At 41.6% G+C, this 253,570-nt stretch overlaps 2 protein-coding genes and 1 pseudogene across 3 annotated transcripts; 1 reads left to right on the forward strand and 2 right to left on the reverse strand.

Moving 5' to 3' along the window:
* Window positions 1–80,259: 80,259 nt before the first annotated feature.
* LOC126176700 (FUN14 domain-containing protein 1-like) lies at window positions 80,260–153,009 on the reverse strand. Its single transcript, XM_049923869.1, has 4 exons — window positions 152,858–153,009; window positions 152,491–152,672; window positions 132,949–133,144; window positions 80,260–80,862 (listed from the first exon to the last, which is right to left on the reverse strand). The coding sequence occupies exons 2-4, from the start codon at window positions 152,595–152,597 to the stop codon at window positions 80,677–80,679; spliced, it is 489 nt and encodes a 162-aa protein (XP_049779826.1). The 5' UTR covers window positions 152,598–152,672; window positions 152,858–153,009; the 3' UTR covers window positions 80,260–80,676.
* Window positions 153,010–153,166: 157 nt separating this feature from the next.
* Window positions 153,167–217,953, forward strand: LOC126176710 (histone demethylase UTY-like). Of its 2 annotated transcripts, none has more exons than XM_049923880.1 (5): window positions 153,167–153,458; window positions 154,827–154,893; window positions 154,979–155,144; window positions 155,232–155,340; window positions 216,550–217,953. In XM_049923880.1, exons 1-5 carry the CDS (start codon window positions 153,391–153,393, stop codon window positions 216,626–216,628), a joined length of 489 nt encoding a protein of 162 aa, XP_049779837.1. In that variant the 5' UTR covers window positions 153,167–153,390; the 3' UTR covers window positions 216,629–217,953. The 2 variants fall into 2 exon arrangements, with proteins under 2 accessions (XP_049779837.1, XP_049779845.1); XM_049923888.1 differs by lacking the exon at window positions 216,550–217,953 and adding an exon at window positions 203,251–203,429.
* LOC126102774 (5S ribosomal RNA) lies at window positions 178,401–178,518 on the reverse strand (annotated as a pseudogene).
* Window positions 217,954–253,570: the final 35,617 nt, after the last annotated feature.

Consider the following 253,570-nt stretch of genomic DNA (forward strand, 5'->3'; position numbering starts at 1 on the left):
GCCAAGACCGTAGGATCCTGCGCAGTGCCGTAGGGGACCGCACCGCCACTTCCCAGCAAATTAGGGACACTGTTGCTCCTGGGGTATCGGCGAGGACCATTCGCAACCGTCTCCATGAAGCTGGGCTACGGTCCCGCACACAGTTAGGCCGTCTTCCGCTCACGCCCCAACATCGTGCAGCCCGCCTCCAGTGGTGTCGCGACAGGCGTGAATGGAGGGACGAATGGAGACGTGTCGTCTTCAGCGATGAGAGTCGCTTCTGCCTTGGTGCCAATGATGGTCGTATGCGTGTTTGGCGCCGTGCAGGTGAGCGCCACAATCAGGACTGCATATGACCGAGGCACACAGGGCCAACATCCGGCATCATGGTGTGGGGAGCGATCTCCTACACTGGCTGTACACCACTGGTGATCGTCGAGGGGACACTGAATAGTGCACGGTACATCCAAACCGTCATCGAACCCATCGTTCTACCATTCCTAGACCGGCAAGGGAACTTGCTGTTCCAACAGGACAATGCACGTCCGCATGTATCCCGTGCCACCCAACGTGCTCTAGAAGGTGTAAGTCAACTACCCTGGCCAGCAAGATCTCCGGATCTGTCCCCCATTGAGCATGTTTGGGACTGGATGAAGCGTCGTCTCACACAGTCTGCACGTCCAGCACGAACGCTGGTCCAACTGAGGCGCTGAGGCGCCAGGTGGAAATGGCATGGCAAGCCGTTCCACAGGACTACATCCAGCATCTCTACGATCGTCTCCATGGGAGAATAGCAGCCTGCATTGCTGCGAATGGTGGATATACACTGTACTAGTGCCGACATTGTGCATGCTCTGTTGCCTGTGTCTATGTGCCTGTGGTTCTGTCAGTGTGATCATGTGATGTATCTGACCCCAGGAATGTGCCAATAAAGTTTCCCCTTCCTGGGACAATGAATTCACGGTGTTCTTATTTCAGTTTCCAGGAGTGTATTATGTTCATTGTTCTCCAAGGGTCAATCTTTGAGCAAGTGAACTTCATAGCGTACATTAATGACCTGGACCTACCAACGTCAATAAATAACAAGGAAAATATAGGAACATTCACTGATGATACACGTATTTTGATCAAAGGTGTGAAATTCTCAATGCAGATTACAACTGAAACTATAACACAAGTACACAAACGATTCACAGCAAATAGCCTATCATTAAACCTTTATTCCAAAATAAAATTAATTTAGTTTCAGATAGCAAATAACAAGCTTCAGCATCTTCAATGAGTTCAATGGCCAGAAAATAAATGAAAATTCATGTATAAGATTTCTAGGCATACAAATGGATAATAAATGAAGATGGAATGAATAAATTAGTCACCTGCTCAAGAAACTTAAGTTGGCATGTCTTGTACTACTACCTGTTGCACCCTGTGTTGACAGAGAAATAATAAAGTTGTCATATCTCGTGTATTTCGACTCACTGATCTTGTGTGATTTGAAATTCTGAGGAAATACTGCAAAAGGGGAAAAAATTTTAAATTACTAAAATGAGCTGTTAGGTAGGTCTGTGGCGTTATAAATCAGTCATAATACTCAAGACCCTTTGGACATTAGTACTCACAGGATACTTGTAATCAACAACAGAAAAGCCCTTCTAACCAATGGTGATATTCACAGTCATGACAGAAGGCAGAAGCCAAGTGTCCACAAAGACTCAACAACTCTCAATATTGTACTGAAATGAGGTAACCAATACGAAATAAGAACTTATAATAAGCTCCCACTGACAATAAAAAAGGACATTGACAGCCCTAATGTATTCATGAAAAGAAAAAGTTCCTCCTAAACAATAGTGTATATAATTAAACTGAATATTTAGAACTGTAATTTTTATAAATGATGCATTATTTTATAAATGATGTTGTAATACTGTATGCTAATGTATGTAATATTGTATAGCTTGAATGAATATTATCTACAATATTGTTGTTTTTCAAAAAAAAATGGTTCAAATGGCTCTGAGCACTATGGGACTTAACATCTGAGGTCATCAGTCCCATAGAACTTAGACCTACTTAAACCTAACTAACCTAAGGACATCACACACATCCATGCCCTAGGCAGGATTCGAACCTGCGACCGTAGCGATCGCGCAGTTAAAGACTGAAGCGCCTAGAACCGCTCGGTTACACCGGCCGGCCTGTTGTTTTTCTTGAGACCTCGCATGTAATATTATATATCTTGTATGTGTATTTTTGACAGTGTTGTTTGTTTTTCTCCATGAAATATTGTACCATCTGACTTTTCCCAGATTATAATATAATCTTTGTACAGAATGAAATTTAACAGGACCAAATAAGAATCAATTGATCTTACAGCAGTGTCTTCTGGGACATATGCTTGTGTGCCCATACATTTACTCCACATTGGAATATGTGGTTCATAAAAAGAGCGAATTAAAGGCAAACTGTATAATTCACTATCATGATACTAAAAGTGAAACTTTTCCTGTAGACTGCAAATCCCTGTCTAGAATTCAGAATGAAGTTTTTTTCTGGTGAAAAGTTTCTAACAGGTTCATGCAGGGAATTCAAAATCCCCTTATCCTCAGAAACGAAGTAAAAGATAAATCTTTTATTAGAATCTATGGAGTTAAAAAGTGTCTAAAATGTAAGTATATAATCTGTAATGTGTCCCAATTGATATGCTACATAATTATGATACTTTGTCTTCCTGCAATCATTCTTCACAACAGTGTATGTAGATTGACATGAGTCAAGTATTATTTCGATCAATGCTCATTTGCACACTGTTTTCGAAAATTGGTAACTGCTTCATGTTGCCAGGAATTGCAATGATGCTATCAGCCAATCATGTGGTGAAATTACTCTCCCCATACAAATATTTTACAGTGTCATCTGAGAAGTTAACAGTCTAGTATATGTCTCCATGTTCACTCATAAATAAATAAAGTGCAATATATATATATATATATATATATATATACTAATATATTAAATAAATCCACAAATATTATATTAATGAACAGTTATTAAGTGGTTAGTGGCATAGCAACAAACGTATTTTGTCATTCATATTGAATATACTCAAATAATGCTTGCTGCAGTAACCTTTCTCAGAAAACTACCGCTTCAAAATGTCAATGTAAGGGTATTCAAATTTTGCATAGTGATGTTTCTGTTTCTCAAAACATCCAGCAACATGATTTGGACTATAACTGCCAGAGGAAGCTTTAGAATAGATTAGATTTACTTTCATTCTAATTGATCCGTAGTGAGGAGGTCCTCCAGGATGTGGAACATGTGAGAAAAACAACAATACATGACAAATATTTACAACTAAAACAAATAAGCTAATGTACCATTCCACAGGTCCCAAGTGGAATGATCGTCATTTTTTAATGAACACTAAGAGTCATTTTACAAATACTAATGCACTAAATTTAAAATAAAAAGTTTTTTATTTATTTATAAGGTAATAAACATGTAATACAACTACTGTAATACTTATTTACAATAAACACATTACTGCACTGAAATGGTGCAGAAGTTAGATTGTACTTACACACAACCACACACACACACACACACACACAGACACAGACACACAAATTTTCAGTGAACACATTACTGCACTGAAATTGTGCAGAAGTTATGTTGTACTTATATACAAATCAGTTGGTTTTACTAAGAAATTCATCAATGGAGTAGAAGGAGTTGGCCACCAATAAATCCTTTAGGCTTCTCTTAAACTGAATTTCATTGGTTGTTAAGCTTTTTATGGCTGCTGGCAAGTTATTGAAAATGTGTGCTCCTGAATAATACACACCTTTTTGTACAAGACTAAGTGACTTTAAATCCTTGTGAAGATTATTCTTATTTCTAGTATTGATTCCATGAATTGAGCTGTTGGTTTGAAAAAGTGATATATTTTTAATGACAAATTTCATTAAGGAATAAATATATTGGGAAGCTGTAGTTAGTATCCCTAGTTCCTTAAACAGGCTTCTGCAGGATGTTCTTGAGTTCACACCACATATAATTCTTACTGCACGTTTTTGTGCCCGGAAAACTTTAGCTTGGCTTGATGAATTACCCCAAAAAATAATCCCATATGACATTATGGAATGAAAGTAAGCATAGTATGCCAGCTTTTTCATTTTTATATCCCCTATGTCTGACAAAATTCGCATTGCAAACAGAGATTTGTTAAGACGCTTCAGCAGTTCTGTGGTGTGCTCCTCCCAGTTGAATTTATTATCAAGCTGTAATCCCAAGAATTAAAACACTGTCCACTTCTTCTATCTTCTTGTCATCGTATGTTAGGCATATACTCTTGGGACACCCCTTACAAGTTCTGAACTGCATGTAGTGTGTTTTTTCAAAGTTTAGTGACAAAGAATTGGCTAGGAATCAGTGATTAATGTCCACAAATATTTTATTGGCTGATCTTTCTAAGACTACACTTGATTTGCTATTTATTGCAATGTTTGTATCATCGGCAAACAAAACAAACTTGGCATCTGGTAATGTTACTGATGAAAGGTCATTGATATACGCAAGGAAAAGTAAGGGCCCCAAAATGGAACCTTGTGGGACCCCACATGTAATTAGTTCCCAGTTGGATGATGCCTGATAGCTTGATACATGTCTCTTTCCTAATAACACCCTTTGTTTCCTGCCAGAGATATAAGATTTGAACCATTTTGCAGCATTTCCTGTTACACTATAATATTCTAGTTTACTTAAAAGGATATTGTGATTTACACAGTCAAATGCCTTTGACAGATCACAAAATATACCAGTTGCCTGCAATTGTTTGTCTAATGAATTAAGCACATTTTCACTGTAAGTGAAGATAGCCTTCTCAATATCAGAACCTTTTAGAAATCCAAACTGTGACTTTGACAGTATGTTATTTGAGATAAGATGGTTATAAAGACGACTGTACATTACTTTTTCGAAAATTTTTGAGAATGCTGGCAACAGTGAAATTGGACGGAAATTTGTTGCTATTTCTTTATCTCCCTTCTTAAACACTGGCTTAACTTCAGCATATTTCAGCCATTCAGGAAATATTCCACTGATAAACGACTGGTTACACAGATAGCTTAATATGTTACTTAGCTCAGAATCACATTCTTTAATTAACTTTGTTGATATTTCATCATACCCACTAGATGTTTTTGATTTTAAAGATTTTATGATGGACATTATTTCTGTTGGGGTAGTGAGGGTCAAATTCATATTATGGAAGTTACTTGAAATGTCTGGTCTAAGATAATCCATAGCAGCATCTACCGAACCTGACAACCCCATCTTTTCAGTAACAGTTATAAAATGTTTGTTAAAAAGTTCTGCAACACTATACACATCTGTCACCAATGTATCATTTACTCTTAATGCTATTTGTTCCTCTTCATGTCTGGTTCTACCGGTCTCCTCCTTCACTATATCCCATATTGTCTTTATTTTGTTATCTGATATGACTATCTTTTCCTTGTAATATATTTGCTTTGACATCCGTATTACAGTCTTTAATATTTTGCAGTATTTCTTATAATGCGCTATAGCATCAACATTGGAAATGTTTCGGATTGACAGATACAGTTTTCTTTTTGTTTTACAAGATACCCCTATTCCTCGAGTAATCCATGGCTTCTTTGTAGACTTTGCTCTAACCTTGGTAAGTTTTGGGGGAAAGCAGTGTTCAAATAAGGTAAGCACTTTATTAGCAAAAATGTTATATTTTTCATTCATGCCATGAGCACTGGAAACATCAGTCCAGTGAATGTCTCTGAGGAGTGTCCTAAAATAATCAATTTTTGGCTTACTGATTACCCTCTTGAGCTCAGATTTAACAGATTTTATATCCTGTTCAGTATTAACATTTAACAGAAGGAACTGCATGTCATGGTCTGAGAGGCCATTGACTATTGGTTTTGTAATATAATTTTGTTCATTGGACTTTTCTATAAAGATATTATCAATGGCTGTTTGTGAGCAAGTGGCTATCCTAGTGGGGAACTTTACCGTGGGAATTAAGTTGAATGATAGTGTTACTAACTCAAATAAGTTCTTATTGGGAGAGTCTTTAAGGAAATCTACATTGAAATCACCAGCAACCACTATTTCCTTGTTTTTGGTTGTTAAATGGGCCAGTACAGCTTCAAGGTGGTTTACAAACAGATTAAAGTTACCTGCAGGTGCTCGATATACACTTAATATTATGAAAGATTTTTTGTGAAAATCTAATTCTGTTGCACATGCTTCCATATGCTGTTCTAGGCAAAATTTATGAATGTCTATGTTCTTAAATTTATGACAGTTCCTGATGAATGTGGCAACTCCTCCTTTCTCCATTTCTGATCTACAAAAGTGAGATGCTAACCTAAACCCTGTAACACTTAAAAGTTCTATACCAGTGGTCACATGATGTTCAGAGAGGCAGATTATGTCAGCTGGGTTTGAAGACTCTAATTCATCTATGCAGATAGTTAATTCATTAATTTTATTTCTCAGTCCTCGAATATTTTGATGCAATAAAGATAGCTGACATTTCACATTGACTGAGTTAAAATTGGGTGGAGTTAAAATATCTGATGACAGTTGAAAATTCTTAACCAATGGTTGTTTATATTGATGTAATAAGCTGGAATTATGTTTTTTGATTTCTTTCTCAAACTGAAGGTTTGTCTCAGTTCTAACCTCTCTTAAAATTTGCTCATGATTCTCAGAGATAGTCACAGCCATGAGATCACTTCTCGCATTAATGAAGTGCCAGTAACTGAGGGGCAACAGCTCTCAGCAAGCCTGAGGCATCCTTATCTCCAATAAAAAAAGCATGTTCATTCAGAAGAAATCGGTAAGTTGCTGTTGAAGGATTTCATTTTCCTCATTGGCAGCTCAAACCATGTGTACCAGAATGAAACGTCAGTAGTCTGTCAAGAACTAAAGGAGAGCTTGGGTTACCTGGGACACACAAATGTTTTGTATATACACACACACACACACACACACACACACACACACAGACATACACACACATATGACAAAGAGGTTAGTGCCTGTAAATGAACAGTATTCCAATACACGTAAACAGTTTTCAAATGTGCATGTACTGGATGTCAGTGACGTAGGTTGACAATCTGACACTGCACATGGTATTCATTTGGATGATTTTGGAAAAAAAATCATAACACAAAATGTTGACAAACAATTACATGGAATACTTCTATGTCAATCACAGGAGAAATGATAAAAATGTTGTGTTGTCTACTACAAAATCGTCTGGTGATTTGGATATCAAAATAAATGTAAGAACATTAGAATTTATGATAAGATGATATCTGAGAATACGCTTTCCATTGCGTTATCAGCAAATCTACAAGAACTACATCACAATGTTTAGTCTCTGGAAAAAAAGTTCTGCATTAGATTTAGTGAATCTTGAACTAACTTTTGACATTCTGTATGTAACTGAACATTGGTTGGACAAATATTAGATTGTGTCAACTATGACTTCTCCAGCTCCTATTCTAGAAGCAATGATAGTCGTTTACTACGTTGGAAAGTCAAATGAGAATCACAGGTTAACAGTTCATAGCACAGACTTCATTCTTGATGGGTAGGAAGCCTGGATGCTTCAAGTGAGTAGCAGCCAGAAACCTGCTCGAAATCTTAGAAGTCCAATGAACAACGTAAAACATTTACAATTTATGTGAGAAATCACAAATTCATTGCCAGTCCAGACATCACATCTCATTTTTTTTTTTTTTTTTAGGAAGAATGGTTGGAGCTTAGTGTTATGTCTGCATTGATATTAGATTTCCATCACGCAAATCGGTGTTAATTAAAGAGGTTATATTGCCACCAGCCAAAAGAGTGTGTGGGCTGCTGTGGTATAACTGGCTGAGTATCCTACAGTTAGTTGGAACCCAGTGCAATCTGAATTCGTCATAGCGTCTACTGTTTGAATCTATTGAATCAACTACTACAAAATCTGTATGGTAATATACCAACTGAGCCAAAGCGACCCACATGTCTTTATGAACTGTTACAGCACTTTCCCTGAGCAAACACCCTTAAAATTCATCAGAAATGACAGGTGTGAGTGCAGTTCATGGTGTGTGTTGGGTGTGGTGTTGAAAACTTTGTTGCTGTCTTGCTCCAAGATATTTGATGGGTAGTAAGCCACCATTTAACACATTGTGGATAATATCCTATATCACTTTTAGTTGATCCCTTACTCTGTTCTACTTGCATATGGAGCAATGGTAGAAGGAATACGTGGCTCTGACAGGTAACTTTAAGCATTCAATTTATGTGAATATGAGGGACTTGTACTCTTCTGTATGGATCACAATGGAGAGACTATCTATGGTGGACATACTGTAACAGCTCTTCGATTATGTTGTCATACGAACTATTATAGTACATTTACTTTTACAGTGCCAGTATTTCATAACTTGGATTCTGATGTCATAGAATCTATGTCGGTATCTCAATTTTTGGCCAGTACGCTAGAATTCTTCACTGTTATAAATAGCCTGACAAGTCTGAGCTGGACTGTGACATCATAAGAGTCAGTGGCAGTAACAGTATTCCAAGGCTTGGATTCTCGCCGCGAGTCTACCCCTTCTGCTGTTCCACATGCATATGAAGCAATGGGAGAATGGAAATATGCCTCTGTCAAGTAACTTTAAGCAATCATTTGATGTGAACTTGTGCGACTTGTACTCTGGAATGTGAATTACTATGGTGAGACTCAATCTATGATGGACGTATCTTGAAACTACTCTTGGATTATGTTTGTCAAGTATTTGTTGGAACCAGAATTAGCATTGCTGACTTCTGTTTGTTGTTAAATACATGGCATGCTGTGGTCTAGTGACTGTTTTTCATGTTGAAATACGCTGTGGTCTAGCACTGGTGATTGGTTTCCGTCTTAAAACGTCATGGATAATAAGGAACAGATTATTACTTTTGTAAGATGTAGCTGTCCTGTCATATATGTTTACCATCGCTGACGATCATTTTTTATAGGGGATCATGTCAATATATCACAATTTCTGAACTGTAATATTACATGAATTTCATAAACAGTTGTAGTTATTCAACGTTGGGAACCATAAATGGGTTGTGTCAGACAGAATCAATGTTGTATTTGGTGTCCAATATAGTAATTTCACCTTCTTAAAGTTTCCGGCCGTCGTCTGTGGAACTTTTGAACTGTATGTACGTTTAATGATTGTTGATGTTAAATCACCAACAGAATTTTCACATTGTGTGTTTACTGCACCTGAAACTTGTGTGCATATGTCTGATCATCAAGAAAGACGAAAAAATGGTCTACCAGTTCAAAAACTGCAGTGCTCAGCAGAAATGTTGTAGTGGTTTTGGATCGGTGGTAGAAATGCGAATACTTTAACTTAATAATTCAATGGATAGTACTGCTATAAGTCAAAAGTACACCTGTTCTGCAAGTTTGGAGAGTTATAGCAGAAATGAAAAATGTACTGTGCAAAATATCATCAAATTGCTTTATACAACCAAAGATGTATTATTGACATGTGTTAGTACACCCAAACTAAGTTGACACTCTGCACAGTGGCTGATGGGAACGACTGTAAATGGCAAATGCAATTACAGCCACTCCCCACAGCTGCCGCGTGTCTCAACTTAGTTAGCTGTCTGACAAACTTCCTGAGTGCCGATCATTTGCAGTCTGTGCGCGCGAGAATATACGTGTTTAAAATGGCTGATGTTGAAGATAACAGGGCAGTCACAGGTGTGACGAGGGGTTTTCTGTTTCCTTCATTTCTATTATTTATTACGATTGCTTATGCTACAACATACAACATAACATCTTGGGTTGTTGGGTGTTCTGCCGGATATCAGCATCGTTCTTGCACGATATTTCGGTAACGTAGTTCGGAACGTAGTTCGACCTGAGACTGCTCCTCGAATGGACCTGGTCGAGTATTTATGTCTGTGGCCTTTCCCTTCCACCGGCGGCTGCAGGCGTTCCCTCTGTGGTCCGCGCCCGCTCGCTGCGACTTGCTGGAGCGCTTCCACTCCGTTTTCCGTCTGCTGCAGTTCTGAACGTTCCCTCTGCGGTCCACGCCAACCAGACCCGCTCCTGGGTGTTCCATCTTCAGCCTGGTGCGTTTGGAGTTCTGTATGCGTTGCCAGGCGTTCTCCACGTGGTCCTCTCCCGTTCACTGCGATTTTCTGGAGCGTTGCCGTTCTGTTTCCGATCCGCTGCGGTTCTGGGTGTTCCCTCTGCGGTCCGCGCCCGTCGGACCCAGTCCCTGACGTTCCATCTTCGGTCCAGAGAGCCTGGCACTCTGTCTGGAGATCGTTTTCTATATCCACGCCTTCAGTTCTTCTATTCATGGAGTGCTGCAGCTGACCCCGTTGCTCCTTTAACAATTGCAGAGCAGGATCCCAGGCTCTGCCTGGATATACTACAAAACAAATTGAGATGGCATTCCAACCAGTCACTACACCACAGGTTCCAGAAGCAGAGCAAGATGAAGCAAAGAAGGTGGCGTATCAGCCCTATGCTGGTTCTATTTCTGCCAGAATCAGTAGGATCCTCCGCAAACACAACATCAAGTGTGTTTTCTGTTCATCCAGCAAGATCAGGGGACTGGTGGGAAACGTTAAAGACGACCTGGGGTTACAGAAACCAGGCATTTACAATATACCTTGCCCTGCATTGGCCAGACGACAAGAACAGTGGATACCAGGTGCAAGGAACATCAAAGGCACACCCGATTAAGACAGGTGACGAAATCAGCCATTGCTGAACACTGTCTAGAACTAGATCATGCCATGAATTATGATGGAACCAAGATTCTAGCACAGACACCCAGATTTTGGGACAGTATTATAAGGGAATCGAATAGAAGTAAAAGTAACTGACAATCTCATGAACCGTGACATGGGATACCAGCTAAGCATAGCCTGGGATCCTGATCTGGAATTGTTAAAGGAGCACCGGGGACAGCTGCAGCACTCCATGAATAGAAGAACTGAAGGCATGGATATAGAAAACGATCCTCAGACAGTGCCAGGCTCTCCGGACCAAAGATGGAACGTCCGACGGGCGTGGACCACAGAGGGAAGACCCTGAACCGCAGCGGACCGCAAACGGAACGGCGACGCTCCAGAAGATTGCCGTGAGCTGAAGAGGACCACAGGGAGAATGCCTGGCAACCCAGACGGAACTCCAAACGCACCAGGTCGAAGATGGAACACCCACGAGCGGGTCTGGTGAGCGCAGACCGCAGAGGGAACGCCCAGAACAGCAGCGGACGGAAAACGGAACAGCCCTGTAGCGACTTCTTAAGGTTTCTTGCCTTGTTTCTCCGTAGGTTAAGCAGCCTATACTGCTGTTCGTACAGCTGCCTATTTTTTTTCTTTGTCATTTTTCCTGAATTTTCTTCTCTGTGTCACTAGAGTGGTCTCTTTGTTCTTTTGCTGCTGGTGCATAGTCGCTACTGGCGCAGGAAGTCCGGCCAGCATTTGGTCCGTCACCTGACGAGTTAGTTGTCAGCTTCCCTCGTTGGCGCATAGAGACTTGCGCTAATTGCCGGAAGAGCTGTTTAACCGGCATACCGGCAAGTTCGTGTAATTCCCTCGTGGGAAAATCACGTGGCAGGTGCAGTGCAAGCCTGAGGGCTTTGTTCTGTGCAGTCTGGAGCAGCTTCACTGAAGTGTCGGCAGCGTTTCCCCAGACTACGGTAGCATACTCGAGCACTGGCCTCATGAATGTTAGAAAGAGTGTTCTGCTGCAGTCTGTAGGTAGAGTCGACCCTGGGTTCAGCAGCGGGTACAGAAGGCGTATCCTGGCCAGCGTCACTGCCCCCCCCCCCTCCCCGAATATGCGCGTTCCACGCCAGGCCCCTGTCGAGTGTAATGCCGAGGTACCGCTGGCACCTTCTTCCGCTTGAAAATCACAGCCTGGCTCTTGCCTGCATCGAATTTGAGCCACGATTTGGTGGCCCGAGATCCGAGCTCGTCGAAGCCGAGCTGCCGGCGGCGACGCAGCATTTGCGCGTTCATGCTCCTCGCAAACAGCATGGTGTCGTCTGCGTAGAGTGCCAGGTGAACCCTTGGCGTTTTCGGGTTGTCTGCGGTTTAGAGGCAGTACAGTAGGGGTCTGAGGATGGACCCCTGTGGTTCTCCCGCTCTGATGGAATGTGCTGTTCACGTACCACCGTCGGCTCGCACTTGGAAGGTACGTTCTTGCAGGTACGATCGGAGCAGGTGGACGTGCGACACTGGCACCCCCTGTACAAGCAATTTGTACAGGAGGCCATTGTGCTACATGCAGTGGAAAGCACCAGCGACGTCCAGCAGCATCGCCTCCAGGTACTCACGACGTTCCACTGCGCCCATCGCCTGCTCCATGCGTCGCATCAGCTGTTGTGTCGAGTATCCTCGACGTAATCCGAACTGCTCGTTGGGAAGCAGGCCTTCTTAAAAAAAAAAATGTTCAAAGTTGTGTGAAATCTTATGGAACTTAACTGCTAAGGTTATCAGTCCCTAAGCTTACACACTACTTAACCTAAATTATCCTAAAGACAAACACACACACCCATGCCCGAGGGAGGACTCGAACCTCCGCCGGGACCAGCCGCACAGTCCATGACTGCAGCGCCTTAGACCACTCGCAGGCCTTCTTCCTTGACGTGGCGGCGCAGCCTTCTCACATACAGGCACTCGATGACCTTTGAGGTGGATGGCAGAAGACTGACTGGCCTGTAGTTCTGGGCCAGCCTGTCATCCTTCCCTGCTTTCGGAATGGCCACCACCTCAATATGTTTCCACACCAAGGGGTAGCTGGAGCGCTTCAGGAGAGCATTGAAGATTGCTGTCAGGACACAGACTGTGTCTGGCGGCAGTTGCTTCAGCAGCGCGTTGTTTAGTTCGTCGCAACCACCTGCCTTCCTGGTTGGCAGGAAGGCGAGCTGCTGTTGCACCTCTTCTTCCGTTATTTCGTCAATGTCTTCGTCTTCCGCTCTGATGGCCAGGAAGGCGGGAAGCCTCTCTTCCACCAGGCGGACGTGTTCCTCGTTGACGACGTCTTCCACCGACGTAAATTTTGCTGCAAACGCGTCGGCTAATACGCTGGCTTTGGCGTCGGGTTCTTCGAAGACGTCACGCCCCACCTGCAACGGCGGAATGCGTTGGCGACGTATCAAGAACCTCTTGGTGGTTTTCCACTCGCTGCCATCATCAATCCTGAGCGTCGCAATCAGGCCCGCCCAGTCTCGGTTCCTGTGGTCTGCTACTGCGGCCGCGGATGTGGCGGCGGCGTCAGTTCCGTTTTCTTTTTGCGTATGGGTCTCTCGTGACCTGCCAGTCTCCCTGATGACGTCTATGTTGTCAGGAGGCAGCTGGCGGGAGTAGTCCCGTGGTTTCCTCGGTCCTTGAGGTATGGCTGCGTCTGCTGCATCCAGCGTGTATTGCGTGAATACTGCGATGGCCGCGTCTGCTCCCTTGACGTCCGGATCGGGCATGGCGGCGACTGTCTGTGCCAGGTGCACTCAAAAGTGCTCCCAGTCGATGTTGTGCAGCGTTCTGCTGCTCCCCGGTGGTGCTTCCCCATCTGTGTCCAGATCGAATATCACTGTCAAGTGATCTGACAACAGGGCACGACAGTGCTCCAGCAGGTCGCACCGAAGGGGACACATACCGCAGGGGGAACGCCAGTAATCGTGTAGGGGTAAGGCCACAGACATAGATACTGGACCAGGTCCACTCGAGGAGCGAAACGCACGTTACTAATGCATACAACAGGAAGGTGTCCATGTTGCAGGCATCACCGAAACATGGTTCAGGAATACACACGCTTTTAGCCTCCCCAAATTTAACACATTCCGGAAGGACAGACTGGATGGAAGAGGAGGAGTATCATTACTCGTACAGGGCACAATAGCAGCAAAGGAAATCCCTCTCCCGGCACCACTTAATAATGTAGTAGCAGTTGCAGTACCGATAAGAGACAGGAACAAACACACTCTCACGATAGCCTGTCTGTACAACCCATCCAGAATGCCCTTACCACTGCGCTTCCTACGACATATGATGACGTACAATAAATACATAATACTAGGAGACTTTAATGCAAGGCATCATATGCTAGATGACACAGTCGATAACGGAAACGGTCGAAGTCTATTTGACTTCCTGACAACAGAACCGATGGACCAACTACCAGTCAACCAACTGACATTCATAGGTTACCGAGGCCACTCGACACCAGACCGCGTACACTACTGGCCATTAAAATTGCTACACCACGAAGATGACGTGCTACAGACGCGAAATTTAATCGACAGGAAGAAGATGCTGTGATATGCAAATGATTAGCTTTTCAGACCATACACACAAGACTGTCGCCGGTGACGACACCTACAACGTGCTGACACGAGGAAAGTTTCCAACAGATTTCTCGTAAACAAACAGCAGTTGACCGGCGTTGCCTGGTGAAACGTTGTTGTGACGCCTCGTGTAAGGAGAAGAAATGCGTACCATCACGTTTCCGACTTTGATAAAGATCGGATTGTAGCCTATCGCGATTGCGGTTTATCGTATCGCGACATTGCTGCTCGCGTTGGTCGAGTTCCAATGACTCTTAGCAGAATATGGAATCGGTGGGTTCAGGAGGGTAATACGGAACGCCGTGCTGGATCCCAATGGCCTCGTAACACTAGCAGTCGAGATGACAGGCATCTTATCCACATGGCTGTAACGGATTGTGCAGCCATGTCTCGATCCCTGAGTCAACAGATGGGGACATTTGCAAGACAACAACCATCTGCACGAACAGTTCGACGACGTTTGCAGCAGCGTGGACTATCAGCTCGGAGACCATGGCTGCGGTTACCCTTGGCTCTGGATCACAGACAGGAGCGCCTGCGATGGTGTACTCAACGACGAACCGGGGTCCACGAATGACACAACGTCATTTTTTTCGGATGAATCCAGGTTCTGTTTACAGCATCATGATGGTCGCATCCGTGTTTGGCGACATCGCGGTGAACGCACATTGGATGCGTGTATTCGTCATCGCCATACTGGCGTATCATCCTGCGTGAAGGTATGGGATGCCATTGGTTACACGTCTCGGTCACCTCTTGTTCGCATTGACGGCACTTTGAACAGTGGACCCTACATTTCAGATGTGTCACGACCCATGGCTCTACCATTCGTTCGATCCCTGCGAAACCCTACATTTCAGCAGGATAATGCACGACCACGTGTTGCAGGTCCTGTACTCGCCTTTCTGGATACAGAAAATGTTCAACTGCTTCTCTGGCCAGCACATTCTCCAGATCTCTCACCAATTGAAAACGTCTGGTCAATGGTGGCCGAGCAACTGGCTCGTCACAATACGCCAGTCACAACTCTTGATGAACTGTGGTATCATGTGGAAACTGCATGGGCAGCTGTACCTGTACACGCCATCCAAGCTCTGTTTGACTCAATGCTCAGGCGTATCAAGGCCGCTATTACGGCCAGAGGTGGTTGTTCTGGGTACTGATATCTCAGGATCTATGCATCCAAATTGCGCGAAAATGTAATCACATGTCAGTTCTAGTATATTACATTTGTCCAATGAATACCCGTTTATCATCTTGGTGTAGCAATTTTAATGGCGAGTAGTGTACTATACGGACACAACAATAGCGACACAATGTCAGAGCCTGCCGTAGGCACTTCTATAACGAGCGATCACATACCAATCCGTTTTTCGACCAGCGCCCCCCTGCCCCCAGAACATACCCCCACAAGACGAATGATCCGAAAATATGCAAATGCGGACTGCGACAAATACAAAGACGTGGTCACAGAACACCTATCAATACCACTGACGATAACAGACGACGACGACCTCCAACATGCCACCAACAGAATAGACTGCCATACATCAAGCAATAGATGAAGCCATTCCCACCATAATAGTCGAAAACTGGGAACAAGGCATCTCCCAGGATGCCCTCAACCTAATACAACAGAAGAAACAACTTTGCAGACAAATCAGACGCGACAACAACCCAGACCTGAAAAGACAATGGAACAGACTGAATGCCAGAATTAAAAGAATCATGTCTGAATACCGACAAAGACAATGGGAGGACACATGCAGAAGACTAAATTTCAGGAAAGGAGGAAAATTCTGGCAACGCTTTAAAACACTAACGGGACAACGACAGTCAAGAAACACCACATTGCTAGTTGACAACAAGCCAATAACAGACAAAGCAGAACAAGCCAAGGCATTCAGACAAGTACAACAGCAAGTATATTCTTTCCCACAAGACGCTAAATTCGACAACTTCAGACAACACATAGAGCGACAACTAACCATAACCTTAAATACCCCAACAATAGAGACAAAAGACGAAAACACACTGACTGCAGAAGTCACCAACACAGAAATCATTAACGCAATGACATCAGACGCATACACCTCCAGAAAGACCCAGCCCACCTCCTGGTACCCATCCTCTCCCTCATCTGGAACTACGGTCTCACCAACGAAACGTTACCGACCAGCTGGAAATCTAGCAAAACAGTAATGTTACTAAAACCTGACAAACCAAAGACTGACCCGCAATCCTACAGACCGATATCTCTACTCGTCATCATACGAAAAACATACGAAAGGATGCTAACTGACCGCATAAAAACGTACGTAGAACGCAAAGAAATCCTCCCCTTCACACAATCAGGCTTCCTACAAAATCATTCCACCAACGACCCGTTAATCAATCTGACCAACGGAATAATGCAAGGTTTTAACAGAGGGCACTGCACGCTCACAGTCTTCTTAGACATAGAGAGTGCCTTCGACAAGCTTTGGCACACCGGACTGCTCTACATACTGAACCAATTGGGCCTTCCAACCAAGGTTGTACGATTAATACGGGCATATATCACAAACAGGAAATGCAAGGTACATGTCGGCGGTGCTTCCTCTCAAGAATTTACACACGAAGCAGGAATACCACATGGAGGCATCTTGTTCCCGCTACTGTACACGCTTTACACGGCTGGCATACCAACGACAACAACCCCTACAGAAACGGTAGGACTTTGCGCTGACGACACTGCCTACTGGTGTACAGAATTGAAGGCGACAACCGTACAACGAAAGACACAGACCTACCTACAACGACTAGAAACCTGGATGGCAAAATGGAGAATCCGTCCAAACCCATCCAAACACAAATGGTTTTATTTAGACACAGACACCTGACAAAGAAACGACAACAAAACACAGATGACATACAACTGACGCTCTGGAACACACCACTAAGACTTAATGACACTGCCAGGTACCTAGGTGTGTAACTAGCAAATACTTAAATTGGAAAACACACCTCACATACCTACTAAACAAGACAAGAAAAAGACAAATCCTAATCAGCGAGTATAAGGACGATTCCACGGATGTGACGACCAAACTGCAATCCACACCTACAAGACGTACATCAGACCTGTGGTAGAATATGCTGTAGCCCCCTTAGGGGGCCTGCATAAACTGGTAGCAGAACGACTTTACTCGACCGAGACGATTCTTACGCAGCATCTCAAGACTGCCAAGGCAGGCTCACGCCGAGTGACGACGTGTATGACAACATAGGCGTGGAGCCGCTATAGACCAGACTAATTAAACTCAGAGAAAACTACAGGAGACACACACTAACGAAACGCCCAGACATGGAACACATCCTGACAAGACCTCGAGTGAACAAGCGACAAAAATTCAAATACAGTAGAGCGTCGATTATCCGAATGCAATTGGGGGACATGGGTGTTCGGAAAACTGGTTTGTTCGGATAATCGAACTGTACATGTTTATTTGCCAAAAAGAAGTACTGTACAGTAAATTTATTCATAAAAACAGGCATCTCTTTTAATATTACAAAGTAACATACAAAGGCAACTTCAGTAGGAATATATAGTATGTGGCACGGTTTATTAATCAAAAATATATACATATTACATACGCATTCTGCATGAACAATACACACAGTATACAAAATTAACGTTTAAAAAAATCCTTTATTTTGGTCTGTCTAAACAAGCTTACACCCTTACGAGCAGCTAAGTCACGTACTGTTTTCATTACAGATATCTGAAACTGGTCACTTTCATCTTGGGCTTCAAACCATCGCAAGGTAGTATCTAAACAAGTGAACGCCTCAGAAGCTGTTGGTATACTTTCATCTTCACTTTCTGGAGCACTGATTGATGAGATGCTGGCGGCATCATCTTTATCAGTGACGGCGTTTACAATCTCGCTGTCCTGCATGATTTGGTGTCCTGGTTCTGCATCACCGATATTCATCCAGTCATGAACGTCTTCTTCATCACATTCGTGGCAATCTATTGCTTGGTTTGGGAGTGAGGGGGATGATGGACGGTAGGGTGGGAGAGTAACAGGTACGAGCGAGTACACAGTTCGGTTAAGCGGCCGTTCGGTTGACCGACGTTCGGATAATCGACGCTCTACTGTACATCCAGCCAGCATGTACAGTAGCACACAACACCAGCCAAGAATACCCAGACCTTGCCCCCACCATGGAACCTCTAACCCATCACATCCCACTCCCCCCACACCTGAACCAAAGACAGAGAAACTAACCCCATGAAACACACACACACACACACACACATACACATAAACTATAGAACTAAGTTAGATATAAAATGTAGCATAGACCTAAAATATATGTAACTCTTCACCACTGCCACGAAAGTCATTTCCCTAAGGCGACTGGAGGACCTGATGTAAACAGGAGAGCACCTTAAACACCCAATTGACAACTTCTCTCTAAATTCAGTTGTATAATCAAATCAATTGTATATCTTCAAATTTCAAATTATCCTCCCCTCCCACCTATAGCAGACAATATAAAGAAAAGTGGCACTGTTTATATATAAATCGCATAACAGAAGCACAAAACAACACCACCACCACTCACACACACAAAATGAAGCAACACCACAAAAACATAATAAAAATACACACAACAGTCACCTCAAAGCATAAAACATAAACTGTAAACTATTGTATTGTATTTTATTGTATTGTATTTTTATTATATTCTAATAACATTATTGTATTTTAAATATTCCAATATGATATATGGAATAACCATGATGTAAAATATTCTGTAATCTAGTAATCTATAGCACTTACGTTTTATTTCAATATGACTTTAAATTTTATATTCTATACTATAAATATGATCAAATACCCTTTTGCAAGAAAATTTAACAAATAAATAAACGAAGTGTACTTGTACAACAGAAGGCTGGAAAGGGTAATGGAAGCCCTCAAACAGCCCACCCATCCCCTTCAGGGATTGGAATGAAAAGGGCAAGAAAAAAGAAAAGCACTCGAGGAGCAGTCTCAGGTCACACCTGATGAAGGTTACTAGGTACGTTACCGAAATATCGTGCAAGAACGACGCTGGAATCAAGCAGAACACCCAACAACCCAAGATGTCATTGGATCGCCGGAAAAGCCTGATGAGTTATGATAATACAGTTTACTTGCACATCCTTCGTTTTATTTTATGTTTGTTTTGCATTGCTTTGATCTAATCTATTTCCTGAGGCAACTAAGAACCCTGTTGCAGGTCTCAGGAATCATTTTGGATAATAATTGTGAGGATACTACAGGGCTGAATTTGAGATCTTCGTAACTCATTTATGTGGTTAGAAAGTGTAATGAAACTGACACCCTCTCATCACAGGTTACAGCCCCTCCCACGACAGTATTCCTTTTCCTGAAGAATAGCTTCATGATGTTAGTAGCTGCATAAAGCATGTTATCATTCATTCTTATATAATTACGATAGTCATCGGCTCCCAGCTTCTTAAGTAACAGAGCATGGGTGAATTTCTTTCCTTGCATAAGCCTTTTCTTTACCCACAACTTTATCTCGGATTTTCTAGACCCTGTTATCTTGAAACAAACAAATGCCAATATTTGTTTGTGTGTCAAAAATAGTGACATCTCATTGAACATAACCTCAATGATTTTTTTCTCAATTGACAACCAGCGATATGAAAAGCACAGCACTTCAATCGTTGAGTGCAGTTGATCAGCGTGTGTATAAGCTACCACGAAATTGGTTGGTTCCTTGGTCCGGTGCTGAACTGGGACGTGTGGAGACCCCTAGTTTCCCACAAAAAGTGCGACAGAGTTTTGGATATATATCAGTGAGAGTCATTTCTGGTGGAGAATGACCTTCCTGGAGTTGAAAACTTAAATTTACTACCTCTATTTACCATTATGCGTGAGAATTATTCACACAGTTTCATTGATATTACATGGTAATAAAACTGATAATCTGTTGGAGCAAGTCACGTTTCAAATCATATTAAGGGTTCGGTAACGGACAATGACAGTAAAATGTAAAATACATGCATCATATCGCTTTCAGCTGAGTCACGTTATTCATTTACACTGAAGTGACTGAAGTCATGGGGTAGCGATAAGCACATTTACAGATGGCTGTAGTGTTGTTTCCAGTAGGTATAAAAGAGCGGTACATTGAGGAGCTACCATTTGCACTCAGGTGATTAATACCTTAAGTCTGCTGTGATTTCGGCCACACAATGTGAATTAACATGTAACGCCGGAAATGCATATCCTCCTATTTCCATCTATTGTACTATTATTTTTTTTCCTAGCTTTGTTACCTCAAGATATGACATTACTGTCTCTTTTTATATTGTAATTGTTTTACTGTTTGTATATATAGATTTATACATTTATGTCGATGTATAATTGGTTTGTTTCGTAAATATTATTTGTATTTTTACGCTGGGTCTTGCCTAGGGAAGACTGCTATCGAACGATTACGTCGATAGGTCGTGTGAAGAATCAAAGTGTGTAGGATCTTTGGTAGTGTTAACTCTGCCGCGTGGAGCGCGGGCTGAGCAGGGGGAGTCTGGCTGGAGTAGCGAGTGGAGCAGGTGTGTTGTGTGAAGCTCCCGCGAGTTGCCGCGCTCTCGGGGTTTGGAAGCATGTAATTGCGCTCGACTTGCGATGATAGTTTCTGACATGGTGTCGCGGACGGGAAGCATTAGCTGGCGCACATCAAGAGCCCATTTCGTCTGGTGACCGTGTCGAGAAGAAGGCGCGCCAACATCCAGCTTCTGCAACAGCGACGGCCGACAATGAGTGACTGTCGCCACCTCCTCGATCGACGGCTTCAAACCTTCAATCAACCAACAAGGAAGACTGGACGCACGTAAAGTTCTAGAACTCTATGGCAGACCTCAGCATTTCAAACTGTTCAAATCACAAAATTACAGCAACGTAGCATGAACGTTTGTTGCTCATTGTCCCAATTGCATTACCAAGCAGGGTCCCTTCCTTTTCCGGAATGAACCCGAGTGTCATTGAAATTCAAACGCCAGCATTAAAGTAATATTCTATTTCACTGCTTTAATTTCAAATTTCAATTAAGGTATTCATAGCTGGCTACAATATTTAGATTACACTAGCACAAATTAAGAGTGCGAATTTTGTTACCGTATTTTAGCTTACCTGTGACTGCAGCTCAGCTTGGTACGTACTAAATTTTACTATTGTTAATTGTTCAGAATCATTTAATTCAAGTTCAAAGTTAAATCTCTTATTTCTAAATTGCGTAGATTCAAGTAGCTTTTGAAATGATTGTTGAGGTAGTCCAAGACTAACCGTGTTTTACTGAATTTCGATGTGCTTCAGAAAGAAAGCTCACTATTAACTTCAGTCATTAAATTAACTTTCGATTTTCCTGTTTTATTAATTCTTTTGCTAAATTAAGTCAGAGTGTAGCGAAATTTATTACTTCTGACAAACTTTCAGTTTTCACACTACACGTGTCAACCTTCAGTTGCCACACTTCTAGTGCTAATTATATGTGTAATAACCTTTCTTTTTCAGTTACTATAGTAATTGTCCTTAGGACTGGCGACCGTGGTTTCCCCCAAATCTCAAATACCTAATTACCGCTAGTTAATTGTTAACGTAACGGCTGCACATTTACTTTCTTTATTAACTTTACCCCTTTTCAAAATTAATTTCCACCTGTTTCATTAGCACTTTTCCTTTCATTTAGATGTAACCCTTTCCTCCCTCTTTACCGACAGATTAACTTCGGTGACGATTGCTTTTCCAAAACTCCCATTAGGTACACGCGGTTTCATTTTTCACTGTCATTAAGGTCGGCAAGTGAGGGGGAGGTTACAAACAGATGTAATATATCCATTAGAACAGTGCAGTGAATTTTGGCAATATTGGGCTACAGCAACAGACAACTGTCGCGAGTGCCTTTGCTAACAGCACAACATTGCCTGCAGTACTTCTCCTCGGCTTGTGACCATATTTGTTGGACCCTTGAGGTCTGAAAAAATCGTGGCCTGGCCAGATGAATCCCAATTTCAGTTGTTAAGAGCTGGTGGTGGGGTTCGAGTGTGACATAGATCCCACAAAGCTATGCATCTAGGTTGTCACCAAGTCACTGTGTAAGCTAGCGGTGGCTCCATAATGGTGTGGGCTGTCTTTACATGGAATGGACTGGGTTCTCTGATCCAACTGAACCAATCATTGACTGGTAATATTATGTGCAGCTACTTGGAGTCTGTGTGCAGTCATTCATGGACACCATTTTCCCAAATAACGATATCGTATCACCAGGTCACAACTGTTCACTACTGGTTTGAAGACATCTGGACAATTCTAGTGAACCATTTGACCACCTAGATCGCCCAACATGGATCCCATTGAACATCCATTTGACTTAATTAAGAAGTCAGTTCGTGCATAACATTCTGTACCAGCAGTACTTTCGCAGTTGTGGACAGGTACAGAGGCAGCACGGGTCAATATTTCTGCAGGGAACTTCCAACGAGTTGCTGAGTCCATGCCACATCGAATTGCTGCATTACGTTAAGCAACAGGAGGTCCGACACGTTGTTAGGAGGTAGTCCATCATGAGTTTTGTCACCTCATTGGAGTGTTATTTGCCGCCAAAAGACAGAGAAAAATACTTCTGCCCCTCATTTCAACAAAAGTGTACCACCAAGTAATTTACTTCTGTAATTAAGTTTGTACTATACCTTCTGCTGATAATAATAATAATAATAATAATAAATACAAGTGTATTGAAATCACCATACTCAAGTCAGGCATAGCTGTTTATGGCGTGCCTTCTTTGTAGCAGATTTGTTGATCACATCTTCACAGTCTAGTTGTTGTGTTATATTTGAATTGACAGAGTGGATAACAAGGTGGTTGATTGATCCTGCGTCACAGATGACCACAAATAATTCTATAGAGTTTTGATGATAGAGTAAGAGCGCTTGTCCAATAATTGGATGTAGCGGTTGACAAACAATTCGTTTTGCAACCTCCAAATTAGGAAACAGTTCTCTAAAATGGTTTTCGTGGAGCACTCTATAGAAAGTGCTTAGGGAGGAGGTTTTTATCCCATTGCTCTTCAAGTATGCTTTGAAATGGATAACCTGATGACTCAAAATTCCACCAAGTCGTCTTTGTAGCCTGTTGAAGTTTTCTAGCACCTTTCAGTAGTCCAATTTTGCTTCATCCAGGAAAATTACTTTAAAAAAATCTTAACGCCGAGCGAACAGGCCATGAAGCCAGTTGCCCTGTCATCCTTAGCCCACATGCGTCACTGGATGTGGATATGGAGGGGCAAAACTGCTATAAGACTTCTCTACATATTTTTTTTCTTTTTCCAATTTAGACATATGCCTCTCTCTAATAACCAGGTGTGTATTCATCCTAAACTCATTCTATTCTTCAAATTTTGTATCACGCTTACCTTTTTGTCAGTTTCAGTTTTCTTGACTTGTTCCTTGTTTTGTACACATTTATCTTACTATTTTCAAAGCCAGCATTCTAATACATGTCATACATAGAACTATTTTCTTGAACACATTCAAATAATGAATCTAACAACTTTATTACAGCCCCAAAATCAGTATCAACACTTTACTACAATTTATTTGTAGCGTTAAATCTCTTCTGTAGAACTGACCAAAAAGTTAACCCCATCGCAGTTTCCAGTTGTCTTGATCTTAATGCAGCCGTCTCAGTTTTATCATCCTGAATAACTTCCAAAGCTGATATTATTTCTATACGGTTAACATTAACACTATAATAGACACCCTGACCAGCACGTTTATGAAGGTCATTGTACAGAGACTGATCTATTTAATTTGGATTGCATAATTTTCCAATGGACAATTGAAGAAGAGGAAGTGTGAAGATCTGTTGGAACAAACTGAGAAATGAAGTCTGAAGGATAATATTCCTGCACACGATCCTACTAAGTTGTGGGATGAGCTGCACACAGAATCCCACAAAGTCATGCATCTAGGTTGTCACCAAGGCACTGTGTAAGCTGGTGGTAGCTCCATAATGGTGTGGGCTGTCTTTACATGGAATGGACTGGGTTCTCTGGTCCAACTGAACCGATCATTGACTGGAAATGTTATCTGCAGCTTACATCTAAAGTAATAGAACCCAGTATGTTGTCCTCGATGGTGAGTGTTCATCGGAGGTGAGGGTATCATCTGGAGTGCCCCAGGGAAGTATGGTAGGTCCGCTGTTGTTTTCTATCTACATAAATGATCTTTTGGATAGTGTGGATAGCAATGTGCGGCTGTTTGCTGATGATGCTGTGGTGTACGGGAAGGTGTCGTCGTGGAGTGACTGTAGAAGGACACAAGATGACTTGGACAGGATTTGTGATTGGTGTGAAGAATGGCAGCTAACTCTAAATATAGATAAATTTAAATTAATGTGGGTGAATAGGAAAAAGAATCCTGTAATGTCTGAATACTCCATTAGTAGTGTAGCACTTGACACATTCACGTCGATTAAATATTTGGGCGTAACACTGCAGAGTGATATGAAGTGGGACAAGCATGTAATGGCAGTTGTGGGGGAGGCGGATAGTCGTCTTTGGTTCATTGGTAGAATTTTGGAAAGATGTGGTTCATCTGTAAAGGAGACCGCTTATGAAACACTAATACGACCTATTCTTGAGTACTGCTCGAGCGTTTGGGATCCCTATCAGGTCGGATTGAGGGAGGACATAGAAGCAATTCAGAGGCGGGCTGCTAGATTTGTTACTGGTAGGTTTGATCATCACGCAAGTGCTACGGAAATGCTTCAGGAACTAGGGTGGGAGTCTCTGGAGGAAAGGAGGTGTTCTTTTCGTGAACCGCTACTGAGGAAATTCAGAGAACCAGCATTTGAGGCTGACTGCAGTACAATTTTACTGCCGCCAACTTATATTTCGCGGAAAGACCACAAATATAAGATAAGAGAGATTAGGGCTCGTACAGAGGCATATAGGCAGTCATTTTTCCCTCGTTCTGTTTGGGAGTGGAACAGGGAGAGAAGATGCTAGTTGTGGTACGAGGGGTACCCTCTGACACGCACTGTATGATGGATTGCGGAGTATGTATGTAGATGTAGAATATACAAAGGAAGACATTACATTACATTAATATTTGCTCTGTGGATCATGAAGGTGACGTTTCGTAATCATGTGGAATGTGTCGGTTTAACACGAGTGTTTTATTTACACAATATATATATATATATATATATATATATATATATATATATATATATATATATATATATATTTGCAGTTACTACTTCATACCCAAAAATTCTTCTGCTGAGTGGAAGGAGCTGTCATTCAGAAATCCTTTTAATTTGTTTTTAAATGTTGAGTGGCTATCTGTCACTCATTTAATGCTATTTGACAAGTGACCAAAGATTTTTGTGACAGCGTAATTCACTCCTTTCTGTGCCAAAATCAGATTTAACCCAGAATAGTGAAGATCATCCTTTCTTCTAGTGTTGTAGCTATGCACTTCGCTATCGTTTTTGAACTGGTATGGGTTATTAATGACGAATTTCGTAAGTTAATAAACATGTTGTGAATGTACTGTTAATATCCTGAGTTTCTTAAATAAATGTCTGCAAGGTGATCATGGGTGGGCTCTAGCTATTATTCTCATTACATGCTTTTGCACAATGAATACTTTCTCTCTTAATGATGAATTACACCAAAATATGATGCCATATAAAATTGGTGAATGTAAATAGGCGTAGTAAGCTAATTTACTGATATGTTTATTGCCAAAATTTGCAATAATCCTAATAGCATAAATAGCAGAATCTAACCGTTTCAGCAGATCATCACAGTGTTTCTTCCAATTCAATTTCTCATCACACACAGAAATTTGGAATATTCTGCCCTAGCAACAGACTTATATTCAAAGTCTATACTTATCAGTGGTGTTATACCAGTTACTGTACAGAACTGTATATACAGCGTCTTTTTAAAATTGAGTGAGAGTTCATTTGCAAAGATCCACTTAACAGTTTTCTGAAAGACATTATTTACAATTTCCTTACCTGATTCTTGTTTGTTGGGTGTGATTACTATACCTGAATCATCAGCAAAAAGAACTAGCTTCGCATCTTCATGAATACAGAGTGGCAAGTCATTAATATATATTAAGAACAAGAAGGGCCCCAAGACTGAACCCTTTGGGACACGATTCTTGACACCAGTTAGAGGACTCTGCTGATTTTTGCAGTCATATCTGTACTCCTCATTTGAATTTTCTACATTCTTCCAGCTAAATATGAATTAAAACATATGTGCACTGTCCCACTCATACCACAATAGTTAAGCTTATCTAGAAGGATTTCATGATTCACACAGTCAAAAGCCTTTTAGAAGTCACAAAAAATCCCAGTGGGTGTTGTCGGTTATTCAAAGCATTTATTATTTGAACAGTGACAGCAAATGTAGCATTTTGTGTTGAAAATCCTTTCAAGAAACCAAACTGACATCTTTTTAGTACTTCATTGTTACAAATATGTGATGCCTCTCTTGAACACATTATTTATTCAAGAATTTTTATAAAGCTGTCAGAAGTAAGATTGGGTGATAGTTGTTAGCATCAGACCCACTCCTTTTTTATACAATGGTTCAACAATAGCATATTTCTGTCTGTCTGGAAAAATGCCATGTGGCTGAGAAGCCTAAGTATATGTTGGGAACAAGCTTTTAGTACACTGTTGGAAATGCCATCATTTCTGTGTGAGCTTTTACTTTTGAGTAAGTTTATTATTTTCCTAATTTCAGTAGGAGAGTTAGGTTGAATTTCAGTTTTATCAAATTGCATAGGTATAGCCTCTTCCATATATTGCCTTACAATTTCTAATGAACAGCTGGATCTTATTTTCTCTACAACAATTGAAAATCATTATTAATAATGTTTTCTACCTCTGACTTTTTGTTAACAAATTTTCATTGGGTTTGATAGAAATATACTTTTCCTGTGCTGTTGCCCTGTTTCCCTTTTAACAGTATTCCAAATTGTTTTAATCTCAGAAAGAATACATATACTTCTGGACTTTCTAATAACTATTCTTGATATAGTGCAGTAGTTTTTATAACGTTTCACTGTTTGTGGATCATTATTCCTTCTAGCTGTAAGATACATTTCCCTTTTATTTTAACGAGATATTCTTATCCCTTTAGTAAGCCATGGCTTTTTGGGTGGTTTCTTACAATTATATTTCACTGTTTTCTTAGGTACAGTGTTTTCAAATATATTCACAAAAGGTATCATGAAGTAGGTTAAATTTTAAATTAGCGTCAGATTCTCTGAACACCTCAGGCTTTCCCTAAAATTTTCGATTGTTAAATCGTTAATTGAATGCACTATTTTCGAGGAGTGTTTTGCAGTAGTGTATGGAGCTATGTCATATAATGTAACTAGCTGTGCATCATAATCAGACAGACTGTTCTTAAAAGGAAAAGTTTTTATTTGATTAAATTTATCTTGTTCTATAAAAACATTATTTATCAGTCTGCTGCTTTTCTGTACTACCCTAGTAGGAAAATCAATAACTGATGTCAAATTGAATGAGTAATACTTCAAGGTCAAGCTTTCTATCAGACTCTTTCAGAAAATCGACATTGACATTCCCATAAACAATAATTTGTTTCCGTCTGTGTGACACATAGCACAACAAAGAATTCAAGTTTTTCAAAAATAGCAGAAAATTTCCCAATGGGGACCTATACACATCAACAATTATAAAAATACCGTTATTTAATTTAAGTTCAAATACACTTTCTTCTATAAGTTACCCTAAACAATTTCTTTTGGTTTCTAAATTTTTCACATTATGGCAGATTTTAAGATACAGGGTGTTTCAGAAGTGATGTGATCGGAATGACCATTCGAAACAAAAATGTCAAGTAACATGGGCATACCTTAAGAGCTATGAGTATTTCTTGATCTTCGATACTTTGAAACAAATCTCTTCTACTACAAGTTCATTGCTATCCATATTTTGGGAAGTGGTAGCATGGACCAAAACAAGAAAAATATGTCAAGTAAACATATGCTTTAAAATGCATACCTTCAGAGATACGAGCACTTGTTCATCTTTGCTACTTTGAAATACAGCTCTTCTAATGAACAAGTGCTCATAACTGTTAAGATATGCATTTTACAGCATATCTTTACTGGACAGTTATTTCTTGTTTTGGTCCATACTACCACCTCCCAAAATATGGAAAGCAAAGCGCTTACAGCAGAAGAGATCTGTGTCACAATATCGAAGATCAAGAATTGCTCATAGCTCATAGGAATGAATGAATGAATGAATTTTAGAGCCAATGTTTACCTGACTTTTAGTCTCGAATGATGATTCCTGTCATATCCCTGAATAGTGACCATTACTTTTGAAACACCCTGTATATGGCAACTCCTCCTCTTTCCGTACTGTCTCTACTTACACTTGCTTATATCCACCTGCATTTACCTTCTCCATATCTGTGACTATGTGATGTTCAGACAGGCATTTACATCTATTCCACCCTCAGTTTCTAAATCTTCTAAACAAACAAGTAGCTCATCAACTTAGTTTTTTAATCCTTTGATATTCTGGTGCAATATAATAACTTTATTTTTCGCTGTACTGTTATGTGAATCTTGAGATATTTTAATATCTCTAGTACCTGCCTGTCTGAGCTACTCATTAAGCTTCATTACAATCAATGTTGGATGACTGGACAGTGATCTTAGCTTAAAAAAGAGGTACTCCCATGAGTTTCATTGCTGTCATTCCAGACAGTTTACCTTTCACTTTCCTATTGAGATGCAGACCATATCTTTTGAAGTCCCACCTACCAATACCATCAACAGGAACCAAACCTACGCCTGACAAAGTAGCCACCCAAAGCAGCTGATCTAGCTACATATTGACTCTCCTGACAGAGATGTCCAATTGGAGCCCATCATAGCACATGGCAGCAGGAACCAAGCCAACATTTGTATGGATCGTTGCAGATGCTATTTTCGACAGGTCACACTCAATACTGTAGCCCTGATCTCTGCCAATACTGTTTCCCACTCCACACACTACCACAACATGATCCTGCCTTGCACAATGATACTATATCACTTTGCTAAGACAAGCACTGGGCTTGAAAACACTTGAGACCTGGGTCCTGTCACCTAATTTTTCCTCTTCTATGGCTACTACCTAACAACAGAAGTTTTCTCCTACTTTCTACTTTTTTTGAAACAGTTAGTTTCCTGGTGAAAGTCTGTTGAGTGCTCACTACACTTACATCTACGTGAGCCTCTTCCTGTGGTAGCAAGGCAAATCTGTTGTTTGTGCCAATGATGAAACTGTCAGATGGTGTTCTCTTTCTGTGGTCCCTGTTCCTTGCTACCACATCCCACCCGTCTTCACCCTCCTCCCTCCTTAACCTCATATGTTCCTCCCTAGCACTATCAAGTCCATCCATAAGGGCTCTAATATTTCCTTCCTGTTCAGGTTTTTTCCTGTCCCTTGAACATAATCTGCAATACCATGGAAGAGATCCATTTACTTCCACATTTACTACGCAACTACATTCCCCTTAATGTACCCATCTGTCAAAACAGCTGCATAGAACCCAGAACTGACTTTTTCATGGCAGCTCAAACACTTCTCGCTCATCTTTGTCAAACAAACTATTGCTACTACTACGTTCCTGCCTTCTCTCACCTCAAAGCTAAGTGAAGGTGTACAGACACTACTCACTTCGGATCTATTGCTTTGGTTGGTTAGTTGATTTGGGGGAGGTGACCGAACAGCAAGATCATCGGTCCCAATGCATTAGGGAAGTATAGGAAAGCAAGTCAGGCATGCTCTTTCAAAGGAACTATCCCAGCATTTGCCTGAAGGGATTTAGGAAAATTATAGAAAACCTCTACCGCCTGGTCCTCACTCTATACTACTGTGACTCATAATTGATATTCTGTTCTACATCCTCCTCCCTTCTTTCATTAACATTTTCTACATTTACATCACTCATGTTTTCCCAAATATTTAACTAACCAGAAATATCAATCAAATTAAAATTTAAAAAAATTAAATTGTCATTATAAAGAAAACGTTTTTTGCACAACCAGTACTCGCTATCACTTTGCAGAAAAGAAGAAACAGTTGTTGAAATATCTCATTGCAGGTGATGATAGTGATCCTATCTCAATTGTATGATGTAGTTTGTTGAACTCACATATTTTTGTTCAAACAGATCCTCATCTTTGTTTATTATTTACTTTGTCCAAATTTTGTTTCAGATCTTGACTGTCCAAAATACTTCATCGAAATATACCTGAAACTTCAAAACTGTATAATCACTCCAGTCAGAGATTTACATTAACCCCAACTCTTCCACCAGATGAGAAATAAAAAGAGAGCTGTTCTTTGGCTGGGATAAAATACTTAACCTACATTGTCAGTTACTAAGAGTTGATTTGCTTCAGTTGTTGCAGGTAACAAGAATAAATTGACGTCCTGGAGGTTGTAATGGTCGCCTAGTCGTAGTTATTCCTAATTGCTATAATCGCACTATTTCACTCCCATTTACGGAGCTTGTTAGCACTTGATGTTATGTTGGCACCATTAAAATGCATTGTGGTAATCGCTGCTGCTTGCTAGATCACTGCTGTGTCTTGATGCTGATGCTGGCTCTAAATCTGGTTGTCTAGGGTTAAAAACATGAGGTCCCGTGTTTTTTATGTGCTTTTGATGATAAAGAACGAGCGAAACCAACAAATATGTAAACTTAAAATATTTATTACTTTGGTGGCCATCTTAATTCCACTGTCCACCAAAGACCATGACACAACACAAAGTAGTACTTCCTTTACATGTTCTTTGCATTGTTTATCCACCTCAAACAATAACACACAAACACACTTTACCAAAGTGACATTCGGAATGCGCCCCCGACCCTTCTTGCTGCTGGTATTTGTAACATTGTCAAAGAACTACTAAAAAGAGATATAGTTTATAAGTCACATGTACATCTGTTATCATAATTTGTGCAGAAAAGTTATAAATTTGCATCGAGTGACATAATTTGTTGACAGATGTTGACTTGACAGAATAATTCTTTGTTACAAAAAGGCCGATTTTTTAGAAGTTTGTCAATTGACTTCTCTAATTTGCATAAATAAGTAAATAACATGAATTATTAAGAATTACATTGGTTTTCGTCTAAAATAGGATTGATTACATGAATATTAGTGAAAACGCTCCTAGTGAACAAATAGGTTTCACTGGGTTATTTTTATTTAATGAGATCCAAAATACCTAAGTTGGCCACTATTTTTCGTACTTCATATTAATTATTTAAGATGAACTTAGTGTTTTTACAAGATAACATTTGCTGTATCAGTGATATTAACTTTTGTGTGGGTCAATTATTCAGTATAATTTAATGGGTTGACTGTTTATGGAGACATGTTATGCAATCATTGTTAACATACACAATAACTTTTCTATAATCATAAATACTCATTAAACTGGTTGAATTTGGAGGGTATCGCATACTTCGGTAAAGTAAAGCCTTTAATATGTTCCGTTACAAGCTGCATACACTGACCAAGTGTTTGTAATGTCCACACCATTCGTACCAGAATTTATTGGAGCTTCAGTTTTGTTTGTTGAGTAAAAACGTACAAAGTTGGCACAGTGTGTTGCATTTGCAATCGATTAAATGTTAAATTATCGCCACAGGTGCCATGTCGTTATTTCAAGCAAGACTAGGTGTCCAACAATGCCTCCACATGTCCTTAGATAGGTTTTTCTACAATGATATAATTGTTAAAAACATAAATTTAAAGAATTACAACGAATTTTGACAAATAACAGTACATTGATTAACTCTAAATATTGTATAATAACATTATGTTAAGTAATATATGAAATTCATTATAAAGCAGCGTCATTCAGAATGAAAGTAGTCAGATGTAATTATAACAATACATACTACATTTTATTGAATTATTCGTAAAATACATAATATAAATTCTTCCCAGCATGTTTTCCAAGCTTAAATAAAAATGTACCTCATTTTAGTAACACAGTCTTTTCAAAACTGAGTCTGGTAAGCTAGATATGTTACACTCGTATTTTAATTGTATCCTGTTCTTTGTTTTTCAATTACATTAGTTATAAACCATATACCATCAACGTTGATTATGACCGAATTTTTCTGATTTTAATTATTTTCAAATTACTTCTGTTTAGAATATGTTATTGACAGTGATGGCAGCAGAAATACACAAATTTTAAGGGAATAGAATGATTTTAAACATTCCTATCAATTACAGTATCTAGTTGAGCCATAAGGAAAACCTTGTGTTGGTTTGTTTCATGATAATATTTCCCAAAGTATAGCTTTACTAATATTTCCCTTGTTTGGCTCTGCTTAGGATTATTACTGACATGTTGTTAGCTTTTCAGGTAATTAATGTGAATGTGACATTGCTGGTAACTAACAAAGTTGCCAATTGTTCGGTTTTAGACTAGACAGTCTGGTTTCTAAATAAAAACTGTGGTGTCTGGGCAAATGTCCCGACTGGATGTCAGAAGTTCTGTTTTTGGGGCCCTTTAAATAGGCTAGATTCAAATTTACTAATTACATTTTTAATATTTTGCAAAAGCCAAATAATGAAAATAGAGTCAGTTAAACTTTTCAATTTGATTGTACTTTGGTTTCAATATTTTGTATCAGATTGTGTCACAAGTTGGGAGCATTCTGGATTTGTCCCAGCAAATTCCGATGTATCTTAATATAAGCTGGCACATTCATTTGTTCGAGAAGCTGTGTCATAGAGGTCTAAATGGATCTGTATTTTTACTACACTGTGGTGTCCATTATCATCCATTCTCGTCAAGTCATTTGAAGACTGCTCCAATAAGAACGAACTAGGAAAGACAGGCTAATAGTAGCTTGTATTTTCTTATGACACCTGCATGTCACTTCCATATGGACAATAAAACAGAGTTACGATTTCAGTTTATCTCTATTTGTTCTTCTGCACAGTTATATTACATAGTGACAAAAAACAACAAACAAAACAAATGGAGACAATGTTGCATTTTCATTTTATTATCGGTGCTTGCAGTAAAGAGCTACTAATTTTAAAAGGAATACTGCTGTCAGATGAATGAACATGTCAAGTATACCCTTTGTTGCATGCAGCTGATTGGTATAGTGAAGTATTTTATCGTAGTAACTGTGTGATGTGTGTATGTATATAACAACATCATATTATGGAGAGCTTCTAAAACGAAGCAAGCTAAAAAACAACATTGTGAGTGTCATTTCAGAGACAAATGGCTGCAAGAAGCAGTCTTTCTGGAGTGGCTTTCGAAACATGATGAATATACCACATACTGTAAAACACGTCATGTAAGTTTTACAATGAAATATGAAGTGGTAAACCAAGATTCAAATTGTTAATGTGTGGTATGTGTTAAGAAATTCCACTGTGCCAGCAGGAACTAGTTAGGAAGAGGAAGTCTCAGCAACAAAAGTAATATTAACGTATTATTTAGTGAAACATCAGCACAGTTACCTTCCTCAAGACTGAGGACATGCTCTCGTATCTCACTTTTTGTTTGAAGATTCAAAACTATCATTCAAAATTCACTGTTTATGGACTAAAGCTGAAGTAATAGTGGAGAATGTATTGGCTCCACATTCTATGCAACGAATTTTGCAAAAAGTTGGCACAACTCCCTTCTCGATTGCATGGGATGCTTCAGATAAAGGAAACATGAAATTATTTCCAGTTGCTATCCAGTTCTTTGACCAAGACACTTGAATGACTTCTGCTGTTACATTTTTATGAAAACGCTGACGACATCAACTTCTACAGCCAAGAAGCTTAAAGAGATCATCATTAAGACTGGTCCTTCAGGATCGTAAGTAGTCGATTATGGTACGGACAAGTATTCTGTCAATTATGGGAAAAACTAGTCCGTTTTCATGAAGTTCAAACAAATGTTTGAAGCACCACATCTAATTGTGGGACCTAGTCACATGAAAATACTGCAACATATTGCGAAATATGAACTAAGACTAATGACATACTATGTTGAATCGGTAGTGGTTATGGTATTTAATGAGTTTTCTTTACGCATGAAGAAGGTGAGTGAGGCGATGAAGTTTTTTGAGTTCCTGTAGTCAGAGTACTCCACACTTCTCCGGCATGTTCCTACACGCATTTGACCATTTTTTCTGCTGTAGATAGATTGCTCCAGAACTGACCATTGTTGAAGTCGTGAATACAATGTTGTCAAACTTATTTCGACGTTCATAGAGTAATAGTGCAACAGGGGCACGAGGACAAGTAGTTTGTGCAGGTTCCCTACGTTCAGGGGCAGGCACTTGTGCAGGGACAAACCTATTATTCTCTTTTGATTGACATGTCCTTAACTTATTGTTGTGCTAAGTGGATTGTGGACCCCCCCCCCCCCCCTGGGGTCTCAGTTGAGTATTTAGTTAAAGAATTTGTCGAGAATGTGACTGCAATGTATGGGATACTGCTTATTTAAACAATCTGTGGGTGACAAGGCAGTATGAAATATTTAAACAATTGTGGCGCTTTCTTATTCTGTTTGCACGTGGAAATGCTGAGTGGGCTTAGTTTACATTTGCTGCCACAGTCAGTGATGTTAAGACTGTAATTTTTTTTTTATTTTCCTCACTTTTCGAAGAACACTGGTGTCTAAGCACAGGCGAGAAAATCATAACAATGATATATCTAAAAGTTCACAACATATTTCGAAACCCACTGCCATTTTCTGCAGACAAATTACTCGAATCTCAGTGGCAAACAATTTTGTACAGACTGAGAAAAGTGCAGCAGTCGTATTCCAGTGACAGTTAAACTCTGAAAATGCGGTCTATACAACATCAGTGGAATGAAGTGCAGTATAGTAGTCACCTCTTGGGGTCTCCCGCACGTGTGTCTATCGTCAGGGCGACAATCAAAACCGCTCAAAGTCCTAATTACAGATCACATTACTAAACACCACGAACCACAGACCGCTTATTCGTCTCCTTTGATCTCGTGGCCCCCAAACAAAGCATGAAGCGGCAGCATTTTGTTGACCAGGAAATTCCATACTCGCTTTCAGTTTCTGCCTTTTTCAAGAGGTCAATACCTGTTTGTCTGTGTGAAGCAACTTCTCGACACATTCAGATGGAGTTTTCCATCACTTCTCAGAATACAGTGCTCTATGCTGGAGACAAACGGAGAGCTGGCAGAATTTCGATATCAAAAATAGTGTGAAATAACCCTTTTGCAATACCCTAACAAATTAATTATTTAAAAATTTACAAGACTCAAATAGATCACTTAAAACATTTACCTACACCTTATGATTATCCTTATTCATGATAAAACATATTTTCAGTATTTGAATATCACACACTAACATTATGCAAATCAAGGATTTCCACCACAAATAGATTGCAGCGCTAAATACATCTGAGGGCTTGTATGCACCGATGTTTGAGAGCACAAACACCTTCCTCCACTACAACGTTTCCACTAAACGTATCTGGTGAAAAATAAAATACTACCGGTCACACAAATTAGCAATAGCAAGGTGTGCGCCTTCCACTGACTACAGTGTAACCCCATCTGCACCAGCTTGGAGAGAGACCCACACTCATGCAGGGCATGCCTGCCCGTACAGAACACTGTCCAGAGGTGACTGGATTGGTAGGAATTCGGATGCTATCAGCGCTTACAGCACAAACACCCATCACTTAGAACCTTCTCTCACGCAAACACATACGTCCGCTTCTGTCGTGCTCACCCTGGACACTAGCCACTTCGCCAGCCCTCGCTGCTATGGGCAAGGCCAGACAAGTCAGCTCATTCTTTGTACCCGTCAGCCAGCTAGTGTGGCCGAGCGGTTCAAGGCGCTTCAGTCTGGAACCGCGAGACTACTACGGTCGCAGGTTCGAATCCTGCCTCGGGCATGGATGTGTGTGATGTCCTTAGCTTAGTTAGGTTTAATTAGTTCTAAGTTCTAGGGGACTAATGACGTCAGATGTTAAGTCCCATAGTACTCAGAGGCATTTGAACCATTTTTACTCATCACAGGCTGAGCTAATCCATTACTTCCGGTTGCAAACTCCTCTTGACTACTGCTACAGCCAGCTGTGGGGCGCTGTGAAACAAGCACCTACAGCTTGGGAATATATAGTAGTTCTAAACAATTCCATCGTGACATAGACCACACAGTTTAAGAAATCCACTTTACCCAATACGAGGATACGATCTTGTTGACCATACACCTTGAACTTCTCATGTGGAATGTAGAGTTCCTCCTTTTACACAAGCCATTTATGAAGACAGAAAATATCGAGGCATACAAGCTTTTGCACATCAACGAAGTATCGTTAAGTGTAGATGTGAGACTGAAATATCGTTAAAAGATATTGATGCAATGAGAAAAATGTCCGATTGCTGTTCCATGTCAAGAATCGTTTCTGTGGTGCCCTAGCCAACGCTTCCACCAGCCAGGCGGCAAGCCATTCCATTGATATCAAGTTGGTAGGCTAACTGTTTAAATTGATCATAAGAGTCACTTTGCATGGCCAATAATTTTTCTTTTTCTGTAGTTGGGTTATGCCACTCTCATACCTCGAACGATTCACGTTTTTCGAACCTATCTGCTACAGCAAACACTCCAGCGCAGATTTTTAGACAGCCCCTCTGCATCTTGTAACTGTTCCTCAGTCTCTGCACCGCCCTCACTGCAGCTTTATCCACGCGAGTGTCCCAATTTAAGTCGGAACTGAGCAGAAGTCGGAAAGCACTGCACCTACCACCTTCTGCATCCTGTGGAGAAACGGGGTGAGCTGAGTTAATGCGACAGAACCATGTTTTGACCACTTGGTGGAAATGAGAACATGTTGTAGCCCCACCAACCATGTTCATTGTGTAAGGCCAGCACCAAATGAGGCTTTCTCTCTGCTGCAAAATGAGGTAGTAGAAAAGACAGTACAAGCGTAACGGGAACTGGAAGAAGGACGAGGCTTTTGCTACTGAATTGTGATGCGCCTCCAAATTACATATGAGCAGTGCAGTCTAAAGGACATTCATCTCTCAGGGTGCTGTCATGTCTGTAATCCAAACATTCTGTTCCTCCTGGTTATTTTGTACCATGAAACAGAGAAGAACTGTGAACTATAAAAATATAAAAATTCCACCAACGTCACCTCGTAGAGAACTCTACAAGATATGACCACTCCCCTCTTTTCAGATATATCAGAAACAAATACCATCTTTGTGCCATAATCGAGCATATGTGACGATCCTATTAAACACACAGGTGATGACTCATTGGAGCAGGTGACTCATGATCGAAGACACTTCCACAGACCAGTGTAAAGTTTCGTTATCTGTACTGCAGGAGTCTATATCCTACAGACTATCAAACACAAGAGAAAACTGGACGTCGCACAGTGTAAATTATGCTGCTGCAGCTTCCACAACATGAACAGAATGACTGAAATAAAAGACAGAGGTAGTGTTTCTTACTGACAAAAAAATGCAGAAGACATCACAGGATATGAAAACTTGTAGGAGTTTTAAGGCATTGTGGGGTATTTCAAAACAGTTGTCCGGAAGTGATTGATGATCTCTGCATTTAAAGTCATCTTTCACAGTGATATGGTAGCAGGTGTCTAGGTGTCACGTTTCGATTAATCCCTCATATGGCAGTCATGTACGTGATCACTGTTTCGGTGTAGGCCATCCTCAGAGAGTGTTGCTCCCACTAAGACTCTCTCTCTCCATTACAAACAAATAATGTCAGTCAATCATTATAAGGTAATCAACAGCGTACCAGTGGACCGATGGGATGGAAAAGACACCATCGATGTACAGTAATGAGCACCACATTTGATAAGGCGATTAATTTTAGCAATTTTACCAGTTTTTCCGTAATTTCAACGCTGACCAATGACGTGGCAGCATGCTTCCCCATTTCTGTATCATCACTAAACCACCTCTCCACTACTTTGGAAGTACCATATACTAGATTGTGAATGTAGATAGATGACTATGCAGTACGTCCATTCATTGTTAATTCTCGACCACATATATACCAGACAGTGTTCTATACCAATCTACATGTTTCTAGCACCTCGACCATAGTGCGTAATTTACGATTACGATTGCCCATCTCCCCCTATGCAGATGGGAATTACAGAGCCTTATCGCATTCTTAGGATAAAGTTGGAGATTGAAAGATCTCCCCACATTGTCTTTGACCAGCCCTTCCTGCAACACTATCACCGATTTAACTTGCGGCTGACCGGATATAGAAGTCTACATTCCATGTCTCCTGAAGGAAAAGAGCGAGCTGCGTCCATAACTACTGTTTGGCGAAGACTGTTCTGCACCAATCTTACTCATCGCACCCATCCAACTGCAGTAAGACTGCTACATGTTCTCTGGCTACTGATGGTGGTTTTTATTTCCTCGTAAGATGTCACCTTTTCTTCGTACGTATTTTCGGCTGTCAACGATGATATTATTGGGCTGTTATGAGCATATCATAATTTCCAAACAGTAACTGGGCCTAAACTTCGTAAACAGCAGGTGTGATACACCTCTGGAAACCTATCTAGTGTTAGTGTTACAAAGAATCGATGTTTTCTGTGGTGTATAAGGTAGTAGTTTTATCACTTCACAATTTTTCATCATAGTTTATCATAGAGAAAGTTGCATGGAGAATATATGTGATGTGCTGGGAATATATTTCTTACATTGGAATATTAACAGTGCTGCTTCCCTCACGACTAACACGTTGGAAGCTGCACAGCTCTAGCATTAAGGCATGTTTTTAACACAAAACCGTGTAGCCTTAGGAATATATGTGTCTGTGTTCCACGGTCATTTCTCTCTTACCGATAGGTTCTTGGGCCTGATCCCAGACACTAGAACAATACTTCTGAATTTATGGTGCAATTTATTTACGTAAAATGCTTCAAACTACGTCTGTGTAGAGCTCCATCATACATAAACCACACGTGCCTTCTTCCTAACTGGGTGTTATATCACCACAACACTCTCATATCTACTATACACTGACATGCGGTCCTCGACACTCGTGTATCTGGAGAGATCTTGTGCACTTGGACAGGTGCAATGAGTAAGGCCGGTGCACTGTCTGTTATACTTTGGTACATATATGTTCGAGAATTAACAATGAATGGACGTACTGTATAGTCATCCATCTACATTCGCAACCTAGTATACTGTACTTCCAAAGTAGTGGAGGGATGGTTTAGTGATGATACAGAAATTGGGAAGCATGCTGCCGTGTCACTGGTCAGCGTTGAAATTACGGAAAACTGGTAAAATTGCTAAAATTAATCGCCTTATCAAATGTGGTGCTCATTACAGTATATCAACAGTGTCTTTTCCATCCCATCCGTCCACTGGTAAGCTGTTGATTACCTTATAATGATTAACCGACATCACTTGTTTGTGATGGAGAGAGAGTCTCAGTGGTAGCAACACCGTCTGAGGATGGCCTACAAGCCGGCCGTTGTGGCCGAGCGGTTCTAGGCGCTTCAGTCTGGAACCGCGCGACCGCTACGGTCGCAGGTTCGAATCCTGCCTCGGGTATGGATGTGTGTGATGTCCTTAGGTTAGTTAGGTTTAAGTAGTTCTAAGTTCTAGGGGACTGAAGAGCTCAGATGTTAAGTCCCATAATGCTCAGCGCCATTTGAACCATTTTTGATGGCCTACACAGAAACGGTGATCACATACATGACTGCCATATGAGGGATCAATCGAAATGGGACACCTAGACATCTGCTACCATATCACTGTGAAAGATGACTTTAAATGCAGAGATCATCAATCACTTTCGGACAGCTGTCTTGAAATGCCCCACAATGCCGCAAAACTCCTCCAGTTTCCATATCTCGTGATGACTTCTGCATTTTTTTGTCAGTAAGAAACACCACCTCTGTTTTTTATTACAATCGTCCTGTGCATGTTGTGGAAGCTGCAGCAGCATAATTTACAACATGCCATGTCCAGTTTGATTGAAATGTGTTAATTTCTGTTTAACACCTGACACAGGTCTCGAAGTCATGGTGAAAAAAAAATGATGGCAGTGTATATGGCTGTAGTGATACACTGCTTGGATGTGCTACAACAGAAAAAAAAAACAATGTGTCAAACAACAACACAGGGACGCACTCTTGTGACTGAATGTCTGTGAGATATGGTCCTCCTACAGTACAGGTGACAAAACTTTATTTTGGTCTGTGAATGCGACTTTGACCACTAGCTACCTGCTCCAGCGAACCAGTACCAGTATATTTAATGGGATTTCCACATATTCTCGATGCCAGCACGCAGACGGTGTTTTTTTTCGATACATCTGAAGAGGACGACATCGTCTTCATTTCTCTATTGGATAACATTGACAGAGCTTTTATAGTTCATAGTTTATCTCTGTTGGATGGTACAAAATAACGATGATAGAGAGAATGTTTGGGCAACAGACATGAATGCACCCTGAGAGATGCAGATTTCCTTCAGACTGCTGTACCTGTATGAAGTTTGGAGATGTACTGCAATGTAGTAGCAAATCCAGGTCCTTCTTCCAGTTCCTGTATGATGTGAACTCTTCCTAGTTTTCCCGGTAAGAAAAACGACCCTAGCCATTCATACTGTCTTTTTTACTACCTCATGCTGCAGGAGAAAGCTTCGTTTGGCGCTGGCCTTAAACACTGTACACGGTTGACAGAGCTACAAGACACACTCATTTCCACCAAATGGTTAAACCACGGTCCTGTCGCATTAACTCAGATTACCCTGTTTCTCCACAGGATGCAGAAGATGGTAGGTCTAGCGCTTTCCGACTTCTGCTCAGTTCCGACTTAAATTAGGACAATCACGTAGATAAAGCTGCATGGAGGGTGGGGCAGAGACTGAGGAACAGTTACAAGATGCAGAGCGACTGTCTAAAAATCTGCGCTGTTGTGTTTTTGCTGTAGCACATAGGTTCGAAAAAGGTGTCTCCTTTCGAGATATGAGAGTGGTGCAAATATGATTCACCAGTGGCTGTAATCGTTAAAAGACGTCTCCAAAGGATCCAACGCAGGTATGTTGTTGACTGGACAGACTTGATTCCAAATCGCATACAACATTTCTACCAGAAAGCGTAACGCTATTAGCGACTCTTGTGTGTGTCTGTATAACCAAGGCCGCTTTTTATGCATGGTGACGGTAACATAGTAGATGTGATCAAGTTTTTAACAGCGCGGTCCTTACGCAAAATGTACGTTTCCAGTGGTAGGATCCTTCTGTGCTTAGTTTCAAATGTCAGTCCTCTATAGTGTTCCTCGAAAAGAACATCATCTTCCCTTCAGGGATCCCATTTGAATTACATGAGTGTAATCCGACTACTGAAAAAGAAAAATGAATCGACATTCAAAGAGACTCTTACAAAAATGGTTCAAATGGCTCTGAGCACTATGGGACTTAACATCTATGGTCATCAGTCCCCTAGAACTTAGAACTACTTAAACCTAACTAACCTAAGGACATCACACAACACCCAGTCATCACGAGGCAGAGAAAATCCCTGACCCCGCCGGGAATCGAACCCGGGAACCCGGGCGCGGGAAGCGAGAACGCTACCGCACGACCACGAGCTGCGGACAGACTCTTATAATCAATTTAATTAATTAGCCTATCAACTGGATATCAATGACATGCCACGTGGCGGGTGGAAGCGGTGAGTAGGGTGCAACGGATATGATTCTTAATTTGGAGCTACAGACAGGCGTTTTTCCGTTGCGGCGATATCTTTTAACGATATATCAATCTTTCAGAAGGTTAGATGTATTACCGAATTTATACAGTGATACGTAGTATAAACCTTATATTTTCGACTTCCTCGCTGTTGCCTTAAGAGACTTCGTATGTGGTGGGGCATTTGGCTATTTTAAGCGGGAGTTCGAATGTGAGGAGTATTCTGTGAGAGAGGTGTATCTTAGCACTGCATCATGAGTAAAAAATGAGTTTAATATTCTAGTCCTGTGATGCACAACGTACTAGATAAGAAAAGATTATTCTCCTACCTGCTGCCTGACCAATCCGGCAGCAGCAGCCAGCTGAGACAGAAGCAGCAACAATGAAGTAACAGATTTTGTGACTTTTATGACTTCCTACCCAGGAGCGAATTGTATAATTTCATCTGTGTGCTTTGACAGTTTACTTTCTTGAATTTCTGCATGTTAATTTAGCATCTAACAGACAGTTCTCCCGTTTTCGTTTGCGTCGGGAAGTAAACCGATTTTGTGACATACGAGGGTTTTTTTTAAGTAAGGGCCGTTCGCGCGTATAGTCCCGTAGTTCGCGCGGACGCCGCAACAAGCCACCGCGCCACTTGCCGGCATCCTTCCCGTTCACACTGATGCAAGTTGCAGCTCTGTAGCTGAAGTGTACGCATCGCTGTGCTACTTTATAATGTTTACGATTATTGAATCGCCCGCCGCGTGTGAGATACGGTCAGTGATACGTTTTTTGACCGCGAGAAGCCTATCAGCTGCAGAAATTCATCGTCAGTTAACAGAAGTTTATGGCTTGAATGCAATGAGTGAAGGTAAAGTGCGTCAATGGGTTACAGAGTTTAAAAATGGCCGTCAAAACGTCCATGACGAAGAACGCTCAGGTCGGTCCTCTGTGATCACTGATGATTTGGTGGCTGCAGTCGAAACAAAGATTCGTGAGGACAGAAGATTCTCAATTTCCACTCTTTCTTTGGAATTTCCACAAGTTTCAAGATCGGTTTTGTACAAAATTGTGTCTGAAAGCCTAAACTTTAAGAAACTGTGTTCTCGGTGGCAACCCAGACTCCTTACAGAGGACCACAAAGGGAAGAGATTTGCCACTTCATTGGACTTTTTGATTCGTTACGAGGAAGAAGGGGATGACATGTTGAGTCAAATTGTCACTGGAGATGAAACATGGGTATCCCATATCACTCCCGAAAGCAAGCGACAATTGATGGAATGGCGACACACAACCTCACCCATCAGGGTCAAAGCCAAACAGACGCTGTCAAAGCGCAAGATTAGGGCAACTGTGTTCTGGGACCGGCACAGTGTTTTGCTAGTGGACTTTATGCCACGAGAAACGACAATCAACTCAGATGCCTACTGTGCAACTCGAAAGAAGCTCCACAGAGCAATTCAAAACAAAAGGCGCGGCATGCTGCCAAAAGAAGTTTTGTTCCTGCACGATAACGCTAGGCCTCACACCTCTCAAAAGACTCGGGATTTGATTGATTATCTTGGCTGGGAAGTTTTGGACCATGCACCATACAGCCCTGACCTTGCTCCTAGCGATTTTCACCTTTTCCGGTACCCGAAACACCATCTTGGCGGGCAGCGCTTCAATGACAACGATGAAGTGAAAGCGGCCGTGAACTCTTGGCTGTCGGAGCAGGCGGCCGAATTCTTTGAAGAGGGAATTAAAAACTTAGTTGTACGGTATGACAAGTGCTTAAATGAACAAGGCAACTTGTAGAAAAATAGGCAAAAGTGTGTAGAATCAGAATATAAAACTTTTTTTACAAAAGTATTTGTATCTTTTTTTAAAAATAAAAACGGGCCTTACTTAAAAAACAACCCTCGTATTACAAGTTTCTAATCAGGGGTGAATTATTTAGTCTCACTGAGTGCTTCAGTAATTCGGTTTTTCTAATTTCTGTGCAATAATATAATTTATTAGACACAGCTCTAGCTTTTTGTTAGGGTCTACAGTAGATAGTCCATTTGTCTGGGAAGTGTAGTTTTCCATGGTTTTTAGTATAGAAAGGGACTGTGATTGTTGTGCTCAGATGCAAGCCGAGTTAGTGACACTTTGCTCTCAGCTCCAGCCTGTGATGGCTTCGGTTAAAGACTTTGAAGCTGCAGTGGATGGGCATGACTGTTGTGGGCCGGCTGTGAGCATCCAGCAGACGTCTAACACGTCAGAGTCCTCAGCAGTGACCAGCCCAGTTATTGCTCGCACTGAGGCTGACCCGTCACCCATGATCGAGTGGGAGGTCGACTTCGGGCGTGGCAGGCGGCGAAAGACTTCCCAGGGGGCCATATGTAAGACCTCCCCAATTAGTCTGACAAACAGTTTCCAGGTACTGTCTGAATCAGAGGCTCAGACAGTTCTAAGACCATGTAGGCTACAGATTCATTGACTTGCTTCACAGGGTGGTTTGGTATTGGGTTCAGCTCAATGGAGAAGGCGTCCACTACATGCAGGAGGCGCCTACACAGGTAGCAGGGGCTGCGTGGCGTGGACTGGGTGGTTTTTTTTTAGGTTAGACGGTCTCAGGAAAGCACAAAAAGGGCTTCAGTCACAAAGGGTGCAGGCTGAACACAGGAAGAACGCAGATACATGAACCATCAGCTTCAAGCGCTAATAGAAAGCACTGATGCTCAAATCGTTATATGCACTGAAAGCTGGCTAAAGTCGGACATAAGTTCAGCCGAAATTTTTGGGAAGAACCTACCAGTGTTCCAAAAGAGTGCGATAAACACAGTTGGCAATCGAGTGTTTATTGTTGTTAGAAGCAGTCTAACTTGTCGCAGAATTGAAGTAGATAGTTCCTGTTAGTTAGTGTGGGCAGAGGTCATTCTTGGCAACCGGAATAAAATAATAATTGGAGCCTTTTACCAACCTCCCGATTCATTTGATACAATTACTGAGAAGTTCAAAGAAAATTCGAGTTTTATTTCAAACGCATACCCAACTCATAGAGTTATAGTTGGTGGTGACTTTAATTTACCCTTGGTGTGTTGGCGAAAATACATGTTTAATTCCGAAAGTATGCATAAAACATTATTCGAAATTGCGCTGAACGCATTTTCTGAAAATTATTTCAAGCAGTTAGTTCATGAGCCCACGCAAATAGTAAACGGTTGTGAAAACACACTTGACCTCTAAGCAACAAATAGTCCTAAGCTAATAACGAGCAGCAAAACGGATACAGGGATTAGTGAACATAGGATTGTCGTAGTGAAACTGACGATTGTAACTCCCGAATCCTCCAAACATTAACGAAAAATATGTTGTTGTTGTTGTTGTGGTCTTCAGTCCTGAGACTGGTTTGGTTCAAACGGCTCTGAGCACTATGGGACTCAACTGCTATGGTCATAAGTCCCCTAGAACTTAGAACTACTGAAACCTAACTAACCTAAGGACATCACACACATCCATGCCCGAGTCAGGACTCGAACCTGCGACCGTAGCGGTCGTGCGGTTCCAGACTGTAGCGCCTTTAACCGCTCGGCCACTCCGACCGGCGAGACTGGTTTGATGCAGCTCTCCATGCTACTCTATCCTGTGCAAGCTTCTTCATCTCCCAGTACTTACTGCAACCTACATCCTTCTAAATGTGCTTAGTGTATTCATCTCTTGGTCTCCCACTACGACTTTTACGCACCACGCTGCCCTCCAATACTAAATTTGTGATCCCTTGACGCCTCAGAACATGTCCTACCAACCGGTCCCTTCTTCTAGTCAAGTTGTGCCACAAACTCCTCTTCTCCCGAATTCTATTCAATACCTCCTCACTAGTTATGTGATCTACCCATCTAATCTTCAGCATTCTTCTGTAGCACCACATTTCGAAAGCTTCTATTCTCTTCTTGTCCAAACTATTTATCATCCATGTTTCTCTTCCATACATGGCTACACTCCATACAAATACTTTCAGAAACGACTTCCTAACACTTACATCTATACTCGACGTTAACGTCCGCAGCTCGTGGTCGTGCAGTAGCGTTCTCGCTTCCCGCGCGCGGGTTCCTGGGTTCGATTCCCGGCGGGGACAGGGATTTTCTCTGCCTCGTGATGACTGGGTGTCGTGTGTTGTCCTTAGGTTAGTTAGGTTTAAGTAGTTCTAAGTTCTAGGGGACTAATGACCATAGATGTTAAGTCCCATAGTGTTCAGAGCCACTTGAACCATTTTTATACTCAACGTTAACAGGTTAAAAATTCACTTGACGCCTTTCTGAGAGACAATCTCCACTCCTACCAAATCAACAATGTAAGTGTAGACCAGATGTGGCTCGGATTCAAAGAAATAGTATCGGCAGCAATTGAGAAATTTATACCAAATAAATTAACAAACGATGGAGCTGATCCTCCTTGGTACACAAAACGGGTTATAACACTGTTGCAGAAACAAAGAAAAAAACATGTCAAATTTAAACGGACGTAAATCTTCAGGATTGACGATCTTTTATATACGCTCGAAATTTAGCGCGGACTTCAATGCGAGATGAAACTTCCTGGCAGATTAAAACTGTGTGCCGGACCGAGACTCGAACTCGGAACCTTTGCCTTTGGCGGGCAAGTGCTCTGCCAACTGAGCTACCCAAGCGCGACTCACGGCCTGTCCTCGCAGCTTTACTACTGCCAGTACCTCGTCTTCTACCTTCCAAACTTAACAGAAGCTCTCCTGCGAACCTTGCACTCCTGAAAGAAAGGGACCCGAGTTCAAGTCTCGGTGCAGCACACAGTTTTAATCTGCCATGAAGTTTCATATCAGCGCACACTCCGCTGCAGAGTGAAAATCCCTTTGTGGTTCAATGCGAAACTTTGTCTCGAATCCTGACAGAAAATCCAAAGAGATTCTGCTCGTATGTGAAATACGCGAGCGGCAAGACACAATCGATGCCTTCTCTGCTCGATAACAACGGAAATATCGACGACAGTGCTGCCAAAGCAGAGTTATTAAACACAGCCTTCCGAAATTCCTTCACCAAAGAAGACGAAGTAAATATTCCAAAATTCGAATCAAGAACAGCTGCCGACATGAGTAACTTATAAGTAAATGTCCTCGCAGTAGTGAAGAAACTTAAATCACTTAACAAAAGCAAGTCTTCTGTTCCAGACTATACTAGTTAGGTTCCTTTCAGAGTATGCTGATACAATGGGTCCGTACTTAACAATCATATACAACCGTTCGCTCGAAGAAAGATCTGTACCGAAAGACTGTAAAGTTGCGCAAGTCACACCAATATTCAAGAAAGGTTATGGAACATATATTGTGTTCGAACATTTGTGAATTATCTCGAAGAAAACGATCTATTGACACACAGTCACCACCGATTTAGAGAACATCGTTCTTGTGAAACACAACTAGCTCTTTACTCACACAAAGTGTTGAATGCTATTGACAAGTGATTTCAAAATGATTCCGTATTTCTATATTTCCAGAAGGCTTTTGACACTGTACCACACAGGCGGCTTGTAGTGAAATCCCGTGCTTATGGATTATCGTCTCATTTATGTGACTGGATTCATGATTTCCTGTCAGAGAGGTCACAGTTCGTAGTAATTGACTGCTGCGCGGTGCAAGATCCTTACCAAGTAGGATTGATGGTGTAAATTGAGAAAGTTCAAAGCAGGGCAGCACGTTTTGTATTATCGCGAAATAGGGGAGAGAGCGTCACTGAAATGATACAGGATTTAGGGTGGACGTCATTAAAACAAAGGCGTTATTGGTTGCGGCGGAAACTTCGTAATACAGTTATGTCACCAACTTTCTCCTCCGAATGATAAAATAATTTGTTGACGCCGACCTACATAGGGAGAAACGATCTCCATAGTAAAATAAGGGAAATCAGCGCTTGCACCGAATTATATAGGTGTTCGTTTTTTCCGCGCTCTGTACGAGATTGGAATAATACAGAATTATTGAGAAAGTGGTTCGATGAACCCTCTACCAGGCACTTAAATGTGATTTCGGAGTATCCATGTAGATGTAGAGGTAGATGTACATTTAGAAAATACACTACTGGTCATTAAAATTGCTACACCAAGAAGAAATGCAGATGATAAACGGGTATTCATTGGACAAATGTATTATACTAGAACTGACATGTGATTACATTTTCACGCAATTTGGGTGCATAGATCCTGAGAAATCAGTACCCAGAACAACCACCTTTGGCCGTAATAACGGCCTTGATACGCCTGAGCATTGAGTCAAACAGAGGTTGGATGGCGTGTACAGGTACAGCTCCCAATGCAGCTTAAACACGATACCACAGTTCATCAAGAGTAGTGGCTGGCGTATTGTGGCGAGCCAGTTGCTCGGCCACCATTGACCAGACGTTTTCAGTTGGTGGGAGATCTGGAGAATGTGCTGGCCAGGGCAACATTCGAACATTTTCTGTATCCAGAAAGGCCAGTACAGGACCTGCAACATGCGGTCGTGCATTATCCTGCTGAAATGTAGGATTTCGCACGGATCGAATGAAGAGTAGAGCCATGGGTCGTGACACATCTGAAATGTAAATCCACTGTTGAAAGCGCCGTCAATACGAACAAGAGGTGACCGAGACGTGTAACCAATGGCACCCCATACCATCACGCCGGGTGATACGCCAGTATGGCGATGACGAATACACGCTTCCAATGTGCGTTCACTGCGATGTCGCCAAACACGGATGCGACCATCATGATGCTGTAAACAGAACCTGGATTCATCCGAAAAAATGACGTTTTGCCATTCGTGCACCCAGGTTCGTCGTTGAGTACACCATCGCAGGCTCTCCTGTCTGTGATGCAGCGTCGTAGGTAACCGCAGCCATGGTCTCCGAGCTGATAGTCCATGCTGCTGCAAACGTCGTCGAACTGTTCGTGCAGATGGTGGTTGTCTTGCGAACGTCCCCATCTGCTGACTCAGAGAACGAGACGTGATGCACGATCCGTTACAGCCATGCGGATAAGATACCAGTCATCTCGACTGCTAGTGGTACGAGGCCTTTGGGATCCAGCACGGCGTTCCGTATTACCCTCCTGAACCCACCGACTCCATATTCTCATAACAGTCATTGAATCTGGGCCAACGCGAGCAGCAATGTCGCGATACGATAAACCGCAATCGCGATAGGCTACAATCCGTCCTTTATCAAAGTCGGAAACGTGATGGTACGCATTTCTCCTCCTTACACGAGGCATTACAACAACGTTTCACCAGGCAACGCCGGTCAACTGCTGTTTGTGTATGAGAAATCGGTTGGAAACTTTCCTCGTGTCAGCACGTTGTAGGTGTCGCCACCGGCGCCAACCTTGTGTGAATGCTCTGAAAAGCTAATGATTTGCATATCACAACATCTTCTTCCTGTCGGTTATGTCTCGCGTCTGTAGCACGTCATCTCCATGGTGTAGCAATTTTAATGGCCAGTAGTTTACTTAGAGGAAATGTAGCCTATGTCAAATTGTTCCAGGATTTTCCACAACAAGTAACGATACTTTAGCGATGTGAAAAAGCGTATATGACCCGATTTCTTCTGTCTTCGAAAATGACTTGTATAAAAGAGAAAAATCTACATTCTCGTCGTGGTCGTGCGGTAGCGTTCTCGCTTCCCGCGCCCGGGTTCCCGGATTCGATTCCTGGCGGGGTCAGGGATTTTCTCTGCCTCGTGATGACTGGGTGTTGTGTGATGTCCTTAAGTTAGTTATGTTTAAGTAGTTCTAAGTTCTAGGGGACTGATGACCATAGATGTCAAGTCCCATAGTGCTCAGAGCCATTTGAACCCTTTTTTTCTACATTCCGCGTACAAAATCGAGGCTTGTGGTCAACAACATAGCTGACTTATATTCGGTGAAGTGGATTTTTAAACTGGGTAGTCTATGTTATGGTGGAATTGGTTAGAACTAGTGTATACGTCCAAGTTGCAGCTGCTTGTTTCATAGTGCACCGCAGCTGGCTACAAGGGCGATCACAAGGAGTCAGCAACCAGAAGTAACGGATTAGCTCAGCCTGTGGCGGGCGGTTAGGTACAAGAAATGCGCTAACCTGACTGATCTTGCCCACAGCAGCAAAGGTTGTCGAAGAAACCAGAGTGCATGACAAGCGGAATAGTGTGTTGTGTGAGAGAAGATTCAAAATGACTGGTGTTTGCACTTGACGTATTGATAACATCCGAATTCCTACCACTCCAGTCATCCCTGGAGGCCCTACATGGCCGTGTGTGGTGCACTCTAGGCACATGTGAGCGCCAACGTCTGGGGCTGCGATTGTGGCGGTAGTTTTCACCGACCTCTGAGCGTCGGCGCCAGCGGCGTGTGAGGGGGTCTGTGCACTGCATGTGGACCTCGGGACATGAGTGCACAGAGTGTGCGAGTGTTTCAGTGATCTCCAACATCAAGCCATGACAACTACTGCTACGGCCTGGATCGTGGTTTACGTGTGTCGTGCTTAGTGTTTGTCAATACACCGCAGTGGACTCTGTCTTGTAGAGGTATTTGTTGTTGTTGTCTCTATCCTATCACACAGTAGGCCCTTCCTCCCTCCTTTCAAATGCAGCAGTGAGAACCAGTTTAGGAACTCTATAATGCGTTAAAAACCCAGTCCGACGTCAAATTCCCGACTGATAGCGATCTCTGACATCTAACCATGAAACTTATTACTACCGATTGAACAGGCTATAAGTGTGTCGTGTTAGTGCTTCTCAATACATTGCAGTGGACCCTTGTCTTGCAAAAGTATTTGTTGCTGTTGTTGTTACTATCCCATAAGTGGCAGAACCTTTACTCCCTCCTTCTTCGTACTGGTGTAGTGGAGAGAACTAGTCAAATTAGGAATTCTATAGCGCTTTAAAAAAGAAAATACACTTAGCAGACATGTAGTGGTCTGGACCTCTATAACCGTGACGGTATAGATTCACGTCGAAATTTGAAAATTGAACTATCATTTCATACATCACCGCTTCAAATCATGACATCAAATAATAATAGGTTTGGATTATTTAACGAAATTTCTCACCAAAAACATAACACTGCTAAGTATTAAATTGTGTGAAGCAAATTGTTAAAAACGCTATATTAACGATGTAATTAACATTTCCACAGCACGTCTTCTGACGCAACATTTGTCGCATCAAGATTTGATAACTCCTGAAGCAGTTCGTGAAATGGACGACAAGGAAGTGCGCCAGAAACGCTGGGGCAGTTTAGAGCCCATGGCGGAATCAAATATCCCATGCTAGTTCCTTTGTCATCTGGAAAGCAAACTACAGCTCTCTCTCTCTCTCTGTATGCAACGATCTTTCTTTTAGTATATTTTGAGTCAGCTTTCTACTAGTTTTGTGACATCGTCAGTTTGTGTGTGTGTGTGAAATAGCTACTGCATCCACCTTACATTCCCTACATCACAATCATGTGACCGGAAATTAATTATTTATTAACTTCAGCAAGTATTTGCTTTGCAAATACTGTGCACTGGTATCCGACAGGTAGGTTCACGCATACAAACCACTTAAGAAGGCATCCAACGGTGATGCGGCGAGCCTGATGGCGTTTCCAAAATCCCTCTGGTGCGTCCTAACTGGGCAGCCTGCACGCATAGCGAGATACGGGAAAGTTTTTCAGATATGTTTAAGTAGTCTTCGACAGTGTAATTATGTGTTTCCTTACATGATCAGAATGAAAAACCATCAAAATTGTTTAAATATTCCATACATCACCTTGTAACCTGTAACTCCTTAAAATAAACAACATTCCACACATTGTCTAAATTGTTTAAGCAATATTCCATACACTGCAATCGATTTTCCTCCAGTTCTTTACATAAATAAGTAAACTATATTCCACACACAGCCTCATATCCTATAAATTGTTTAAACAAACAATATTTCACACACTTTTCAATTGTTTAAACAATATTCCATAAACTTTAATCGATTTCCCTCCAATTTCTTTAAATAAATAAATAAACTATATTGTCTAAATTGTTTATACAATATTCCATACAATACAATCCATTCCCCACCAAATTCTTTAAGTAAATAAATAAACTGTTTCATACACCACATTGTATGCCATAAATTGTTTAAATAAGCAATATTCCACACTTTATCTAAATTGTTTAAACAATATTCCATACCCTGCAATCAAAATCCCTCCAAATAGCCAATCAATAAGACTTTTTCCCGCCAATTTCCAGGTGGGGGATGAGGGTGCGGGTTTCTGAGAGGGGGAAATATTAATTAATTGAACGATTTAATTAATTAGTCAATCAAATTGATCCAAAAGTGTGCCTTTATCGAAGAGGGAAGTTGCCAGAGGAATGTGGGAGTAGGAGGAGGAGGAGGAGGAGGGGGAGGAGGAGGAGGAGTAGGGGTGACATGGAAAACCACTTAATCAAACGCCAGATTAAGAATATCAATCAAAAGGACAGATTATCCCCAGGGGTCATAATCCACTTAGCAGAACAATAGGTTAAGGACCTGTCAATCAAAAGTGAACAATATGTTTGCCCCTGAATGTATACTTGCCCATGATGTACGCAACCTGCAATGTGGGGTGATGCTGTTGTTGCCCTATTACTTCATAGCCCATGAAAACGACAGTGAAGTGGAAGATGCAGTAACACCCCCAGAGATTTACATTTATTTTGTTCACAATTTTATGCATGTTATTTCATACAACCATAAAACACGGGAAAGTGATTACATAGAGTTAACTGAAATATATTCTGTATTCCTGAAGTTATACACCAAAATTATTAATAGACAAAGAAATAATTTCTTTGGATTCAAGGTGTTACAAGAGCTGAAAAAACGTCCACAATATGAAGAAGCAAAATTTGTCAGAGAAGCTCAGCAAGCCTCTACTAGGATTCTACAATATCTAGAAAAATGGTTTGACTTTAGTGAAGACTCAATTATCAAGCTTATCTCTCAGTTAAATCTTGAAGAGCCCCTTAAAATGGACAATATAATAAAACTTATAGATTATTTCAACATCAATATAAACAGTGACAAAATATTTTCTGGAATACATGCACTGAATAACATCTTGTCATTCATGAAGGACTTACCAAACTCAAACATTTCAAACAAATAGGTGATATTTCTTAAGACATGCAAAGCACATAATTTGATGAAACTTGTTCAACATAGGCTAGCAGTGCCACCATCCAAAGCGTTTATAGAGCGGATTTTCAGTGTGATGTTAAATATCTGGAGCAATGAAAGAAACAGACTGAAAGTGGAAATGGGTGAAAGCTGAACTATTTGTTAATTTTAACTACCGTATGACATGTGCTGAGTTTGCTAAATTTGTCGAATCCGACAGTGGGGAAGAGCTTGTTGTTAAAGCTGTGACGTCATAAAAAAGTATAACTTCACAGTATTACAAGTAAAGAAAGGAGAGGCTTGCAGAAATGTCTGGATTCGCAGTATTAAATGTGAGTATAGTGTTAAATAAATGCAAGATTCCTGTTGCAGCTATAATGTATTATTATGCAATGTGTTTTGGATATTAATAATAATAATAACAGTAATACAATAATAATAATAATAATACATTTTTGAGTTGTCCAGTATGGCTCAAGTTAAAGTTGGCAATCCTTGCAACAAACTTTAAAAGAAGGGGAAAGGTCCTATCTGTTACATTTCATCATCACGTTATTACACTCTGATGGTTCTAGATTCAAACTCGAGCTGGTACTAAATGGCTGCGTTTGATTTTTAAACAACATGTCGATTTTTGAACTATTTTTCATAATTCCCTCTTTCTTTATTACCTGTCTTTCGCGAGTTACTAGCGCTCAGAACCGATTTCTCTTCTGCATCACTCATTGTGATTACTACTAAAATATAAATCACAACATATACACTAACCAGCTGCACTCTTAAACGAACTGCCAGCCAACCGACCGGCTTTTAGAATGACTGGCGATATGTGGGAAAAGGGAGTGCTAGTTGTGCAAGGTTCGCAGCAGAGCTTCTGTAAGTTTGGAAGGTAGGAGACGAGGTACTGGCAGAAGTAAAGCAGTGAGGACGTGGCGTGAGTCGTGCTTGGGTAGCTCAGTTGGTAGAGCACTCGCCCGCGAAAGGCAAAGGTCCCGAGTTCGAGTCTCGGATCTACAGGCCACGATCAGAAGAAGCGCCGGTAGACACCAGTCACATACCGTTTAAGATGCGACACATCAGGCAACTAACTGATCCTCGATAAGAGCTACGCACTGCCCACCGTAACAAACCCGCAACTAAGGACGGCGAAAAACATCTACGGCGCACTAAGAAGGCAAACACACAGAACAAGAATCGAGACAAAAACTCCAGACCACGACTGGCCATTCTTCTGGAGAAATATCTCAGAAAAAGCAATACCGGAGCACGCCACAGCTATGTGGTACAAAGTAGTGCACAACACCGTACCGACCAACGAGAGGCTGGCGCGAATCCATATAAAAGAATCGCCCAATTGTGAAACCTGCAACGAAAAGGACACTGTAGAGCACCGTTTCCTATGCAGGGCAACCAGCAACACATGGGAGACAAGCAAGAAGATACTAGCCCACATAAACAGAAGCGACCCAAGAAACATCCAAGTCACGGCTCTCACCGTCCCTGATGCGAAACCGTTCCCTAGGCCAAAACGAACGGCCACGATGTGGATACTCGCCATGACTGCACACGCAGTGATTACCAAAAAGCAGTCAGACAGCGTGCAGTTCCTCACGGACTTGTGGGAAGAGCACAAGAAGGAAAAACAACGCGCTACATACCGTGAGACTTTCCACAACTTCCTGGAGATCCCGCTGAGCGCCGCCTTCAGGGACGCCCTGCCTGCCGCCACGTGACGTGTCCGCCACCGCCGCCGCCGTCGCCGCTGCCATCGCCGCCGCCCACCGCCAAAAACCCCCCACGCCCTTGTCGCAGTCGCAGATGTCCTCCCACATCCCAAAAGCACCAACAGTGATACGTGTGTTAAAGTGCTTAAAAAAAAATGTGACAGTGAAAAGTGATCGAACACGTAAAAGTTTCCAATATAGTGTCAATATAACCATAGCTCCGAGTGTCTTTTTGTTGTTTTTTTTGTGTTTTTGTTTTGTTTTCTACCCTCCATCGTGTGCAATCGAGAGGTGTGCGTAACTGTGAGTGCACAAAACTATTACAGTTCTATCAGTACAACAAACTAGTGATTCACATGCTTATATATGTCTGTCTTTCCACCACGAATAGTTTCCTCCTTTCAGTCTTCCTTACTCTCACGCACCATCTATATTAAACTAGCTCTACAATTGCACTATATTGCTTCCTAGTGTACTGCTCTTTGCTCAATAGAAAAAAAAAATAGGTTAAAGAATTCGCTAAACTAGTAATGTCCTTTTCTTTTGTCATGGATTGTTTAATATTTCATATATGTTTCATGTATTAATATGCGCTCTCTCTCTCTCTCTCTCTCTCTCTCTCTCTCAAGTTATGTATTTTGTTCATGGGATATAGATGTAAATTTCTCTTCATCATCATAGTTTCTCACGAGTGTCCCCCCCCCCCCCCTTTGGATACCACTTTACTCATCAAACAACAGCTGACAACTGATGCACTCGTTAATATTTCTGTCAAATTTATTTCATGCCTAGTGCATGTCCCACTAAGGTCTCGTTTCCAAAAGCCAACGTAAAATGCCTCCCCCTTGTTTTCCGCCGGCCGGAGTAGCCGACCGGTTAAAGGCGCTACAAGTCTGGAACCGCACGACCGCTACGGTCGCAGGTTCGAATCCTGCCTCGGGCATGGATGTGTGTGATGTACTTAGATTAGTTAGGTTTAAGTAGTTCTAAGATCTAGGGGACTTATGACCACAGCAGTTGAGTCCCATAGTGCTCAGAGCCATTTGAGCCATTTTGAACCTTGTTTTCCAACACAAGATTTAATAAGAAGATAACTCAACATTATTTTAAAATGAATAGAGCACATCCACAACTCAAAATATCTACAAAATAATAACAATAATAATAATACCATACGTAGTAATAAGTAAAATTTCCATAAAATAATTTTTTTTACTAATTATTCTCTGTTAATAACTAGATCGTACAATCAATGATTATTCAAAATTCATTCTGCCACACGTACAAATGTAGTGTACAAAGCCTCAGAAAAGTTAAACTGCAACAATAAACAGTGCAAGAAACAAATAACGAACTCTGACTGACAGACTCTCGGAAAATATTTAAAAAAAAAGCGCCAAACGAAATAATTACCTGAACAGTACAGTAACAGGAAAATAAAAGCAAAGAATGGATTGTCTCGTCTTTAGAAGTAAAATGCAAACTGTATTTGTAAAACGAAAATTGTTATTTTGTAAATAAAAGTCTATATACGTTCAAAAAAAAATTTTTTTAAGAAAAAGGAAAGGTCCGGCACACAGTTTTAATCTGCCAGGAAGTTTCATATCAGTGCACACTCAGCTGCAGAGCGAAAATCTCATTCTGAAAGAGACCCCTACTTTTATTTGCAAACTTTTTCGAATTGTGCACTGTGTCTTACTTCCATGTAAGCATTACAGTAACTATTGCCATTAATGAAACAACAGGCGCAGCGATCTGGCATATAAAGCTACAAGTAATGCAAAAATGAATTTTTAACTCAATAGTTTCTGCAAAATCATTTGAGAAAGATTGCAGGGCATGTGCCTTGATTCTGTCATCACAGACCAGCTGAAAGGTGACAGACAGTGTAGGCCTCCCTTTCCAAACACAAAAATGCACTCATCCAGTGCTTTGAACGAAAACTGGTCACCGCCATATCCTGCACAGACTCTATGAGATGTACTGTGGCTGCACACAAGCAGTATGTCTACGTGGATTTGCTACTTTTAAAGATATACTTTGGCTGAAACACCTGTGTGAGACCATATTGTATTTCGTCAAGCTCGTATTTTGTGTGTTTTATACTACAATCACATTATAACTAACTTCCTGTAAATAAATGCTGTTCTAAAACAGTAATACATTGAGAAGTCTCAAAAGGGTACAATTTATTGATAATAAATGTCAGATAATGAATTATTGGTGTTTAAAGGCATCAGGAGATGTACGCCGCAGAACAAAGTTATAAAGCAGGAGACATATGACACAGAACAAAGTTATAAATGCAATCAGCTACTCTGGTGTTGCGGATAATGTCTACAATAGCGAATAAGGAGCTCGCACTGGAAGTCTGATAGTTTTGGTTGGCGAAATCACCCAGGAGGCAGCCTTCAAGAAAGCAGTGCACCCTTCTGATGTCACCGCCAGCCCCTACGACCAGTGATGGAGCCCAGCTGAAGCAGGGAGGCAGCCCACAGTGAAGACCACTGCCACCTCTACTCTACGAGATGACATTCGTTGCAGTAAGGCACGCAGTCGTCTAGTACGGTGGCTGCAGGATGGCTATGCTTTTTTTGTTTGGCTTTGCTCACAGTACTGCTGACGCTGCCTGCCATGAGAATTGCATTGCGTAACAATCAGTCGATACGAAGATTCATACCTTCTACGAATCTAAATAATCCATATTAGTTACTATCCGATTTTGTTCAAATTTGGTACACAGCTTTTTGTTATGAATAGAATGATGCTGCCAAAATTTCAGCTTTTTATTTATTATAGTTTTGGAGATAAAGAGAATTACCTAAAACTCCTAAAACCTACGCTTGTATTTTTAAAACCAAGTTAGGAACAATAACAGATTGAGTTTCATTATCATTAGAAGCCATTCCAAAGTTATCAGTGCATAAAAATCAATTGATTAGAATTTTCTTTGTAAGACTTTAGTCACTGTGCATTACGCAATTCAAAAATCGCTCAAAATTATTATTTGATTATATTTTGCCGTGTGTGTGCGTGAGAATGACTGAGAGAGCGTATGTGGGACATACGTTAAAATTTAATATTTCATATTACGTAAAACCTTGTACAAACGAATCGTAGGAAAGTTATGCTATAACCACGATTCAGGTGATGTATTTGGTGTGTGCTTGCTTTTGTATAAAAGTAGCCAGAATGGAAGTTAGAGGTGGAATAAGTTTATTTATCAATTTGAAGAACATTTTGCACTTCGTTTATTTTGATTAAGCAAAATACAAGAATTTGAAGTTTTGCTGACATCAAATTAGTGATAGGATAAGGCAAGATTTGCCGCGAGAATGATCTGGAAGGAACATTCTGATTGGTCGTTTAAATCAACAGCCAATCAGAATTAAGCTGTTCCCACGCGAAAAGAGGAGTGGCCATATAGGAGAGTACCTCGAGAGGAGTCGCTTGCTAGCTGGCCTACGGATAGCACGATGCTAGATAGCTCCTTAAAAATACTCTGTACGATGAGGAAATAGTGGGCTAATTTCGGTTTGAACGTATCACGACTGAAGCAACTGGAGTTACGAGCATTTTAACGAAAGTTGGTGTTTCTAAGTTAAATAGTTTGAGAGATATGAGAGTGTGAACTTTATGGTCATAGTAACAACTCTACGTGGCGTGTTTCGTGCTCTGTACGGAATATTGGCGAGTACCTCTTACGAAGAAGACCACTGAAATGACCTAATGTTTAACAAGTCAATAGTTGTGGGTCTGTGACTGGTAGAACGTGAATATTAGTCGAGTTGGACTTACTAAATTGTGGCTGCTTTTGGTGTGAACATTTGTTATACAGACAATTTGTTATACAGACAGTTAACTTTGAATGATAACGTTTTACCACATTAAATACAAAATTGATAGCCATTTCATGTGATTCAATATGAATAAAAAAAAAGGCAGAGTTAATCTAATTTGAAACGCTTTTCTGCAAGTAGACTGAATATCCCGAACGCCCGATTTTCTGATCAGGAACTGACTTTCAACCAGAGTTACGTAATCTCTATGTGGTTGGTATTAGATGCTGGTTTCATCAACGCTCCTTTACACTGCCTAACACGTACCTGCTACCACAGAAGCAAGAATCCTACCGAGGTAGGTGGACTGAAGGATAGCGTTAACAAAAACGCAACGACTGACCCTGCCCCGCCGCACACTGTGTTCGCACACACTTATACGGACACTAAATGCACGAGACACAGAGAAATATTAGCAATCATTCCTCGACAGGTGACACAGCTATCGCTTGAACAGGTTAATATCGATATAAGATCGGTGGTCATAATGCTCTGGCTCATCAGTAGGGTCATATTTTTTCTGAACTATAGGGTGAATTTTAGAACAATTTATACACAAATCTAGGCATTTTAGTGTCGAAAAATGTATTTTGATTGTTCATAGAAAGTCATATTTCAGCAAATTTTAGTAATAGGTCATATTGCGGCTAACTTTTAATATAATAGGTCATACTTCCGTCAACTTTTGCCAAAAATGCATATACGTTTCTCTCGTATCTTTCGGGACACACGAATAAGAAAATGAATATGTTGCTCACGAGACAATATTTAACGTGCTATTATGAAAGATAAACAGATAAATTAGTACACAGCCTTATTTCGCAGGACTGTAGCAGAAAATCGGCGTACCGGAACAGTCGTTTCGCGAACATAAAACATTGTTGCGCAGAGTCGACAATACGCTCTCAGAGCCAACAAAGGCAGCTTCTGCCGCAATAATCATCGCTGTCGCATAGGTGTTCCCAGTAACCAGTTTGAATACAGCCTTTGCCTTGTTCAACATGCCTAAAGCAAAGTGCTCCGACAACGAGAAGTTGCGAGGATATGTTCGAGAATTTGGAGAGAAGTTCAAAGTACTGATGGGAAAATATTATTTTGTAAACTGTGTGAAATTAAAGTTAGTGCAGAGAAGCGCTTTAATGTTCAACAATACTGTAATACCGCTAAACACAGCAGCTGTGTGAAACAACGTGCTGAAAATAACAGCAGGCAAACGCTGTTATTTGAACAGACAGGTCAACCGTGAAGTCATTCTGCAAGGATTTGTGTGAGATGATGTCCTGCAACATCCCACTGGAAAAGCGGAAGAATCCACACTTAAGATGGTTCTTGGAGAAGTACACAACACATCCAGTTCCAGATGAATCCACACTGACAAAGAACTATTTATCCATATGCTACAATGATGTGCTCAACAAAATACGAATTACTATTCCTGAGCAAAAGATCTGGCTGTCGATAGATGAAACTATGGATATTAGTGGGCGATATATTGCAAATGATGTTGTTGGTGTTCTAAAAGTTGATGGCCCTGGAGATATGTTCCTACTAACGTGTGAAGAAGCCCTCGATAGAGTAAACAATTCGATGATTGCTATTTTGTTTGACAACTCTCTGAAGCTACTGTGGCCGGATGGTGTGAAGAGAGAGAACGTTTTGCTGCTTGTAACAGATGGTGCTTCATATATGGCTAAAGCAGCCAAAGGGTTTCAGATTCTCTACCCCAGTATGGTGTACGCCACTCGCCTTGCACAGAGTTGCCGAAGAGGTGCGATCAAATTACCCTGACGTGGGCAAATTAATTTCCTGTGGCTAGAAAATCTATGTGAAGACTCTGCAGCGGGTGCAGAAATTCAAGGAACAAGCACCTTCAACGCCCCTCCCACCTAAACCTGTTCTTACACAATGGGGTTCTAGGCTTAATGCTGCTGAGTATTACAGCACCAATTACATCCAAATAAAGACAATCTTCTGTGAGCCTGATAGTGATGAAATCAAATGCTATCAAAATTGTGACAGAAGTTTTTACAGATGCATTGTCTTGAAACTTGCCATACATCAATGCCAATTTTTCAGTGATATCAAAAGCCATCAAATGACTGGAAGCTGTTGGCACTCAGCTATGTGAGGCCCTGAGTATTGTGCAACATGTGCAGAGAGTGAGTTGGGTTGACCTCGTGGTCATGTGGCTGACAAAGTGAAAACCAAATTGCAAAGTGTTCTCCAACGGAATCCTGGATATTCTACACTGCGCAAAATTAGTGACAGCCTTTCGGGGAATGCCGCAACATTTGAAGATACTGAAACAAAGCTGAACTCCAGTGACCTGGCTGCCTTCAAATACCCTCCAGTGACGTCTTGTGAAGTGGAGAGGAGCTTTTCCAGGTACAAAACTATCCTCGGTGACAACCGTAGATCTTTGACAATGGAAAACCTGAAAATGCATCTTGTGATCCCGTGCAACTTTGCAGATACTGAAGATTGACGTACAGTATTAAATAATGTGAAACACTTTAAATACTATGTAGAAATAAAAACATTGTTTTACTGTTTCAATAGATGATCTTTTCAGTGTACTTTTTGTTTAGAAAATAAAACATTCAGACATTAAAAAAATAGGTGCAAATTAGTCACAAACCCTACAGAAAGAAATAACTATATTTACAATATTTTGAGAAGTGAATTTTGCATTACTTTATGGTGAATAAAAAATGAAATAAACAAACAAGAATACTTTAATTAAACTTCTATTAAGTCATATTTTATTTTTTAAGGTCATATTTATGTACGTTTTAGGTCATAAATGCTTGCATATTTCACTGTTTTTTAGGTAATTAAAATCCGGGCCCTACTGATCAGTGTATATACCATTAAAGGACTGTGTGGACAAGTGACCATGCATGACAGTTCCCAGCACCAGTCTATGTATGCACTCACTGCCTGACAACTGCTGTCTAGCTCACTCAGTATGCTATTTACTACACTAGGTAGAACTGTACTATACTTGTCTTGTCATGTCGCTACACCATACATTTGTATCCATTGTAAAGTACTGTCCTGTGTAACTGTGAAATATACTTCCTCTGGATGTGTTGTGTCATGCTTTGTGTGTTGTGAGTTACGGCAAATGAGTTTTATTTTTATAATTTTGCAACTTGAAAAAAATATCCGTAATGTTGTCATGATATTTTTAATTTTTACTGGAAGCAAAATGTAGGACTTTTCTGAAATGTTAATACTAGAAGGGCTGTAACAAAAAATTATTCACCCTGTTTCTACACTCATTCAAAACATATTAATAGTCAGTAAAAATGTAGGTACAGTGACCTTGAACTAAAAAGGCAAGGCACTTTCTTTCCACTTATTTTAGTAAGCAAATGGTGAGTCATGGTAAAGAGCTAGCTCATTCCAGTGAGTGAGCGGTTCTGATCTGATCCCAGAAAAAGAACGGTTTTGGCCATCTCTACTTCCAATCATAGAGCAGCCTAACTCTAGGACACTCCCATGCTCTCACATGTACACCAAGGTTCCTACACTGGTGACAATTCCTGCTGTAAAGTTTGACCATTCACTCACACAATACTATCTGTTCTAGCCCCACCACTGGCTAAAAATTACAACATTAAAGGTAAGGCAACATACAAAACCACTCATCTTTTTCCAGGTAACACCAAACTGGTGAAACATTTGAATGAGTACTGCTGAGCTGTTCACTTTGAGGATGCCCAGTATCAAACCACAAAGAATGACTCAACAGATAAGAGTGCCTGCTACTCCACACTGACCACTGGGATCCTCCAATGTACCACCGTATTTGCTGAATTCCAGAGAGTGAGAATAACCTCTAGCACATCTTGTCTCCATGAAAATCTTCTGATCTCATTCTATGTTAGCCTAATGCTCTTTCCTCTAGTGTTTTGTTTGAATTTTTCTGTTTTATATTTCTCCTTGTTGGAATCCCCTCTTTTATTATCTTTATTACATTTTATTTCTTTCATTATCACCAGTTCTACTTTTTTTTTCTTTTACACACATCTTTACTTTTCACCACTATTCCTGTGCTGAAGCTGGTTCGGTGCTTAATGATTTACTACCATCAATTCCCTATAATCTTTGACATTTTCTTCATCACTCCCTAATCACACAACATGTCTCTCTCCAAATCTGGGCACTGACTATCCTGGAACTGCATTCCAACCTACCCCAACTACTTCCTGTTGGTGTCACAAAGAAAGAACCTGAGGTTTAAAAGTAGAAGCAATTTCATTACTTATTTTTATGTCTATATCTCCATTACACAAAGCATTGTCTTTCCCAAATGTAAATACTGGCTCGTCCATCTGTCTCTTAGTGAATTTAATTCTCCTGGTTATTTTTTGTGTGTGTCTGCCAAAGCTGTCAGTTGTATGGGCCATAAAAGAAACTAAATCACGTGTCACGCATCTTTCACAGAAATAATCTTATCTTCATAATAGACAGTAAAATTTCGTGGAGACACCGTGAATGAAGACACCGTGAATGATCAAATTTGAACTGAACTTGGAATGGGGTGGAAACGGAAAGAACGGAGTCGTCAAGTTTTTGTGATGGGTCTGCTATTGTGTATAATTCAAATTAATGAACTTCCAAAAATTTTATACGATTACTTAAATGTTTTCATGTACACACTTAGCACAAAAGTTAGAGGTACAAGTGTTTCGGATAAGTAATTTAATTCGCAGCAAATCAGTGTTTGTAGTTCACAGTTCAGCCAAAGTGTACATCACCCTTGGATTTCATTATATAACAACACAAATGCGTTTTTGAGAATTTTCGGAAGCTACCATTGTTCTTTGCATAATCTACGAGCAATTTGTAACAAATCAGGGTTTGTGATTTAGTTACGGTAGCAGATTTTTCTAACATTTTGTGTTGCGTCTAGTTTTCCCTAAAGATGAGTAGCCCTAGATATTATCTGCATTTATCATAAATTAAGGTTTTCAAGTTTGCCAACAGTTACAATTACCATTAAAATGTTTTAGGAAACTAATAATTTTTGCCACAGGCTTTTGTGTTGCCTTAGCCTTAATAGAAGTCTCAATTTGTGCATCTGCCTCAGTTCTTACACGGAATTAAAAACTTTTTAACTTAACAGATTAAAAGATAATCAGCAAGTTTAATTTGAAGCCCTTTGTTCATTGCCTTGTAATACAATGCACCAGCCAAAATGCAGTCCCACTATGGATGCTGTTTTCAAGCACAGGGTGACTTGGCTGACATTCGCAAGCAGCTAGAAATTGTCAAACAATTGACAGCTGCTGCGAATCAGGGTTTCGGAAGAGCTCCCAAGACTCATGCACCTGCAATACTGTACCAGAGGTACCTCAAGTACATGGGGGAGTTGGAAAATAAGTTTCCCCTGTCGACTGTGGTCAGAATTGTGTGTGAAAGGAAGAAAAAGAGAATGATACATTAAAGATAAGACATATCTTTATTTTTCTACATAATTTCCAAGTACATTGAGACATCTGTCATACTGCTTTATAAGCTTCAAAAAGCCTTTCAGGAAACATCAGGGTGTTGCGTACGGAAGGAGCACTGAACGGCTTGTTTGACATCAGCATTGCTGCCAAAGTGCCTTCCGCCGAGAGTCTTCTTCAAAGCAGGGAAACAGATGAAAGTCACTTGGTGCGAGATACGGACTGTAAGGCGGATGGTGTAGGTGCTCCCAACCACGAGTTGCAATATGGTTTTGTGTTGCCGTTGGTGTGTGGTCTCACATTGTCATCCAACAGCAGAATGCCAGATCCGAGAAGGCCAGGCCGCTTTTTCCGAATCACCTCTTTCAGTTACGACATAGTGGCACAGTACTGCACAGCATTGATGGTTGCATCCTCCAGAAAGTCCAGCAGCAAAACTCCTTTGGCGTCCCAGAAAACAGTGAGTAGCACTTTACCTGCAGACGGTGTGCTTTTGAACTTCTTTTGGACAAGTGATGACGGATGTTTCTACTCAAAGGATGCGGCCTTCGATTCAGGCATGTAATGGTGGACTCACATTTCATCCCCCGTCACAATCCGAAACAGAAGGTCATTGCCAGATTCATGGTAAAGCACGAGCTGTTCCTGGCTGAACACCATGCATTGTTCCATGTGTGTCGGGGTCAGTTGGCGGGGCACCCATCATGTATCGAAGAATGTCACAGATGATCTTGTGAGCTCGCTCATGTCTGATTCCAAGTTCTGCTGCTACTCCATTGATGGTGATGCGCCTGTTCACTTTAATCATGTCAGCCACCTTCCTGACATTTGCATCTGTAGTGGCCATGCATGTCCGTCCATGTCATGGTATGTCCTGCACTTGCTGACATCCATCACTGAATTGCTGGCACCATCTCTGCACCATTTGCCTCAACATCACACCTGACCCACACACCTCAAAAAGGCGGTTATTAATTTCTGTGCTTGATACTCCACGTGCCCATTCATAGCGGATAACAGCTCTCACTTCCACCTTTGACCACAACTCCAAAACACACCTTCTCTCCATAGCTCCGGGAAAAGACCGAGCGGCTGGCCTTTGCTTTGCGCAGACACTGCCACAGTGCCATCTGCTTGATCATGATTGACCTCTACCCCATGGTGTACTGGTGTCCTGCACGTGCGCGTTCATCTGCCATGTCATCTTCGCCCATATCACTCAATTCTGCCCACAGTCGACAGGGGAATCTTATTTTCCAACTCCCCCTCATATCATCTTCTCCGGTGGATCCTCTGCAGGAAGTACAGGATCTGTCATTACTCAACCACTTGACTGTGAATGAATGTCAATGGTTGATCTAGGCGTCCTGTAAAGGGTGGATTAAGAGGGTGTTGCACCGATCCCCCGACCCAACAAGTCTGAGATGCTATCTTTCAGTAAAACTGAAACTGAGCCAGTGGGACTCATGTCGCCTGTTTTGGGGAAACCTGTTTTGTCTGGTGCCAGGAGGAGGCAAACGCAAAAGGGTGGAGATCTATTAATCGTGGGCAGTTCAAACATACAGTTAGTGATGGTACCCCTTAGGGACAGGAAAGGTCACCAGGTGCACTCAGTGTGTGTGTGCCTATGGGCCTCATCCAACATGTTGGAGAGGTTATTCCAGCATCCATTGAGAGAACAGTGTGCACCCAACTGCAGATTGTGGTGCTCGTTGGAACAAATGATGCCTCCTGTCTGGGCTCCGAAGTCATTCTTGGATCATTCCAGCAACTGGCAGAGAAGACCAGCTTTGTGCATGTAGTTTCAGCGAAGCTCACTATTTGCAGCATTGTCCCCAGAACTGATCATGGCCCTTTGGTATTGAGTCGAGTGGAAGGAGTGAACCAGAGAAGTTGAAAGATCTATGACAAGCTAGACTGTGACTTGCACCTTAGAGTTGAGAACTGTAAGGTCCCCCTAAATAGGTCAAATGTGTACTACATATCAGAGACTACTACTCAGATAGCTGACTGTGTGTGGGGTACACACTGGGTTTCTTTTAGATCATGCGACTTCATCCAATACAGTTAATGATAACTGTAGGATATCAAGAAGTACAAGAGTAAGATCAAAAGAAATGCCTCCCATAAGTGAGAGTATTACAATTCTAATGGTAAACTGCTGAAGCTTTCATAACAACGTGTCAGAAACAAGAAAAGCAGTGAAGCTCAAATATTACTGAGCGGGGTGGCGCAGTGGTTAGCACACTGGACTCGCATTTGGGAGGACGACGGTTCGAACTAATCACCGGCCACCCTGATTTAGGTTTTCCGTGATTTCCCTACATCGTTTCAGGCAAATGCCAGAATGGTTCCTTTGAAAGGGCACGGCTGATTTCCTATTTCCTTCCTAATCCAAGCTTGTGCTCTGTCTCTAATGATCTTGTAGTCGATGGGATGTTAAACACTGATCTCCTTCTCCTCACATAATATTAGGTACAGAAGGCTGGTTGAAACCTAAATTTGATAGCAATAAGATTTTTGAGGAAAATTTAAGTGTGTATCAAAAGGATAGGCAAATGGGAAATTGAGACAGTGCATTTGTCACAGTAAACTCAAATCCACCAAGATAGAAACTGAAGTTGCATTTGAGTTTGTTCGGGCAAGGCTCAGTATCAGGGATGGGCACAAAACGATAATTGGAGCCTTCTATTGCCAACCACATTCATCTCCTGATGTAACCAAAAACTTCAGAGAAAAACCTCAGTTCACTTGTACAATCATATTGTACTTCTCCAATCATACTGTAATCATCGGAGGAGACTTATCATCCAAGAATCAATTAGGAAAATTACAATTTTCTTAGTGGTGGGCATGATAAGACATCCTGTGAAACCACCTAGAACAGATAGTTAGGAACCCCATTCATGATGGAAATATATTGGATCTAATGGCAACAAACAGACCGACCTCTTTAAGGATGTTCACATAAAACCTGTTATCAGTGACCACCATGACACAGTTGTGGCAACAATGATTACCAAAGTACAAAAGACAACTAAAACAAGAAGAAAGTTATATATGTTCATCAAACTACATAAAAAAATCAGTACTGTTTTATTTCAATGAGGTCAGGAGCATATAGAGGAACAGTTCATAATAGGAGGGAACCTCCATGGTATACAGTTCACAGTAAAGAAACTTCTAAAGAAACAGATTACTGCATAAGAGGTGAAAAACAAAGCGTAGAGCTATAGATGGAGAGATGCTGAACAAAACACATTTGGCTGTGAAGAGAGAAATGTGTGATGCCTTCAATGATTACTGTAGCAGAATATTGTTCAATGACATTTCACAACATTCAAAGAAATTCTGGTCATATGTAAAGGTCGTTAGTGGAACCAAAGTTAGTGTCCAGTCCCTCAGTCCCTAGTGAATGAGACAGGAACTGAAATTGAGGGTAGTAAAGCAAAAGCTGAAATGCTTAACTCCATTTTCAAATGTTCCTTTACAAAGGAAAACCCAGGAGAATTCCCCCAATTTAATTCTCGTACCACTGAAAAGATGAATGAAATAAGTTTTAGTGTCAGTGGTATTGCGAGACAGATGAAATCGTTAAAATTGAACAAAACTCCAGGCCCTGGTGGAATCCCTATCAGATTCTATACTAAATTTGTGGCCGAGTTAGCCACTCTTCTTACTATAATCTACCGTAGATCCGTCAAACAAAAATCCATGCCCAGTTCTTGGAAACAAGAAGGGTAGCAGGAGTGAAAGTACAAGCGATCCACAAAACTACCATTAAATATTCTTGACATCAGTTTGTTGTAGAATCTTAGAAGATATTCTGGGGAAGAGGAATCGGCACTGTCTGGGAGAATATGCAGGGACTGGAGGTGGTAGAATGGAGCTGACAGACGCATTGTCAGGAAGGTGGGGAGGGAGAGTGGGGGGGGGGGGGGGGGAGGGTTGCTGAGCGGAAAAGAGAAGAGCAGACAAGTGGAGAAGACCAATGGGTGTATTGGTAGAGAGTGAGGGGAAACATATTGTGAGGAGGTACAAGGACAGAGGGGGAGAAAACAATTGGGTGGTAGTTGTGGGGACAGTTACAGTAGAATGAGGCCAGGATGATTTCAGGAGTGGGGAATGTGTTGTAACGATAACTCCCATCTGCACAGTTAAGAAACACTGGTAGTAGAGATGAAGATCCAGGTGGGCTAGGTTGAGAAGCAGCCACTGAAAGCAAGCATGTTACGTATAGCTGCATGTTATGCCACAGGGCTCCCCAGTTTGCTCTGTATCACAGTTTGGCAGGGGCCATTAATCCTGGTGGACAGCTGGTTTGGTAGTCATACCAATATAAAAAATCGCCCAGGCGCAAGTAGGACTCGTGCACTGAGGGTCCCATACAAACTCAATTATATATACAGCTCATCCATTCTGGGAATCTAGGAGCTTGATGATTTTTGCCCGTTATGGACATTTATATTCGCAAGATATCGGTCCCATGGAGTCCAAGACTTTCAAGAGCATTTAAATTTAAAGTCTGGAGTCAAATAACAAAAGAAATAGTTTCTTCAACATTATGAAAAAGAGTAGTTGGTACTCACTGTATAATGGAGATGCTGAATCGCAGACAGTAACAGCGAAAAGACTGTCAACCAAAGCTTTCAGCCAAACGGCTTTTGTCAGAATTAGACAAAACACACACACACACACACACTCACACACACACACACACACACACACACACACACACACACACACACAATCTCTGGCTACCAAGGCCAGACTCAGATAACCGATGCCCAATTGTTTCATTTGAGTGTGGTATTGGGTAATGAAGGGGCTACTCTTTTGTAATTGGTCCTTGGGTGTCATGGGAAGATTCGGTGTGTGTAAGGATACAATACAGGAAATCAATTTCAGACTATGTCTGGGTGATAGTGTCTGTCTGTGAGTCTGGTTTTGTGTGTGTGTGTGTGTGGGGGGGGGGGGGGGGGGGCGTGCGTTTTGTCTAATTCTGATGAAGGCTTGTTTGGCTGAAAGCTTTATTTGACAGTCTTCTTGTAGCGCCTATCTGCAACTCGGCATCTCCGGTGCATGGTGAGTAGCAACTACTGTTTCATAATATCATTATTTTCCATCCTGGATTTTCCAAGGTTTAAAATATTTTTTATGTGATTTAATTATAAATTAACAATTTCCTTATTTTATCCTTTAATTTTACTATGAAACCTTTCTTCTTGTCAAATTTCATGATGTATAGGTTTTAATGAATGTGTTTTGAGTGTCAAAATATGTGACATAAGTGATCATATCTTTTGATTGCACTGACTTAGAAGCTTAATATTTTTACACCCCTAAAGGACTATAGAACTCAGTATGTGATATAATAAATTTCAACTTGATGGTCTACCCGCTTCTCAGGAAAATTGATACTGAACAGGCAGACAGACAGTCTAACACACAACAAAGTGATCCTATAAAGATTCCATTTTTACCGACTGACCCACAGACTCTTAAAGTTGAGTAATGACTGCAGCAGACCTGGTATATAACATGAAGGCTTCCACAGGTGGCCTGGCTTTGATGGGGTAAGACAAGCCCGTGACAGGGCTGGAATACGAAGTGCTACATGGATGGATTGGGCTGTTCTTATCCCTGTGGCAAGGGGTTGGGATTCGGAGTGGCATGGGGATGGACTAGCTTGTTGTAGAGGTTACGTGGGTGATGGAACACCAGTTAAGGGGTGTGTGGGTGGGGGAGAGAGATTCTTGGGTAGGATGTCCATAATGTCAGGGCATGAAAGAAAACAGGTTGGCACAGGAGGGTGCCATGTGGGTATCCTTGGCTGTACCATGTTCATGTATAGGGAAGAGGAGTCACCAATGACGAGTAAGGATCTAAGAGGTAAAGGGATGGGTACAGTGGACAGTTGGTAAAGGAAGTGGTTGATACCTTTGATGTAGAAGGCTAATTTCACATAATGGGTTGGAGATGTTGGGTCAATGTGGGTCAAAATTCTTTCAGTGGGAGCACAATAACCAGCTACAATGGGGCATCCAGGATTGTTGCATCTGTGAATTTTGATTTTGGGGAGAAGGTATAAGATAGGTGTGTGGGGTGTCGTAGAGGTGAGGAGGGAAATGGTTCAGGGGAGGGGTTCTGGGAAGTGCCCAAGGCTTTAAGCAGGAATTGGACGTTATGTTGGACATTTAGGAAGGTATCACTTTGGTAGAGTTTATAGGGGGAAGTGTCACACAATCGGCAGAAGCCTTCTGCCAGATAGGAACTGTCATTCATAATGACAGTGGAGGAACCTCTGTCTGCACAACCCCTTACCACAGAGATCATACCTCTGTGGAAGATCCAGATGCAAGAACTGCCCAATCAAGCCAATCAGCAATTCCTATTCCAGTCCTGTTATGGGCTTATCCTATCCCATCAGAGGCCAGGCCACATGTGAAAGCAGCCATGTTATATACCGTATTTACTCGAGTCTAAGCCGCACCTGAAAAATGAGACTCAAAATCAAGGAAAAAAATTTTTCCCAAATCTAAGCTGCACCTGAAATTTGAGACTCGAAATTCAAGGGGAGAGGAAAGTTTTAGGCCGCATCTCCAAATCGAAACAAAGTTGGTGCATTGTAATATGAGACACAATTTAGGTCGAATGAATGATGATACAGCTACAGTAGTTTGGTTTGAGTCATAACCTTAGCAGTTAAGCTTTACCAGGTAGCCATTACTATGCGTCAGGCGCTCCGTCCGTATTTATATCGTATTTATATGGGTACCATTCCTTTTTCACGTGCTTAGTCTGGTTTGAATTATTTTTCTTTGATCTGATAAGTGCCGTTTTCTTTGTTATAGGTGTTTATGTCACTCTGAGCTGAAAATGAATTACTGTACTGTGTCATGCATTGTTTGTCGCATTCTGATAGTGAGTGTTTATGGCCTGTCGCCGCTTGCGGCATGGCTTGCTTTTGTGCACACTACCACCGCTTAAAAAAAAAGAGAGAGAGAGAGAGAGAGAGAGAGAGAGAGAGAGAGAGAGAGAGAGAGAGAGGAATCGTCTCATTAGCGAAACAATGGCAAGAGACTGCTATTTGTTGTTACTTACACTGCTGCTTTCTTTGATAATGATCAACAAGAAGCAAATAATACACTGCGTATGATGGAAGATATTCTGAACGAGAATTTTGCGAAAATTTTTCTCTGTTTGAAAATATTTGTAGGCGCCTTTTTAGTACATTACATTCTGCACAGAAATTAGAGTCTTCTTAGATTTAAAAATCTAGTCAATTGCTGTGCTTCATTTCTGACTGTATTACTATTAGGCATAAGAATAATACGAATATAAACATGACATGATATGTATATTCTTCCGCGTTTGCTGTTGTCTCACTCTCGTTTCGTAGTTTATTAGGCAGACAGGGTTTAAATGAGATAGCAACAAACACGAAACAATACATGGCAAAATGTTTATATTCGTATTACTCTTATGGTGAAGAGAACACAATTTCTTCTCACAGGTAGGAAAAAATTCAGAATGTAGAGTTGGCCATATCGACAAACATCCCAAACAGTCTTGCCAGTCGGATTTTCGTAGTACATTGAAATGCTGCTACAGTCGAAGATGAACAATACGGAATTTGTATTTACTTCGTTGGATAATGTATGAAAATGCAGTGGTCAAAACTCGGGGCGGAGGAAAAAAGCTCGTCTTCCACCTTTTTTTTATTTTATTTACTGATGCAGAGGATTTGGTGCCAGTATTTATTTTTGTGCCTACAGAGCATGCCTGTGTAGCGCTACATATATTCGACGGCAGAAGTTAGTTGTGGCAGCACCCACCAACACTTTTCAGAACTTCTGCTTGCTTTGCACTCGATTCTAAGCCGAGGCGATTTTTTGGATTACAAAAACCGGAAAAAAAGTGCTGCTTAGATTCGAGTAAATACGGTATTAGCTCTGTTGCAATCATTGCTGTTTTTTATATTGGTATGACTACCAACCAGCTGTCCATCTAGATCAATGGCCACTATCAAACTGCGGCTAAGAGCACAGTGGACCATCCTGTGGCACAACAAGCAGCTGTACATAACATGCTTGACTTCAATAACTTCTTCACAACCCAGGTCATCTGTATCCTGTACAGCACCAGCTTTTCTGTACTGTGCACATGGGAGTTATCCTTCGAACACACTCTCCAATCCCAAAATCATCCTGGCCTGAACCTTCAGTAACCTACTGTCTCCACAACTACCACACAACCATTTTTATCCCCCCCCCCCTCTGTCCTTTCAAATCCTCTCAATACATCTCCCCTCACCCTTATTATGCACTGCTTTCTGCCAACACACCTATCGGTCTTTTCCCTTGTCTGCTCTTCTCCTTTCTGCTCCCGGTTCCCCTCTCCCTCTCCCTCTCCTACAGCCTCACAAAGATGTGCCTGGCAGCCATGTCGTGCCACCTCTAGTCCCTACATGGGCCACGAGGCAGTGCCAATTCCTCTTCCTCCACCTGTGCCCTGCTGTCCCTCCACATACCTCACCTCTGTTTCTGTTGCAGGCTGGCCAGAGATAGCAGATGAGGTATGCTTGCTTGTGTGAATGTGTGTGCATTTTTCTTTTCTGAAGAATGCTTTCGCTGAAAACTTATAAGTAGCAGTCTTTTCATCATGCCTGTCTGCAACTGAATGAGGTTCGGCAGTCAGTAGTTGATCCAATTGTTACTAACAACATAGTTACTTTACTCTGAGCAGTGACATTGTTTAAGTAAACTTGTGATTATTGCTGATGCCCTAAGGTAACAATATTAACTAAGAAGCACAAACACGAAGAAGACAGTGTGTTTAATAAAGAGTGGGAGATGCAATTCCTTTTTGTAGAGAAGAACAAAAAAACCAACATTCCTTTTGTGTCAAATGACATCATCGTCATACAAGGCCAGTAATCTTGAATGCCATCATGTCACTAACCACAGTGATTTCAGGAAAGATGTTCCTCTTCATTCTAAATTAAGGACAGTTAAATTGTCATCATTAAAGCAAAAATTTCAAGGGTGGAGTGAGGTTATGACCATGTTTACCAAGGAAACAAATTTAACAATCAATCAAAGCTTGCTTCATCTTAGCACTGTAAAATCAAAGACACCTTACACAGAAAAGGAATTTGTGAAGATCAATATTCCACAAGTTGTTTCTATTTTAGAGCAGAAAATAAGAAACTACAAAAAATGGTTGACCAAATGCACATTTCTAGACATACAATAGAGAGACGAGTTTCTGCTATTAGTGATATTGTAAGTAACTTGCAAAAAAATGTAAGTGACTGATCAGCAATGAGTCTGGCTGTGGATGTGTCTACAGATAGCCATGATAAACTGCAACTTGCTATATTTGTAAGATATTGCAAAACCAAAGAAAATTTACACAGAAGGGGAGTTTCTAAAGATCAATATTGCAAAATTTGAAGTAGTGCAAGAGTTCTTTGACCTTGTTTTAAAGAAATATTCAGTGCCTACTGGGATGCTTGCAGAAGGGTACCATCTATGACAGGTAAAAATCAAGGCCTTGTGGGGCTTTTAAATGTTGTCAGTTCATATCCCGAATTCTTATCTGTCCACTACATTATTCATAGAGAACATTTAGAACCCAAATATTTTCAGTATCCACATGTTATGCAAGTGGTGCTAAAAATTGTGAGCTATATTTGAGCAAATTCCAAAACACACAGACAGTTCACTTCCTTCGTAGAAGAAATCAGCAATGACAACATTTCTGACTGTGTCTCTCGGCGCTGTTTATTGAAATGGTTATCAATAAGCAATGTTCCACTGTATCCAGACAAGCAATTTCTGCAAGAAAATAGAAAAAATCTCCTTCAGGTTGATGAGCCACAGTTGCTGTCAGCTATGTCATCAGCTTTACTGATGATAATCAGCACTTACAAACACTAAATACATCACTACAAGGAAGAAATAAACTTATTTCTGGTTTAGCACAGTCTGTGTTCAGCTTTCATAACAAATTAAGACTCTTTCAGAAAGACCTTGAGAGTAATAAAACATTTTCTCATTTCATTTCATATGCTTGAAGAGGATTAATGAAACTCTTCCTTCAGTTCAGGTGCAAATACAAGATTATTTAAGTAGAATGTCTGCTCTTCCTGAAGAAATAAATATCAGGCTTAGTGATACGAGGGTACTTAAAACTTCATCTTTATGCTTGGAGAATCCTTTCCTGACTGATCAAATAATGGAAACTCCACGTAGGAATATCAAGAATATATGGAAAGATAGATTGCTATTTACCATAAGGAAGACACATCAAGTTGCAGACAGGCAACACTGAAAGACACTCATATTAGGCTTTCAGCCACAGCCTTCGTCAAAACACACACACACACACACACACACACACACACCTCATGCGCATACGACCACCAATTCCAGCATCTTGGGCCGGAATGCAACATCATGTGGGATGCAAGCAGCAATCTGGAGGGGGTGGAGAAGGGGGAAGAGATAATAGGGGAAAGAGACGAATGCTGTCTGGTGGAGTGTGCACGGACCAGACTCCAACAGACTACAGGGTCAGGAGGTCGTGAGGCAGGGAGGTGGGGGGCAGGGGGGGGGGGGAGGAACAAAAAAGGAGAGGAGCAGGAAAAGATGGGTGGATGTGTTGGCAGAGGGCTGCAAAAAAAAACAGGATGGGAGACAAGAATGAGGAGGATATGGTATGACAGAGAGGTTGGAAACTTGAACGGACAGTGTGGGGACAGTATGTTACCATAGGTTGAGGCCGGGATAGTTACACAAGCAGAGAATGTGTTGCAAGGGTAACTCCCATCCTTGCAGTTCAGAAATGCTGGTGGTGGAGGCAAGGATCCAGATGGCTCAGGTAGTGAAGCAGCCATTGAAATCAAGTGTGTTACGTTCAGCTGCATATTGTGCCACCGGGTGGTCTACTTCACTTTGGTGGTGGCCGTTCATCCTGGTTGGTAGACATAACAATATAAAAATTTGTGCAATGACTGCAGCAGAGTTGGTAAATGAGACGGCTGCTTCCACAAATAGACAGGCCCCTGTTGGGGCAGGATAAACTGGCAACAGGACTGGAATAGGAAGTGCTGGGTGGTTGCATTGGGCATGTTTTGCACCTGGGTCTTCCACAGAGATATGATCCTTGTGGCAAGGGGTTGGCATTAGGAGTGGCACAGGGATGGACTAGGATGTTGTGGAGGTTGGGTGGGCAACAAAACACCACTTTAGTAGGCCTGGGAAGTATCTCATGTAGAATGTCCCACATTTCAGGGCACAATGATGGGTAATCAAAGCCCTGGCGAAGGATGCGGTTCAGCTGTTCCAGTCTGAGTAATACTGGGTGATGAAGGGGACAGTCCTTTGTGGCTGGTTTTTGGTGGTGGTGGGAGGATTGGAGTTGTGATGGGAAATGGCATGGGGGATCTGACTGCGGACTAGGTCTGGGGGATCGTGCCCATCTGTGAAGGCCTTGATGAGACCCTCAGCATACTGAGCAAAGGAGTTTTTTTCACTGCAGATACGACGTCCTTGTGTAGCCGGGCTATATGGGACGGACTTTTTGGTGCAAAAGGGGTGGCAGCTGTCAAAAGGCAGGTGGTTGGTAAGTTTAATGTGGACAGAGGTGTGGATGGAACCATCAGAATGGAGAAGGTCAACATCTAGGAAGGTGGCACACTGTGTTGAGAAGGATGACATGAAGCAGATGGGAGAGGTGTTGAGGTTGTGAAGAAATGAAGATAAGGTGTCTTGGCCCTGGGTCCAGATCATGAAGATATCATCAATGAACCTGAAGCAGATTTGGGGTTTGGAATTTTGGGAGGCTAGGAAGGTCTCCTCTAGATGGTCCATAAAAAAGTTGGCATATGAGAGTGCCTATGGTTGTGCCGCAGATTTGTTTGTATACCTCCCCTTCAAATGAGAAGTAGTTGTAGGTTTGGATAGAGTTAGTAAGGTGTATGAAGAATGAGGTAGTGGGTTTGGAATCTGAAGGACATTGTGAAAAGTATAGTTCAATAGCAGTACGACCATGGGCACGAGGGATGTTGGTGTACAGGGAGGTGGTGTCAACTGTGACGAGTAGGGATCCAGGAGGTAAAGGTGTGGGGATGGTGGAGAGTTGGTGAAGAAATTGGTTGGTGTCTAATGTGGTAGGCTAGATTGTAGAAGGTGGATGTGCAAGGTGTTATAGGGATGAGGAGGGAAATGGATTCAGGGGAGATGTTCTGGGAAGGGCCTAACGCTTTAAGCAGGGGTTGAAGTTTCTGTTGGACTTCAGGGATGCAATCACTCTGGCAAAGTACAGACAACTGGCAGAGGCCTTCTGTCAGGTCTCCTTATTGATGTTATGGAAGATGGCGGCTCTGTTTCACTGCCAATTATTAAGGATTCAGTGGCAGTACAGTTGACGCTACTGGAACTTCAAGATGATGAAGGGCTGAAGGTTGTGAAATGCAGCCGTTGTTGAACTGCTCAAATTTGGAAGAAAGTTCCAGAAGAAAACTATCCATTAATAGGAGAGTGTGCCAAGAGATTGACCTCTGTTTTTGGGACTACTTATATATGTGAATCACTGTACTCAATATTAATGTCTATCAAATCTAAATATTGATCTGTTCTACCTGATGAACATTTAAGTGAACTTGTGCGAATTGCACTCCACTTGGCAATTATCAGCCAGATTTCAAAAATCTCACAGCAAAACACTCAAAAAAGCACATCAGATGTAACTTCCAATTTCTTGTTGTGTAATAAAACAGTTCAATAATCTTATTTTTAAAGTAGTGTTTCTTCATTGATGTTAATTATTTGTCCCTAACAAATGTGGCTAACTTCATAACGGCTCAATAAGTTTCGGACTCCCAAAGGTAATGTAAGTAGTCACCCCTGGTGTATACTGTGTTTCTTCTTGGGAAGAGCAGGATTCTAATCCATGTATGGCCATCTGTATAAATGTTTTCTGTAGCCTGACTACACCAACTGAAGGGAATCAGAGTATCGTTCCTTGCAAAGGTCACAGTAGGTTTCCTTCACCATCTTTATCCAAACAAAGTTGGTGCTCCATCCCTTAGGACTTCATTGTCAACAGAATATTAAACCCTCATCTTCCCTGGCACTCTTACCCTTTTCAGGATGATATAACTAATGTACGTAAAGTACTTTTTCAGCAAAAACATAAATTTGGAGTTTTAATCCTTAATGGTGTTAGTGACTAACAATAAAAGTTGATTACATACAAACTGCACATGCAATACAAAATATAAAACTATGGGTAGGCACTTGACATCCATAGAACAACAGTCACAGGACTAGAGAAAAATAAGCAGAAAATGGATCCCAGACACCCCCTGTTTAGATATGCATCACAGAAACCTAGTTTGAGGACAATGAAGAGCTTTCGGCAATTCCATCAGCACCTGCAACTCGCCAAACAGAATTATGGTGAAATTAATTTACTGAAAGGGTTGGGAAAAACATCGAAGAGGAATCTTCTGTGACTTTTGATCTGCTGCACATGACACTGAAGGCACTAAACTGACTGAGGACAGGATTGTCATGATGCAAGCAAACCTCAGGAACTGGGGCTTCACGACTGGAGGGGAATTCTATGATTGAGATGATCCACATCTCCTGGTCTGCAGAAGCTACATATGATCGGTATACAGCAAGTGATACGGCTATCAACACAGCAGACTTTTGAACCTTAAAGTCCATCTAACAGAAAAGTAGTAGTGCCTGGCAGAATTTTGATGTTATTTTTACTATTTTATATTATACAAGTAAAGGATACATCACATAAGTAAATAGATAATACAAAAGGTACATAATTTCCATGTATTTTGGTTACTGTGTAGGGTTCAGTGTAGAGTTCTGCAGCCTTATGCAAAAGATTTCAAGAACCATCATAAAGCACGAATCTGGAAATCACTACAAGTTGAAATGATAATTATAAACAATATTTATTACCTATTCATTCTACCTGATTATCAATATTAAAGCACTGAAGAATCCTGCTAGCAGCAATATGAACAACAGCATTCAGAACAGCCTCAACTCTTACAACATGTAGATAACTGTTATTGTTTGATCATAACCAGGAACTTTTTAAAATATTAAGCAAGCAGAATTAGACAAACAACAGCTAATTTGTTGAAAATAATTCTCACTTTAATACTTTCATTTAGAGACTGTGTAAGCTCAAATGGAATACAGCAGTGTGATTATAGATTAATTGTTAATGCATAAATTGACTTGCTTCAGATCTATGACGGTTGTCTTCCTCACAACGTTTAAAAACATGGTGAATGAATAGATGAATGGATGATGGAATACAATATATTGCAACATAAAATAAAAACAGAAAAGTGAAATGGGGAGAAAAGGAGTAAAGTGAGAGTATAGAGAACCATATGAGTCAACGAGAATCAGATGAGCAAACAAATAAGAGGAGAAGCTGAAGTGGCAAATACAGACAGATGAGCAAAGGGGTAGAGGGATGAAAGCATGGGTTTAACGGAAAACAAAGTCTCTGGGATTCAAGGTGATGCTGGGTGGAAAAATTTATATAATTTATTTAGTATAACAAGCATCAATTTTACTTGAAGAAGGAAGCAAAGCAGACATAGTGATAACAATACAATTATTATTGTAAAACCAACAATGGGCTGTTTCAAATGAACCAACAATGGACTGCTTCAAATGACATGGTCTGGGTATGGAAAAAATATGTCAATAAATATAACAAATCAAAACAATAGAATGTTGCATGTTTGTGGGTATTAATTGGGCATTAATACAAAAAGATCACATGGTGGATAAAGTAAAATCACTTCAGCATATTTCCTAGCTATAGAAATAACTGCCAATGTTTCGGACAAAGGAATCAACAAATCACATGGTCCAAAATTTCAAGATAAAATCTTCACTATATCAAAAAGTATTTAAACTGTTAAAATATTACATGATGCTAAAGTATGTGGTGGCAACTGCAAAAAATCGTGTAAATAAAAAATATAAAAGACAGTACACTAATAGCAATGAAAATAAAAATAGCTTGTAGATGTTTAGTCTAACAAGTTTTCCTCTGTTGTGTATGAATATGTAACATGACAGCAAACCAAGAGAACAACAGACAAACTCAAACTGTGAAACATGATGGGATTTGTATTACTATTAGAGTTGGTTTTTCTTTGTGCAGTATTAGTCAATAAAACTCATGTGCAGGATGAGATGCAGTTTGTAAGGATATTTGTGCATACTAATAATCCAAAACATAATGTTACAATTGTGAAGGATTCACTGAGAACTTCCAGTACAGAAGGGGCTATTACAAAGTTCAGATTTATACCCAACTGAAAAATCAGTTGAACATGATCAACAAAAGAATTCTCTCTACAAAAAAATTTAATTAAATCTGAAATTAAGCCCAAAAACCCTGATAACCACCTGCTTGGAAATAAGTGCTAATGATTATCGAGTTTGGTGACTGGTACATGTTGAATTCTTACATAATAAATCATATCACAAAGCACTAATTTGAAATTAGATCATCTATTTTTAAGTTCTTTTGTTACCCTGACTCAAAGCAAAGGACATCCATGGTAGTTTGACCCAATTTAATATAAATGCCAGCATCAATGTGAATAAAAAAGGTAAATACACACTGAAGAATTTTTTTTTTAATATACGTAAGTGGTTAATGATTTTCCCTTTTTCTTTAGTTTGTCTATTATTTTTATGGATCTCTACAGTCCCCTACACTTTGCAATCCTCTGCAACTACGCAGTTTTTATGAAATACATTGTAATTTTGATAATGCCAAAAGGACAAAATTGTCAAAACACAATCTCATTTATTATGACACAATATTTATTGCATACAATCTATACTATATCACATATCAATTGTGTGAACAGTTAATACTTTCAAATTATCAGTCATAGGGAACTTATTAGGTACCTTACGTTTAATAAATAATAATTTATAAGGTGACAAGAATTAGGTGTGTTATCTTGAAATAAATTACACAAAGCATACTCCAGCCGCATCACCTGGAAAAACCAGTCTGACATATACCTCTTGTATAATTCATTTATGAGATTCTACAGTCTGCCTTAAAGCTCTTATCAGTCACGAAAAATCCAGTTCTACTCACTATTACCTCTTCATTACAGAAATAAATAACTCAAGTTTAGTAAAATGCCTTAAATTACAGTAATCTACATGAATGCTCTTCCTTTTCATTCGATTCAGGAGGCTGTCACAATTCCGACCGAAAAACCCAAAACAAATGAAGCAAGGAAAATATGAATTTCTTGAACCTGGAAATAGTCTTCATCACCAATAAAACTATGGTACCAACGCTTTGCCTTGCGCTGCTTGTTCTTCAATAACTCTTCAGCCTTATCAATATTTCGATCGACCAGTCGTTCCATCTAGAAACCAAATAAAACACTTACTAGTTTCTTAAAAGTAATCACGAAATGCTATATTAAACACAACAGAAATACACAAAATATTAATAGCAAAGTAATACTTTAATACTGTCACAGTAACTTAGTGGCATAAAAGTGTGAATCACTGATAACAGCAGGTGATACTGACACTTAAATTTTTGTGAGCTGGCACTTATTTTCTAATACTAAAATAATACTACAGTAAAAAGATTTGGCAAGATCACATCTCTGAATTAGCAAAAACAATTTATCTTAGCATCCAGAGCAGAACTAAATCTAATAGGTGCTGAAGCAAAGTCCCACATAGTATAGACAGTGGACTGGACACAATATCTTCTACATGGTAACATATTATGCTTGTATCACATTTGGACCAATAGGTTTTCGTTAGCCAACTTCACCCAGCACAAGGCAATTGTGACAACTAGATATAGGCATACTGACCACGTAGCATGGAAACTGTTCCTAGGTTTGTAAGTGGTAATTTTAGCATAAGACACATTTAGGTTTAACACACAAATCATTAGTGAGGTTAATGAATCAAATTGACAAACATATCAATTTCTTTTTGAGGTACCATAAAACGTTAATTTTGTATCATAAATTAAACAAGTTTCTGCTTAAAAAGATTGTCGTGGATGTACATGCAAAAGCTGTCTAGTGTCACTATGTCAATTATTCACACCACCGAATAGGATATACTTTTCCAATTGAAAAGTGAGATTCTATACCACAACTACATACTGGTACTAGAAGCACTGACTAAGAAGGCCAGGCAAATTTGTTTGTATATGAACAATTATTTATGCATCATTGATAAAACATGAAACTTCTCATTTTTCACAATAACTATACAAAGTAAAAATTAAAGGATGTACGAACAATAGAAGAAGGAACAAAATAGGAGGAGCAATTTTAGTTATGTCAAAGTAGAAGATGAAAGAGAGCATCTGAATCCTAAAGATGTCCAAGCGAATTTGAAAAAAAATTCGCAATGTGTAAATATTCAAAAGGATTGACTAACAACAAAGGTAATCAGAAAGAAAGACCAATAGCAGAACAAACCAAACAAAGAATAAGCAATACGAGAAAGACAATTCACTGAACTAATTACAGTTACACTCCATCCTGGATTTTCCATTGTTTGAACTAATTACTGTGATAATCATAGACCCAGAAAAGAGTAAACAATTTATAACACAGGGAAAAAAGTAAAAGAAAAAAGGCTAAAACACCAAGACAGCAAAAAAATTCAGTGCAAAGTATGAATGACAAAAAAATATGGAAGTGTAGCCAACGGTGAAAATGTTACACAACTATGTGCAGAATGGATTATTTAGAACAGAAAATAAAAAGTAAGTGCAGAAAGAAGGGGGGTGGTTTTAGCTACAACTAGAAGCAGGGAAAACCATCTTAGATATCAACTATCAGTAAAGGTTGAAATACAACTGCAACTGTTACTAGGCAGGTCAACTTAATGATTGATTATACTCAAAATTACTCACATAATTATGTGACACAATGAGTTGTTCTCAAACAATCATTTTTATCCTCCAGACAACATTTTACTTTACTGAATTAATACTTCTAATAATGTTTAATTACACAAGATTTTCAGAAATAAAAACCAACATGACTTGAGATTAATAGTAAGTTTTTTGCACAGGTACCCTTGTGAACTTTTATTAAAATTATCTCCCTTACTTTCTCTGGTAATCTTTGTTTTGTCGTACTGACAAACACATGTATCTTGATTGATCATAATTAATCATATATAACAACGTCTCAGAATGATGTTGACATTATGCCTCTACAATGTTGTTTCTGCCAACAGAAATTATGCAAGACAGGCATGATTCATATATATAATATCAGGTATCGGTCTCAAAATACTACTATCATCCCTTAAATGGAATCACTGGTTATATCTTTTTCTCCAAATACCTCCCTTCCTGTGTCCCTTATTTTTGTTAATGATGTAGAATAATATTAATGCAGTAGAAATTTTCTTCTGTAAGAGCTTTTTAGAACGTACACCAATGTCACTAAATAACACTGGGGCAAGTTTGATCCATTATTTCATATAGAACATTAAATGAAAATGTATGAGAACAGATTCTGAGAATGACATCAGAGAATGCCTCTATGCTTGGTTAAAATATATCGTTTCCTGTATTGAGACATCATATGTCCTCTGATAATGAAGGCTACTGCCGACTACTTTTGACAGACATGCTGATTTAGCCCTACAACTTACGTGCATACAGGGACACACTATCATTGTGTAAATATCCATTCAGTGACAGATGAAAGTCAGACGTCAAGAGAGAAATGGTCTGCCTATATAGTTGGGGGCATTGGAATCAAACTGTGATTGGGATAAGGAATGTGCAGTTACAGAGCCTTTATTTGGAAAATAAAATTGGATTTGTGAAGCAGGTTTAAACTGATAGTTGAAAACAGGACCTTCTAAAATCATAAAGAAGACTTACAGGAAAAAGATTCTGGGACTTAAGGGGGCGTGAGATCCATTATAGAGGGTAATTCACACCATTATTAGTTACTGTTTTTCTTGCTCTATTCACTCCCCCCCCCCCCCCCCCCCCAAAAAAAAAAAAATTGCTATCTGCAATTTTCATGCACTGATCTAATCTCTCGTTGCTCTTTCTGAAAAACATATATTGTAGTCTACTACTTGCAATCTGGCCCAGAAGACGACATGACTGCGACTAAGGTCACCACTCCATTTTGTTTTCAAAAACCTTCCTACAGTTGAACCAAGACTCCAATCATATGCAAGACTTCATTTCCTTGTCTATCCATTTCTCACTATATCTTCCACAACTGGTGCTAGGTCCACAGCAACCTTGTGCTGTAATGGTGAATCATTATAACCAAATATCCACCTCATTCTAGGACCTTAGTCTAACAGATCCAATAATGTTATGGTATCTACAGAGATCCTCCAGACTGGCACTGTGAACACTCCACTCCCTGGATTTGGAACTGTTCCAGTGTTCAAAGTGTGGCATTTATAAAGTACAACAATTAATATAACTGATCACTGTTTCACTTTGTTATTTCCATGAGTATGCTTTCAAGATATTTTAATTCCTTGACCCCTTTTACTTATCACTAACCACTTGTGTACTCAATATTCCTCGTTCTTGTCTTCCAGCCAGCATGTACTCTGATTCTGAAGTAGTTAGGTTTAGCCCAAAGTTACAGCTTTGGACAATGCAGGATTAAAAAGGGATCTCCCATCTGAAGCCTTTCGCAACTTGGTGTAATTTTCTTACTCATTTTAATTTCTGCTAATTGCTAATGCAGAATGCTAAATCATTTTATGTCTGCCTGAAATAATTTTTGTCTTAATTTGACTAGCAACCATTCTGTGATAAAGAAATTTCTTTCTTCCAGGTATTGTTATAAAAGTCATGCTGGGCAACAAGCGGATTACCATAAATAGTGTATGGTTTCCTTTTATTCCAAAAATATTTTTCTGTTCAGGAAACCTCATTACAATGACTCTTACATTGAGTTCACGCTATGTCTTTGCACATGTTAGTTCATATGTCTTTTTAATGGTTGTTCTCCGTTACTTTTAGATACTTAGGACTGTTTGCTACAAGACAATATACCAACTAAAATTATGGAAGAGGCTAATTTCTCAGAATACTCAATGTAAACATTAACAGAAATTTTATGTAAGTATAGCGCCATTTTTTTTTCTTTTTTTTCTTCCAGAAACCTAGTTTGTTTATTACAATATGAAATGCTTATACTGTATAGCTAGTCCAAAACTTGGTCAATAATCAAACAATGCTGAATGCAGTTTTCCGAAATTCCTTCACCAGGGAAGACGAATGGAATATTCCAGAATTTGAAACACAAACAGCTGCTAGCATGAGTTTCTTAGAAGTAGATACCTTAGGGGTTGTGAAGCAACTCAAATCGCTAGAAACGGAAAAGTCTTCAGGTCCAGATTGTATACCGATTAGGTTCCTTTGAGATTACACTGATACAATAGCTCCCTACTTAGCAATCATATACAACCAGTCGCTCACCGATAGATCTGTACCTACAGATTGGAAAATTGCGCAGGTCGCACCAGTGTTTAAGAAGGGTAGTAGGAGTAATCCATCGAACTACAGACCTATATCATTGACATCGGTTTGCAGTAGGGTTCTGGAGCATATACTGTATTCAAACATTATGAATCACCTCTAAGGGAACGATCTATTGATACGTAATCAGCATGGTTTCAGAAAACATCGTTCTTGTGCAACGCAGCTAGCTCTTTATTCGCATGAAGTACTGGCCGCTATCGACAGGGGATCTCAAGTTGATTCCATATTTCTAGATTTCCGGAAAGCTTTTGACACCGTTCTTCACAAGCGACTTCTAATCAACCTGCGGGCCTATGGGGTATCGTCTCAGTTGTGCGACTGGATTTGTGATTTCCTGTCAGGAAGGTTGCAGTTCGTAGTAATAGACAGAAAATCATCGAGTAAAACTGAAGTGATATCAGGTGTTCCCCAGGGAAGCGTCCTGGGACCTCTGCTGTTCCTGATCTATATAAATGACCTGGGTGACAATCTGAGCAGTTCTCTTCGGTTGTTTGCAGATGATGCTGTAATTTACCGTCTAGTAAGGTCATCTGAAGACCAGTATCAGTTGCAAAGCGATTTAGAAAAGATTGCTGTATGGTGTGGCAGATGGCAGTTGACACTAAATAACGAAAAGTGTGAGGTGATCCACATGAGTTCCAAAAGAAATCCATTAGAATTCGATTACTCGATAAATAGTACAATTCTCAAGGCTGTCAATTCAACTAAGAACCTGGGTGTTAAAATTACGAACAACTTCAGTTTGAAAGACCACATAGATAATATTGTGGGGAAGGCGAGCCAAAGGTTGCGTTTCATTGGCAGGACACTTAGAAGATGCAACAAGTCCACTAAAGAGACAGCTTACACAACACTCGTTCATCCTCTGTTAGAATATTGCTGCGAGGTGTGGGATCCTTACCAGGTGGGATTGAAGAAGGACATCGAAAGGGCACAAAAAAGGGCAGCTCGTTTTGTATTATCACGTAAGTGAGTGTGGCAGATATGATATGCGAGTTGGGATGGAAGTCATTAAAGCAAAGACGTTTTTCATCGCGGCGAGATCTATTTACGAAATTTCAGTCACCAACTTTCTCTTCCGAATGCGAAAATATTTTGTTGAGCCCAACCTACATAGGTAGGAATGATTATCAAAATAAAATAAGAGAAATCAGAGCTCGAACAGAAAGGTTTAGGTGTTCGTTTTTCCCGCGCGCTGTTCGGGAGTGGAATGGTAGAGATATAGTATGATTGTGGTTCGGCGAACCCTCTGCCAAGCACTTAAATGTGAATTGCAGAGTAATCATGTAGATGTAGATATAAATTTCTCGCATAGAGGAGAATAATTTTGAATTTAATATTTTTGTTTTGCTTTTGCAGCTTTTTGAAAGATTTGTTCTGTTATGTTATTTTACGAGTTGCTACCTGAAATATCCGGCAAATTTCACTGTACTGGTCTAATAGTACTAGTCATTCCACTGCTGGATGCCTCGAGGTACCATGGGATAAAAATGTGTCAACTTTGGCGCACGAAGTTATGAGTTGTAGAGATGCACGTCAGGACACATTTCAGTGATTGTGCAAATAGTGAAATGGATAACGTGAATGAGCAACAGATTTGAATAAAATGCTGCTTCAAGTTGCAGAAAACTGCAGCTGAAGCCCACCACATGCTGACAGAGGTATTTAGTGAAACTGTACTGATTCAGGAAAGAACATTTGAGTGATTCATGCACTTCAATGAAGGCCGAGAATCTGTAGATGATCACAAACATTCTGGTAGACTGTCAATATGCACAACACCGGAAATAATCATGAAAGCATGTGACGTGATTCACGAAGACCAAAGGCAGACAATTTGCGATGTTTGTAAATAACTTGGGCTCTCATAAAGTGCATGTAAATGAATTCTAGCCAATGAACTGAACAACTGACAAATTGCAGTGAAGTTTGTGTCTCACCTTCCCCAGCATCAACCAACTAAACCTCAGGATTCAGACATGAACTGAGCTGCAATAAAGAGCTCAAGAGTGTCCAAAACTCTGATCCAGAGTCATAACAGGTGATGAATCTTGAATCTATGGTTATGACCCTGAAATGAAGCAGCACTCATCACAATGGAAAACTCCATCATCTCCAAGGCCGAAAAGAGCTAGACAAGTTTGCGGCAACATGAGGTCTCTCTCTCTCTCTCTCTCTCTCTCTCTCTCTCTCTCTCTAGAGAGAGAGAGAGAGAGAGAGAGAGAGAGAGAATAGTCCATAATGAGTTTTCTCTACTTGGTTACACTGTCAACAGCCAGTTTTACTGCTGTGAGGTTTTGAGGCGACTGAGGGGAAAATGTTTGGTGTGTACAGCCAGAGTTATCAAAAAAGTAAGACTGGTTGGTACACCATGACAATGCACTAGTGCACACCTTGTTCATTGTGAAGGTACCGAATTTACCCGAATCCAAGCCGCACTTTTTTTCCGGATTTTGTAATCCAAAAAACCGCCTGCGGCTTAGAATCGAGTGCAAAGTAAGCAGAAGTTCTGAAAAATATTGGTAAGTGCCACCACAACTAACTTCTGCTGCTGTCGAATATATGTAGCGCCACACAGGCTTGCTTTGCAGGCACAAAGATAAATACTGGTGCCAAAACCTCTGCGTCAGTAAAAAAAAAAAAAAAAAAGAAAAGAGAGAGAGAGAGAGAGGAGAAGAAGACGAAGAAGAAGAAGGTGGAAGACGAGCTTTTTTTTCTCCGCCCCGAGTTTCAACCACTGCATTTTCATACATTATCCAATGAAGTAAATACAAATTCCGTATTGTTCATCTTCGAATGTTGCAGCATTTCATTGTACTACAAAAATCTGTCTGGCAAGACTGTTTGGGGTTTTCGTCAATATGGCCAACTCTACATTCTGAATTTTTTCTTACCTGTGAGAAGAGATGGTTGCTAATAGGAACTTTTATGACTTGTGAATCGCATGCAGTATTCTTTACACCAGGGCTTAACAACTGGCCGGTTCTGAGCGCGAGTACTCGCGTCTGCTCAGGCACGTGCTCGCGAGCAGGGGAGGGAGGGGAAATGTGCGCGCACGTTTGAATGTGATCTCGGGTTCTTAGCAGATTTAACTAGCCATCTGAATGCTTTGAATATTTTACTACACGGTAAAGATCTGCTAATTACTCATTTCATAGATTGAATACGAGCTTTTAAAATGAAATTGACACTTTGGGTGAGTCAGCTGGAAACAGGAAACCTAGCTCATTTTCCTAAATTGTCATCCATGCAAGATGTTCACAAAGACTGAACGTTATTCACATAGTTTAGTTGATCAGCGCTTTCAAGATCTGACAGCACTAGACAGTGATTTTGATCTGTTCTCTCCGTATTCAGCGAATATTTAAGAGATTCGTCCTGAGCTGCAGCAAGAAATTATTGACCTGCAGTGTGACAGAGAATACAGAGACAAATTTCAGAATAAGAAAAACATTTTGGAATTCTACAGACACTTCCCTGAACATAGATTTCCTCGTTTGCACAAACTGGCGGCTACAATAATATCAATGTTCGGTTCCACGTATGTTTGTGAACAACTGTTCTCTGCAATGAAATGTAACAAGACGCGCCTGAGAAACGCATTGTCTGATCGAAATTTAAACAGCACGCTGCGCCTAAAATGCACAAGAACAATTACTCCGAACATAGACGCAATTGTAAAGGGCAAAAAGTACAAGATAACCGAGAATCCCACACTTCAGTGACACCTTTTATTGTGTAATAGTTCACAAATTAATGCGAATGTAGAGGCATACACTAAGCTAATAAAATTATGTGGCATGTGTACATTCTCCTTTATTTGTTTCATTTGTCGCAGTAATAATTCGTGAGTGATTTCCCTGCAGGTGGCCGCGGATTTACATTGACTGGCGGCAGCTGTTGTGTGCCCCACGTGACTTTCCCCACTCTCCGCTCTGGTCCGGTAGTGGGGGTAGCGTGCTCTTGCTGCTCACAGCTTGCTCCACGAGCACGTATGTTGTGAAGCTCTGCTCTACACCATAAGAATAATACAAATATAAACATTTTGCCATGTATTCTTTCGTGTTTGCTGCTATCTCATTTAAATCCTGTCTGCCTAATAAACTACGAAACTGGAGTGAGACAACAGCAAACACGGAAGAATATACATATCATGACATGTTTATATTCGTATTATTCTTATGCCTAACAGTGATACAGTCAGAAATGAAGCACGGCAATTGACTACATTTTTAAATCTAAGATGACTCTAATTTCCATGCAGAATGTAATGTACTAAAGAGGCGTCTGCAAAGATTTTCAAACGGAGAAAAATTTTCGCTAAACTCTCGTTCAAAACATCTTCTATCATACGCAGTCTATTATTTGGTTCTTGTTGATCATTATCAAAGAAAGCAGCAGTGTAAGTAACAACAAATAGCAGTCTCTTGCCATTGTTTCGCTAATGAGGCAGTTCCTCTTTTTTTTTCCCATTGTAAGCGGCGGTAGCACGCACAAAAGCAAGCCATGCCGCGTGCAGCGACAGGCCATAAACGCTCATTATCAGAATACGACAAACAATGCATGACACAGTACAATAATGCATTTTCAGCTTAGAGTGACGTAAACACCTATAACAAAGAGAACGGCACTTATGAGATCAAAGAAAAATAAGCAATCAATTCAAACCAGATGAAGCACGTGAAAAAGGAAGGTTACCCGAATAAATATGGACGGAGCGCCTGACGCATAGCAATGGCTACCTGTTAAAGCTTAACTGCTAAGCTTACGACGATGAACGAAACTACTGTAGCTGTATCGTCATTCATTCTACCTAGATTGTGTCTCATATTAAAATGGACCAACTTTGTTTCGATTTGGAGGTGCGGCCTAAAACTTTTCTCTCCCCTTGAATTTCGAGTCTCAAATTTCAGGTGCAGCTTAGGTTCGCGAATTTCCCCCCCCCCCCCCCCCCCCCCCCCCCCCCCCCTTTATTTCAAGTCTCATTTTTCAGGTGCGGCTTAGATTCGAGAGCGGCTTAGATTCGAGTAAATACGGTATTCCCTGCCAAAAACAACATGACAAAGGGGCCGCCCTCCCTCCCTATTTGCCAGGTTTGACCCCATGTACCTTCCACCTATTCCTACAGATGAAAATCACATTGAAAGGGCAATGTTTTGACTTGATTGAAGACATCGAAAAGGAATTGCAACAGGTGCTAAACACCCTTCACCTTGCAGACATCTGGGAGTAATTTCAAAAATGTGAGTAAATCTGAGATTGTTGCATGTTCAAGGTGACTACTTGGAAGGTGATAGAGGACGTTAGGACGTAAGTACAGTTTTCTGATTTTTGTAATGAAATTCTCTGATATTTTGCATAGTATCTTGTACATAGCACCAAAATGTTATTGAAATCTCAGACATTTTGTTTAGGTCTGACATTGGAAGCCACTGGCTTCCAAATAGCAACTCTTAGTTCTGCAGAAGTTATTAACTTTTCTTTGCAAGTATCCAAGAGACATACAACAATGCTTTTGCTGATACGATCAAAAGATTGATAAATTCTGGCCGGGAAAGTAACTTCAGGCATGAACCAGGAAAGTGTGTGGGACCCTTGATGTTCATGTATTAATGACATGGCAAATAATACTGACAGTGACATTAGCTTTTTTCTTCCTTTTTTTAGCAGGTAATGCAGTTACCTAAAGTATTATCTGAAAAGAGCTGCACAGGTATACAGTCAGCTCTTGATAAGATTTCGAAGTGGTGCAAAGATTAGCAACCTGTATAGGACTACAATATTAGTGAGTCACAATTACAATTCGAATAGCCAACGCATACAAACCCCTGGGTGTAACAATCTGTGGGGATACGAAATTGAAGGATCACATAGGCTCAGTTATAATTAAAGCATGAGGTAGACTTCAGTTTATTAATACAATATGGGGAAAATGCAAAACAGATTGCTTGAAAACATGCAACTCATCCTAGAATATTGCTCAACTGTGGGGGAATCATACCAGATAAGACCAACAGGGGATACTGTATGTACTGAAGTAAGGACAGCAAAAATTATCACATTTGACATATAGGAAAGTATTGGAGAAATGCTGGAAAATCTGAACTGGCAGGCACTTGAAAATAGGCTACTTACAAGTTTCAAGAAACAGTATTAGTTGAGAAGTTGGGAATATGCTACAGCCTCTTATGTATTGCTCCTCTACAGATTGCAAAGACATGATTAGAGTAGTGACAGCAAGCACAAAGGCACTTAAGTACTAATTTTTCTCATTTTCCATACATAGGTGGAATATTAAGAAATCCTAATGTGTGATACAAATGAGAGTACCTTCTGCCATGCACTTCACAGTAGTCTGCAGAAAATGGATGCACATTTAGAGAAAATGAAGCTGCTGAGAGCTATTTATTGGACCTCATCATGTGTGTATTTCCCTCTCATCCTATCCAGTTCCATGTCTCATCATCTGTGGTTGAAGTGACTTTTCACTTTTATCTTCCACAATGTAAAAACCTATTGTTCTAAAAACTGTAATTTGTGTCACTTACCCTCCATGTCTACTGTTCTAGTTTCAGTTTCTATACAGATGTGTTACTGCAATTTCAGCTTCTACTCAACTTCTTTGCTGTTATTTGTATGTAAGTAGCCTTGTTACTCAAGTTGAAATAGCTGTCCAGAGTAACATAGCTTCAGTGCACACTCAAAAGCCTATAAATAGATTTGAGTTACTGCCATACCTCGATGTAAAAATATGACACACTTCCGAAGGGCCCTTCTTTTACCTTAATGATTATACAGGGTGTTACAAAAAGGTACGGCCAAACTTTCAGGAAACATTCCTCACACACAAATAAAGAAAAGATGTTATGTGGACATGTGTCCGGAAACGCTTAATTTCCATGTTAGAGCTCATTTTAGTTTTGTCAGTATGTTCTTCCACCTACGCTCAATGGAGCACGTTATCATGATTTCATACGGGATATTCTACCTGTGCTGCTAGAACATGTGCCTTTACAAGTACGACACAACATGTGGTTCATGCACGATGAAGCTCCTGCACATTTCAGTTGAAGTGTTCGTACGCTTCTCAATAATAGATTCGGTGACCAATGGCTTGGTAGAGGTGGACCAATTCCATGGCCTCCACGCTCTCCTGACCTCAACCCTCTTGACTTTCATTTATGGGGGCATTTGAAAGCTCTTGTCTACACAACCCCGGTACCAAATGTAGAGACTCTTCGTGCTTGTATTGTGGACAGCTGTGATAAAATACGCCATTCTCCAGGGCTGCATCAGCGCATCACGGATTCCATGCGACGGAGGGTGAATGCATGTATCCTCGCTAACGGAGGACATTTTGAACATTTCCTGTAACAAAGTGTTTGAAGTCACGCTGGTACGTTCTGTTGCTGTGTGTTTCCATTCCATGATTCATGTGATTTGAAGAGAAGTAATAAAATGAGCTCTAACATAGAAAGTAAGCGATTCTGGACACATGTCCGCGTAAGATATTTTCTTTCTTTGTGTGTGAGGAATGTTTCCTGAAAGTTTAGCCGTACCTTTTTGTAACACCCTGTATAGCACATGGGAACGAGCATGGCTCCTTCCTATGCAAACCTTATAATGGATCAGGGTATTGGGCTTTCTTGGAATCCTTAAGTCTTCATCCTCTGATTTGGGGTAGATACATTGATGGCCTCTTTACCATATAGACTCACTGAGAGACTGACCTGCTAAAATTCCTAGAATCTCTGAATATGTTCTCCCAATTAAATTTCACATGGTCCTATTCCGAATCCCATGCCACTTTCCTCGATGTTGATCTTGTCCTTACTGGAGGCCAGCTACATACTTCCATCCACACTAAACCTACCAACAAACAGCGGTACTTACATGTTGACAGTTTCCATACTTTCCATATCAAACATTCCCTCCCATACAGCCTTGACATTTGAAGCAAATGTATTTGTTCAGATGCAGACTCTTTACAGCAATACACCACTGTCACCTAACCAGCAGTTCAAAAGCAGATTTCTTAGACAGGGCCATGACTGCCTAAAATCATGCCCTGAAATGAGATCCATTGTCTGAAATCTTTTCCACCACACCTAGAATAGCTTTTCATCACCCTCCCAATCCCAATTCTTGTAAGACCCTATGCTGCTCCTGTACCCATCTCCCTACCCTGTGGCTCCTACCACTGTGACCGTCTCCACTGCAAGACTTGCCCAAAGCACCTTTGTATCAGCACCACAGTAGCCCTGTAACTGGCAAAACAAGCACTATCAAAGTAACCCTTGGAGCCACTGGCTCTAAAAGCTTGCCTAATTACAACCCTCTTTTATGTGTGTGTGCTGCCACTTGCCAAGTAGATTTTTTATCTATCCAATTAAATTATTTTGTCGAAAATTGATTGTTTTTGTTGTTACATAATAAGATCTTAGACAGATAGTGTTATTGTTCTAACACTGTTTTCTTATGTCTGGAGAGAATGATAATGTGTCTATGTTCTATTTGGATGTTACTGTGCTTTACTATTGCTTTATCACCTTTTTTTAATTTTTCTGTTTTATTCTGAGACTTATATTTTGGGCTCACTAGAGGTAACACCTGATTTTCACACAGCAGATGCTCCAGACATTTTCATTGATGTTATTTTTGCTACAAAAGCTCTTCAATGCTTCAGTCTGTTGTTCATACATCACAAAGCTGCTCATATAATTTGAGAAAGCCACAGTACTAACATACACTGCACAAAAGAATTAGTGGAACATGACTTTCAATATCTGCCATATTCCACAGAGCAATAATTGAGGGCAGTACATGATAAAACATCATTACAGTCTCATTCATGTCTCTAATAAGAACTGCAATGTCTGACAGGTGTTGAAAACAAAATAGAAAGAATCATTTGTCCCTTCATCCCAGGTTACTTTAAGAGCTTCAGTAACATGAATTCCCTCTGAGAGGGTTTATCACTGCCCGACACCTATGTAGCACACACACTCCAAACAAGTTTATGTACATCTTTATTGAGAGCCCTTGAGAATTATGGTTTGGGGCACAAATCACCACTGGCCATTCCATCACTTCAATGTCCAGGGGTCGCAAGACAGCCCTATTATGCCCGCCACATGGGACCTGGTATTATCATGCATAAGAAGGAATTCAGGGCCACCTTCACACGCAGCAGCCAGCCAGCACATGATCCAACACCATCTGTTTGATATACAGCCTGGCAGTAAGGCAATGACAAGATCCATATGGCTGTCGACAATGGTGCCACCCAACACAATCACAAAACTAGCCAAATCTGTTGATTTGCTGGGCAGGTGGCAGGTACCGCTCACTGAGGAATCTCCAAACATATGAACACCCATCATGCTGTGTTAGAGAAAATCTGGAGTCGTCTGTGAGTAACATGTTTCACCACTGATGAAGTTGCCAGGCAACATGGGAATGGCAGAACTGAGGGTGAGCTGTGAGATGTCCTGTCAAGCAGGGTACTCAGACAGAACATCTAGATAAGGTCATTCCCTGTAACCTATTACTTACAGTCTGAATGGACAGAACGGCTCTGGAAGCCATTCTGAGATTGTCTTGCAGTGCTCTGGTGATAGCCATACGATGCCGCAATGCACAGATGGCCAGATATCAATCTTCATGCAGTCTTGTAAAGTGTTGGCAACCTTGTCCAACTCATTGTGTGCACCAACCTGTCTCCCTGTAGTGTATTCACAACCTTCGAGAGGCCAAGGCCCCACAAGGGCTGTAGCACCAAGGAGAAGTAAGTAAGAAATCACAACCTATGAATGAATGATTGAGAGACAATGGCAACTGCAGCAACAACAGAAAACCCATCCTTCTTGGATCAAACAAACTACCCTTACTACACGCACTGCATTAAGATGCCACCCTGCATGTGCTTGGTTGAATACACACCCACAAATGAATAAATGACAACTGCCATCTGTGTACCTCGCTAGATAATATGGGACACTGGTGCTCACTTCCTTCTGAGGGGTCACTGGATACTGTAATGCATAACACAGCTGATAGATGGTAAATGACTTTAGATACATACACTGAAAATTTCAAGCTATGCAATAATACCACATATACTGCCTGTATCAAAATAGATAAAACATACAGAGAGTGATGCATGTGTTCTCAAATTCTTTTGAGGAGTGTATAAATGTGATGCATGCAGCATGCATTGTATTCAGACTGTTATGTTGGTTGACGCCAGCTGGTGCTAAGTAAAGTACTTGGGTTCCTTCTATGCATAGCTACAAATGTTAAAAATTCAGAATAGTCATCTACCCACCCCACCAATAAATCATGCAACGAAATGTAGTCAGTTAGTATGCAAGTAACAATGAACTAGTCTAGAAAGTAGTGTTACTGTATTTTTGTCACATCTGTCAGATAAAGAATCAGGAAATGTTCAGACAATGGGCTTTCAGGGTTATTTACTATTATTAATACACTTCATACTGTTACCACAGTTTTAATCCTAATTTTGGGAACAAGACACACAGTAATTTAAACATGCAAACTAAAATAATTTATATAAAACAGAAAAAGGAGGGAAATATTTGAGAAAAAAAGAGCATAAAGATTACATGTTTCACAAATAACCAAAACCAGTTATCTTATGTGACAGTTCAGTTTTTATTATATCATGGCTAGTTTAGAGCTGCCTAGTGATTATCATCAGATGGTACACACTTTTAATGATAGTTTGCAACACTGTGGGGGTCGTGCAGTTGACAAGACAGAAAACATGAAACAAATAAGCTGTAACTGTGGCAGTGGCAAAATCTCAGGAATTATTTACATCAAACTGCAACAAGTCACCTTTTGTGGTGGTTCTGACAATAGTCTGATGATGAATCATTAGGCAGCTCGAAACTAGTCATGGTATAATAAATACTGAACCACCACAAAAGGTGGCTGGTTGCAGTTATTTCCAAAAATCTTTATCCATCACAGTTACAGTGTTCCACATCCATAACACATTGAAGTTTTAAAAGAGGTTATATTGCTAGAGGTACTAAAAATGTAACAAACTGTACAAAGAACAATTAATAAAATTAATAAGAAAAGCATAACTACTGGTACTACTACTAAAACACCAACTGAAAAAATTAAGTGTCTGCATAACTGGCTGGCTGTAAGGAACTCTAACAACTGCACTGAGTCACATACTCCTACGAGAACAATAATATCAGGCCATCAGAGATTTTCTGAAGAATTCCAGGACTTGATATGAACATCATATTTGCATTTGTTCTGGTTTCCTCACTGTACATTCTCTGATTATTTCAATTAAATATAGTTATAATAAGTAATGATATTAGGAAGAACTGTGTTCAAAGCTGGTAAAATTGCCGTTTATAAAACACGGCAGGTTTCACAGCTTTAAGCCATATCATCATGTGAACAATGTTAAAAAATTATAGGCATACCAATCGCTCCAAGTCAAAAGCTACTATTAGAGAATATTGTCAATATTACAGTGAGTGGAAGGTAAAGAAGAAGTGCCCCATTCTTTAAAATTTGCCTGCATCTTTTTGTTTTCAAATGTTTCTTTAGTTGTCCCAGTGAAAACTGAAATTGCACCACGTGATGATAATGCGACTATATCTGTCACTTCTTTTACACTTAATTTCGAATCATATATTTTCACATAATCCGTCTTGATACGCACTCCCAGCTCAGTTAACCATCTTTAAAATCTAATGTAGATTCACTTGACAAATATTCTTCTTTAGCTTTCGCCTGCCATAATATTGACGATGTTCACTGAATAGTAACTTTTCACTAGGAGTGATGGGTATGCCTATAATCTTTTACCATTGTTCACCCGATGACGCAGCTTAAAGCCACGAAACCGGTTGTTTTAATAAAAGGCAATTTTACCAGCTGTGAGTGGAAGTCTTCCTAATATCATGCCTTTCAACAGCTGTGGTTGCCTGGAATATGAAATAGTTTGTACAACAGGTAAGTATAAATGCACTAGACCAAAATTCATAAACTGTGCACAGTGCTACATAAAGTGGCAATTTTTTTCAATAACTTTTGGTGATTCAGTAACAGAGGATCTCTCTTAGTTGCACAATCAATGAGTGATATTTTTAGATTCAAACAAAATTTTACTCTCAATTGCTTAGTGTAGATAGGCATAAATTTAAAATGGTTCGGAACTATAATATGAGAAGAGACCGACTGACATGCTTCCTGCAGAAGTAAAACTTAAAGAAAAAAATACTAAGAAGTGATATTTTAAATCTACAGTCAGGACAAAGAGCACATTTTCGATGCATTTGAATTTAAAAGCCCTGCATATAGAACACCCTGGAAGTAGTGGGGTGCAAAACTAACATACAAGTTTTTATCAGAAGGGAAAATTGAGTTATACTACTTTGCCTGAACAATCACTGGCTTACCAAAGACTTCATCCAAATCTTTAAGAGACTAGCAAATTAAACAATAACCAATAGTTATCACAGGAGTAGCAGAATTAATGGAGGTTCCTGAAAACATACTGCAAATTCCTTAAAACACACAGTAAGAAATATATTATTTTTTAAAAAGGGGAGTGCATATTTGAAAGTCTTTGTAAAGAACGAATGTGTGTAAAAAAAGTCAATGTATCAATGTAATTTTTGAGCTGATTCAAAAGTTGAGCTTTATCAATTTCTTTAGAGGAAATGAGGCTTACAATAGTATCCACAGACAGAGTCTGATTAAAACCATGACAGAATTTGGAACACCAAAAAAAATTGAGAGACTAGTAGAGAGATGCCTAAATTACATGAAGTTAAGACATGCAATAAAATTACGATGACGACGATGATGATCATGATGATGATACGGGTAATCAACTATTCTTTGCGATCTGGTAGTCAAAAAGGTAACAGAGGAGTTCGATAAAGAGAGCTTTCACAATATTCACATTAACAATAAAAATATTACCTATCTGGCCTATTCAAATGACCCTGCTCTCATTGCAAACACACAAGAAGAATTGAAAAGAACTATTCAGACCATGCAAAAAGTTGCATCAAGATTCAGGTCACAAGTTAGTACTGAAAAGACTGAATACATGATCAAGGTTTCACTTCATAACCACCAAGATTTAACAGTAAACTATACCAGGTATAAGCATATGTAAGAATTAAAATATCTTGTTTCAATTCTTACTGGAGTAAAATCAACTGAAGCAGAGATCAAGACAAGACCGCAGCCAGGAGAAGACGGTATCACTCTCTAAACCCAGTATTAAACTCTTGTAACATATTTCAACAACAACAACAACTACTACTACTACTACAATCGTATAAAACATTAATAATGCCAATTATACTATATAGGTGTCAAACCTGGAGCACACAGAAACAAGACCTTAACTGACTGCTTACATTTGAGTGAAAGATCACCACAAAAGTGTAAGTCCACCCTGGAATCAAATTACTGGGGAATGGAGAATGATAAAAGTAAATAATTATTCGCAGTTACTCAGCAGATAATGCTACTGTTTATTCACAATTTTATCATCTGCACAGAAACACTGACAATTCTGGAAAAGCTAACAATTAGAGTGTATCAGTTGTAGATCCATTAAATCATTCCAATGGCTCAACGATATATGTGCGACCATCTGAAGCAATACAAAATGAATGGCTATACGAATGTAATAGACCAAAGTAGTAAAAGTCCTAAAACAGCTGCAACGAAAATCATAACTGAACCTATATTATTCAAGGCTTTCCAGAATCCATAAGCCTTCCTCACATTGCTTGAATACAATTCAATTTAACACGTAATTTTACAAAACCTGTGCATTTTCAACCAAGTATAAAGTTTTTACAATTACACTTTTTTTAGTTTACATTATTTCTTCTGTTATTCATGATAAATGCATGTTATAAGGGCATTTTTGGATAAGCCACTGCTTGACTTGCTTTTTAAAAGTATCCCCTGTCAATATCTTAACTTCATTTGGTAACAAGTTATTAAAACAGTTCCTTTGACATAGGGGCTTTTCGCTGTTAATCTGTTAACCATATGAAAATCTCTTCCAGGCCTTGCTTCATAGTTATGAATATCCATGTGTCTTTTTGTGATCTTAGTGTCTTCTTTCACTAGCATTACAGTTTCTAGTATATACATGGCATAAACTGTGAGAATATTGTGGGTAGTAAATAGAGGTTTGCCAGAAATTTCTGGTTTCATTTTTACTACGACCCTCAAGACTCTTTTCTTATTAGTTTGGCATGTCCCACCCCACAGTGCTACTCCATAAGACAAGAAACCATAATATACAGAATTAAGATATGGTGATGACTGACACACACACACACACACACACACACACACACACACACACACAGATATGACATAATCAGCTTGCTGCATTCATAAAAGTTGATCATCTATGCATAAACCCAAGAATTTACAATCTGTCCAGGTTTTTGGTAGAATTTCATCAATCACAGTATATTGTCTGTTTGGACCACTTGGTTTAAAATGAATAATATTAGTTTTTTTAATGTTTACTTTTAGATTTTTTCTTTAAAAGTGATCACTTGCCTTTTCAATAGAGTTATGTATCTCTTCAACTAGGCTGGGCTCATTGTCTGCATAGCAGACACCAGATGTATAGTCTGCATACACAATGATCAATTGCTTATTGTCAAGTTAACTTGGGAAATCATTTACATAACATATGAATAGGACTGGCCCTAAAATGGAGCCCTGAGGAGCACCAAAGTGTGTATTTCTTATACATTACTTTCCCCTCTCCAGTATTTCTCCATTAGAGTACATAATCTCTGTGCACTGTAGTCTAGCCTTTAAATATGTTTCCAGCAACTGCAAGAGTTTTCCAGTGACATCACTCTTCACAATTTTTGATAAAAGCATGTCATGATTTACTCCATCAAAAGCCCTTGAAAGGTCCAGGAATACTCCTGCTGCTTGAGATTTTTCATTTATTTTTTCAAGTACATTAGGAATGGGGGAAACACATACAGTAGAAGAAGAATGGGTAGCTTTGAGGAATGAAATAGTGAAGGCAGCAGAGGATCAAATAGGTAAAAAGACAAGGGCTAGTAGAAATCCTTGGGTAACAGAAGAGATACTGAATTTAATTGATGAAAGGAAAAAATACAAAAATGCAGTAAGTGAAGCAGGCAAAAAGGAATACAAACATCTCAAAAATGAGATCGACAGGAAGTGCAAAATGGCTAAGCAGGCATGGCTTGAGGACAAATGTAAGGATGTAGAGGCTTATCTCACTAGGGTAAGATAGATACTGCCTACAGGAAAATTAAAGAGACCTTTGGAGAAAGGAGAGCCACTTGTATGAATATCAAGAGCTCAGATGGAAACCCAGTTCTAAGCAAAGAAGGGAAAGCAGAAAGGTGGAAGGAGTGTATAGAGGGTCTATACAGGGGCGATGTTCTTGAGGACAATATTATGGAAATGGAGGAGGAGGTAGATGAAGATGAAATGGGAGATATGATACTGCGTGAAGAGTTTGACAGAGCACTGAAAGACCTAAGTCAAAACAAGGCACCGGGAGTAGACAACATTCCATTAGAACTACTGACAGCCTTGGGGGAGGCAGTCCTGACAAAACTCCACCATCCGGTGAGCAACATGTCTGAGACAGGCAAAATTCCATCAGACTTCAAGAAGAATTCAATAATTCCAATCCCAAAGAAAGCTGGTGTTGACAGATGTGAAAATTACCGAACTATCAGTTTGATAAGTCACAGCTGAAAAATACTAACGAGAATTCTTTACAGACGAATGGAAAAACTGGTAGAAGCCGACCTCGAGGAAGATCAGTTTCGATTCCGTAGAAATGTTGGAACACATGAGGCAATACTGACCCTACGACTTTTCTTAGAAGGAAGATTAAAAAAAGGCAAACCTACATTTCTAGCATTTGTAGACTTAGAGAAAGCTTTTGACAATGTTGATTGGAATACTCTCTTTCAAATTCTGAAGGTGGCAGGGATAAAATACAGGGAGCGAAAGGCTATTTACAATTTGTACAGAAACCAGATGGCAGTTATAAGAGTCAAGGGGTATGAAAGGGAAGCAGTGGTTGGGAAAGGAGTAAGACAGGGTTGTAGCCTCTCCCCGATGCTATTCAATCTGTATATTGAGCAAGCAGTAAAGGAAACAAAAGGAAAGTTTGGAGTAGGTATTAAAATCCATGGGGAAGAAATAAAAACTTTGAGGTTCGCCGATGACATTGTAATTCTGTCAGAGACAGCAAAGGACTTGGAAGAGCAGTTGAACGGAATGGACAGTGTCGTGAAAGGAGGGTATAAGGTGAACATCAACAAGAGCAAAATGAGGATAATGGAATGTAGTCTAATTAAGTCATGTGATGCTGAGGGAATTAGATTAGGAAGTGAGACACTTGAAGTAGTAAAGGACTTTTGCTATTTGGGGAGCAAAATAACTGATGATGGTCGAAGTAGAGAGGATATCAAATGTAGACCGGCAATGGCAAGGAAAGGGTTTCTGAAGAAGAGAAATTTGTTAACATCGAGTATTGATTTAAGTGTCACAAAGTCGTTTGTATGGAGTGTAGCCATGTATGGAAGTGAAACATGGATGATAAATAGTTTAGAGAAGAAGAGAATAGAAGCTTTCGAAATGTGGTGGTACAGAAGAATGCTGAAGATTAGATGGGTAGATCACATAACTAATGAGGAGATATTGAATAGAATTGTAGAGAAGAGAAGTCTGTGGCACAACTTGACTAGAAGAAGGGATCGGTTGGTAGGACATGTTCTGAGGCATCAAGGGATCACAAATTTAATACCGGAGGGCAGCGTGGAGGGTAAAAATCGTAGAGGGAGACCAAGAGATGAATACACTAAGCAGATTCAGAAGGATGTAGGCTGCAGTAGGTACTGGGAGATGATGAAGCTTGCACAGGATAGAGTAGCATGGAGAGCTGCATCAAACCAGTCTCAGGACTGAAGACAACAACAACAACAACAACAACAACAACAACATGGACAAACTGCACTGTTGCTGACATGGTACTTCGACCTCTTCTGAAATCATGCTAGAAATCACTTAGTAGGCCAGCATTGTTGTAATGTTCCAAGATTTTTTTTAAATATTATTTTCTCTCTCAGTTTGTTGACAGTTGAGATTAGGGCAATGGGTCTGCAGTTCTGTACATGTTTTATTTCCCCCTTTTTATGTATTGGTTTCATACAGTTTCAACTTGTCAGGGAACTCACTGTCTTCAAGAACACATCTTATTAGATGAACTTAGTAGTTTCATTAGTTAATGTTTGCATTTCTTCAACAGACATGGAGAAATTTCAGATAATCCTACTGATTTTTTTGTTTCTGAGGTTATCAATAAGCTGCAAAATATCATATGTGCTTACTGTGAGTAGTGTACTGCAGTTCTGTTCGTTACAGGACTCAAATGAGTGCTGTATATCCTGTTTCATAGAGTGTCATTTTTGATGCTATCTATGAAGTAATTATTAAAAATACTGCTGACTAGAAGAGGATCAGTGATACCTTTATTATTCACAGTTAATTGTACAGTATTAATTTTAGTTTCTGTTTCACTGTATCTAATTTTATTTACAACTGACCAGCAAGTCTTTGAAACATTATCTGAACCTAGTATCTGTTGGCTGGATCTTTCCAATTTTAATCTCCTGACTTGTTTGTGGTACTTATATTTGCACTGCTTTTAGAGTTCTTTATATAATTCTTGAGTTAGTCAGTCTGTGTAAGCTATACATGTTTTCCCTTTTTTCTTTCAGATCTTTTGTTTTAAAATCTAATGGCACAGGTTTTGACTTTGAAGGTTGATTTCTCTGGATACTCACTTTTTTTAATGGGATGGCTCTATTTAAGTGCTCAGTCATAATTTGTGTAAACATGTTCCACTTATTATTGACCCCAATGGTAGTCATTACTGATTCCCATGATTTCTGGCTTAAATTATATCTTGGTATAGCAATGTTGTTGGCAGATATATTCTGTCTGTGCTCATACATTCATCTTGGTTTGAATTTTGTATTACATTTTAACACTATTGTTTGGCCTAGATGATCTGACAGGTGACCATTTATTACGTCTGTTGAGATGATACGGTCATAATTTGTGATAACATGCTCAATTAAACTACTATGTGTGTGTTAGCTATTCTGGTGGGTACTAGTCCAAAAAACATTTACTTTCCTAATCATTATGTAAAGTGTTGATGTTCAAATCTCCCAGTTTGACAAGATTTATATTTCTACAGCCTGACAATTTACTTAAAACTCCATCAAGTGATTTCAGTAAAGCATCAAAGTTTCCACAAGGGGATCTATATACACCTATGACATACGAAAGAACAGTGCATAATGTGATTTTAAGAATTGAAATTTCAAAATCTTTGTCAACACAGAAATTGTTCTCCCCATAACACTTTTTCTGTAGTCGTTATGAACTTACGTTTTCTTAAGTGGAAGGCAACGCCACCACCTTTCTGTGTGTTCTGCAATAGAATGTAGCTAAGTTGTAGCCTTCTAATTTGCAACAGTGAATGTTGTTCACTGTTTTATAGTGTTCTGTAACTAATTACTACATGTGGAGATAGTCCTGTGATACATGATTTAAAAGCACCCAATTTTTTCCTAAACCCTGTACATTATAATGCAAAAGTGATAAATTATTCTCATGTGGACTGACGTCAGTTTGAGGCACAAATGAAACACACACACACTTTCACCTGGTTTTGCGCTGGTGAAGATTTATTGTCTTAAAAAAAAAACATCACTCTGGTCATGCTGATGTATTGTTTTACTGACATGGCATTTCGTGGTTGACTATTCCAAGTATTCATTATTTTGAAATTTCAATTCTTAAAGTCACCTTTTGCACTGTTCTTTTCTATGTCATAGGTGTATATAGATCCCCTTGTGGAAACTCTGATGCTTTACTGAAATCACTTTATAGAATTTTAAGTAAATTGTCAGGCTGTAGAAATATAAATCTTATCAAACTGTGAGATTTGAACATCAACACTTTACATAATGGTCAGGAAAGCAAACATTTTACAGATTGTATCCTGTCTTATGGGGAACTGAAGCAGCAATGTAGAGAGCACAGGGAAGGGATAGCAGGGTACAAGTGGCAGAAGAGAAGAGTGTTGTCTGGCAGTGTGTACAGTGATTAGACTGCTAACAGGTGCAGCGTTGGGAGGCTATGGGAAATGGAGATGGTGATTGGGGGTGAAAAAGAAAAAGATTGGTGAAGCATCTCTCTCTTTTCGCTCCCTGTCCCATCCCTCCCCACCTCCCTGCCACACAGCCTCCCAACACTGCGCCTGTTGGCAGTCTAGTTGTGTGCCTGCTTGTGTGGATGACTGTGTGTGTGCGCCTTTTTCTGAAGAAAGCTTTGGCCAAAAGCTAAATGTGTAACTGTGGTCGTTGGGCCTGTCAGCAACTCAACATGTTGTCTTTATGGTGACGATCTATTTTTTCCTTTTATTGTTGCGAGTACATGTATGGTTTTGGAAGCTCACAACTGCTGATTTTCTCTTTGGAATCGTGTGCTTGAAGTAAACACACACACACACACACACACACACACACACACACACACACACACTTCTAAAATGAATTGAAGATTGCCATAAATATTTTACACATGTTTTGCAACTGTGTTGTATTTTGTGTACTTTACTTACATGTGCAATAAAACTTGTGTCATCCAAGTTCTCCACAGCATAAACCTTAAGTCACATGAGACTCCAGGACTTTTGTGATGGATAAGTCTGACAAAGGCTGAAATTTCTGAAATGTCAGTAGCAAAATATGTATGTTTTTGTTGTGACTGAAAACCTAGTTGCTGGATGTAACATATAGTTTATTACATCATCTTTGTATGAGTATCATATAATGTAAGTGATTCCATTTTTGACGCTGCAACTGGCATTACTGCAATAATTGTTTTTGTTGCTTTCTGAAAATTTTTAATGTAGTATGCTTTCACATTAAAAAATATGGTTACAGACAGAAATGCCTTAATTTCCTGTCAACAGAAGTTATCTGTTTTAAATTATAACTTCAAATCGTAATAGTAGTTCTTTGTATGCAATGGAAAAAGAAAAAAATTACTCTATGAAACATAATCAGTAGATGATAAACTAATTCAGGAGAAACATAGTTTAGCTAGATAGTGATTTAAGTATTAATTTCATAACTTAAGATCATCTAACAATTTCATTGTATATTCGACTAGTTAAGTGCGTTACGTTGTAAAGTATCTGATCCATGAGTCAGAGTTTATGCACTTGACCCACATAACACACAATTTATTTCAGTTACTTCAAATACAAATTTCTTCTGCATCACGCTCCTTTCTTTTATTTCCAAAAACTTGACCAAGAGTTTTTTAGTCTGCTTCCCATTGGTCAAGATGTTGCCTCTCCATGGTATTCTATCTCTCCGATTTGATGACTAAATTCTATGTCTAATGAGTAGAATATGTTTTATACGGTATAACAATGTCAACTTACACAATATGAACAGAAAACAATAGTGGGTCCGAGATAGGTATGTCATACTGTTTATGAACATGTTACACTTAACATCTGTAATGCATAGTGCCATATGTATATTGGAAATACTGCATTGAACACATTACCTTCCACCGTCCCAATTTTGAAATTAACCTTGATTACCTTACATTACTCACAAGTTTATCCCAACCTTCAAACAGAATTTTCCAAGCTTTTTGTGCCTTTATTGCACTACCACCACTATCATCAGAACCATAACAAACATGAAAAAATATAAAGAAATAAACAATAATATAAAAACTTTCCTTTCAAAAATTAAAAAGTGAATGTAATAAACACAACAGTAATAAAATTGGACTTAAAAAAAAAAAAAAAAAAAAAAAAGACAAAAGTGTAAAGCACGAAATAAAAGCATAGTAAAATCTCCAAAAAGTAAACAGAGAAAAAGCAGTGCGAGGGAATGAGACTGGAGAGAACAATAAGCGGAAAACGTAACTGGAGGAGAGTTCATACAATACAGAAAGAGTGGTATTGGTATCTTTGACTAGCAATGAACGTAACGTGTGTCTGTCTGCTCTTGCGAAAGTCTTTCAAACAGTGGTTTAAAACAACAGTTACAGGCCATGAACTTGACTGTTTTATAGTCTAATCCACAAGAGTCATTGTTTAGTTCATTTTAGTGCAGAGGATATAGCTCCTGTGTAATCAACTTAAATAAGGCAGTTTCATCAGCATGGTGAGCATTTAAACGGTTACAGTGCGGTGCTGCATTCAGTTGTCAACACCAAAGCTACGAATGTGCATGGAAATGGAGGCACTGTTGAAACTTCCACGACCAAATCACCTCAACAAACACTGGCTGTTCCAGAATAGCAGCAATCTTCTGTGTCTGCTGATAATGTGATCTCACCAGAAAAAGCTGTTATTATCAACAATGTTCCCAATACCATAATAGATGACTATGTAAACTCAGTAAGTGACAATTTCTGGCATCAATATTACATATTGCTCTTGCATATCTGGCAGTAACATTTGTATTTTTACAAGATCTGTTGAAAATGTACATCGATTAGAAATCAGAAAATAATACTTCCTCTTGCAAAATAGTACACTGAAGATTTAATAGCTTTGCAACAACTATTTGATAAACAACTTACAAAAACCAAAGCAATCAACTAACATCGTCACCTACAGCGATTGTTAAGTATGATTAAAAAAGAAAAAGAAATGGCCACTAAATGAGGTGTGTGTGTGTGTGTGTGTGTGTGTGTGTGTGTGTGTGTGTGTGTGTGTGTGTGTGTTCAAGCAAGGACAATGTAGTAGCATCGATACGTCCACAATAAGTAGCACACATCACAAATAGAACACTGATTATGACTAATGGCAATATCAAATACAAGCCAAACAACTTGGTCTCTACAAAAACATATCAAATGCATACCAATAAATCTACAGCTAACCTAATGCAATTTATTGTGCAATACCAGACTGATATCGCTTTTGTACAAGAACCATATTGTTATGAACAAAACATAGGTGAAAGCATTAGAGGCTTTAAGATATTTAACACAGGTGACACAAGGAAAACGGGAGCAATACTGATAACTAACAAAGATATTAATTCCATAATGATTAGCCACTTGTTTGACAAAGATGCAGTATTTGTAGAAACAGTAAAATAAAATTTGCAATGTTTCATATCAGTGTGTACTTAGATGTTGCAAAACCCATAAATGAGGACCTGGGAAAGATTGACGACATGATGACCTATAATAAAGGAGTTCATTTATTAATTTCTATGGCTAGCAATTCAGGATCTAGCATGTGGCATGATGTAATAATGAACTCCAGAGGAGATGGATGAATTTCTGGCTTCCACTGACCTGTTCCTACTGGAAAAAAAAAAAAAAAAAAAAAAAAAAAAAATCGTAGAGCAGATTTTGAAAATAGTAAAGAACATCTACATCTACATCTACATTTATACTCCGCAAGCCACCCAACGGTGTGTGGCGGAGGGCACTCTACGTGCCACTGTCATTACCTCCCTTTCCTGTTCCAGTCGCGTATGGTTCATGGGAAGAACGACTGTCTGAAAGCCTCCGTGCGCGCTCTAATCTCTCTAATTTTACATTCGTGATCTCCTCGGGAGGTATAAGTAGGGGGAAGCAATATATTCGATATCTCATCCAGTAACGCACCCTCTCGAAACCTGGCGAGCAAGCTACACCACGATGCAGAGCGCCTCTCTTGCAGAGTCTGCCACTTGAGTTTGTTAAACATCTCCGTAACGCTATCACGGTTACCAAATAACCCTGTGACGAAACGTGCCGCTCTTCTTTGGATCTTCTCTATCTCCTCCGTCAACCCGATCTGATACGGATCCCACACTGATGCGCAATACTCAAGTATAGGTCGAACAAGTGTTTTGTAAGCCACCTCCTTTGTTGATGGACTACATTTTCTAAGGACTCTCCCAATGAATCTCAACCTGGTACCCGCCTTACCAACAATTAATTTTATATGATCATTCCACTTCAAATCATTCCGCACGCATACTCCCAGATATTTTACAGAAGTAACTGCTACCAGTGTTTGTTCTGCTATCATATAATCATACAATAAAGGATCCTTCTTTCTATGTATTCGCAATAAATTACATTTGTCTATGTTAAGGGTCAGTTGCCACTCCCTGCACCAAGTGCCTATCCGCTGCAGATCTTCCTGCATATCGCTACAATTTTCTAATGCTGCAACTTCTCTGTATATTACAGCATCATCCGCGAAAAGCCGTATGGAACTTCCAACACTATCTACTAGGTCGTTTATATATATTGTGAAAAGCAATGGTCCCATAACACTCCCCTGTGGCACGCCAGAGGTTACTTTAATGTCTGTAGACGTCTCTCCATTGATAACAACATGCTGTGTTCTGTTTGCTAAAAACTCTTCAATCCAGCCACACAGCTGGTCTGATATTCCGTAGGCTCTTACTTTGTTTATCAGGTGACAGTGTGGAACTGCATCGAACGCCTTTCGGAAGTCAAGGAAAATATCATCTACCTGGGAGCCTGTATCTAATATTTTCTGGGTCTCATGAACAAATAAAGCGAGTTGGGTCTCACACAATCGCTGTTTCCGGAATCCATGTTGATTCCTACATAGTAGATTCTGGGTTTCCAAAAACGACATGATACTCGAGCAAAAAACATGTTCTAAAATTCTACAACAGATCGACGTCACAGATATAGGTCTATAGTTTTGCGCATATGCTCGACGACCCTTCTTGAAGACGGACTACCTGTGCTCTTTTCCAATCATTTGGAACCTTCCGTTCCTCTAGAGACTTGCGGTACACGGCTGTTAGAAGGGGGGCAAGTTCTTTCGCGTACTCTGTGTAGAATCGAATTGGTATCCCGTCAGGTCCTGTGGACTTTCCTCTGTTGAGTGATTCCAGTTGCTTTTCTATTCCTTGGACACTCATTTCGATGTCAGCCATTTTTTCGTTTGTGCGAGGATTTAGAGAAGGAACTGCAGTGCGGTCTTCCTCTGTGAAACAGCTTTGGAAAAAGGTGTTTAGTATTTCAGCTTTACGCGTGTCATCCTCTGTTTCAATGCCTTCATCATCCCGGAGTGTCTGGATATGCTGTTTCGATCCACTTACTGATTTAACGTAAGACCAGAACTTCCTAGGATTTTCTGTCACTTCGGTACATAGTATTTTACTTTCGAATTCACTGAACGCTTCACGCATAGCCCTCCTTACGCTAACTTTGACATCGTTTAGCTTCTGTTTGTCTGAGAGGTTTTGGCTGCGTTTAAACTTGGAGTGAAGCTCTCTTTGCTTTCGCAGTAGTTTCCTAACTTTGTTGTTGTACCACGGTGGGTTTTTCCCGTCCCTCACAGTTTTACTCGGCACGTACCAGGTCTAAAACGCATTTTACGATTGCCCTGAACTTTTTCCACAAACACTCAACATTGTCAGTGTCGGAACAGAAATTTTCGTTTTGATCTGTTAGGTAGTCTGAAATCTGCCTTCTATTACTCTTGCTAAACAGATAAACCTTCCTCCCTTTTTTTATATTCCTATTTACTTCCATATTCAGGGATGCTGCAATGCCCTTATGATCACTGATTCCCTGTTCTACGCTTACAGAGTCGAAAAGTTTGGGTCTGTTTGTTATCAGTAGGTCCAAGATGTTATCTCCACGAGTCGGTTCTCTGTTTAATTGCTCGAGGTAATTTTCGGATAGTGCACTCAGTATAATGTCACTTGATGCTCTGTCCCTACAATCCGTCCTAAACATCTGAGTGTCCCAGTCTATATCTGGTAAATTGAAATCTCCACCTAAGACTATAACATGCTGAGAAAATTTATGTGAAATGTATTCCAAATTTTCTCTCAGTTGTTCTGCCACTAATGCTGCTGAGTCGGGAGGTCGGTAAAAGGAGCCAATTATTAACCTAGCTCGGTTGTTGAGTGTAACCTCCACCCATAATAATTCGCAGGAACTATCCACTTCTACTTCACTACAGGATAAACTACTACTAACAGCGACGAACACTCCACCACCGATTGCATGCAATCTATCCTTTCTAAACACTGTCTGTACCTTTGTAAAAATTTCGGCAGAATTTATCTCTGGCTTCAGCCAACTTTCTGTACCTATAACGATTTCAGCTTCGGTGCTTTCTATCAGCGATTGAAGTTCCGGTACTTTACCAACGCAGCTTCGACAGTTTACAATTACAATACCGATTGCTGCTTGGTCCCCGCATGTCCTGACTTTGCCCCGCACCCGTTGAGGCTGTTGCCCTTTCTGTACTTGCCCAAGGCCATCTAACCTAAAAAACCGGCCAGCCCACGCCACACAACCCCTGCTACCCGTGTAGCCGCTTGTTGCGTGTAGTGGACTCCTGACCTATCCAGCGGAACCCGAAACCCCACCACCCTATGGCGCAAGTCGAGGAATCTGCAGCCTACATGGTCGCAGAACCGTCTCAGCCTCTGATTCAGACCCTCCACTCGGCTCTGTACCAAAGGTCCACAGTCAGTCCTGTCGACGATGCTGCAGATGGTGAGCTCTGCTTTCATCCCGCTAGCGAGACTGGCAGTCTTCACCAAATCAGATAGCCGCCGGAAGCCAGAGAGGATTTCCTCCGATCCATAGCGACACACATCATTGGTGCCGACATGAGCGACCACCTGCAGATGGGTGCACCCTGTACCCTTCATGGCATTCGGAAGGACCCTTTCCACATCTGGAATGACTCCCCCCGGTATGCACACGGAGTGCACATTGGTTTTCTTCCCCTCTCTTGCTGCCATATCCCTAAGGGGCCCCATTACGCGCCTGACGTTGGAGCTCCCAACTACCAGTAAGCCCACCCTCTGTGACTGCCCGGATCTTGCAGACTGAGGGGCAACCTCTGGAACAGGACAAGCAGCCATGTCAGGCCGAAGATCAGTATCAGCCTGAGACAGAGCCTGAAACTGGTTCGTCAGACAAACTGGAGAGGCCTTCCGTTCAGCCCACCGGAATATCTTTCGCCCCCTGCCACACCTTGAGACGACCTCCCACTCTACCACAGGTGAGGGATCAGCCTCAATGTGGGCAGTATCCCGGGCAACCACAGTCTTAGTCCAATCGGGGGATGCGTGGGACGAGCTGGCCGTCTTCGACAAACCCCCATCCGGACCCCCACAGTGATGCCCATTGGCAACAGCCTCAAGCTGTGTGACCGAAGCCAACACTGCCTGAAGCTGGGAGCGAAGGGATGCCAACTCAGCCTGCATCCGTACACAGCAGTTGCAGTCCCTATCCATGCTAAAAACTATTGTGCAACGAACGTCTGAACTAATCTACAGAGAGCGCAAACATATCGACACAAAATTGAAACGGTTATTAAAATACAAGATTGCCTAGTAAATGCAGTAATGCTGCTACTTGCGCACTACTGACACACTGCTCGGCGGCGGAAGGAGACTACGCGATTTTACACTATTCGGATACTAAAATGCGATGCTACAACTCTCAAATACTATAATACGCCCGAAATTTATGAATTAAACAATGCAAGTACCAAAAACACGCAAAGAAATTAAGAATTAAACTATGTAACAAATGAGTGAGCTAGGAGTATACGACTTGCTGCTGCAGCTGCTTATCCAACGGCGGCAGAGAGCACAGAAAGGTGCAATACTGATTTAACTACAACCACTTTTTATCTACTGGCAATGGAAAGCCAATGGACGTGTTACTCTGACCATAACATTATAACTTTTAGCATAGGAGTTTGCCCAATTGCCTGTGCTTGAAGTATAATTCACACTAAATAATTTAATGTTAGAGATGAAAACCTGGGAGACTTTGATGGGCACTTTTTGGAAGAACTTACACACAGACATTTACTAAACAAGGACATACATAACTGAAAAGAAATAGACCAAATACTGTCATTATTGCTGTGGAGCTCTGTAATATAGAAATGGAAAAAATCGTAGTTTGGGCCCAAAACAACAAAGTCCATTTTAATTAGCAAACATTGAACGTAATGCTACTAATAAGGGTAAGGCATAATGACAAAGCAACAATTAGTATCATCCTTAACAATAATGTTTTGCAACAAGTGGAATGATTAAAATACTTGGGTATAATTATTGAGTCTGAATTTATGTTTAATGAACATATACAGTACATGACTGAAAAATGCATGAAACTTATTCATTCTTTGCCTAATTCAGCACGGTTCAACTGGAGTCTTGGTTCAGGAGTAGTGAAAATAATTTACACTGGCACTACACTACCAATATTAGCATATACAGCTCCTGTTTGGATTCACACACACAGAAAAAAATATAACTGCATGAAGCTTCATAGAATCCAGTGCTTGACCAACATAAAGATTGTTAAGGCTTACAGAATGATGTCTACTGAAGCATTGTGCATTCTAACATGCCATACAACAATAATTACTAAACTACAGGCAACATCTGAAGAATATAAAGTTACAAAAATTGAACACACACCCCATTCAATAGACACTCCTTTAGAGTACAAACCCTGTCCCTATCCAGCAAGTACTGTACCTTTAGAAGAAAATTACAAACTCAAGGAATATCCTTTAGAGACTTAGACAGATGGTAGTTATTGAGAGAATGGATCAGTTCAGGAATGGTATTAATGATTAATGGGACACCTTCCTATCACTTAAAGTACACGCTCAAGAATGGGTGTACCATTAACCACGCAGAACAACTAGCAATCTTGCAAGCCTTAGAGAAACTACAGAACTTGCAAGAAAGAATCTTAAAGTGACAGCTGTAATATGCACAGACAGCAGAATTGTGCTGGATTCATTAAAAAATTCCAGGCATTGTAAATATTTGATAGAAAAGATCAGAAACAAAAAGAGGGAATTGTGGCAATGGAAATGTCATATTAACTTCCAATGGATGAAAGCACATCTAGGGACTGCTTGGAATGATTTTGAAAGTCATGGCCCTGTTGAAGCAACTGATTAACATATTCCAGACCAGGATAATACTGTGTCACTGATGGCATGCTCCGAAGCTGTTCTGTGGAGGGATCAGCAGTACCAGGATTGGATGGGATGCTCTGAAATGAGATCCATTCTGTAAGAAATTTTGCCCACCACACCTAGAATAGCTTTCCGTTGCCCTCCCAATCTCCGCAATATTCTTGTCAGACCCTATGCTCCTTCTGCATTCATCTCCCCACCCTATGGCTCCTACCCCTGAGACCGTCCCCACTGCAAGACTTGCCTTATGCATCCTCCTACCACCACCTATAATAGCCTGGCAGAACATATACTATCAAAGGGCCACCTGCAAAACGACACGTCATACACCAGTTAATATGTAAACACTGTTCAGCCTTCTACATTGGCATGACTACCACGAAATTCTCTATTAGACTGAATGGGCATAGGCAGAGGGTATATACTGGCAACTAGCAATATCCTATTGCAGAGCATGCTCTAAAACATGACGTTCGTGACCTTGGCACCTGTTTCACCACAAGTGCCATCTGGATTCTTCCTCCAGACACCAGCTTCTCAGAACTCCGCAGGTGGGAACTAGCACTACAGCAGTCCTTGGTTCTTGTCATCCACATGGCCATAATTTATGTTAATTTCTTCTGTCTCAGCTTTTATTCACTGTAACTACTCTTTGCTTCATCTTTCATTGTCTTTCCTGTATATTTTTCACTGCCCCCTCCCACCTCGTTAAGCACAATGCAGTTAGCTTCTCACTCTTATTAACTTGAGCATGTTGTTTTAATAGCAATCTCTGTCTTGCATAATACCTTGTCTTCCACCTTTAAGCTATCAAGTTTTCATATCTCGTCTGATGCAGTCCCCAACAAACAGTGTTTTCTTCTCATCCCGTACAGTAAGTATCCTCTGCCCCGCGGTTCTGGGTGACTTTCCCAAAATCTACCCCTTTTCCTAGACCTCTACAGTCCTTTTCCTTCACCCTTCTTCCTTCCCCTTCAACCTTTCTGCCTGAAGGACGATTCACTGGCTTGAAAAGCTTACCAATCACAACAGTCATACATGTGTGTTCTGCTGCCACTTAGTGAGTAGATTTTTATCTATCGAATTAAATAATTTTATCAATAATTGATTGTTTTCATTGTTATAAAAGCTAAAAAAATGATATTCTACCTGAAAACTTTATATCAATCATATAGAAGCTTACTGTTACGAATATAATTGTTAGTATGCTTTTGTCGTGTTGAACCTGGAAAACTTATATCGATCATACAGAAGTTTTCTACTGTAAATAGTTTTCATTCATACTATTCTTTTTTTTGTTTTTTTTTTGTTTTGTGGTTTTAGGGCGCAAAACTTCTATGGTCATTAGCGCCCAGCCCGTGAATTAGGAAACAGTAGAAACAGTAAAAAACCGAAATTTAAAACCAGCAGCAATGGGAACAAAGTCATAAAATTGGAGAAACTAAAAGCAGAAGGAATGCTTAAAAATCCACTACAGAAAGGGGTTGGTTGTCCCAAAAAAAAAAAAAAGCTTCAAATGACTGACGTCATTTCACTGTCACTAATAAACCGGAGAACGCGGTCGGCTGAGCGCGTGTCATCAGCTATAGATCAGGTGATAGCTGTAGACGGGAGCGTAACGGATTAAAATAGGGGCATTCAATTAAAAGGTGTCTTACCGTCCACAGCTGAGAGCAGTGGGGACAGAGTGGGGGAGGATCGCCGCTTAAAAGATGTCGATGGCTAAAAAGACAGTGCCCTATCCGGAGTCTAACTGAAATTACCTCCTCCCGACGACGCGTTCGGGAGGAAGAGGTCCAATCGCAAGGAAGAGCTTTCACTTCCCGCAATTTATTATGGGGAAGTGTTGACCAATGCGCATGCCATAATTGAGCAACTTTGCGACATAAACCGCTCCGTAGATCGGTGAAGGGAAGCGACTGAATAGCTGGCCGAGGAAGAGAGACTGCAGCCTTGGCCGCTATATCGGCCGCCTCATTCCCACAGATACCAGCGTGTCCCGGGAGCCAGAGGAACGCCACTGAGACGTCCCCCAGGTGGAGCAAGCGCAGACAGTCCTGAATCCGGTGAACCAGAGGGTGCACAGGGTAAAGAGCTTGGAGACTGAGGAGACAGCTGAGAGAATCGGAGCAGATAACGTACTGTATCCGCTGATGGCGGCGGATGTAGTGGACAGCCCGGAGAACAGCGTAAAGCTCCGCAGTATAGACCGAACACTGGTCGGGAAGCCGAAAGTGATCTGGGGTGTCGCCAACAACATAGGCACTCCCTACACCTAACGATGTTTTCGAGCCATCGGTGTAAATAAATGTGGCTTCCGTCATTTGTGCACATAGAGCAGCAAATGCCCGACGATAAACAAGTGAAGGGGTACCATCCTTGGGAAATCGACAAAGGTCACGGAGCAGGCAGATCCGGGGACGGAGCCAAGGCGGTGCTGTACCCCAAGTTGTCAAGTAGGTTTTAGGAAAGCGGAAGGAAAGAGAATGGAGCAGTTGACGGAAGCGGACTCCCGGTGGAAATAGGGAGGAGGGGCGGCCTGCATACCCTACATCAAAGGAGGCGTCGAAAAATATGTCATGGGCTGGATTAGCAGGCATGGAAGACAGATGGCTGGCATAACGGCTCAGAAGGACTGCTCGCCGATTGGACAGCGGAGGTTCAGCAGTCTCAGCATAAAGGCTTTCCACAGGGCTGGTGTAAAAAGCTCCAGACGCTAAACGTAATCCACGGTGGTGGATAGAGTCGAGACGCCGAAGAATAGACGGCCGAGCAGAAGAGTAGACTATGCTTCCGTAGTCCAATTTCGAGCGCACTAAGGCGCGATAGATGCGGAGAAGGACCACTCGGTCCGCTCCCCAGGAGGTACCATTCAGGACACGGAGGGTGTTGAGGGATCGCAGACAGCGAACCGAAAGATACGAAACGTGGGAGGACCAGCATAGTTTTCTGTCAAACATAAGACCCAAGAATTTAGCGTCATCTGAAAACGGAAGGTTGACAGGTCCTAGATGTAAGGAGGGTGGAAGAAACTCCTTACGTCGCCAAAAATTAACACAAACGGTCTTACTGGGAGAAAAACAGAAGCCGGTTTCGATGCTCCAAGAGTGGAGGCGATCGAGACATCCTTGAAGACGTCGTTCAAGAAGGCTGGTCCGTTGAGAGCTGTAGTAGATCGCAAAATCGTCCACAAAGAGGGAGCCCGAGACATCAGGAAGGAGACAATCCATAATTGGATTGATGGCAATGGCAAACAGTACAACACTCAGCACGGAGCCCTGGGGTACCCCGTTTTCTTCGGAGAAAGTACGGGAGAGAGTAGTGTTCACCCGCACCCTAAATGTGCGCTCTGCCATAAATTCGCGAAGAAAAAGGGGCAGCCGACCTCGAAAGCCCCAAGAGAACAGTGTGCGGAGGATACCTGTCCTCCAACAGGTATCGTATGCTCTCTCTAGATCAAAAAATATTGCTACTGTTTGGCGTTTCCGGAGAAAATTATTCATGATATAAGTGGAGAGAGCAACTAGATGGTCAACTGCAGAACGATGCTTTCGGAATCCGCATTGGGCAGGTGTTAAAAGACTGCGGCATTCCAGCCACCAAGCTAAACGGTAATTCACCATACGCTCCAAAACCTTACAGACACTACTCGTGAGAGAAATGGGGCGATAGCTGGAGGGGAGATGTTTGTCCTTTCCAGGTTTCGGAACAGGAACGACGATAGCTTCCCGCCATCGTCTGGGAAAAGTACTGTCGGTCCAAATTCGATTATAAGTCGAAGGAGGTAACGCAGACTATGGGTTGATAAATGCAGCAACATTTGGACGTGGATACCATCCGGTCCTGGGGCGGAGGAGCGAGAAGAAGAGAGTGCATGTTGGAGTTCCCGCATGGAGAAAACAGTATTGCAGCTTTCGCGATTTGGAGAGGAGAAAGCAAGAGGTCGCGCTTCCGCTGCATGTTTCTTCGGGAGAAACGGTGGCGGGTAATTGGAAGAGCTCGAAATCTCAGCAAAGTGCTGGCCCAATGAGTTAGAAATTGCGACGGGGTCCACTAATGTATCATGCGCAACAGTGAGCCCAGAGACCGGGGAGAAACGAGGTGCGCCTGAGAACCGTCGAAGCCGACTCCAAACTTCCGAGGAGGGAGTGAAGGTGTTAAATGAGCTAATAAAGAATTTCCAGCTTGCCTTCTTGCTATCACGGATGACGCGACGGCATCGCGCACGGAGCTGCTTATAGCGAATACAGTTGGCCAAAGTAGGATGGTGACGGAAAATGCGAAGAGCACGTCGCCGCTCACGTAGTGCGCCACGGCATGCCTCGTTCCACCAAGGAACTGGGGGGCGCCGGGGCAATTCGGAGATGCGTGGTATTGAACGTTCCGCAGCTGTATGAATAACGTCGGTAATATGTGTGACCTCATCGTCGACGCTGGGAAAGCGACGCTCATCGAATGTCGCTAGAGACGAAAAAAGTGTCCAATCGGCTTGGGCAAACTTCCAGCGTCGCGGGCGCATATATGGCAGTTGAGGCTGCAGTCTGAGGACACATGGAAAGTGGTCACTCGAGTGTGTATCATGAAGGGCGAACCATTCGAAACGCCGAGCTAGCGGAACAGTACCGACCGCAAGGTCCAAATGAGATAAAGTTGTCGTGGAGGCAGACAAAAATGTGGGGACCCCAGTGTTGAGGCAAACTAGATCCGCGTGGTGGAAGACGTCTAGCAATATGGAGCCACGTGGACAAGGACGTGGAGATCCCCAAAGCGGGTGGTGGGCATTGAAGTCCCCAACCAGCAAATAGGGGGGTGGAAGCTGACCAAAAAGATGAAGGAGATCAGCTCGTGCCATTGGTGTGGACGATGGAATGTATACAGTACAAAGAGAGAACGTGTATCCGGAAAGGGAAAGACGGACGGCGACAGCTTGGAAGGAAGTGTTTAATGGGATTGGATGATAATGGAGAGTATCATGGAGAAGAATCATGAGTCCTCCATGGGCTGGAGAGCCTTCAACAGAGGGGAGATCATATCGGACCGACTGAAAATGAGGGAGAACAAAGCGGTCATGGGGACGCAGCTTTGTTTCCTGAAGACAGAAGATGACCGGCGAGTAGGATCGTAAGAGGATCGACAATTCATCCCTATTGGCTCGAATGCCGCAGATATTCCAGTGGATAATGGACATGGGGTGAACAGAAAATGGAGGAATGTGACCAAAGTTGCTGTCAACTCAAAGACTGCTCGGAGCTAGCGACCGACAGCATGGAATGGCAGTCAGCCGAAGGCAGAAGATCCTGATCCATAGGTTGGTCAGGAGCAGCTCCTGCCACCAGCGATCGGCCGGTTGACCGGCCACCAGCAGTGCGCCTCGGCGACACACAAGACGGCCGAGGGCGATTTCCGCCAGGTGGTGCTGTAGATGGGACACGCCTTGGCGGAGAAGGAGAGGAACTGGGTTTCTTTGTAGCCTTCTTAGAAGTATGATGTTTAGATGAAGGAGGAACCGATGGTTGGGAAGTTGCGGTACGTAAAAACTCTTCACGAGTATGCTCTTTTTTGGAAGGCTTGGTGTCTGACTTTTGGGCTCGAGATTTAGCAGAACCCAATGAAGGGTGAGCCATAGAGTGGGCAGGCGAAAGTGGTGAGGTTGAACAGGCGATCTTTGCGCTGGCCGATCTGACGACCGTGGCACTAAAGGTGAGGTCGCAAGTCTGCGTGGCCGCCTCCTTTGTTGGCCGAGGAGAAGCAAGGACAGTGCTGTATTTTCCTGTCTGAGGCACGGTGGGCTGTCGACTGGCGAATAGTTTTCGAGCAGCAAAGGTCGACACCTTTTCCTTCACTCTTATTTCCTGGATGAGCTTTTCGTCCTTGAAAACGGGGCAATCCCGAGAGGAAGCAGCGTGGTCACCCATACAGTTGATGCAGCGAGAGGATGGAGGTGGACAAGCACCCTCATGGGCATCCTTGCCACACATAACACACTTGGCCGGATTGGAACAGGACTGGCTGGTGTGATTGAACCGCTGACATCGATAGCAACGCGTAGGGTCGGGGACGTAAGGGCGAACGGAAATTATCTCATAGCCCGCTTTGATTTTCGATGGGAGTTGAACTTTGTCAAACGTCAAGAAGACAGTGCGGGTTGGAATGATGTTTGTGTCAACCCTTTTCATAACTCTATGAACAGCCGTTACGCCCTGGTCAGACAGGTAGTGCTGAATTTCTTCGTCAGACAATCCCTCGAGGGATCGTGTATAAACGACTCCACGCGAGGAATTTAAGGTACGGTGCGGTTCCACCCGGACAGGGAAGGTGTGGAGCAGAGAAGTACGCAGCAATTTTTGTGCCTGGAGGGCACTGTGTGTTTCTAACAACAGGGTGCCATTCCGTAATCTGGAACAAGACTTTACAGGACCTGCAATTGCGTCGACACCTTTCTGAATAATGAAAGGGTTGACCGTGGAGAAGTCGTGACCTTCGTCAGACCGAGCAACAACAAGGAACTGTGGCAACGATGGAAGAACCGTCTGTGGCTGAGACTCAGTATACTTACGTTTGTGAGCAGACATAGTGGAAGGTGAGGAAACCATTGCGGAAGAATCCCCCATGATTACCGGCGTCTCCGATGGCGCGCTCCTCCCTTGTGGGGGCCCTCACTGAGGGCACTCCCGCCTTAGGTGATTGTTCACACCTCAGGTCACACCTCCCGACAAACAGACGGAGGGACCAATCGGCACTTTCGGAAGGTATCAGCTCGGGTAATCACCCCTCCCTGGGCCTGGCCGTTACCAGGGGGTACGTACGTGTCCTACCTGTCTACCCGGGGCGGGGAATTACGCGTTACCCCGTCACCGGCTACGCATGGAGGTGCATGGGTCGGCCTTCAGACACGCACAGGGAGGAAAAAAGAGAAGAGGAAAGAAAGGAAGAGGGGTCTCAAACGCCGCAGCGGAGAAAAGGGCAAAGGGAAGAGGAAAGGAAAAGGACAGAGGAAGGACGAAGACTTGCAAGTGGAGAAAGCAAGGAAGTTGGAACAGTTTCGAGCATCCGTCTCCGGACGTAGGCACAAACCATACTCCCAGATGGGCAGAAAGGGAAGCAAAGAGCCAGAGGTGAGGGGAGGAGGGGCGAAGATGCGGGATGGGGAAGGATGTGGAAAGGGAAGGTATGCAGCCCGGAAAGGAAGGAGGGCCACATTAGCTCGGGGTCCCGTGCTCGCTACGCACGTATCCACAAAAGAGTTGTGGACCCCCTGGGGGGGCATACTATTCTAACATCTCATAATTGGACTACTACTTTGTGTGTCTTGGTATCTAAACATATAGTACTACTGTAATGGAGCATTTTAAATAAATGAAAATATGTGAAGAGCACAAATACAAAAATCATGGACTGATATGAAGGGGGGAGATGATGGATGCCTCATATGAACAAGTCTGACCAAACACAAACCAGATTATTTATCTGTATGTTAGGCAACTGATGATGATGATGATGATGATGACTATTTCCTACTGTACACCAATTTAATACAAGCTAAGCATATATTACAAAAAGTAAAAGGACTGATTATCTTCACACACATGGTGGTGGTGATTTGTGGGTTAGCGTGTTAAACAGCAAGGTCATCAGTGCCCTTGCTTGAATTAAACACAGACAAGCACAGTGAAAGTCTAGTAAAAAGTAACAATAAATTGGAAAACCATGTTGTACGAAAACACAACTCAGAGATGATGAGATTCATAAGTGGCCAACAACAAAAATCCGATGAAACATAGCAGAATAACTAGATAAAATATCAGTACAGATACAATTAAAAAAGGGACAGATGACTGTGGTTGGGTGATGACTTAGAAATAATGGGTGACTGAGCCACTCAATGACACATTAAAATTCACATTCAATATTTTAGGAAGAATCCAAGACATAACACACACTCATCTCATTATTGGTTAAAATTGAGGGCAGGTCTTGTGAGAGGGCCAGATCTTCCCTCAGGGCATCATATAAAACACACTTAATTAAAATATGTTATATCAACAGTTGTAAACTGGGGAGGGGGGGGGGGGGGAGGGAGGGGAGATCCTTATGATGTAAGAAAAAGCCATTTGTCAATTGGCAATGTCCTACTCTAGGCCTTGTAAGGGCTATTTCTTCAGCTCATCATGGTTGGAAGGAGGTGAGCCACGGTTGCACTGAAGGTTCCACTGAACACAGCTTATTATTCCCCACTTCCGGTGACTGAACCCCCACCGACAAATGATCTTCTGGCTCATTGTTGTAACAGTGTGCAGGGGGGCTGAACAGCAAGCAGGAGGTGGAAGAGCCACATCAGGAATCATTTCCCCAGATCCCTATGTGCCCTGGAGCCCTGCAGAAAATTATTTGATTTTCCTACCTCTGCGTGAAAAGAAGAGCGTCCTGCTTGTCTTGCATCATCTGACCTGCTGGATACATCTAACTAATAGCACGATGAACACTTTGGCAATTTGAGCAGATAATAAATTTATTGTCACAATGCCATCTCATCTGCTCCATGGTGTGCTCAGGATAGCCAACAATTCTGCAAAATAAACTGAAAACTGCTCTCAGAACCCTACCTTGAGAACATTGGAGCTGCTGACAGAATACCTCTATTTGGTCCCAACTGTGTAAACAATAAAATCCAGGGGGTGGGGCATTTAAAATGTGATTAAATTTAATTTTAAAAGTTTGTTTTGGGTACAGTTCTTCTGCTATGCAGTTAATTCGAAAAGCAACTCGAGTTCCTTTAGTAGCCAGGTTGATCTCAACCTCCACCCCTTGCTTTGGATCTTAATGCCCTCCACCTATAACAACTCGTATGCTCTCCCTTGCATGGATCTCAAACAGCCTCGATGCCCACAGGTGGTGATAGAACAGCCATCTCAGTCATGGCTTTGCAGGGGAGCTGGATGCTGGTCATTTAGGAAGGACAGAACCCTGTAGGCTTGGCATACCATACGTAGAAGACATCGAATAGACAATGAAGGGCCACCAGCCTCTGCACAAAGGCTAGCAATTGGACTTGAGCGATAAGCCCCTATTGACAGCTTAATATCCTCTTGGTGAGCCACATCCAGCATTATGCAGCATGAAGGCCTTGCTGATCCATGCACACATTTCACACAGTGTTCATTCTCATGCACAGGATTATGTTTCACCTTTATTTCAAATGCACTAGATTTTTGGGACGAAAAGAAATCCCTGAAACGCATCACCATTACTGAGTGTGTGTACTACTGAAAATTCTTTAACACTTATATTCTAAGACAATAGTCTTTCAAGGAAATTGCTTTTGGTGTTTTGGAAATGAGACTGTAATACTGAGGTAGTGGAATTATCATAGGGAATATGCTTGTGAACCATCATAGTAGGTTCGACTCATTTTGGTGCTCTATATTCAGCCAACTCTGGGTCAGGATTGGTACAGTACTACTTCAGTTTACCTGAGAACAAAAAATACCTGTGTATAGGCTGTTGTTATTGTATTGTTGGCACTCTCAAAGGCTTTTTAAAGCTACTACTGGCTCCACCTGGCAGGAATCCACATACCCCTTCTGCCTGTATGTAATGTACATTGCAAGGTCAAAACTGACATAGCTGTTAAGTGTTTGCACATCGTGTAACGGAGGTGGCACTTAGGGACCAGCCCCATATTTTCCTAAGAGGTTGTAGAAAACTGCCTAAAAGCCACATCAAGACTGGATGGCAAACTGGCCCTCACCAGTAATCTGCGAGGCGGATTCGATCTGGAGGTGGCGTGCATCCCCGTCCTTGAAACAGGCACTTTAACATTATCAGCTGTCTGGACGTGTATGCTGGTAGTTTAAGTGTGAGAAAGATGGTAGACATTAAACTTACTGAACATATGGGTAGCAAAACAGTATCCAATAGATGCATTCACAAAAACACAAATGCTGTAGGGTAAAAGTGCACTTTAGATGGAAAGATGGCATCTATAAACGTACAGAAGCAATTGTTTGTTGGCAGTTTTGACTTTACATTACAATGGCGATGATTATCAGTGAGATGGAGACCAACACTGGATGAAAGTATGAGAGTCAGGCATTTTATTTTCAAAAATTAAGATGTATTAAGTTCAGTAGCCAATATATCAATGTTATAGGGTACAGTCTTGGTTTCTCTACCAACAGCAATCATCTCTCTGTGCATGGAGAAATTACTGCCAAGTATAGAACTAACTAAGGCATAGCTGACGTTCATAAGTTTTCTTTCAGGCAGACACTGTTTCATACAATGTTCAGCAAAGCAGACCAGGTACATGGGGAATATTGGTTTAGAGGGAAGTGATGCAACCCTAGAGGTGAATCAGAGGGCGATTTTAGACAGTCCAGGAGATGATTAATGTCTTTTAGTATATAAATGAGAACAACTTCCTCATCACTCTGAATGGTTCATATCCTTAGGATTCTGCTCTCTGTCCCCTCTCAAATGTCTACTATACACTCTTCTGCTCTCTCCCTCCAGCTCCAACACTGGTAGCTCCATTTCTTCAAAGTGAGAGCAGCTTTCGGGACAAGCAAGTGATATTGTCTCTGTCATGCACTAACAATAACAACACAATATTTCCGAGATTGATTTGCTTTGCACTGACATTGGCACTGACATTAGTTGCTACTTCAACATGATTTATATTATCTCTCTTGGCACAAGTAACAGAGCTTTACAGATCAAAACTTGGGACTAAGTTGTGCTTGGTTCCAAACTTGTATCTAGACTAATCTTATTCCAATCTCTCAAATGAGTGTAGCTCCACTTTCTTATGTCCATACACTGGTAATAGTTTCATGTGTCTTCATTTTTCTTAAACATATCTTTCTTCCATTTTGCAGCTTCTTGTCTTGTCTTTTAGTTTGTTAATCCTGACTGTTTGTTAATTCCTCTGTTGCTACCCACATCTGCCTCATTTACGCTTATATTTTTAATAGTCCCTTTCCTTATTTCAGTACACCTATGCCCACTTCGCCATTTCTAACTTCTCTCAGTTTCAAATCTGATCTGTCTGTAATATTTCACTGCTGATTTTCCATCAGATCAGTTTTATTCTCTCCCCCTTGACAAATGGTCAAGTTTCCTTTTTAGTTTGTACTTAGTCTTATTTGCTCTAATATGTTGTTATTTTTCTAATGCAAAGATCACTGCTGTTTGTGCTATCTCTATTCTTAAACATCTTTTTATGTCTGTTGACTCTCAACACATACAACTTATCACCAATTTAATTTTTGAGTTCTTCTCCCCCCAAATTTAACATGTGTCTTCATACAAATTCATGGGAACCAGCAATTTGGTTTCAGAATTATGTACAGTGTGTAATGTTTGCCTCATCATTCATCTCCAAACATTGCCAGCAGAAATACCTTATTTCTTAAGAAGCCAGAATAGCTGCTAAAAAAATTAAAGTACCATATGCTACACAGAGTTGCTATTAAAGGCTATGTGAAGTTAATAAAAGACATAAAAGTGACATCCAGTGAACATTCTGCAATTATGATTAGTTATTACTGTATGTGTCTCAGTTGGTCAGTTCTCAAATTTTACACACAAAGTGTTGATGACACACCAAACAACATAATATGGAAAAATTTAAGCATTCACAAGTTGTGAGAAATTTAATATAGAAGTATTGTTATAAAGTAAGGTTTATGATATGAACATACAGCCAAACTGGATACAGCATTGAAACAAATCAACCTGCAGATTACGATCCTCAGTTCAGGAAAAATTAAACCTAATAAAAGTTGGATTACATGCACGAGAAATTCAAGGAACAGTACCATACAATGGTTATACATTTCTAGTCTACTTATAAAAAAGAAATAAATAATTTATATCTGCAGCATCTAGCTCTAAGAGATTATGAGAACACAAAAAGCACAAGTGTACTGCACTATCGCACAAACCATGCCTGTTATACCAACTACATGATTAAAGTTAAAGCATCATGTAGTCACAGTAGTTAAAGAGCACTAACGAAGAAGATATTATGTTAAATTACCAATCACAGCAGCTAAATGTCTTACCTAAAACAGGAAGCAATTTAACTGATAAAATTCTTTATTACAAAATTGAGAGAAAGTATTTTAAGAGGAAGCTATTCCTATTAAAAAGCCCCCAACAAACCCAGCAGCTGCAGGAGTATTTGCACGCGCAAAAGCACCCACCTGCAAAAATTAAGAAAGATGTTAAATCTGTACACAAAAATAGAGTTCTTTGTGGTGAACATGGAAACTATAATGCCTACAACATTAACTAAAATGTAAGTTAACACACACAAGATGTAACTCTAAACAATGAGAATGGATAAAACTACATTTTTGGTAAGAGACTGACAATGAGCCTTTATCGTAAATACAAGTGTACTGATAAATTATGACAGATTAAACACAATATATTCTATGTTTATTAGCTCAATTTCCCCACAGTGTTACAGAAGGTAAGTTGTAAAATAAATATTAAACTTATGAAATCTTGTACTACAAGAACAGAGGAAGAACACATGACATCAGGTGCTGAAGTTGTCTTAGTTGTAACAGAATAACAGAGAAAAATGTAGACATCTAGGGATGCCATGGGAAGAAAGACATTATGTACACAACAAATATTTGGATGGTGTGAACACTAGCTACAACAAATCTATATGAATTCTTTGCATTTGCAAAACAAACAAGCAAACAAAACAAAAGAATCCAAATGCTGTACCTGACACCTGACTGGTTCCCAGGACCCTGTACTAATATTACGACAGTTCTGTAAATAATAAGACTAGAGGAAAGCGGCATTAACAGCCACAAAGGATACATGGTGTGACGACAGTTTTAAAAAAATCCACATGTTGATTGCAGCTCTGAGAAAAATGTTAAAAAATAAATAAATAAATAAAAACAAAAACAAAAAAAATATAAAAATGGATATGAGTTAAACTAGTACGAAAGGATTGAGGAGGTATTAACTAATTTTCTTCACCAAAGGAGGATACAGGGAGTACTGACAGCTCTTTATTTAGCTCTTGACTATCAAGGACTCAACTGTTTGTAAATGATGCACAACCATGTCTTTTCCCAATTGCCCCTAAAACAAAAAAATTAAACACGGAAAAATTATTCAGCATATTCTGCTACAAACTTACACAAAAAAGCTATGTCCATTTGCTTTAGATTATGCTATTGAGAATCACAACCTTTTGTTTATCATTTTATAACCATTCTCTTTTTAACTTTCATACATATTCATTCCCATTTTCTGATGGTGCACATCTTTTCTTTTCACTATAATGTAATCCTCATCAAAATCCCCCCCCCCCCCCCCCCCAAGAAAAAAGAAAAAAATTCCACAAAAGAGCAGTAGTAACCAATCTATAAACACTCAACTGCTCTCATTGCAATATGAAAGTGTATGGACCACGGCCATGAATGTCTCCTTAACAATGAAATTCATTTTCAATTGATCATGGCAGCTTTCGTCCCATTTTGACGACAAATTTTAGTGTCATGCTTCACATTGTTTTCTTCTTCTGTCAAGGAATTACCAGTAACAACACACTAGTTCACCAGAGCTCTACTTGTGCTCTGCAGTGATCAACTTGCAGTCCAGTGACAACTGCTTTTATACATTTACAATTACTGCTCAGTTAACGTCTGTAAAAGTGCACTTAAGTAACAGGTTGAAATCAAAATCACCCTGATAAAGTTTCACAAGATACAGCAAATAGAAGTGCATAAATCACCAAATTTGACATTCTTTTGCTAATAATAATGTCAGCCAAATGATTCAAGCATTGAAGAGATTTTCTTCATGTATCATGGTTTTGGGTCACTTGGAGTTCAGCTGGCACATCGTCTTACATACTCAAGCATGAGCACCATGCACAATTATTCAGGGTACTACTAAACAAGTCAAATAATATTTTTTATTTCACTTAAGCAAGTCACAGGCTTTATCCTCCTAGTAATAGTTGAACGGGACTAGCCTTGGATTAGATGATGTCATGCCATACTCCACTGCCACTTACTTTCACAGTGCCAAAGAGATACCTTACATATTTTAAAATTGTAGACACTATATATACTATTTAAAAAATTTCAGTCTGTCAAACCACAACATACTGTCAAAACTATTTGTAGAACAATAAAAATTTTAGCAGCTTTATGGGATATCATCTTACAAAATTTCTTTTGTAAAAATAAAAGTTGTGGAGCACAACTTAAGGAAGATAATCTTTCAGTGGATTATTTCACCTTTACTTGTTATTTTCCATTATAATACTCTCAGGTAAAGAAACATTTTAATTTACTGTTTGGTTACAAATGGCAACTGCCCAAAATTTAAATTTCTCTTTCAAAATTTCATGCATAATTGTTTCTGCTAAAAACATAGGAAAATTTTTGTGCAACTCAGGAGCTGCCTGAAAAGGGTTGTGCTTACCATCTGGACTAAGCAATTTTTACAGTTTAACAGTGATTGTTGAGTGGTGTGAACAATCATGCATAAATTGTATTCTTAAAAATATTAGATTCAGAAAAATCACATATTGGTGACACAGAACTAAATTATGATTACACCATATTAATCAATAACAGGAAAAGAAACTATACAAAAATTCATGAGGCAGTATTTTGCGCACTATATTTGAACTGCTCGGTTAGCGATTTTTAACATATTCATGTTCATTTTCTTGCAACAAGAGGGTAACAACAGCTACTACTTTGAACAATTATTTATCAGTAACTGATGCTACAAAATTATCAAAATTATTGGTTTGAATGTGGAGCAGTCTCAACATACTTCTCTGCATAGGGCAGTTCCACTACTTACCTTTCAAATTATATTTTGGTGTTAAGGATTAAATGAAGAACTAATTTTGTTACCAGTAAAATGCATTTGTAAGTAATTCCATGACCTCCCTAGCTTTTATTTTTTTCTTCAAAATGGAATATGATACCAAACAAACCACATCAGGAAAGACAACCTTTAACCATGCTGAGAAAAACTTGAACAGATAAGCAAGCAAACAACAGATGTGTATAAATGTTGCTCTGTAGTTCCACTATACAAAAAGAGTCTTTCAGATCATTTTATGTTATCTGAAGATTTTTCCCATTACTACAAGATTTAAAAAAATATATACTGATTGTTTATATAAAGCCAAAGAGCTTTACTCAATGAGGCCCATTTGGAATTGGTATGTCATCAAATTCCTACAATCAATTAAAAAAGTCTCACAGTTAATCATAAGCAAACTGATTTTAACATGTAATCTGAATCTAAGTTTCATTTGGCAGTCTCTCTCACATAAAAAAAAGGGGCTAAAGATGGCAATTATGTTAAGTGCCTGTAGAGAGAAAAACTTGGGATTATATCTAGCTTCTACTTAGTCTAGCACCCACTCAACATTACCATATTCTAGCAAACTACATTCTGGAAAACTCAAGGTATTTCCCATAGCTGAATGAAATTTTCATATGCATTGAAATAGAAATGTCTGGAAAATAGGTATCTTGGTTTGCAATCATCAGCTCATGAAGAATTGTAATGTATAACAAGAAACACTGCTTTCAAAACATAGATTCTCCAACTGCTCCTTTCTTGTCATATTAAGATGACATTAAGCAATTCAGCAAACTTGAGATGCTGACCCAGGAGAGGAGTATACATACACCACCACATTAAAGCACACCTGATCAAGTCTTCAAATGAAAATGCTCAAGGAGTTTAGTGAAACTTTAGTGAAACATGGGTAACTTGCCTCATATCTAGCAATCTATACTACAAATGATGAACTGTATAGAATTCTGCTGCTGCCTGTCTGGCTGCTTGATTTACCTCTCACAGCTTCCCCAGGAAAACTGCTACAATGGCTCTTAAGGAAGCTGTAGGAATGTAATTCGATTACAAATAAATATGGTACTTTGTCACTGTTCTACCAGTGATGCTCTATAATACATCAAAATATGATTTCAATAACAAATGATCAACAGCCAATAGTAAAGTAAACTCAGAAGCTACCTTCAGTAACATTAAACGGCCATAAACAACGAGTTACAAAAGCAGAAAACTGAAACCTCTAAATCCCTGAAGCTTGGTTGTCAAACCAGTGTAACTAAACATGGACTTGCAGGATAAATCCTCAGGCTTACCACAATGTATGGGAACCACAATCAATGCACAGCAGGTAACAAAGTCCGGCAAACTTTTTCTAAATTACAAAAATTGTGCAAGAAGTGGGCACTGATCAGAAGTGAACGAAGTCTTTTCGTTGTGCCTGTCTGCGGCTCAACATCTCATCTATACGGTGAGCAGCAATCTATCCCCTTCATAAATAAATGTTCAAATAGACTGAACAGGTAACAAGTAGTAAGTGAACAGAGATTGCGGTGCCCCTGTGGCAGTTACTATACCACTGCAGAAAATGAAGTTTTATGACAAGGCTGTCACTTTTTTGTAGGACTGCACCCCAAATACAGGATTTTGACAAATATGCAAAAAGGAAGGACTTACATTGAAAGGCTGCAGGTGTGTCAGTACTTACCGTATTTACTCGAATCTAAGCCGTACATTTTTTTCCGGTTTTTGTAATCCAAAAAATCGCCTTGGCTTAGAATCGAGTGCAAAGCAAGCGGAAGTTCTGAAAAATGTTGGTGGGTGCTGCCACAACTAACTTCTGCCATCGAATATATGTAGCGCTACACAGGCATGCTTTGTAGGCACAAAAATAAATATTGGCACCAAAACCTCTACATCAGGGGGGGGGGGAGGGGGGGGGGGGTGTAAAAGACAAGCTTTTTTCTCCACCCTGAGTTTCGGCTACTGCATTTTCATACATTATCCAACGAAGTAAATACAAATTCCATATTGTATCTTCGAATGTAGCAGCGTTTCAATGTACTACGAAAAATCGGCTGGCAAGACTGTTTGGGATGTTTGTCAATATGGCCAACTCTACATTCTGAATTTTTTCCTACCTGTGAGAAGAGATGGTTGCTAATAGCAACTTTTATGGATTGTGAATCACATGCAGTATTCTCTTCACCATAAGAATAATACGAATATAAACATTTTGCCATGTGTTGTTTCGTGTTTGCTGCTATCTCATTTAAACCCTGTCTGCCTAATAAACTACGAAACTAGAGTGAGACAACAGCAAACACGGAAGAATATACATATCATGTCATGTTTATATTCGTATTATTCTTATGCCTAATAGTGATACAGTCAGAAATGAAGCACGGCAATTGTCTAGAAATCTAAGATGACTAATTTCCGTGCAGAATGTAATGTACTAAAGAGGCGCCTGCAAAGATTTTCAGACGGAGAAAAATTTTCGCTAAACTCTCGTTCAGAACATCTTCTATCATACACAGTCTATTATTTGGTTCTTGTTGATCATTATCACAGAAAGCAGCAGTGTAAGTAACAACAAATAGCAGTCTCTTGCCATTGTTTCGCTAATGAGACGATTCCTCTCTTTTTTTTTTTTTTTTACTGTAAGCGGCGGTAGCATGCACAAAAGCAAGCCATGCCGCGAGTGGTGACAGGCCGTAAACACGCACTATCAGAGTGCGACAAACATTGCATGACACAGTACAGTAATGCATTTTCAGCTTAGAGTGACATATCACCTATAACAAAGAAAACGGCACTTATCAGATCAAAGAAAAATAAGCAATCAATTCAAACCAGACGAAGCACGTGAAAAAGGAAGGGAACCCGTATAAATACAGATGGAGCGCCTGACGCATAGCAATGGCTACCTGGTGAAGCTTAACTGCTAAGGTTACGACTCGAACCAAACTATTGTATCTGTATCATCATTCATTCAACCTAAACTGTGTCTCATATTACGATGGACCAACTTTGTTTCAATTTGGAGATGTGGCCTAAAACTTTTCTCGCCCCTTGAATTTCGAGTCTCAAATTTCAGGTGGGGCTTAGATTCGGCAAAATTTTATTTCCTTGATTTCGAGTCTTTTTCAGGTGCGGCTTAGATTCGAGTAAATACGGTACTCAAATAGCTACACTACTACACCAATTACTTCTTTTTGTAACTGGTTCACTGTTCTTATTTGAAACATAATGAAAGCATTTTATTTTCCAATAGATTCAAGGGCAGCCACATGGGGTATCCGGAAAGATTACGAAATAACAAAACTGTTCCTTCCATGGCTATGGTCTCATTGGGAAACAGGTTAAAATAAAATATCTTACAAGATTAACTTTGCTTAGAGCTGTACCAGTGATAGAGAGTATTCTCTTGTATAAACAGTAATGAGGCTGGACTTGTGAAACAAAATTGATTGTAGATATTGCTACAACCACTTAGTACTCTTCAATGCATAACCCTTGAGAGTCAACAACCCCCTGCATGTGAGATTTCCATGCTTCAAACGCTGCCGCGGATGCTGAGTCCGGCATGGCCTTCAAAACCCCTCATTGTGGCATCTTGGTCCTCCTCCAAGGTCCTACAATGGTGCTCTTTCAGGAAAGTTTTTAGTTTGGGGAACAAAAGGAAGACTGGCGGGCCACATCGGGCCTGTAAACGGGGGGATTATTGTAATCCCACCATGAAGGAGGTGTGATTCAGCACGTTGCCTTGATGCAGCTTCCAATCATAGGCGATGGCTAGCCTAATGCGATGGACCCTGGATTTAGTCTCTTGAGCACTTTGCAATAAGAAGCACCATTGACAGTTTAGCCTTGGGACATAAACTCATGATGAAACATGCCTTCGACATTGAAAAACACAATCAGCATGGCTTTCACCATCGATTTGCTCATGCGAGCCTTTTTGGACGTGGGGATGCTGTGGTGAGCCATTCGGCACTCACGCGCTTTGCCTCCCGGTCGTACTGAAACACCCAGGATTTATCTCTGTCGAAAACTTAATCTAAAAATTCCAGATCAGCTTCAAGGCTCTGCAGACTGTCTTGGCAGGCATCCACACACACTTGCTTTCGAATGCTTGACAAAATCTTTGGGACCATCTTGGCCCATTTCTTCCTCATCGACAATTCTTTGGCGATGATGTGCATTGTCATTTTATCAAGTCCAAAGTCATCTGCTATCATTCTGACACTCATCCTACAGTCAGCGTTCAATAAAATGTGCACTTGGTCAATGTTTTTGTCAATTTTGCTGAATGACGGGCATCTGGAGCGGTTCTTGTCCTCAACGATGTCCTGGCCCTCTTTGAAGCTCGTCACCCACAGGACAACCTGGGCTTTTGACAGGCAACCATTGCTGTAGGCTTGCTGACACATATCCAATGTTTCCGTAACTGATTTTCCTAGTTTCACACAAAACTTGATGGTGTAACATTGCTTGACCGTTTGCTGCAAGTTGTGCCATGGCCAATGACTTTGCGAAGTGTCCACTCAGCGCACGATGCTGCCGAAGCAAGAGACCACAACAAATGGCACGGCAAGCGTTTTCGCCCAGACACCACCGACCACCAATCCCCCTGGGTGAGTGCAGGTTGCGATGTACAATCGTGTCAGCAAAAAATCAGTCTCATTACCTTTTATACAAACCCTTTAACTTTGTTTTAAGTCACTGAAACTTAAAGGACATACACTATTTCTAGAAAGCAAGAGATGGAGAACAGTGGACCTACATTCTGTCTTAAGTACAATTTAACAAGTCAAAGTACACACAGATTTTGAGGACAGTATATCTTTACAAAAAAGTGTCACTAAAAGTCACATAGATTTAGATACGAGGAAGTTCACTTAACAAAAATGCAGAAAGTAAATACTTAATTTGCAATACATAGTCTACTCTAACCTTGTCCAAGAATTTGGGACCATCTCCTGTAGCTTTTTCTTCTACCTTATCAGCAAGTTTATCTACTTCTTTGTGAACTTTATCCCAGTTAATTTTCAAATAACCTTTATGATTTGCAATCTGTAATAAAATAATGCCACCTCCAACTGCAACTGCTGCCGCTTTTCCAACTTTCATTGTTACAAAACCAGTACACCTGGGAAAAGAAGAGTGTACATTATAAATGAGAAACTGCACTTCACAATTACAAAGCACCCAAGCAATGTGTTTTGAGAAGCATCAAACACATTCACTATGCATGCAGTAAGTTCTATGAAACTTCATATTTATTTATAATTAAATGTGAGTCAGAATCTCTATCCCATGAAAATGTCCACTTCCATTCCTAACAGTGTGCAACCAGTTAACAGAAGGGCATGGATGAATTTCAACTAGCAACTTCAAATATGGCACAAAACAACCACTGAACAAAGGAAGTCGTACATATAATTTACACAAGATATTACAATAAATCCATTACATTAAAACATTTATGGCTTGAAGATGTTCAGTGTAGTTTACAGATTCTAGCAGCAAAATTTAGAGGTACACAGACCACCTGTTCATAATGTGCGAGACATTCACCTATATCTACATACATACTCTGCAAACCACTCTGAAGTGCACTACAAATGCCACCACATGTTAGGGTTCCTTCCTATCCCAATCGCATAAAGAGAGTGGGTAAAAATGACCACTTAAATGCTTTTATGTGCACTGTAATCAGCCTAATTTTGTCTTTACAATCACTACAGGAGTGATATCCAGAGGGCCTGAAAAATATATCTAGATTCTAAATTCTTTTCTTAACACTGGTTCTTGAAAATTTGTGAGCAGTCTCTCTTAGGGTAATTTGCCAGTTTAGGTTTTTCAACATTTATGAAACGCCCTCCATGAGCAAAGCAAACCTTTGATAGTCGTGCTACCCTTGAACAGCAGATAGACAGTGTATCAGCAAGTCAAGGTTGAAACCACAGTATATAGAGTAATTAGCCAAATGCACGTGGCCCATATCACACACTACTGTGTACAGCACTGCAGGCTAGCTGGACCTTAACTTGCCGCTGCATTGTTCATCTCCTCCCACATGTACCTGGCAATGTTTGAGAGAGAGTACTTGTATAAGAAGACATGCAATAACCTTTTACCAAAATCTGAAGATAACCACGCTTACTGAAACCAGTAATTGACAAAGTTGTTTAGAAGCAATCTTGGATAAGAAGTTCACCTTCTCTCAAGTAATTCTATGCCCTGTTTTGTCAACCTTCATGGTAAGTCATCCTGGGCTCACATTTCAGCAAGACAATGTCTGCTGCACACAGTGAGAGATTCTACTGCTTGTCTTTGTGTTTGCCAAATTCTACCCTGACCAGAGAGGGGGGCTGGCTCTGAGCACTATGGGACTTAACATCTATGGTCATCAGTCCCCTAGAACTTAGAACTACTTAAACCTAACTAACCTAAGGACAGCACACAACACCCAGTCATCACGAGGCAGAGAAAATCCCTGACCCCGCTGGGAATCGAACCAGGGAACCCGGGCGTGGGAAGCGAGAGCGCTACCACACGACCACGAGCTGCGGGCGGAGAGGGGTGTGGAGAGGGGTGTGGAGAGGGGTGTGGAGAGGGGTGTGGAGAGGGGTGTGGAGAGGGGTGTGGAGAGGGGTGTGGAGAGGGGTGTGGAGAGGGGTGTGGAGAGGGGTGTGGAGAGGGGTGTGGAGAGGGGTGTGGAGAGGGGTGTGGAGAGGGGTGTGGAGAGGGGTGTGGAGAGGGGTGTGGAGAGGGGTGTGGAGAGGGGTGTGGAGAGGGGTGTGGAGAGGGGTGTGGAGAGGGGTGTGGAGAGGGGTGTGGAGAGGGGTGTGGAGAGGGGTGTGGAGAGGGGTGTGGAGAGGGGTGTGGAGAGGGGTGTGGAGAGGGGTGTGGAGAGGGGTGTGGAGAGGGGTGTGGAGAGGGGTGTGGAGAGGGGTGTGGAGAGGGGTGTGGAGAGGGGTGTGGAGAGGGGTGTGGAGAGGGGTGTGGAGAGGGGTGTGGAGAGGGGTGTGGAGAGGGGTGTGGAGAGGGGTGTGGAGAGGGGTGTGGAGAGGGGTGTGGAGAGGGGTGTGGAGAGGGGTGTGGAGAGGGGTGTGGAGAGGGGTGTGGAGAGGGGTGTGGAGAGGGGTGTGGAGAGGGGTGTGGAGAGGGGTGTGGAGAGGGGTGTGGAGAGGGGTGTGGAGAGGGGTGTGGAGAGGGGTGTGGAGAGGGGTGTGGAGAGGGGTGTGGAGAGGGGTGTGGAGAGGGGTGTGGAGAGGGGTGTGGAGAGGGGTGTGGAGAGGGGTGTGGAGAGGGGTGTGGAGAGTTCCCAAAGCTTCTCTGTAACACATGCATGCTCTTCGAACCTGCCAGTAACAAATCTCGAAGCCCGCCTCTGAATTGCTTCAATGTCATCCTTTAATCCGACATGGTACAGACCCCAAACATTCTAGTACTACTCAAAAATAGGTCACACTAGAGTTTTACATGCAGTCTCCTTTACAGATGAACCTAGAATTCTTCCAATAAACTGAAGTCGACCACTCGCCTTTCCTACCAGAATTCTCATATGCTCGTTCCATTTCTTATCGCTTTGCAACATTACATCCAGATATTTAGACGACTTGACTGTGTCAAGCAGGACACTACTTATACTGTGTGTGAATATTACAGGTTTGTTTTTCCTACTCATCCACACTACCTTTCATTTTTCTACATTTAGAGGCAGCTTCCATTTATCACACCGACTACCAATTTTGCACCTAGAAATTTGATCTGTTCAGTTTCACTAATCATATGCCCATTCTGTGAAATGAACATGTCAGGTTTTGTTGAATTGTGTGTTAGAAACTGTAAAAACTGAGTCTTACTGTGATTTAGTGTTAGTTTATTTTCTACAGGCCATGAACTTAGGTCATGAACTGCACTATTTGAAACCGGGCCAATGTTGTGCACAACATTCTTTACTACCAAGCAAGTGTCATCAGCAAAGAGAAGTATTTTAGAGTTACCCTTAATACTAGAGGGCATATCATTTATGTAAATAAGGAATGGGAGTGCCCCTAACACTGATCCCTGGGACACCCCCCACTTGACTGTACCCCACTCACACCCCACATCACAGCCATTCTCAACATTGTGAATAATAACCTTTTGCTTTCTGTTGCTAAAGTAAGAGGTGAAGCAATTGTGAGCTACTTCCCATATTCTGTAATGGTCAAACTTCAGGAGCAATATTTTGTGATCACGACAATCAAATGCCTTAGTTAAATCAAAAAATATGCCTAGAGTTGGAAACCTTTTGTTTAACCAATCCAGTACCTCACAGAGAAAAGAGAATATAGCATTTTCAGTTGTTAAATGACTTCTAAAGCTGAACTGTACATTGGACAGCAAATCATGTGATATAAAATGATCAATTATCCTTACACACACAGCCTTTTCAATAACTTTAGCAAACACTGGTGGCATAGAGAAAGGTCTAAAATTTTCTACATTATCCCTTTCTCCCTTTTTATAAAGTGGCTTTACTATTGAGTACTTCAATCTTTAAGGAAACTGACCATTCCTAAATGAAAAATTACAAGTATGGCTAAATACAGAGCACACATGTGCAGCAAAGTACTTTAATATTCTGCTAGGCACTCCACCATATCCATGACAGTCCTTAGTCTTCAGTGATTTAACTATTGACTCAATCTCCCCCTTGTCTGTATCACAGAGGAGTATTTCAGACAACAATCTCAGAAAAATGTTTGTCCAGAAAGTTGTATGGTTCCCTTTGGTAACTAAATTTTTATTTAATTCACCAGCAACACTCAGAAAGTGATTGTTAAATACTGTACATACGTCTGTTTTTTCAGTAAAGGAAATATTTTTACTACGAAATGACTTTATATCGTCAACCTTGCAATGCTGACCAGACACTTCCTTCACAGCTAACAATATGGTTTTAATTTTATCCTGTGAATTAGCTATTCTATTTGCATACCACATACTTTCTGCCTTCCTTACAATACTATTTGTAATGGGCTACTGTAGCTTGATTGTGACTACTTCTAACATTTTGATATGATTCCAGCTTTGTTCTACATAATATCCTGATCCCACTAGTCAGCTACCTAAGCTGCCTATTACTGCTAGTACCCCATTTAGAATGTTCTAATGGAAAGCAACTCTCAAAGAGCATGAGAAATGTGTTAAGGAAAGCATCATGTGTTATCAGCATTATAAACATCCTGCAACTCTTGTTCCTTGATAAGGTTTAAAAAACACTATTGCTATTGGATTAACTTTCCTACATAGTTAATAATTATATGTGACATTTGTTTGCGGACAAAAGCCTTTTAGTGTTAAAATTTGTGCATCACAGTCTGAAAGGTCATTCACCCTTTTACTAACATAATGCTCTCTAGTAATGAAGAATGAATAAAAATATTGTCTATGGCTGTGCTCCTGTTCCCCTGCACCCTAGTTGGAAAAGAAAAAAAAACACAATAATCTGAATCAGACCATACGAATTTAGGACGTCTACTAACATCCTTTTTCTTGCACCATCATATACAAAATGTACGAGGGTTGACTGAAAAGTAAGGTCTACACCTTCTTAAGTCTTCAACAGTTGGAAGCATTGGTACGCGGCAGGTACTGGCTTGTTCCATAGCCTCTTCTCTGCAACTCCAGTTGGCGGGAGCTGCACAGATGGTCGGTCAATGCGATTTAAGCAACGTGCAGTCATTGAATTCTTGACAGCAGAAGGTGTCACCCCAAATAAGATTCATCAGAGAATGAAAGTAGTTTATGGTGATTGTGTTGATGTGAGTACTTGCATTCTTGGGCGAGTAAGTTTAATGATGTTGAGGTGGGAACATCTGACCTGCACGACAAACAAAAGAGTTGGATGTCCTGTGACAGCAACCACCGAGTTTCACAAGCAAAATGTTGACAGATTGATTCAGTACGACCTTCATATCACTCAGAGAGAACTGGCAAGCACAATCGAATGTGTGGTTCTTGCCAGGAACTCCTCTCACGTTACAAGAATGAAAGTGATGCCGATAATGAAAGATGATATGTGGGGACATCATTATGCTTCTGATGAAGACATTGAGAGAACTGAGAGAGTGTGGTTGCGGAAACAGAGTGTCGACTTCTTCTATGACAATTTCAGAAAACTTTTTCATCTTGGCAGAAATGTATCCAATTGGCTGGCGATTATGTGGCAAAGTGAATATTGGTAATTAAAGATCACATTCTAAGGATTAGTTCTGCATTTGATTTACCAGAATATTCCCATCCATGTCCAATTAATGAAGGTGGAGGCATTACTTTTCATTCAACCCTCGTATATTGAAGTCACCACATATAACAAATTTCTGATATTTCCTACAAAGTGAATGAAGAACCCTTTCTAGCAGAAATGCTCTGAAGTCAGAGTTACGGGACCTATAAACAACAACAATTAGAAGTTTAGTTTCACCACTAAATTCTACTCCCCCTGCACAACATTCAAATACCTAGCCAGCTAATCTGTTTCATGGTAAAGGAAGCCTCTGAATTATCAAATTATTTAAGTGGTGCTCCGATATACCAATAATTTCAGACTCAACATCTATAAGCAGTTCACTAACTTTATCTCTAATATCTTTTATATTCTGACAAAATATGCTAATTCCTTCTCTACTTGGAGCATGACGTCCTCTGAAGGTGATCCCTTAGTTAGAGGGAACTCCTTTCAGCAGGTATACCTGTCAGCTGGCTTCAATCAAGAAAAGGTACAGTTCAAATACCAACTACTACAGAAATTTTTCCACGAGTGGTCCCACCAACACCCAATACACTGTCACCTATAAGCTTTGCCAGCCTCCCTTTCCCATACCTATTGAGGTGCAGGCCATGCCTAGTGAAACCCGATCTACTGAGAGACCCAACTGGCACCACTGAAATGTGATCCATGCTCTCTGCCATCAACGTCCTCTCCAGCCCCATGTTAATGTGCTTAACAGCGGCATTAAGATGCTGAAACAGTTGCATGAAATGCACATTAGTGCCACCAGTTTGAGTAGCTATCTTTACCAGGTAACCACCTACATTATATTCCTCATCCCTATCAAGACTGTTCCCTGCTCCACCCACTACCACTACCTGATCCTCCTCCGTAAAATTCCTACGTAACTCCCCTATACTGTTAGTCACCTGAGCCAATCCTGCACTAGGCTTCACAATGCTGGTGACCTGGTACTCACTCCCTTAACACTCCTTCAGTTGAGACCCTTGGCTCAGCTCTAAACCAAAGGACCCCTGACCAACTCCAGGAACAAATTTCAAGCTATGTGTGCAGGAAAGCAACCTTCGCCACTTCTGACAGCTAACATCTTCAGAACCCGTGCAGCAAGCATTATTGGTGTGTGTGAACCACAAGTTCCACACAACTGCACTCTGCACACTCTATAGCCCAGGCAAGGCTGCCTGCACATCTAGGATGAGGGCCCCCGCCGACACGCTGAGTGCCCACTGGCTTTCTTTCCAGCCCTGAATGGTAAGTGTCTCCATAACACACCCAACGTTGGAGCTCCCATTAACAAATAAACACCTCCCCCCCCCATGTGCCTGCTTGAACTCTGCTGAAAAAGCAGCAACCTGTCCACCCACAGGGTGAATGGCAATGCCAGAAAGCCAGTCACCACATTCGCCCTCCGCCTCATGTGACGCGAATGCTTTACCACTGCTGCAAGAGGAGACCCACCACGTCGGGCACTAAAAGGAGCCGCAGTAGCAGGTCCTGTAATGAAACTAGTGACACCTGGGGTGTTCCATGCAGCAAGGCAGCAGCCTGAAGGTGACTGACCATAGCCAAAAGGTCATTCAGCTGTTGGCAAATTACGGTCAGCTCCTGGTGCGTCCGCACACAGCATGCATGCATAAATCCTACCCAGCCTAGCAAGGCTGACTGGAGAAGTAAATCACAAAAGCAGACAGAATCCTAGATATGCAACTTGCTACCCTCCTAGTTGTGTCACCAGTGGATGCTGATGTCTCAATGAGGCCGGCTGATCGGAATAAATTAAAACTGGTCTATAGACTATGCGAATCTACACTTACAAAATGTGAGATTAAATCTCTTAAACAGAAAAAAACACACAAAATTTAATAAACATACTATTGCGGGGAGGTGGGGGGGGGGGGGGGGGGGGGGGGGGACACGAAGAAAACACTTAACTTGCTGCTCTGTATATGTTTATTGACTGAGAGCTGGAGCCTGACTGGTACAGGTCTTACACTTGCTATTCACAGGAGTATGTTCAACTTGAATAATGCTAGAGAAAGTTGGGTCACTGGTGCAATATTGACTGAGAAATACTGATCAATATCAGTCAGTTACAAAGATTTATGTTCATGAGAATTGAAATTTTGTGTACTTTTAATAAGCTCTTGTAAAAGATGATCTCACCTCTGTCAACATCAAACAACGACTTGTTGAGTACAGATGTGTATGGAGATACTACAGACAACAACCTCATTAAAAAGACAATCTTCACACCTCATCCATAATAACATCTTAAATGTGATGGTAATTTGTCTGTTACTTTTTCATAACTAAACTGCTGTCCAAATTTGATGAAATTTGGTATGGAGATAGTTTGAACCCTATGGAAGAATGTAAGCTATGTAACATATCACACCCCCATATGGTGTACATGAGTCAGATACAGACGATGCTTGGAAGTAGATTAGTGATTGACTGTTTACTGACTATTTCATGTCATTAGGAATCCAATGTTTACTCATCCACCAGGCTTTTGAAATTTGAAAAAGAATTGTACACCACCTTGCAAAGCTGGACAGTTTTTACAGCAAAATATTTTGGAGATATCCTATGTGATCAAAAGTATCCAGACACCTCCAAAAACATATGTTTTTCAGATTAGGTGCATTGTGCTGCCACCTACTGCCAGGTATTCCACATCAGTGACCTCAGCAGTCATTAGACATCATGAGAGAGCAGAATGGGGTGCTCCGCAGAACTCACGGACTTCGAACGTGGTCAGGTCATTGGGTGTCACTTGTGTCATACGTCTGTATACAAGATTTCCACACTCCTAAACACCCTTACGTCCACTGTTTCCGATGTGATAGTGAAGTGGAAACGTAAAGGGACACATACAACACAAAAGCATACAGGCCGACCTTGTCTGTTGACTGACAAAGACTACCGACAGTTGAAGAGGGTCATAATGTGTAATAGGCATACATCTATCCAGACCATCACACAGGAATTCCAAACTGCATCAAGATCCACTGTGGGTACTATGACAGTTAGGTGGGAGGTGAGAAAACTTTGATTTCATGGTCAAATGGTTGCTCATAAGCCGCACATCATCATGCCAGCAAATGCTGAACAAAGCCTTGCTTGGTGTAAGGAGCATGAACATTGGACGATTGAACAGTGGAAAAACGTTGTGTGGAGTGACGAATCAGGTTACACAATGTGACAATCTGATGGCAGGGTTTGGGTATGGTGAATGCCCGGTGAACATCATGTGCCAGCATGTGTAGTGCCAACAGTAAAATTCGGAGTCGGTGGTGTTATGGTGTGGTCATGTTTTTCATGGAGGGGGCCTGCACCCTTTGTTGTTTTCCATGGCACTACCACACCACAGGCCAACACTTATGTTTTAAGCACCTTCTTGCTTCCCACTGTTGAAGAGCAATTCAGGAATGGCAATTGCATCTTTCAACACAATCGAGCACCTGTTCATAACACACGGCCTTTGGCAGAGTGGTTACACTTCAATAATATCCCTGTAATGTACTGGCCTGCACAGAGTCCTAACCTGAATCCTAAAGAACACCTTTGGGATGTTTCGGAATGCAGACTTCATGCCAGGCCTCACCGACCGACATTGATACCTCTCCTCAGTGCAGCATTCCATGAAAAATGGGTTGTTGTTCCCCAAGAAACCTTCCAGCACCTGACTGAACATATGCCTGCGAGAGTGAAAGCTGTCTTCAGGGCTAAGGGTGGGCCAACACCATACTGAATTCCAGTAGTACCGATGGAGGGTGCCACGTACTTTTAAGACATTTTCAGCCGGGTGTCCATATACTTTTGATCACATAGTGTACAATACTGAAATCCGATGGCAAGACTGACAACTGTATTTAAAACTACTACACCAAGAGAGCATTAGGAAACACATTATTAATACTAGTTGTTTTAAGATATGCGTAAAAGGAATTTATGTCTGATGCGTGAGCACAGCTGTAGGCAAAAGTTAGTTGATCTATAACAGCAAAATGGATATATAGGTTTGACTGGGACAATTAATGAAAATAATATGTCAGGTGATACAGCTTTACAGTGAGCCATTAAATCTCAGTAAAAAAGACATCACATGCTACATGAAGTTCATCTTGCAAATAACTGACATTAAGGCTTCACACCAATCCTTCAATTACATTGTCTGACTATGGGCATCTTAGAAAAAAAAAAAAAAAAAAAAAAAAAAAAAAAGTGTGTTTATTGCAAGAAATTTCTTACCTCCCTTGGATTTTTTTTCCTTCTTGAGACATAGTTCGCCATTTTGTCAAACTTGATGTTCCGTAGGTGTATTGCACAATAAATGAATATGCACGACTGTATATTCTGGTCACAAAATAGTGCAAATGCATGCTGTTTCAATTTTTGGCAGTTCTACACAGAAAGACAGAGCAGTTTTAACACACTGACTGCTGCACACACAGCGACTGATGTCTCACCACTATGTCACACCTTGCCACCAGGCATAAAGGCTCTGCCGTGACCATCACCAGCTGTATGTCATAAGGCACATGGCTCTATTGCACCCACCGGCGGCCTTATTGCAGTCAGCGTGTTAATTCTATTTTGACACAGCTGTGATGGCCTCTAAGAACACCATCAAAGAATAAGAATGCAACTCTGTGTAGAGAACTCTGTAGCCTAGAAATATCATTAAAATACATTTCACATTCTCTAACTGTAGTAACAAGCCTGCAAGCCTGCAAGCCAGTCCAAGCACCTTGGAGGTTGCAAGTTACCAGGTACATGTAAAGTAAATACAATTTGTGTGTGTGTGTGTGTGTGTGTGTGTGTGTGTGTGTGTGTGTGTGTGTACATGCTCAACATGCACCGAATTGTGAGATGTCCAGAAAATGTGCTTATGAAACTACTGTCTTTCACTATACTATATAATTTACAATCCTGTACCTCCTTCCTGGATCTTACCATGACACAGTGAATTTAAAAAGCGCAAAGCTGGCCAATATCTGACGACAATCTCAAGTGTATCAAACAATCATTACAGGGATAATTTACAAAAGTCAATAATGTACCTGTTTTCTCCTTTGTTCTCTTGAAAGGCATTTAATACAGGACTTTTATTTCCTGAATAACACCCAACCACAATAAGTCATAACCTGTACAAAACCTGTTGGCTAACTATGCACGTTTTTTGTTTTCCTCTCTTCCCAGAACCCCTTCGTTCTTTACCATCTCACCAGAAATTTTATGTATTGACCTCCTTTATGGTGGTTTCTCCTCAAATGATGTTATGCTGTTCACTTTGCTTCTGAATTATACTTTTTTGGATCATCTCCAGTGTGATACCATTTTCTCGTGCATCTCCTTTACTCTTTTCCATCCACCTAGAAGTGGACTTTAAATGATGTCATTTAATCAATATCTTTCTGCTCAGTCAGTTTCCTTCAATTCTTGCTAGGTATCTATAAAAATTCAACTATGTTTCCACATCGAGACAGGTCATTTTGGTGCACTTATTGAAATCCTAGTTTTTCCTATTCCCCATTAGAAAGCTTCTGGAGTCTTATAATTTTCCTGAGAAGGAGCCACATCAGAAACATTCGAGATCGAAACAGGCCTCAGACAAGGGGATGCTCTCTCATGTGTTCTGTTCAATGACATCTTAGAGAAAGTAATAAAAGAATGTAGGCAACAGAAGTGGGCTGGAGTAGAGATGGACGGTAACTTCAACTGTCTCACATACGCATATGACATAGCACTATTAAGTGAATCAAAGCAAGGGTTGAAAGAAATGTACCAGAAAATGGACAATTATGCACAGAAGGTAGGGCTCAAAGTGAATCGAGACAAAACAGAGTTCATGCAATTACGAAGAAGACAAGAGCAGGTATAATTTCTTGAGATAGGTGGCAAGAGGTTCAAGAGAACAGACCATTCAAATATTTGGGATCTTGGTTTACCACAGACAACAACATAAAAATGGACATCAAGGAAAGAATAACAGTGGGAACGAAAAGCATGCATTCCCTCAGACACACACTTGGCTCTAAATTGATCTCGGTGAACACTAAGATGAAAATCTACAACACAGTGATATGCCCAGCAGTAATTTATGATTCAGAAACATGGTGCATGACCAAGCAAGAAAGGGAATAACTATTAATATATGAAAGAAGAGTAATGAGGAAGATATGGGGACCAGTTTCAGATAACAGAATGAAGGAGGAGGAAAAATGAGGAAATCTACCTTCTGATGTGACAACCAACTATCCTACAGAAGATAAAGAACAAAAGAATACAATGGGTGGGCCATGTAGCCTGTATGCCAGATGGAAGACATGTGAAGATAGCACTAGCAGGGAAACCAAACGCCCCATTAGACGACCAAGGCAGCACTGGATGGACGACCTGGCGAAGGACCTAGCAGCCCCAGGAATTGAAGACACCTGGGGGAACCGGGCACAAAACAGGAAAAAATGGAGGCAGTTTGTGGAAGCAGTGCGTGGTCTGCAGGACCTGTGATCACTGAATATCTATCTGTGTTTGTTGCCTTCTTTTCAAGATTTTCCAACTGTCCCTGGGTTTGTTTGTTCTTTTAACTAGCCAAATGCCTGGTACAGCCCAGACATTAATTTATTCCCATATTCTATTAGGAATAAAAGAATACTATTTCTCTCTCCTGTCTTCCACCTGCTTCAGCACAATCTTTCACTCTTCCACTTGCCTCTTCACACCCAGACCCTCTTCCACCTCACATCATCTCCTCCTTCCACCAGCCTCTTCAAACCCTCTTCCTTTTCCACATGGTTCCTACATGTCCCCCTTCACCACCAACTTCTGCTCCTCTCCTCCACCACTTCCCTCTGCCCGTCTCCTCCTTCCGCCTCTCTCTGTCTTAGCTGAAATGCCCGAGATGTGGATTTGGTGGTCGTGTGTTCATGAGATATGCTTGCTTGTGTGAGTGTGTGAAAAGTGATGTTTCTCTTTTGCTGATTGAGGTTATGGCCAGAAACTTTATGTAAGTACCTTAATTGTACCTGTCTGCAACTTAATGCGTCTTCTTTACAGTGGGACAGAATACATAGAAACTACAAGAGGAAGACAGCACTTGCAAAGAAATTACCTCACGGGCAAAAGCAGACGATATTACAGTATCACAATGCTTGTAGAGCCTATAGCTGAAGCATTACATGAGCACCAGTAACAGAGAAAGAACTGCCATTACTAGGCACAGAGTGTTGTTCACCTTCAACGTGTGGCAGTAAAGCATAAAATGGGCAAGACTACTGTAAAGTCAGGCTTTAACTTCCAGGTAATAATGTTTGCTGTAACTTGGGGATCAGTTCCGCGACCACTTTTCATTCTGTATGTAAACTATATGCTTCAATAGAAGGCAACAATGTAATAACATATGCAAATGATATCTCATTCACAAAAAAAGTGATTTAGATAAACTGAAATCAAAAGCCTATAAAAATTTCATGAAAGCTAGTGCATCTTTTACGGAGAACAATTTGTTTGTGAACACAAATGGACAACACATGTACAAATCTGTCATATATAAGAAGCAGCGTGTACTTGTCTGTCCAGCATCTCCTATCAAATCGCTGGATCGATTTCAGCTAAATTTGACACAGAAACACCAGTTCCATTGAGTATCAGCACTGTTGGGATTCTTACCTCCTAGTTCCAATATGAGTGGAAATACAGGCAAAAAGGTGTCTCTTCCCAAGCCCCTGGTGTACAGGGTACCCTGCACAACAGGCATGTTGTGTAGGAAATCTCAGCCTGCCAAACAAACCTGCACTGCAGGGCAGCCTACATTTCAGGGCCAAGACACAGTTTTCCAGGCCCCAACGTGTAGGTTGCCCTGCATGACAAGTGTGTTGTTGTTGTATCAGACCTGCTTTATTGATCTGTTTTACATGGCAACCTCTACATACATGCAAATAAATGATTTTTCAAGCCACTGATGTGTAGCCTGTCCTGCATGACAAACATGTTGTGGGAGTGGTGTCAGCCTGCTTTACTGAACTGTATTTCAGGGGCGACAATACCGGGAGCTTGGCCAGGGAGAGGTTGAGATGGAAAGAGGAGAGTATGGACAGGGCAATGGGGAAGGGGGAATAAAAAAGAGAGAGGGGAAGAGACAGTGGTGCGTGAGGCGGCTGGAAAGTCTAGAGTGGCAATGGTGTAGTGGATAGGTGGAAAAGGAAGAGAGGGAGACAGGTGGAGAGAGAGAGAGGGGGGGGGGGGGGAAGGAGGATGTGGTCAGAGGGAGGGGGTGGAAGAAATCAACAAAGAGAAGGGGAGGTGGAGATGAAGAGAGAAAGACAGGTAGAGATGTGAGGATGTGGCAGACAGGCAGAGTGAACAAGGTGAGGGAGGAGGAGGTGTGTTCAACATATGTGTTGAACACATACATGGGCAAAGCCATGGAGAAAAGTCTAGTATATACCATAAAATTAAATAAACTATGGAATCACAAATTCTAAGGTGATGGTGTTGACACACAATTAATGTGGGAGGATAACATCATGCTCAAAAATAAGCACTAGTGTGTTTTAATGAAAGAATTCTTATCCAGTAAAATAGATACACTATTAACAATGTATTATCATTTGGTATAGTATACCTCATTACACCATACTGAAACATATTGTTATGAAATGCAGCACATATAAGTGATTTAAATTAACCGTAAAGGTTCCCATAATTACTGGGTTCATTTTATACAACACACTGCCACACACAGTGAAATGGATGGAAAAGACATCCAGTCATAAATAAATTAAATTATTATTTATTCTCATTTTGTTTATGGGTAATTTCATTGGAAATCATCACATGGAGGTTGCATCAAGGTTACACATTTTAATGAAATTTGGTACAGTTAATACCTGCACTAAAGTAAGCTCACATCTCAGGTATTGAAATTGGAAACCCCCAGGGGACTGAGCTAGGCCCTTCCAAAGTTACAATTTTGGTCTTTTTTTCCAAAAAACATTCTACCATGTGTGACCACCTGGATTCTATACTAAATCAGATACAGCCAAAAGATTGGTCTCATTTGAAAGGTAGGATGTGTTACAGTGGTTCATGGTTCAGAAGTAATACATAGACAAACAGCTACACAAGTTATCACATTTTTGCAAGTTTCCAATATTTTTATCCCATGTGTGAAAGATAGTACTGAAACAATATTTGGTTTGTATAGAGAGGTGATAAGGCTGAATTCACACAACAAATTTGGCTAAAATCACTACTTGGGACCTCCCCAAATGCAATGTGCGTGGGTCACGGCGTGCTGTAAATTGCTTCGTTATGTAGCTTGTGTCTAAGTCTAAATAGCTCCAAAATATCTTTGTGTTGCTCCCATTTATTGTTAAGTCATTTAATACTGATACACCACATATAATACCACGCACTCCTTGAGTGAATGAGCCTATGAGTGGAAGTTAAAAATGTGAAAGTCGTGACGTTGAATAGTTTCAATGAAATCCTAAGGCAATGAAATTATTCATAGAGAATAGAAACATTCTGCAACTTTTCCCCCCTTTCATTTATCACCATTATCTTAGTGAAATTACACTTGTGGGTCGTAGCGGTAAACAGTAGGTTGTTAAGTTGGCAATGATTTCACACCATTATTGATAAACAGTTCATTGTTGCAATGACTGCCTACCATTATTGACAAACAGTTTTTTATTAAGCTTGTTTTCAGTAGTGTAGCTAGGAAATCTGGAAACTGGTACGCATCGCCAAGTTCTTTTGCATTAATTTCTTGATTACAATGAAAGCTCTCCCATTTGTCACTAAAATCATGCATTGGTTTCTGATAGTAAAGAAAGACTTTCATTTCACTGACTCACGCTCAAGATCTACTGAATTCTACAAGTTATATTTTAACTCATTTTTTTTCATACATAAACACTGCGATGGATAAACACTGTGATGGATGGCACATGCTACTTGTGATGGATGGGGCAATTTATATGAGATAATGAAGTTAAAACATTTCCCCTAAAGCATCAAACCATGACACTGCTATCTTTGAGGGATCTTTTCTGAAGTATCCAAAGTGCATTAATTTAAATTCAACATTAAATTTTTAAGTTTTCAGTCTTATTTTTATGGTGTTAACCCCCAACTATTAGTCAAAACTGCAGACAAAAATAATACTGAAATTCCCCATTAATCTTGTCTATCAAATAATAAATGTTTGAATTTCAGCTAAAGAAACCAAGGATTTAAATTAAAGATTTTATTTTGATTTTCCTAACTCCAAATGTCCCATCCATCATTTGTGGAAAGCCTGATACATGTAATAATAATTTGTTGTTTTTATGTACAGACAGCAACCTAACACACCACTTTTAATACAGTTCTGCCAGCCCAGGAGTCCTAATTGGTCTACCACAACCATCCAATCACAACTGTGCTGTCATTGTGCATGGTATTGAATCATCTTATGAGGAGTGTGCACGACCCAACAGTTCAGTATGGAAGTGAGTCGTGAAGTGCAAGGTTAGTTTGTGGATGACATGGAGAAATGTTTTCTTGGTACAGCATTAGGACAGGAGTGTTATAACCTATCATATCGTAGACAATCGTCCGCCCCCAGTAGTTAAGTGGTCAGTGTGACAGAATGGCAATCCAAAAGGCCCAGGTTCGATTCCCGGCTGGGTCGATGATTATCTCCGCTCAGGGACCGGGTGTTGTGTTGTTCTAATCATCATCATTTGATCCCCATTGACACGCAAGTCGCCGAAGTGGCGTCAAATCAAAAGACTTGCAACCGGCGAACGGTCTACCCGACGGGAGGCCCTAGTCACACGACATTTTTTCTAGACAATCAGGACTCAAACTTAAGTGTGAGATGTCAAGGATGAGACAAAATACTTACTGACTGTTCGTAAAAATTGATGAGAAGGAAACTTTGTGTTACCATCATGAGAAGGTATACCTGGACAATTGCACACACATTTTTGGTCGTGAATGTTGTGACCCATTCTCTCGTCACAAGTCTCTGGTAAAAAAAAAAAAAAAAAAAAAAAAAAAAAAAAAAAAAAAAAAAAAAAAAAAAAAAAAAAAATCTGAGTTTTTTCTGGTAATATTAATCTTACACCTGGCAAATCTCTGTGCTTGAAGTGTTACTGCACGATTAACGACAGTATAAGAGGCAACCAAGAGAATGAATGTTCAAAAGATACAAGCAGCAGCTTTCGGCCTCCTGAAGAATTTGTAGCTGTAGTGCTCTCAGAGTGTCAGCACTGAAGAAACGGCATCTGACTAGTAGCCTAGTAAAAAAGTCTCGCATGGTAAAACTGAGTACAAGAATCTGCTCTGCTGTTCATAAGCACTTCGAAAAGTGTCTCAAAGTTACAATATCTAATGATGAGGATCATATCCCTTCAACTTCCACCCAGACAGATTTTGCTGTTCTTATTAAACAGCTAAAAGCAAAAGAAAAATCAAGATTATCAATCTCCTGATGCTGAAGTGAAGCTACCAGAGGGTAGTCAGGCATCCAAGCAAAAGTTAATTATGCTTTTTAAATACTGCTTAGCACATTTTTGTGAATCTTTAATTACTTTTGTACATCTAAGTTCAGGTAATTTAATGAAGTGTTAACTGTACTTGGGTATATTTGTAAAATGTTTACTGTGTAAATGTATTGGAACCAGTGAAAGCAGATTTTCTGCAGATGAATAAATACACTAGTTAGAACTTTCGTAAATATTATAAATGAAAGTGAGATATCCTAGCAAATAAATAAAATAATGATGTTACCACAGTCTTTGTCGGATAGGACACAACTGACAATGAAACAACAAACAAGGCACAGCCAAGAAAGGAAAAGAAACACCAGAGGGAAAAGTAACAATGAAGTGTAGAAATTTGCGAGAGGAAGGGAGAAGGGGAATAAAGGGTAGAAGCGAGCATTACCAGAATGAGGTTAATAGAATGAGTCAAAATTACCTACGATTTGTACGTATTGCTCCTCTGTGTTCATGTGCACACATATACACTCTCTCTCACTCTAATTAGAATAAACCTATGATATACCCAACAACACGGTTGAATTTCCCTACATTAGTTTATATATTCTTTTGCTATATAGCATGTTGGGACAAGTGAGACTGCTTGTTGAAAGGTGAGGAATACCTAACCCTTTAAGTTATCAAAATTTTGAAGCTCATGCATGATTTTAAATCAAAATGTATTCCAAAAATTTAAGTGTTCAGTTCAGATTTGTTTTCATATTACCTACTCCAAGTACCTCATGCTCTCCATCTGTATTTGAATATTTTCTTCACTTGTGAGACCGTAACGTCTGCAGGTGGTCTACAATTATTAAAAATCTTCGAATAGCTCCCTGAGTGTACCCCCACTATTGCATGTCTTAATAATTACTGTAACAATCCATCTTTTTTGTCCCTACAATCCAGTTTTGTAAGCTACTAGATCATTTAACATATGAAAACTATCCTCAGCTACCATTTCTCCAGTTTTGAGCAGACATTATAAGAGGGTTATCAAAAAATCAGTTCTCATTTCCATTAAACATCGTCGTTCCCACACCAAAGAGAGTACTCAGCAGTAAAAAAAAAAAAGGTTCATATACAGGTAGATTAATGAGCACTTGTCACCACTAATGTTTTTGCAATAGTAACTTCGGACAAGTGTTGCTGAAAATTCCACTGCATGTACGGCTATTCACGAACATAATTTCTGTTGAGGTAAAGGCTTGCAGAAGGGTCACATGATTTTAAGAAATCTCACATGAACCAACCAAAACCAATTTCTCGAGCTACTGCACTTGCATTCCATTTTTGTATGACAAGCATGACATAAGTGTCTGGAGAACATCACCTCGAAAGACCTTTTTCTTAACTACCACATTACAATATACATTTGTCTCAAGTCACTGCCAGTTGTTCAAGTACATGGAAAAGTGGCTTGTATCTAAATGCTTTAACTGTGGTGATAAACTTCAGTATGCTGTCACTGACTTACTGGCTGGCTGTAGTAAGTATCAGCAGTATTATATTGAGAAACAATTTGCAAACAAGCAAAACAGTATGACAAATACTTAAATTGCCTCATATACATAGCACAAACCTGTAGGGGACCTGTATAATTATTTATATTATACCTAATGACATTGCTTCCTTATCATCAAGTCCTGCCCAAACCTCTTAGTTTTCAATCGCATTCTCTGTCTCAATTTTCACTGCTTTAACCGACTCCAAAATCTGGTACTACTTATCAAGTGATTCAAATGGCTCTGAGCACTATGGGGCTTAACGTCTCGAGGTCACCAGTCCCCTAGAACTTAGAACTACTTAAACCTAACTACCCTAAGGACATCACACACATCCATGCCAGAGGCAGGATTCCAACCTGCGACTGTAGCGGTCGCACGGTTCCAGACTGTAGCGCCTAGAACCACTCGGCCACTCCAGCCGACTGGTACTACTTATCCAAAACCTCATTGATCTCTAACTTTCAATCTCATTAACATCTGGATTTATGCTAACCAATAGCTGGAATGACCTAAAGGCAGGGAAGCAATGTAGAAATTTAAAGCAGGATTAGGTAACCGAGTTCCTGTTTCTACCATAAATATAACAGCACAACTGAAAATTGTGAGCTACAAGCATTCTTTTTAAATAACTAGACTGTAGGTACCTTTGTAATTAAGAGAATAGTTTCAAGTTAGAATACAGGTTGTAAACAACTTTAAATGGAGGTGGTTATTGTTGTAAATTCCATTGCTTGCTGGTAGCTGTAAGTCATGTGCACAATCTACAAAAGAGCAATGTTATATGTCAAATTAAATACTTATTCTGCATTATCTCAGTGTTCACTTCCATACCGAGACCATTTATACAATACATTTACACATGTGTCAAACCAACTCAAAACTTTCATATCATGTGGGCAAAAAGTTTAGTTAACTTTGAGATTTGTTATAATTCTGTACGTGCGTGTGTAGATGAACTTTACCCGTTAGAGATATTAAATTACATTTTCTTGCACTCAAAATTGATATTAACTATGTCAAGTAGCTCTGAAATGATGTATGTTAACACACAAGAAATGGTTGTCAAGCACCCTGATACGGGATAAAGAGTTCTGAGGTAGTTAATAAATTTGCAACAACAATCTAACTATACCGGGATTACCAAACAACGTTTTCGACTTACCATCCGGAGACGGTTCCAATTACAAGTTGTTTTGCAGCAGATGCCTTTCCGACGTCCTTTAAAACCTTGTCTACTATGCTTTTGGTTTCCCTCGATACTTCATCCATGTTGATAAGTAATATATATCTCCTGTTGAAACTTACTGATGTTTCCGTTGATAGCGACTATTCCAGGGCCGAATGCTACATTACAAAAGAAATCAACAAGTTCTGTTAACATTTCCAAGAAACTGCGTTGTAGAATGACACGCCCTATCTATATATTTATAAAAAAAATGGAAAATAGATCTTTAGGTTGTAAACGCCGAAGCCTTTGACTATTTTATATTTAACACACTTAGCAGAACTGTACTTAATAAATTGCATACGTTTAACGGGTTCGCTGCCTCCACAAATTTCACACAGCGACCGAACCAAAATCGAAACTATCACACAGTCTATTAACAGCTGACTGCTACACTTGCATGTCTACCAATAGCCAAGTCCTAAAACGTCGGCATGCATTGTGAACTCTGGAGGGGGTCGCTTGGTGCACCGGTGGAGGCTTAGTTCTACGTCCGAATGACCTTCAATTCTTCTTAAAATGTATTCGTTTGAACGATGGACTTCATGTACACACTGATACGATTTTCTAAAACGTTTGCAAGGATCTCCAACAGCTGACATACTGCCATTATACTTTTTAAAACGACGTTCTTTTATAAGGTCTTTAAAATCCCGTATCCCAAATCCCCTACATACCCCTGTCTGGAACTAGTAGGCGCGTGGATATTCTTAAAGAGGTTGTTAGGTATTTGTAGTGAAAGTGTTTCTTATTGTATGTGAAAGTGAATTTTGTGGCTATGTAAGTGACATAAGTGTCGATGACAAATACGCAAAGAAACTACTAACTACGTCCAAAATGGCACAGGACTCCGACGATATAAATTTAACTAATCAAGAACTGCAGGTGCTGTCGGAACTTGACAGGTAAACAACATGGCCACTATCATCTGTTTAGATGTTGTCTGCTAGATTCACACTGTATACATTCCATGAAGAAGATAATCTCATGACAATCACGGAATACTACGGCCTCTCTCAGCGCCTGTTGAACGCCGCATTTTTGTGTGACCTACTTACCTTTAATAGTGTTTTTTCCATCGTCACATTTTCCTATCACTAATTTCAACTCAGCCTATCTATCACACAGCTGCTTTATGAGAAATAAGCGGATGTAAATTTCCGTAACACTGTTTACACTCAAAGGGGACACAACATGTTGAATGTTTGTACTCATTCATATTACTCGCGCTGTGGGCTGATTGGAGATTTCATACAGGGTGTATTGATGACGAAAAAGAATTTTAATGTGGGCTAATAAGGAAACAGCCCATATAAATGGTTTGGGTCGTTTATGAAGTTTGTGCTTATTGACAGATATAGGTATAAAATGTTTTGTGCCAGGATATTGTACTCAGTTACTGCTGAAACTGTATCTACTGCCCATTCGTCATTGTTTATCAACACTTACCTTCAGTAATGAACTAGAGGTACAGTGATTTTCCTAATTAATGGCGTTCAGCTACGAGGTCGATGCAGTTTATGTTGACAGTAAAAAATATTTCTCTTTGAGTCGCTGGAACCTAAGCCAGACTCTGTTGTGGTACTTAATGCTGTTGCCAGGGCCAGTGCAGCTTGTTTTAGGGTTTAAAATTACATTTCATTAATGCATGTAACTTACACATAGCAGGGCGGTAAAACTGGAGAGACATTCTATGTAACAAGAGCATATTCGCAAATTCGTCCAGTCTTCATCGCACTTTCTTGCAGTGTAAATGAATTTCGTGATTAACAGTTATTTATTATTCTTAACTACAAATATATGCATGGGAAACAGCCGCTACTTCCTCATTTGTTTTTAAATCAAATAAGTTCTTGGCGACCTAATGTGTAATTGCTCAGCTTTCGTAATATTTGAGGTTAAGGATCATACTACAAAATATTTTGTCATTAGTGTTTCAAATCCAATAGAGTGAGTGAGTGTGTGTGTGTGTGTGTGTGTGTGTGTGTGTGTGTGATATACTTAATTGTCGTTCTTTCTCTTCATTTGTTCTCCCAATTTGATAAAGGCTAATGTCTTTAAATTAACTGTCTGAAAAATTAATAGCCTCTGGGCAACTAATGTGTCAGTTTGGCCTGTGTCACTGCCAGCAGGAAATTGTGCCCACCCCTGGTTAAAAAAAAAAATAAATAAATAAAAATAAAAAAGCCGGTGTTGTAATGTAAAATTAGTACACCCTTCGAAGTGTTAAGTATTGGACATAATCATTATTTAAATACAATTACCTATTACAGTCGGCAGTTTGGGTTCTTGAAGTTAAACACGCCAGAACAAGCAAAGAAGAAAGAACTTGTTTTAAAGGTAGGTATAAAACTTGTAATAGCTAATTTTGGGTGTTTATACTTAGTGAAATTTATCTATTTTGTTATAAATGTGAATTTTGCAGGCCGTGAAATATTTAGAGAGAATGTTAGTTCAGGCCCAGAATCAGAAAGAACGTAGTAAACACATAGAGAAAGATGACACATTAATCCAGAAAGAGATAAATATTGATCCTAAAACATACTGCAAATTGGGCCACTTTCATCTCTTGCTTGAAGATTATGCAAAAGGTAAGAAATATTAATACCTCACTGTATCGAAATAAATTTATATTAGTACTTTAGGGAAATTGATTTTTTATTTTTTATTTTATGCAGCCATGTCAGCATATCAGAAATTCTTCGGTCTGAAATCTGATTACTGGAAGGACGCAAATTTCTTGTACGGGCAAGGTCTGGTTTATTTCCACTTCAATGCATTCCAGTGGTGAGTACACAGTCTTATAAATAATCGGAAAAATATTATTTTGCTTAATTATAATTTTCCACCATTTATTTACTGCTTTGTTTACTTATTTTGGCTTTTTATGTTTTACGAATTTAGCTTTCTTTTTTCTCCCCGTTGTTAATATTTCATTTCGATGGTAAATTCGTCACAAAGCTAAGATTCACCTACATGTATTGGAAACATCCCACGTATTGCTTAGGAGCGGAAATAGCTAAGTTTCAGCCCAAATTCTTAAACCCATTTTCCTCTTCTCGATCGAGATTCATCGTTTTACAGGACTATACTCAGTATGAGACTCCCGCTAGGAATCCAACTATCCAATGGTTAAGACGTTTGTCCTATAGTTTACGAACATTCTAGAATTTCCTCTTAATGCTCGTGAAGTTTACATGTTTTCAGTAATTAATTCCCCTGCTTTCATTGTTGCAAAAATAAGTACGGTACACCATTCTTTTTATCTGATAATGCGCAGGCAGTTGATTTGAAAAAGTTTTCTGAACGATTGTCTCTGCAATACTTGTTACGAAGTGTTTTTCGAAAAAGAAAGGTAATAAGGATCCGCAAAACGGTGTTATCTTTAAAATTTAAGGCTGGAATTACCAAAGCAAATTAAAATTATTGCAAGACTTGAAGCAGCTCGACCACAATGCATGCTATAGCTTTCGTCGTCTCTACCCACTGATATTCCACTTCCTAAATGTGAAGTTCCGAAGACGCAGCCACCAGACAGGTTGATGACCCTTTTCCGGTTGTTGGCACGTGCACCAAAACAGTGTGCTAAGCAGTTTCCCAGTGTATTCACAGATAGCGTTGGCCTCAGTTCGCTGCACCAAGCAAATACCTTGGGGAGTCAGCAGGTGGCGCGGTGGTGCTGTCCTGAAACGATAGGCGCTGCCTGTGCTTATTTCAAGATCCATAATGATATTACAGAGCAAATAAATAGAGAAAATGGATTATGGAAAAAATACTAAAATATAGAGAGTATGACACCTGTCAAAGTACACAAGTATTTCAGCTTTTTTTAGCTTGTCTTTCGTATTGTCACTGTACTACCCTTTAAAGTTTACTCGAGTTATTGCTAATTTTTTATGCCAGGATAAGGTGTGTTAAACTTTTTAAACAGATTTTCCCTGTTAATGACAAGGAGTTCTGTGCATCTATTCTGCACGATTGATTTCAACGAACTACTGTACTGTCGTTAATTTCTCATTGGAAGGAGAAAGGTCCACGTGAAGGAGCGTAACTATGTTGCAAATTGATTCGAAGGAAGTAAGTTTCATGAAGAAGTTCCGTTTTGCAAGTGTTACGTGCTAGGAGCCAAACCACGCATGGCTCTGTCTGCGGCACTGCGACGTTGCCGTTCCGGCGGGGTCGTTCACACATCGGCGCAGACAGCAGAACACCAAAATAAACCGGTTGGAAGGGAACGGGATGGGAACTGGAGCCAAGGTCGGCCGAAAGCCTTCCTCTTCACTTTCGCTGCTTTCAATAGCCCGTTTTTAAGCGCTGTTTAGTGTCACAGTATATACAATACTTTTTATTTCTGGAAACTATGTCTACTCTGTCTGCATTGGAGCAGACCTTCAGTAAAGCGATGTTCTGAACATCCCAATTCGGAGATAAAATCGCTTAGAAATTAATGTAATGTGTGTGTGTGTGTGTGTGTGTGTGTGTGTGTGTGTGTGTGTGTGAAAGAGAGAGAGAGAGAGAGAGAGAGAGAGAGAGAGAGCGCCATGACATGTCTACTTTTAAGTAATAATTGCTTACCATTAACTTTGTAATTTCAGTAGTCCCCAATTTTTTAAAGTGATTACGATGTTTAATTCGTAGATACTGTGATAAGCGATAGTTCCCCGACATGTGCGGTCAGAGTATTTTTTCTGTAGTAACACTGTAATCCGTTCTCTGCGATCCTCTTCTATAATTTTAAGTGACTACCTCTGCAGTTTCTATGCAGTACGTCAAACGAATCAGGAAAAAGTGGAATGATTTATGAACAGCAGTGAGGTCTCTCTCGAGGTGTCAGTGTGTATCCTCCTGTCAAGTAAATCTGTATGTGTTAACCGAGGCATTTCTTAGTGTACCGTTGTCGTGGGGATATTCAGTGTGCGAAAACTTTTCATTTCAGCATTTCCCGTTTATTAAAATACGTAGTTCGATACTAGGTTGCTTCCATATAAATAACAAAAACAAACTCATTTTTGTCATTGCAGCGAGAAATTAACTGTCTCTCTTCAGGCTCGTTATTGTCTGATTACAAGACTACAGAACAACCATTGAAAATGGTCATCCAATAAGCATCTGGGTATACGATCGAGTGACTTAAAGTGGAACGATCACGTAAGATTGTTCGTGGGAAAGGCAGATACCAGACTGAGATTCATTGAAAGAATCGTAAGGTATCGTAATCCATCCGCGAAGAGGAGGTAGCTTACATAATTCTCGTTCGACCGGTACTTTAATATTACTTCTAATTCTAGGTCCCTAACAGGCTTTCTTCACAGGACATATAAGTGATCCAAAGAAGAGCAGCGCATTTTGTCACGGATTCCTTTAGTAAGCTCGGAAGTGTCGTAGATATGCTCGTCCATCTCTAGTGGCAGACACATCGAGAGATGCGTTGTGTATTATAGTGTTGTTTACTGTTAACATTCCGAGAGCGTACGTTCGTAGAAGATCCAATCAACATATTGCTTCCTCCCACATACAACACGCGAAAAGACCGTGGGGGAAGTGACAACTAGTACACAAAGAACCCTGCGCCACACACCATCGCGTGGTTCGCCGAGTATAAATGTATCGGTACTTTCTAATTTCATTGGGCCTTACTAAGAAACGTTTCAGTAATTGACCGGCGACCAGGAACACAACACTACCTTTTTAGCCACTTCTCGAAGCGACGGGGTAATATGAATTTCTCTTACTGTCAGCATACTCGCATGCGAAACACAGAAGCCTGTATTACATAGAGCAGCAATAGGACAAAACTTTTATACTGGCCACGTGTATGTGAATTATTTATATGGCTTTGACATTATTAGCAACACGAATCGAAGTAGTGTGTTGCTGTTCAACCGGTGTTTACGATTGGCAAAACGAGGATGATGGAATGTAGTTTAATTAAGTCGGGTGATGCTGTAGGAATTAGATTGGGAAATGAGACACTTAAAGTAGTAAAGAAGTTTTGCTATTTTGGGAGCAAAATAACTGATGATGGTCGAAGTAGAGAGGATACAAAATGTAGACTGACAATGGCAAAGAAAGCGTTTCTGAAGGAGAGAAATTTGTTAACATCGAGTATAGATTTAAGTGTCAGGAAGTCGTTTCTGAAAGTATTTGTATGGAGTGTAGCCATGTATGGAAGTGAAACGTGGACGATAAATAGTCAGGACAAGAAGAGAATAGAAGCTTTCGAAATGTGGTGCTACAGAAGAATGCTGAAGATTAGATGGGTAGACCACATAACTAAAGAGGAAGTACTGAATAGAATTGGGGAGAAGAGGAGTTTGTGGCACAACTTGACAAAAAGAAGGGACCGGTTGGTGGGACATGTTCTGAGGCATCACGGGATCACAAAGTTAGCATTGGAGGGCAGTGTGGAGGGTAAAAATCTTAGAGGGAGACCAAGAGATGAATACACTAAGCAGATTCAGAAGGACGTAGGTTGCAGTAAGTACCGGGAGATGAAGAAGCTTGCACAGGATAGAGTAGCGTGGGAGCTGCATCAAACCAGTCTCAGGACTGAAGACCACAACAACAACAACATGTGTTGTTCCTCTTTGTTACTAGCGATTAACGTTATGGTCATCACTAAAGAATATATGTGACGTTAGAATGTTAATCTCATCATATCTGGAGCACAGCAGTAGCTCAGTTAAAAAATAATAATAATAATTAGAAGGATTCAGTCATGGTTTTGTTAAGGAACCATCCTGCCATTAGAGGACTCAGGTTAGGGAAACCACCAAAAAATCTTAATCACGAAATTCCCTGACCGATCCAAAGTGTATGCTAGACCGAGACTCGAACTCGGGACCTTTGCTTTTCGCGGGCAACTGCTCTGTCAACTGAGCTACCCAAGCACGACTCAAGACCCACGTTGGTCGGGCAAGGAGTTAGTGTAACCTACGTCAGTGTGCGGTGTAGTGAACATCTTTTTCTTCTGCATTACACCTATTACTTTTAATTTAAAGAATCTTTTGTAGAATAGAAATGGGCCTGAAGAAGCGATTTGAGATAAGATTTTAAATTTGCTTTGGTACCTCTTAAGACATTTCGTGTTACTGGTCAGATGATTAAGGATTTTTATGGTTGTTTACTGAACATGTTACTGAACCATTAATAGCTTTAGTAATGAATATTAAAGGTCATTTTGCTTATACTATTGGTTAATCTTTACTCCTGCGAATACTAGTCCAGTGTCCATGCCATCTTAATCAATTTCCCAGATAACAATTCTACCAACACTCGACTATCAAGGAGAAATTGTATAGTTTCAATCTGCATCACACGCAGTATGAGCAATAAGAGCCTGTAGAGAGCCCAGATAATATGACATTGCGGATAAAATGTTATCCGTCCTCATAAGAGGGCACAATGGTCACTTTCGAGTACTGTAGGTGATGTGGCAATGGTTTATGGGGTTCGTACGACCATCCACTGCTGACTAACTCATGGCTGTGAAGTGGTGTGTGTGTGTGTGTGTGTGTGTGTGTGTGTGTGTGTGTGTGTGTGTGTGTCAGTCGGTTATACGAAATCAGCGCAGTAACATGGGGCAGAATGGTATAAAAGAGCTGTTGTGCTTGGATGTGACCATGACTTCACCATGAATTAAGTTGCCTAATTTGTTGATTATCACTGCGAAATGTACGGCTTGTCTGTAATGTTAGTGCTGTACCATTCGCTGCCACGTAACACGGTGTAAGAACAGTGATCGGAAAAGGATGCTAACCAGCAGGGATGGGAGACTAATGTCACGCCTTGTAAGTGGCATTCGATTTTAAACTTGATAGAAAATGCTGCTCTCAGTGAATTCAGGTCCTTCGCAGTTACCCTTCGAGCGAACATTGTCCAAGGGACTTCATTCAGTGGGCATTTGGTAGCGAGTATCTCGCAAAAGGCCATTGCTCACAGCGGCGTATAACGTTGCACGTCTTCAGTGGATCAAACTAACAGAAACAGGACAGTTGCTGACTGGGGGCGTGTAGTGTAGTTAGATGAATCGCTATTTTGCCTCGTCTCGATGATACAAGGAGTTGGGTACACAGACGGCCCAGTGAGGCATTCGCCCCACAATGTGTGTAGCGTGTAGCTGCGGCCTATAAATAGTTACGTTTATGGGTGCTTTTCGTGCAATAACTTGCGCTCACATTGAGGTTTCTTTGGGTGACCAGACGTCCCGTATTTTACGGGATCGTTCCTTATTTGGCTTAAGTGTCCCGTTGTCATGACAAAAAACGTACGGCACGTATATTCTACATCCCCTTACAGTGCGTGGCGGAGGGTACCAATTTTAGTCATTTTCTTTCCTGTTCATTCGCGAATAGAGCGAGGGAAGAAAGACTATATGCCTCCGTATAAGGCCCAATTTTTCGTATCTTCGTGATCCTTACGCGAAACGTATATGTTGACGGCAGTAGAATCGTTCGGCAGTCAGCTTCAAATGCCTGTTCTGATAATTTTCTCAACAGTGTTTCACTAAAAGAACATCGCCTTCCCTCCAGGGATTCCCATTTGAGTTCCTGAAGCATCTCCGCAACATTTACGTGTTGTTCATACTTACCAGTAACAAATCTAGCAGCCCGCCTCTGACTTTCTTCAATGTCTTCCTTCAGTTTGACCTGGTACGGATCCCAAACAGTCGAGCAGTATTCAAGACTAGGTCGCACCAGCGTCCTATATGCGTTCTCCTTTACAGGTGAACCACGCTTTCCTAAAATTCTCCCAATAAACCGAAGTCAACCATTCGCCTCTCCTACTACAGTTCAAATGCCATTCGGTCTCATGTCGTTTTGCAGCGTTACGCCCGGGTATTTAAATGACTTGACTGTGTCCAGCAGGACACAACTAATACTGTATCCGAACATTACAAGTTTCGTCTTTCTACTCATACGCATTAACTTGCATTCTTCCACATTTAGGGCTAGCTGCCATTCATCAAACCAACTGCAAATTTTGTCTAAGTAGTCGTGTATCTTCGTACAGTCACTCAACGTTAATACCTTACCGAGAACCACGGCATCAGCAAACAACCGCAGACTGCTGCCCACCTTGTCCGCCAAATCATTTACATATATAGGGAATAATAGCGGTCCTATCACAGTTTCCTGGGGCACTCCTGACGATACCCTTAAGAAGTTTGCGAGCCACTCATATATCTGTGAACTTATTCCATATGTTCGTGCCTTAGTTAACAGCCTATAATGGGGCACCGTGCCAAATGTTTCCCAGAAATGTAGAAATATGGAATCTGCCTGTTGCCCATCATCCATAGTTCGCAGTGTTGTTGTTGTTGTGGTCTTCAGTCCTGAGACTGGTTTGATGCAGCTCTCCATGCTACTCTATCCTGTGCAAGCTTCTTCATCTCCCAGTATCTACTGCAACCTACATCCTTCTGAATCTGCTTAGTGTATTCATCTCTTGGTCTCCCTCTACGATTTTTACCCTCCACACTGCCCTCCAATGCTAAATTTGTGATCCCTTGATGCCTCAGAACATGTCCTACCAACCGATCCCTTCTTGTAGTTAAGTTGTGCCACAAACTTCTCTTCTCCCCAATCCTATTCAATACCTCCTCATTAGTTACGTGATCTACCCACCTTATCTTCAGCATTCTTCTGTAGCACCACATTTCGAAAGCTTCTATTCTCTTCTTGTCCAAACTAGTTATCGTCCATGTTTCACTTCCATACATGGCTACACTCCATACAAATACTTTCAGAAACGACTTCCTGACACTTAAATCTATACTCGATGTTAACAAATTCCTCTTCTTGAGAAACGCTTTCCTTGCCATTGCCAGTCTACATTTTATATCCTCTCTACTTCGACCATCATCGGTTATTTTACTCCCTAAATAGCAAAACTCCTTTACTACTTTAAGTGTCTCATTTCCTAATCTAATACCCTCAGCATCACCCGACTTAATTTGACTACATTCCATTATCCTCGTTTTGCTTTTGTTGATGTTCATCTTATATCCTCCTTTCAAGACACTGTCCATTCCGTTCAACTGCTCTTCCAAGTCCTTTGCTGTCTCTGACAGAATTACAATGTCATCGGCGAACCTCAAAGTTTTTACTTCTTCTCCATGAATTTTAATACCTACTCCGAATTTTTCTTTTGTTTCCTTTACTGCTTGCTCAATATACAGATTGAATAACATCGGGGAGAGGCTACAACCCTGTCTTACTCCTTTCCCAACCATTGCTTCCCTTTCATGCCCCTCGACTCTTATAACTGCCATCTGGTTTCTGTACAAACTATAAATAGCCTTTCGCTCCCTGTATTTTACCCCTGCCACCTTCCGAATTTGAAAGAGAGTATTCCAGTTAACATTGTCAAAAGCTTTCTCTAAGTCTATCATGCGAGAAATTCCCACCTTTTTGCAGTTTCTTAATATACTGTTCATAACCAGTAGATTGTGGTCAGAGACCAAATCTGTCCCTGGAAATGTCTTACAACTTAAAACAGTGTTGTAACCTACCCCCGATGTTTTTCAATCTGTATATTGAGCAAACAGTAAAGGAAACAAAGGAAAAATTCGGAGTTGGAATTAAAATCCATGGAGAAGAAATAAAAACTTTGAGGTTCGCCGATGACATTGTAATTCTGTCAGAGACAGCAAAGGACCTGGAAGCGCAGCTGAACGGAATGGATAGGGTCTTGAAAGGAGGATATAAGATTAACATCAACAAAAGCAAAACGAGAATAATGGAATGTAGTCGAATTAAATCAGGTGATGCTGCGGGAATTAGATGAGGAAATGAGACGCTTAAAGTAGTAAATGAGTTTTGCTATTTGGGGAGCAAAATAACTGATAATGGTAGAAGTAGAGAGGATATAAAATGTAGACTGGCAATGGCAAGGAAAGCGTTTCTGAAGAAGAGAAATTTGTTAACATCGAGTATAGATCTCAGTGTCAGGAAGTCGTTACTGAGAGTATTTCTATGGAGTGTAGCCATGTATGGAAGTGAAACACGGACGATAAACAGTTTGGACAAGAAGAGAATAGAAGCTTTCGAAATGTGGTTCAAATGGGTCTGAACACTATGCAACTTAACTTCTGAGGTCATCAGTCGCATAGAACTTAGAACTAATTAAACCTAACTAACCTAAGGACATCACACACATCCATGCCCGAGGCAGGATTCGAACCTGCGACCGTAGCGGTCGCCTGGCTCCATACTGTAGCGCCTAGAACCGCCAGGCCACTCCGGTCGGCTCGAAATGTGGTGCTACAGAAGAATGCTGAAGGTTGGATGGGTAGATCACATAACTAATGAGGAGGTATTGAATAGAATTGGAGAGAAATTTATGGCACAACTTGACTAGAAGAAGGGATCGGTTGGTAGGGCATATTCCGAGGCATCAAGGGATCACAAATTTAGTATTGGAGGGCAGCGTGGAGAGTAAAAATCGCACAGGGAGACCAAGAGATGAATACACTAAACAGATACGGTAGAATTTAGGTTGCATTGTGTACTGGGAGATGAAGAACCTTGCACAGGATAGAGTAGCATGGAGAGCTGCATCAAACCAGTCTCTGGACTGAAGACCACAACAACAACACAACAACAACAACCCTGTATTCATCTGATCAGAAGTCTTGTTCCTCCTGTCACCGAACGTCACTATCTCCCACTATATCTAACTTTAATCTATCCATTTCCCTTCGTAAATTTTCTAACCTACCTGCCCGATTAAGGGATCTGACATTCCACCCTCGATCCATAGAGTGCCAGTTTTCTTTCTCCTGAAAACAACGTCGTCCTGAGTAGTCCTCGCCTGGAGATCCGAATGGGGGACTATTTTATCTCCGGAATATTTTACCCAAGAGGACGCCAAATGTGATCATACCCAAAGAATAAAGAAAATACACTCTCTGCTTAAACCAAAATGAAGGAGTTTTATCATTTTCAGCTTCCTTACATCTCAAGATAACTGCTGAAGAATTCGATGCTCATTACTGCATTTGTGCTAGCTCCATCTTGCAGTAATGCTACTGCAGAAATAGTGACCTCGATAGCAAGTGATTTATGAATTGATGAAAACAAGAGGCTTAGTGTCGAAGCCGTTATGGAAATAGTTACAACGAAGATTCATTTTTACGATACTTCGTGTTGATTTTTATAAAATTCCGTTTGATATTTTCAAACTTCTGAATGACATACATTGTTCTGCAAGATATAACATAAAAGATTTTTCAGAAACTACCCACGGCGGAACTTCCACGCCAATTGTTATTGAAATATAAGTAACCTATCTAAATAATAATCTTTTCTACCCTAGTAAAAGACATCGTTATATTAAAGTGATATTTTGTGTTTGCATCTGACATAATAAAACAATAAATATTTTTTCGATTAGTAATGCAAGGTATTTTGATAGTTTTTAGTGCGAATTTAAAACAAATGGTACGATGATCTATGTAGTTCTAGCACAAATACAAGTAGCTTAACACGTAACTACTATTTAGAGATAGTATTAACAAAAGTTTCCGGAAAATATCGGTTCATTTCAAGTTCTAATTTGGGTCCTGTATTTTCATTTTGGAAATCTGGTCGCGCTAAGGTTAACGTAAACAAGAACCAGAATCGACTGAAATAATAAGTTACTGCTGTCATTTACAATTTATTTTTATTTATAGTACGCCTCTCAGAAGTTTAAAACTTCATCATGTGGGTTTATGTTGCTTAATACGTCCACGTATGTGTTATGATTTTGGGTTACCGGTGGCACTGTCTCCAATGGACACGGATCATTTTTTGTTCTTATTACATCACTTAGGTCAGTGTCATAAAGGAAAGAGTGAATACCTTGAAATGGCATTGGGCGAAGCATGTCGCTCGAAGGAAAAATAGCATAGTCATGTCGCTCAAAGGAATAATAGCAGATGGTGAAAAAAGTACAAGATTTGAGCCCAATTTACTAAAAAAGACCAAAGGGAACACCACCGGACAGATGGGACAGAGACTTACAAAAACAGCCAGACTGAACTAGCAATGAGAAGCTCAAGATCGGCAGAAATGGAAGAACCTGCTGCGATCCTATGCTGCACGTCGATTCAAAGACGCCTTATGACCAAGTGACCGAAATGAATGACAATGATGATGATGATATCACATACAACACAACATGCACTTTGTAAAGATTGAAAGGTTCAGTCCACTCTTATTTAGTGAGCTAATGGGCCTCTCTAGCAGGTTCTTTTTCACAAGCCCTTGGCTGTACGATAATACTGTGCATAATGTGTATTTGGATCACTATATTCGCCGTCAGCATATTCCCTAGAAGCATTCACGCGAGTAATGTGGAGAGGTGGTATCATCGTATCAGTATTCTTTTTTTAAAATCCTTTCTTCGTTCATTGTTGCGCGCATTATGTTCGCCTGTAATAGGCTGCGCTTTCACTAAAGCTTAATTCATAAATATCAGATGCTCTATGCTTTTTTCCAGACATATTTATTAAGGAAAGCAAATGAAAAACTTATATTCGTTGTAAATTTCATGGAAATGTGCAGTATATCTGTAAAAATATAAACAGAATACCGTTTTACGATCAATTCTAGCGTGTTGTTGCAGAGCATGGAGGCTTTATCAAGTAGCCATGGCAGCAGAAATCGAGCGAATCCAGAGATGGGCTATGGGATCGTGCCAGGGCGGTATATTCTCTACGAAAATGTAACAGACGTGCTCGGGGAACTTACATATCATGCACTGGAAGAAATACGACGTTCTCGTAAAACCTACACTCCTGGAAACTGAAATAAGAACACCGTGAATTCATTGTCCCTGGAAGGGGAAACTTTATTGACACATTCCTGGGGTCAGATACATCACATGATCACACTGACAGAACCACAGGCACATAAACACAGGCAACAGAGCATGCACAATGTCGGCACTAGTACAGTGTATATCCACCTTTCGCAGCAATGCAGGCTGCTATTCTCCCATGGAGACGATCGTAGAGATGCTGGATGTAGTCCTGTGGAACGGCTTGCCATGCCATTTCCACCTGGCGCCTCAGTTGGACCAGCGTTCGTGCTGGACGTGCAGACCGCGTGAGACGACGTTTCATCCAGTCCCAAACATGCTCAATGGGGGACAGATCCGGAGATCTTGCTGGCCAGGGTAGTTGACTTACACCTTCTAGAGCACGTTGGGTGGCACGGGATACATGCGGACGTGCATTGTCCTGTTGGAACAGCAAGTTCCCTTGCCGGTCTAGGAATGGTAGAACGATGGGTTCGATGACGGTTTGGATGTACCGTGTACTATTCAGTGTCCCCTCGACGATCACCAGTGGTGTACGGCCAGTGTAGGAGATCGCTCCCCACACCATGATGCCGGGTGTTGGCCCTGTGTGCCTCGGTCGTATGCAGTCCTGATTGTGGCGCTCACCTGCACGGCGCCAAACACGCATACGACCATCATTGGCACCAAGGCAGAAGCGACTCTCATCGCTGAAGACGACACGTCTCCATTCGTCCCTCCATTCACGCCTGTCGCGACACCACTGGAGGCGGGCTGCACGATGTTGGGGCGTGAGCGGAAGACGGCCTAACGGTGTGCGGGACCGTAGCCTAGCTTCATGGAGACGGTTGCGAATGGTCCTCGCCGATACCCCAGGAGCAACAGTGTCCCTAATTTGCTGGGAAGTGGCGGTGCGGTCCCCTACGGCACTGCGTAGGATCCTACGGTCTTGGCGTGCATCCGTGCGTCGCTGCGGTCCGGTCCCAGGTCGACGGGCACGTGCACCTTCCGCCGACCACTGGCGACAACATCGATGTACTGTGGAGACATCACGCCCCACGTGTTGAGCAATTCGGCGGTACGTCCACCCGGCCTCCCGCATGCCCACTATACGCCCTCGCTCAAAGTCCGTCAACTGCGCATACGGTTCACGTCCACGCTGTCGCGGCATGCTACCAGTGTTAAAAGACTGCGATGGAGCTCCGTATGCCACGGCAAACTGGCTGACACTGACGGCGGCGGTGCACAAATGCTGCGCAGCTAGCGCCATTCGACGGCCAACACCGCGGTTCCTGGTGTGTCCGCTGTGCCGTGCGTGTGATCATTGCTTGTACAGCCCTCTCGCAGTGTCCGGAGCAAGTATGGTGGGTCTGACACACCGGTGTCAATGTGTTCTTTTTTCCATTTCCAGGAGTGTATTAGATATTTCCTATTCAGGGCAGATAGTGCCACATCTCTGCTGTCATTACCGTACACCTCTTGTAGGGATAACGAGAATAAAAGAGATTGTGGCACGCACATGTGCTCATACGAGCAGATAGTCGTTTTTTCCTGCTAGGCACACGGGTGGGACAGAACAGAAAATCGCTAATATTAGTAAGAAGTATCCTTCGTGATGCGCTGTACAGTGGCTTGCAGAGTATGCAGGGTGTAACTAAATTTCCTGTACAGACTCTGAGCACAGATTACTTGTACCAAAACAAGAAAAAAGTCAAGTAACCATGGGCCCTAAAATGTGTACCGTAAGAGCTATTATGAGTGCTTGTTCATCTTCGCTACTGTGGAACAACTCTCTTCTGTTGAACATCGGTACTGTTAAACATATTTCATCCATTGAACAAGTGCTCATAGCTCGTAAGGTGTGCACTTTTAACCATGTTTACTAGACTATTTTTTTCTTGTTTTGATGTAAGAAACATGCCCTCAAAGTCTGTAAAGGGGTTTAGTTATACAATATATATTCAGATGTAGAAGTATAAAGCTTGAACATATATATTTGTTATAACATTTTACATTACAAATTACTTTATTGTAAAACTAATGGATTGAAAACCATTAATGGACATATACGTACTATTTCTGAAACTCGAGTTCTCGTGATGGCTTCTGGATTCATATGTCTGATGTCCGCCTCTTTTTGCGTGTGATTTTCCCAACAGCTAGACATTTAAAGTGCACACAACTGTTTTTGTCCTTGTTTATTTGTCGTCAGACATGTTAAGTGTTGCCAACGTGTGAGTTCGTTCTTGTCTTTTATCTCAGTAAATTCTAATGTATATCTCGTTGGGCGTGTGGTTTTTTTTTATCTTATCTGTGCCGGTGTTTGCTTTAATGTGTGTAAGAGGGAAGTGTGTGCAACGGCGTTTAATCCGTTTATACCTATGTTCTCCCTCCCTCCCCCCCCCCCCCCTCCCATTAACTATGGACCTTGCCGTTGGTGGGAAGGCTTGCGTGCCTCAGCGATATAGATAGCCGTACCGTAGGTGCAACCGCAACGGAAGGATAAGTGTTGAGGGGCCAGACAAAAGTGTGGTTCCTGAAGAGCGGCAGCAGCCTTTTCGGTAGTTGCAAACATTCTGCATGATTGACTAATCTGGCCTTGTAACATACGGCCTTGCTGTGCTGGTACTGCGAACGGCTGTAAGCAAGGGGAAACTGCAGCCGTAATTGTTCTGGAGGGTATGCATGGTTAAATGATGATGGCACCTTCTTTGGTAAAATATTCCGGAGGTAAAATAGTCTCCCATTCGGATCTCCGGGCGGGGACTACTCAGGAGGATGTCGTTATCAAGAGAAACAAAACTGGCGTTTTACGGATCGGAGCTTGGAATGTCAGATCCTTTAATCGGCCAGGTAGGTTAGAAAATTTAGAGATAGACACGAAGCCCACACTTACTACAGTAGTACAAGTTAATATGCCAAGTAGCTTCGCAGATGATGAAAAGATTGATGAAATGTATGATGCGATATAAAAAATTGTTCAGATAGTTAAAGGAGGCGAAAACTTAATAGTCATGGCGGCTGGAATTCGATAGTAGGAAAAGGAATAGAAGGAAAAGTTGTCGTTGAAGATGGACTGGGAGTAAGGAATGAAAGAGGAAGCCGCCTGGTAGAATTTTGCACAGAGCATAACACTTGTTTCAAGAATCATGAAAGAAAGTTGTATACGTGGGAGAGGTCTGGAGACACTGGAAGGTTTCAGATAGGTTATATAATGGTAAGACAGAGATTTAGGAATCAGGTTTTAAATTGTAATACATTTCCAGGGGCAGATATGGACTCTGACTACAATTTATTGGTTATGAACTGTATATTAAAACTGAAGAAACTGCAAAAATGTAGAAACTGAAGGAGGTGGGACCTGGATAAACTGAAAGAACCAGAGGTTGTAGAGAGTTTCAGAGAGAGCATTAGGGAACGGTTGACAAGAACAAGGGAAAGAAATACAGTAGAAAAAGAATGGGTAGTTTTGAGAGATGAAATAGTCAAGGCAGCAGAGGTTCAAGTAGGTAAAAAGACGAGGGATAGTAGAAATCCTTAGGTAACAAAAGATATATTGAATTTAATTGGTGAAAGAAGAATATATAAAAATGCAGTAAATGAAGCAGGTGAAAAGGAATACAAACGTCTCAAAAATTAGATCGGCAGGAAGTGCAAAATGGCTAAGCAGGGATGGCTAGAGGACAAATGCAAGGATGTAGAGGCATGTATCACTAGGGGTAAGACAGATACTGCCTACAGGAAAATTGAAGAGACCTTTCAAGAAAAGAGACCCACCTGTATGAATATGAAGAGTTCAGATGGAAAAAGAGTTCTAAGCAAAGAAGGGAAAGCAGAAAGGTGGAAGGAGTATATAGAGGGTCTATACAAGGGCGATGTACTTGAGGGCAGTGTTATGGAAATGGAAGAGGACGTAGATTAAGATGAAATGGGAGATATGATTTTGCGTGAAGAATTTGACAGAGCACTGAAAAACCTAAGTGGAAAAAACGTCCCGGGAATAGACAACATTTCATTAGAAATACTGATAGCCTTGGATGAACCAGCTACGACAAAACTCTACCATTTGGTGAGCAAGCTGTGTAGGACAGGCGAAATACCCTCAGACTTCAACTAGAATATAATAATTTCAATTCCAAATAAAGCAGTTGTTGACAGGTGTGAAAATTACCTAACAATCAATTTAATAAGTCATTGTTGCAAAATAGTAACACGAATTCTTTACAAACGAATGGAAAACTGGTAGAAGCCGACCTCGAGGAAGATCAGTTTGGATGTCGTAGAAATGTGGGAACACGCGAGGCAATACTGAGCATACGACTTATCTTAGAAGATAGGTTAAGGAAAAGCAAACCTACGTTTCCAGTATTTGTAGACTTAGAAAAAGCTTTTGACAATGTTGACTGGAATACACTCTTTCAAATTCTGAAGGTGGCAGATATAAAATACAGGGAACGAAAGCCTATTTACAATTTGTACAGAAACCAGATGACAGTTATAAGAGTCGGGGGACATGAAAGGGAAGCAGTAGTTGGGAAGGGAGTAAGACAGGGTTGTAACCTATCCCCAATGTTATACAATCCGTATGCTGAACAAGCAGTAAAGGAAACAAAAGACAAATTTGGAGTAGGAATTAAAATCCATAGAGAAGAAATAAAAATTTTGAGGTTTGCCGACGACATTATAATTCTGTCAGAGACAGCAAAGGACCTGGAAGAGCAGTTGAGCAGAGTGGACAGTGTCTTGAAAGGAGGATATAAGTTGAACATCAACAAAAGCAAAATGAGGATAATGGAATGTAGTTAAATTAAATTGGGTGATGCTGAGGGAATTAGATTAGGAAATGAGACACTTAAAGAAGTGAATGAGTTTTGCTATTTGTGGAACAAAATAACTGATGGTGGTAGAAATAGAGAGGATATAAAATGTAGACTGGCAATGGCAAGGAAAGCGTTTCTGAAGAAGAAAAATTTGTTAACTCCGAGTATAGATTTCAGTGTCAGGAAGTCGTTTCTGAAAGTATTGGTATGGAGTGTAGCCATGTATGGAAGTGAAACGTGGACGACAAATAGTTTAGACAAGAAGAGAATAGAAGCTTTCGAAATGTGGTGGTACAGAAGAATGCTGAAGATTACATGGGTAGATCACATAACTAATGAGGAGGTACTGAATAGAATTGGGGAGAAGAGGAATTTGTGGTACAACTTGACATGAGGAAGGGATCGTTTGGTGGGACTCGTTCTGAGGCATCAAGGGATCACCAATTTAGTATTGGAGGGAAGCGTGGAGGGTAAAAATCGTAAAGGGAGATCAAGAGATGAATACACTAGGCAGATTCAGAAGGATGTAGGTAGCAGTAGTTATTCAGAGATGAAGATGCTTGCACAGGATAGAGTAGCATGGAGAGCTGCATCAAACACGTTCAAGACCACAACTACAACAGGTATATTCTGACTGAGGGCAGTTCAATAAGTAATGCAACACATTTTTTTCTGAAACAGGGGTTGTTTTATTCAGCATTGAAATACACCAGGTTATTCCCCAATCATTTAGCTACACAACACTATTTTTCAACGTAATCTCCATTCAATGCTACGGCCTTAAGCCACCTTGAAATGAGGGCCTGTATGCCTGCACGGTACCATTCCACTGGTCGATGTCGGAACCAACGTCGTACTGCATCAATAACTTCTTCATCATGCGCGTAGTGCCTCCCACGGATTGCGTCCTTCATTGGGCCAAACATATGGAAATCCGACGGTGCGAGATCGGGGCTGTAGGGTGCATGAGGATGAACAGTCCACTGAAGTTTTGTGAGCTCCTCTCGGGTGCGAAGACTTGTGTGAGGTCTTGCGTTGTCATGAAGAAGGAGAAGTTCGTTCAGATTTTTGTGCCTACGAACACGCTGAAGTCGTTTCTTCAATTTCTGAAGAGTAGCACAGAAACGCTTTGACCATGGGGAAGGACATCGAACAGAATAACCCCTTCAGCGTCCCAGAAGACTGTAACCATGACTTTACCGGCTGAGGGTATGGCTTTAAACTTTTTCTTGGTAGGGGAGTGGGTGTGGCGCCACTCCATTGATTGCCGTTTTGTTTCAGGTTCGAAGTGATGAACCCATGTTTCATCGCCTGTAACAATCTTTGACAAGAAATTGTCACCCTCAGCCACATGACGAGCAAGCAATTCCGCACAGATGGTTCTCCTTTGCTCTTTATGGTGTTCGGTTAGACAACGAGGGACCCTGCGGGAACAAACCTTTGAATATCCCAACTGGTGTACAATTGTGACAGCACTACCAACAGAGATGTCAAGTTGAGCACTGAGTTGTTTGATGGTGATCCGTCGATCATCTCGAACGAGTGTGTTCGCACGCTCCGCCATTGCAGGAGTCACAGTTGTGCACGGCCGGCCCGCACGCGGGAGATCAGACAGTCTTGCTTGACCTTGCGGCGATGATGACACACGCTTTGCCCAACGACTCACCATGCTTTTGTCCACTGCCAGATCACCGTAGACATTCTGCAAGCGCCTATGAATATCTGAGATGCCCTGGTTTTCCGCCAAAAGAAACTCGATCACTGCCCATTGTTTGCAACGCACGTCCGTTACAGACGCCATTTTAACAGCTCCGTACAGCGCTGCCACCTGTCGGAAGTCAATGAAACTATACGAGACGAAGCGGGAATGTTTGAAAATATTCCACAAGAAATTTCTGGTTTTTTCAACCAAAATTAGCCGAGAAAAAAATGTTGGATTACTTATTGAACTGCCCTCGTACTTAAGCACCATTTGTTTGATGGTGTATGTCCGCATATACAGCCGATTTGGTTTAATTTTTGTGTGTTTTCGTAAAGTACATGGTATTTGGCGAATATTTGAGGACGTGCACTAGGGAATACATCTGGTATAACTGAACAAATTAAGCAGTGACGTATATGATTATCTTCCTGAACATTAAGGTTTCACAATTTCATAATCTCTTCGGTACGGTATATCATTGAAAAATACCTTCATCTGGTGAAACAGTTTTCTGTTTTGTTTATTTATGTGTTTTTCGAAGTAAGAAGGGTTGCATTACGCCACGCGCTATTTTTTAATATGACAGTGTCTTCCTACTTGAATCGCTCACTTGACGACATTCATTGCGCCACTGCGGAAGCAAATTTATTTTTCCGAGTGAGGCCTTCTTGTGACGTCACTAACGCGTGACCTTCTCGCGCTATGATAATGTGTTGGAAGGCGTCCAGTCAGGGGCTCCGGCTCGAGGATCTCCGCCGGCCTTGCTCCGTGGTCAGTGGCCTGTTAGTATTTGCTTTGCTTGGCACACGCAGAGCACACCATCTAATCCGCGCGGTGCAAGGGGAGATAGCCAACAGGGAGACGAAACATCACATTTGCATGTACGATGTAGCTGTATGGAAAGTAAATACGTACTTTGCCCTGATAGTCATTAGAGGAGACCATAGAAATAGAATTTTGTAGAGAAACGGAGATTAAGATATTTTCTACTATGAGACCGATAGTTGCGGAGACGCGCGACCCGAAATAGTTCCCTGAAGATTTGGAATGATCGCAGCATAATGAAGCAATTAATAAATGGTTTCAGTTGTTGAACAATCCCCTTCCAATCTACGGAATGAGGTGAAAAACGGTTAATGGCAATTTGCACTTGACTTGACGGAGCGTAACATCGAAACGATGGAACACTGCGTTTCAAATAGCGGCATTGACACGAGCAGTCAGCTGAACGGGACATCAACGTCACCGTCGACGCTGGTAGCGGGACTGTGACGTCGTCTGCTAGCCGGTGGAAGTTAACTTATCCTCGCCACGCTCACTCATATTATACCAGTGCATGTCATGCTTCGTCTTCATTTTATTGTTTGCTTTGTTTTCGTGACACATCGACACAGGTTCCACAACGACTTGGATATCTCTTCCGGGATTGTTATTCTACAAAAGAAGCAAGAGATCTGAAAGCGAAAACTGATAAAGTTTTCCAGTATTCGGACAAAGAAAAACCCAATACTGCACCTAAATAACTTAAAATGATGAAAAAGTCAGCTCTATTGAGGAAGAAAAATAAAAGCGTCTTGACGTTACTTGGCATTTAGAAAAAAAAAGAAACACAGTGAGATAGAAAGGCTCTAACGTTTTGCTTTCTAAAAATTGTTTGACACTTTTGTATGTATATATTTGTGTTCTTTATCAAACATATATCGATGTTTGGAAATACATAGGCAACACTTTTCCTATTGTTTCACTTTTCAACAGTTTACCATGAAAACTTAGTCTAGAACGTCCATTACGAAGCTTGCTGCACTGAAGAGCCAAACAAACCGGTACACATGCCTAATATCGTGTAGGGCTCCCGCGAGCACGCAGAAATGCGGGAACACGACTTGGCATGAACTCGACTAATGTCCGTAGTAGTGCTAGAGGGAACTGACACTATGAATACTACAGGGCTGCCCACAAATCCGTAAGAGTACGAGTGGATGGAGATCTCTTCTGAGCTGCACGCTGCAAGGCATGGCAGATATGCTCACTAATGTTGATGGCGGGGGATTTGGTGGCCAGCGGAAGTGTTTAAACTTAGTAGCAATTCTGGACGTGTGGGGTGTCGCTTTGTCCTGCTGGAATTGCCCAAGTCCCTCGGAATGCACAATGGACATGAATGGATGCATGTGATTAGGCAGGATGCTTACGTACGTGTCACCTGTCAGAGTCGTATCTAAACGTATCAGGGGTCGAATATCACTCCAACTGCCCACGCCCCACACCATTACAGAGCCTCCACCAGTTTGAACAGTTCTCTGCTGACATGCTGGGTCCATGGATTCACGATGTTGTCTCCATACCCATAAACGTCCATCCACTCGATAAAATTTGAAACGAGACTCGTCTGATCAGGCAACATGTTTCCAGTCATCAACAGTCCATTGTCGGTGTTGACGGGCCCAGGTGAGGCGTAAAGCTTTGTGTCGTGCAATCACCTAGTGTACACGAGTGGGTCTCCTACTCCGAAAGCCCATATCGATGTTGTTTCGTTGAATGGTTCACATGCTGACACTTGTGGACGGGTCAGCATTGATATCTGCAGCAGTTTGCGGAATGGTTGCACTTCTGTCACGTTGAACGATTCTCTTCAATCGTCGTTGGTCCCGTTCTTTCAGGATCTTTTTCCGGCCGCAGCGATGTTGAAGATGCAGCAATGTTGAAGATTTGATGTTTTACAGGTATCCTGATATTCACGGTACACTCGTGAAATGGTCGTACGAAAAAATCCCTACCTCATCGCTACCTCGGAGATGCTGTTTCCCATCGCGCGTGCGTCGAGTGTAACACCACGTCCAAACTCACCTAAATCTTGATAACCTGCCATTGTAGCAGTCGTAACCGATCTAACAACTGCGCCAGACACTTGTGTTATGTAGGCGTTGCCGATCGCAGCGCCGTATTCTGCCTGTTTACATGTGTCTGTATTTGAACACCAGTTTCTTTGGCGCTTCAGTGTAGTTTCCTTACTCTAGTAAAATAATCATATTTCTTTTATAATTTTTACTGTTCGATATTGAGGTAAGAGGAGTGATAGTGCGTTGACGGGGGCATCAGTTTTGTGTTCCATTTAAAACTTTCACCAATTCGGGATAGCAGTGTCCGTCTACTTTTCATAGATTTGAACATGGCTGGTTGACAACTGAAACAGGTTACCTAACTGCAACTTTGTATTGCGGTCAAGATAGGTAAATTTATAGTGAATTATCTACTTTTTCATTTAATGTGAATTGATGGCACATCTGTCAGTTGGGAACCGACAGACTTCCACGTTCTTCCGAAAGATATTGTTGAGGGACGGAAAGTATTTTATCATCGGTATTTTACAACCGAGAGAAGGAGAAGCAGCTCATATGCATTGGTTTCCACACTATAAGCCAACCTTGTGGGCTCGTCACAGTTCTAACGGAAGATTTGCGTGACGATGTTCCCCTTCTTGTAGTCCGGATGTCGCAGGTTTTGTACAGGCTCTCAGTTGCATTTTTTCCTTCTCCATCCGTACTCCAGCAACACGAGCTTATTGCTGAGGACATATATCATTACAGACATCTCGTTAGTGTTGTCAGAACATTGACACGTCTCGAATATCAAAAGAGGAAGAAACCCCATGTTCACTTGGACAACATTTGCTTTCCCTAAATCGCTCCAGGCAAATACCGAGATGATTGCTTTGAAAGGACACGTTCGATTTCCTTCCCCATCCGTGATATAGCCCGAGCTTGTGCACCGTCTCCAATGACCTCGATGTGGATGGGACTTTAAACCCAATCTTTTTTCCTTCCCGCTGCAGGTTCGAATCCTGCCTCGGGCATGGATGTGTGTGATGTCCCGAGGCTAGTTAGGTTTAAGTAGTTCTAATTTCTAGGGGACTGATGACCTCAGATGTTAAGTCCCATAGTGCTCAGAGCTATTTGAGCCATTTTTTCCTTCCTTTTTTAAAACCATCAGATATACCGCCTTGTTATAAGATGCTAGCTCTTGGTGTGTATATTGGTATTTACCAATCGTATGAAAACACAACTAGTGATCTTCTTGAATCTCTTGAATACTGTATGGTGTCTGACAAATGAGTAGTTTATGTGTAGTTCTGTATGTTTTTGTTCCTTGTACGTGGAGTCCTCATCCAGTTCCAGTTAGGACTCGTAGACGCCATGCTTAAAACATTCGCTAGTAGCAATGAAGTGGTCATGACGTTCAATTGCTTGCCGTGAGTGCACATACTTTGAAAAAAAAAACTAAAGACGGAAAGGAACATTTTAATAAAATATTCCCATAAAATATTCCAGTAAAATATCGAATGTACTACTGAGGCACTTTCTCATAATCTGGCGTCTTTGATTATTACACGAAATTTGCTGTAAAAAAACTATGTATAAGTGTCTTATATAATGTACAGGATAGCATTCGAAATCATTTGATATCCTTTTTTGGGCATATATACTCTTTCTATTATATGTTTAAAATCCCGATCGTTTCGGCTGCACGTACTAGAACATTCAATAAAACATGAGTGATGAAAAGTTAAATGTAAGTGAACAGCGCAAGCAGTTGGGCCGATAAAACTAAATTTAAAGCGTAAAAACGTCGACGTAAAACCGAGCCACCTGTCTGGCATTATCCCCAGCATCCGAGGAATCTTGACTGAGCTGGTTGCTTGAAAGGAGGACACTGGCAGATATTTTGAACAGTCTGTTCCTAATCACGCTCGCCTAACGTGTTTACCTGAGTGAAACACCTCCGTCTTCGATGTGCTGACTGCAGCAACTTAGCAAGCTGAAAAATTTTCGCGCTGCCGTGTTCTTTTTTTGTGAACAGCAAATTATTAGATTGGTTTTACTTGTTGAATTATTGCTCATCTATTTTCAGACTGTGAGAGGGGTCTGTAAAGGACGATTTTTAAAGTTTTTCTTGAATGTTTTGAAAACCACGGCTCGTAGCGAAATGTTTCCCAGTACAAAATTTGACTACATTAAATTTCCTGAAAAACAGTCCGGATTCATTTTTTCTCTATGGCTAATACTTTCTTCGTTGCGAACGATGGAAAAGTCGTAGGTTATTAAGAATAGTGTTTTGATTGTATAAAATTTATGTTTCTTGTTAAGTGAAGTGGGTTAAGAACAACTGTTAAGTATCTGTATCATATCTAAGTGCATTAGAACCGTATTAAAGGATAAATTGTGAGCCGTGTGTGTAAAAACGTGGAACGTCGAGGGTGGAGGTTAGAGGCGTGAAGGAAGTTAGGTCGCCGGATTGTGGTCATGCACTTAGCTTTATAGGCCCAATCTGAAAAGTAAGAAACGCACTCCGTCATCAGGCCACATGTGGCCCACCGGGACCGTCCGACCGCCGTATCATCCTCAGTTGAGGATGCGGTTAGGAGGGGCGTGTGGTCAGCACACCGCTCTTCCGGTCGTTATGATGGTTTTCTTTGACCGGAGCCGCTACTATGCGGTCGAGTATCTCCTCAATTGGCATCACGAGGCTGAGTGCACCTCGAAAAATGGCAACAGCGCATGGCGGCCCTGATGGTCACCCATCCAAGTTCTGGCCACGCCCGACAGCGCTCAACTTCGGTGATCTGACGGGAACCGGTGTATCCACTGCGGCAAGGCCGTTGCCTGAAAAGGAAGAGCAAGGAAGCAATTCCTCATTCCTGTGGGTAGGAAGGGGGTGTTTATTTTCTACAAAATGTGTTAACACTATGTTGAATACAGATATGAGCTGCTGGTAATACAAACGAAAGGAAAGCATATGGACAGATTCTATGTAAATGTCTACCTCTATTCTACGCTGCTAGAGGGGAAATAGATTTTTAATCATCCTGTACGGCAGTTATATCATTCCTTTCGGAAAGGCGACTTCCTCCACCACGATCACGGTCGCTTTTCAGTTTACAGATAGATCATACTTCTTCCCCAGAATTTCCTGTCCAGTTCTCTTATGTGTGTGGGGGAAAAAAAACTTCACACAGGTTGTATTACATAGCGGAGTTATTTTCATTTTATTAAGTGAGTACTTATTTGCAGTTGTTAAGAGGGCTTTTATGTAAAAGGTGTTTTTAGAAACAGTGGCTGAGAAGTGCTTATTTTGTAAGAGTGATATTGTATGTGACCTCTGTAGTTTGGATGGGAAAGGGATTGGATTGGTAAAAGGGGCATATTGCTGCTATATGTCGCTGACAGCGTTGTAAAACTATGTGACCGTGTTGTAGTCACATGATAGTGGATTAATGAATGACCAGAACGTTACTGCACTTCTCTCATCATTAATTTTGTTAGTGGTAGACTATATAAGTCTCTTCCTTTGAGGAATTGCTGGTACTTGGAAGATTTGGCTGTACTGAGTGGAGCCACTGACCACATGTCCACAATATATCTTACAAAGTAGATGTCAATATGTCTGATGGAATAGGACTGATCATGTTTAAACCTAGGACAATATTTTGATGTAATGCATTGTTTGACTTCTGTTGAAATATCTGAAATTGCATAACACCTAGGTGAATTACTTCTATTATATAGGGAGCCAAAATAAAGACTGTGGGCCTCTTCAGATGCTGGGAAGCTGAGGCTGAAATGATGCACTGGATACTGTCAAGCTGCGAAAAGTATTCCAGCCATTGGTAGTGAGGCAATGAAATCGACATTGTCGAATACATGTTGACAGAATGTTGGATTTGGGGCAGGCTCTTCAGTGTGGCAGATTTTTGACAGCAGCACCTGTTGAGCTTTTTAACTCTGTTACCAACTGCTAATAAATCCTCACTTAGTAAACTAAAAATAATTACTCTATATAAACACGAGCTCAGTGAAGTTATGTTGTCTACTTACATGAGAGAACTGGATAAGGAATGCTGAGGAGGTATAATCTGTAAACAGAAAAGTGAGCTGAAGTGGTGGGGGAAGTTGCCGTTCTTGGAATAACGATACAACTGCCGTACGCGATGACTTAACAATCTATTCACCCCCTATTATTGTAGAACAGTGTGCTGAGATTTACACAGATTCTGTCCATACACGTTTCTTGGGTTAGTATTATTAGTAATTAATATCGGTATTACATGTAGTTTTTAAGCACTTTGTGGATAATATACACTCTCGGGCATGTCTGTACACTGCGTTGCCAGTGATTCGTAAGGCGAGCTGCGGAAGGTTCGGTGTAAGTTTGTGAAAAACCTTGTGGTTGCTTTTCGTGACTTAGTGCGGTAGAGAGAATAGGTAATTGTCTGCTTGCTCTTTATTTTGCGGATTCCCTCGTGCTTTTACACTCGACCCCCACCTAGCCACCGTATTACACCCCCAGATCATGATTATCCATCAAAACGGCTATATTTCACGTTCAGATGTTTAATATGTGTTCTTAACCCACTACATTTAACTGTAAACAGAAATGTTACACCATTAAAAATGTGTTTTTAATAATTTGCAATTTTCCATCCCCTGCAACGCGGAAATTAATGACTAGGACTTTTTAGGGAATTTAATGTCTAAGTTGGTTTTGGGAAACATTTTTCTTAGAAGCAACGGTTTTGGAGTTATTAAAGAAAAACAAAAATCTGACCTTTAAACGCCCCACTGCCCCACCCCTTCACACTCACGGCCCACCGAACAGGATTTTTAATATGTTATTCATTACACTCCCTCCTGCCACTGTAGAAAAATTTTGCAACTACACAAATCTCACCACTCCCTTAATTTTCCTTCGTTGACTGGACTACCCTAGGGGCTACAATGTGTATTGATGCGACTTTTCGGGTACCCTGTATTGCAATGTGTGAGATCATCTGGTCTGAATTTGTTGCCACATACTCCGACAGTGATGAATTACCTGTTACCTCATTTGTCGATAAAATGACCTTCTCGTCCGGGAGTGTAGTTTTAGAAGACGCTACAAACAGCAACAAGATGTACTTGAGTGTATTTCGTGTCGATAACTGCTCCTAAGTACCTGAAGATATAGTCGTAAAAGGCTTCGAAATCTGCTGCAAATAAAGCGGCCAACAAACGCAACTGAGTGGAAAATCACTATGTAATGGACGAATAAACAGGCATAGACTTGGAAGTCTTATTCGTTAATACTCATCCACTGTGCTTCCACATAGCATTTTTTTTAAGATTATGAATAAAGAGTTTAATTGAGTCATAAACTGGTTATCATTTCATGTCTTTCCCTAGTGTAGATCGAAAAACAAGTCATTTAACCATAGATCCATAAAAATGCACACAAATTCAGAAAACTGACATCTGTTGTATGCAGTGTATGCAAAACATTACTTTAAGGTTTGCACATGGAGAAAATGCTTAGATGCCAGTTATGAGATTTCTTTCTAAAAGGAAATGTAAACAGTTTTATTTGTAGCTGCGAACAACAGTGAATCTATAAACACTTGAGCCGGCCGGTGTGGCTGTGCGGTTAAAGGCGCTTCAGTCTGGAACCGCGTGACCGCTACGGTCGCAGGTTCGAATCCTGCCTCGGGCATGGATGTGTGTGATGTCCTTAGGGTAGTTAGGTTTAATTAGTTCTAAGTTCTAGGCGACTGATGACCTCAGAAGTTAGGTCGCATAGTGCTCAGAGCCATTTTTTTTTATAAACACTTGCCTATGACTTGGAAACACTGAAAGACCGGAATTGTCAGACTGCGAAGTACAACTTCACGTCACTTACCATCAACGCGTTTTACTTTCTTAGTAAGAAATCCAGGTTTTATTTTCAAAGCAGAACGGCTATGTAAATCAGTTATGGGAAAGGCAAATATCGTATTGAGATGTACTGAAAAGTATCTTAACTCATCCACGGCGAATTGCGCCGCCAACACTCGTCTGGCTGAATCTTTAGTTCAGTAAGCACAAATAATATTGCAGATATAAAGTGGTGTTGCGAGATTTGTTATGGGTTTGTTTAGGCAGCTCGAGACGTCACAGAAATGCTCCAACTTTAGAGCGACAAAAACTAGGTATTATACTAAAAATTCTGAGACCATGCATTCGAAGTCATTTAGAAAACACGTAATGTATAACACCTAACTTAAAAGTTTAGTGTTTGCATTATGCATACCATAGAATCATCGATACGGCGTACACCAGAAAGCATTATGTCAGCTACGCTGGATAAGTCACAAAAATTACACGGAAATGTGGAGCTCGCGTAACCCCGTTTGATAGACAGTCGTTCTACTCACACGTGTTCCTGGGAAAGTAATATTTTTTAAAGAGAAAGAGGCGAGAGTTTCTATGTACATACAGACTGTAGATCTGACCTGTGCACTAATACCATTAGTAATTATATCATTTATAATAGTGAGCGAAGACACAAAGACGAAAATTCCCAAGAGTTTTAAAATGTCGTTGGTTCCCGTATCAGGCCATTCTGACGTCTAGAATTCAGCATAGCAGCATTTTGTCGATATGCACCCGTGCTGCACTCGGGTTGCACTGCGCACCAGACAGTCGAGAGAAGCAGGAGGCAAGTTGTTATCCGCGCAGATGCTTTCTAGTGTGCTCAGCTTGCTGGAAACGTTTTGCTCGGACCATGATACAAGCAACACCGCTGCCGTGTCATAGGAGCCGACTGACGGCGAGCAGGCAAAAATAGAGCGACGCATTTAGCTCAGGGAAGCGTTTTGTGTAACTGTGGCAAGTCGGCCGCGGCGCCCGTTTCGGTCGGGTCACCCGAATAGCCGTCCGCGATCTGCGGGGCAATAGCTTGAGTTGCGTCCGTACCCTGACCACGGGCTCCTTTATCACTTGGGAGGTAGCGAACTGCGGCGCTTGGCATTTTTTAACGTGTTACACTCCATCTAATCTCTCCTCCTGTCCCATTATGTCATTTCAAGTGCAATGCGTTTAACCTAAGCTGTTAATCTCAAATATTTTCGATACAGTTGAATATAGTTCTTCCGGAGATACAATACACTGTCTTATCAAAAGTATCCGGACACCATTACGTAATGCGATATTGGCCATTAAGTGTCACGAAAGGCGGACCCGCCAATATAAAAGGAGGCTGGTAGTATTGTGTTGTCAGCAGAGAAGCAGTAACAGTAGAATGGGTCAGTCATGATAGCTCGCTAACGCAGAACAGGGACTAGGCATCGGATGTCACCTGAATAACAGATAAATTAGAGACATTACAATGCTGCTAAAATTGTCCAAGTCGACTGTTGGTAATTTGATTATGAAGGGGAAACGCGAAGGAAACACCGTAGCTAAAGGTGAAGGGAGGTTGTACAAAAATCTTATGAAATCTGCGGAAGGAATCACTCACCAGTTCGAAAGTGGTAGCAGCAGTGTAGCACGGCCATAAGGAGTTAAAGAGAATGGGGTACCATGGTCGAGCAGCTTCTTATAAGCCACAAATTTCTGTAGTCAGTGCTGAGCTACGCTCGAGGCGGTGTAAAGAGCGACGTCGCTGGACACAAGTGGTGTTGTGATGCAACAGTCCGATGGAAGGGTTTGCGTTTAGCGAATGCCTCGAAAAACTGTAGTGGCCACAGTGGTTTTACGATATGAGGGTGTTTCTTGCGGTTAGAGTGTTGTCCCCTTATTGCACTCGAGAAAATTAGTTCAAAGGGTTCAAATGGCTCTGAGCACTATGGGACTTAACATCTGAGGTCATCAGTCCCCTAGAACTTAGAACTACTTAAACCTAACTAACCTAAGGACAGCACACAACACCCAGTCATCACGAGGCAGAGAAAATCCCTGACCCCGCCGGGAATCGAACCCGGGAACCCGGGCGTGGGAAGCGAGAACGCTACCGCACGACCACGAGATGCAAGAGAAAATTCTAAACGAGGAGGGATATGAACGCATTTTACAGTATTGTGTACTGCGCACAGTAGAGGAACAGACTTTCAGACTTCTCATGTTAACTGTTCCCAGCGGAGTACGAGCCGTCATAAATGCGAAGGTTGGACACACCTCATATTAATGTATACTAGTAGGTGTCCAGATGCTTTTGATTTGATAATGTACAACAAATTCCTCACATACAATCATGCAGCATCGTGTCAAAGCGATTTTAATTACAGAGCAAAATTATCAACTTTATTTATCAAATGAACCTGTACTGATTTTTGCTGAGAATCTCATTGATCATCGCCATGCAGTTAGCTCCATTCTTAGTTAATAATGATCGAGAAATCTCTTGCGCGATGGATAACCCCAATGCCACTGCAAAAGAGCGCAGGTCACTCCTGTTTGCAAGAAAAGGTTAAGAGATTGGATGCACATAATTAGAGACTAGTATCGCTGACGTCCGTCTGGTGCGTGATCTTAGAGCAAATTCTCAAAGAACCGGACACAGCTCGCTTTGTTCATACACGACATCTTGCAAACAATAGATGCAGGTGGACAGGTAAACTGCTTCTTCCTAGGTTTTAGTAAGGCGTTCGACACAGCACTGCAATGTCGGCTGCTAATCAAGTTACGATCATACCAAACATCTTAGCAAATATGTGGGTATTTCTGATAAGGTCTTACGGGACCAAACTGCTGAGGTCATCTGTCCCTAAGCTTACGCATTACTTAATCTAACTTAAACTAACTTACGGTAAGGACAACACACACATCCATGCCCGAGGAAGGACTCGAACATCCGACGGAGGGAGCCGCGCGGACCGTGACAACGCGCTTGAGACCACGCGGCTACCCCGCGCGGCAGCAGATGTGTGATTGGCTCGAAGAGTAATTGAACTAAAAAATACTGTACGTTATACTTGACGACAAGTGTTTCAAAGAAACTCAAATAGCACCAAGTGTGCCACAAGAAAGCGCAACAGGACCTCTAATGTTGAAAACGTACAAACGATTTATCAAACGGGTCGGCAGCACTCGTAAGACAGTTCGCTGACGATATTGTTCTGTGCGAGATAAAATCTTTGTTGGACGATCATAAGAAATTGACAGAATTTTACTTGGCGTAATGACTAACAGATCTGTATAGCCGATAGGCCCGACGATTTAGCGATCTTTTGGCACTCAGGTACTTGATTAATACAAACAGATGCAACTCCATAACCAATACTCTGAATTCAATTCCGATAACCACGGATGGTGCAATGGGATTGCTTTGATAGTGTCCGAAGGGTTTGAATATCTACGCGCAAGTCGCAGTCAAAGTACTCAGGGGAATGAGCATAGGGGAGGAAATGCAGGGATTCTGCATTGCCGTTCTAGGCATCGTTCTAGTGGAAATGGTTTGCCATTGCCTTCCTCCGAAATGTTACGATGTGTCAAGCACGTATCAGTGTCGCTTGGATGGCTGTGATGAGTGCTTGTACATTGTAATGTAGGGCTTGTGTTGTTATGGATGAAAGTAAGGGAGAGTGTGAAACCAGGTGCCGGCACATAGCTTACTGCTCAGCAGCACCAATCGGGACGTCGAGTTTAACGTCCCCGTGTGACGGGCAGATCACCGTCAACAGTGTCACATGCCCACACTTCATGAGATAATGAGGAAATGTTTGAAATTTAATCCGGGACATTGACTCAAAGACTGGTTGTCAAGAACTTTACGCTACCACCTCTGCTGTCCTTGTCCAAATACTGTCGTCGAAAATTTTCCACCATCAGAATTTGAACTGGCTTACCTCAGATTACAGCGCCATGGCACGGGCGTACGCTGACGACCTCAGCCACGGTAGCGGATGCACGTCTCGAACGAAACATAAGTATACAGTAGCATTCGTCACATATCCAAGCATTCGTCACATATCCAATTTGCACCGTCGGCTTGCTTTAATTGGACAATCTGAAGGATAAATTAATTGTTGATAATACGTAACAAAGAAATTTAAGTACTGTAGGCAAAAATATATCTTAGAGAGAGAGCACGGTTAGTCACGTGGTGATGTATTCAAGGTAATTTAAAATTAATATAGCGATTACAACCGGCTCTAACTATTTAATGCTTAGCGCTACATCGATAAAATTACTGAGAATGTAAAATAATCGATCTTTTACGTGCTTTGTAGATGTTCCGTATGACTCGCATTGGTCACACGGACGACATGTGACAATGCATTTCACACCATACGTTATGAAGTATATGTAGAGTTACCGATGCGAGCGCATTGGAAATTTGCATTTTGAATTCTGTAATTGTTTCTGTGAGAGGGGGCACATACAATAGGTCTTTTTTTTCACGTAACTCCGTGAAAATATGTCCTTGCGTATCAGGTCCGAAGAGCTAGGTGATCAGGAGCTGGACACAGCATCATCATGTCCAGTGCGACCAATCCAACGGTGTGGAAGATGTTCATTTAATAATGTGCGAACCTCCGTATCCTAACGTGGGAGTTGCTATAAAGATAAAAAGTGTGAGTATCAGTCTGCCGCTTCAGCCACTGCTCAAGCATGTTCAAGTAAATATTTGCTGAAACACTTGGCTCAGTGAAGAAAAATGAACCGTACAGTAACTTCAGATTCACTGCGCTAACACAACGATTTAAATTTGGAACTTTCTTTTACAGTCTCTGTAACTCTTATCGCTGTATCGCCTTGCGTTAAATAGTTATAGCCATTTGTAACTGCTACTATTCTTTTAGAACTGGTCTGTATACAATTAAGAGTTGAAGGAGTGATATGGGTAGAAAAATATGATGTCGGCCCGTATGGTGACGCTATTGAGGACTTTAATTCTTAATGCGCACTGAATGTACGTGTCTAGACTTGATTGAAAGCGCTGGGGAATCATGAAACCATGCGAAAACTGTTACCAAAGTAAAAAAAACTCGGTAGTTGTGTATCGCTGCAGTAGTGCAGAAAATTTTACTTCAAAAGAAAGATTGGGTTACAATAAAGAAAAACGGTAGTGACAGGAAATGATTTTAAATAATTCCTCTAAACTCTAAAGACATCGTCGCCGACGAGCTGCTTGTGTTACTTACGTTACGGAGTGCGATTTAGAGGGTGGACCTGCTTTCCATGGCGGATTTCACGTACTTTGTTTGAGACCTGAGGAATCTTCGGGGTTGCTTGAGACGCTAGTCCGGGTCGGGCCAGTGGGAACGGCTACATTCACTGTGCGTGTGTGCGTGGCGGTATTGATTAGCTGGGGCAGCGTTGCCGCACCTCAAACTAGGCCAGGCCAGCCCAAGGAAGGTCCTTGCATTGATAAACACAGCTCACGTCATAACTGCGTTACTCTCTCTCGCCGCCTGTGCAGCGCTGCAGCCTGATGAATGGGATCCGTTCAAAAGCAGCTGCGGCGCGTCCAGCGTGCCAGACTTGTTATTACACCGGTTTGGCCCCCTGACCTTGAACCAGAAATCATAAACTGGAGTAGAGGGTCAGCAAAAGATTGTGCAAATGTGTAGCCGTAAACAGAGAACGCAGTGTTGTTTTTGTCACCTGGATGAAAATGTTCGTAATTTTCCTCGATGGCGCAGCATTTTTTAAACACTCATAAAACGTAATTTTTGGACCGCTATATGCAATTTAATGTAGTGACAAACTGTTTAAAAAAACTCTCCCTTTGACATGATGAGAGTTTTCTATTGTACGACTGCAAATTTACGAACACATGTTGTGCTGCTCTGGTGTTAGCCTCAGGGTTTCCAAGTCTCCATGTCCTCGGCATTTTATTAAATATTGTCGTTTACAGAACGAGCCAAAACATTATGACCACCTCTTTAATAGCGTGTTGGTGCACCGTGGAGCACATTACAGCAGCGATTCGGCGTGGCATGGAGTCGACAAGTTCCTGGTAGGCTTCGTATGTGGCGATAACTGTCTACACCCCGGCAACACAAATTAAATTGCGCACAGATGTTTTGGGGGTGCGGTTCTGACACGTGATAGCGTCCCAAACGTGTTCCATCGGGTTCAGATCAGACGAATTTGATGGCCAACACTTGAGTTCAATCATACTTCTCAAAGAACGGTAGCACGATTCCTGTCTTGTGACACAGAAAGATATCCTGGAGGATGCCATCGCCGTCGGGAAAGACTTGAAGCATGTAAGAGAGCAGGTGGCCCGCAAAAATGTTTACGTAGCCCATAGCTTGCATGGTGCCTTCTAGGTCCCGTGGAATCCCGGTGAATGCGGAGCATGTTTCGAGTAGCCTTTGGTTTGGATGACTGCGTATCCACGCAGCATCCATCGAGCTAATGTAACAGGGAACGTCGTTCATCCGACCAGACGGTACCTTTCCATGGATCAGTGGTCGAAACTTGATGATCTGGTGTCCATTGCAATAGTAACTGACGACGTTATTGCAGATGTTTAGGTCCAACAATGTGCGCTGGACGGTGTGCTCCGAAAATCTTGCGCCTGCATTTGCATTGTACTTTGCTACAGATCACCGCTTATCCTGCTTTACAGAGCTGACAAGCCTCTTTGCCTCCACGTTCTGTGATGTGTTGCCTGCTCGTAGTTTTATTGTTCTTCGACCACTTTTCTTAGATGTTAAAGAAAGTACTACGTGAACAGCACCGACCAGCTCCGCCATTTCCAGGATGGTCGTTCCCAGTCGCCAGGTTATAACAATCTGCTTTTTAACGAAATCGCTTATGTTAGTCGATATGCCGTATTGCGGGCCGTATCGTCACTACAAAAGATGCCTCATCATCACTGCCCCGCGAATATGCAGGATGGACATAACAAAACTTATACCGGGTGGTTATAATTAAAGTGTAGCTACTAACGGAGACCCAGCGTGAGCTGTACTTATCGTATGGCAGCGAAGCTTTGTACGTATTCTAATGCGTAATCTATTTACGCCAGAAAAAATTAGTTCCAATTTTGGCTACCGTGTGCAAATCTGGCGCTGCGAATGCAGGAAATATGTATAGGAGTGTGTTCATTGTAATGGAATAGGAACGGGACTGGGTCAAATAAGTGACAAAGGTATAATGTTGATATTACTGAGTGCCGCTTACACAATTTGAATATGAGCACTGGAGACGTGTACAAGATGCTGTACAACGCCAGATTTATAACCACGCATTATATACAGTACTTACAGTAACATTGACGCTTTATTGACACTTCTTAATAAACATCACAGAAGACGCAAATAGCCATCGTTCAGGTAGTTGCAGCGCTGTACTCGGTTCATTAAACTGTAAGACACATACACCATCTCTGCTTAAGGGAGAGCAATAATAGCTTTTCCCGTGTATGAGGATTGTTTGAGTACAGCTGACTCTTCAGTTTGCCCAAAAGGTAAAAATCGCAGGGGGAGAGAGATTAGGCGATAGGGATGACCAGGAGATGGCACTGCCTCTGCTGATTGTCCTCTCCTCACTAACCCCCTATGCATGGTTTGGCAAGGCAGCGTGAGCTGTTGCTTCGACTTGTGGAAAATATCCATACAGTCGTTCATATTCTGTAAGTTGATAGAGATATGGATTTCTTTTTTTAATCTGTTGGCTTTCTGGACGTGGCCATACAGCAATCTTAATAGTTAAATGCCAGTTATGAAGATGTGAACGTGATGGCAACATTATAACCTGTCCCCGCGCGGAGAAAATCTCCACCCGGACAGAGAATCGAACATTGGTCCCTTCGGTTAGCAATCCGCCGTGCTGACCGCAAAGTTACGAGGCGGACAAACAGTTTCTGGACATACTTGTTAACAGTAACTGTTTGGTGGAAGAATAGCGCGACGCTGCAGACACAAGGTTCAAATGGTTCAAATGGCTCTGAGCACTATGGGACTCAACTGCTGAGGTCATTAGTCCCCTAGAACTTAGAACTAGTTAAACCTAACTAACCTAAGGACATCACAAACATCCATGCCCGAGGCAGGATTCGAACCTGCGACCGTAGCGGTCTTGCGGTTCCAGACTGCAGCGCCTTTAACCGCACGGCCACTTCGGCCGGCCAGACACAAGGCATTGCGCACCAAACACCAATTTCGAGATTATGCAACGTCTCTTCGAAGTACTGAAGAAGATTTCCTGATGCACAATAGTGCACGTTCTATGAATTCGCATATCCTAACAGGGTGAACCAGAGTTCATCTGAAAAAATGAAAAACTGGGGATCCAAAAGTCCTGATTCCACTTCATTCAGAAACAACTGGTAGAACTCACCACGCGAAAGTTAGTCTGGATGTTTTACCTTATGCACAACCCTGAATTTGTAAGGATACAGACGCATGTCCATTTTCTTAACGTTTCATCATGAAATTCTCTAAACTGCCACTTGCACAGACAAACGGCGTTGATGTTTCATCAGGCTTCGTTTCAAGCGTTTCTTCACTCGAGGAATGTTTTCTGGTCTTTGAACCGTTTATTGATAGTTATGGTTGTTACTGACTACAGAGCTCATTTTGCTACTAAGGTTTTGCATTGTAGGTTTTCCTGGAAGTTTTGCCAAAACACTTTCAGTCTTAAACTCTTGAGAAAATAGTTGTGCTTTGCATAACAGTCGACAATGAACACTAACTGTTTTGCCGCGAGAACCTTCAACTGCTCCCTAAACGCGTCTGCTCCTCTCACGCCCTCAAAAGCAGTGACACAGCAAATTACTCGGGAGAGAACATGTAGAAGATGTGCCTGCGCAGACGTGTCAATCGAAATAGGGTTTCCCACATTTTCTGTGGTGCGTAGCTCTCCTGTTCATTAAAAAAGATCAATTTCGCGTTGGTGTTACAAATGTTTTCCGGGCCAGGATTACTCTGACCACTCAATCTCGCGGTGGGCAATGGTATAACGTTTGTGCTCATCAGTGTAGATGTCCAGTGCTGAAAAAAGGGGAATTGATTCTTGGAGGCTTTATTGAAGTAACCATACCATATTTGTCCAAAGTGATTTAAGGAAAGTACGAGGAAACGCCGTACTTTGTCGGATCAGCGATGGAATACGGCGCCTCCTGATTGCGAATTCCTAGTAACTACTGCTCTGCCTCCCTCCTTACAGGGTCGTGATGTGTGTCATGGTAAGTAGTCTTTCGTCGCTGCATGTAACAATACTGTTTTGACGCATCAGACCTTTGAAGTAAGGAAGATTAGGGTTTAATGTCCAGCCGACAACTCGGTCATTAGAGAAGGAGCATAATCTCTGATTATGAAAGGTTGGCGATTGTTCCAAAGATGGGGAAGGAAATCGGCCGTGCTCTTTTCAAAGGAACCATCCCTGCATTTGCCTGGAACGATTTAGGGAAATTAATGGCGGGATGTGAACCGTCGTCCTCGCGAATGCGGCTCTTAGGCGCGCTAACCACAGCCCCACTTCGCTCGAAAAATGGTTCTGAGCACTATGGGACTTAACATCTGTGGTCATGAGTCCCCTAGAACTTAGAACTACTTAAACCTAACTAACCTAAGGACATCACACACATCCATGCCCGAGGCAGGATTCGAAGCTGCGACCGTAGCAGTTGCGCGGTTCCGGACTGAGCGCCTGAACCGCTAGACCACCGCGGCCGGCTCGGTGAGACCTTTGAAGCGAGCACTGTGATACTAAACGGTTGCTTTCTTTATACTCTTAAACAAAGCCATCGTCGACTGTATCATAGTAACGCGGGATAGGGCAGCTCATGTTCTGTATGAGTGTGTAAACGATGTATTTGATAGAGTGGAAGGCACTCTGATCGCCCGCATACGGTGCTGCTGTTGAAAGAAAGGAATGATCCTTCAGTAACGGTAAGAAAACCCTGAGAACTAAGACTCTTATCAATTTTTCGTCAAGACGTATGGCACTTGGCCTTAAATATGGGAAAGTGGAGAACTGTTTCCAGAAATAAAAGAAACAACTGTAGTAGTGTTGGATTGCATTAGTAATAAAACAAACATTTGTAAGGTAATCGTAAACCCAAAACTGTGTGTATTTCAGTATTGTTTTACTGGGCATAAAATTGTGACTTACTTTTGTCCTAATGTGCACAGGAACCAACGTGCATTGCATATCCGGAAAAAAATTGGCTGTAACCGACTGTAGTCGATACCATATCTTTCGGCTCTAATGTCGAAGCCTTTTGCGTGAAACCACAAAGCTTATCATACTGAATAAATATGAAGAAGAATTGCTAAAATGCGAAGTAATGTTGTGTCAACGGACAAAATAAGTAGCAGGGAAAGGGGTTGCAGGACTTGGAAGACTTCAGCTCGTTGGAAGAACAGTGGAAAGGCAATCGCTTGTAGTAATGTCGAGTGACCGTTTCTCGATAACTCATACCAAGTGCGGGATCGACATCCATGCGTCCAAAACATTTAAATGACTTAACACAGGAAATTGACTTAATCCATACAAAACCGTTGCAGAGTTTGGGAATTATAATGGGAATTGTAAGAAGAACATTCTTTTCACGAAACACCTCTGGGTGCATTAATAACCCAGTGTTGCAAGGGGAAACAAGTACTGTACAGTGCCACCATCGTAACCTTTGCGTAAGAACCATAAGCAGAAGAAAGAAACATAAGGCTGTGTACTGAACCAAATAGAACAGAAAATGGAAAACCAATAGTTAAAAGAAGATTGGAATTATGACTTGAAAATCGTAATTTGATGCCTTGGAGTCAATATGTAAAATCTTGTATCAAGGAAGCAAGGAAGAGGTGTTGTTATGGGTCGCCGGTATATTCTTTCTACAATACAAATGCACAGGTGCATTAATACGGTTCTTTATTTACATGAACTTAAAGTATTTATTTATCTTGAATAGAAGCTCATCAGTAATAGTCCTCTTGCAGACAATATCGTCCTCTTGCAATAGTCACGATTCTGATCACTATGTCTGTCGTAACATGCGATGAATTGGCCACTCCGCTAATGCACTGACAGACCCCAAACTGGAGTGTGAGTTAGTGAGGCCCTCTGGTTAGTGGCGGCGGCCTAAATACATTCTGTCGAGAGGGCGTTGGCGGCGTGTTGCTTGCAGGTATTAGTCGGGCGTCTCTCGTGATAGGCGCGCTTGATCCAGCGTCTACTATCTACCTTCGCCGACCGACTTGCTGGCGAAAGCGTACGCCAGCACACAGTATGCAAAGGGACTATGGACAATCTGTATTTGCTTGCATGGATATTACGTCGGCCTTTCAAATGAAACAAACAGTCGCTGCCTTTCTTGATGTTAAGGGAGCGAATTGTCAAGTTCATATACCAATTCTCTTGGACAACCTGGCAGGGTTCGGAATTCCTCCACGAATGATTTATGGCATCAGTACTCTGGTCGCTCAAAGAACCATCTACGTCTGTCCCAAAATAAACATGATCGGACTTTTTATTGTCTCCAAGCGCTTCCCTCATGGGAACCGTCTACGTCTACTACAAAGGAAACATGATCGCACCTTTTCTTGTCTCCCAGGCCTTGCCTCATGGTTCAATTTTAAGCCTGTACATGGATGATCTAGAGCTGTTAGTAACCCTCCCCCCTCCCCCAAAAAAAATATTTGGAGTATGCAGACAATGTCTGTGTTTATTCCACTGCTGTATCTTCAGGCCAAAACAGCAATACTCGCAACCATTGCATACATTGATGAGTGGCTATTTACTGCTGAACTGGAAATTTCGGGTGAGAAATCAGTAATCGTCCTCTTTTTAAAGTCGACAACGGCTCGCATTGATGGCCACACTATGTGTGGAAAGTACACTTTCCACGTAACATCTCATGCTCGATTTCTAGGGAAGATTTGTGACTTTCGTTTAAGCTGGGCGCCTCACATCAGATCCATTGTTACCAAGTGTGAAGAAGGCTTAAATGTAATTCGATCACTCACCCGCATCTGTTGGGGAATGTACCATAATAGTTTACTCATCATGTACTGAGGGATCATTCGATCTCGGCTATACTATGGCTGTCAACTGTACCACACTGCACCAAAGGCTGGCTCCAATGGCTCTGAGCACTATGGGACTTAACATCTGAGGTCAGCAGTCCCCTAGAACTTAGAACTACTTAAACCTAACTAACCTAAGGACATCACACACGTCCATGCCCGAGGCAGGATTCGAACCTGCGACCGTAGCGGTTCCGGACTGAACCGCCTAGAACCGCTCGGCCACCGCGGCCGGCTGCACCAAAGGTTCATCTCACCAAACTAGATACTTTTCAATACGGAGCCATTCGTACGTGTCTTGGAGCCGTGCTATCGCCACCCGCCAACGCTCTTTTAGTGGAAGCAGAGGAGATGCCCTTGAGAATTAGACGCCAAATGTTATCGGAGAAGTTCTACATTCAAGGAATGGCCATTAGGGACAGTTCTGTCTTGTGCCAGCTTTAACACTTGGTCACCTCTCATACATTCTATACGAAGTTCATAGCATTTGCCTCTTTTTGACTATGATTTTCGTTCACTCGGCTGTCATATTCCACTCTTCTTTTGAAGGAGCTAATGCCACTAGTGGATTCAGTCATCTCGTTGCAACTCAGTGGCCTGGTTTTCCCTGTGTGTATACCAATGGATCCAAAATTCCGTAGAAAGAGTATACTGGATGTGCATTTCTCTCAGATCTAGAAAACCTTCAAGCTACCCTCAAGTGCTCCTATGTTTACAGCAGAGACAGTGACATTTCTGGAAACTCTAAGTTTGTGTCTTCCACTTCCTTCCCCACAATATTAATTATGTCCGACTCTCAAAGATTTCTTCAAATAATTCAACACGAGAGATGGACCCACCAGGGGGCTCGCCGTTCTTTGGCTGGTTCGTTCTTGGCTACCGCAGAGCCCCAGCCTTTGCAGCATCCTTTTTACATTTTCAGTAGCCGATATCAGAACAATCTCTTCACTGTTTTTCGTTCCTTTTTTCTTGTTTTATTCCCTTCTTATACCCTTCCTCCGCGTCGGTGTTTGAGGTTCCTCGTTTTCGTCTTCCTCCCTGTGTGCTCCTGAAGGCCCAGCCCACGCGTCTGACGCGTAACAAGTGACTGTGTAGCGCTTAATTCCCAGCGCCGGTTTGACAGAGTTCCCACGTACCCCCTGGTACAGGCCAGGCCCATGGAGGGGTGATTGCCTGAGCTACTGTCTTCCCAAATTGCCGTTTGGTCCCTTTGTCACGTGTTCGGGAGGTGTGACCTGAGGTGTGAACAATCACCTAAGGCGAGTGCGCTCCCTTCTGAGGAGGGGGCGGGGACCAGTTGGAAGGAGTGTGCCGTCGGAGACGCTAGCAGTCAAAGGGTTTTTTTCGCAATGAGCCAATCATCATCTTCACAGTCAGCGTCTACTAAACATAAACGGAATGAAGCTAATGATTCAAAGACCCTCCCAGCTGCATCAAGGCCCCTCGTCAGCGTCTACTGAAAGTAAACGGAATGGGGCTAATGATTCAAAGACCCTCCCAGCTGCACCACGGTTCCTCGTGGTTTCACGTACTGAAGACGGTCAGTCCTTTGCTACAGTAAAGCCATTTATTATTCAGAAAGGTGTTGATGCGGTTGCCAGCCCTGTGAAATCCTGCTCTGTTTTATGCAATGGCATTTTGCTTTTGGAGATCACTTCTGATTCTCAAGCACAACAACTGCTTGCCACTTCGTTCCTCCACGGTTATCCCGTTTGGGTCGAGGCCCGTAGCGTGCTGAAATCTTCCCTAGGCTGCTCAATGGTCTGACCAAGGCAGAAATCCAAACGTGCCTATCTGATCAGGGTGTCATTGCTGTTCTTGAGGTGATGAAAAAACTAGATGCCTCCTTAGTGCCCACATGCACCCGTTTTCTCTCATTTGATAGAGGGTGCTTCCGTCAAAGACCAAAGTAGGCTATGAAGTTATCACAGTCCTACCGTACATTCCCAATCCGATGCGCTGCTGCCAGTGTCATCGTTACAACCACACTCGAATGTCCTGTCGACACCGCCCATATGTGTAACCTATGGTAGGGATGCTCACGAGGACGACTGTCTGTCTCCTCCTCCCCGCTGTATCAACTGCAATGACGACCACCCCGCCTCATCTCGAGATTGTCCCGTATATCTCGATGAGTAAGTTGTCTAGGAGATCCGGGTGAAGGAAAAAGTGCCTTACCTGGTCGCTCGCAAGTTGTTGACTAGTCGCAAACCTAGCATTCTATCATAGGACTCTTACAATACTGTCCTTGCTACATCTTGCTCCACGAAGGATATGGACACGCAGACATGCGACCTCAAATTCAGTACCGCGGTTGTAAAATCCCCGAGTGTCATGGCAGCATCCCCGTCTCCTCCTCCAGCTGTGCAACAAGCCACCAAACTTTCGCCTCACGGGGCGAAGTCACCTGCTACACAACTGCTAGGGCGAAAAGGACAGAAGGAATACTCTCACTATTACTTCCTCCGTCCCTGTAGCCAACAAACATTTGGGGTCTTCTTCTGCCAGCCAGAAAGGCTCCAAGAAGTCAACCGAAGGCAAATGGTCTTATTATTCGCTGACTCGGAAATCCTCTTCGACAGTGTCGTCACGTGTTACCCTCGCCTGGCCGACCTCCATGTCGCCAGCTCTCATCGCCAACCGTTTTTCTGCCCTGGACTCTGCAGATGGATAGAAGGAGAATGTCGACGTCTTTGTGGATCTCATGGAGCAGATTCCATCCTCTACACCTAGTGTAGAGGATGGAATGTAGTGTATACGAAGACTGGCACTCCTCCCCTTTCCTCGTCGTAATTGTCATCCAATGGCCTTCAACGAAACAAAGAGCACTTACGGGTGCTCTTAGAATCGCAGCGTCCGCTTGTTCTCTGCCTCTAGGAAGCAAAATTGCGTCCTCACGACCGCTCTGAGCTCTCGTATTTCTTCTCGGTCCGCTTTAATCTTCTCCCCGAGGACGGCAATCCATGTCATAGAGGAGCCATGCTGCTCATCCGGGATGACATTCATGGTCCTCTTCTCCCTGGCTACCCAGCTTCGAGTTGTTGCAGTGCTTTCTCCATTGACCTTTTCTCTTTGTACCATTTACATCCATTCATCATTCGCTGTCACCAGGCCAGATTTCCTTCAGCTTATTGGGCAACTCCCTCACCCCTTTCTGCTGTTCGGCGACTTTAATGCGCACCATCCCCTTTGGGTTTCTCCCAGAACCTGTCCGAGAGGTGCCCTCTTAGCTGATCTTCTCACTCGACTTAACTTCATCAGTCTTAACACCAGGAATACCCACGTTCCTTTCAGACTCCAAGCACACCTATTCCCATTTGGACCTCCCCTTCTGCACTGCCCAGCTTTCCCACCAACTCGAGTGGTCTATCCTGACACGATTTCTAAGGCTGCCCTCCCAGGCGACATTCGACGAACATTCCCTCAGTATTGACGATCAGGTAGAATATCTTACAAGCCGTAAGATGTTCCATTCCTTGCACTCCCTCTTTACTTCGTCGTGTCCCGGTCCCTTGGTGGACTGAGGCATGCCGCGACGCAATTCGCGCACAGGGACATGCTCTCCGCGTTTTTAACAGTCATCTTACGATGGCCTACTGCATTCGTTACAAACAGTTGCGTGCACAGTGTCGTCGCGTTCTTCCGTCGTGTGGGCCAACCTCCAACGGGTCTCTGGGACCAAGGTCCATTCCTCAATTTCCGGCCTTATAGTAGCAGATGATGTCGTAGTGGACCCTGTTGTTATCTCCAGCTCCTTGCGCCGCTATTAAGCGGAGCTTTCGAGCTCCACTCTGTCTCCCTCCATCGGAAACGACTGGAGGAGACTCGGGCAATGCTCTTCTCAGAATCGTGAATGTTACAATGCTGCCTTTACTATGAGGGAGCTAGAACATGCTCTCACTTTATCCCGATCCTCCGCCCCAGGGCCGGACGATGTTCACATTCAGATGTCGCAGAACCTTTCTCTTGCGGGCAAGGACTTTCTCCTTCATACATACAATCACGTGTGGGCAGAGTGCACATTTCCCAGATAATTGCATGAAGCCACTGTCATACCCCTACCTAATTCCAGTAAGGACGAACACATTCCTTCTAGCTACCGCCCCATTACTCTCACCAGTTCCTTTGCAAGGTTATGGAGCATATGATTCATGTGTGGCCGGTATGCCGGCTCGATTCTCACAACTTACTAACCACTGCACAATGTGGATTTCGACGCGCCGTTCATCTCGTCCCATAGTCCACCCATGTCATACATGGTTTTCCGCTGAAATACCAGAGGGTGGCCGTGTTTCTCGGAGAAAGCATACGACACCTGCTGGAAGACTGGTATCCTCTGTACCCTCTACATGTGGTACTTCCATGGCCGCATGCCCCATTTCCTTCAGCAATTTTTAACAGACCGAGTTTTCAAGGTACGTGTGGGTTGTGCCTAATCGGACAGCTTTATCTAGGAAAACGGGGTGCCTCAGGGATCCGTTCTGAGCGTCGTCGTCGTTGCTATTGCCATTCACTCTATAATGGCCTGTCTCCCGCCGGGCATCTCCGGCTCTCTTTTCGTTGATGATTTCGGCATCCATCGCAGTTCTCCACGGACTTGGATCCTTGAGAGACATCTTCAACGATTTCTGGATCGTCTTTACTCACCAAGCATCGACAGTAGCTTTCGTTTTTCCACTGACAAAACCGCTTGTATGAATTTCTGGCGGCGCAGTTGGTTTCTTCCACCGTCTTTACATCTTGGGCCCGTTGCTCTTCCGTTAGTAGAAACTACGAAATTCATGGGGCTCGTGCTCGATAGAAAATTCTCTTGGCCCTCCCAAGTGTCTTATCTGGCCGCCCACTGTATGCGATCCCCTAATGTCCTACGTGTCCTCAGTGGTACTTTCTTGGGAGCAGGTCGGACCACCCTCCTCCATTTGTACCTGTCCCTTGTCCGTTCGAAACTAGACTATAGGTGTTTCGTTTATGCATCTGCACGTCCGCCCCTCTTGCGCCGTCTCAATACAAGCTACCGTCGTGGCATCCTTTTGGCCGCTGGCGCCTTTTACACTAGCCCAGTTGAGTGTCTGTAAGTAGAAGCTGCCCAACTGTCGCTGTCATACCGCCGTGACTTTCTCCTCAGCAGATATGCATGCCGTTTGTCTGCCATGCGTGGCCACCCATCCTATGCCTCCCTTCTTCGATGACCCCTTTTATGGGGCACGTTCCTCTTCTCTGTTACGTCGGACTGACCGTGATGTCGGGTGTCCCTTCGTCATTGGCACCGACGTTTTTCGGTATCGGCTTCCAGAACACTGCTCGATATTCACAGCAGAGCTTTTCACCCTATATCAGGCCACACAGTACATCCGGCGACACAGACTTTAAAATTGCGTCATCTGCTCCGACTGTCTCAGTGCCCTTCAGAGTTTGTATGTTCTGTACACTGTCCATCCCTTAGTGTGACGGGTCCAGGAAAGCTGTCACTTGCTCGCTCCTGATGCAGTCTTCTCACTTGTTGACAATAAATATCACCAGTCATAGTTACACCTCGGGCAAGCAATTCGTAGTACACCACACCCTGGCTGTTCCACCAGATGCACATCATATTTTGTGGATGGGCACTGGTCCCCGTACGGGGAGTCGATGCTTTGTTTTGACTCGACCATTCTTTTCCTTATGTTAGCCTAAAGACATCGTTTCTCGTCACCAGTAACGCTACAGGATAGGAATTGGCGGTGATGTTCACGAGCCAGTTGATGACAAGATGCACATATGGCCACCCACTGATGTTTGTGATTTTGGCCTACAGCATTCTGTACCCATATGTCCGATTTTTGAACCTTCCTCACTGTGCGCAAATGTCGCACGAGGGTGGGAAAACCACACTTCATTACATTTGCCAGGTATCGAGTACACTGAAGCTGATCATTGTAGATTAATGCGTTTAAACGATCTTCATGAAACCCCGAAAGTCTTGCTGGGTGTGGAGGATCACTAACGTCAAAATGATCCTCCTTAAAAAGAAGAAACCATTTTCTTGTCGCGCTCTCTGCAATGCCATTATCAGCATACACGGCGCAAATGTTTCCAGCTGCCTCCGCTGTGTCACCCCTCTCCTCAACTCAAACAGAAGGAAATTTCGGAAATATTCCGATTTCTCCACTCGATGATCCATTTTCTAGCGTCCAAGGCTCCACTCACTATCTCCCAGTGACAAAGTAGCAACTGTGAGCTACAAACAAGGAAATGGCAATCGATAAATAAACCCATAGCAACCGGAATACCAACATCCAAAACAAAAACGCTAAGAACTTATGCACCAACCTAATACATTCGATGTTAAGAAATGTCTCTTTTTCATAAATGCTTTTCTTGCCATTGTCGATCTCCATTTCCGGTAGCATAGCGAGTTTCAATGTCCATTTTCGTTCTTCACGAACGAGTATCACCTGCAGCCAGAAACAGCATATAGTACACAAAGAGGTGGAGCGTAATGAGACTTTTCAAGCCGCCTGTTCAGTGCGTGCGTGCGCCTGCTCCCGGCGTCGCGGTAAACATCGGTGCACAGGGGCGCGTTATTAGCTGCGGAAGGCGACGCTGAGGCGCATTCCGTGGCGTCCCGAGAGCCACGTGCCGCCGCCTGGGCGCCTGGCAGCGGTCCATCGGGAAGGAAGAGTCGGCCCCCGGCACACGGCACACCAGGCCCATTGTTCTGCCTGCACCTCTTGTTTGTGCTTCCCATGCGAACTTGGCTGGTTTTCTGCTCGTTCTCTACCATTATTCCGTGCAAGCGGAAGTGGAGGGGATCCTTCTTATCGTCTAGTGCCAAGCATCACACACACACACACACACACACACACACACACACACAGGGAGAGGGGGGGGGGATCTAAAGAGAAATAGCACAAGAGCAAATAATGACCCAGATGCTCATCCAGCTTCAGTCACTGACACTCAAGAGAGAAAATGCTGAAGAGGCACGAGGACTGGTATAGGGCCTGGCAGTTGACCTTGGATGTAAATAAATGTAAAGTATTGCGCCTTAATAGGCAAGGAGATCCAATCCTGTACGATTACTCGTCTGATTACAAATACTGGAAAAGTTAACTGCAGTATCTATCTGGAGTGATTTAAAGTGGAATGACCACCTAAAACAAACAGGAAAAGCAGATGCCAGGCTAAGATTTGTAAGGACAGTGTGGCTTAGAAACTCTTACTCAACCGATTCATGAGTGTTGCTCACCAGTCTGCCACCCTTCTGCGTTGGATTAATAGAAAATATGGAGAATAGCAAACAAAAAGCGGCGTGTTTTGTCACGGGATGGTTTAGTCGTCGCGACACCATATATAGATAGCGCAGAGAAAGAGACCGGGTTACCTGCGTAGCGGATACAAGCGCGAGTCAGTCTGAACCAGCGTGGAAAAACCCTTGTCTTACCTAATGAAAAACACAATCGAAGCCGAGTGGCGACGCTGACTGTTGCGAACCGGGGCGGCCCGGCGAGCCGGAATGTGTGAGACATTTCTTGCCCGGTTTCGGCACGCCGGTTGATCGACGCTTTGCTCTCACAGAATCGAAGTGCACGCCCTGCAGTCTTTTTCAAAGTAATTTATAAAAACTATTCGATAAAAAAACCATTTATGAGTTCTTACAGCTTTGTAGGTCAGCTGCATGGTAATGTGCCCATCATTTCGTTAATGGTCGTAGTTATTGCGATATTTTGCGTTTCAGTAACACACTACACGAAATTTGAAAAGTTTGCAATGAAAACCAGGGGTCACTATGATTTTACGCTTGGTGCATATTACGTCATATATGGCTGCATATAAATTTAACTAACATATTGAATATTTGTTTAGACTTATGAGGAGTTATCTGTGTATCACCAATGTTGAGAAAATTTATTTTATGTAGCGAACTTATTTGTAACCGCGCGCATCAACAATAAAGCCAGAATGAGATACACAAAATGTATTCAAATGGCTCTGAGCACTATGGGACTCAACATCTTAGGTCATAAGTCCCCTAGAACTTAGAACTACTTAAACCTAACTAACCTAAGGACAACACACACGCCCATGCCCGAGGCAGGATTCGAACCTGCGACCGTAGCAGTCCCGCGGTTCCGAACTGCAGCGCCATCACCGCTAGACCACCGCGGCCGGCCACAAAATGTATTCGCAATTGCAAATATCCCCCTGCGGGTCTGGGGGTGAGAATAGGCCCGAGGTATTCTTGCTGTCGTAAGAGGCGACTAAAAGGAGTCTCACACGTTTTGGCCTTTATGTGATGGTCTCCTATTATGTATGATTCGTGTATTTTATCCCTTATGCCAATACGCAGTTTATCCTACTATCCTTATAATTATTTATCCCTGTTATGATGACTCGTTTCTCACGATTTTAGCATTACACTCAAACCGCTGACATCAGGAAGAACTTGTGTTCTTGTTCTTTACATACACTTATTTGTTAGTTCCAAATTAGCTCACTTCCAGTTTGAAATTTTGAAGAATTCTGATATTGCACTAAAACGTATATCTGTAAATGCAAGCTTATGTTTTTGGATATTTACGAGGGTAAGTCTATTATTATCCGCAACGTAATTATAAAATTTTATTGTAATCAAATAGGAAACTTACAAGAACATCATTTTTCGACATAATCTCCTTGCGTTTCAACGCACTTAGTCCGTCGTTGTACAAACTTCCTGAGCCCTCATAAGAGAAGGTTCTCGGTTGAGCTGCGAGCCATGAATTGCCCCGCTTCTTTCACTGCTTCGTCCGAGGCAAATCGACGGCCCCTTAATGCCTCTTTGAGTGGACCAAACAAGTGATAGTCGGAAAGGGCAAGATCGAGACATTACGGAGGATGATCCGGTAGAGGAAAGGTGCCTATTATGCGATAGTTCCCTAATATGAGACAGGGATTGCTCTCCGGTGGAGAGTTTCTGAAACACGTCTATTGCGTACCAGACGACGACGACGACAGCGAGTAGGACGCCATAGTTGAGCCGGACGCAATACGTAGAGGTTGATACAATATTTCTTGTGTTTGCAGTTTTTGCGACATCGGTGTTAAGACAATATTTCAGCTTAAAGGTGAGTGGAAATTACTGCGCTCTTTTACTGTTGTTATTTGTGACGGTATTACCTATAATTATTGACAATTAGGTTCATTTTCCAACGAACGTTGTTAGCAAATGGGTGATTCTTTGTGTAAGACGGCGAAATTCCTAATATGCGATAGTATGGTGATCCAAATACGCGACAGTCTCGCATATTAAGATACCTATCGCATATTGGGGGAACTCGTTCTCTCACGATTTGTTATATGTAATTTACTCAATACTATCATGAGATAACAATTTTTTATCATTTATTGTAGTAAAATTTTGCGTTTATTTTAATTCGATTAAATTATCACAAACAGGGATTACTTTGACTAGTCTTATGATCAGAAATTGGAATGTTTTCTGGAACTTTCTTTCAAGGCAGTATTTTACTCAGAAGTTGATCAATATTATTCCATATTCAAAGTACTCCGTTCACAGTACTTATAAAAAATAATCTAACAAATGAAATCATAGAAGTTGAGGTCCTTTAAGAGGTATGTCTGATTATTGTATTTATTCTTTGTAGGTGGCATTGATACATAAAAGGAAAACGTGGTATAAAGACAACATGGTTCGTGCCATTACATGTGTGAAAAATGGCGAGATGGGATACTTAAAAGCCTCAAAAGTTTCTTCTGTACCAAAACGTAGTTTGGAAAGGTATGTGAAGGATAAAACTCGTACACCCGAGAAGCTGGTTGGTGTTAATCTTGGCGAAAGGCCTATTCTCTCATCTCAACTGGAAGATGAACTAGTGAAATACTGCCTTGCAATGGAATAGCTATTTTATGCTCTTAAATGTAAGGACATACGAAGCGTGGCCTTTCAGTTAGCTGTCAGGAATAGGCTGAAGAATCCCTTCAATTCAGAAAAGGCTTCAGCAGGAAAGAAATGGCTCCGAGCTTTCCTTAAGAGACACCCCATTTTATCAATGAGAACTCCTCAGGGCCTTGCAGCAGCAAGAGTGAAAGCTTTCACTCCAGAAAATGTGGGGAGATTTTTTGATATTTACGAATCTGTGCTATCTAAAGTCAACCATAACCCGCATCGAGTCTTCAATGTTGACGAAACTGGGGTGACGTCTGTGCAGCACAAACACAGAAAGGTTATTACTATGAAGGGGAAGAGACAAGTTGCTGCCTTGACTTCAGCAGAAAGGGGAAATCTCATCACAGTTGTAACGTGTATGAACGCAGCTGGCTCCTATGTTCCACCACTAATCGTCTTTCCGAGGAAGAATATGAAGCAGGAATTGATGGACGGTGCACCTGCATGATCAATTACAGCTTGTCATCCAAGTGGCTGGATACAAACTCACATTTTTACTCTGTGGTCTGATCATTTTGTGAGTCATCTGAAGTCATCTTCCAATGACCTTGCCATTTTGATTCTTGATGGGCATTATTCCCACACAAAGAATCTCGATGTGTTAGATAATGCACGTGAAAACAATGTTCATATTGTATGTTTGCCACCTCACTCAACGCATAAAATCAGCCACTTGACGTCGGATTTATGAGGCCTTAGAAAACCTACTATGCCCAAGAGATAGAAACGTGGTTGGCAAGTAACCCAGATCGTGTTATCACCCCATTATTAATAGACAGGTTATTTGGGGGCAGCTTACAACCGAGCAGCAACAATGGAAGCATCTGTGAATACCTTCAGAAAAACAGGTCTCACCCCATGCAACGAACATCTTTAGGGAACATGAATTTTCAATTCATCGCTGTGCTGACGCTCTTCAAGAAAGAGATGCCACAAACGAAAATGAAGCTACTGATGGTGATGGTCAAGCTGTCAGCCTGGCAGACATCAGACTTCTCCCACACATCGCAAAACCACCTGGAGATAGTCAAATAGGTCAACATCGCACTCGTGCTCTGCTGCAATTGCAGTGTGAAGCAATTGTAAGAATCTAAACAGAAGAAATCAGAGGCTGAAGCCAAGAAAGCAGCCAGAAAGTTATTTGGGGAGAAGAGATGAAAATCTTCAAATCGTAGACCTAAAGCAGAAGAATCGTCTAGTGACTCGGCATCCAATGTCCATCTTGATGACAGTGGGGATTCAGACAGCAGTGATGACGATGACGTAGAGTGCCTGTTCTGTACTGGGCGCTTTTCTGAAGACAAACACGGGGAGAAATGGGCACAGTGCACGAAATGTTATCGCTGGGCTCATTAAGATGGCGGTGTCACAGAAGACAATTTTGTTTGCCCCGGATGTCGTAAATATAAACCTAAGTAGTGTGAAATGAGTGAAGGATAACAGAAATGAATGAACATGTAAAAATTGTATATTCATATGTCATTATGCTGTAATAAAATAATTAAAGCGAAATATTATTACTGTCTCATGTTAGGAAACCTTGATCTCATTTCTATGAAATGGCTAGTTTGTAAAGATTTAATAACTACGCTGAACGATTGTTTATTATTGCAAATACGATAATTTTAGGATAAAATTAAATAATGCAAGATATTATTACCATCATAAAAAACACAATTGAACTTACTTTTAGGTCTTTCAAATGGGTTTATAAAAGTGTGTCTCATATTAGGCACCTTACCTCTACTTCAAATTTGAGTTTCCGGAGCGTTTCACCAGTGTGGGCAGCAGTATGTGACGGGCATTGTCGTGCAACAAAACAACACATTTTGACAGCAATCCTCGGCGTTTTCTTCGAATTGCAGGCCTTAGCTTGACAGTAAACATCTCACTGTAACGTTCGCTGTTTATTGTTGTGCCCCTTTCCCCATAATGTTGCAGTACTGGACCTTGTGCGCCCCAAAAATCTGTAAGCATCATTTTTCCTGCGGACGGCTGGATCTGGAACTTTTTCTTGCACGGCGAATTTGGACGTTTCCATTCCATACTCTGCCATTTACTCTCCGGTTCGTAATTGAGGAGCCATGTTTCGTCATCAGTAATGACCCTGTCTAAGAAGTTGTCCCCTTCATTACCATAGCGATCCAAATGTTTTTTGCAGATGTCCAAGCGCGTTTGTTTAGGCAACTGTGTGAGTTGTTTTGGGACCCATCTTGCACAAACTTTATGAAACCCAAGTCAGTGGTGGATGATTTCGTAGGCAGAACCGTGACTAATTTGCAGACGTGTGCCACTTCGTCAATAGTTAATCGTCCGTCTAAGAGAATCATTTCACGTGAACGCTCAATGGTTTCTTCATTTGTGGCGGAAACGGTCGTCCGCCTCCTTCATCGTGTGTAACACTTGTGCGACCATTGCGGTTTTTTCAATCCATTCGTAGACTGTCCGTTGTGGCAAAACACTGCTTCCGTACTGTACCGAAAGTCTTCGATAAATTTCGGCCCCTGAAACACCTTTCGACCACAAAAAAAAAACCGACCACTGAACGTTGCTCTTATTTGGTGCAAATAGACAGCGGATTAACAACACGGCAGCGATAGCGAAACTAACGTAGCAGCTTGAAAATTGCTAAGGTATAACAACAAATAAACAAAGCATGCGCCACCAACGTAAAACAACAGTACTACCAAAATAAACAAAAATATAAGTAAATTGCGGATAGTAATTGACTTACCCTCGTACTTGCGCCAGGTTTACGACCACTGGTTTTCACACGGTACAAGGAGTTGCCGTAAACAATGCGAAATTACACCGTGACGTGAAACGGTTACCAGGCTTCATTTAAAAAGGAAAGTGGTGTCTGTTGCACTCAACAGCATATTGATAAACTAACAATTTGACTACACTAACAATTAAGTCATGTGCTACTTGGTATCCATCACATTATTTCGCTTTCGTGCATTATAAAAGCAGTGTTTAGAAATGAAGTGCAGAAATCGATGAAATCTTAATTATTATTGATTAGTAAGAAGAAAGACAACTCGGGAATACGTTGGCTACGTTGTTCAGAATAATTCAATGAAGATTAAACTGTTGCCCACTCAGTTTTCATGTAGGTGACTCTTTTACATACCCCGGAGGTAATACATTTGTTCCTGAAGCTTATAATTGTTCAAATGGCTCTGAGCACTATGGGACTTAATATCTATGGTCATCAGTCCCATCGAACTTAGAACTACTTAAACCTAACTAACCCAAGGACATCACACAACATCCAGTCATCACGAGGCAGAGAAAATCCCTGACCCCGCCGGGAATCGAACCCGGGAACCCGGGTGAAGCTTATATTTTGCGAAGGCACGCTGCAGTTGTTACGAGTTTATGTTAAACTTGTAGAATAACGGTCGTTTCCAGCTGCTTTGCTGCTTCCAATTTGAGTCCTGCCAAACCGTAAACCAGTTTCTACTACAGAACAGGCAGCAAGCAGTGAAACTGTTGTGTAATTTGCTCACAGTTGTGTACCGCACGAGGAGGATTTTCCTGTAATAGTGCAAAGAAAATTGCGGAACACCTTACACATGCTCAAATCACATCTGGAAATGAGTCTTAGTTTATCGCATTACGTCATTATTTTCACTGAAGACAAAATAGCTGCTAGTTCGGCGTTTGCTTGGCCATTACTTTTCAGCTGATCGTTTGTATGTCTGGAGTTAACCAAGTGACAGCTTCTTTTGAATGTCTTTATGGAGATGCGTTACGTTCTGTTATCGTTGACTAGTACGAAATGTTGTACATACAAATGCTTTTGTGGAATTAACATATGAGGACGGCGTCGAATATAATATGCAAAATGTCTGTAAATGATAATACACAGTTAATAACGCGTATACAAATGATAATTATTGAGTTTACCGACGTACTGATAGAAAAACCACAGCGCAAGTATATGAAGACACACAGCAAGAAGTTAGTAACAGTTTTCGAAGATTAACTGAAAGAGAACGACAATCGGTATTCAATAAAATAACATTGATTAGATGCCAACATTTTACATTTGTCAAGAGAAGGAGCATTGATGTTGTGTACCCCGTCTCCGTTTGGCGGTCGTGAGAATACATCGCACGTCTCGAAACATGATCTGGACAGAGATACACGAGTAAGAGGAACAACGGGGCCAGGCCGGGTGTCGCGCTTCGTGGGAGCGTGTTCCATTTGCGAGCTGCTGACACGCCTATTCCTGCTGCCTTGAGCTGACGCGATGCAATTATCAAACGAAATTAAATCCTCTCCTGCTTTGATCGATAATGAACGAAGTGGTGCAGTCATTAAGACATTGGACACGTATTCAGGAGGGCAGGGGGTCAGATCCGTTGCGGCTATCCAAATTTAATTTTTTCCGTAAATCACTTTAATATCATTTCCTTTTTTCCACTAAATGTCGTTGAAATTAAAAGTCAACCGTACTGCAGTCAGATGACTGTGTGTTTCCCTCCCCATGATAATATTTTTTTTTGTCCATTTCGAAAATAACACTTCAGTTGACAGGTAGAACGGCCACCAGAGTGCATTAGTGTTGTTTTTGCTTGGTTTTGTCCCCATGTCTGCGGGCGTATATAAGGGGCGTGAAATGTGTTAGATGTTGAATGATCATTTTCAAGGACACGAGATGCAGCGTTCTCGTGTGGGACAGCATTATCAGCACCTAATAGTTTGAAAGGGGTGTCACCGTGGATCTATCGGAACAGCTGGTGACATGGTGTGGGGAGCATATCGGGTATGACTTCTGGCAACGGCCGCCAGAGACTGAGGAAACTGTCACGGCACAACGGTTCGTCACGGATATCCTGTGTCCTTGCGTGTTCTCTCTCATACAACAGTACCGTGGTGCCATTTTCCAGCAAGACATCGCACGTCCACAGGTGACACGTACCCTGATAAACTGTTTGCGTGATTTTGAGATTCCCGTGCCCAATAAGATCCCAACATCTATTCCAGATACAACGTGTGTGGGACCAGTCTGCCTCAGTAGAGGATACAACGGCTTTATGTGTCCCTTCTCAACCGAATGCGTGCATGCATCCAGGTGAGGTCAGAGGGGGGGGGGGGGGGGGTGGACGGTAACAAGGTCATGCTGATGAGTGGTCTCAAACTGCAAAGTTCTTCGTAAATTTGACACGCTGCTGTGATCGCTGACGTAACATCACATACTACCTCAAATAGTGAAGTGTCATTTCGAATGCTCTTCCCCTTCCTGGTGCTTCATTTTTTTGTCAAAATAAAAACCGCTTCGCAGCTTCACCAAATTTTTGTTGTAACTCAATTCAGTGGAACAAGGTAAGTCGAGGTTCGTTGCTTTTAGGTTCTTTTTCTGCCGTAATCCTCTCTGAAGGAGTACCTTCTATTACTTCCAAGGGGTCAGACTTTTAGAGAATCCTGACGTCTCATGGATTACAGTCATGAGTCTATAGTTAAACACCTTAACATGTCACTTATGAAAATTAGCCACGTTTGGTCCACAGATCTAAATTGTAATTTAAAAGTTTGCAGAATAATATTCTACAGTAGTGTGTTCATAGAGTCAACATTTAAAGCCGGTTCTTGTAAGCAACTTGCCTATTCTTGCATTACATTCATATCAAGATATGAATAAATATTGGTGCAGATTTTTTTAAGATCCAACCCGATATTATGTGTGTTTAAGCATTTTGTCAATATGCGCAACACAAGTATCTTGTAAGCGCTCTTTCTCATTGGCAAACCCAAACTTTCCAAGTATGCTGTCATTATTTTTTTACTGCAGATGAGACTTTCTAGCAAAAAGGTCAAAAGTAGTTCCGTTTTCAGGAAATGAACGTAAGAGAGCGAATGCAGGAATCCTGCATCGCCATTCTAGACAAGGTCCTGTTGTCGAGTCAGTGAAAAACAGTGCAGTCGTTGAAATGCGGAAACGGTGCCATTTATCTGACATCCAAAAGGGCAAGTTCATTGGCTTTCGGGCCAAGAGTGTTAGCATTATCGAAACGCTAAGTCTGTAGACTGTTCGCGTGTCGCCATGGTTAAAGTACACTCCTGGAAATGGAAAAAAGAACACATTGACACCGGTGTGTCAGACCCACCATACTTGCTCCGGACACTGCGAGAGGGCTGTACAAGCAATGATCACACGCACGGCACAGCGGACACACCAGGAACCGCGGTGTTGGCCGTCGAATGGCGCTAGCTGCGCAGCATTTGTGCACCGCCGCCGTCAGTGTCAGCCAGTTTGCCGTGGCATACGGAGCTCCATAGCAGTCTTTAACACTGGTAGCATGCCGCGACAGCGTGGACGTGAACCGTATGTGCAGTTGACGGACTTTGAGCGAGGGCGTATAGTGGGCATGCGGGAGGCCGGGTGGACGTACCGCCGAATTGCTCAACACGTGGGGCGTGAGGTCTCCACAGTACATCGATGTTGTCGCCAGTGGTCGGCGGAAGGTGCACGTGCCCGTCGACCTGGGACCGGACCGCAGCGACGCACGGATGCACGCCAAGACCGCAGGATCCTACGCAGTGCCGTAGGGGACCGCACCGCCACTTCCCAGCAAATTAGGGACACTGTTGCTCCTGGGGTATCGGCGAGGACCATTCGCAACCGTCTCCATGAAGCTGGGCTACGGTACCGCACGCCGTTAGGCCGTCTTCCGCTCACGCCCCAACATCGTGCAGTCCGTCTCCAGTGGTGTCGCGACAGGCGTGAATGGAGGGACGAATGGAGACGTGTCGTCTTCAGCGATGAGAGTCGCTTCTGCCTTGGTGCCAATGATGGTCGTATGCGTGTTTGGCGCCGTGCAGGTGAGCGCCACAATCAGGACTGCATACGACCGAGGCACACAGGGCCAACACCCGGCATCATGGTGTGGGGAGCGATCTCCTACACTGGCCGTACACCACTGGTGATCGTCGAGGGGACACTGAATAGTGCACGGTACATCCAAACCGTCATCGAACCCATCGTTCTACCATTCCTAGACCGGCAAGGGAACTTGCTGTTCCAACAGGACAATGCACGTCCGCATGTATCCCATGCCACCCAACGTGCTCTAGAAGGTGTAAGTCAACTACCCTGGCCAGCAAGATCTCCGGATCTGTCCCCCATTGAGCATGTTTGGGACTGGATGAAGCGTCGTCTCACGCGGTCTGCACGTCCAGCACGAACGCTGGTCCAACTGAGGCGCCAGGTGGAAATGGCATGGCAAGCCGTTCCACAGGACTACATCCAGCATCTCTACGATCGTCTCCATGGGTGAATAGCAGCCTGCATTGCTGCGAAAGGTGGATATACACTGTACTAGTGCCGAGATTGTGCATGCTCTGTTGCCTGTGTCTATGTGCCTGTGGTTCTGTCAGTGTGATCATGTGATGTATCTGACCCCAGGAATGTGTCAATAAAGTTTCCCCTTCCTGGGACAATGAATTCACGGTGTTCTTATTTCAATTTCCAGGAGTGTATATAGAAGACGGCAAAATGGCGCTGTCCAAAACCAGCGCCGAGGCATCTGTAGCCAATGGGCAATAGATGACAGGAATGAAAGACGGGTTTCATTCATTGTACTTCACTACAGATAACTGCACCATCTGCAAAAAATCTGAGGTTGTCGGCAAGGTCGTTAATAAACAACACGAATGGTACAGGAGCCCAGTTAAGTTACTTCTACATTTGTGATGGCTCTCCGTCCGCAATAACTTGCTGCGTTTTCTTATTGATACTGGAAGTGAATTTCCTGTATGAGTCTCCAATGATTGTGTATATTTCGTGAATAAAACCGTCTAGATCGCTTACTAATTTTTTTTACTTATTGACATTATTCTGAACTGATAGTGTGACGTATGCTGATTGTTACGTGCTCTCTTGTTGATGACAATTCAAACTTTATGGAGAAATGATTGCAAAAATTAGTATCTAAAAACAAAAAAGTATGAGCATTTAGGAAATTAAACTTCATAGTTTCCATTTCATGAAACTTGATCCAGGATACCTAACATGGCCAAAAAATCCGCAAAGTGGCAAATACATATTTTTTCTTAAATAAGCAAAAAAACTGCAACTCCGATCAAACAGTGTCAAATGTGGAAGTTTAGGACTTTAAAAAATTTATCGATTGCTGAATTAGAATTATCGGTTGATTTGTTACGTTTCGGGACGTATTTGTGAAAAACCGTTAAAAATCTGTTATCATTCACGTTAAAAATCTCGTTAAAGTTCGGGTTCCCATACTTGCTACTTACTGTTAATTATAGCCCACGGTAAGTGATAAAAGTACCCGTTTGAAAAAATTAAAAAATGTTATATTTTAGGTATATTGACTTCTTTATAAGCTCTTGTCGATAATTGGCTTGATCTTCTCAGCGGATGGCCCTACCGCAGCGGTTTTCATGCATACTTCTTTCGCAAAGAGTTGTGCTAGAATGCTGTTAAATAATTTTTACGATTTTATAAGTTATAAGAACTATAAATGACTATGAAAAACTTGCACTTTTGTTGTAGTGCTTTTTAACCAACTGTCTCACATTTTGTTTTACGAACATAACTTGGAAAGAGGAATGGCTGACATTTTTTCACGATTACAAAAAAAGGTCTGCTACCTTCTGGAACTAACATAACTGTATTTTAATTTAAAAAATCTAATGCAGGCGGTTAACATTTTACAGAGATACGTTTGACGGAGGTTAATATTGAATACTTACATTTTCAACAAAAAAATGCTAGTATATGTATTTTTAGTATTAGTAATTGAGTATTCAAGTGAAGCATACAAACACGGAGGATGCCAGCTGCGCCGGCCGGTGTGGCTGAGCGGTTCTAGGCGCTTCTGTCTGAAACCGCGCAACCGCTACGGTCGCAGGTTCGAATCCTGCCTCGGACATGGATGTGTGTGATGTCCTTAGGTTAGTTAGGTTTAAGTAATTCTAGGTTGGGGACTGATGACCTCAGATGTTAAGGTCCCATAGTGCTCAGAGCCATTTGAACCATTTTTGATGCCAGCTGTGGCAGACAGAGAACGGGAATCGGCGTGCGTTCGCTCTGAAAACTGATTTTAAATGGCCCGCGCCTTCATAATGTTTGATGGCTCAGCTTCTGGAAGGTAGCGTGACGAGATAAACATGAATGTTATATTTGCTACACGAAAAACTCCGGCAAAGATATTTCCTATATTAAATTCCCTACATAAATGTTCTGCGAACGTATTACTGCAACAATGTACAGCAATAGATTATACGATTGTGTAGAGTTTTGCAGTGGAGTAAAGTAACGAAAAATATGTGTAAGGAATTTTGATATAGTAAATAACCGTGTAGAAGTTACTCGTGCAAGAAAAAATCATGCTTTGAATAACTTTTTTAAAACTATCCCCGAATCCTAGATCGTTGTGTTTCAAAAAATTAATACTTACCATATATTTTAATTTCATAGTGTGCTGATCAGTATTTCGTACTTTCCAGAGTTAGCGCGCGCAAAAATGCAGTTAAACATGTGCTAGTATTTATTCCTTGCAAATATAAGTACTCAGTATTAACCTCCATCTAGCGCAGCGCTGTAAAATGTTAATTGCATCCACAAGATTTTCTTGAAAGTTGTCTTGGCTCCAGAAGGTCGCAAAACCTTTTTTATTCGTAAAAAACGTCAGCAATTTCTTTCTTTAAAAATTACTTTCATAAAATATTAATTGAGGTAGATAACTAAAAAGCACACCCAAAAAATGTGTAATTTTTTCGAATTCTTTTTTGATCCTTAAAATTAATATAATCGTAAAAATAGGTTAGAAAACTTAACAAGGGAAATGGATAGGTGGGGGAGGAATTAGTGAAGTTCGGTGGCAGGAGGAACAAGACTTTTGATCAGGTGAATACAGGGTTATAAATACAAAATCAAATAGGGGTAATGCAGGAGTAGCTTTAATAATGAATAGGAAAATTGGAGTGCGGGTAAGCTACTACAAACAGCATAGTGAACGCATTATTGTGGCCAAGGTAGACACGAAGCTCACACCTACTACATTAGTACAAGTTTATATGCCAACTAGCTCTGCAGATGATGAAGAAATTGATGATATGTATGATGAGATAAAAGAAATTATTCAGGTAGTGAAGGGAGACGAATATTTAATAGTCATGGGTGACTGGAATTCGAGAGAAGGAAACATAGTAGGTGAATATGGATTGGGGGAAAGAAATGAAAGAGGAAGCCGCGTGGTAGAATTTTGCACAGAGCATAACTTAATCATAGCTAACACTTGGTTCAAGAATCATAAAAGAAGGTTGTACACATAGAAGAATCCTGGAAATACTAGAAGGTATCAGATAGATTATATAATGGTAAGACAGAGATTTAGGAACCAGGTATGAAATTGTAAGACATTTCCAGGGGCAGATGTGGACTCTGACCACAATCTATTGGTTGTGAGCTGTAGATTAAAACTGAAGAAGCTGCTAAAAGGTGGGAATTTAGGAGATGGGCTCTGGACAAACTGACTAAACCAGAGGTTGTACACAGTTTCAGGGAGAACATTAGGGAACAATTGTCACAAATGGGGGAAAGAAGTACAGTAGAAGAAAAATGGGTAGCTCTGAGGGATGAAGTAGTGAAGGCAGCAGAGGATCAAGTAGATAAAAAGACGAGGGCTAGTAGAAATCCTTGGGTAACAGAAGAAATATTGAATTTAACTGATGGAAGGAGAAAATATAAAAATGCACTAAATGAAGCAGGCAAAAAGGAATACAAACGTCTCAAAAATGAGATCGACAGGAAGTGCAAAATGGCTAAGCAGGGATGGCTAGAGGACAAATATAAGGATGTAGAGGCTTATCTCACTAGGGGTAAGATAGATACTGCCTACAGTATAATCAAAGAGACCTTTGGGGAAAGGAGAACCACTTGCATGAATATCAAGAGCTCAGATGGAAACCCAGTTCTAAGCAAAGAAGGGAAAGCAGAAAGGTGGAAGGAGTATATAGAGGGTGTATACAAGGGCGACGTATTTGAGGACAAAATTCTGGAAATGGAAGAGAATGTAGATGAAGACGAAATGGGAGATACGATACTGCGTGAAGAGTTTGACAGAGCACTGAAAGACCTGAGTCGAAACAAGGCCCCCGGAGTAGACAACATTCCATTAGAACTACTGACGGCCTTGGGAGAGCCAGTCCTGACAAAACTCTACCATCTGGTGAGCAAGATGTATCAGACAGGCGAAATACCCTCAGACTTAAAGAAGAATATAATAATTCCAATCCCAAAGAAAGCAGGTGTTGACAGATGTGAAAATTACCGAACAATCAGTTTAATAAGCCACAGCTGCAAAATACTATCGCGAATTCTTTACAGACGAATGGAAAAACTGATAGAAGCCGACCTCGGGGAAGATCAGTTTGGATTCCGTAGAAATGTTGGAACACATGAGGCAATACTGACCTTGCGACTTACCTTAGAAGAAAGATTAAGGAAAGGCAAACCTACATTTCTAGCATTTGTAGACTTAGAGAAAACTTTTGACAATGTTGACTGGAATACTCTCTTTCAAATTCTAAAGATGGCAGGGGTAAAATACAGAGAGCGAAAGGCTATTTACAATTTGTACAGAAACCAGATGGCAGTTATAAGAGTCGAGGGGCATGAAAGGGAAGCAGCGGTTGGGAAGGAAGTGAGACAGGGCTGTATCCTGTCAGCGATGTTATTCAATCTGTATATTGAGCAAGCAGTAAAGGAAACAAAAGAAAAATTCGGAGTAGGTATTAAAATCCATGGAGAAGAAATAAAAACTTTGAGGTTCGCCGATGACATTGTAATTCTGTCAGAGACAGCAAAGGACTTGGAAGAGCAGTTGAATGGAATGAACAGTGTCTTGAAAGGAGGATATAAGATGAACATCAACAAAAGCAAAATGAGGATAATGGAATGTATTCCAATTAAGTCGGGTGATGCTGAGGGAATTAGATTAGGAAATGAGACACTTAAAGTAGTAAAGGAGTTTTGCTATTTGGGGAGCAAAATAACTGATGATGGTCGAAGTAGAGAGGATATAAAATGTAGACTGGCAATGGCAAGAAAAGCGTTTCTGAAGAAGAGAAATTTGTTAACATTGGGTATAGATTTAAGTGTCAGGAAGTCGTTTCTGAAAGTATTTGTCTGGAGTGTAGCCATGTATGGAAGTGTAACATGGGTGATAAATAGTTCAGAGAAGAAGAGAATAGAAGATTTCGAAATGTGGTGCTACAGAAGAATGCTGAAGATTAGATTGGTAGATCACATAACTAATGAGGAGGTATTGAACAGAATTGGGGAGAAGAGGAGTTTGCGGCACAACTTGACAAGAACAAGGGACCGGTTTGTAGGACATGTTCTGAGGCATCAAGGGATCACAAATGTAGCATTGGAGGGCAGTGTGGAGGGTAAAAATCATAGAGGGAGACCAAGAGATGAATACGCTAAGCAGATTCAGAAGGACGTAGGTTGCAGTAGGTACTGGGAGATGAAGAAGCTTGCACAGGATAGAGTAGCATGGAGAGCTGTATCAAACCAGTCTCCGGACTGAAGACCACAAGAACAACAAAAATTATTTAATAGCATGGTATCAAAACTCTTCGCGAAAGAAGTACCCCTAGAACCATTACTGTAGGGCCGTCCTAACTTACCGCGAACTATATAACTTAACAATAAACAGCAAGTATCGGAACGTGAACGTTACGAGACTTTTGACGTGTGTGTTAACGAGATTTTAACGATTTTTCGATAAGTCTCGAAACGCAACAAATCAATCGATACTTATAATTAAGCAGTCAGTACATCTTTTCAAACCCTACAACTTTTTCAATTAACAGTTTTTTACTTGTTTATGTAAAACCGTTTTTGGCAACTTCGCGGGTTTTTTTGGTCGTGTTAGCCATACTGGATCGAATTTAATGAAAAATAAACTCTACTTAAAATTTTATTTCCTATACGCTCATACTTATTTGTTTTCAGGTCACAATTTTTGCAATTTAACACTAGGCCGTCACAGAATGTTTGGACTACGAGCCACACGTCGACTCGCGTCTTCTGAGCCGGCGGAGCTCCCGTTAGTGCACGCCGAACGACGTACCTAGGAAGCAAGTTGCTGCTGCTTCAGCAAGATGGAGCAGCCTTCCAAAATATTTTGACTGAATAATCGGATTGTTTTATTCTTTGTAATATGCTTTATAAATGTACAGATTTTAATATATTGTTTATCAATTTTAGTTGACAGGAAAATTTTGAAATTTGTGGTAAGGTCTTATGGGACGAAATTGCTGAGGTCGTCGGTCCCTTATCTTATGCACTACTTGATCTAACTTAAACTAACTTATGCTAAGGACAACACACACACACCCACGCCCGAGGGACTACCACGTGCGGCAAGTTTACAGGGCAGGCACACCATATCATATAGTCAAGTGGCGGTTATATCTCTCCGTAAGTTATGAGTGTGACTTTTTATGTGTTAGACGCGCGTAATTATAACAGCAAGTACTACGTTTATAATTGCTGCATCATATTTATGTAAAAAGTATGTGTAATACTTAAGTTCATGCTGCTGTTATACGGATATTAGTGAGTAGCAGATGTAATGAACACTTTCGTTAGTGGTGCCATCTGAATAGATAATATGTCAAGTATGGAATTACACGTATTTAAATCGTGTTGTATAATTTGACTTTGAATGTTAATGTTTTAAAGACGATCTGATTTTTATAAGTATAAAAAGGCGAACAAATATCTAAATAATAAAATTAAATAATTTTCAAGTCAACTTCCTCAACACTGGCACCACCTGTCGACTAAATCTTTATAAAATATCTACAGCAAGCTGTTAGCTGACGCCCCGATTAGGCATAGTTTTTAATACTGCACAGAACCTCCTGCCGATTAGGCATAGTTTTTAATACTGCACAGAACCTTCTTTTACAAGTTCTAAGCTTGTTGGTGAGTATACCTTTAAAAATACTTTCTAAATTTTTAATGTCTTATCGTTCGTTACCTTGTTGTTGTGTAATAAACACCTGTCTCTTTATACTCATTTCGTCTTAATTGCAGATATCTGATGATGATAGTAGCCATTGCGGTAAATAAAGAAAAAAGTGAGTGATCTGTGTGGTTTTATTCACAAAATTGTACACCCTCCCTATCAGAAGACCCTCGATCCAGTCACAAGTTTCGCTTGATACCCCCATAAGATTGTACTGTTGATTGGTACCGAATGAAATGCTTTTTCGGAAATCGAGACAATACCGCATCTACCCGATGGCCTTGATCCATGCCTTTAATGTGTCATGTGAGAAAACTGAGTGTCGAATTTCACAAGATCGATGTTTTCGGAATCCATGCTGACTGGCATGGAGGAGATCATTCTGTTAAAGATACATCATTATGTTTGAGCTCAGAATATGTTATAGGATTCTACAACAAATGGATGTCAGGTATATTGAATAGTAATTTTGTGGATCAGTTCTGCTGCCCTTTTTATAGGCGTGTGAGATCTTTACTTTCCTCCAATTACTGGGCACAGTTTTTTGTTCGAGAGATCCACGATGGATTATTGTTAACATAGGGACCACCTCATCCGCAAATTGGGTGTAGAATCTGATAGGGGTCCATCGGCCGTGCGTATTTGTTCAGTTTTAACGATTTCAGCTGTTTCTCAACGCTGCTGACACCAATATCTGTGCCGGCCGCGGTGGTCTCGCGGTTCTAGGCGCGCAGTCCGGAACCGCGCGACTGCTACGATCGCAGGTTCGAATCCCGCCTCGGGCATGGATGTGTGTGATGTCCTTAGGTTAGTTAGGTTTAAGTAGTTCTACGTTCTGGGGGACTGATGACCACAGCTGTTAAGTCCCATAGTGCTCAGAGCCATTTGAACCATTTGAACCAATATCTGTTTCAGTTGCATTTTCAGTGGCACGAGAATTAAAGTGGGACAATACACCGATGTTTTCCTTTGCAAAGGAACACTGAAGACCAGAATTTCTTTGGGTTTTGTGAAATATCTTTTTACAGTATTTGCTACTGTAGTCATTGAAGGATTCACTCATTGCTCTCTTGACAGCCAAATGCTTTCAGTCAGCATCTCTGTATCTATAGGCTTACCCTCTTTTTATACCTGTTATGCAGTGGTCTCTGTTCCTTTAGAAGTTTCTTTACAAATCCTATATGTCAAGGAGAGTTCCTGTCATCATGAACTGTGGGGGACAAATCTATCCAGTACATGGTCAACTGTGAGCCATTTTTCCTCTACTAGCTTCTTTTCTGAAGTAATGGTTTCAGATATGACACAACTACTTCTTCGTATAGTTTTCTGACCATATAAAGCTTTCCGTTTGTTTCAATTCCGGTTTTTACTTTGGTAATCATTGTTGCTAAAACTGCCTCATGGTCATTGGTGGCGATTTCGATGTGGAAAGAGGTTAGGTGTGTGTGTGTGTGTGTGTGTGTGTGTGTGTGTGTGTTGCCATTAAATTTAATATATTTCCATCATGAATGGGGTTCCAAATTATCTGTTTTAGGTAATTTTCAGGAAAAGGATTTAGTAACGTCTCACAGGGTGTCTTATCACGCTCACCACTAACAAAACTGTAATTATCCCAGTAGATTATTATATGATTAACGTCTCTACTGATGATTACAGTATGATTGAGGAAATTATGGACTGGAGAACTGAGGTTTTCTCTAAATTTTTCGGTTATATCAGGAGGTGATTTTAGTGTTCGATAGAAGGATCCAACTATAATTTTATGCCCACACTTGGTACTGAGCCTTGTCCAAACAATCTCGCATACAGCTTCAATTTCCGTCTCGCCCGACCTTTCGGTACACTCTTAAATTTTCCCCAAAAATCTTAGTACTGTCATCTTCATGTTTTAAGTAGCTTCGATTATTATGTGGGCTTCACTGCTTTTTAGGAGCGCTACAAACTGTGGCATTTTGTTGCGAATGCTTCGGCTGTTAAACACTAGGACTTTAATAGTCTCACTTGTCTGGCGCATTTCTTTGGATCTTACACTGATGCTTCTGGGTTTCCTACAGTGATAGTTATCTGCGCACCTAACCTTTCTAGGGGGTCCCTACTCTTCTGAATTCTGTGGCGCAAGTCTAGAAAGACACAGCCTAGCTTGTTACAAAAACTTCACAGGCTCTGGGTCAAGCCTTCCATTCTACTCAGAAGCACGGGGCCACGGTCTGTTCTCGGAACAATGCTGCAGATCATAAGCTTCGTTGCTACTCCGTGAGTAGAGTTAGTTTACTCAACTGTCAACCGTCTCTGCTAGTCGCTGGAATGAATCAAGTATGAGATGGATTCCAGAGCGACACACACTGTTTATTCCAACATGTATCACAATCTGCAATTGGTTGCACCCCTGTTCCCTCAGTAGCTGCCGGATTAGCCTACTCAACACGCTGAGTGCTTCCGGCTTCGTGCTATTTCTCGAAGGGGGTACCGCTATTTGCCGTACGTTTGAAATGCCAACGATTAACAGCGCCCTACCATTTTGCGTTCGCTTACTCATAACACAGGCACAGGACACAGCAGGTTTCCCGACAGGCGAAGTGAGTAATACTGGCTTAGTTTCGGTTTCAGTGGAAGACAGCACCTCCAGCTTGTTGCTTCGGTGGATGGGCGAATATCCAGAGTTCTCCATCTTGCTGATTCTCTTTTAATTTATGAGTTTGATATGTTACAAGTATTACCAGTAGCCTTCTAGAATTAAAGCGATTAATAGCCAGTATCTCCCATCTAATCTTCATCTACTTCGTTTTCTCTTCCTATATTACTGCCTTCAAATTTATTGTCCTTGTACTGCTCCTCTACGTACCCCTTCCACTATTCAGCGTTCTCTTCTTTGCTTCATGCTGGTTTTTCATCGGAGCTCTTGATATTCATGCAGCTGCTTCTTTTTTCTCCAAAAGCCTCTAAGATTTTTCTGTAGGCGGAATGTATCTTTCTTTTAATTATAAATGCCTTGCATTTGCCCTCTAGCCATTCTGCTTAGCAGTTTTGCACCTTCTGACAGTTTTATTTTTTAGACGTCTGTATTCCCTTTCGCCTGTTCCATTTGCTGCATTTTTATAGATTTTTCTTTCATCATTTAAATCCAGTATCTTCTATAATACCAAAGGCTTTCTGCTAGGCCTTGTCTTTTTTTACCGATTTGATCCTCTGCGTCCTTCACGTTTCCCACAGTCCTACGTGCCCGATGAAGCAATCTGACATTCCCCGCTCCGACCCATAGATGTCTGTTTTGTTTCTCCTGATGGCGACGTCCTTCCTACGCGGATAACCGAATGGTGACCTATTTTACCTTCGGAATGTTTTACCCAAGATTATGCCATCATCATTTAACCATGCAGTAGAGCTGCATACACTTGGGAAAAGTAACGTTTGTAGTTTCCCCTCGTTTTCAATCGTTCGCAATCAGCAACACCGCTTTGGCTGATGTTACAAGGCTAGATCAGTCAATCATCCACAAGTTGCCCCTGCAACTTCGGTATACCGAGCGAGATGGCGCAGTGGTTAGCACACTGGACTTGGACTCGGGAGGACGACGGTTCAAACCCGCGTCCGGCCATTCTGATTTAGGTTTTCCGTGATTTCCCTAAATCGCTTCAGGCAAATGCCGGGATGGTCCCTGTGAAAGGGCACGGCCGATTTCCTTCCCCATCCTTCCCTAATCCGAGCTTGTGCTCTGTCTCGAATGACCTCGTTGTCGACGGGACTTTAAACACTGATCTCCTCCTCCTGCAACTTCGGAGAAGACTCTTGCCCTCTTCAGAAACCACGTGTTTGACCTCTCTACAGATACCACTCCGCCGGCCGCGGTGGTCTAGCGGTTCTAGGCGCTCAGTCCGGAACCGCGCGACTGCTACGGTCGCAGGTTCGAATCCTGCCTCGGGCATGGATGTGTGTGATGTCCTTAGGTTAGTTAGGTTTAAGTAGTTCTAAGTTCTAGGGGACTGATGACCACAGATGTTAAGTCCCATAGTGCTCAGAGCCATTTTAGATACCACTCCACTGTAGTTGCCTCTACGGTTCGGCTACCTGAGTTGAGGTACGCAAGCTGCTTCACCTCGGCAAGGTCCATCTGTGGTTCATAGAGGCAGCCCTTGTTTCTATCTTAATTGTAAAATTTAGTTTTAACGCCCCCGCAAAATTTAACACTACTCAGCACTTCGCGGTATTCTTGATAGTGCGCCGTGGCGTGGCTCAAACTGTACGCCAATGAGAATCTGCTGTCGGGGAAGTTACCGTTCCGCGTGCGACGCTGTATCTGTTACATCTGCGTGAACCGACCTTGAAGTTTCTACCGCAGGGGCATTGACCGGCTTATCTCATAGTGAGCCAAACCTCTCAACAGTCTGAAGATTATTTTAGAGATAACAAATTTTAACTTGCCTACGGAGCGAAGCGAAAACAAGACTCCCCGAGAATTGCACAATGAATTTTTGTCCGAATTTGATAGCCAAATGAATAGTGGGAAATGGACAGTTGGGTCGTCAAATCGACCAGCGTGATGTCTTTTTTCAAGTAATAAAATCTTTCTTTGGAAAAATAGTCAGGTTAATTAAGCAAAATTTAAGTAGTAGTTTGAAGGAAAATTTGTATCCGAATTTTCATAGCCAAACGAAAACTAGGAAATGAACAAACGAGGGATCAAAGTGTCTAGCGAGAGGCCTAGTTTTGCGAAAAGGGATTTAATTGTCTGAAAGTAATCAGGATAATTAAGAAAAACTTAGAGATTTGAGGAAAATTGATATATTTCACGAACGTTGCAGCATTGAAACGTCTCTGCTTCCTCTTGAATATATACTTTCTTAATAATAATATAATACAGATCGATATTGACATATATTTCATGCATTCTCAACAAAAGTAGAAAATAAAAAAGCATTGGAAAACGGTAAATTCGTTTGTAAAATGATTTGTCTAAAAGTAGGAAATAGAATACATCAGAGAAAAATTTGATGCGCCTTTGAATTATTTGCTAAATTATGTATAGCAAATGAGGCGTCAGTTGAGAATTAACAGTTCAGTATTTAACTTAGAAACTTAGAATTTTAAAGAGCACTTGAAGTCTGGTACAATTTCGTTCAGAAATCTCATTACGACATGAACACATAAGCATCTCATATGATTTCGAACATTATTCAAAGATACGTCAAATGTTTGTATAATCTGCTTCTTACTTTTAGGTAAATCATTTCCCAAAACATTCCACCGTTCTTTCAAAAATGTGTTCAAATTGTATTGGCAAAATAAGCTGAATTGTCACTGTGGGCTTGGGCCTCAGAGCGTCACTGGCAGGCGAGTTCTGCTCAGTTTAGCCAGAATAGTATTTCTATTCCTTCTCCTTGAATGTCGTTATCATGCTGCTATAGACTGGAGGAACGAATGTGAGACTTCAAAGCATCACGTAACGTGTTTTACTCTGACAAAATATATGGGCAATAAGTGTAAATTTTGTGTATTTCTTGCTAGTTATGAACGTAATCGTGGAGAGCGGCAAGTTTCCTTCACATAAGTGATCTACCGTGACATATAGTGCCTTAACTCTAAACAAATGATCTCGTTTATATGCCTGAGCCGTATTCACTGCTGAGTGACTTTTATTTAAGTTTTTTCGTGTTAGAATAACTACACTTATCAAGAAAATTAAAAATTGAACTTAATTTTTGCATAAATAAAAGAGCAGGTACTATGTTAAGAGATTAAATAAAGGGAGCAGAAGCACGGAAAGGCCTGCACCGAAACGACCCTTCTTTGTCCTAGTTCTTTTCAAATGATAGCATTTGTAACGTCTGTGTTTTTAAATTCGGTTTCTATAGCAGTTAGAGCTTTACTCTTGCTATTTATTGTGAGACTCCTGTAAATGACAGTCCACATGAATTTGGATTGTGAAAGCAATTACGAAATCCATCATTTAAATATTTGCTTCCTTACCTTTTGATATTACTTCACACAGAAGATGTAGTCTATCCATAACCTTCCTATAAAGAAATTTAGGATGTATTTCCTAATGGGTCGGCAAATTTTTTGTTTTCTTGTCAGTAATACGGATCTTGCAGATCGGCAGTTACAAACCCCACCAGACCCACCATTAGCGTCACACGTCCGGATTTGTGTGCGCGGAGAAATACGACTGAGCGATTACCCCAATCGCTTGGTACGTTGTAAATCTCAACCTGTCCCAACGGCTTTCGGATGCTTTTGAAAATGTAAGCTGCGGGCAGGTATCGGGCTTCACCCTCTCGCAGTCATTAAACAGAGAGAGCCCTGAAGTTATCCACACAGTGCAGTTGTTTACTACACATTTTCAAATTATCCAACTGTTACCTTGAATGTGACTGCAAATAATGTGAACTGAGACCTTTCCAAGAGAACAAAGCGAGCCCAGGGGATGACCTGTGCCTCCATCAAGTGTGATACTACATAGGAGTAATTTCTCATGGAGAGCTTCAAATCTATCATGGACCAAAGCCCCCGATTCACGACATTGCAACCTGGTCACGGCCATTCTTGATAACGCTTCGTCGAGATAAAGGCAGCTGAGCTACCATGTCGCATCCAATACGTCCGAAGAGCATAAGCGACACGTCTGGCATTCCGGGTATCGCGCCTTTGCTACGACTACCAGAAAATCTTTTTAATGACGTCATTTTGTCACCTGTGTGAACAAATGGAAAAACATGCCAGTATTTGTCTGGGAAACAGCTGTCTTTCAGTTTTGCACCCTGGGAGCATGTTAGGCAGTAGAAGACTTCCCGGGGGCCCGAAAGTGAGGCCTCCCCGGTTAGTTTGACAAACAGTTTCCAGGTGCAGTCTGTGGCTAACACTGTCCCTCAATCAGATGCATTCGCCTCTCCCCTTTCAGAAGAAACCTTCCAGCCAACAAGATCCGAGCAGTAAGAGAAGGTGGGGTTATTGGTAGTTAGCTCCACTGTTAGGCGCATTGTGGTACCCCTCAGGGACATGGCTGTGCCAAGGACAGGAGGAAAACCAATGTGCACTCCGTGGTGTGCATATCAGGGGGAGTCATTGCAGACGTGGAACGGGTCCTTCTGGTGGCCATGAAGAGCACCAACTGCAGGTGGCGGCTTACGTCGGTACCAGTGATGTGTCGCTTTGCATCGAAAGAGATTCTCTCTGGTTTCGAGCGGCTGCCAGAAGTGGTAAAGGCTGCTAGTCTTGCTTGCGAGACGAAGCAGAGCTCACCATATGCAGCGTAGTCGACAGGGCCGATTGCGGACCTCTGGTACAGAGCCGAGTGGAGGGTCTAAATGAGAGGCTCAGACGGTTCAACGACCGTGTAGGCTGCAGATTCCTCGACTTGCACCATAGGGTGGTCGGATTTCGGGATCCGCTAAGTAGTCAGGAGACCATTAAGCGCAGGAGGCAGCTACAGGGGTATATAGCAGGGTATGTGAAGCGTGAGCTGGACGGTTTTTTTTAGGTTAGACGGTTTCGAGGAAGCATAAAAAAGCTTCAGTCTCAAAGGATGCAATTCGAACACAGGAAGAACATAGATGTAGAAACCACCGGTATAACAGTTGTAAATTGTAGACGCTGAAAGTTTGCTAAAGCCGGAGATAAGTTCAGCCGAATTTTTTGCGAAGGACCTAACAGTGTTGAGAAAGGACATGCGTGTTTGTTTCTGTTAGAAGTAGTTTATCTTGTAGCGAAATTAAGTAGAAGTTACTGTGAGTTAGTGTGGGTAGTTAGGAGCTCCAATTTTATAACTGGATCCTTTTATCGAACTCCCAACTCAGATGATGCAATTGCTGAAAGGTTCATAGAAAACATGTACCCGACTCATACAACTGAAGTTGTTGGTGAATTCGCTTTCCCCTCGACACGTTGGCGAAACTACATGTGTAATTCCGGAGGTACGCGTAAAACATATCCGAAATTATGCTAAACGCATTCGCTGAAAATTATTTGAAGCAAGTAGTTCATGAGCCCACTCAAATAGTAAACGGTTGCGAAAACACACTTGACCTCTTAGCAATAAATAATCCTGGGTAACGGATGCAGGGATTCACGAACACAGGGTTATCCTAGAGATAGAATACCGTTAACACCCAAATCTCCAGAAATAAACAAAAAATATACCTATTCAAGAAAGCAGATAAAAATCCTCTTGACACCTTCGTGGTGGTGGTCGTGGTGGTGGTGGTTAGTGTTTAACGTCCCGTCGACAACGAGGTCATTAGAGACGGAGCGCAAGCTCGGGTTAGGGAAGGATTGAGAAGGAAATCGGCCGTGCCCTTTCAAAGGAATCATCCTGGCATTTGCCTGAAACCATTTAGGGAAATCACGGAAAACCTAAATCAGGATGGCCGGAGACGGGATTGAACCGTCGTCCTCCCGAATGCGAGTCCAGTGTGCTAACCACTGCGCCACCTCGCTCGGTTTGACACCTTCGTGAGACAATCTCCACTCATTCCAAATTAACTGTGTAAGTGTAGACCAGATGTGACCTAGAATTCAGAGAAATAGTATCGACAGCATCTGAGAGATTTATACCAAATAAATCAACGAACGACGGAGCTGATCCTCCTTGGTACACAAAACAGGCCAGAACATTGTTACAGAAACGAGAAGAGCATGCCAAATTTAAACGAACGCAAAATTCACAAGATTGGCTACCTCTTACGAAATTTAGTGCGAACTTCAGCGCGAGAAGTTGATAATAGTTTCCACAATGAAAATTTACCTCGAAACCTGGCAGAAAATCCAGAAATATTCTGGTCGGCCGGTCGGAGTGGGCGAGCGGTTCTAGGCGCTACAGTCTGGAACCGCGCGACCGCTACGGTCGCAGGTTCGAATCGTGCCTCGGGCATGGATGTGTGTGATGTCCTTAGGTTAGTTAGGTTTAAGTAGTTCTAAGTTCTGGGGGACTTATGACCTCAGCAGTTGAGTCCCATAGTGCTCAGAGACATTTTTGATTCTGGTCGTTTGTAAAGTATGCTGGCGGCAAGACACAATCAGTGCCTTCTCTGCGCACCAACAATGGAAATACCGTTGATGACAATGCTGCTACAGCAGAGTTTCTGCACGCAGTCGTCCAAATTTCCTTCACCAAAGAAGACCAAGTAAATATTCCAGAATTTGAAACAGCTGCCCCCATGAGTAACTTAAAAGTAGATATTCTCGGAGTAGTAAAGGAACTTAAATCACTTTATAAAAGCTAGTCTTCCGGTACAAACTGTCTACCTGTTAGGTTCCTTTCAGAGTATGCTGATGCAGTAGTTCCATCCTTAACAATCATATACAACTGTTCGCTCGACGAAAGATCCGTACCCAAACACTGGGTAAGTTGCACAGGTCGTGCCACTATTCAAGAAAGGCAATATGAGTAATCCACTAAATTACGGGCCCATATCAACGTCGATATGCAGCAGGATTTTGGAACATAAATTGTATTCGAGCGTTATGAATTACCTCGAAGATAACGGTCTATTGACACACAGTCAACACGAATTTAGAAAACATCGTTCTTGTGAAACACACTAGCTCTTTACTCGAAAGATCCGTACCCAAACACTGGGTACGTTGCACAGGTCGTGCCACTATTCAAGAAAGGCAATATGAGTAATCCACTAAATTACGGGCCCATATCAACGTCGATATGCAGCAGGATTTTGGAACATAAATTGTATTCGAGCGTTATGAATTACCTCGAAGATAACGGTCTATTGACACACAGTCAACACGAATTTAGAAAACATCGTTCTTGTGAAACACACTAGCTCTTTACTCGAAAGATCCGTACCCAAACACTGGGTACGTTGCACAGGTCGTGCCACTATTCAAGAAAGGCAATATGAGTAATCCACTAAATTACGGGCCCATATCAACGTCGATATGCAGCAGGATTTTGGAACATAAATTGTATTCGAGCGTTATGAATTACCTCGAAGATAACGGTCTATTGACACACAGTCAACACGAATTTAGAAAACATCGTTCTTGTGAAACACACTAGCTCTTTACTCGCACGAAGTGCTGAGTGCTATTGACGGGGGATTTCAAATTTATTCCTTATTTCTAGATCTTCAGAAGATCTTATGAGACGTTACCTCACAAGCGTCTTGTAATCAGATTGCGTGCTTACGGAATATCGTCTGTTACGCAACTGAATTCGTGATTTCGTTCAGAGAGGTCACAGTTCGTAGTAATTGTTGCAAAGTCATCGAGTATAACAGAAGTGGTTTCTGGCGTTCCCAAGGTAGTGTTATAGACCCCCTGCTGTTCGTTGTATATGGGCGATTCAAAATAACTTAGATAAAATACGTGTATAGTGCAAAAGTTGGCAAATTATCCTAAATAATGAAAACTCTAAAGTCATCCACAAGAGCACTGTCAATCAAATTTAAAGGCCGTTTATTCAGCTACATATCTACGAATTACAGTTACGAACAATTTAAATTGGAAAGAGCACATAGAAAATGTTGTGGGGAAGGCGAACCAAAGATTGCGTTTTATTGGCAGAACACTCAGAAGATGCACACATCTACTAAAGAGACTGCCTACTCGACACTTGTCGGTCCTCTTTTGGAGTATCGCTGCGCTGTGAGGGATCCTTATCAGATAGGTTTAACGGAGTACATCGAAAAAGTTCAAAGAAGAGCAGCTCGTTTTTTTATTATCGAGAAATGAGGAGAGAGTGCCACGGACATGATACAGGCTTTGGGGTGGACATAATTAAACAAAGGCGTTTTTAGTTGTGGCAGATTCTCCCGAAATTTCAATCATCAACTTTCTCCTCGGAATGCGAAAATATTTTGTTGACGCCAACTTACATAGGGAGAAACGATCATCATAATAAAATAAGGGAAATCAGAGCTCGCGCGGAAAGAAATAGATGCTCGTTTTCTTTTTTTTTTTTTTTTTTCGCGCGTTGTTCCAGAATGGAATATAGAGAATTATTTTGAAATCGGTTTGATGTACCGTGTGCCAAGCACTTGAGTGTGGTTTGCAGAGACCCATTGAGATGTAGACGTAGAAAGTTGTTGCATGGTATCGGCTGATAAATACGGTATTTGCAGTGCCTGTGTTGTTAAGAAGTACGATGCAATGTTTCTTTGGAAGTGACAAAAAAACATTGCATCGCAATTCTTAACAATACAGGCACTCTAATATCTTGCAGTAGTTCATAAATTATCCTTCGTGTTTTGTTTTCTATACTAGCGCCAAATAATTTCCAAAATTATTGTTCTCGGTGGGTAGGTATGATTCTTCACTATGAATGCAATTTTCATTGAAGAAGTTCATGTATTTACGTTGTCATGTGGGCACAGTGTAAGCTTCTTCTTTATCTTGGTGTTATGAAATGTGATGGTTTTGTTTTCGGATATATCGCCACTCTTGCGGGAGAATACTCACTGGAAAAATATGTAGCCGCCATTCAGTCTTTACAGTGTGTCTGAAAATAATACAATTAAATAAATATTAAGAAGACACAATAGTACCGAATTCGATACCATAACATGAGCGAGCGCAGCGAAAATACCTTAACTTCGTATGTTAGCAGTCGACACAACAGTCAGCTGTTGCTGTGCATGCGCAGCCTGCAGAATGCTCAGGATTTTAGAACTCCACACAATCAATTAATCATTGGCGCCACTGATGCACTAGCGACAAGATTGGCTGGGGATTTACATGCAAGCCCATGACTGGCGCTCGCCACATTCTCTCTATTTTAACTCGAAAGTCGCTCCTGTAAAGAGGAGTTTAAAGTAAGGCGAGTAAGCGCCTTAAGCTTCATGTGTTTGCTCGAAGTAGTCATCAGTAGGGATGACGGCTATAGCTGAAACAACTTCGGTTATATAGTTTTTATCAACGGTTAAAACTAATTGTTAAAGCCGCATAAAATAACCGGTTGCTGAAATAACCGATTTTCAGTTTTACTCTTATTATTTCAAGTAATAAACGTAGAAATCGAACAAAGATTGGAAAAAATTTTGACATAGAATCAAAATATAGAATTAATGAGGCAAATGAATGAAAACTTAATTCATCCACGTTTCGCTGCTTTTCTTGTAATGTCACAAGTGGTTGAATACTACGTAAATCACCGATATTCTCCTAATGATTATAATTTTTCAAAACTTTCATAAAAACCATTTTGTAATCGGGGAACATATCACTATTCGGGCATTCCGAATGGCCAGTACTGAAAGTTGAAAACGGAGGTTGAAGAACTCTGTTTTTTCTGTGTTAATTTGACCGTTTTCAAGGGCCGCAAGCTGATAAAGGCATATTATGTAGACATAGACGTGTCTATCGTTATTGTATTCTATGAATGATCTGGCGTTAATTTTTTAATTTTTTGCTGTTACCATAAATTCTTTCCTCTTTACTATTTCTTCGAGATGGCAGACAAATTTTTACTTTAAAGGCTAATGAAGCCTTATACTTCATTGCTACGAGACGTCATAAAAATATTTCTAGACAAGGGTTGGTGCCATTCTGCAATACAACGGATGTCCAATCGACGACAGCGGGGAACTACCGTATAGACCAGGTGGGGACAAGACTTGCTCAGCGCAATTACACACGCACCTTACGACATGACACACGACAAAGGGACATTACTGCCTCAGCAATGCTGTGCCATTTCTTAAGCCATGTGTTTGTTGCTCATTTCTATCGGCATCGTTATTAAAACAGCGCTGATCAGTTTTCCCATTTTCAGATTTCAAACCAGAGCAAATTTTGCGAACAAAAATTACGCATTTTTTTTAATGAAAAGGCTGCTATGGCTAATTGATATTTCGGTTTTATTAATTGATTCGTACTAAAAATAGAAAAAAATCGGTATAACCGAGACCTGACAAATACTGAAAACTACGGATATTCGGAACTGAAATACCGGCATCGGTTTTAGCCGGTCGGTTTTTCCCGCCCCTAGTCATCAGTACACAGGGAGAGCCTCCGAAGGCCATCCTTGCATAGAAGCGCGGGTGCGCGTGCGGCCGGTTTGCGGACGCGCGTGCGGAGGCCGCGAGGCGTGGCAAGGCCGCGGCGATATTTCGCGAGGGGGCCTTGCGACGGGGACCCGGGCAATACGCGAGTCGGCCGGTCAAGGCCGCGCCGATGCGCCGGCCGCCCCGCCATTTTTAAATGCATGCGCCCTGGCCCGCTCAGCTGACTGGCTGCGTGCGTAACTCTGGCCCCGCCACGCCGTCTGCACCGACCTGCGGCCGTCTCGCTACCTCACGGAGTACTTGCGAGTGATACACGTGCTGCCGTGCAGATTTCCCAAAATTAACCCATTAAGTGAAAGCGTTCGGGGTTGAGGATCTGAAACACACACATCATATCCGCTACGCCAATCAACAGCTGTCGAATACGTCGGTCGCTGTACGTGGTGCATTGAAAGTGGTTCTCGATGCCCATTAAAATGATTGTCGAGATGGATTCAACCAATGGGAATACCAATGCAGTGAAAAATGTTTAAGACGAAAACACGCAACACAAAAAATACCGCGGTCCCTCAATAATTTCAATAATTTCATTCTTTTTGGTTCCTTTTGACCTGAAAACATTTCGCTTCTTGGACTAACGGACGTGCCTTCATTTTGTAGTCCCTACCTCACACTTTTTAGGGTTCCGTACCTAAGTCAGTAAAAACGAATATTTATAGGATCACTTTGTTGTCTGTCTGTCTGTCTGTCCGTCCGTCTGTATGCCCGACTGTTCAAAACTTTTTTTCTCAGGATGAGAAGACATATCCAGTTGAAACTTATATCACTTACTAAAGCCTACGGTTCTTGGCGTTGTAAAAAATTGAAACTTCTAAATCGGTGCAGTCGAAAGATACGTTCATTAGTGTCACATATTTTGGCACTCGCAAACTCACTCATCGAAGCCTGTAGGGTACTTTCCGTTGGCCTAGCGTCATGAAATTTGGAAAGAAGCTAGATTTCATAGCACAAGTAAAGGAAAAAAATCCGAAAATTGCTGGTTTATAATTAGATGATACGAAAAAAATATTTCTTTTGTCAGACTAGTCTACGAATGTTTGACATACTTGAAACGCCGTTTGTACGTCCAGTAATTTTTTCCGGATGTCTGATGATGGATTAATTTTGAAACGCGTCATATGAGCAATAAAGTCATTCCTTGCGTGAGGTTTGATTTTTACCATTGCGACTTAGTGAGCCTGAAGTCAGAACTACTGGTTATCATAATAATGGTCGCCTACCTCCCGCATTACCTTATGTCAGATTTATATTATTGAAATTAAAACATTCTCGAAAATCTTGGAATTGCCGGGACCAATATCTCGCCAGTATCAATGTCGACAAAAGGCAAAATGGTCGAGATTTTCGATTACCGAAATGGGTGAACTACTTATAATGAAGTTTGTACAGAACCCTTAGTGCTCTAGTCCTACTGGCACCTGACCATTTCTTTGTAGGCCAAACTAGGTAAACAAATTTGCTGCTTTGCTATGTTATCACCTGTCTTCGGGTACTACATTTGTCCAGATATTTCAGTCTTCGGATTCTACGCCGCGTGTGATGAAGTCGGTGAACTGTGTGTCTAAATAAATGGCTTTTGTGTCAAAACTATTTGGTATTCTCAAATGCAAGAGCTGATGTGAATTTGTGTTTTGCTCGCGAGCAGGGAAACTGGGGAAGTTTTTACATTGTTAGACTGTTCTACAGTATCACTGAAGGAATTAGTCGCAGTCAATGACAGTTTGCTATGTGCAACGCCGGTTAATATAGACGAAGACGTTTCGGAGGTAGTCCGGATCTCGTATGGTCGCTTAAATGTAGACGACCATGAAGAATTTTACAAAGAAATTAGCATTGTTTAAGTGCTATTTCTACAACAACAGAAGTACGAGATGACATGAAAACCACGCTCAGAGATTTAGATGTGCAGTCGAATGACGAAAAGAATAAAATGATGATGTTATCGAACAATATGTTGATAATTTGATGCTGAAAAATACATCACAAAAAGGGATACAGATCTTTCTCAAAAAAAGAAAACAATAAACTATTTATACCAACAAGAGTAAATTTTAGAAGAGGATGGAATTACTGTACTCTAACAAAATCCGACAATATCAAAAATAGTTTTTTTTTCTCGTGTATCGTTTAACACGAGTTTTCTTTTAACGCGAAAAGATATTCCAGTCTCCTCAGTTTTGTGTTAAACGTTTTTGACTGTATGTACAAAATCCTGCGAAACGTTTACGCAAACGAAAGACGAGCCTCTGTATTGTCTTAGCCTCAGTAGTTCCTCTGTTACGCAACATGGGATACTTTGTATCTTTATAATTATTGTTGTTATTAATTTTATATGTATTTCGTTTGAGCCTTTGGAAAAATGTAGACCGAAGCCCTACTTTTCTTGTTCTATTCATCTGCCCAAAACTTTTTCATATTGCCACTATGAGTGTGTCGTCATCTTCGTAGTTATATTATTACCATGATCAGTAATGTCAGAGGCCGCCCTACTCTCTCTAGATTCGTCCTGCCACATATATTTCTTACTCTCTGCTTATACCTTCATTATCTAATAGCGGTTGGGTGCAGAAGCATAGGTACCACTAAGCAACCTATTAACAGTGTAGTAAAATCTTGCGTCACAAAAAATTTAGAAGTAATTACTAAACTTTAACGAAAACTGTTATTTTATTTTAGGTATCATTTACAACGTAATGAAACGCGGAATTCGGCCATATAGCGAATACTGAACTTTAGACATATATTGTTGGTCCAAAAGTGTGTGCTATGTGTATAATACCGAAATGTAGCTCTGCAGTATACAGAATGAAAGTAAATATCCGATTTCAAAACGCTGACAGCTAAAGGAATTGTGCAGGGCAGCTGCAACATTTAAGATACAGTCGACCTAAACATGATGATGATGATGATGATGATGATGATGATGATGATGATGATGATGAAAATAAACTATAGTTCGCCAACTGAGAAACTTCTTGTTGGAGTGAAGTTATTTTATAAAGCTACTTGCTATATTTTTCGAGCAGTTAAATTCACAACCAAGGAGCAGAACGACAATTATCTTGGATTAATTCCCTAGCTTTTCATTTTTACCCGATCTCTACTGTACCATTCTGTTCTGTATTTAGTCTGTCAGCTTAATTTTTACACAGTTCTGTAATCACCGTGTTTCAGATACGTACAGTCTCTGCTAGTGGGCATGAAATACATGGATTTCCGTTATCCAAGATCGATGTTTGACGCCATTAGTTTTTTAGTGAAGAAGAATTTTGTATGTTATTTTATCACGTCTTCTTTTCTTCGCCCGTCTTGTATCCCTTTTCGCATCGTCTTTTTGCCGGCGCATGAGGAAGTAACTTATTGCAACTGACATACCCTCTTTACATAGCCCTGCAAATAATTAGTTTTAGACGCTGCATACCACGGCTGTTATTTTATTCTTCCATAAACACTTTCCAGACGTCACTGTTTTAGTATTTTCTAGTACTTTTGCTTAGGATTACAAGCATTTAAAAAATACACGAATAAAGATAAGATGTATGAAGATAAAAACACTCATCTTCCTTACCCTACCTCCACTGACTTTTTCTACTGTTGAAGTAACATCTTCGAATTCCGCTATTCTCCTTTGTTTCGCCACTGTAAGGCGTAGTATGAAAATGTTCACCCTCTGCTCTGTTGATCTATATGACTCTAAACTAGAAAAATTCAACGAATAGATGGAGAAAGAATTCGATTCAAGTAAATTATTAGCTCGTTTTCAAGAAACTGGTGTAATAGTAAATGTGAACGTAATGTCGAAGTCAATGTTCATGAGGTTATATATCATAGGATGTGATGGTAGGCAGATAAAAAGGGTCATAAGTAATTACTTGTGCTCAAAATCGGGGGAGGGGGAGCTGGCAAAATCTTACCAAATGTAATTTAAATGGGTGGAACAATGAAAAACTCAAGTTAGCATTTTAATTCAGTGAATGTACGTTATTGTAGCGGACTGTAATGAAGTACCCACCAATCTTTATGGCCTGTATGAAGTAGAACTAAAAGCCTTACACATATGAATGCCTGCGATTCTCCGATTTGAAACAAGTGCAGCACAAGTGTCAGACTTCATTCGGGGAGTTTGCTGCGATATCACACCACGTTCGTGATTAAATGAGTCATTCATGATATTCTGCAACGCATATAAAGCTGATGCTGCCATGTTCAACATGAATTTGTACCAAAACTTGAACTGTACATATATTAAGCAACATATCGACAAGTCGGGACGCACGTGCGAACAAGAAGTTAATCGCTTGTATTCTCGTATTGATCATATAAGTCATGAGATTGAGAAGCCACATAATCGTACGGTTCAAAGGAAGATACAGACAGTGTTGTGTTTCATCTGCAAAGCAAGAAAATGCTCAATGACCTTTAATGTATATAATATCCAATAAAAAATCAATGTTTTCAGGAGTTCGTCAAAACGGTTAATACTATTTTCTTGAAGTTTTTTGTCCGTCTGTCTCTGTCTGTCCGTCCGAATACCACTCGCGATTGACATGTTTAGAATAATGTTTGTAATCACGTGCTAAAAATACTGTTTAATAGTTGTTCTAAATAAAACATGGGTTTGTTGAAGTGTTTTAATCAATGTTTGAAACAAATAAAAAAATAATTTTTTTTGTATTTTTACCAACTGCGGGATAAATCTCACATGAGAGGAAGGGAACCCTGCTAGATCCTACCAGATTTCGCCAAATCTCACCAAGGGGGAAGGAAGGGATGTCCGAATTTTGAAGAAAACCCCTCACGTAATTGATGGATACCCACCAAGCACAACCAATGTCGTTCAGTTGCATATTCATAGAAAAGCAACTATCAACAGCAGTCTAGAACGCGGTTACATAAGACGAAAGGGCCTGCTGACGCCCTTGTTACATAACAATCAGAAAAGAAACTTCATATATATATGGCGTGATGGGAAGGAAGCTTACTGCGAAGAAAAGCAAGCTTGTACAACAACTTCAGTTGGCGGGAAGAAAATGTCCATTGGACCTGAATAGCAGTACCCGGCTACAAAAGCGATAGTTAAATATTTAACACGAACACGAGATTTCACGTCTAATTTTTGTGTGCTTTTGTAACGATAATGGACGCTGAAACAGAGTTAATACAGTAATTAAACGTGCTACCACCTGTGGAATGCAGTTGACGGAAGCTGTGTAGTGAGGTCGAATTGCTACTTCCAAATACGGCTATCCAAAGAAGCATCATGTTTGTAGCGACACTCCTCTCCCCCCCCCCCTCCCCCCCAGGGGCTTCCATTTCAGCGATTCAATCTTTCCTATGTTGTAATTTAATTTAATTTTCTCACTTCACCTTTTCTCAGACTTTCCTATATGACAGGTTGCCTGTTGCCAACCTAGTTCCCACATGGGACGATCGATTGTGGCTTTTCACACATTATTCCCTTTATTTTCCACCAAATATTTCGGTTAACATACATTCAGTCTGTACATTTTCAAAATTCTGTGTTACAGAATGTACGGGCCATGCGATGTAGGTCGCGCGAAATCAAATATGGCAGCCACTTCATGTGAGGGGGTCGTCAGGTACCCGTATGGTGGTAGCCCTCTGACCACGCAGTGATCTCACTATTGATGCCCTAGCTGTCATCTTTCCGCTTATGCTGAGATGTAGGTTCCTGTCCGTTTTGGTGCACCGGGACTCCAGGCACTGGCCATCACGTCAGCCCTGTGCTCTGGCTGGGTGGCGCCCGTAGGGAGAGCCCTCGTTCGGAGCAGCATGGTGGAAATCTGGCGGCATGAAAAGACCTAAGCTATCATCCAGAGGTCGCCAGTCCCCTGCAGTCTCTTCAGACAGATCGGAATTCTTCAATGCAGATAGTTACGACCCTAGAAACTTTCACTCTTGGCCACACCATGGGAAGGAAACAAAGCCAAGGGACTTGCAGATATTTGTCCCTATTAGTTCCTGGTTTTTACCCGAACAGTCTTTTCTCTCTACTAGGCCAATGTTCTTCGTGGAGAGTACCGAAAACGTACTTGGCAAAATTTCTTCCATATTACGTAATAAGTCAAATCCTATCCACTCCCGCGCGTTTCTCTCTCGTAAATAATTTGGCGATGTACGTGCTACCATTATACCCCAAAAGAATCTAAATGTGGTGCGAAGTTTAACTTTTCTCTGGGACCTAACGCTGCAGACAGGTGAAGAACAACGAGAATACTAGGAGAGGCGAGGGATCCATTTTGTACGCTGACCACGTTGAGGCCAGCCAGACAACAAGGTTGACACAGGCGCATTCACCATCGCTTTTAATGGGGTTTTGGCAACAAAGGAGGTCAGATTCATGATTTATCACTCTGATATGACTCCGTAATTTCCACCCCCCATGTGGTGCTTCAAATGCCAACACTTCAGGCGTATGTCTTCCTGGTGTAGATGTGACCCATTTTGTGGAGACAATTGCCGGCCACTTCTCAAGAATTCACCATGTGCACTACCACCCATCTGTGTCAGTTGTGGGAACAGCCACTCTCCCCAATCCCAAAAGTGTGCTACCCTAATCAAAGAAAGCAAAATCCAGGAACTGGAGGTCGCCTCTCATGTATGGAAGCTCTGAAAAAATAGGATTGTTGGTACCCAGTCTGTGGTATCGACTTTTGCCGCTACTGTGGCCAGGTCGTCAGCAATACCTAGCAGATTTACTCCATTGATGTCGACCTCTCGTGGTTTCTGCGGCTTTATCTTCGACGACTAACCCGAGTGAGAAGCGGCATCCGCCTCTTGCACTTCATGGGAACAGTCTGTCTGGAAATTCACATGTCAGCACCTGACACCAGCCAGCGGCTGAAGGAAACGCGGACGCTGAATCCCAAGGCTTCCTGTCCTTCTTCCTTTCCTACATCCACAGCGGACAAGTGCTCAGAAGATTCTCGGCCACCCAAAGTTGTGAAAAAGGAAAAAGGAGAAACCTTAGGAAAAGGCTACTCCAGTGATCCCCGAGCCACCAGATCTCCCACTCTGTCGGACACCGAACCGATGTTTGTTTTTCATTGTTCCACCCCCATCAGCGACATATAGTAATCGTAGGTCGTGAGCTGACTTCCTTGCTTCTTCGCATCCTCAACATGATAGTCCAGTCGAACTGCAATGTATATTACTGTCATCTGCCAGGATTACAATGATTAATTTCCTCTTGTTCTGCGACCTCTGTTGCTCTCCAAGGAGCATACTTGACCATTATCCAACCGTTAGAGGTTGCTGTGCATTCTGTCAGAACTGTATTAGCGCAAATAGAACATCTCTAGGGGTCGTCATTGAGTGGACTCCACTCCACAGCGCATCGGAAGCAGTAGCGGTGCGAGTGCGAAAGACCTCACGATTTTTAACGTTTATTTGGCTTCAAGCAAGGCACCTACTTACCTTGAGATGACCACCTAATTTCAGCAACTCCCCCACCCCCCACCGTTTTCTCCTACTCGAAGATTTCAGTGCACACCAATCCTTATGGAGGAAATAACACTTCTTCTGGTAAGGCTTTCTGACTGACCACGTCTTTTCAGCACTTGATCTGTGTTTTCTCAATGACGGTACTCTTACCCACTTTAGTGACACTCATGGTATCTTTCCAGCTACTGACCTTACAGTCTCTGTGTACAATCTCCTAGCTTTACTACAATGGTCACTGTACGACGACCTTTGTAACAGCGACCACTTTGTAATGTCCTGTCACTTTCTTGCCACCACTAGACTGGCCACTTAACACATTGGTCTCTTGAAGAGCCAACTGGCAGCTGTGTTCTTCTGTTGTCAACTTCATTCTCTCTTGTCAGATTGCATCGACAAGGTTGTGAGAGATGTCTCCAACATGGTCACCCGTGCCGCTGGATTGCTATGCCCCTTTCTGTGTGCCCACTATGCTGTCTGCCATGGTGGAGCAATACATTGCAACAGCTATTCAAGATCGTTGAAAGGCACTGCAGGGTCTCAAGTGATATCCTTCACAGATCCCAATCGTCACTTTTAAGTCGCTTCACGCCAAGGGTTGCTTTTTAATTAAATGTACTAGAAGAAATGCTGGGAGCGCTACGTCTCCTTGGGGATGTATGCTTCTTCTTCCTAGATATGGGCCAAGCTCCGTAGTCTTCTGAACTATCAAAGAGCAACGACTATCCCGTGTTCCTCCTTCAAGTGATATGTCTACAGATGCGTCAGTTCGCGTCAACCACCTCGCAAACCTTACATCGGTGTCCTCCTCTTACCTGGCAAATTTTCGAATGCATAAAAGATAAGTTGAAGTCAACACTATATCTTTTACTCTCTGTCACGCCGAATTATATAATGAACCCTTCACTGAATGAGAACTGCTTCAGGCTCTGATTCGATTCATAATCAGGTAACCCAACATGTAAAGTTACTCATACTTCATCTACAGATGGTCTTCAACCGTACATGCCTGGAGGGTGTTCTCGCTTTGCAACGGCAAGATAGTATCATCGTCCCAATAATTCAAACAGGCAAAACCCCAATATCGGTTAAGAACTACTGACCAGCTGGCGTCACCAACAATACTCTGAAAACTGCTTGATAGGATGGTAGCCCGACGATTATGCTGGGTTCTCGAATCACAGGGCCTTTTACCCCTCCCCAATCAGCTTGGTAGCTGGGAAGGATGATCCCCAATCGACCATCGTCTTAGGCTGAAAACGGGAACCTGGCAAGCTTTTCCTACATTCAACACCTCATTGCAGTATTTTTTGACTTACATAAGGCGTACAACATCGTTCGGTACCATCACATTTTACTTGCCCTCCATGACTGGAGCTTTCGAGGCTCAATACCGATTCTTCTTCTTTAGTTTTTATCCGCCAGTTCTTTCGCGCAAGAGTTGGTACATCACTCACTTTACCGCAGATCCAAAGAATTCGGCGTTCCTCAGGGCTCCTTGCTGAGTGGTACATTCTTTCTCAGCGCCATCAATGGGCGAGTGACCTACGTTGTACCACTGATCGCCCCAGCACTGTATGTCAACGACTTTTGCATTTGATATAGCTCCCAGTCTGTAGCATTGGCTGACCGCCAGCACCAAGGCGCCATCCCAAGGGCCTTCGCTTAGAGCGTTTCATAGGATGTCCAGTTCTCTCCCATGAAAACATGAGACATTCGTTTCTGTCGTTGCACCACGGTTTCTGTCGTTGTACCACGGTCCGTAGTGACACAGAACTTTACTTGGGTATCCAGCGCTTGGATGTTGATACAGTCCCAATTTTATGGACTACTCTTTCATAGAAAGCTGACATGGCTGACGCGTATTTGTCAGCTAAAGACTACGGAAGCTTAACACTCTCTGCTTCCTTCCCACACCTCGTGGGGTGAGGATCGCGTTATTCTCTCTCCTCCATAAACTAGGCACTGCCTCGTCTCGATTGAACTATGGATGACAGGTTTAAGGCTCATTGGCACCTTCAGGTTTGAAACCGTTGGACCCAGTCCATCATTGTGGAGTAAGACTGGCCACTGGCGCCTTCTTGACTAGACCTGTTGACAATTTTCCTTGCGGAAGCGGGTGTATTCCCGTTTCAGTTATGGTGGTGCCAACTCTTGCCCACTCATGCAATAAACATTCAACAATTTCTTAATCATCCAACTTCCCGAATTTCATTTTGTATTCCAGGAGCATCGACCCCCTGATACCCACTTTCAAGTGGGACTACGAACTGGAATGCGCCTTGAGACTCTCTAACCAGACCTGCACGTAACTTCATTATAATGTGCTCCCCAGATTTCTCTGCACACTCCTCCTTTGTTAGTACCGCTACCCAGACCACGAATGACGGCCGATATATTTCAAGGACCTTAAGTTTCATTCGCCCCCTGACGTTTCGGGGTCTGTTCCTCTCAGTTCTTCCGGAGTAGTATCAGCGTTCTACCATCATTTACAATGGCTGTTCTAAAGCCATGGACTGGACGGGTTATGTGTTTTCTCCTGCAACCGGTCAGGAACAATATTTTTTGCCAGGAATGTGTAGCGTTTGTCCGGCAGAGCTCATAGCTATTAACAGTTGCGCTCATCTGGGTCCCATGTCATTTCGTTTTCTAGGGCATGAACTGGCCAACCGTATGGCTAGAGAAGCGATTAGCTTCCCAAAACTCGCTTTGACTATCCAAGGTGTGGATTTATGAATGCAAATAAGACCTTCCTCACTTAGAAATAAAACAACATCTGATCGGCTACTGGGCCCTCTAATAATCTCCGCATTGTCAAGGAGACTACTACAGCATGGCGCTCATCCTCTTGTTCTTCCCAGAAGCAGCCTATCGTCCTATGTCGCCTCCTTATCGGTCACATCAGATTAACTCACAGTTTTATGTAATGAGCCATCTCCAATTCGTGGTTGCAGAGCCTTACAAACAGCTGCTCACTTGCCGGTCGGTTGCCTCTTCTCACATCACGGACAACTGAACGGGTTCTTTGCCTCTGAGAAACTGGTTTTTATTTTCAGGTACACAATTTAAAGTATTTTTCGGGGTGCGAACAGGGTGGTTAGGTTGGGGCTTCTCCCGTCTTATGCTGGGGTGATGAGGGGGAATCCTCGACACCTCCTCCTTTGCCAGTTACCTTGGTCATCCCTCTTTTATTCTGTGTTAATTGCCTAACAATTTGACTATAACTGATTGGGGGTGGGACGGCTATGGGAGGGACGATCCCCGACGCAAGGCGAGCTGCTGGGAGGCGGACAACACTTGCTACTGACGTGATTATTTCTCCCCTCCTGTCTTATTGTTGGCTGTCCAACTGATATCCATTACGTCTTGTAGGCTTCTTACTTTTGTTATTCTCGGCTAGAAGGCATTCTTTATTCTGTAATTGTCTTCGCCCTTAATTGGGTTGACAGGAGTGAGTGTAGGTGGGGTCCCTCTCGTCGCAGGTGAGCCCTGGGAGATGCCTCGTTTCCTCTGACTTACGTACCTGTCCGACCCATACAATTTTACTTACTTTTGGGTTATTTCTCAACCCTAGCATCAATATTGTTTTCAAGACCTTTATTTTAGCAATTCTACATACTTTCATAATTCGATCAAACTTCTGGCTGACATTACGAACTCCAGATGAGTTATTTATTGACCAAATGACTGATGACGTTGCTGTTTAGTCCCTTAACCCTAACCGACCATGTTTTAGCGATGCTTCGCATGTAATAAGGTTCATTTATGTGCAGAAACTATTGAAGCAGAAGTAAGGGGGAGAAGGATTAGCTTGTGAAGGGTAATGCCTTCAGCGTATCAACGGAATTTTTATGAAGCAAAACTCAAAATACTTCATTCTAGAATGCGCCTCTTTTTCATTATTCACTAACGTTTATCACAGATTAAATGCAAGCAAATGCCCATTACGGCATTTGATGGCTAAGTAGAGACAGGCAACAGCTGAACTGCAGGAATTTTGCTTGGATTATTCGTTGTAATTTGCGTGTACGTTTTCTTTGGACGGAGGTTTGGATTTAAGCGACTTCTGAGATGGTTCCTTATTCAGAAAACAAATATTCCATGGCCTTCGTTCCTCCCTCGGGCATGGGTGTGTGTGTGATTGTCCTTAGGATACTTTAGGTTAAGTAGTGTGTAAGCTTAGGGACTGATGACCTTAGCAGTTAAGTCCCATAAGATTTCACACACATTAGAACATTAGAACTCCATGGCCTTCGTATACCATTCACAATTAGGTGAAATGAATTTGCACCCCTTCCATTTTTACGCAACTGATTTGTAATGAAACTTCTTAATACGCTTTTATGAAATGTTGCTACCAGCCAATGAATGACCTTTTGTACGTTATGGACGCAGTTCATAGTCTTTCACATGACGGACGTAATTGCTACAAACCAAACGGAAAAGGTATGAGACTAAAATTTAACGGTGTGTCGACACTTAGTGCGTTAAAGAGGTAGAGCATTATGTTTAGCTGATCAGCAACGGGGAAAGAGATGATCCGTGGTCTTCTGTAGGGGAAAGAAAATGTGCGTATAGCATTTGTGGACGAGAGTCCCCGTCAGTTCGGCGACGTTCGGCCGATGATGATGAATTGACGATGATGTCAACACACGCACGACCCAGCTGCGAATCGAATCCGGTGCCCCGTGATCGAGAGTCAGCAACGCTAACCACCAGACCACGAATTACATACTTCTTTAAGGAAATGTCCGCCATTCACATGAAACGATTTTGGAAAACCACACAGTACGTAAATTAGAATGCTTGTACTGAGATCATCTCATATCTCACAGCAACTACGATTCCTTCTTTCTGCTATCCTTTCAACTACAGTTTCCAGCAGCGATATGTATTGCACTAAGTGTCTAACCATTGTCTCTCTTCAGGTCACCATGTTCTGTAATAGACTTTTTTTTCTCGTTGACACATTCATTCGTTAGCCGATCTGGTATTCAACAGTCACCTGTAACATTACTTTCCAGAGTTTCCAATCATTTGAGTTCTCATTTTCATTTCTACGTTTCGCACCCATACAGAGCCGTGTTCCAAATATAGCTTTCCATAATACTCTGCCGGCCGCTGTGGGCGAGCGGTTCTAGGCGCTTCAGTCTGGAACCGCGCGACCGCTACGTCACAGGTTCGAATCCTGCTTCGGGCATGGATGTGTGTGATGTCCTTAGGTTAGTTAGGTTTAAGTAGTTCTGATGACCTCAGATGTTAAGACCCATACTGCTCAGAGCCATTTGAACCATACTACTCTTTACAGTCAAGATTTATGCTTTTGGATGACAGCAACTGTTTAATTTTACAGAAATCAGTTCTTCCTCGTACAAACCTTCCTAAAATGTTCCTCTCGCAACTTCCTTCTTTATGTATTTAGCTTCGAGGTAACAAAGTTCATTCTCTTCTTCAAGCGTCCCCTTTCCAAGTTTAAAACTTAGCCATCGAGTATGTTCCCCGACTTCAGTTTTAGTTTTGCTCATGTGCGTGTTACAACCATCAGACACCACACTCCCCATATCTCTAAGCACTCAACTCAGTTACAGGAGTGATATCCGTAAATTGCTCCAGGCAAATGCTGGGATGATTCCTTTGAAAGGGCACTACAGATTTCCTTCACATCATTGACACAATCCGTCTCTAATGACCTCTGCGTCGACAGTACGTTAAATCCAATCCTTCTTCCTTCTTCAATTATTGTACGCTTTCGGTAGTTACTGATATAGCATCCGCGAACATCATGCTGCTTTCTCTGCCCATGACAAACAACTCACATACCGAGATACTCCTTTACGTTCCTGATTCATTTTTCAGTATTAAAATTAAATATCACTAGCGACAGTGAGCAGTAATACCTCACATCTTTCGTGATTGTCGACTCTTGTTCCACTGTGTCAGCGTGGATGTGCCCGTGAGCCACATATTGTAGAGTTTCCTCCTATGAGTAGGATAATTGTAATTATCAGAAAAAATTAAATTTTACATTTAAGAGCATCTGACCATGAGTAAAGTTTGTATATTTATTGTAATTTTTAGGGATATGTTTTCTGTATAGAGACTGTGGCGCAAGCAGCGCAGTCTGGAGGCTACCCTACATGTACTGTTCTTGGGCTTTTCGTTAGAAGCAGTTCTGGAGTCGAGTCATGATACCAAGGAAAAGAAGTGTTTGTTTTAACAGCGATTTTCTTGTTTAAAAAGTACGAAGTAACGCAACAACTGAATTCGAACATTGGATCATGCCTTAGATAACATCAACTTGGGGCAATGAAACGTGATTTATTTTTTTACATCAGCGTTTCAAATATAACAAGGCCATGTAGTGTTATAGTGCTGAAACGGCTGAATCTTAAAAACAAACTGGTCCTCTGCAAATCAACATTGTTTCCTCCGTTTTGACGCATGTGGTATTAGACTGCTTGTGCAGTATTTTTCACACCTATACGCTCTTGAATTATTCGGAAGCGTAATAATTACATTCTTTTCAAAATGTGAGGGAACTGTTCTCGTAAATTTCATTCAGGAGTTTACATAGTTTTTGCCCCACACTTTGGTTTACTGTCCAGAGAGATCCGCTGGTTCATCAAGTATCTGGATGTTTACTCCTTTCGTGTTAAGTTTTATCCGATTGCCACCGCTTTGTCCTACGTGTATTTCATGCTTCCTCGCGTTTAAAATGTAGCCCTCTAGTTGTTCGTGTCGGTTGTGCGGTACGGTCGCGGCATTCTTAGTGAGCATCGGAGAGAGGAGCGCAGACGCAGGTGTGCGTGCCGGGAGATGGTAATCCCCCAGGGCTGACCCGCTCCTTGGAAGAGCGCATGCCCATTAGGGGCTGCCCATTATTTGGACCCCTCGGCGTTTATGATGGCGCGTGCGTGCGGTTCTCGGCCGCTCGCCTTTTGTTTGGCGCGGCCAGCTTCTCTCCCCGAGTTCCAATCGCCTTGTCGTGCTGGTGTTCCCATCGAGTATCTCTTTATGCGTAGCGCCAGATACTGACCACAGTGTCGCATGAAACCACGACTAAAACCGATCTTTTCCCTGTCGTTTCCTGAGCGCTAGAAGGCCAGAGAGAAGAGATTTTAGGTCCACCTGTTATGCAAACATGTGTTCTTTTTGTAAGGGGCAGTCTTATGAAAAGGAGACAGGCTACACACTGAGCTGACAGAAGTCAAGGGGTACCTCCTAATATTGTGTCGGACCTCCTTTTGCCCGACTTAGGAGCAACTCGACATGGGATGGACTCAACAAATCGTCGGAAGTCTCCTGCAAAAATATTGAGCTATACTGCCTCTATAGCCTTCCATAATTGCGAAAGTTTTGCCGGTACAGGATTTTATGTACGAACTGACCTCTCCATTATATCCCATAGATGTTTGATGAGGAATCTGGGTGGCCAGATCATACGCTTGAATTGTCCAGAATGGTCTTCAACTCAATCGCGAACAATTGTGGGCCAGTGACACGGTGCATTGTCATCAATAAAAAATCCATTCTCAAATTCTGTGGCACTGATACAGCAACTGTGGTAATGTTACAGAGAGAATTCAATTGTGGTTGCAAAAAAGAAGCTGGCTTTATTTGTTCTTCATTTGCGACGCGTTTCGCCTGTATTTAAAAGCGTCTTCAGACAACTGAACTGCAGGTAAATAATAATCTCATGAAACGAGAAGTCAACGTGTAAAATTACATCCTAACAAAAATGGGACAGCCGCGCGGGATTAGCCGAGCGGTCTGAGCCGCTGCAGTCATGGACTGTGCGGCTGGCCCCGGCGGAGGTTCGAGTCCTCCCTCGGGCGTGGGTGTGTGTGTTTGTCCTTAGGATAATTTAGGTTAAGTAGTGTGTAAGCTTAGGGACTGATGACTTTCGCAGTGAAGTCCCATAAGATTTCACACACAAAAATGGGACAAGCGCAAGCAAAACGCCGAAATACGGAACAATCCGATAGTCGCAATTCGTGAAGGTTTACAGTAGTGTCGTGACACGTCACTAGCCAGTAATGGTAATAAAGGGGAATTCTCATATGGTAAGATGAACACTCACTTAAGGCCTGTTTACATCTGTCATGTGTGCACAATCTTACGTGTTAGTACTGGTCTGACTAGACATAAAATAAGAGCTACGGTGTCGTAGTACCGGTACTACGACACCTTAGGCCTTAGTTTTTATCTAGTCAGGCCAGTGCTAGCACGTAAATTGTGCATACATGACGAATGTAAACAGGCCCTATTTTTGTGTTTAAGGAGTGTCGTCTCCATATGATGATTGTTTATGCTTTTGACAGAACATATATTTTTAAAAAGTGATTTTTCATCTTACCATATGAGAGTTTCCCTTTATTACTATTACTGGCTGGTGGTGCGTCACCACACTACTGTAAACCTTCACAAGGTACAAACTGGGATTCAAATGGTTCAAATGGCTCTGAGCACTATGGGACTTAACTTCTGTGGTCATCAGTCCCCTAGAACTTAGAATTACTTAAACCTAACTAACCTAAGGACACCACACACATCCATGCCCGAGGCAGGATTCGAACCTGCGACCGTAGCAGTCCCGCGGTTCCGGACTGCGCGCCTAGAACCACTAGACCACCGCGGCCGGCAAACTGGGATTACCGGCATTGTTCTGTATTTTAGCGTTATACCTGCACTTGCCCCATTTTTCCCAGGATGTAATTTTATGTGTTTTATTTGTCATTCCATGAGATGATTATTGACCCATAGTTTGATTGTCTGAAGATGCCTTTAAATACAGACGAAACGTGTCGCAAATCAAGAACTAATAAAACCATCTTTTTTTTTTTTTCAACCACGACTGAGTTCTTTCTGCGAAAATTCCATCTTTGTTTGAGCACATGAAGCCTATGAATGACTGCAGATGGTCTTCAAGTAACCGAAAAAACCATTTCAAGCCAATGATCGTTTCAGTTGGACCAGAGCACCCAGTTAATTCCATGTAAACACAACCTACATTATTACGCAGCCACCACTGGCTTGCACAGTGATTGTTGAGACTTGGATCCACGGCTTCGTGCGGTCTGCGCTACACTCGAAGTCTCCCATCAGCTCCTATCGATTGAAACTGGGATTCATATGACCAGCCCACCGTTTTTCAGTCGTCCAGGGTTAGCCGATAAGGTCACGAGCCCTGGAGAGGAGCTGCAGGCGATGTCGTGCCGTTAGCAAAGGTACTCCCATCGGTCGTCTGCCGCCATAGCCCGTTAACGCAAAATTTCACCGCAATGTCGTAACGGTTTCGTTTGTCGTACGTCCCACATTGATTTCTGCGGTTATTTCAAGCAGTGTTGCTTGTCTGTCAGCAATGACAATACTATGTAAAAGCCGCTGTTCCCGCCCGTTAACTGAAGGCTGTCGGCCACTGCGTTGTCCATGGTAAGAGGTAGAGCCGGAAATCTGGTATTCTCGGGACACTCATGACACTGTGAATCTCGGAATACTGAATTCCCTAAAGATTTCAGACATGAAATGTCGCGTGCCTCTAGCTCCAAACCATTCAACATTCAAAGTCTGTTAATTCCTGTCGTGCGGCCGTAATCGGGTCGGAAATCTTTTCACATGAATCTCCTGAGTACAAATAATAGCTGTTTTATACCTTGTGTACGCGATACTACTGCAATCTGTTTACGTGGATATCGCTATCCCATGACTTTAGCCACTAAGGACGTTGGTAAATTGGGAATCAGAAAGGAACAGCGCGAATGTTCACCGGTGTGTCATTTATATGTTAGACTTGCTCGACGTTGAGTCAGCGTGTTGTGTGTGCTTCGGCTTCACTATGGAGTCCGGGGGTAGAGGAACAGCGAGGTGTAGCGCGGTTTTTGTTTCCGGAAGGAGTGTAAGGAAGTGAAATTCACCTCTGAATGTCAGCTGTGTATGACGAACACATTATGGCACGTGTGCTTGTGATAGCGATGAATAAACAATTTCGAGAAGATCGGGCGCCATTGGAAGACAGCAGGCTGCCAGGACAGGCTCGCCGCGTCATTACTCCCTTTTGTCACTGCTGCGGTGGACGCTGTAGTCAGAAACGACCGACGGCAGACGATGGGAAAGACATTCGGCTGATTTTGGGCGTATGCCACACTACCGCTCACGTCATCGTGACAGGGCCTCTGCAGTTCGGAAAATTTGTCCGCAGTGAGTTCCCCACAGCCTGTCGGAAGAACCGAATGTCGACACAACTGCAGCACATAGAACGGTATAGCGATGAATATCGTTTTCTGTCCTGTATTGTTGCGGGAGATGAAACATGTCATCGTTTTGAGCCTTTGACCTTGCGTCAGAGCCAACAATGGAAGTACGTGGATATGTCCCCACCGAAAAAATCCAAAGCCGTGGCACGCCAGCTCCGAGAAAGTGATGATGAACTTTTTCTTTGACTTCAAGGGGCCGCTGCTGATTAACTTTCTGGAACACGACGCCACAATTAACGCACATCTGTACGCGAACATTTTGCAAAAATCGAAGCGCACAGTCAAATCCAAACGCCAAGGATTGTTGACGGAAGGCATCATTCCGTTGCAAGATAATGCCCTCCATATGTAGCCAAGGTGGTTTCGAGCAGTACTTTCACTGCGAAGCACTCATACATCCTCCGTGCAGTGTGTGTTGTGGTGTGTGTGTGTGTGTGTGTGTGTGTGTGTGTGTGTGTGTGTGGCGCGTGCGTGTGTGTGTACGCTTTTGTAGTCAGTTTTGTGCACGATTACATAGTATAATGTAATGGTTTATGTGTGTTTTCTTTCTGCTGTTGCTCTTTGTATGTGGAAGTTTTCTTCCATGTTAAGAGCTTCAAAAGCAGAAGAAATCTCTTCACTGGCCAGATCTGTAACTCATTGCTCATTCAAAGGCCAATTTTAACTTATTAATTCGCATGTTGTTTTTGCCTTGTTAACCTCCCAAAATGTCTTTATGGATTCACTACATGTGTTGTTGCGTTATTATACTTTACTAACGTTCCAGCGGCCCAATTACTTTTATAAAGTCGTCTCTGGTGACCATTTCTTGTAAGATTCATTTTTTTTCACATACCAATCTTGAACCTGTTAGCACTGATTGTTTTAAATAGTGAGTTCATTTTTTACGGTGTGTAAAAGAATGTCCGAGGAATTTTAGGCGTCCTTTCGTATGTTGTCATTGAACTCATCAGCTAAAATGTAAAGGTGTGCTGTTCTCTTGTTCCAGTTTCTCTTGTTCCAGTTTCTCATGTGGGACCGTATTTTTTCAGAATATTTTAGATTTTTGCTGTCCACATTATGTAACTTAAGAGTAGTTTCAGATGCACGGGGTATCTAATGCGCGTCGTGCATCTGTATCACTGTTTTGTATCAGACAATTTTACTTTTTTGTTTTAGGAAGTGTGCATTAGTCCCAGCGTCTTTTGGAGCTTAGTGGCTGGTTCTAATATTGCCTCATTGCCCAACCCTTTCCATAATTTGGTTTATCGAACATATTGAACGAGGATGCCAACGAATCGTTCCGCTTTATTTCGTAATTATAACATAAAAAATCAACAGTTATCAAAATTTCTTCGTGGTTTATTTGTAGCTTCTGCCATCTGGGATCGCAGAGCGCGCCCATCGTTAAAAACGAGTTTCTGTCGCTGTCTTTCTGAATCAGTTTGTAAATTGTAATCTCCACTTCTCTTGCGTTCCCGCTTTCACCCTTTCCCTCTCCTGCCCTCCTCGCCTTCTTTCTGGTTTTTCGTTCTGATTTTATTTGTTGTGAAGAGGGTAGACGAGTAGATAGAGTAAGGGTTATATTGTGGCCTTTGCGTAGTGCTTTTGAACAACAGTATTGAATGTTTGTGCTCTGATTACGAAAGATTGGGCAATATCTAAGCGAGTCCGCATTTTTTTTTGCTGCAGTGTCTTGAGGATAATGAATGGTAATGTAGGGAAACTGCATGTCTAAAAGCATTTGTATTACTGTTTCGGAAAGACGGACTCATGCCTGTTGAGGAAGAGCACTTGTGGTTCCTCTGTTTGTATACCTAAGTGTTTTTCAATTTTTTAGATGCTTAGGGGGCTTTGTTTCCTCTGATACACAAACTTGTTCATGGATAAAATTGCGAAGATACGTGCGAGAACGAATACGCAGTTCATCTTGAGTTTACAGGAGTGTAGTTCCTAAAATAAATATCTCGAATTTATTCGTTTAGAAGTAATGAAATCAGCAAAGAAACGCACACCGGCGGGAGAAGTCCAGAGCAAGCGTCTTTCCGCCGTATACGTACGTACCCTGTTAGAGTTTCTGGGCTGAGCAATATGTTAAAGACGTGAATAAAAAAGAAACTAATCGTGGATGTGATATGGTCAATATCCAGTGATACGACAGTAACGCAACAATGAAATAACTTCGAAAGTTGCAAATCTCTCTTTTTTTGTGTACTCGATCGGGCAAATAAAAAAACTGAAATTTGAGTTTTTGGCTGGTTTTTCGTTGTACTAATTTACATTTGTTTTTGAGCTAGTGGCACGTACGTATGTCTCTTACCCACGACCTATTTGACGTTTTATTCTAACCCGACCTATCTCGTTGCTTTCAACCTCTACGCACGGCATGTCTTTCTGCCATTAAACCAGCCTGTTGAGCGCACGGTTGTACATTGTGTACATCGAATTCCTAATCGTAGAGCAGCACACTGCGTGAAATATGTATTTTTCGAAATTCCCACTTTTCTGCTGAACGCGTAGTCCAACAACATGTATAGGAACAGTAACACATCTCCGAAATGGTGCAGCATAATCCTATTATCAGCACACGGCGACTTTCTATACGTGTCAGTATTCAACGAACATGTGTGTGACAAACATTACACGCTGAAAACTTGTACTCATTTCACATACAGAATGTGCACAATCTTTACATTGGCCACAATGCCACACGATTTGAATTTTGTTACTGGTTAACTGACAATCTTAATTTTCTTTCACTAATACTATTCACCAATGGAACCACGTTCACACGGAATTGAGTCAATAACACACGTAATGATCATCGATGGTCGCAGGAAATTCACGCGCTCCAGTGGAACCCAATTTCCAAGTTAGTTTTTTGGTCAATGTTTGGTGCGGTATGATTGATAACATGTTGATAGGCACAGTCATTTTGGAAAATATAATGACGGGACAGAATTATTTGCATATTATTATTATTTGATAATTTGTTTGCTGAACGGCTTGAGGTTGTTCATTTAGCCACGCGGACAGCAGTGTACTTCCAGCATGACTGAGCCCCTCCACATTTTACGAGACACGTGAGGAAACATCTCCGTCGCAATTATCCTAATCTCTGGATTGGTCGTGGTAGTACAATTAACGGACCGCCAACACTGCCAAACTTTTCGCCATTAGATTTTTGTTCGTCGTGTTAGACGAAGTCAGGGGTGTACAAACGATATGTGAACATGCGAGTTGAACTGGTTGGTAGCATCATGGACGCTACTGCCCTCGTTAGGGAATGTGCAGAGGCACTCGTACAAGCAACACAACATGTTATCCGAAGAGTGCGCGAATGGACGGTGGGTTATTCGAAGGTTTATTGTCAACTTCACAACATTTGTGCTGTGACATGTACGATAATCCTTGGAGGTGAATGTGCTAAAAATAAGTTTTTATTCAATCGATACTTTGCAGAACACCTGCGTACATTTATAAACATGTGTTGAATAATACAGAAAATCAATAACAGTGTGCATTAAATGTGTTCTATCTTGGAAACTATTCGTAATAGGGTATATTTCCGTATAAAGTTTTTTCCTTCAAATGATCGTTCCAGTCACATCCATGAATATTCATCATTCTTCCTGGGACACCCTGTAGTTACAGCTTGTTGACGTGTGCGATTCGGACGTGATGTCAGAGCAAATATTTCATCCATGGTGTCAGCACTTTCATGGCGGGCGTGAGAGCATAATAGAATAAGAGCAAACTGAACGCCGGGGAACACAGATGAATGTCCGGTGTATGAGTAGGACATTCACGGCCAACTAGCGAGACTCCATGAGTAAATTGATTCAAAGTTCGGTATCGGAAATTGCCAACCGCTCTACATCGTCAGAGATATGTACAACAAATGCAAAATGGTAATACGGTGAGCATTTTGTCTATTGCCGCTCTTGTAACTTGTTCCAAAGAATGAGCATCAGTATGTTACTTTTGATCAATGAGAAATGATTTTATTCTGTATTGTGACGGAAGACGAGAGTTTTGTCAATCACGGAGATAATCGCCCATTCGGGGAACGGGAACATCCAAAACCCCTGGTCGAATAGTAGTGGCGAGGTCATGGTGACAGTATTTGAGGCCACAAACGGTGTCGTATTGGTCGAAACCCTCCTAGAATAGGCTGTGAATACTCAGCGATACTGCAGTATACTGAGAAGGATCAAAGTAGATGCTCGATGTAAGAGACCAGAACTGCGGTCGTTAGATGTTATGATTCTGCATGACAGTGTGAGGTCTCGAATTACGTTTGCAGCAGCATTCCTTGTGGAGAGGTTCGGTTGACTAAGCATGGATATCTCCGCCCGCCCCTCTCTCACTCCTGCCCCACAGTCTATGTATATTTGCCATCTCCCTACCACTGACATTCCACTTCTTCCTGCTATTGAAGAGTGAGCTATTTATAGACTATGTAGAAGCAACATAACAAGGAAACCTATTGTTTCTGCTTTTATAAGAACGCAAAGCATTCTATGAATTTATTTTCGTTTTTGAAGATCAACTGAAAAAAAAATGTAAATTGCTGTAACCAGTCAGAGGATTATACCTCGAAAATCAAGTGGATGTATTCAATTTATAGGGCGTGTATGTATTGTATGTTTGACTTTTGGATAACCAGTGACACTGTTTTTCAGTGGTCACTTACTCCTTTTGAAGTCGTTATTAAGTATACGTGATGTAAATCGACTGGAAAAGGAGCTTTTTACCACTGAAAGACAGTGTCCCCGGTTACCCAAAAGTCGTACATACAATACATACATACCTTATTAGTTGATATAAATTAAGAAAGAAAAAGAAGTCCTAAACACAGTAAAATGCAGAAAACTATGTCTCGGTCAGGTAATGAGCAATGAAAACAGGTATAAACTGTTGTCACATTCTTCAAGGAAAGGTACCTATAAAAGAGGACAAGGAGGAAGAACGTCTTGGCTCGGAAACTGTAGGAAACTGACTTCGCACAGAGCGAGAAATTTTTTCCAACATGAAAAAATGATGTAGCTATGATGGTCACCAACATCCGTAACGGATAGGCACTAGAAGAAGAAGAAGAAGAAGAAGAAGAAGAAGAAGATTCTGAAAAGCGTCGTGGGAAGTACAATTTAATAAATATGACCCGTTACAGCAATTTGTGTTTTCAGTTGATATTCATAACGATCACAGTCAAGCTTAACGTAATATATATGAACTTGCAGCATGCTGCAAGTGAAAAATAAGTGTACAACGTGTCTTGTAATTGAAATAAA

Source organism: Schistocerca cancellata, chromosome 1 (assembly GCF_023864275.1).
Source record: "Schistocerca cancellata isolate TAMUIC-IGC-003103 chromosome 1, iqSchCanc2.1, whole genome shotgun sequence".
Lineage (NCBI taxonomy): Eukaryota > Metazoa > Arthropoda > Insecta > Orthoptera > Acrididae > Schistocerca > Schistocerca cancellata.

Coding starts and splice junctions, on each gene's coding strand:
- LOC126176700 (XM_049923869.1), bottom strand. CDS start 152,597: ATGGATGAAGTATCGAGGGAAACCAAAAGCATAGTAGACAAGGTTTTA. Junction 133,145..152,490: donor ATTGGAACCGTCTCCGGATG/GTAAGTCGAAAA, acceptor TTCTTTTCCCAG/GTGTACTGGTTTTGTAACAA. Junction 80,863..132,948: donor GTCCCAAATTCTTGGACAAG/GTTAGAGTAGAC, acceptor TTTGGTTTCTAG/ATGGAACGACTGGTCGATCG.
- LOC126176710 (XM_049923880.1), top strand. CDS start 153,391: ATGGCACAGGACTCCGACGATATAAATTTAACTAATCAAGAACTGCAG. Junction 153,459..154,826: donor GTGCTGTCGGAACTTGACAG/GTAAACAACATG, acceptor TACCTATTACAG/TCGGCAGTTTGGGTTCTTGA. Junction 155,145..155,231: donor GCTTGAAGATTATGCAAAAG/GTAAGAAATATT, acceptor TATTTTATGCAG/CCATGTCAGCATATCAGAAA.